The following is a 239248-nucleotide window of genomic DNA, read 5'->3' as shown; positions in this document are numbered from 1 at the left end:
TCAGGGTATGACTCTCAACAAGCACGGGAAGTTTGGCGCCGATATGATGTACATCTGCTGAGTTATGACTGTTCAAAGTTTTTTGCAAGACAAATTGTTGACGGTCATTTTCACGTTCCTGTTTGGACCCCTCCGCTTCAACGAAACCTCAATATTTTTCATCAGGCACCTGAAGACAGGTCTTAAGGCTCCCCTGATGCAGGTTTAAGGTCAACAGATTTTTTTCCCTTGGAGGAGGAACCTGTCTCGTAAAAAAAGGCATTTCCTGTTCTCCCTACGGGGCGCTAGGCCTAATGGGTAATATTTCAATGCACTCGTGTTAAGGGTGGGATACTGCGCATACATGCCAAATATGAAAAAGATTGAAGGTTGTGTCAAGGAACTATTAGTCATTTACTGAATTTGTCATTTTGCCGAAAAAATGGCCGACTTTGGCACCACGCCCAGGTCAGACCCGTGAATGAAAACGCACCATTTTAAAAACTTAAGATCTCATATGTCTCCTGAACAGTCTCACCAATTTTGAAGATGATCCAATTAACTCCCTTGGCGGAAAGGTCTCAAATGTGCACCCTGTAGATCGATAAAAATTATATATTTGATCCAAAATAACCGATTTCCTGTTGGGTTTGGAACATGGGTGTAAATGCTTTTTTGGAGCGGTTTTGGACAAGGTATAGACTCCCCAAATTTCGTCGCTCTACGCTGACAGACCCTAATGTTATAGGCCAATTTTAAAATTTCAAGGGGGCGCCACTGAGCCATTTTGTTAAATTTTTTTGCAACGTTGCAAAATTATGGAAATTTACAATTTTCCGCACGTATGTGCAAATTTTGGTGACTTTTCGTGCATGTTCAGGCCTCCAAATTGGCCGTTTTCATTTGCCCTGAAAAAAAAAAAAATCCTTTGCAAAACAATAGGACCTTCGCACGCTTAGTGCTCGGGCCCTAATTATTCCTGTATCAATACATCGTCATGTACACACTCAGATGAGTGAATGCTCCTCTCGGCAGAAATATTGCACGAGGAGAGAACAGAGGTAACTTTGACTTGAAAAGCAGAAATGAAGTGTGTTAACAGCACAGCTGAGAGCCGATCTACCATCTAACACATTTTTCACCTCAAGTCTGGTGATCCACAGCCACTAAAACATGCTGCGAAAACCAGCAATCAAAACAGACATTGTCATGAGAGAATAGAAGACGTTTACTGTATATATTGACGGGTGGGCAGGAAGGAATCCAGAGGAAAGACAGGAAACCATTTTTTGTTAACTCCATACTTCCTGTTCACTGCTTTTCTTTGGTCTCCAGGCAGAGTGACTTGATTTCCAAAAAATGAGTGTGCTGGTGAAAGTCTAGTTCAACGTTGAGGATTATGGAACGGAGATTTATACTCTAATTCTTTCAAATAAATTAGACGTTTGCTGTAAATAAGAGATGAAAATGTGAAGAGTAATCACAAGGTCCATAAATGGAAATAATGTGTTTCTTATTTGATAAAAATGTATCGATTGGAGTCCATGTAACTGGATTTTGATCAGTTCAACTATAAATGTTATTTTCATTTCCATGTTGGAGCAGCAGTTTTGAAATAATAATTGGCAGTGTTGCATGTGTTTGTGCTCGTTCAATCAGTTTTGTGTATGTGCGTAAACTGGGTTACTGGTTAAATTGGTAACCTAAAGCATAACTGCCCTGTGTTAAGCTCGTGCATGCCGCGCATGCTTGTACGAGCACAAACATAAAGCAACGAGTGTTAACCTAAAGCATAACTGCCCCGTGTTAAGCTCGTGCATGCCGCGCATGCTTGTACGAGCACAAACATAAAGCAACGAGTGTTTGGCCCATCAAATTAGCACCGGAAATGTAAAAACAGGGAATGTGTTTGTTTAATGTTAGTAGCAAGTCTTAAGTGGGTTAGGGAAGTGTTTTTGCCAAGTGGAGATTAAGCGGAGGCTCGGTGAAACAGCTTTGCTGCTGCTGGGACGTGTTTGGATGTGGACAGGTGCTTATTCCCCTAGAGTGGTCAAGCTGAACCCTCTCTATTGAAAGGAAGAAAAAGAGCTTTATGGGGCAGTCTCTGTTCAAATGTCAGGGCTCTGTGTACTCACCAGGACATTGCAGGAGCATGCATGGAGTAGAAAAGTATTTTAAATTAATACAAAAAAATCCGCATCGTACCCATAAGCGGATTTTAAGGGGTGGCCGGGAGGGGGGGGGCCTCCCTGGTGGCTGAAAAGTGTGATTGCATGTAATTGACTTTCCTATATATATATATATATATATATATATATATATATATATATATATATATATATATATATATATATATATATACAAGTTGTAAAGCAATAAAACTGCAACAAAAATGAATGAAATGAACAGAATTTTTATTATTATTATTATTTTTTATAATTATTTTTTCGAACAGATCATGTGACTAGCAACTTAGACGGTCATTTGCTTTGCATATAATTTTCAAAAAAAAAAAAAAAAAAAAAAGGAAGGGCAATTTTATTTTTCAAATGATTTTTTCCTTTGATTCAAAATATTTTTTTTGATTGAAGCAACTTTTTGGGGGGTATTAAATGATTTAGGCACAAATGTCCTACTCATAATTTGGCCCAAAATAGCTTCAATCAAAGAAAACTTTATCAACGAATAATTAAGTGTTCAAATGCAAATTTTTCAATCTCAAATATTTTTCTGCATTCCAAAACTTTTTCCATGATTGAAATTTTTTTTTTGATTGAAGTGATTTTTCTTTTTGAAAATATATATATTTTTAAAGCAACTTATTTTTTGATTGAATAATAAAGACAAATATGTCCTAGCCAAATTGGGGCCCAAACAAAAATCAACTTTACTTCAATCAAAAAAGTTGCTTCAATTAAAAAAAAAAAAAAAAAAAAAAAAAACTTTCACATGCATTTTTTTTTTTAGTTTTAAATTTATTTTTCATTCAAACATTTTGTTTTTGATTGAAGCGACTTTTTTTTTGTGTTAGAAATATATATTTTGATTGAAGCAACTTTTTTTGATTGAATAATAAAGACACAAATCTACCTCCATATGGCTCCGACCAGGAGATACAATTTTTGACTGGGGTAACTACATTGGCACGACACCGGCGGGCGTACCATATTCAATAGATGACGATCTTGGCGAAAAGTATTGCCTAAGCAGCCTGATTTAGAATTCCCCTCAAGAATGATGGGAAACAAAAAACGCTCATTGTCAGCTTATTATTATAAATATTCTTCTAAGTAAATTTTATTGCTGACACTACGTTTCGGGGTCATCAACGTGTTGTGCCCCCCCTGCCCCAAAAGTCAAACTCCACCTATGATTGTACCTTGAAGGAGTCTGGGACTTGGCCTAACTCAGTGTCAACCACACACGTAGTTACCACTGACATTTACGGTCAACTGTTTACTAAAAAGAAGTAGCAGAAGCATAGAAGTGCTCATGGTATCACTCATCCTTCCTTAGCATGATTTTATTACAGAGCATGCTCTGTTTTGTCATGTGATGAAGACTCAGGTTGGTGTGTTCCTACTGAAGGGAGAAACACATCAGCGATTGTTGGCACTTAATTGCTGGAATGGCTCTGATTTCACAGAAGAGCGCCGATGCTAAAATGCACAGTGCAGTGTTTCTATTGAAACACTTTAAAAATGTGATACTACTCCCAAAGTTTACAACAAGCATTAAAAAAAAAAAAAAAAAAATAACCAAAAAAAAAATAACAACAACCTATTTTCGATCTGCTATGCAGAACTTTTAGGGGGTTTCACAATATTCTCGTTTATATGAGTCCCATGTTATGCACACAGGAAATACACAGAGTGCTCGGTATCTGTTCCCAAGTGAAACTATCTAGCCAATCACATTGTTTATTCTGAGTAGTTTTATGACTGATGTGTGCAAGGTAGGCAAGTAGTCAGATTTTCAGTTATAGTTGGTTGATGGAGTGCTTAAAAACAACTATAGCAAAGATGAAAAGAGTAAAAAGCTGTTTAATTGTTCAAATTAGTTCAGATTACATACATATAAATACAGTGAGGCAAATAAGTATTTAGTCAACCACCAAGTGCAAGTTATCCTACTTGAAAAGATTAGAGAGGCCTGTAATTGTCAACATGGGTAAACCTCAACCATGAGAGACAGAATGTGGGAAAAAACAGAAAATAACATTGTTTCATTTTTAAAGAATTTATTTCCAAATTACAGTGGAAAATAAGTATTTGGTCACCCACAAACAAGCAAGATTTCTGGCTATCAAAGAGGTCTAACTTCTAACGAGGTCTAACGAGGCTCCACTCGTTACCTGTATTAATGGCACCTGTTTTAACTCACCTGTCCACAAACTCAGTCAGTCACACTCCAAACTCCACTATGGCCAAGACCAAAGATCTGTCGAAGGACACCAGAGACAAAATTGTACACCTGCACCAGGCTGGGAAGACTGAATCTGCAATAGGTAAAACGCTTGGTGTAAAGAAATCAACTAGGGGAGCAATTATTATAAAATGAAAGATATAAAAGACCACTGATAATCTCCCTCGAGCTGGGGCTCCATGCAAGATCTCACACCGTGGCGTCAAAATGATAATAAGAACGGTGAGCAAAAATCCCAGAACCACACGGAGGGACCTAGTGAATGACCTAGAGAGAGCTGGGACCATAGTAACAAAGGCTACCATCAGAAACACAATGCGCCGCAAGGAAGCTGCTGAAGCCAGTACACGTCCAGGCCCGTCTGCGGTTCGCTAGAGAGCATTTGGATTATCCAGAAGAGGACTGGGAGAATGCATCATGGTCAGATGAAACCAAAATAGAACTTTTTGGTATAAACACAGGTTCTCGCGTTTGGAGGAAAAAGAATACTGAATTGCATCCGAAGAACACCATACCTACTGTGAAGCATGGGGTTGGAAACATCATGCTTTGGGGCTGTTTTTCTGCAAAGGGACTAGGACGACTGATCTGTGTAAAGGAAAGAATGAATGGGGCCATGTATCGAGAGATTTTGAGTGAAAATCTCCTTCCATCAGCAAGGGCATTGAAGATGAGACGTGGCTGGGTCTTTCAGCATGACAATGATACCAAACACACAGCCAGGGCAACAAATGAGTGGCTTCGTAAGAAGCATTTCAAGGTCCTAGAGTGGACTAGCCAGTCTCCAGATCTCAACCCCATAGAAAATCTATGGAGGGAGTTGAAAGCCCGTGTTGCCCAACGGCAGCCCCAAAACATCACTGCTCTAGAGGAGATCTGCATGGAGGAATGGACCAAAATACCAGCAACAGTGTGTGAAAAGCTTGTGAAGAGTTACAGAAAACGTTTGGCCTCAGTTATTGCCAACAAAGGTTTTTTTTTTGCCACATTCTGTCTCTCATTGTTGAGGTTTACCCATGTTGACAATTACAGGCCTCATTAATATTTTCAAGTGGGAGAACTTGCACCATTAGTGGTTGACTAAATACTTATTTGCCCCACTGTATACACTATAAGTATGTTTGTATGCATCTGGTCAAGGTAGTGGACATGTAGTCCTGGAAAGGACATCCACCAATCTTTTTATTATTATTATTTCACAATTTTCAATTGATCAAATAGGATGCAGTTGAAAGGTATAAATTAGAATACAGTATAACATTCTATAGTGAAAATGTAAAGTGAAAAACTTCAAGTCCTGGAAGTTTTAGTATTTTCTAATTATGACCACTAGATGACAGTAGAGCATGTTTAATTGTTCATTCCCAACCACTCTCAAGCATGCTTGTTGAAGAGCATGAATGAGCGTTAACATTGAACTTTTAATTTAGTTTGTCAATGCATAATTTTCGATGACATTGTCTGTACAGAGATGATCTTGTGACGAATTCCCAGTGTGCTTTTCCCCACCCAAACCATTGCCAATGGCCTTGCCCAGATTGCATATCAAATCTCACTGCTTATGTTTATGAGGAATGAAGCTGTCTAAGCCAGGGGTCAGGAACCTTTTTGGCTGAGAGAGCCATGATGAACACCACTTATTTTTAAATGTAATTCCGTGGGAGCCATACAATATGTTAAAAAAAATAAAAAATACAAGTAATGTGTGGACTTTATGTAATTTCAACACTTTTACAGTACAAAAAGTCTCTGAATTCTTTTTAATAACATTGTTATGCTGTTGCTATTTAATGATGTGTATTTCTTACCATTAATGCGACTTCTGGTGCTGTATGGTTTTGCTGATGGCTTGTAGTCTGGTTGATACGTAGTGGGGTTAAGCTTCATGCAGGCGTTGAGAAACTTAGGATGCGTCTCTTTTCATGTTCACGAAACAAGTTTATCCATCGGTAGATTTTTTTTCTTTAACGAACTCAGTGAAGGACTTGAATAAATCCTCCCCTCTTGTTGTCCCTTTCAATCAAATCCTGGCAATCACGCGAAAGTGGGAGAACTAGCTTATGTCTGTTGACTCATCCAAAGTGAGAGAAAAAAACGGTGCCGCATTTATGTCCTCATGTCCTGCTGATAAGTACGGTACTCCTTGTCTTTTTTTCTTTTTGCCATCTTCTCAAAAGGGTTTCTAAAATTAGCTGACAAGTGACAACGCGGAAAATGAAACTGAAAACGGCGTAACTTTATTTCCCGATCTCACGCACATGCAAACATCGGCCGCTATTTTCAACAGCGAAATACGGCAACCCCACTTGAACAGTGTCTCTGCCTCATCTGCGTTGCCTATGCGATTGATAAGAGTTAAATAGATAGACGGAACGACATGTATGTTTGCCACTTTCCCACTAAAATTACTGCAAACTGGATTTCTAGTCGCCGGTGACAGTCGTCGTTTCGTGCATTGCGCTGTTACTAATCTCCACTATTTGGTAATGTGGTGCGCTCAACTCCGAACCGTTGTCGGGAGTCAACTGGCGATTTCCGTGGCTCGTTCGTCGTCACTCCTATGTCCGGTTCTTCCTTCGGGGAGGTGGCATAGTGTGTAAAAACCAGTGTTAGGCACGTTACTTTAAAAAAGTAATTAGTTATAGTTACTCACTACTTCTTTCAAAAAGTAACTGAGTTAGTAACTGAATTACTCTATAGTAAAAGTAACTAGTTACCAGGGAAAGTAATTATTTCCGTTACTTTAAAAAGAAGTTGTTATATGTCAAAGAATTTGAAATTTTGTGAGCAGTATTCGAGTCAGTTGAATAGAAAAGAAAAGACAGGTAGTTGTGTTAAAGAAATTTGTAATATTTATTGAACCTCACCGGCAAAAGATTTATCCTACACTTGAAGTGCAACAAAAATAAACAGTAAACAATATAATAAAATAACTATCAGCAGTAAACAATATAAAGTGAGTTTAATAAATTAAATCTAACTCTCACAACCTGAGACAACTGGTCAAGTAGACATAGACTACTGTACTTCAAGTATTTTGACTTGGAATAGTGTTTATATCTCCACCTCGTAAAGGACACATTTTCCTCCGAATTCTCTGCCATCATATCCCTCTGCATCTGTTTTGCATGTGTGTGTTTGCCGCACGCGCTGTTCCGGTTTGTGTGTGAAAACACCGGCTCTGATTGGCTTACTATGACACATGACTCTAACCCTCAGCCAATCACAATTACTTCCATCGCATCCATCCAGGTGGTGCATTCAGGTAGCCTTGTCCCCCTACTCCTCCCGTCACCCACAAAGCGTCTGCCGTCCTCAAGATGGAAGCAGCATTCTTGCTGGCTGACAGTGGGGGATGGGAACGAGGCTAGCATTCAGGTGTAGCAAAAACAGAAACGTTAGCAAGCTTTGGAAAGCTTTGTCTAATTGAATGAGCAGGGACAAACAGCCTGGAGTCATAAGAAGTACGTGCTGTAATATTTTGATGAAGAATTATCCGAGGCACCTTAAAGTGCACAATATTGTTTGACTCACATTATGCGGGAGTGAGTTAGAGACACGGCCTGCCGAGAGCCGTACGGTAACGGCGGAAAAAATAATTAGCTAGATTAACCCGTTACTGAAAAAATAACGCCGGCTGCCGGCCACGGGAGTGGGTTGGGGGGTCGGGTCTCCGATCTTGCATCGCCCCGTGGCAGTTCCTGGGCGTTCTCCTGCCTCCGCCTTCCCCTCTCTTCTCTGGCTGGGCATCCGCCCTGCGCTCCATCGCGGGTCGCTGGCTGGGTGCCGGTGTATCAGCAGGGTGTCGCCTGCACCGGCGGGGGACCCTGCCTTGCCTGGGGCTTGGTGGGCCGCTGGGGGTCCCGTGGCGTGCCGTGCCGGTTGGGGGGCTGTGGCTCGTGGCCCGGGTGGGCGGGCGGGGGTGGGTGTAGGCGTGGGGTTGGTGATGCGTCCCCTCCTGCCATCATTGAAGGCCGGTTGATGGGCACGCGGGTGGCCCGGGGGACCACCCTGGGTCCCGGGGGGGGGGACGGTGGCTCCTTTGCTGGGCGGCGGGAGGAGGGATGGGCTGCGCATGGCCCCCCCACCCCCCTGCCCGCCCTCCCTCCCCGGGCTGGCTGGGTGGGGGCCGTGGCCCTGGGTTGGCGCCCGCGCGGTTTCTCCGCCCGTCTGTGTGGCTGTCGCGCGCCCGGTGGGGCTTGCGTGCTGCTGGATGTGGTAGGGCATGCTCGGGTTGGGGGTTCCGGTGCCGGGATTGGCGATGCGGCGGCGTAGGGTTGGTCGCCAACGGGCTTACACTCATAAGAGATTCACACGATTACTGGGTTCTAGATCACAGAACTGATTTGTGTACACTCTACCCCTTTCAATCACTTAGCTTATAGTCTTATAGACACCCCCACCCCCATTCTCCTCTTTCACTGGCCAATTGGCCCCCACATGGTGTAAACCGGAAATACATCTCACTGACGATAGCACCAGCATATTAGTAACTAGTTTAGATGTTCAATGTATTTCTTGTTGTTTGTGTATGTGTTTCTTTTCTTTCTTCTCTTGTATTTCTTTTCTTCTGTCCCCCCATAATCCCTTCCTGTTCGCTGCTTTGTCATAATAAAAAGGTATTTTGAATGATCACAATGGGAGTATGTCAGACTCTCCATGTGAAACATTAAAACTGTTCAGAATCCGGGCACTTAGACTTCCATTCTCTGTGTCAAACAGCTGAACAGGACAGGTTTAAAAAAAAAAAAAAAAAAAAAGAAAAAATAACGCCGTTATGTAACAGCGTTATTCATAACGGCGTTATTCCCAACACTGGTAAAAACACAGTCGTGTCGGATGGTATTTTATCGGAGACTTTATCAACACAAACAAAAACCAGTGGGGGACACCCAGCCACGCAACACAGTGCTCCAGCGCAACTCTCTCTCTACACCTGTCTCTCTCTCCTCTTGTGCTTGCCCACTTCTTCTGCGCTAAATTGGCAATGCCTGTCATATTGAAACAGGACAGCGGCCCCTTGGGGATGCCGGTAACAGTGCAATAGAGTATAAAGAAACTTGTTTTTTTTTCTAATAATTAAAGTAGGGCTGTCAAATGATTAAAAATTTTAATCGAGTTAATCACAGCTTAAAAATTAATTCATCGTAATTAATCGCAATTCAAACCATCTATAAATTATGCCATATTTTTCTGTAAATTATTGTTGGAATGGAAAGATAAGACACAAGATGGATATATACATTCAACATACAGTACATAAGTACTGTATTTGTTGATTATAACAATAAATCAACAAGATGGCAATTAACATTAACATTCTGTTAAAGCGATCCATGGATAGAAAGACTTGTAGTTCTCAAAAGATAAATGTTAGTACAAGTTATAGAAATTTTATATTAAAACCCCTCTTAATGTTTTTGTTTGAATAAAATTTGTAAAATTTTCAATCAAAAAATGAACTAGTAGGTCGCCATTGTTGATGTCAATAATTGCACAATTCTCATGGTCATAAAATCAGTCGCACCCAAGCGCCAGCAGAGGGCGACAAAACTCCAAAAACCACAAGTAACAAGTGCACATGAACCTGTGCTGTCATTTTAATGTTTGAGCGGGTGCGTTAATTGCGTCAAGTATTTCAATGCGATTAATTAAAAAAATTAATTACCGCCAGATTAACGCATTAATTTTGACAGCCCTAAATTAAAGATCTGTCTGCGAGCCAGATGCAGCCGTCAAAAAAGCCAAATCTGGCTCGCGAGCCATAGGTTCCCGACCCCTGGTCCAAGCTGTTATATAATACCGGTGTATTCCATCTCACTTTAGCATTTGAGATTCATCTCTCTTTTGTTCTCCTCGCCATTATAATCCGTTTGTGAACATTTTGTCCCAACACGATGACAACCTTTAAGTGACCTTTCCACCAAAGTTTTTTTTGGGAAGAAAATGTCTAACATGATTAGCTTCTTTCAAAAGGGATTTGTGCACATGAGTCTCAGGGTATAGGTCACAAGGGACATGGATAGTAGAAGAGTGACACGATAGGTGGATCGTGTAACAAATGTCCTGTCTCTCCACGAGGCACGCTGATTCTCTTTTTCTTGTCTTTGTTGTTTACAATGACATGTCTAACTTGAGCAGTTAATTTTGTGGCCTACAGCTATGTGCACGATTCACAATACACCTACACATGAGACAAAAGTGAGCTTTGGTGTGCAAGGCAAATTACCAAAATATTCAAGTTCTGAAGTTTATAGCTTTAAGTAAATATGTGTCTGCACAGCATTTTACTTTAAACCACCATTCAAGTCTGGAAATCTCCACAGTTATTTTAGCTCCGAGTGAGACCCCCAACCACACACAAGCACACAAAGGTTAATGCAAAATTAAGCTAAAACACTTTAACTCTTCAAATGAGCAATTCCAAACAAGATCTGACTCCCTTCCATGCATTGAATCTGTGTTTGACTTGAATATTGTGCACCTAAGACGAATTGGTAAATGTGATTTTGTATCACTAAATGAATAGTAATGTAATCAATAAATGTAATTGTTGTTACAATACTGGAGACAAAGTGAATCTAAGGGGTCTTTGAGTATATATATATATATATATATATATATATATATATATATATATATATATATATATATATATATATATATATGGGTCTATAATTAGCTGAGTTTAGTGCATGTGAGACACACCTTCGAGGTTTTGGGTGTCTCAAGCATGTCTTAAGCTATAAAAACGATCTTCAATGACAGGGTTGGTGACAAGACAACAGCTAAGGTACAAAAGAGGTAAGTAAACATCGATTCTATCGCTTCTTAAAATACATCAGTATCAATTTTTTGTTATTTTTTTTACACAAATGTTCTTTTTAGTATCATTTTCATTTCTTCCTTTATTATTCTATACCACTATTTTCATTTGTTTAAAAAATGTTACTTGATAAATGAACAAAGATGCTGTTGTTCATAAAATTACTAGGTCATGTACATTTTAATTTACAAACTAAAATGCCACTTTGCATGGAACTGATGGCAACCACAATGATAAATGTACTACTTAATTAATAACCTGTGTTGAAAATTGAACAAATGTAATAATAATAATTATGATGAAAAATAATGAAATAGATATAAATTAAAAATACTAGTTGTCGACTTCCACCACTGTTCAACAAGAGGAAAAATGCAACTCTGTTTCAGGTTTTGAGTCTCCACTTATAAATTAAGTATCTCATTTTTTTTTTAATTGAACCACAAATTATGGCACGATTCTCAAGGAAGAACCTGATCGCCACAAGGGCAGCAACAGCAAAAAAAAAAAAAAAAAAAAAACAAGAAAGGAAAAAGTGCTTATTTTAGAGGCTGTTATCAATGAATGATCACGCAAATCACTGAATCACTTACTCTTTATGACATTATAAATACAGTACAGTACTGTAGTTACATAAATATTAATGGAATCAAACATGTATGTATTGTATTGATAATCCTTGATAATGCCAGTAACATCATTAACATTGCTGTGTCAATTTTGTTCCTTCTCGTTGCAATAGAGCGACTGAAACTTTGCATCCCAACAAGATGACTGTTATTTCTCTTTGTCTCCCTCTGCTGGCCGTACTCATGCAGCCCACTCTCTGCCTTTATAACTGCCCCACTCAGTATGAAAGGAGCCCAGGTATGTTTTCCATAAATACTGCTATTGCACCCCTGTTACAACTTCTCGTTAGCTGTCTCTGCATTTGCTACCTGACTTAGTCCACTGCTTAACAATCATGTTGCGATTATAGACTCTGTCATACAACAATACAGTATGAGAAAGTAAAATATAATAGTCAAACCTGTGACACATACTGCATATCTTTTGGGACAGTTAATAATAGGGGTGTGACAAAATATCGAAATGGTGATACATCGTGATGCTTTGTATCCTAAAAGGTTATAGATATGCTCCTGCAAGAATCGAGATATCATTTTAAAATGGTTTAGTGTCTAAAAAAAAAAGGAACCAACAAATTGCTACCAAAATCTATTATAATACCATAATAGTGTCTCAGTTAACTCTAAGGCTGCCTTGACAGTGCTCGACACCCAATCCATTTAGAAACCAGGGCATTCACAGTCATTCTGTCATATTTTCAGGGCATTTATAGGTCACTTGCTGTTCATTTTAGGGCATTTCCAGGTCATTTCCTGTTGAGTATGAGTCATTGCCTATTCATTTGGGTAATTTCCAGGTCACTTCCTGTTCTGTAACACAAAATGAACAGGAAGTGACCCATAAAATGCCCCAAAATCAACAGGAAGTAACTGAAAATCAACAGGTAAATGACCTTAAATGGCCCAAAATTACCTCATTGGCTGCCACTGACGGCCATAGACGTTCAATCCGTTTGAAGTGGGAGGGATGGCAGCTTGTTCATTCGCTGCCATCCCTCCCAGTTCAAATAGATTGGACATCTACTAGTGATAAACTCATTCCTATTCACAGCAGAAGCTTGTTTTTCTGTTTATTAGTTTTTTTTAGAATATCGTAGAATGATTTCCTGACCAATGTTTCGATAATCGTTGTATCGCCGTATCGTCAGATCATCGTCACCGTGAGCTTTGTATCGCGAACCGTATCGTATCATGATGGTACCAAGAGGTTCCCACTTCTAGTTAATAATCAATATTTGTTAATATGAGAAAACAGGAAATATTTAAATAAATAAACATTGAAATGTAATGAAAATGATTCGTTAATGTTAATGTATTTAGATGGATTTGCGCGTCCAATTTGGGTTGAACAGTTTTCCCACTGGTGGTATTGGTTTGTTTATGCGTGTGATTTTAATTGATATCTACTAATACTAACAATAATGATTATGCTTGTCTTGCTAATAAAGACAGCTCAGACCTGACAGTCAACTGCGGCACCACCCTCATCACACTGGAGATCAACCTGTGCACAGCTCAGTGGGCGGGGTTCAATTCATCTACTATGGCGCTAAATGGGAACCACAATATCACAGCGTGCCAGGGCTCGATTGACACCAGTGTGGACCCTCCCATCATACGCTACCAGCTTCCGGTCAACAGCAGCGACCAAAATCTCTGTCGACAGTCTTTGCAGGTCAGAACTTGCCAGATCTGGTGGAGGACAATTTTTTCTTAGCATTGAAACAGCATATTAGTAATTTTAAATGGTTAATTTGAATTCATGTTTATTAGAAAAACAAAATGTCAGTCACAACAGCACACATAAAATCATTTTTTCCCCCATCTAGTAGAAAAGCTTTTACCGTATTTTTCGGACTATACGTCGCACCTGAGTATAAGTCGCACCAGCCAAAAAATGCGCAATGAAAAGGAAAAAAACATATAAGTCGCACCTGAGTATAAATCGCATTTTTTGGGGGAAATTTATTTGATAGAATCCAGCACCAAGAACAGACATGCTGTCAGAGAAATTCAACTTTGAACTCCAAGACAAGTGTTACCTCGATAGCATGATTAGAGAAATGAATACGACCCCAACCTTGGATTGCTTTTCTTCGAAGACTTTATGAACAAGAGCTCTTGGGTACAAACCGATGTGACCCAGCCTGGAGCTGTGATCACCCAAAAAGCACGAAGAAGTACAATAGAGGCTGGACATTTATACTGTTGAAAGGGCGGTGCCGAAGCCCACCGTGAAACGAAACTTACTAGGAAACGAAACTCATCATCTCACAAACCTGGGTATTTTTCCATACAAAAATCATCTTTGAGCTGAGACCTTGAGCACTGGTCCCGGTTAGAATGAAGATAAGCTTAGTCTGATAAACCACAGTCGCTCATTGTATTCATTCAGGGCATATTGGAAAACAGGAACATAACAGTCCATATTTGGGCATATTGTGATACAGTCTATGGGAAGGCACACTCAAACAGGTTGATATAACAATGATGCTTTATGCTACAATGTTCTCATGCAAGCATAACAAAAGCATACAAAATATGATGTATAATGGTTGTGTTTTAAGCATGAATAAAATTCTCTCACATATGTCATCTTGAAAGACAATTTAAGATACAATAGAGAATAACAGGCTGAATAGGTGTAACGGTATGCTAACATTACATGACGCTAGAAGTTGGATCGGGCCCAAAAAATCCAGCCCGACCCGACCGGTCCGCGGGTATTAAAGCAAGTTGCGGCCTGAGCCCAATCAATTACCTTGATTTGCTTGCCCGAGCCCAAAAAACCCCAAAATTTTAATATCTTATTCGTAGGCACAAGCTCGAAAACCCCCCAAAATGTTATGTTTTATTTGTGAGGACTCAGAAGAAGGAGGAAATGCGGGGATGCGATGTGTAGTTGCGTTTTGTGTAATCACGTTTGTGACGATGCCGGTGCGTACAGTATATGCATAATGATCACAAATTAAAGCCTGTCTGTTGTAAAAAAAATTCCCAGTTAAACAAGACTGTAAGATGGATATTCAATAAACATTCATATCTTTTATATTTGCGTGTCTGTTCTAACAGGCGGATAGTGGATTTGACATTTATTTTAATCGCATCGAGTTGGCAGAAAGTTTTCTCAACGTTTAAATACGCTACATATTTTTATGATCATTATAAATGCATTTACACAACCAAATGTCACTGAAAAAGTTTGTTAAATATATTTCTCGTATGAGACCAAAGCGCCACATTTGTTTACATTCAACGAAGCCGACACAGGTTTCTGTATAGCATCTTCAACAATCAATTTGAATCTTTTCCACTCCTACTGCAGTTGTTTGCTTTTGAATTCCCCTGTCTTTAGTTTGTTTTTCACTCCTATAGCTGCTCCATATCGAAAAGGAAATACCAGGATGCTTGCGGAGGGCGCCAGGGCGCGGGAGGGGAAAATTGAAAAGAGCCACTGCGTTCACGTGCGCAGGCATTCACAGCGCCCTCTCTGTTTTATCCAAATTATTGATTTTATTTAACACCCATACATCGTTTTAATATATGAATATATATTTATTTTTAAAAAAGTTAGCGAGAGCGAAGTCGGCCCGACCCGACCGTAAATAATCCCACATAAATCGCTCCAGAGTTTAAGACACACCCTCTGCCAAACTATGAAAAAAACTGCGACTTAGAGTACGAAAAATACGGTAATTGTTCTGCCTGTCGACATACATTCCTTTTTTTAATACTGCTCAGGCTTCATTAGACTAATGTTTGTCGCTGCGTTATCATAATTCTAAACTGAATTAAATTTACAATCCATTTTCTCGATGGCTTTGCTTTGTGTGTATGCTTGTGCATCACCTGCATAAGATTGTGGATGAGACCCCGGACCCCACGGGACCCTTTAGCAACTTCCTTACCATCCAGTCGGTCATCATCACAGGCTTCATTGAAACTAACACAGCAAATCCAGAGTCCGGGCTGATCAGCTACTCCACGGACCTCTACTACCACTTCTCCTGTCGCTATCCCTTGGAATACCTAATCAACAACACACAGATAATGGCGTGAGTAACTGCTGACATTGGGCCTAATTTACTAACATGTAAAATTTTAACCTGTATGGGAAAGCTAATCTTCTAACGAGATGCATTTAGGATTGTGTCTACCAAATGGGCTGACTAGACCCAAATGGACTATTATGTGTGCTCTGGCAGGAGTTGATTTGCCTGGTACGGCCAGACAGTTCTTGTATTTTTGAAACACTGTGAGAATAGTCTGGGACTAAGCTCCTTAATGGCCTGTCGAGCCTGAACGAAATCATCCGTGCAATCAGATCCGTTTATTTGCGTGACGTGTTCTTAACGAGCAATGCCACTCTTATGCGTCGAAAGTTGTCTCCATAACAACACAGATGGCGAATGGAAGAGCCGAGAATACGTTGCAATCTGCGGTAAATTTAGTTTTAAATGACCACAAAAACATCGACACAAGTCCTTGACAACAGTGTGTCTCGCGCTAGCCATGTTGAGTACTCCGTTCTCTGCTTGCGGTAGAGTTTCTTGTCGCTTTACCAACGTCACGTCCACTCGTCGCTGATTGGTCCACTCCGATGTCTGTTTGCTGTGGCTTGCTCCGCCCTGGGAATTTGATCCGCGGGACGGTCGCCAGACTCTATCGCTGGAACAGCGGTGAGTCTGGAGATCCAGGCTAGGAGTTGATAGCAAACACTTTGAACTTGAAACCTCAATAGTAAAACCCAAATGCCTTTTAGCTACAGTTGTTGTCAAAAGTTTACATACACTTGTGAAGAACATAATGTCATGGCTCTCTTGAGTTTCCAGTTATTTCTACAACTCTGATTTTTCTCTGATAGAGTGATTGGAACAGATACTTCTTTGTCACAAAAAAACATTCATGAAGTTTGGTTCTTTTATGATTTTATTATGGGTGAACAGAAAAAAAAGTGATCAAATCTGCTGGGTCAAAAATATACATACAGCAGAGCTAATATTTGGTAACATGTCCCTTGGCCATTGTCACTTCAATTAGGCGCTTTTGGTAGCCATCCACAAGCTTCTGGCAAGCTTCTGGTTGAATCTTTGACCACTCCTCTTGACACAATTGGTGCAGTTCAGTTAAATTTGATGGCTTTCTGACATGGACTTGTTTCTTCAGCATTGTCCACAAGTTCTCAATGGGGTTTAAGTCAGGACTTTGGGAAGGCCATTCGAAAACCTTAGTTCTAGCCTGATTTAGCCATTCCATTACCACTTTTGATGTGTGTTTGGGGTCATTATCCTGTTGGAACACCCAACTGCGCCCAAGACCCAATCTTCGGGCTGATGACGTTAGGTTATCTTGAAGAATTTGAAGGTAATCCTCCTTTTTCATTATCCCATTTACTCTCTGTAAAGCACCAGTTCCATTGGCAGCAAAACAGCCCCACAGCATAATACTACCACCATCGTGCTTGACGGTAGGCATGGTGTACTTGGGGTTAAAGGCCTCACCTTTTTTTCCTCCAAACATACGGCTGGGCATTGTGGCCAAACAGCTCGATTTTTGTTTCATCTGACCACAGAACTCTCCTCCACAAGGTCTTATCTTTGTCCATGTGATCAGCAGCAAACTTCAGTCGAGCCTTAAGGTGCCGCTTTTGGAGCAAGGGCTTCCTTCTTGCACGGTAGCCTCTCAGTCCATGGAGATGCAAAACACCCTTAACTGTGGAAACTGACACCTGTGTTCCAGCAGCTTCTAATTCTTGGCAGATCTGCTTTTTGGTGATTCTCGGTTGAATCTTCACCCTCCTGACCAATTTTCTCTCAGCAGCAGGTGATAGCTTGCGTTTTCTTCCTGATCGTGGCAGTGACTAAACAGTGCCATGCACTTTATACTTACAAACAATTGTTTGCACTGTTGCTCTTGGGACCTGCAGCTGCTTTGAAATGGCTCCAAGTGACTTTCCTGACTTGTTCAAGTCAATGATTTGCTTTTTCAGATCCATGTATGTATATTTTTGACCCAGAAGATTTGATCACTTTTTCTGTTAACCAACAATAAAATCATAAAAGAACCAAACTTCATGAATGTTTTTTGTGACAAAGAAGTATCTGTTCCAATCACTCTATCGGAGAAAAATCAGAGTTGTAGAAATAACTGGAAATTCAAGAGAGCCATGACATTATGTTCTTCACAAGAGTATGTAAACTTTTGACCACAACTGTACTTTCCCGCCACTTATGCACCTGATGCCATAGCACACATAATATAGTAAAATGAGCGAACATTCGATTCAGCACCTGCGAGCTGGCACCTTACTGTAATTAATCAGACCCTTCAGATACAGTGGTACTTCTACTTAGGACATTATTTGGTTCCGGAAGTAGTCTCATATCCCGAACATTTCGTAAATAGAGAAGCGTTTTACATCTAAATGGCTTAATCTGTTCCAAGCACTAATGACACGCTCCATTAAATTTTATAACTGGGGTAAAAATTGGGCACATTTGAATAATTCCATACACCTAACCTTACTGTCAATACCTGTAATGAAGTAGATAATAGAACAAAATGCAAAGAAAAAAAGAAAAAACATATCTTACTTTTCAAGTGAGGCAAAGTCCTCTTTCAAGAGATCGATAGTGCCTATCGCCTATCTGACTCTTCGTGACACAAAAATGTGAGGAGACCTATGCTCTTATGTGCTATTATTGTAATGAACTGTCTGTCGGCTTAAAAAAAACTCTTTGTGCGACAAAAACGCAAGGAGCCTTGCGTTCATTTAGCTCAGACGTTGACCCGCAATATGAGCAATAACACCATCGCGCCTGTTCACGTCATCATACTAATACAACCAAATTTAAACATCATCTACAATAGGCCAATAGAAGAGCAGGAGAGCATGATCGGAAATATAATGACCAATAGGGTAGCAGGATCTCATGGCGCGACATTTAAAAGAAGAAAGCAGGAAGTACATACGTACCTTTTACAGTATGATGCAGTATTTTTGGCTCTCACAACCTGAAATTTCTCTCCTAACAAGAGGCAATATTTTCCTGTTTAAACGTGTCATAACCTGAAATAACGTTTGCAGATAAAGATGTCCCGATCGATCGGGTCCGATCACGTCATTTTCAAAATATCGGAATCGGCAAAAAAATATCGGACATGCCTTTTTTTAATATATATATATTTTTTAATTAAATCGTTTTCTAATCGTATTTAACGTTACAGACAAAATGTCTTACACTCATCCAGAGTCTTTAGTTTTGGCTTAAAGTAGGGCTATCAAATTTATCGCGTTAATGGCGGTAATTAATGTGTTTTAAATTAGTCACGTTAAAATATTTAACGCAATTAACGCATGGGCTGCACGACCCACTCACGCATTGTCACGTTCAATCTATAATGGCGCAATTTTACCTACATATAGAGCTAAAAGGCAGCGTAAAATGAGTAGAGTGAATTTTGGCAGTCTTTGGAGCCTTTTTTTAATTGGCTAAAGCCTTAAAATCCCTCTCTCAACAATTAGAAATATCGTGGGAAGCAATGTGGGGAAGAAAGGTAGTAGTTGATCTTTTTCGTAACGCCCTATGTTATTTCCCAACGCAGAGAAGATATATCAATTGGTGCACAGTCATGGTTGCACTTCCCATCATGCATTTGGGCAGAACAGTTAAATGGCTACACTATCATATACTGAAAGCTCAACAAATACACTAGATGGCAATATTTAGTCACAATATACAAAGTCACATTTATCCTTTAAGAATTACAAGCCTTTCTATCCGTGGATCCCTCTCACAGAAAGAATGTTAATAATGTAAATGCCATCTTGAGGACTTATTGTCATAATAAACAAATACAGTACTTATGTACTGTATGTTGAATGTATATATTCGTCCGAGTTTTATTCATTTTTTTCTTAATGCATTGCCAAAATGTATATGATCAGGAAAAATTATCGGGAATGACTGGAATTGAATCGAGAGCAAAAAAAAAAAAAAAAAAGCAATCGGATCGGGAAATATCGGGATCGGCAGATACTCAAACTAAAACGATCGGATCGGGAGCAAAAAAACATGATCGGAACAACCCTATTTGCAGAGACGTTCATAAGTAGAGGTATCACTGTATTTTGTTTGATGCTTCTCGAATCAATTTTGATCCTCTTTCATTTGTTTTATTTTCAGCTCCTCGGTGTCGGTGTCAACAAGCGATAACAACGGTAGCTTCGCTGACATGCTAATAATGAACGTTTTTAATGTAAGGAATCATCGCCATTACTAGAGACACTTCAAAGCCTGTGAATGTGTTCTACAATATATCACTAATGAAATTCATCTGAGTTTGGCCTATCCTTTCTTTGCATTCATTTGCAGGATTCCGACTATGGCAATTTGTTAGTCGTCCCTCCGTCAGGGATGCAGCTGCGATCGAGAGTCTATGTGGAAGTTAAGGCTGTGAACCTGACTGGAAAGTAGGACAAAATGCTCACAAAAAAATCTAAAAACAAATATTGAAAAAACAGCATAGTTGAACAATCTGGAGGCTTGGCCAACCAGCAACTCATTGCTCTACTGACCTATTCACTACAGCTTTTATGTGCTCCTGGATCAGTGCTTTGGAACCCCAACGGCTTACAATGTTTCCCAGACCGAGCAGCACAACTTCTTCACTGGGTATGAAGGACCAAAACTTTTGTGATTCGCAATTGACATGTTCTTATGTAAAGAAGTGTAACTGGTGAAGAGTCCACAAAATGAGAAACGAACAGGCACTGTATTATGATGTAGTCATTTTCAACTACTGGCAAAGAAACTTCAAGTTGTTTCGGTGAAGATTTTCAGGTGCGCCATGCTATTTCTAACTCACAACTCCAAATACTATTGTAGTAAATCATCGTTCTCCTTTTATGTAATGGAACTGCTCCCCAAAACAGAAGACAAAAAAAGATAGGGCTCATATATACCGTATTGGCCCGAATATAAGACGATGTTTTTTGCACTGAAATAAGATTGAAAAAGAGGAGGTCGTCTTATAACTGCGGCCTAAAAAAAAAAAAAAAAAAAAAAAAAACTGCGGCCTAGACATATACCCATTCACGACGCTGGATGGCGCCAGTCATCAATGAATCGAATGCTGAACGCGACTCGGGCGGCCAAAGCGAACCCCTGACACGAAGAAGAAAGTGGTAAGAAGGAAAAGAGAAGAAAATACCGGTAATAGAAGAGATAACCAAAAATGGAGAAACTTCGCGACACTTTGGAGAAAAGTGGGTCGAAGATTGGCCAGATTAACAGGTGTTCGGCCATTCCTTACTACGCGGCGAAACGTCCTACACAATGCTCAGGGCGCTTGCGTATGCATTCACACGCATGCGCACATCGGTTGGAAGCGGTGAGTACTCACTATTTTTGTTTTTATTTAGTTATTTAGAACCTTTTCACAGCCTCAAAGATACTTTTTGCATGTATTACCCTCTCATACTTTTAACCATTGTGTTTTTTTGTGTTAGCTTTGAAGCAGTTGACCACATTAGTCACGTAGCGTATTTAAACCGTCCTTATTTGATATAACTACATTTAAGTATTTTCTGCAGGCATTTCTTTAGTACGTTATTCCTGTATGCATCTAAACAAAACAAGTTTAGAGCGCACGGTAGTAATTTAGGTGTCAAATTCGACTAATGTAGGACGTTTCGCCGATGTAGCATATTTTGGCAGAACACCGGCAGCTGAGGAGACGTTACGTTATGACGCAAACTTCAAGTTGATGGTGATAAATGAGGCGGTGTCTTCAAACAACTGCAAAGCGGCTGTGAAATATGGTGTCACAGAGTGTAATGTACGGAGATGGAGAGCTCAAAAAGATCGCCTAAAAAATGCTCACAGTCAGAGAAAAGCTTTCCGTGGTCGTTTCTGTATAAAAATTAATTTGGTGTTCAAAAAGTCTTTTTTCAAACTTGAGTCTTGAAAAAGAGGGGGTCGTCTTATAATCGGGGTCGTCTTATATTCGGGCCAATACGGTATATCTATATATATCTATATATATATAATATATATATACAGTGCCTTGCAAAAGTATTCGGCCCCCTTGAATCTTGCAACCTTTCGCCACATTTCAGGCTTCAAACATAAAGATATGAAATTTAATTTTTTTGTCAAGAATCAACGACAAGTGGGACACAATCATGAAGTGGAACAACATTTATTGGATAATTTAAACTTTTTTAACAAATAAAAAAACTGAAAAGTGGGGCGTGCAATATTATTTGGCCCCTTTACTTTCAGTGCAGCAAACTCACTCCAGAAGTTGAGTGAGGATCTCTGAATGAGCCAATGTTGTCCTAAATGACCGATGATGATAAATAGAATCCACCTGTGTGTAATCAAGTCTCCGTATAAATGCACCTGCTCTGTGATAGTCTCAGGGTTCTGTTTAAAGTGCAGAGAGCATTATGAAAACCAAGGAACACACCAGGCAGGTCCGAGATACTGCTGTGGAGAAGTTTAAAGCCGGATTTGGATACAAAAAGATTTCCCAAGCTTTAAACATCTCAAGGAGCACTGTGCAAGCCATCATATTGAAATGGAAGGAGCATCAGACCACTGCAAATCTACCAAGACCCGGCCGTCCTTCCAAACTTTCCTCTCAAACAAGGAGAAAACTAATCAGAGATGCAGCCAAGAGGCCCATGATCACTCTGGATGAACTGCAGAGATCTACAGCTGAGGTGGGAGAGTCTGTCCATAGGACAACAATCAGTCGTACACTGCACAAATCTGGCCTTTATGGAAGAGTGGCAAGAAGAAAGCCATTTCTCAAAGATATCCATAAAAAGTCTCGTTTAAAGTTTGCCACAAGCCACCTGGGAGACACACCAAACATGTGGAAGAAGGTGCTCTGGTCAGATGAAACCAAAATTGAACTTTTTGGCCACAATGCAAAACGATATGTTTGGCGTAAAAGCAACACAGCTCATCACCCTGAACACACCATCCCCACTGTCAAACATGGTGGTGGCAGCATCATGGTTTGGGCCTGCTTTTCTTCAGCAGGGACAGGGAAGATGGTTAAAATTGACGGGAAGATGGATGCAGCCTAATACAGGAACATTCTGGAAGAAAACCTGTTGGTATCTGCACAAGACCTGAGACTGGGACGGAGATTTATCTTCCAACAGGACAATGATCCAAAACATAAAGCCAAATCTACAACGGAATGGTTCAAAAATAAACGTATCCAGGTGTTAGAAGTAGTTAGAAGTATTAACGCCATGGGGCCGAATAATATTGCACGCCCCACTTTTCAGTTTTTATTTGTTAAAAAAGTTTAAATTATCCAATAAATTTTGTTCCACTTCACGATTGTGTCCCACTTGTTGTTGATTCTTGACAAAAAATTAAAATTTTATATCTTTATGTTTGAAGCCTGAAATGTGGCGAAAGGTTGCAAGGTTCAAGGGGGCCGAATACTTTTGCAAGGCACTGTATATATATATATATATATATATATACATATATATATATACATATATATATATATATATATATATACAGTGGGGAGAACAAGTATTTGATACACTGCCAATGGGTTTTCCCATATATATATACAGTGGGGAGAACAAGTACTTCATCCATATATATATACAGTGGGGAGAACAAGTACTTCATACACAGTCAATGGGAAAACCCATTGGCAGTGTATCAAATACTTGTTCTCCCCACTGTACATATATATATTGTATATATATTGTGCTATAGTACTTTATAACAGCATTATTAACTAAGCATAACAATTAAATGCAATGTAAAGAACATTTTATGCATCATAAATAATTTATTGCTTATCTTTCTGGTTTGCATGATTTGAAAAGATGGGGAAGTCTTATTCAAAAAACATTTCAAAACTACTGTAAGAGACTCACTAGGCTACAAAAACATATTTTCATTGCAAAGAATGTATGCCTTTCACTGTTGTTGCATGTTTATTTGTCTACACATGTTGCTATACTGTTTTTAGGCCAAAATCCATTGAAGTGTTACAACAATGATGGTATTGGTAGCCTATATATAGAGTAAAATTAGCATTTAATTTAATTCAAGACAAACTAATATGGTGGTTTCAAGTAATGTTTGAAGGAATAATTATTTAGTATCTAATTTCAGCTTGTAAAATGTGTTGAGATGATTTCACTGCCATCACACAGCACTCATGTCTCAAAATTTTGTTCGAAATTTAAAGCAGTTAGCGTAATTTTCGGACTATAAGTGGCTACTTTTCCCCCCTCATTTTGAATCCAGTGCGGCTTTTTTGTTGATGTATTTGGGTTCATAGCTAGCACTTTAACACCGGTGTCATAAGACTATCATAAGACAGTCATAATTATGACATGACACTGTCATGGGCATGGATAAATGCTTATGACAGATGTCTTAAAGTCTCATTCAGCAGATTTTATTACTAACTCTATTTATGTTCAGCCTTGATCTTTCACAGTTATTCAAAAATGAGATAATTTCTATGTAACGGTCACTTCTGTGATCCTCTTTGTTCCTTAGGACATCCACCACACGGTGGCGCCTCTTTATGTTGTATGTTCACTTTCTTCTTCAGTTGCTACCTACTTTTTGGGGAGTCAAGTGTGATCATGTGTGCATGGTCCGTTGTGACGAGTGGTTGAGCTGGATTTATTTATTTTTGTCTATTAAAAGTGCATGAGTGGACGTCTGCTCCCTTTTTTACCTTTTATGCACTCATCCTGCCCTGTCGCGCATTACAAATGCCGGATGATACTAAATGACATCTGTCATAAGCATTCATTTATGCCCATGACAGTGTCATGTCATAATTATGACGGTCTTATGACAGCCTTATGACACTGCTGTCAAATCGGTTAATGTCTTTTGGTGTAAATATCCTGTAATACAGTGAGGACAGCTGTGGCTTATAGTCATTAGTCTGAAAATTACCGTAGTAATAAATTATGCGACTCAAATCTCAAGGCACCACTGTATACTGTATATATATACTAGTCCTTCTGAAAAAAAATAGCATATTGTGGTAAAGTTCATTAATTTCTGTAATGTACTGATAAGCATTAGACTTTCATATATTTTAGATTAATTACACACAACTGAAGTAGTTCAAGCATTTTATTGTTTTAATATTGATGATTTTGGCAAAAAAGTCAAGAAAAAACAAAAATCCCTGTCTCAAAAAATTAGCATATTTCATCCGACCAATACAAAAAAGTGTTTTTTAGTACAAACAAAGTCAACCTTCAATTAATTATATCAGCTATGCACTCAATACTTGGTCGGGAATCCTTTTGCAGAAATGACTGCGTCAATGCGGCGTGGCATGGAGGCAATCAGCCTGTGGCACTGCTGAGGTGTTATGGAAGCCCAGGATGCTTCGATAGCGGCCTTAAGCTCATCCACAGTGTTGGGTCTGGTTTCTCTCAACTTTCTTTTCACAATATCTGAGTTAATTTTTTTGTCAAGGTTTTGAGTTAATTCGTTGATTCAGATTAGGTTAGTAGCTTCTTTAGAGTACCTTTTCATGATATGCACATTTTTTGAGATAGGGATTTTTGTTTTTTTCTTGACTTTTTTGCCAAAATCATCAGTATTAAAACAATAAAAGGCTTGAACTACTTTAGTTGAGTGGAATGAATCTAAAATATATGAAAGTCCAATGTTTATCAGTACATTACAGAAAATAATGAACTTTATCACAATATGCTAATTTTTTTAGAAGGACTAATATATATACGTAAATCTACACTGCAAATACTGTATTTGCTCTCCACTAGGTGTTCAGTGGACAGCAGAGCAACAGTTGATACCAACGGAATTTACAAGTTTGCCCGCTTTGATTTTGAGACCTTCCGCTTCGTTCAACACAGAGAGCAAGCCAAGTCAAGCATTTATTTGCACTGCATTCTCAGACTCTGTGAGCCTACCAAATGTCAAGAACTTTTAAATGTGAGTAAAAAAAGCTTATGTTTAACTCTGTTGTTGAAATATCTTTATAAAGGCACAAATGTGGTGCTGATCTCTTTCACTGCCTGCCACATTTTGAATGACAGAATGTGTGTTATAAATATGTGCACAACAAACCTACGATAGTAAAGATTCTTTGTTGAGCAGCAGTCAAACTTTTGAAAGGCACAGTGAAGCAGCATCAGACCCTTCTCCCACCTCATATCATTGAAAAACAGTTGACGAGGTTACATGTCACTGACATTCTCGGCTTTGTCTTCTAACAAAGTCAGCTGATGTTGACGCCTACGTCCTACTGGGATCTGTATTTGTTGTACTTTGCTTTAGAAAAATAGTTTTTTTCACATTAAAAAAAATGCTTTTTTAAAACAGGATTGTATCGACCAAAATTTATGTTGACACCTTGGCTACTGTTAATCTTCAGGCTTGTAACAACAGAAAAAAAAGATCCTTGACTCCTTTTGGACAGGAAGGTAGCAACTCAGCCACTCTTTCAATCGGACCGCTCTACACCTCCAGAGAAGGTTTGACCCACATTTTTCTTGTGCACTTTACTTTATGTCCTGACCAAAATTGAGCACTTTTCCTCCATTTCTTTCCTTTTTTCTTGTCCACTAACAGATGGGCCTGCAGTAGAAACCTACAGTGAGTATACACTATATTGCTCCCACGCGAAGATTTGAATAAATAAATGCAGTCGATCTTGGATGTCGTCATGCTTTTTTGATTTACTGTCTACTATCAGGTGCAAATGTGGCGTCACAGAAGGATGACCTTAATGTGACGGGCCTGGTGGTCGGTGTGGTGTTTGGCTCAGCCGCTTCCGCTCTGCTGGTTCTTGGCGGCTGGTTTGTACTAAAGAAGTTTTACTATGCAGGCTATTTACCTCGCAGCTTTAACTGACATCAATCGTTTATTTTCTATTAATAACACAATCAACGGCGTAGGTTTGATCTCAACATCGGTAGGGACAATATAGCAGTATAACCTGCATGTACACTTTTTGCTGGGGACGGCACGTTAATAAGACCAAGGCTACATTTCATACGAATATGAACCTAATTAAATGACAGGCAAAATGATCAATGCAAAATAAATCTGTATTGACTTGTATTAACTTTAATGTGTATTTGTTCAGTGGGTACAAACGATTCAAATTCAAAACTACTAAAGAAATGTTTTGAAGTGCAAGTCCCTTTATTAAAAAACAAAAACAAAAAAAAAACAGACATGACACAGACGTGACAAAAGTGACATGAAAAAAATCTGTTAAATGAAATTACCCATCAGAATTTCATGGACACTTTGGTTCAGTTCTTGTGGTAGTCTAGTAGGCCTCAGATATTCGTCGGTCATTGGATATGTCAGATTTTTTCCCCAAATCACTTTTATATTACAATACATTAGATTGATTCTATGGGTGCTCCATTGTCCCCCAGAAGTGGACCCATTCTTGGATAGCTCCCCGCTTTTTTTTTTTTTTTTCCGTTTCTTTTTTTAATTAAAGGGACTTTTACTCTAAACACCGCGTTGCATTACCGTAATGCACATTATGCATGGTGGTGTTTCCCCCCAACCTCCACATCTTTTCACATTACTTATAGTGGCTGCTCCTGGCCGAAAAAAAATATTCCTCCTCTTCGAACGGTGCACAGGAGGCGGCATGTTTTCGACATAAATCTGTCAGGGCTGTGTGAGTGTGCGTGTGTGTCTGTGTGGCAGGGGTAAGGGGGGGTGTCAAGTCATCAGCCAATCAAACATGCATTTGAGGGGAAAAAATGGACCGGCACATTCAGCAAGTGAAAAGTGATCAATTTAGACAATCTAAATTACCTATACCGCTGAACTCATTACATTATGCAAATAAGGTTGCTTAAAAGTTGGTGGGGACAATTTGAGCAACCTGAAAAATGGGTAGTGTTATGTCCCTACCGTTCCTATGCAAACCTACGCCATTGAACACAATATGTACTCTAAACTGAAGGCTCTTGTAAAATGTATTTCTAAACTGAATTTTGAAAATGTATTAGACAGTGTGAAGCCTCATGCAAGTCTACTATTGTCATCTGTCAATATTGCAATTTTTTTTTTTTTTTTGGGGGGGGGGGGGGGTCATTTTTACCAAAAAAGATAATTTTGTTTTACAAAATGATAATAATTATTTTGTTTTTCACCAAAATAACTCTGCGATCAATAGTAATGTGTTTGTCTTGTGATATAATGAAGCAGCCGATGTGACTCGTTATCGTGTTTGGAAATTACGCCGATATTTTTTCAGTAACGGGGTAATCTAACGAATTATTTTTTCCGCCGTTACAACACCGTTACCGTTACTGACGGTCAAAAGCGGTGCGTTACTTACTTTGAATAAATTGAAAGAAACTACCAGCCGTAGCGAGTCTACTCTGCTTTGTTTATTTGTCATCCAAGACTTGGGGTGCGTTCAGGTTCATGGCAATGAAAATAGTAAACACATTAGCCTACCTTTGGAAGAACGATGGAGTTGCCGTTTGATACGGTCATAATGTGCAGGTCCTGCACCCATCCGCAGCAAAACTGTTCGTAGCCTTGTAGCGATTTGTAATTTCGGAATCGCTGGTGAGTTTAGTAACATACACCACACAATAAATACAGCAGAATGTCCATTTCGCGTAATCGTGGAAGCCCGTCGACATCTTTACTCCATTTGTCTTCGGCTTGCTCGTAAGGGTCAACATTGTTCACATCCTTAGGTTTGTTCACATGTCTGTTCTTCGCCTTAGTAACGAGTTTGTCTGTTTATCGAACTGGCAAGTTAAAGTTTAATGTCCCGCGAGCCAGACCTGCTTCCAATATGGCTGCGTTGTTGTCAAATCTCAAGTGATCCCCCATTCTGTGATGTAAACGCTCAAGCCTAATAGCGCACATACCTCAGAGCTGGTGTTTTCACACACAAACCGGAACAGCGCGTGCGGCAAACACACACACGCCAAACAGATGTGGAGGGATATGATGGCAGAGCATTCAGAGGAAAATTTGTCCTTTACGAGGTGGACATATAAACACGATTTCAAGTTGGTCGGAATTAAAGGAAAGAACGTGCATGTAAAGTGTAATTTATGTCCCGGGGCAAAGCTTTTGTCGACATCTGTGTTAAAGCAATTCAAATGTGTTTATTTTTGTTGCACTTCAAGTGTAGGATAAATCTGTTGCTGGTGAGGTGCAATAAATACTACAAGGTTCTATAACACAACTACCTGTCTGTTCTTCTCTATTCAACTGACTTGAATACTGCTCAGAAAATTTCAAATTCTTTGACATACAACAACTTAACGGAAATAGTTACTTTCCCTGGTAACTAGTTACTTTTACTATAGAGTAATTCAGTTACTAACTCAGTTACTATTTGGAAGAAGTAGTGAGTAACTATAATTACTTTTTTAAAGTAACGTGCCCAACACTGCTCATTGTGAAATGTTTTTCAATTTTATGTTAGTGATTTTGAGGATGCTCAATAGTTAAGAGTGTAAGTTGTACAGCAAATACCATGCCGGTCAAAAGAGCTTCAATTCACTGGCATTTGCATTAACTTCATTTCAATGCATTTGTGCTATTGATTAAGATGAAATGACAACTTTCAGCATTTTCACATGTATATTTACAGAAATATAGAAAATATTTACATGGTGACATTAAACATGAAGCTTGTGTAAAGATTGCCCAGGGTCTATTTTACATACTCAATCTTTTTACGTCATACAGCATGATGCAAAAGCTCCCAATGAATTGTACTTGAAATTGTACGCAGACAAAACAGCAAAACAACAACAAAATAATTCTAAGGCTTTCAGGCCAATGCCTCAAACCTTTTAAGATTCAACCCAAAATGTATCTTTTGGTGCTAGAACATTGATACATCATTATTTTTATGACTAGGAATAAAGAAAAATACCTTTAAAAAAATACATTTGTGAAATAGTACACTTTATCAGTCTTTCTTGTATGTATAAAAATACACTTAACATCTTCTGAGAAGACCTGCAATATAAAAGATAATTCAACAAATACTGTGTCAGAAAGATTCCAGGAGTAGTGTCACAAAAATATATTTCAACTCCTAACTCCAAATTAGAAACATTTTTTTTCCCTTCAATGTTGGCCAGATAATTCAATAGCACGTTTGCTGGCTGTACAAAGGGAATATGTTCTTTGTTAAGTGTCAGAAGGCTTGTGCTTGAAAATTGCCACGTGCCTGATCAGAATTAGGGGTGGAAACCTCACGATACGATACAATTTTCGATAAAAGGCTCACAATAACGATTATCTCACAATAAAGCGATATAGCAATTATCAATTAGCATGGGTCAGGAAATAATTCTACAATATTTCACTATACAAGTAATAAATAAACAACAAGCTATTTTCATCCTTCTGCTGTGATTTGAATTGAGTTTATCACTAGAAGACGTCCATTCGTTCAGTCGCTGCCATCCCTCCCACTTCAAACAAATTGGACGTCTATGGCAGTCAATTGCAATCAATGGGTTTAATTTGGGGGGATTTCAAGTCATTTTTTTGGTTGATTTTCAGTCACTTCCTGTTGATTTTGGGGCATCTATTGGCCACCTCCTGTTTATTTTGGGTTACAGAGCAAGTGACCCAGAAATCTCCCCAAATGAATAGGCAGTGACTCAAACTCAACAGGAAGTGACTTGTAAATGCCCTAAAACGAACAGAAAGTGACCTGTAAATGCCTTGAAAATCGGAAAGACTGGCTGTGAATACTCTGGTTTCGAATGAATGAACATTCAATCGCCCGTCCCTGTCTAAATGGATTGGGCGTCTATCGCCATCAATGGCAGACACTATTCTAGTGGAAAATTTTGGTAGCAACTTGTTGGTTCCTTTTCTTTCTTTTTTTTTTTTTTAAACATTGACACCTTTTAAAAATGATATATATCGATTCTTGGCAGGAGCATATTGATAACCTGTTGGGATGCAAAGAATCACGATTTATCACCATTTCGATTTTTTGTCACAATGCCCCAGACAACTGACAATTCCTGGCTGATTACCGTAAATTCCGGACTATTGAGCGCCCCTGATTACAAGCCTCACCAGTACATTTTTAAAGGAAAAACCATTTTGTACATACATAATAAGCCTCTCCTGTTTATAAGCCGCGTGTGCCCACATAGTAACATGAGATATTTATGAAGAAATACACAGAGCTTTCTGAGTTTTAATAACATACTTTAACGAAACGGGTTATAAATATAGCGCGTGACTTACGGGAGCGAGGTGCGGAAGAGCGAGAGACGTCCCTTCCTGTTGTTGTGGGCGTGTGTGCGCGTCGACTGCTGCATACAGCAGTCGTGTGTTGTTCCACGAGTTTCCAAAATAAAGAATTGCAACCTAACTAAGCGGGTGACTCTTTGTCAACGTTACAATATCTTAACTTTTCTTTCCCAAGAGCACCAGCAAAACGGCACTTAGCGGACTCCTCAAGCTCACTCCTGAGCGTGTGTCGTCCTCTTCTTCACGCAGCAGACCGTCTTTTCGAAACCCGTTGGTGATGGTAGATTTTTTTTACACTGCTCCACGCTGTCAGACTTGTGTAAAAGTTGCTTTTCGCGTGCTCCAGTTTTGGTAAACAATCTCTCATCCAAGCCTTCAATTCAACTCTGCACGTCATATCCATTTCTTCTAGCATTTTCCATGATGCGGGTCTGCTAATTTTACTAATGCACAAAGATGAGGGTCTGCTACTTTTATTCGTGCACAAAGCACAAAGTTAAAATACGGGTAAGAGTGCAAACTATTGTCTTCCTCGACACATATATTCGACGTGTTTTACGGTTACATTTTATGCTCGAGCGCTCCTGGTGGTCGTTAGAAAAATTGATAAATTGGCCACATCATTGCATACGCCGCAGAATTCAAAATGAGGGAAAAAAGTAGCGGCTTGTAGTCCGGAAATTACAGTATATCGATTCTTGGCAGGCGCATATTGATAACCTGTAGGGATGCAAAGTATCACCATTTCGATTTTTTGTCACAATGCCCCAGACAACTGACAATTCCTGGCTGCTGAGAAGGAATCGTGGCAGCAGTGCATAACATCAAAGCAAAAGTGTTACTTTAGAAGGGAAATGTTTAGGTTTCTACTTTGAATTGTTACGTTATCTGTAGTGATACCAGTCCCGGATTGTTTCTGTCACTCTGTATAGACTACTCACCAAATAGTGAGCCAGCAATGTGCTAAATGAACAACTGCAAGGTGACTGTGCCTCAGTTAGAGTTTCTACAGTGATGCGTGTTCACTGCACTGAATGCAAAATATCCTCGATGAGAGCAGACAGTTTGATGGAGAAGTCCTCCTGCAATGAGACGCCAGAGTGGGAAGGATTGGACTGAACTTCCAGCTCATCCTCCATTGCTGCAAATAGACTTTCTACCCTGGCCTCGAAGGCTTGGTTCTGTTGTGCTGAAATTTGGCAGAAGCGTTCCACTGAGGCCCCGAGAGGCAACGCAGTGTCCAACTGATTGGCGAGCTCTATTTTAAGAGTCTCCAAACTATTCTGTGCCTCCCCCTTCAGTGAAATCACTTCCTGTCCTAACCTGGAGCTAAATCCCTGCCAGATTCCTGTATTTGCTGCCTCTGTCTCACTCGTCTCCCTTAGGTGTTCCGTCACCTCTCTGGTTTTAGCAATGAAGTCAGACAAGATGTCAGTCAGGTGCGAGCCACTCTGCTCCAGTATTTGTGTCATCCAACTGTGGACAAGGGGATCTGGCTTGGCGTCGACCATGTCCGGACCGTGAAGGTACAACCTGAGCTGGTGGCAAAGACTCTTGGTATTGTTGTGGAGCTGCTGAGTGAGTGGGGCCAAGCGATCTCTCATGCTGGCCATCGCGGAAGAAAGTTGGGAAGGGGATGGAGCTAGCCTCTCTCTCAGTTCAGCCAGCTCATGACGCAAACGCTCTCGCAAGCGTTCCGACTCCATCAGGAGCTTACGCTGCATCTCTCCCGACAATGCGTTCTTGTAGAAGTCATCCTCATGATTGTAGAGGTCACCGTCATCTATGTGGGTCTTGTAGATCTTACTGTGGAAACAAAAGCACTCTGTTATAGTGGGATTTTAGTGATAGGCAATAGATATAACAAGAAACAGCAACATTTTTGTTGTACTGCTTGTCCACTTTTGCGCAAAATAGATCTAATTTTTATTGTTTAGAGCTGAAACGAATACTCGAGTAACTCGAGTTTAAAAACTGATCCGAGTAATTTTATTCACCTCGAGGAATCGTTTAATTTTTCCAGCTCTAAGCATCACGTTTTGCCCGGACTACTTTTAATGTGGGACGACGTGCTGACATCACGTGTGTAGAGGAAGAAGCAATTAAAAAATACCTTACTGCAGCCGACAGCCGTTACAAACTGCGCCGACGTTGCTAAAAACTACGCCCGCATGTTGCTACGGTGGTAGCAGCCTAGCAGGTAGCGTCTGATGCGTGTCATAGATAGCACATGTACGTAGAACTAGATGCAAATGACCGACTCGGCGGCGTTAAGGAAACAGCCGCCACTTCTGAGCGCTCATAAATAAGATCAACGTTACTGTCACTCGCTCACTAACGTTATCCCTGCGGAGGGCTAGGTTTCTATTCATTATGACCACTGTCGATGCGTGACTAACTCTTACATACAGGCTTTATTTAATCTGTAAAAAACAGCGCTGTAGAGTGATTAGGGTGTAAAATAAAAACAATAATGCTAACTGTCAATTTCAGCTCAGTAGTCATTGCTGGATAAAACACCAAGTAGCACTGGTGCCTAATGTGCTCCAATACAGCACAGCATTTATTTTGAACACTGCAAAAACTCAAAATCCTATCAGGACTTACAGTTTAGATTAACTTAAAACTTAACTAGAATATATAGCTTGACACAAGTGGAAATTCAATTGAAACACGTAGGAAAAACACAAACAAAGTCGTGTGTTATCAAGCATCATGACATTTTTAGGTAAGAAATATATACCGGTATATTTTTTATAAGATCTAAAAGTATTTGGAGTGAAAGCAGTGAACTAGTCTTTTTTTTAGTCACATTTGAGATGCAATTGTTGGCTGTTTTCAACAATGTACATTGAAAATAAAGACATTGATTGACAGAAAATGGTTCAATCTTACGTGTCTTGTTTTCTCATCTATATGTATAATTGCTCTTTACCAAAAAAAATGTTTTATCCGATTACTTGATTAATCGATAGAATTTTCAGTCGATTACTCGATTACTAAAATATTCGATAGCTGCAGCCCTAATATTGTTCTTAATTACATGAACTTACTCCGATTCCTTTGTGATTTTTGACTTTGGATGAGCCTGATTGGCCTTGTAATCAGTCCAAGTGGCTTCCCTGGTGTCACGATGAAGTGGGAGAGCTGCAAGAAGGAATACATTTAATGTTGCTTCTGTAAATAATTTGCAAATAGAATAGGGGACTTGCATATAATACAGCTTTGATACGAGAATCGTTTTTGGAAATTTACCTGAAATTTCCAAAATTGTAACGGCAAAAATGATGATGATCGCTTTTTCTGAAAGCATGGTTTCTTTTCTGTGGAGGAGAGAATACATTTATTCTCCGAGTGTACAGTAAACATTCTATTTATGTTCGTTTTACATTCTGTATTTTTGGAGAAAGAAAAAGAAACATTTTCTTTTACCTGTTCTTCAGAGATCTTTAGAACAACCTCACTGTTCGGCCAGCCTTATATAGGGTCTTGTTATCAGATCCTGTCTGTGTCAATAGTCAACACGTGGAAGGTCAGACGGGTAACAGAGCACAATATATACCCTGATGCGTTACTAACACTGATGAACTGCAGTAAAACTTTCATTTTAATTGACAGAACACAATTGGAGGTGATTAAGTCACACCAATTTCAGATAAAAGTACTGTAAATACTATGATAAGAATGAAGATAAATAAGTAGTCTCAGCAGGAGCAATTTAAATTCCTGATTGTGATGTTAAGCAAGCACAGAAGACTAAATCAATCAACAATGCCGATTACGTTAAATGACTTTTGCACAAATAAAATGCCAATACTCTATGTTCTATGCAAACCAAGCATCATGACATAAATATTTAGGCGAAAGGGTAGACTTAGGTAAGCTAGAACTCATCATCACAAGATCATAGTCCACAGTTTCGTTGATGAAGTATCTAGGTGAAAGCTGTCGTCCAAAGTCTGGTCAAGACAAAAACAAGAAATACGTACTGTACAGTACATATTTGTAACTGAAGCCATCACTTTGTGCATATCAGTTGGAAATGTGCCACACGTACTGAAATGTCTGGAAATACCTCATAACTTAATTATAGGCGCTTCTGCAATCAATGCAAGAAAATTCATTGAAATAGGGAGCAAAGGGTACAACAGCTTTGTTATTTAACATGCACACGCACACAAACCCCTACACACACACATTCACACACGCGCGCATGGACCCCAGTCACCGGCAACTATTTATTTGCAGGTCAAATCATTCCATGAAAAGGCTTTTTCAAATGAAAACAAAGAAGAGTTTACTTACAGATAAGAAAGCTAATGACGCAAATGTCATATATTGATGCGAGAGGCACAAACTTTGACCACCGCATCATTGTTAGTGAGCAAACATGGTGAAAGAATGAACGTGTTATTCATTTAATGTGAGCAGAATTCAGTGCACCATACTGATTTGTAATATTTTGGATTGTCTTATTGAGCTACAATATGTTACAGTTGCTTTCAGAATATCTTCGTCCTCGTGTGCTCACACAGCCTAAGACTGAGACTGAGAGTTGGTAACAATTAGGGCTGCAGCTATCGAATATTTTAGTAATCGAGTAATCGACTGAAAATTCTATCGATTAATCGAGTAATCGGATAAAACAAATATATTTTTAGGTGAAGAGCAATTATACATATACATGAGAAAACAAGACATTTCATCTAATCTTGAACCATTTTCAGTCAATCAATGTCTTTATTTTCGTTGTATATTGTTGAAAACAGCCAACAATTGCATCTCAGGTGTAACTAGAATAAAAAAAAAAAAGACTAATTCACTGCTTTCACTCAAAAAACTTTTAGATCTTATTAATATATATATATATATCTTACCTAAAAATGCCGTTACGCTTGATAACACACATCACTTAAAAGTTTTTTTCCCACGTGTTTCAATTGAATTTCTCATTGTGTCAAGCCATTTTTAAGTTCTAGTTAAGTTTTAAGTTAGTCTAAACTGTAAGTCCTGATAGGATTTTGAGTTTTTGCAGTGTTCAAAATAAATGTATGATACAGGCTGTATTGGAGCACATTAGGGACCAGTGCTACTTGGTGTTTTATCCAGCAATGATTACTGAGCTAAAATTGATAGTTAGCATGATTACGTTTTTATTTTACACCCTCATCACTCCACAATGCTATGTTATGTTAAAGCCTGTATGTAAGACACGTTAGCCACGCATCGACAGTGGTCATAATTAATTGAAACCTAGCCCTCCGCAGGGCTAACGTTCCGTGAGCTAGTAGCGACAGTAACGTTAATCTTATTTATTAGCGCTTAGCGCTCTTTATTAGCGCTCTTTATTAGCGCTTAGCGCTGTACTGCTTTAAGATGGCGGCTGTTTACAAACGCTGCCCAGACGCGGCCGAGTCTGTCAATGCGCATCTAGTTCAACATACATGTGATCTCAATGAGACGCGCCAGACGCTGCCTGTTACCAATGTAGCATTGTGCGGGCTAGTATTTAGCAACGTCGGCGTCGTTTGTGGCGGCTGTCGGCTGCGGTAAGTTTTTTTTTTTTTCCCTTCTTCCTCTCCGCACGTGACAGCGCGTTGTCCCGCATTAAAAGTAGTCCTAGCAAAACGTGATGCTTAGAGCTGTCAAAATAAATGATTACTCGAGGTGAATAAAATTACTCGGATCAGTTTTTAAACTCGAGTTACTCGAGTTGCTCGAGTACTCGTTTCAGCTCTAGTAACAATACAACACTGGGAAAACAAGGAAAACCAGAGAAAGAACAAGCAAGCAGAAACAGTCTATACAGGGTGAAAGATGTGCATGTATACTCTCTATAGCAGGGGTCGGGAACCTATGGCTCTTTTGTAGGCAGCATCTGGCTCGCAGACAAATCTTTAATTATTATTGAAAAAAAAAATAAAGTTTTGTTATGCTCCTTTGCGCATTGCACGAAACAGCGACGATCAGCGGCGACTAGAAAGCCCATTCGCAGTCATTTCAATGGGAAAGTTTCAAACATACTAGTCCTTCTAAAAAAATTAGCATATTGTGATAAAGTTCATTATTTTCTGTAATGTACTGATAAACATTAGACTTTCATATATTTTAATTCATGACACACAACTGAAGTAGTTCAAGCCTTTTATTGTTTAATATTGATGATTTTGGCAAAAAAGTCAAGAAAAAACAAAAATCCCTATCCCTATCCCCAAACAAGTGCACACACATCCTGTACTCTTCCACCGGTTCGTTCAGATTGCCGCCTGGCCACCAAAGGAAGCGCAACAGATCTGCGTCTTCATCTGGAACTCCCACCTGGTAGAACATGGATTCAATTTCTGCCATAATGGCGACAGGCTCCTGCCTGAACCTCAACAGCACTCCAATCGGGGTATTTGTAAGGTCCTTGTAGCAATCTGTCATTCAGCGACACCCCTTGGTAGGTTGTTGCGCAATCGAACACAACCCTCAACTTTTTCTTTTTCGGGTGGTACACCCCACGGTGTGGGATGAACCACAATCTTCCATCACTGCGACTCAGCTGTTCATCCGGAACTCGGATGGGGTAACCTTTCTCAAGGATGCTGTTCATGAAGGTGTTGTACTCCTGAAAGAAGTCTACATTTATATTGAACTTTCGCTTTAAGTTGTTGAGCTGTTGCTCGGCCCTACCACAATTGCATGGCATCTTCACAGAATCATCCTTCAGAGGTAGCTTGATGGAGTAATGGCCATTGGTAACGTTCTGATGTTGTTACAGTGTGCATAAACTGCTTGTCATGTTGTGATGGCTCTTGCTTGTGCTCACACCGGCGTTCTGGCAAATCAGCGTTGTAGTGCCTCTTCAACATGTCTTCTATGCTCGACATGGAGATGCGGTTGACGAAGAAACGTCTCTCAGCGTCGTCTGATTCTTTCTTGTGGCATCTGTCGACGGGCCCGTTGACTACCCACCCCAGGGCAGTCCTCACAGCATATGGTCCGTCATTTTGGCTATTGATGATCTCCCATGGCTCGATAGCCTTGTGGGCGTTGGCACCAATGAGAAGGCCGATCTCTGACTCCAGTTTTGGCAGGTGGATTCGGTTCAAGTAAGACCACTTCTCCACATCTTTCTTCTGTGGTATGTTTGCTCTCTTTGCAGGTATATCTGGGTGGGTATACACATTGGGCAGCTTGATGTAATCTTGTCCATTTAGGCCACACACCTCCAGTTCTGTCAATACATAGCTGCTCACTTTCTGTTCCTGTGACATGGTGTGAAGAATGTACTCTGTCTTTCTTCCTTGTATGTTCAACTTCTTCGCCAAGTCCTCAGTACAGAAAGTCGCGGTGCTTCCTTGATCCAGGAACGCATACGTCTTAAATATTCTTGAGCTCTTCTTGTGTCTCATTTGTACAGGTACGATAGGAAGAATACACGTTTTGTTCCCGGCCCCAGTTTGTTCATCTCTTCCACATCCTGCAGATACGAGAGCATTCGTTAGTTCTGGGGTTGGTGGGCTGCCATCTGCACTGTTGTTTTCAGGTGTGGGATGTTCCTTCACAACATGCAAGAGGGCAGGATGCTTAAAGGAACAATCCGGACAGGAGCTCTTTTTCTTAGTCTTTAAATAGGTGGCCTGCTGTAAGGCAGCTGAAACAAAGCCCTTGTGACTTCAAGAAGTCAATTCTCTCATTCAGAGGCTTTTCCTTAATGTTATAGCACACATTTAGTGCATGGTTCCTTTTGCAGAACAAACAGGAAGTCTGGAAAGCATTGGCTGACTTAGCTGCTGTCTTCTGTTGTTGGCCTGTGGACTTATTGTCAGCAGCAGTCACACTCACAGCAAAGCTGCTTCTCTTTAACTCACTTTTTCCTGAGTTGGACTTCTTTGTGTCTACCTGTCTGCCTGAGACGGCGTCCAGGATATCACCAAACAGTGGGTCATTCACAATTTTCGCTTGATGATAGACAAAGTCCACCAAGTCAGGAAATCTGGCTTGTCTGTCTGTTCTCTCTTGAACGTCATAGGCATGACTCCTCCATTTCTCTTTCAGTTTAAATGGAAGCTTGTACAAGATGCTCTTCATGTTGGTAGGATTGTTCATCTCGTCCATATAATCCACGTCGCTCCTTGTGTTACTACATTCAATCAGGAACAAGGCGAATTTTTTCAGTTCTTTCCTGTCATCTGGCTTTATCTGTGGCCAGTCCATCGCTTTCTTGATGTAAGCATTGGCTATTGTCAGTTCGTCACCATAATGACGGTGAAGTAATGCTCTGGCCTCGTTGTAGGCCCTGTCTGGTCTCATGTGCTCACAACTGCGAATGAGTTCAAGCGGTTCCCCACTAGTAAACTGTTCCAGGTAATACAAGCGATCTTGCTGGTTGTCTGTCTTGCTATTAATAGCATGTTCAAAACTTCTTAAGAAAGACCTGTATACCAGAGGATCTCCTGTAAACATTGGTATATCTCTGTGTGGCAGTTGAGTCAGACTTTATTGCTTGATGAGCATTCCAGTAATTTCGTTTTGACGTTGTAATACTCCATACAGGTCATCAGGAGGATTAGAATTCTGAGCATTGTCAGTCGCTTGCCTTGATGAAGGTTGTCCTCTTTGTGTAGAAACAACAGGAGCAGCTGGTTTGGGCTCGACATCATGCCATAGCTTTGGAGCTCCAACATGCCCATAAGCATGGCTGGTAAACTTTTCTTTCATTAACTTGGGTCCAGCTTTAGACCTTGTTACAGGACTTGGTATACCATCCAACGATTTCTGCATTTCTTCAAACTCTTCATAAAATTTTAATTTGGCGTTTGATGTGGCAAGCTCAGTTTCTATCTGTAATTGCTCCTTTTTTGCTCTCAATCGTGCTTCTTGTTCAAGCTCTTTTTTAATTTCAATAGCAGCTGCTTTTGCTAGCAGTGCTTCACGTTCAGCTTTGAGTCTCAAACGCACTGAGCTGGTGCTAGATCGCTGAGATGCACAACTCTTAATTGAGTTGGCATCAGACACCATCCTGTGGTCTAACGTCATCTTCCTCCTCTTGAGAATGAAGTTTCACATTAAAAATCCATTCATATATTTCATGCATACATGTGTTTATTTCTTCACATCTGTATTCAATTGTTTCCTGATCAAAGTTTTGTTCATCTTCACTCATAAACTCGCATAATTCTTCATTAACACGCTCATATTCACCAAAACATCTTTCAAACTTAGGCAAAGTGTGCTATTTTAAGTTTAAGTTTTCAGCTTTGTCTTCATTTTGTTGCAATGCTTCAATCTCCTTTCTTTGCTGCGTTAACTGTGCCAATTTTCCCCTTCCCTAATCTTTTAATCTCCTTATTTTCTCCTCTACAGCCCTTTCTGTGGGCCTTGGCGCCCTCTTGTGGTCAACAAGCGCATCTGCGTTCGTATCAGCCATCATGATTCATTCATAAATATTCACAGTTAACTGTGACAATTCCAATAAATTCAAAGTCACTCGTAAAAAGAGCACTAATTGTGTGAGATCGTTCAGCATAAACGTCAATGGCTTTATGGACTGGAAATCCTTTGCAGTTTAGCAGCGTAGCTAGCGAGCTAGTTAGCGTAGCGCGCTAACGTAATGTAAATCAAGGAGTGGTCTGACCTGATCCAGGAGATTCTTGTTGCCTTGTTTCAAACCTTGATGGTGGGTTTAGTTGATTATGCTTTCTTCCTGAGCTAGCAGCATCCTCTTGACTGTGTAGCTTGGCTCCTTCGTCCTTCAGCAACTCTGGAGATTTGACCGCTTAGTCTTTTGACTTGATGTGAGTGCAGGTGACTCACTAGCCTTGAACCTCTTAAGTTCTTATGCAGTATGCACGCGACACATTCCTCTCAAAGTCTTGAATCCAAGCTTTATGTTGATGCCTTTCTTTTAGTGAAGCTTAATATGATACAAAAACAAAAGATGAATTCAAAACTGAACATTAATGTGATGGTCAAAAGACTGTGACGCTTCCAGCTTGGTTCCCGGCTTCTGTTCTGTCTTTGGGCCGTTGCCGCCACCAGGTGTTGACAATTATTGCCAATCAATTGCCTGCAAACAGTTTGATGAAAACATGTCAACAAAGCACATGGATTAGTGGAACCATGTCCAATGGTCTGATGAGACGGGCAGGCTTTCTTGTGTACTGTCTTCAGAAGAGCGTATGGTCTGAGCACTAACAGGCTGACCACCCCCACCTCTTCAATCTCTGCAGCAATTCTGACAGCCCTCCTGTAACGAGTCACATGACATTTTGGAGGGAAAATGACAAGCAGTACTCAATTTGGAAATTTAGGGATGTACGTTTTTTTTTTCATATAGGGGTGTACTCACTTTTGTTGCCAGGAGTTTAGATATTAATGGCTATATTTTGAGTTATTTTTAGGGGAAAATAAATTAACTCTATTATTTAAGCTGCACACTGACTACGTTTCATTGTGTCAAAGTTTCATTTTGTCAGTGGTGTTCCATGAAAAGATATACTTAAATATCTGCAGAAATGTGAGGGGTCTACTCACTTACGTGATACATTGTATTCAAGTCCTTCACTCAGTTCGCAAAAGAAATAAAATCTACCAATGGATAAACTTTCTTCGGTGTGCATTGATGGTGCTCCGTGCCTGCTGGGCAAAAACAGAGAATTCATGGCACTTCTTCATGAATATGAAAAGAGACGCATCCTAAGTTTCTCAGCGCCTGCATGAAGCTTAACCTCACCAAGTATCAACCAGACTGCAAAGCCATCAGCAAAACCATGCAGCGCCAGAAGTCGCATTAATGGTAAGAAATACTCCTCATTGATTAGCAACAGCATAACAATGTTATTAAAAAGAATTCAGGGACTTATTGTACTTTAAAAGTGTTGAAATTACATAAAATGCACACATTACTTCTATTTCTAGTTTTAAACAAATTGCAGGGCTCTCACGGAATTACATTTAAAAGTATGTGGTGTTCATGCTTCTCAGCCAAAAAGATTCCCGACCCCTGCGCTGCAGGCTAATTTGTAACCTACAGGCAACATTAGGTCCATTATTAATTCGTCAGCCCTGATACAAAAAATTAAAAAATCGAGCTCTGAGGATCAATAGATACTGGCCTGTATTACATGGCTTTGAAGTTTTAAGATAATCGGTTCATGCATGACAAGGGAGTGGGACTTCAAAGTGTCCACAAGAGTAAGAATTAGAACAACAACAACAACAAAGTTGTGACTTGACACACCCCTTTATCCTATACAGTGGGGCAAATAAGTATTTAGTCAACCACCAATTGTGCAAGTTCTCCTACTTGAAAAGATTAGAGAGGCCTGTAATTGTCAACATGCGTAAACCTCAACCATGAGAGACAGAAAGTGGGGAAAAAACAGAAAATCATATTGTTTGATTTTTAAAGAATTTATTTCCAAATTAGAGTTGAAAATAAGTATTTGGTCACCTAGAAACAAGCAAGATTTCTGGCTGTCAAAGAGGTCTAAGTTCTTCTAACGAGGTCTAATGAGGCTCCATTCGTTACCTGTATTAATGGCACCTGTTTTAACTCATCGGTATAAAAGACACCTGTCCACAATCTCAGTCAGTCACACTCCAAACTCCACTATGGCCAAGAACAAAGAGCTGTCAAAGGACACCAGAGACAAAATTGTAGACCTGCACCAGGCTGGGAAGACTGAATCTGCAATAGGTAAAACGCTTGGTGTAAGGAAATCAGCTGTGGGAGCAATTATTAGAAAATGGCTGACATACAAGACCACTGATAATCTCCCTCGATCTGGGGCCCCATGCAAGATCTCACCCCGTGGCGTCAAAATGATAACAAGAATGGTGGGCAAAAATTCCAGAACCACACGGGGGGGGGGGGGGGGGGGGTACCTAGTGAATGACCTACAGAGAGCTGGGACCACAGTAACAAAGGCTACTATCAGTAACACAATGCGCCGCCAGGGACTCAAATCCTGCACTGCTACACGTGTCCCCCTGCTGAAGAAAGTACACGTCCAGGCCCGTCTGCGGTTCACTAGAGAGCATTTGAATGATCCAGAAGAGGACCGGGAGAATATGTTGTGGTGAGATGAAATCAAAATAGAACTTTTTGGTAGAAACACAGGTTCTCGTGTTTGGAGGAGAAAGAATACTGAATTGCATCCGAAGAATACCATACACACTGTGAAGCATAGGGGTGGAAAAATCATGCTTTGGGGCTGTTTTTCTGCAAAGGGACCAGGACGACTGATCTGTGTAAAGGAAAGAATGAATGGGGCCATGTATCAAGAGATTCTGAGTGAAAATCTCCTTCCATCATCAAGGGCATTGAAGATGAGACGTGGCTGGGTCATTCAGCATGACAATGATCCCAAACACACAGCCAGGGCAACAAAGGAGTGGCTTTGTAAGAAGCGTTTCAGGGTCCTGGAGGGACCTGGCCAGTCTCCAGATCTCAACCCCATAGAAAATCTGTGGAGGGAGTTGAAAGTCCATGTTGAAACGACAGCCCCAAAACATCACTGCTCGAGAGGAGATCTGCATGGAGGAATGGGCCAAAATGCCAGCAACAGTGTGTGAAAAGCTTGTGAAGAGTTACAGAAAACGTTTGGCCTCCGTTATTGCCAACAAAGAGTACATAACAAAGTAGTGAGGTGAACTTTTGGTATTGACCAAATACTTATTTTCCACCATGATTTGCAAATAAATTCTTTAAAAATCAAACGATGTGATTTTCTGTTTTTTTTTTTTCCACATTCGGTCTCTCATGGTTGAGGTTTACCCATGTTGACAATTATAGGCCTCTCTAATATTTTCAAGTGGGAGAACTTGCACAGTTAATGGTTGACTAAATACTTATTTGCCCCACTGTAAGAAAAGCAAACTATAACTCAGAGTTATGCCATTTGATTGACAGGCAACCACTCATCATATGCTCCGCAGCTCACACAAAGTTGGATGGCCCATTTTGGGAAAAGCTCCAGAAAAGTTGCTCTCAAGCAAAGCTGCCCATCAAATCATTAATCAGTTTCATGGTAGCACCAAGTAGAACAAATAGAGCAATGTGATACTTTCTATTCTGCTGCTGCACTGTCGCTGTCACCTTAGCTCTGAGGCATTATAAATCATTTAGCATGCTAACGAAAGTCAGGCAGACTAACCGCTGGCACACTTGTTCCCTTTTCTTCCTGTCAATGAACACTTTTGGGCAAGTGTGGAGCCACAACTAGCAGCTTGTTACTTTATTTGTAAGATATCTTGTTGCAACCATGCTGGGAGGATGTTGTTATAATCTCTTAAGGTGTCTTTGGTGGCTGTTTGTTCCGTTTATCCTGCATCCTCTTTATGGGAGCAATATAAGCCAATTTGTCCTAGAGAGGCCAACCTGTCAACCAGGTATGTTCCATTTTTTTTTAATCTAGTGAAAAGAGAATGTTTAATACCTAGAGCTGTCCATGATTATAGGGTGGCCGATAATGCCGGACAACTCCAGATATTACCATTCCAATATCATCGAATGGCCGATATAATCGGATAGCCATTGTATCGGCCGGTAAAAGCATGTAAAATAATATCGGCATCGATTTTGCGCCAATATATATGTTGGCTTAAAAGTTAATGTACAAGCCTGCAGCCTTTGTACTGTACATGAGCTGGTCACTTGCTTAGAATGCTTACAATGTCCTCTAGATGTCTCCAAATTAAGATGCTTGGAATTTGAGCCATAAGCACTGTGTAAGCCATATGTGATATGGCAGTGCCTCATTGACACTTTGCTCTTGCCAGGATTACAGTATCTCACAGAGAACATGATCCAACAAACTGATGTTTGAACTATTTTAAGGTGAATAACAGAATTGTCGATAAAAGCATTTTAAATAATATCGGAAAATATTGGTATATGTTTTGTGCCAGTATGAATGCAGAGTAATAATTAATCTAGAAGTTTGCAGGCTTTGTGCATTGGCTGATCACAGTTTAACACAGCAGTAGTGCTTAGAGTGCCCTCTAGATGTCTGTAAAATTAGATGCTTGGGATTTGTTAACTGGGGTAAAGACCCTCATGGTGCTCAAATAAAAATGAACAATGAAGACAAAATAATGAATTATAAACTCACCACATACAACTACTGCTTAACCAGAAAGAAATAATCACTAAGAAAAGTAACTAAACACATAATAAATGGTACAATATATACACTTTTTCTATAACTTCACTTGAAGTCATTCTCTTATGTTTTCACAGAATGTTTATTTGGAACATCTTGACGTTGTTACATTTAACACTGTGAAAGCATCCAGTGAAGCATCCCAATACAATTAGCCATAATATGTTAAGTCCACGACAGCATATATACCGTATTGGCCCAAATATAAGACGGCCCTGATTATAAGACGACCCCCTCTTATGGAAGACTCAAGTTTGAAAAAAGACTTTTTGAACACCAAATTAATTTTTCAGATTCAGAATATTTATTGACATTGTTACAAAAAGCACAACGGAACTTTGTTTGGAGCATCCATACAGCTCATGCAGATAAACATTGACACAGTTTTGGACATATGCACAACAAAGATTCAACAGCAGCATGAGGTCATGTCAGTGCTAAAGGGCAGAGCAAAAATATACCAGTTAAAAACAGTCATAAATCAGTGCAAAACCCAGATAAGTTAATCAAGTATAATCAAGTATAGCCTACTGCTATTTGAGGGAAAAAGCATGTTATTTGGCCTCATTCAAATCGTAATATCTGAACATTTAAATATATAAACTAAAGTGCAATCACATTCGTAAACGAATGGCTTCTGGTTTTTGAAATGTAAATAAACCAATCTATTGTGAAAAAACAACAAAATTGCAATAACTGCATTAACCATCAAAGTGAAGTCTAACTGTGACTGTAGTCTTGAAACAAATCTGAATTAGGAAAAACATTGCAATAAAATAACGCAAACTGGTTAAACTTGAGAGTAGCTGAGATATGTCATGACAGAACATCGCTTCAATGATATCTTGCACCATCTAGCGTCATGAATGAGGAGAGTAGCTGAGATCTGTCATGACAGAACATCGCCTCAATGATATCTGGCGCCATCTAGCGTCGTGAATGGGTATAATGTCTAGACCGCGAATATAAGACGACCCCCTCTTTTTCAGTCTTATTTCAATGCAAAAAACACTGTCTTATATTCGGGCCAATACGGTATATCGGTACTGGTTTGATATCGGCATCTGATTTTTGGAGTTGGACATCATCGAGATAGTTAGTTATCGGTTAAAAATTCAATATCAGAAAACTATAATAAAATAATAAATAATAAATAAACAATAAAATAATATCATTATCCAGAGTCCTGAAATACTTGTTATATTCTTTGCTTTTGTTTTTGTCAGGTTTTTACTGCGTGCAAGGTAATGACAGTCCAATCCCCTGTCCAAGGGGAACTTATGGGCCTGCTGCAGAGAGTATGTCCATGGAGAGCTGTCTAAAGTGTCCTCCTAACCATTACTGCCCCAGACCAGGTCTGACAGCAGCATTGCCATGTGGGCCTGTGGCTCAGCAGCCTCAATCTGGCCAGGATACTTGCATCTGCCCGGGTGAGGGACAAAACTTCCAGGTAAGAATGTTTCTTCAGTAATTTGATCCCGAACTCAGTATTGTTTCCTGAATCTTTTAGTGCTTCCAACTGTTTTAAAGCATTCATTTTTTACAGTGCACACACAGTGAGAAGCAGCAAAGATACTCGAACAATCAGAAGCATCATGTTGAAAGGCGAGTAGATTAGGTTTCCACACAGCGGCGTCTTGTTTCCCATCTGTGCTGGTGCAACACAATAAATATTCTGTGATGTACACAGGAAGGATTTTGTCTTTATTCTTAGTTGGGATTGAAAAATTATGAAAGGAAATAAAATACATTACTACTGTGTAAGGTTTTGAAGTTAACAGGGATTTTTAAAAAGGCACAATCAGCTTGCAATAGCATGGAAAGTATTGGGACGTTTCTGAATTCATGAATATGTTCCTTGTTTACTCACCATTGTACATGTAACCCAATTAAAGTCTGGCGCAGTTCAGGCTCTGGAAAAATTGTGTCCAGTCAACAGTTATCTGTTGTCATAACAATGCTTAAAGACCAAATGTGAAGTAATTTCATAACACGCCAAATAGGGTCACAATTAAAGTAATAAACATTGTCCAACAAATAAAGCATGAAAAAAATAATTTATATGTTGTATATTTGACAAAATAATTGCGTTTCCGGAGTTCGAGCCTGAAAGGGGACGAACCCGGAAGTGATACGTCACACCGAGAACAGCGATGGCAGCTCCATACATACGGCCGCCATACAAAGCCCTTCAAACAATGATTCAAACAGCGATATAAGCGATAGATCGAGCGCAAGGGAGGAGATCCAAGTTTTTGAAGAGTTGGAGGAAGAAGAGGAGGTTGGAATTTTATGTCGGACCTAACATGTATTAGCCAGACGCTAATCAGGATGCAAACAATATGCCTGGACTACCTGACATGGAATGGAGACAAGACCCATCGAGATTACAAGATTGGTAAGATATAGGCTGTTATTATTTTCATGATTTGAAGATGCAGGCATTTGCACATAATTTTATGTTTTTGTCTATCTGATGACATCGTTAAAAAAAAAAAAAAAATCAGACATCATGTTCATTTTGGCAGATCCGGCAGCTCTCTTAAAATAATAATATAAAAACGTTGGGGGGAAAAGAAGGAGATGAGTCGTTGAAGGCTTTCTCCACTTTATTTATTATCTCCACATTTGACCGCAAAGTTTTGCTTCTCGCTCATTCCCCCCCGCCTCCTACTACTCACAGCTCTCCAGTCCCAGCGTCACTTAAACGGATCGTGCATAGTGTCTTGTTATGAGCTTTTTGTTGACAAAGGTATCGAACACACGACGTGCTGACACCTTTGTTTCTTTATTAACACATGGAGCTAAGAGTACGAACACAGCTTGGGGCTCTGTGCCTCTCTATCATACTCCCGCGTCACGTGACCAAAACCAGAGTAACGTTGCGTGCACTTCAGGGTACCTCGAAAAATATTATATCAGAATATTACACGCAGTTACAACATTACAGTATAGAATAAAATAATAATGGTGCACTGAGAAGCTGGACCAACAAATCACACTCCTGACATTTAAAAAAAAACTTGAAATTTGCCGCATCTTGGGAGCAAGCAGCCAGGATCAAACGGTGTTTCAACATGTCAAAAAGAATGTTGCATTTACTGTCTTTTTCAAAAAGAAGGAAGATGGTTCAAAACGAGTCAGAAAAGCACATAGAAAAGAAAGAAAAAAAGGAGAGTCCCACAGCATTGCAAGTGGGCATTTGCGTTTTGTTTTCAGCACCATTTTCTGCATATTGTAATGTCCGTAACTTCCTGCGGGTCCGTGAAGGGGCCATCGGACAGCAGAGTGGTGACGTAGCGGGAAGTGAGGAGAAGAGTCTGGCGTGACAGCGAAGTTGGCGGTCGCATTTTGCAGCAGTCCGCTGTTATTTTTGTTATTTGTTATTTAACTGTTGCCACAATAAAGTGAAGGAAGCCGTCAGTGACTCCTCTCCTTTCTATTTCCCTATTCGGGCTATTACAATATGTTCCGGGACCTGTCCACATGCCGTCATCCCTTCGCTGTCATATTTACTTTGCGTTCCGGCACCTTATGATTTACAAATTAAGCACTGTTCCACAACAGTTGGCAGCTCTGCTTTGACAAAGTCATCAATCATCTATCCAAAAATCACACTTACTTTTTTGCAAATCCTTGATCATAAGCAGACCGGTTGAGGAAGCAGGCATCTTTGAAGTCCTTGTAGCAGAGAACAATACATCGCCACACACCGCCGTGGCATTTTACTGAGAAGCAATGCAACAATACTGTGTGTATGGCGGACTTCCCTCGCAGTTCTCGGTGTGACGTCAGTTCCGAAGATTTCCGAAGATTGTCGAAGAAAAGCATTTTCGTTTTCAAGGGCGTTGCTATGGGTTAAACAAAGAATCTGGAAGGGTTGCGTTAAAAAAAAGATAACGAAAATATGCTTATAATTATTTAGCCATTTATATTCAAACACATGGTTGGCCAACCTTACTTCACATTTGGCCTTTAACTTTTTACAATTCAATTCGCGGTTACATAACTGAAACCCATTGACTTTTTCAACAGAGGAGCGACGGGCAATGCCAATGTACCCTGGACTATCAACCGGCCAACAGTGAAGATGTGTGCATACACAAAGCGTACAGCATTTGCAGGAATGGAAAAACACGCACTCAGCATGGAGACTGTCTGTACCGACATGAGTGGTCACTTCATTGCAGGACACAGGTCATAAGATAAGACACCCGTACACAGATACTGTACATACATGATGCAAAAATGTGGAGCAAAGGTAAAATATTAGTTTCCCCCTTTGACAGAAAACACAAACTGCAAATGTTTGAAGGTTGTTCGCACTCTCAAAAAACATTTGCGTTCCATTCATTCAACTCTGTTGCGTGCAATGCGTCCGTAAAGTGTTTACAGCGGTCTGCTATTTCCAAATTGTGTCAAATTACAAATCTCTTCCAAAGAAGAGTGAACAAAACTGACCAAATATATTTTTTGGGATCATATTCAAATAAGACTTAAGGCTAAATGCTGCTAAAATTCCACCAACAAAGTAATGAGCAAAGTACAAAGTGCAATGTCTCCCAATTCTACTTTCACTGCTTGATTTGTGTCACTGTCAACGAACACAGTGCAAATAACCCTTCACACAGTTACCGAGTGACCTTCCACATAATTTTTTGAATACAAGTGGAGAGATAATGTGCATCTTTGCTATCCCTTTTACAGGTGTGTCCTTCTGCAGGTGAAAATGAGGGTTATGACAAAGAGCTTGGCCTCTGTGTGTGCACAGAGCCTCCTGGGAGGGCTGCGTGTGGGGGCCTATGTCGGAAAAAGCCTGCAACTGAACTGAAGCTCATGTGCGGGTCCAGTGGAGAACTGGAGATGACATTGAGTTCTGGGAATCAAGTGAGTGGGATTTTAATCGTGCCTGAGTAATGACTTAAAACTCCAGAAGTAGTGATACATATCATTCCAGCCCAGTCCTACACACAGCTTAATTAAATAGACTGCCTATATCCTAGGTTTACCTCTTATAGGCCCTAGAACAGGTGTAATTGACCCATGGCTCTGGAGCTGCATGCAACTTTTTGGACTCTTCGATGCCGCTACGTTCTTATTATATAAATAAATATTTGATTAAAATTAGGGCTGTCAAACGATTAAAATTTTTAATCGAGTTAATTACAGCTTAAGCTTAAAAATTAATTAATCGTAATTAAACGCAATTCAAACCATCTATAAAATATGCCATATTTTTCTGAAAATTATTGTTGGAATGCAAAGATAAGACACAAGACGGATACATACATTCAACATACGGTACATTGGTACTGTATTAGTTTATTATAACAATAAATTAACAAGATGGCATTAACATTATTAACATTCTTTTAAAGCGATCCTTGGATAGAAAGACTTGTAGTTCTTAAAAGATACGTGTTAGTACAAGTTATGGAAATTTTATATTAAAACCCCTCTTAATGTTTTCGTTTTATTAAAATTTGTAAAATTTTCAATAAAAAAATAAACTAATAGCTTGCCATTGTTGATGTCAATAATTACACCATGCTCACTCATGGTGCTGAAAGCCATAAAATCAGTTGGACCCAAGCGCCAGCAGAGGGGGCCAAACACCAAAAAACAAGTGACAAGCGGACATTACACTCTGCTGTCATTTTAATCTGTTTCAGCGGGGCATGTGTGTTAATTACGTCCAATATTTTAACGTGATTAATTTGAAAAATTAATTACCGCCCGTTAACGCGATAATTTTGACAGCCCTAATTAAAATTTATTCTGGCGCTTGTGAGATTTAATACTAAAGTTTTAACTTTTTATTAGGGGGCAGATAAAGTCAAGCTCACTGTTTTGGGTGTTTGTTAACAGAACATTCACGCAGGTCTTGAGTTCACCAACTATGTAAAGTCACATTTGCAACACTGAAGATGTATCCACATGTCTTTGTGCCATCCACAGGCACATACAGTGGTATGAAAAAGTATCTGAACCTTTTGGAATTTCCCACATTTCTGCATAAAATCACCATTAAATGTGATCTGATCTTTGTCAAAAATCACACAAATGAAAAAAACAGTGTCTGCTTTAACTAAAACCACCTAAACATTTCTAGGTTTTCATACTTTAATGAGGATAGTATGCAATGACAGAAGGGGGGAAAATAAGTAAGTGAACTATCACATTTAATATTTTGTGCCCCCCCTTTGGCGGCAATAACTTCAACCAGACACCACCTGTAGCTGCAAATCAACCTGGCACATCGATCAGGACTAATCTTGGCTCATTCTTCTCTACAAAACTGCTTTAGTTCAGTCCGATTCCTGGGATGTCTGGCATGAATTGCTGTCTTTAGGTCATGCCCAGCATCTCAATGGGGTTCATGTCTGAACTTTGACTTGGCCACTCCAGAAAGTATATTTTGTTTTTCTGAAAAAATATTCTGAAGTTGATTTACTTCTGTGTTTTGGATCAAGGTCTTGTTGCAGCATCCATCCTCTTTTTAGCTTCAACTGTCTGACAGATGGCCTCAGGCTTTCCTGCAAAGCTTTTGAATTCATTCTTCCATTAATGATTGCAAGTTGTCCAGGCCCTGAGGCAGCAAAACAGCCCCAAATCATGATGCTCCTTCCACCATGCTTCACGGTGGGGATGAGGTGTTGATGTTGGTGAGCTGTTCCATTTTTCCTCCACAAATGACGTTGTGTGTTACTCCTAAACAATTTAACTTTGGTTTCATCAGTCCACAAAATATTTTGCCAAAACATCTGTGGAGTGTTCAAGTGCCTTTTTGCGAACATTAATTCAGCAACAATGTTTTTTTTCTAGACAGCAGTGGCGTCCTCCGTGGAGTCCTCCCATGAACACCATTCTTGGCCATAGTTTTAGATCTACTTGATGTGTGCACAGAGATACTGGACTGTGTGAGTGATTTCTGTAAGTCTTTAGCAGACACTCTAGGTTTTTATTTTTATTTTCATTTTTTTTTACCTCTCTGAGTATTCTGCACTGAATTCTTGGCGTCATTTTGGTGGACGGCCACTCTTTGGGAGGGAAGCAACAGTGCCAAACTCTCTCAATTTGTAGACAACTTCTCTGACTGTTGATGGATGAAAATCCAGAATTTTAGAGACGATCCTTTCCTAGGTTTATACAAATCAATAATCCTTGATCTCAGGTCTTCAGACCGCTCTTTTGACTGAGCCATGATGCACATCAGACAATGCTTCTCATCAAGACATTTCTCACCATTTGTGTGTTTAATAGTGGGCAGGGCAACTTTAAACCACTCATCAGTGATTGGGCACACACCTAACTTAAAATGTTTGATAAAAATTTGGTTTCGATTGTTCTTTAAATCTCCTTAGGCAGAGGGCTAACTTACTTATTTCCCCCCCTTCTGTCATTGTTTGCATGTGATTCTCATTAGAGTATGAAAACCTATAAATGTTGGAGGGTTTTAGTGCAAGCAAACACTGTTTTTACATCTGTGTGATTTTGACAAAGGTCAGATCACATTTAGTGCTGATTTTATGCAGCAATGTGAGAAATTCCAAAAGGTTCAGATGCCTTTTCATACCACTGTAGACTTGTGGGTACACCTTAACATAGTTACTTCATGCAGGTCATAAATTCACTAAATATGTAAAGTCATGGTTACCACTCGGAAGGTGTACCAGGCTCATGGTTGGTGAATCCATGACTTGTGTGAGTGTTGTGTGTCAAAAGCAAGCACTTATTCTACTTAAATAAATGAAATAACGAAATAAACGAGCTTACGTCCGGCTCCCAGAGTTCTTTTCTATAGTTAGTGGGTGAAAATGGCTATTTGAGTATTAAAGGTTACGTAGCTGTACTTTAAATCGCAACAATGCACAATAAAATGTTTGAATTTACCACCACACTCAAGAGGTTTATGCTAAACTGCACCACCTGCTGGATCAGACAAGTCACTACCTCTTTGGGCATCAGTGCAAGCCTACTGCCAGTCAGAAAATTGAAAATACACTAGGCCTTCTCAAAAAATTAACATATTGTTATAAGGTTAATTATTTTCTGTAATGTACTGATAAACATTAGAATTTCATATATTTTGGATTCATTACACACAACTGAAGCAGTTCAAGCCTTTTATTGTTTTAATATTGATGATTTTGGCAACAAAGTCAAGAAAAACCAAAAATCCCTATCTAAAAAAAAATTAGCATATTTCATCCGACCAATACAAAAAAGTATTTTTTAATACAAAAAAAGTCAACCTTTAATTATATCAGCTACACACTCAAATACTTGGTCGGGAATCCTTTTGCAGAAATGATTGCTTCAATGCGGCGTGGCATGGGGGCAATCAGCCTGTGGCACTGCTGAGGTGTTACGGAGGCCCGGGATGCTTCTATAGCGGCCTTAAAGCTCATTCACAGTGTTGGGTCTGGTGTCTCTCAACTTCCTCTTCACAATATCCCACAATTTCTCTATGGGGTTCAGGTCAGGAGAATTGGCAGGCCATTTGAGCACAGTAATGCCATGGTCAGTAAACCATTTACCAGTGGTTTTGGCACTGTAAGCAGGTGCCAGGTCGTGCTGAAAAATGAAATCTTCATCTCCATAAAGCTTTTCAGCAGATGGAAGCATGAAGTGCTCCAAAATCTCCTGATAGCTAGCTGCATTGACCCTGCCCTTGATAAAACACAGTAGACCAACACCAGCAGCTGACATGGCACCCCAGACCATCACTGACTGTGGGTACTTGACACTGGACTTCAGGCATTTTGGCATTTCCTTCTCCCCAGTCTTCCTCCAAACTCTGGCATCTTGATTTCAGAATGATATGTAAAATTTGCTTTCATCTGATAAAAGTACTTTGGACCACTGAGCAACAGTCCACTGCTGCTTCTCTTTAGCTCAGGTCAGGTGCTTCTGCCGCTGTTTCTGGTCCAAAAGTGGCTTGACCTGGGGAATGTGGCACCTGTAGCCCATTTACAGCACACGCCTGTGCACAGTGTCTCTGGATGTTTCGACTCCAGACTAAGTCCACTGTTTCTGCAGGTCCGCCAAGGCCTGGAATCGGCCCTTCTCCACAATCTTTCTCAGGGTGCGGTCACCTCTTCTGGTTGTGCAGCGTTTCCTGCCACACTTTTTCCTTCCCACACACTTCCCACTGAGGTTTCTTGATACGGCACTCTGGGAACTGCCTATTCACTCAGAAATTTCTGTGTCTTAGCGTCTTGCTTGAGGGTGTCAATGATGGCCTTCTGCAGTCAGGTTGGCAGTCTTGCTTTTGAGTAATAAACCGGGCTGAGAGTTTTTAAAAGCCTCGGGAATCTTTCGCAGGGGTTTTGAGTTAATTCGTTGATTCAGATGATTAGGTTAGTAGCTTCTTTAAAATACCTTTTCATGATATGCTTTGAGTTAGGGATTTTTGGTTTTTCTTGACTTTTTTGCCAAAATCATCAATATTAAAACAATAAATGGCTTGAACTACTTCAGTTGTGTGTAATGAATCTAAAATATATGAAAGTCTAATGTTTATCAGTACATTACAAAAAATAATTAACCTTATCACAATATGCTATTTTTTTTAGAAGGACTAGTATATATATATTAATAAATGTGTAATTGAGTAATCGACTGAAAATTCTATCGATTAATCGAGTAATCGGATAAAACATTTTTTTAGGTAAAGAGCAATTATAAATATAGATGAAAAAACAAGACATTTCATCTAATATTGAACCATTTTCAGTCAATCAATGACTTTATTTTCGATGTACATTGTTGAAAACAGCCAACAATTGTGCCTCAAATGTGACTTGTCACTTGTGTCAAGCTATAAGTTCTATTTAAGTTTTAAGTTATTCTAAACTGTAAGTCATGATAGGATTTTGAGTTTTTGCAGTGTTCAAAATAAATGTTGCGCTGTATTGGAGCACATTAGGCACCAGTGCTACTTGGTGTTTTATCCAGCAATGACTACTGAGCTAAAATTGACAGTATTATTAAGTTTTTATTTTACACCCTAATCACTCTACAGCGCTGTTTTCACAGATTAAATAAAGCCTGTATGTAAGAGTTAGCCAAGCATCGACAGTAGTCATGATGACTAGAAACGTAGCCCTCCGCAGGGATAACGTTACGTTAGCGAGTGACAGTAACGTTAATCTTATTTATGAGCGCTGAGAAGTGTACTGCTTTAAGATGGCGGCTGTTTTTTTAACGCCGCCGAGTCGGTCATTTCGCATCTAGTTCTACGTACGTGTGATATCTATGACACGCATACAGACGCTACCTGCTACCACGTAGCAACATGCGAGCGTCATTTTTAGCAACGTCGGCGCAGTTTGTAACGGCTGTCGGCTACAGTAAGGTATTTTTTTATTACTTCTTCCTCTACACACGTAACGTCAGCATGTTGTCTCGTATAAAAAGTAGTCCGGGCAAAACGTGATGCTTAGAGCTGGCAAAATTAAACGATTCCTCGAGGTGAATAAAATTGCTCGGATCAGTTTTTAAACTCAAGTTACTCGAGTTGCTCGAGTATTCGTTTCAGCTCTACTCTAAATAACAGTTTATTGAAGACGTAAAATCACAGGTGTCAAACGCAAGGCCGGGGAGACGGATTCTGCCCGCGACGTCATTTTTGGTGGCCTGCAAATATACATAAAAAAAAATAAGATTTACATAAAACTTCTGTAGTCCTATATAAGATTAAGGACTACTGAAGTCAACTAATATTTACTGTTAGATTTCTTTTCTATTATATTTTGAATACTCTTTAAAAAAAAAAAAAAAAAAAATATATATATATATATATATATATATATATATATATATATATATATATATTTGGATTCTCAAAAATTACTATCCGGACAACTTTCAATCCAGTCCAACCATGTCTCCAAACGATATTCGTTTGTCAAAATACTTGGAAATACTTATTGATTCATTTAACAATCAATTAGTTGCTGATTAGTCGATTAATTGTGGCAGCTCAAATTGGCAGACATTATGGCCCTCCAACTTTGTATGTGGCCTGTGAAATAGATGAGTTTAGGACTCCAGCTCTAAATCCTAATTATCAATGGAAGTGTCAATGTTTGTTAGTCTATCTATGCCCTATACATTGGCAGGCGACCAGTCCAGGTCCTGACATCTTTTCCATGGTGAAGTGCTCCCTTAGAGTCGTTCCCTCTCAAAAACAAACAAACAAACAAACAAACAAACAAACAAACAAACAAACAAACAAACAAAAAAACAAAAAAACAAAAAAACAAAAAAACAAACAAACAAACAAACAAACAAACAAACAAACAAACAAACAAACAAACAAAAACACGGTGAATGGTTTGCGCTAGCTAGACAATGCACACAAAGCGTTTATGACAATGTTGTCTTTCCTGTATCAAGAGTCAATGCATAAGTTGATCTTCTCTAATGTCTTGTTAACCTTTGTATGCTATCAGGTATTGTTATGTGTGTATTATACACAGGTGTCGGGCATTTCTGGCACCATTTTGGAGATGCTTTTTAAGCAGTGGGACAATCACGGGAGCCTCCAGTGCCACAGTGATCTCACCCTCTCACGTCCCGTCTACATTGTTCAAACAAGTGGTCTGGCACCAAAACTACATAGTTTTATTCATTGCTACGTCTAATTCTCTCAAGTTTTCTTCCGTCTTTGTGCACTGTCAAAATGCAGAAGCAGGCTTTCTTGGCCTCCTTGATGGTGCCATCCCCGAGGAACTTCAACAGTTTTCGGAACTCACGCAGCTCTGGGATGCTCTGAGCCCCCATGGTTTGAACTAACTAAATATTTGCAATTGATACTATCACCGCAACAGTAAAGGTACTCTAGTCTAACAGTCAAAAATTGAGTTTAAAGACCCACGTACTCCTTGCATGTGTTGCTTAGTTAGTCAGAAGTTGTGTGCCAATTCAGGGTGTGCACCGTTTTGGGTCCTACTCTGTTAGTGGAGGATGTCACAACACATTCTTATAGCTCAAGGTAACAATTACTAAGCACTTACAGTCACCAAATTTTTGACAAATTTTTAGGGTTTTGGTTTAATACTTTTATTGCGCTGGACACTCAAATAAGTAAAAACCACCGTTGTTTTTTAGCAACCCTTTTAATTTTCGTCTTTGTCTTCGTCTTTTGGACGATAATACTTATTAGTCTTAGTCATACTTTAGTCTTTTTAAAATGTGTTTGTTTTTGTCTAGTTTTAGTCTACGTTTACTAAAAATATTATGGTCTGGAAAATTAAAAAAAAAAAAAAACAACAACCCTCATTAAATAAATAAAAAAAGCTTTCACGAGGACTCTCACCGTTAGCATTAACCTAATGTTAATGCGAATGCTATGCTAACGCTATGAGTTACATTTAGTGTGTGACAATCACTCAGCACAGACCTATGGCAGATAAAGCAACATAGTATGTTGTCTCTGGCCAAGATAAGGAAACAAATCTTACCGTTTATGCAAGCTGGAGCGACCGGGGGGGGGGGGGGGGGGGGCAGACACTGCTACGATGCAGGCTAACGACACATAAAATGTCACACATTGTGAACATGTGACGGAAACTATTGTGCACTTTCGTCTCGTTTCCGTCTCGTTAGACGAAAACTGGCATTTGCATCGTTACTTTGTGAGTTTTTTAACGTTCATTTATTAGTCATGTCGCCAGTAAATGCCACCATTTCTTTCAGCTGTATCATAGGCATGAAAAGCATTCTGTGATATGACTTTTAGCAGCGTGTGCAGAGTCAACTCCACTAAAATCAGCTCAAAACGCCCAATGAGGACCTATTTAGAGTTTTAATGGATTGGGACAGGCCTTCGTTCAGTCTTGTGACGTAATTGGCCTTTCAGTGTACACTCCGAATGTGCAGACAGTCTGTACATGTAACTCAACTCCTCTGGATAATTCAAGATTTTGAACCTACTCAGAACTGAACTAGGCTCCACTTTCATCAGTCAGTTATTACCTAATGTCGTAAACTACCTAATATATTACCAATTTACATCCATATAGTGTTTATGCACTTTACAATTCATATTCAGATTCTGTCATACTCTTTTTAGATGCTTCTGCCGTTCAGTGGGACACGCAGATAATGGAAAATATCAGCAGTGGTGGTGGAAGCATACATAGGAGTAAGAAAGGTGAATCAAAGGAAAGCGCCACCGGAATTCTCAACCCGACAACATGTCTCCACCTTGGAGATGTTATACTGTTCACTGTCAGCACCCGTCACTATCCTCAGTATGATATGTAAGTAACCAGGCTTGTGAAAAGTCTTTGCAAGATAAAGCTCAATTCATTATCATAATTTTTTGACAGTGACAACCTATACAACACGAATAGTGATTTTGACTGGGGTGCATTAAGAAAACTAAAAGAGGAGATGACTTTATCTTGGACACCTCCGAGCTTCTTTTCAATTGTCTTTGACCAGTCTGGAATCTATGTTTTTAAACTGAGCAGCCACCACCATAAATGCATTGTAAGTAAACCGTGCTTGCAGTGATTTATGTTTATTTGACTTTCTTTGTTGTCCCTCACCAGTATCTGCGAGTGATGCCTATGGGTGGACAGTGTTATGAGCGAGGTCCCTTCTTCTCTACTATTCCACGTCACATGACCAGAATGGGCATCAGGAGGAGGAGAAACCTTTTACTCCGCCCCGACTGGCTAGTGACGGGAGGACTTCTGTTTGGAGCTGTGCTCATCTTGTGTTTATGCGTAACACTTTTGGTTGGTACACACACACAAAAAAATGGAATTTTCAGCTTTGGGGTGAGATTCCAGGCCATGCCTAAATTAAAGGGACTTTACGGAGTTTGTCACATTTTTACTACAACTCCGGCCTAAAGCGTAACTGCAACTCGTGTATAGCACACAAGCTTGTACGAGCATGATTGGGTTCGCGTGATTCAGTAGTACAGTAGTCGTTCCCCAACCCAGGGGTTGTTGGTTTGATTCTCCACCCTGAAGAATTTCTCTCAATATCCTTACGCAAGATACTGCACCCTACATTGCTCTTGGTCACCAGCAGTGTTGTTAAAATTACTTTAAATTAATTAGGGTTACAAATTACCTCTCCCAAAAAGTAATTAAATTCACTTGCCTCATTGTAAGAGTAATTAGTTACTCAGCAAAGTAACAGATGTTACTTTTCATGTTCTACATATTATTAGACTATACATTCTATAAGATCTTTCACATCGAATATGTTTATATTAGGGCTGTCAAACGATTAAAATTTATAATCGAGTTAATTACAGCTTAAAAATTAATTCATCGTAATTAATTGCAATTCAAACCATCTATAAAATATGCCATATTTTTCTGTAAATTATTGTTGGAATGGGAAGATAAGACACAAGACGGATATATATTATACATTCAACATACGGTACATAAGAACTGTATTTATTTATTATAACAATAAATCAACAAGATGGCATTAACATTATTAACATTCTGTTAAAGCGATCCATCGATAGAAAGACTTGTAGTTCTTAAAAGATAAATGTTAGTACAAGTTATAGAAATGTTATATTAAAACCCATTTTATTAAAATTTGTAAAATTTTCAATCAAAAAATAAACTAGAAGCTCGCCATTGTTGATGTCAATAATTACACCATGTTCACTCATGGTGTAACACATAAAATCAGTTGGACCCAAACGCCAGCAGAGGGCGCCAAACACCAAAAAAAACCAAGTAACAAGCGACCATTATACTGTACTGTCATTTTAATCTGTTTAAGCGGGGCATGTGCATTAATTGCGTCAAATATTTTAACGTGATTAATTAAAAAATTAATTACCGCCCGTTAACGCGATAATTTTGACAGCCCTAGTTTATATCAACTGATCGAAGAATAAAAACACTATATACAGTACTTTAGAACATTTGGTGTTTATTTGGATCAAATATATTAGTCAGTTAAGAAAACACAAATGTAATCTTGTGATCATTAACCTGTGCAAATCTCTGAAACTATTTGTTGGGCCTAGTGCACAATAATCAGTACACTATGCTTAAATATTCCGTAAAGTCACAATATTAAATATTGAAAGTAATTCAAGTTTCAGAACGCTACCTTTGAAATTCCCAGGCCTGTCTTGCTGTGTTTGCAAGAGCGTGCAGTAAAGCAGGGCATAATCTGCCTACCTACCCAATCCTCATCGTAATAGCAACGGCGTCACCACCCCCTGTCCTTCTCACCACTCCTGCTCTGCTCTCTCCAGGCAGGCAGCTGATATGTGACAAAATCAGACAACTCGTGCTTCATTCAATCACATTGTAGTAACGAGCCCCTTCACATCCTCAGTAACGGTTACGGTTACTACAGAAAAAACTAACGCTGTTAGAAACGCCGTTATACTCTAACGCCGTTATTATCAACACTGATTAGCAGAAAAAACTAACGCTGTTAGAAACGCCGTTATACTCTAACGCCGTTATTAACAACACTGATTAGCAGCAGTTACTGAGGATGTGAAGGCGCACATTACTACAATTTGGGTGAATGACGCGGGAGACACAGAGAAATCAGAGTGGGAGGACGGAGGAAGGAAGGGGGTTGACACACCGTTGCAAACGCGATGTTAGGTGGCTCGGAGTGTTAGCATAACATTCGCGTTTTTGCTAGCATTAGCATTTAGCGTGGCGAGCGTCATCTTAAACTCTAGGGCAACCTTTTTTTTTTTTTTTTTTTTTAATATATTTTTTACATACAGTTCGTGGCGTTCAGGTGAGTACAATTAATTGAAAATAATGGACTATTTTCCTGTTGAGTATGCATTATCATCACCAAGTAAACATATTGATACGTTATTGAATGGATCATGTAATAACGTGAAGAACATGAAAAGTAACGTCAGTTACTTTGCCGGGTAACTAATTACTCTCACATTGAGGTAAATGAGTTACTAACTCAATTACTTTTTGGGAAAAGTAATTTGTAACTGTAACTAATTGCTTTTTTAACTTAAGATTAACAACACCATTAGGTAGATGGCCAACGTGGCCTTCTATTCCTATTGCAATGCAACCAAATGCCCAAACCAAATAACCTTCAATCAAAATAAACCATCTGAGTCTGATTTTAGTTTCATTCGGTTTCACAAAGGAGATACAGTGGGGCAAATAAGTATTTAGTCAACCACTAATTGTTCTGGAAGTTGTGCAAGTTCTCCCACTTGAAAATATTAGAGAGGCCTGTAATTGTCAACATGGGTAAACCTCAACCATGAGAGACCCCCCCAGAAAATCACATTGTTTGATTTTTATAGAATTTATTTGCAAATCATGGTGGAAAATAAGTACCGTGTTTCTCGGACTACAAGTCGCACCTGAGTATAAGTCGCACATGCCATAAACTGACAAACGAAGAGAAAAAAAAACATGTATAAGTCGCACCGGAGTATAAGTCGCATTTTTGGGGGAAATTTACTTGATAAAATCCAACACATAGAACAGATATGTCATCTTGAAAGGCAATTTAATATAAAAATACAATAGAGAACAACATGCTGAATAAATGTACAGTGTACAGTGCATGAACAACGAAATGCGAACTGTCCTCACCAGGACGCTACGGCTCGGTCCTGGCTATATAGCGAACTCCCAAAAGACAATGCTGGACGTCTGTATAATTTGCTGAATCAATTTGGTACTCGATAGCAAACAGGTTCGCATCAACGTAGACAAATGATAATTAGGTACTATTACAGCAATAACGTAACAGTTTAGCATGCGTTCGCTAGCATTAGCACATCGTTCAAACAAACACACAACTGGCTCTAAGTGTCCGATTGCGGGTGGAAAACACAACAAAAACAGAAAAGATGATACACGCAGGCGTTGCCTCTGTAGAGAGATTTTGAAAGCATAAACAATGAACGTAGGTTCGCAGCCGTCTTTCTCTCTCGCTAACTCGCCCGCTCACTCACTCACTCACTCACTCACTCACTCACTCACTCACTCACTCACTCACTCACTCACTCACTCACTCACTCACTCACTCACTCACTCACTCACTCACTCACTCACTCACTCACTCACTCACTCACTCACTCACTCACTCACTCACTCACTCACTCACAGCTACGTAGCTATCCGTCTTCTTTTGGCGTGTGAGCGCTCTTCTTCACGTAAATAAGTGCGAGTGCACCCCCAAACTAAATGCATCCATTTCAATATAAAAAAAGTCAAGAATACAATTGAACATACATTGCCAAAGGCAGAACGCGAACGTGGCCATAGCTATTAGGAGTTTTACATTGCCAAAGGCAGAATGCGAACGTGGCCATAGCTATTAAGAGTTATTCCGATAACTATAGCATAAGAACATGCTAACAAGTTTACAAAACCATCAGTGTCACTCCAAAACACCAAAATAACATGTGAAATTATATCGTTATGTGTTAATAATTTCACACATAAGTCGCTCCTGAGTATAAGTCGGACCCCCAGCCAAAATATGAAAAAAAACGCGACTTATAGACCCTACTCACCAACATCACAGAATGACGTGTCGCTGTATCCGGCCGCCATATTCTCCATCAGTGTTTATCCGTATTCTCAATGGTTTAAATTTGTCGTGCAATTTATAGTGCAATTCATGGAAGCCCCGGTGCTTTCAGATGCTGTAAACTCATTGGATGCGTTGCATAAAAGGTGTTATGTGGAAAAGCTTCAGTTTATCCATTCGCCAGATCCATATTTGATGCCTAAATCGATATTTTTCGACCCACTGTCTTCGCCCTCTCTGTCTGACATCTGCTACCCTGATATCTACAACTATCTTGTCCACACAAAATCAGCCTATTCTCACGAAAGTTTGAAAAACTTTAAGAGCAGCACTCTAAGCAACATTACCTCGTGTGACCCTTTACTTCCAATTTTCTAAAATGGCAACAATCAATAAAAAAAAAAGTTGACTGCGATGGCCGACGCTTCAAGGATAGGTGGATATTGGACTATTTCTTCAATAAAACACGCAACAACTGTGTCTGCCTCATTTGCAAAGAGACAGTCGCTGTTTTCAAAGAGTTCGATGTGATGTAATATTACCAAACAAGACACGCTGACATGTACGACAACATTACAGGGAAGATACGCAGCGAGAAATTATAGCAACTTGAGGCTAGTTTAATTTCACAGCAGCAGTATTTCGCAAGAGCTCGAGTGTCGAAAGAGAACGCCACAAAGACCAGATTGTTGAAATTATGAATTAAAAAATTATAAAGCAAATGTGACACACAGAAGGGCTTGCTAAAATTTGTTTAAATATATTGTTCTATGTAAATCAGCCAAGGTAGCCCCCCGCATTTTTACCTCACCAAATCTGGCCCCCTTTGCAAAAGGTTTGGACACACCTGTTTAACTTCTTTCATTTGGTACCAACTAAATATTATTCAAAAAATAATGATGGTGGAAGAAATAAGCATCTTGAATTTGAAACTGTATGTTGTCGGCGATTAGCCTCGCAATGATCTTAATTGTGGTTGTCAGCCCAAAACCCTCTAATTATATATTAAATGCAGTGACGTGCGGTGAGGTTCATGGTTGGTGAGGCACTGACTCCTTTAGTGTCAGATTTCCAAATATATAAACCAAAAAGGGTAGCTTATTCAATTGGCTACTGGTTATTTCATATCTCATCAGCATTCTTCACAAAACACGCACACACGGTACATATTGTCGATACGTAAAAGTAAGAAAATAACATGCATTTGCTCTACACCCTCAATGTGTTGGCCGTCGCCATTCTATAATTCATGCAACATAAATGAGAGTAAAGAGTGGCGTACCAAACCACAGAATTCAATTCTGACCTTTAGTGAAATATTCCGTTGTTTTTAAAACTTTTAATTCAGAAACTTTAATCAATTTATTACAGATTGCTAAACAAAAAGTGTGAAAAGAAAAACAAAGAATATTTTATTTAAGGCCAAAATTTAGTTTTTAAATATTCTATTGTATTTTTCTTGGTCTAAGCTCTTTTTTTTTTTTTTTTTTTTTTTTAATAAGATTGAAATGAAAACTGTTTGTGGTCTTGCACCTGTCCTTCACCACAAAAACCGGCGTTACTTTGGAAGGGCATAGGTTTGGTCTCAACATTCGTAGGGACGGTATAACAGCATAACCTGCATGTAGGTACACTTTTTGCTGGGGACGGGACATTAATTAGACCAAACAGATTGGATGAAGGGGGCAAAGGGCCACATTTCTCATGTATATGAACCTAATTAATTAATAGGCAAAATGATCAATGCAAAATAAATCCTTATCTACTGATAATAACTTTCATGTGCATTGGTTCAGATGATACACTGTTCGATTCAAACCTTTGTTTTCAAAAAATACTCAAGAAACATTTTGAAAACTTCCTGAATAAATGTCTGGTTTTTATTAGCAAACATAAACATAGTGAAAATAATTCACTTAATAATGGTAGGGTCAATTCTATCCTTACAACATATGGAACTATTGAAAGATCTAAATTCTCTATATAACTGAACATTATATCTTGCAAAAAAGGTAAGGTTGCTTAAAAGTTGGTGGGGACAATTTTAGCATGCTGAAAAGTTGGTAGTGCTATGTCCCTACCGTCCCTATGCAAACCGACGCCCTTTTAGTAAAAGTCCTCCTTATTTTCCTTTACTTTAAAAAAATCTCTCCGCCTCAATGGAGAGGATTGCTTCAATTAGATCGTTCTGTGTTCTATTTGACAAGCCAGAAAACACAGTGGATGTGTCCAAATGTCTAGCTAACCTTTCATCTTTCTCAGCAAAACCATGTAATCGTTCTACATATGTGCCACGTTTAGAAGAGCTACACGCTCATCGTTACCACGAAATGTTAACTCCTGTTTAGCTAGGATGCAGGTTGCATTAATGAGGTCTTTCAAACTCTATTCCTTACCTTAGCATTGAGGATGCTACCGTTGAGCTTCCGCTGTTCATCAAAGCCAAATCGATCCTTGAGCTTCCAAAAGTTTTTAAAGCAAACAGGCTTTGAATGTGAGTGGTCGAGTTCTCATGTTTGCTGAGGCTTCGTGGTAGTTTTTTAATGTCACAATATCTCGTGTTAGTCCAGACATTGGCACAAGTTGAGAAGAAAAGGAAGGGAAAGCAGCAAAGGCGATTTTTCGAAGGACAGCCACATAGCCAGTCTTGTCGGGTGTACCAGTCCGTTTGAAAAGCGCGAGTTATCCTCTGTCCCGTAGTTTGAAGCAAACCTTTTAGCTCCGGCGTTGTGTTAACCGCGTCCACTTTTAACGGAAAGTTCAGTTTCACATACACCCCCTTGCAGTGCGGCAGAGTACTATCTGCCGCAACCTTGTGTAACCGCGTCCACTTTTAACGGAAAGTCCAGTTTCACGTACGCCCCCTTGCAGTGCGGCAGAGTACTATCTGCCGCAACCTGAGCCTTTTCACTGCGGTTTTATTTCCCATCAGCAAAACTAAATATGTCGCTAACAAACATTAAACTTTAAGGGTTAAAGATATTAGCCAGACTGAGGAAAATCAGGTCAAATAAACGTATCTGAAAACATTATAATGGCGACATGCAGATGTACGGCAACCAGCACGCTCCAATTCCATGTATCAACCCAGTTTGTTAAGGATTGCGCAATCAGAGGTGAGGCTTTACTCGTTGCTGCCGCACCTCTCGTTTCATTTCTTTATTTGAACAGGAAATAGGCAAATTCAGCGATTTTGACTATAAAAAATGTTTGAAATGAGTCATACATAAAGAGCAATGGACAAATATTAATATAAATTTGATGCTATAATTATTTTTTTGTCATGATGACAGGTGAGGCTCTGCCTCACCTGCCTCCCCTGACCGCACGTCACTGATTAAATGCATCTTACCAGATATAAAATGACTACTACATAATCTGTAGTGATCGTTTGGTGCCCAGTTTTCTCGTCGAATTGCAGCAGTCCATCTCACTCTCCTCTCCGGGTCTCTCGGAATACGGTAGAACTTCAAGTCTCTCCGTCTATCTTCTCTGTTATTGCAACCAACCGCCACACACGCCTTCACCATTTTGATTATTAATGTTAACGGGCAGAAAAACACGCCATAATAGGAGGAATTTACGTAGCGGTAATGCTTAAACCCAATGAGCTGATGGACAATATGGCGCGGAGGCGTGGTTGTGACGTCATGTGAGTAGGGTCTATAGTCCCAATAATACGGTATTTGGTCAATACCAAAAGTTCATTTCAAGACTTTGTTATGTACCCTTTGTTGGCAATAACGGAGGCCAAACGTTTTCTGTAACTCTTCACAAGCTTTTCACACACTGTTGCTGGTATTTTGGCCCATTCCTCCATGCAGATCACCTCTAGAGCAGTGATGTTTTGGGGCTGTCGTTGGGCAATACGGACTTTCAACTCTCTATGGTGTTCTTCGGATGCAATTCAGTATTCTTTCTCCTCCAAACACGAGAACCTGTGTTTCTACCAAAAGGGTCTATTTTGGTTTTATCTGACAATAACACATTCTCCCAGTCCTCTTCTGGATCATCCAAATGCTCTCTAGCGAACCGCAGACGGGCCTGGATGTGTACTGGCTTCAGCAGGGGGACACGTCTGGCAGTGCAGGATTCAAGTCCCTGGCGGCTTTGTGTCACATTGTTACTGTGGTCCCAGCTCTCTGTAAGTCATTCACTAGGTCCCCCCGTGTGGTTCTGGGATTTTTGCTCATCGTTCTTGTTATCATTTTGACACCACGGAGTGAGATCTTGCATGGAGCCCCAGAACGAGGGAGATTATCAGTGGACTTGTACGTCTTCCATTTTTTAATAATTGCTCCCTCAGTTGATTTCTTTAAACCACGCGTTTTACCTATTGCAGATTCAGTCTTCCCACAACCTGGTGCAGGTCTACAATTTTGTCTCTGGTGTCCTTCTACAGCTCTTTGGTCTTGGCCATAGTGGAGTTTGGAGTGTAGACTGACTGAGGTTGTGGACAGGTGTCTTTTATATTGATAATGAGTTAAAACAGGTGCCATTAATAATACAGGTAACGAGTGGACCTTGTTAGACCTCGTTAGAGAAATTAGACCTCTCTGACAGCCAGAAATCTTGCTTGTTTGTAGGTGACCAAATACTTATTTTTCACTCTAATTTGGAAATAAATTCTTTAAAAATCAAACAATGTGATTTTCTTTTTTTTCTCCACATTCTGTCTCTCATGGTTGAGGTTTACCCATGTTGACAATTACAGGCCTCTCTAATCTTTTCAAGTAGGAGAACTTGCACAATTGGTGGTTGACTAAATACTTATTTGTCCCACTGTATATTCCTTTTGTCAGTCTGCTTAATAGTTATGGATATGCTTCAATCTGTCTGTGCATGTTCCGTCTTGATGTATTATGCAGTGATGTCGTGTATTATGTATGTATTTCATTTGAAACCGTGAACCCGGCTACTGAACCAGACCTGTAAAAATAGCCTCTTGATTATAATTCATTTAAGTTCATCCAGCAATTTCATCCAATCTCAAGACTGAACATCCCCAACATTGTGTGCAATATAGTGATCACACAATCTGAGTTTGGAAGTCCACGATTCTTGGTAACAGAGGCCACTCACGTTTCAGATCCTTTTCCACGAGTATGGGTGGCCAGAGAAGAAGCCAATCAGAGCACAGTATCACTTGGGTCAGATGGCCTACCACATGGAGGATTATGCATCGAAGGGTTCAAGGGTACTCTCACAAATGAAGATTCACAGGAAACAACAAGCCACAATTACGCTGAGTTCTATTCAACCTGGTACAATGACAGCACACGCACGCATGCACACAAACACACCGACGTACACACTTGAACATCCTGAAAGCCCCTCTGTTATGCAACCTGTGTAATGTGCGTCTGCAATATATACAAAGAATGTTCATGTTTTAACAGAGGACAGACATGTACTGACAGGTGTGGTAATTTCCCACATTTGCGGCTTCTAATGTAACACACAGCCACCTGAGGGTGTTGCTCTCACCCAACCAATTGCAGCTTAACAGGCTCTTGTCGTGCACCGATTGTCACGTGCATCATGATAAAGACAACAGGGGACTTTGAGGCATTACCTCACGAAACAAGATACTGAAATACAAGTCTTTAACATAAAGTCAGACATAATCCTTCCAAATACTGACTTACAGTGCTTTTTTTCTTTAAGGGTTTTTTTTAAACATGCAGTTCAAAACAGGAGCAGAAAAACTATGATTCAAAAATCAATTTAATAATTTCTTCAATTGAAAATGGAATAAAATAATAAGAACTTTTGAAAATGTTCAACCTTATGTTCCAACATTAATTATGGGCTTCCTAAACTATGGTTAACATTTATCGAGTATACTCATGAATTATAGTTTTCAATGAAGTTAAAAAAATTACAACTATCCCCACACATTTTTGATTAAAGACAAAAAAGCTGTACAGTGATCCCTCACTACTTCGCGCTTCAAACTTTGCGCCCCTAATCCATTGCTGATTTTTTTCCAATAATGATAATAAAAAAAGATGACTGACGGACGTTTAATGTTTAAAGTTTGGTTTTCTAGCAAGATCAAAGCGACGTATGCGTCAATCATCATTTAACTTGTTAAACAGTTGCTGCGGCAACTCATTGTGTGTAAGTGAGTTCCAATTTTATTATATGAGCATCTGGTAGGGGTGAGAGTGTTGGGGCTGATCAGGCTGACCGCTGCTTTCTTCACTCACTTTCTTCAATGAAGCATTTACTAAAGCCTGCTTTATTCTTGTTTAAAAATAATTAGGTGGGACAGTAACCTGTTTAAAACGAATTTATTACATTTAGTGCTTAAAAACCATTTATTAAAATTAGGGCTGTCAAATTTATCACGTTAACGGACAGTAATTAATTTTTTAAATTAACCGCGTTAAAATATTTCACGCAATTAACGCATGCATGGAATGACCCGTTCATGCGTTGCCTCAAACAGTTTCCAATGACGCCGTTTTAGCACAGTGAGAGCGAAAAGTCAGAGAATTGCGAGTGGACACAGGCATTCTTTGGACCACGCTTTTTATTGGCTTAAGCTTTGGCAAATCTGTCACAACAAATATAAGTATTGTGGTGAACAACGTAGGGAAGAATGAGGAGACGATCTTTTTCTTGACACGCTTAATTGAACACAACGCAGAACACATTGCATACCATTTGCAGCTACTACTGACAATTATGGTTTCCCAACTTCCCATCATGCATTTGGGTTTAGCAGCAGGCAATCTTTTTCTTAACACGCTTAATTAAACATAACGCAGAACATACTGTATACCATTTGCAGCCACCACTGACAGTCATGGTTGGCCAACTTCCCATCATGCATTTGGACAGAACAGTTAAGTCGCTACAGTATCATTTAGTGAAAGCACAACAAAAATAATATTCCTCTCTCTCAAAAAAAATGTTCACAAAAATAAAAAGCGCTCAATGTAAAGAGAACTGGCATTCCCAATCTATATAGCTATGCAAAATACACATAAAACTTACTCAGACTTTGCCTTGGCTAGATCTCTAATTTAAAACTCGCCATTGACACCATGTGGTGTATTTCAATCACTACCTTACGTTGTTAAAGACACTGTGGAAGAACGGCAGGGAGCCCATGTGACATCTGGCTCGGGGACGTCAACAATGGTAAGCTATCAGTTTATTTTCAAACTAACAGCTCATTGAGCTCATTAAAACATTAAGAGGGGTTTTAATATAAAATTACTATAACTTGTACACAAATTATCTTTTAAGAACTACAAGTCTTTCTATCCGTGGATCCCTTTAACAGAAAGAATGTTAATTATGTTAATGCCATCTTGTGGATTTACTGTTATAATAAAAAAATACAGTACTTATGTTCACTATGTTGAATGTTTAGGCAAAACATGTTGATGACCACAAGACGCAGTGTCAGCAATAAGATTAACTTTCACGATAAATGCTCGGTTTGTAGCTTTGCCCATGTTGGCAAATACAAGCATCCCAGCTGTGCGCGTGTGTGTGAGGGCCTGTGTTTTTCTGTCTTACCTAGTGGAGAAGAAGAATGTGGTACGCCCGGCGGTGGCTGTGTTGTACAATTAACATCTTTAGTGGGGCAAATTGAAACTCCGCTCACAATTTTGGCGGTGCGCTCTGGTGTTTCATGGTCCACATCTTAAATCCTTGGCTCTTGCTCAGTAGTTGTTGTCGCTAGGTTTGAAAAAATTACAAATATCCATCTTGCGTCTTCTGTTCTTAGGTGGCTTTGGATAAGCAAATGACCGTCTAAGGTGCTAGTCACTTGATCTGTTCGAAAAATAATTTTGACCCATTATAAATGTTTTTTTTTGTTCATTTCATTCATTTTTGTTGTTTGTTTTGTTGCTTTACAAATTTTATAGACAGCATTTTACCGGCAACGTCTTAATTTTAAATTCATATACTAATACAGGAAAGTCAATTACCTGCAATGACACTTAATCTCCGCGTATACTTGGATGTACTATTGATTTTCTCCTGTTTGATATTTCATGTCATGTAATTGCAGTTTCTAGTGTATGGTTGTCTTCTGTGTAGCTCACCTCTTTGTTTTTATCTCGGAGCAGAGCCGTTGGAGGAGTTCTGGGATTACGAACACCAGGTGGATTTAGAGGCCTTCAGCAGCAACACTTTCTACAACCTGCTGCTCAAACACAGTGTGTCGGTCACTGCACGGTTGGGCCAGCTCAGCAGCGAGGTGTGCAACGTTATAGATAGGTTTCAGCCTATTATTTACATGAGGATAGTTGTCCAGTGGGGTCTTGAGATATAAGCGCCTACAGTTTTTCAATGACTTGAGTGAGTTTTTTTATTCTATGACACGAGGAAATATGAGATAAAAATGCACTTTTTGTGCAGCGTTACCAAACATCATTTAGCCACCCTTTTAATTCACAGCATCAATTGGTGACGGTAATACACCAAGGCAAGGGCGTAGGATTGGTCTCAACATTGGTAGGGAGGATGCAGAGATGATGTAACTGCATAACCTGCATGTACACTTTTTGCTCGGGATGGGACATACCGTATTGGCCCGAATATAAGACGGTGTTTTTTGCATTGAAATAACACTGAAAAAGAGGGGGTCGTCTTATATTCGCGGTCTAGATTATACCCATTCACGACGCTTGATGGCGCCAGATATCATTGAAGTGATGTTCTGTCATGACAAATCTCAGCTACTCTTTTTAGTTTAACCAGTTTGCACTATTTTATTGCAATGTTTTTCCTTATTCAGATTTGTTTCAAGACTACAGTTACAGTTAGACTTCAGTTTGATGGTTAATGCAGTTATTGCAATTTTGTTGTTTTATCACAATAGATTGGTTTATTTACATTTCAAAAACCAGAAGCCATTCATTTACGAATGTGATTGCACTTTAGTTTACATTAGGGCTGTCAAAATTATCGCGTTAACGGGTGGTAATTAATTTTTAAAATTAATCACGTTAAAATATTTGACGCAATTAACGCACATGCCCCACTCAGACAGATTTAAATGGCAGTACAGTGAAATGCCCTCATGTTGTGTTTTATGGAGTTTTGCCACCCTCTGCTGGCACTTGGGTGCGACTGATTTGATAGGCTTCAGCACCCATGAGCATTGTGTAAGTAATTATTGACATCAACAATGGCGGGCTACTAGTTTATTTTGTTGATTGAAATTTTTACAAATTTTATTAAAACGAAAACATTAAGAGGGGTTTTAATATAAAATTTCTATAACTTGTACTAAAATTTATCTTTTGAAAACTACAAGTCTTTCTATCCATGGATGGCTTTAACAGAATGTAAATAATGTTAATGCCATCTTGTTGATTTATTGTTATAATAAACAAATACAGTCCCTATGTACCGTATGTTGAATGTATATATCCATCTTGTGTCTTATCTTTCCATTCCAACAATAATTTACAGAAAAATACGGCATATTTTATAGATGGTTTGAATTGCGATTAATTGCGATTAATTACGATTAATTAATTTTTAAGCTGTAATTAACTAAATTAAAAATTTTAATCGTTTGACAGCCCTAGCTTACATATTTAAATGTTCAGATTTTAAGATTTGAATGAGGCAAAAAACCATGCGTTTTCTCGTAAATATATTGTTATAATCATTTGTTTTGGTTGTACTGTAATTATTTTCCGGATAAAAATGAATTTGGTGATCAAAAAGTCTTTTTTCAAACTTGAGTCATGATAAAGAGGGGGTCGTCTTATAATCAGGGCCGTCTTATATTCGGGCCAATACGGTAAATAAGACCAAACAGATTGGGTGAAAGGGGGTCAGGGCTACATTTCTCACGAATATGAACCCAATTAATTGAGAGGCTAAATCAGCGGTGCTCATTACGTCGATTACGATCGACCAATCGATCGCAACGCTAGTGTGGGTAGTTCGTGGCATCCCAAGATTTTTTTTTAAATGTACATAGTTAATTAAGATTGTTGTGTATATGTTGTGTCGTGTGAGCAACGTATGAGTTTATGCTGCATCCCTCTCTCTCTAAGCAGAGTCTTACTCATGTTTTTCTGGTTTTATAGTATCCAGCAGAGTTCGCTACATTTCTCAGAGTTTAATTAACGTTAACAGTAGAAAACACAAACAGAACGGCTCTTCTGTCTAAGCAGCTTCCTACTCGAGTTTTGCAGGTTTGCAAGTTCACACAGTTTAATGTTATGCCAACTCTGATGCAGATCGGACTTTTAGTACCAAAAATAGTGGTGTGTTTCCCACCTCCACAACATTGGCGTCTTTTGAAATTACTTACAGTGGCCCAAAAAAACCTTCTAATTTCCCTCCTCTTCGAAGGGGGCGGAGGCAGCGGCATGTTGTCAACATAAGGGCTATACGAGTGTGAGTGTGCATGTGTTTCGGGGGAGGGTGAAGTCATCAGCCAATCAAACGTGTGTTTGAGGGGGAAAAATAGACTGGCACATTTAGCAAGTGAAAAGGGGTAAATGTAAGTTTAAACATAATGAAGATAATTCATTTAATAATGGTTGGGTCAATGCTTTTCTTGCAACATATGGGAATACAATCTAAATTACCTATATAACTGAACCCATTATATAATCCATATAAGTTTGCTTAAAAGTTGGTACACTTTGAGCATCCTGAAAAGTTGGTAGCGTTATGTCCCTACCGTCCCTATGAAAACTTACGCCCTTGCGCCAAAGTTTTTTTTTTTGCTCACCACCAATTTAGCCCACAGAAAAAGAAGGATGGTCACTACATTACATACAGTTGTGTTTTGCAGGGACATCACTTTTTGCTGTTTATGTAGTGAGCAAATGTTAATGTTGCGTATTATACATTACAATGCTGTTGAGGACAGGTTTTCTTAGCCCCCCCCCAAAAAACAACATACGCACAAAATGTATTTTGTTGTCTTTTTAGTAGGGTCTGAAACGGATTGAATGCGTTTCCAGTCATTTTAATGGGATAATATGATTTCAGAAACGTGTAAGGGAGGTGGAAATATTGTGACAAAACAATTACCGATAGTCTTATCTCAAAGCACCATTGTATCTCTGATAGCTTTGTGCAAAACCAACAATCTAATATGAAATTTGAGGGGAAAAAAATGTTTTTGAAAATTAAATCCAAAAATCTCAGGTTTTCATTGATTACCGAAATATGTTTTTTGGGACTATGAAGCGCACTAGACTATGAGCCGCACTGCCTAAATTTTACATCAAAATATATTCATATATAAGCTGCACTGGACTATACACAGACACACATCTCATGAGCATTATCTGACGACTTATCAGTAACTGTATCTTTTTTTGTCCTCTACTGCTACTTGTTATCATGATCACTGCATTCCCCCCCGTTAGTTGACACTAAATAAGGCTGTTTTTTTCCACTGTTGTGCTCTTGTTGATTGTACGACCAAGTAGCAGTTGCTGTTACAGCCCCCAGGACAGTTGTAAAAGGAGATCCTTGTGTCAGTAACTGTGCATATATCTAACTAGTGTTGTTTTGTTCAGTTTAAGCAGGGAAGGGAAAAGACATGCTATTTGATTGCACATTTTAAAACTTTGTTCTTGTTATAAGCAGTGTTGGGCACGTTACTTTAAAAAAAAGCAATTAGTTATAGTTACTCACTACTTCTTCCAAAAGGCAACTGAGTTAGTAACTGAATTACTCTATAGTACAAGTAACTAGTTACCAGGAAAAGTAACTATTTCCGTTACTTTAAAAAGAAGTTGTTGTATGTCAAAGAATTTGAAATTTTCTGAGCAGTATTCGAGTCTGTTGAATAGAGAAGAACAGACAGGTAGTTGTATTATAGAACCTTATAATATTTATTTATTGCAACAGATTTATCCTACACTTGAAGTGCAACAAAAATAATCAGATTTGAATTGCATACTACAATTGTCGACAAAAGCTTTGCCCCGGGACATAAATTACACTTTACATGCACATTCTCTCCTTTAATTTCGACCAACTTGAAATAGGACAAATTTTCCTCTGAATGCTCTGCCATCATATCACTCTGCATCTGTTTTGCGTGTGTGTGTGTTTGCCGCACGCGCTGTTCCGGTTTGTGTGTGAAAACACCGGCTCTGAAGTACGTGCGCTATTAGGCTCGACCATTTACGTCACAGAATGGGGGATTTGACAACAACGCAGCCATATTGGAAGCAGGTCTGGCTCGCGGGACATTAAACTTTAACTTGCCAGTTCGATAAAGAGACAAACTCGTTACTAAGGCGAAGAACAGATATGTGATCAAACTTAAGGATGTAAACAATGTTGACCCTTACGAGCAAGCCGAAGACAAATGGAGTAAAGATGTCGACGGGCTTTCACAATCACACGAAATGGGCATTCTGCTGTATTTATTGTTTGGTGTATGTTACCAAACTCATCAGCGATTCCGAAATTACAAATCGCTACAAAGCTACTAACAGTTATGCTGCGGATGGGTGCAGGACCTGCACATTATGACTGTATCAAGAGGCAACTCCATCGTTCTTGCAAAGGTAGGCTATGTGTGTTTACTATTTTCATTGCCATGAACCTGAACGCACCCAAAGTCTTGGATGACAAATAAACAGACCAGAGTAGGCTCGCTACGGCTGGTAGTTTCTTCAGTTTATTCAAAGTAAGTAACGCACCACTTTTGACCGTCAGTAACGGTAACGGCGTTGTAACGGCGAAAAAAATAATTAGTTAGATTACCCCGTTACTGATAAAAATAACGCCGTTATGTAATGGCGTTATTTATAACGGCCTTATGCCCAACACTGGTTATAAGATATTAGACCGCAGTGCATCATTTATGAATGTTTTTTTCATTTTTGAATATAGGTCAAAGAACTTTATCAGGGCGTTTGTGAAAAACTACGGCTGCTTCACTATTTCTCAGTGGATGAAGAGAGCACAGGGGATATTCATGACAAGCTGAGGCGAGAAGTGGAGAAGGAGGTGGTCCGCAGGAGGTCTTTGGCTGCAAACATAAGGACGCTGCTCCAGAGTCAGCTTCAGGTTTACCTCACATATACTACATACGGTCCAGTAAAGGCATGGCAAGGGAATGCAAACTTATTTGTATAGCACAGGGGTGGGCAAACCGGCCCTCAAGGGCCGTAGTGGGTCCTGGTCAGAGGTTAGTAGAGTAGCAAAAATTGTACTCAAGTAAGAGTAGCGTTACTTCAAAATAATACTACTCAACTAAAAGTAAAAGTAGTCATCCCAAAAAATGTACTCAAGTACAAGTATTTGAAAATAATGCTTAAATAATGAGTAACATTGCGAGTATCTGCTACCTACAATTTTTTTTTTCACAGCATAAATTTATCTATATGAACTGTTGTAACAAGGATACTGTACAATAACCCATTACATAATCACATTAAGCCAAAATACAAAAAAAAAAAAAAAAAAAAAAAATTATTCCGGCGAGAGAAAAAAATGACAGAAATGAAGTATTACTCGTCCAAAGAGCATGAGTGCCCTCTAGTGGTGAAAATAGCTTGTAGTTTGAATAGTTCCTTCATAGTTACTATTTCTGAAAATAAAAGGATCATTTCTCCAGTTTACTGTGGTCCATCGTTGCCAAACAAAGACTGGGAGAGAGGTTAAAATCTGCACTTTCAAGTCATGTTGAGGGCAGCGCTCTACGTCAAATACTTCATTTGCTACGGTGCTTTAAAGACGCTATGTGATTGAACAGGATGGCGTGATTGGTATAATGGACTCATAAGGTAGCGGAGTATTGTGTTTCCAAGAGCAGACTGCCACCGTTGAGTAGGTTTTATTCATTTTAAAGCAACGTAAACAGACAGTCTGAGCTGCTCCACCAGCTTTTATTTAGTTACTTCCGGTCTCCAGTCATGTGAATTTGCATATTAAGTAGAGATGTCCCTATCGATCGGGTCCGATCACGTCATTTTCAAAGTATCGGTATCGGCAAAAATATATCAGCCATGCTTTTTTAAAAATATATATATATATTTTTTTTTTAATTAAATCATTTTCTAGTTGTATTTAACGTTACAGACATAACATGCTAACGGTCATCCAGAGTCTTTGGGTAGGGTTATCAAAATATCCCGGTAACGGCGGCAATTAATTTATTAAAAAATGTAACGCAATTAATGTATGCGCTGCACGACCCTCTCACTCATTGTCGCGCTGAATCTGTAATGATGCCGTTTTACCTTTATAGAGAGATAAAAGGCAGCGCAAAATGAGTAGCGTGAATTGTGGCAGCCTTTGGAGCCTTCTTTTCATTGACTAAAGCCTTGCAATCCCTCTCCCTATGATTAGAAATATCATGGGAAGCAATGTGGGGAAGCAAGGTGGCAATTGATCTTTGTCTTAACACCTTAAGTTATTTCCCAACGCAGAGAAGATATATCAATTGCTAGCACGACGCACAGTCATGGTTCCATTTCCCATCATGCATTTGGGATGGTCACAGTATCATTTACTGAAAGCTCAACAAATACACTAGATGGCAATATTTAGTGACAATATACAAAGTCACAAGTCTTTCTATCCGTGGATCCCTCTCACAGAAAGAATGTTAATAATGTAAATGCCATCTTGAGGATTTAGGCTCATAAGAAACAAATACAGTACTTATGTACTGTATGTTGAATGTATATATTCGTCCGAGTTTTATTCATTTTTTTTTCTTAATGCATTGCCAAAATGTATATGATCGGGAAAAATTATCGGGAATTATTGGAATTGAATCTGGAGCAAAAAAAAAAAAAAAAGCAATCGGATCGGGAAATATCGGGATCGCCAGATACTCAAACTAAAACGATCGGGATCGGATCGGGAGCAAAAAACCATGATCGGAACAACCCTAATATTAAGCTAAATATTTAGTTCAGACCGTTTCCTGATTTAACATTTAGGATATAGGATATGAATTTAAGATTTAAATTAAATATTTAGTTCTGTATTTAAACAATCAGGTCCAAAACTTCTTATTTACAAATAAACATTTAAGTTGCTAAATAATGTTGTAAATGTGCAAAAAAAAAAAAAAAAAAAAAGTGACTCTAAAAATTTCACACGATTTTAAACACTTTGTAGCGCTCAATGTAAGAAAATGTCGTCATTTTCAGCATGTGCTGCTTTACAAATGGTGCCCTATACTGGTGCTGGTCTTTGTTCCAACTGATCTAGCACAGACAGTTTACCAATGAGGTTTCTGTTGATACAAGAAGCACCTGACTGCGATCAACTGATTGCGCGTGCAGGACACCAGATTGGTGAAAACGTTTCCTCTTGATGAGATGGAACAGAAACTTGCACCCACTGCGGCCCTTTGTGGAATAGTTTGCCAATCCCTAGTATAGCACAATTCAAAACAAATTAACCAAAGCACTTTACATCACATACAAATCCAACATAGGCGGAGTTTGACGTTTGGGGTAGAGGGGGCACAACGTGTTGATAACCCCAGAACGCATTGACAGCAATAAAATTAAATTACAGAAATATTTAAAATAATAAGTTGACAACGAGCGTTTTTTGTTTCCCATCATTCTAAATCAGGCTGCTTAGCCAATAGTTATCCATTGAATTTGGTACGCCCGCCGGTGTCATGCAAATGTAGTTACTCCAGTCAAAAGTTGTATCCCCTGGGCGCAGCCATATGGAGGTAGATTTGTGTTTTTAGTATTCAATCAAAAAACAGTTGCTTCAATAAAAAAAAAAAAAAAAAAAAAGTTGCTTCAATCGAAATATATATTTTCAACCAAAAAAAGTCGCTTCAATAAAAAAAAAAAAAAAAAAAAAAAAAAAAAGTGTTTGAATGCAAAAATAAATTTGAAACTATAAAAACTAAAATGAAAAAAAAAATGCATGGGAAAGCCTTTCTTCGATCAATTTTTATTTATTTGATTGAAGTCAAGTTTTTTTTTTGATTGAAGCAAGTTTTTGATTGAAGTAATGTTGATTTGTATTTGGGCCACATTTTGGCTTGGACATTTTTCTCTATTATTCAATCAAAAAAATAGGTTGCTTGAAAAAAAAAAAAAAAAAAAAAAAATATATATATATATATATATATATATATATATATATATATATATTTTTTTTTTTTTTAAAAAAGAAAAATCACTTCAATCAAAAAACGATAAATTTCAAGTTTTTGAATGAGAAAAAATATTTGAGATTGAAAAATTTGCATTTGAACACTTAAATTTTCATTGAGAAAGATTTCTTTGATTGAAGCAATCCTTTTTGTGTTTGGGCCATATTACGATTAGGACATTTGTGTCTAAATCATTCAATCCCCAAAAAGTTGCTTCAATCAAATAAAAAATATTTTACTTATTATTTTTATTATTATTTACTTATATTTTACTGTGTATATATACATACATATATATATATATATATATATACATATACATACATATATATATATACATACATATATATACATATATATACATATATACATATACATATATATACATATATATACATATATACATATACATATACTTATATATATATATATACATATATACATATATATACATATACATACATATATATATATATATACATACATATATATACATATACATACATATATATACATATATACATATATACATATATATACATATATACATATATACATATACACATATACACATATACATATACACATATACATATACACACATATATATATATATATATATATATATATATATATATATGTATATATGTATATATATACATTACATGCCAAGCAAATGACTGTCTAAGGTGCTCGAATTTTTTTTTTGACCCATTAAAAAAATGTTTTTTTGTTCATTTCATTCATATTTGTTCCAGTTTTATTGCTTTACATGCTGACTAAAGGAAAGTCAATTACATGCAATGACACTTTTCGGCCACCGGGGGGGGGGCTGGACCCCCTGGCAACCCTTTAAAATTCGCTTATGAAATCCAAGACCACCAATTAAATGATAACATAAAACTCACATAATCAATAAAGCGTGAATGTAGATCCAGATGGAATCCCCCCCCCCCCCCATCTTCAATGTGGTGTGTGTTGTATTTCTAGCTTTAGTTGGGCCACACCGTATGCAGCACTCAGTTTTTGCTCTCAATTTTATTCCCCACTGTTTTTATCATTCTTTTATGTGTCTGTCGAGCAGTTTTTACCTAAGGTTAAATCAGGATGATCAAATCGCTCAATTACTTGGCTCAGAACTTTTTATTTCCTGGTTTCCTTCTTCCTTGACAAGGTGAAGTTATTTGTTATAAAGTCATATGTTTCAAAACCGCTAAAACCTGCAGGACGTTGAATGAAAACCAACATTTAATTTCAGAAACGCAGTCAGCAAGCAATTTAGAAGGATTGCTGAAGAGACACAACTGGCTGTCATCCCTAGCACATACCATGTACTATTTAATCATACAAACAGTGATAATGAAGGGGAAAAAAGTGAAATGATTGAACATAAGTGGTCTTACATCACAAGAAGAGAGTCTTTTTCTTTTCATCTTGGCATGTTGTAGGTTCTGGGGCGAGAACAGCAGGCGCAGCAGAAGCTCCACAGTGTGTTCACAGCTCATGTGCGAGAATGCACCAGAATAATGAGCAGGGTTCACCAGACAACTTATGGACAGTGTCATCAAAAGTATTGCCAACAATAATGTTGACCTTTTTGCCTGGATTCCAGCTCCTAACATTTTTCTGTCCGTAGTTTGAGCCAGCGGTTGACGTCCCTGGTAGGTGAGATGGGAGGACTTGTATCAGCAGAATGCCAGCGTCAGGGAGCTTGGGGCCTTTTGGGTCAAGGCATCGGGGGCCAACTGCTCTGTCCAGGTTCATGCACTGTGATGAGCAAAAACAGCATCTTTGGTGAGAATTGCAAAGAAACACCACCATCTGTTGGTAAACACATACATTGCGAGCAAAACAAACCCGTGTCAGAACTGTATACCCATGAGATTAATTACTACCCTGCTTGTTGCAGTTGCACGTTCAAGGTTGTAGCATACCTGTGACCTACATTGATGCAATTTACATATATTTTCAAAACAGACAGATAATTGTTGATAATGGTCTCTCCAGGTTCTGATGGATCCCTTCGAGACTGTTCCCCAGCTCATTATGATGAAGTCACAGGTCTCATAATGCCAAATGCTAACAGCCACATGTTGCTAGGCAGTGGTCAGACTATGGCGGTTCCTTCCGATTTCTTCCTACATCCACAGACAGGCCGTGTACTTCCAATAGCTGGGAATGTTGCCTATGACCCTGAAAGCTCCACGTTGGTGTTCACGACCGACTTGTGTGCAGGTATTAGCATTGACTACAACGGAAAGAAAGTACACAAACATTCTGATGGAACACAGGACAAGTAAACATAACATAAATAGAAAAAAATAGCAATAACTGATTGGCTAGTTCACGTGTACCCTGCCTCCTGCACGAAGTTAGCTGAGATCAGACATCCCATGTTCCAAAAACTAATTTCAGAGAGATGTTTATCAACCCTAAAAAGAGAAATTTATTATGTAACATTGCTAAACCTTGCTGTGACATTCCACAAAACACTAGTTAGAAATGTTAATCACCAGTGGTGTGGAAAGTGGGGTGCTGAGGGTGCTGCAGCACCTCCTGGTGTTGGAAGAAAATGTGTTTTGGTAGATTTTTTCCATCCATCCATCTAACAGCAACTTTAGCAGGGAAGCTCAGACTCCTCCCTCTCCCCAGGCACTTGTATTTTGTTAAAAATAGATAAATAAAACACTGAAACAATAGCGCAAATAACTTTGGGGATTCAATATACCTTATTGGCCTGAATATAAGACGGCCCTGATTATAAGACGACCCCCTCTTTTTCAAGACTTGTTTGAAAACGACTTTTTGAACACCAATTTTTATACAGAAAATAATTACTGTCGATCCGAAACAAGTGATTATAACAATATATTTGAAAGAAAAAGCATGTTATTTTGCCTTATTCAAATCTTAATATCTGAACATTTAAATATGTAAATTAAAGTGCAATCACATTCGTAAATGAATGGCTTATGGTTTTTGAAATGTAAATAAACCAATCTATTGTGATAAAACAACAAAATTGCAATAACTGCATTAACCATAACAGTGAAGTCTAACTGTAACTGTAGTCTTGAAACAAACCTAAATAAGGGAAAAAAATTGCAATAAAATAATGCAAACTGGTTAAACTTGAGAGTAGCTGAGCTCTGTCATGACAGAACATCGCTTCAATTATATCTGGCGCCATCTAGCGTCTTGAATGGGTATAACGTCTAGACCGCGAATATAAGACGACCCCCTATTTTCAATCTTATTTCAATGCAAAAACACCGTCTTATATTTGGGCCAATACGGTATATGTTGAGAAAGTTTTTTTTGTGTGTAAATAACACCACATGACATCTTTCTTGCTACCGGGTCACATTGAATAAAGCGCTATTGGAATGGAAAAGTAAACGTTTGACAGAGGAAGCGTTAACATGACACAAAAAAGAATTAGCGATTTTTTTCCTATATAACGGCAGCGACATTTTCTAAAATTCAATTCGAGGTCGAAAATAAAATTGTTTTATTTAAATAGGTAAAACATGTATCCTGTCATTGTATTGCATTGTAGCCATATTATTTTTGGTTACTGCTGTTGAGCTTTTTGCTGTGCAGAGCTGTTGGATATTCGTGTGCAATTTATTTTGGTGTTGTGAAAATGGTGTGTTCAACCGAGGCTTATCTGCCCTTTTAGTTTTTAAATTGCGTGTCATTGCGCTGTCTAGTTGCAGGGATTTGCATTACAATACACGGGAGCTTTTATTTTCAATACAAAAACTGCAACACATACTGTGGGTCAAATACAACGCTGTCTTTGTAATAGCCTGGTAGTAGTACGTAAACTATCCAGCATGCGTGTGTATTGCCATTGTGCATGCCTTGTATGGAGAAAACGCGCACCATTACAAATTTGGACTGAAACGGCTGTTTTTGAATGGGTGAAAAAACTAAAAAAAGAAGAAAAGAAAAAAAGCTCCTCAGCACCCCCTACTGTGAGTGACTTCCAGTGCCCCTGCTAATCACTGTTCCAGTGTAGTGATCTCTCTTCTCCCCTCTATATCCCTTCAAGGAGACAACACAAAGTGGGAAAGTCCTCTTATTCCTTTCATTCCATACCCAACCTCCTGCCACTCAAACCAACCTCTGCCCAGCATGCGGCTCAGAGGACTCCGACCGGGTCAAAAACTGCAGCTGGGCGCTCCCATGGCAGACGCGGACACTGGGGTTCCGGTGCCTATTTTAGCTGTTACCATCCACCCGCAAACTGGGCTGGTGTACCCACTGGGAAAGACGCACATGTGCCTAATAACTCGTTTGCAGCAACCAATCCAGATTGGCCATCCAATGCTGGATTCGCGGACAGGAAACGTTGTCCTGACTGTTGGGATCAGTCTAGATCCAGTGACAGGTTAGTGAAACCATTTTTACGACATTACGGGCACCAGGAGTTGGTTGGTGTACATCGGAAAAAAAAAATAGGCAGCTTGCCAACATACAGTAATAACACTTGTGAAACTATTTTACCCAAGGGCGTAGGTTTGCATAAGGACGGTAGGGAAAAAACACTTCCAACTTTTCAGGATGCTCAAATTGTCCCCACAGACTTTTAAGCAATCTTATTTGCATTGTATTATGACTTCAGTTATACAGGTCATTTAGATTGTCTTCCATGTTGTATGGATAGAATTGACCCTACCATCATATACCTCCCAACACAAACGCACACACACAACTTCGACACAAATACATGCCGCCTCCTCAGCCTGCTTCATAGAGGAGGGATATTAGATGTCATTTTCGGCCACCACCACCAGCAGCAGCCACTGTAAGTAATGTAAAAAGACGTCGATATTGTGGACGATGCCGAACACGACACTAAAATTTTTGTACTGAAAGTTTGAGCTGCATCTGAGTTAGCTTAGCATTAAACTGTGTGAACTTGTTAACCTGCAGAACTCGAGTACACTGCAAAAACACACCTCCTTGAAACGGGTTGAATTCCTTTGCTTTCAGTGTAAATCTATTAGAAATAAGTGAAATTTTCTGCCAGAGCATCAAGTAAGTTTTACTTAGATTTCTTGAAATAAGAAAAATAGCTATCTGACAGTAAGATTGACAGATTTATTTATGGTCTAATTATAAATTTACTGTGTGTTTTCTACTGTTATCGTTAACTGAACTGTGAGATAGAGTGGGGCAAATAAGTATTTAGTCAACCACCAAGTGTGTAAGTTCTACTTGAAAAGATTAGAGAGGCCTGTAATTGTCAACATGGATAAACCTCAACCATGAGAGACAGAATGTGGGGAAAAAACAGAAAATCCCATTGTTTGATTTTTAAAGATTTCCAAATTAGAGTGGAAAATAAGTATTTGGTCACATACAAACAAGCAAAATTTGTGGCTGTTAAAGAGGTCTAACTTCTTCTAACGAGGTCTAACAAGGCTCCACTCATTACCTGTATTAATGGCACCTGTTTTAATTCATTATTGGTATAAAAGACACCTGTCCACAATCTCAGTCAGTCACACTCCAAACGCCGCTATGGCCAAGACCAAAGAGCTGTTGAAGGACACCAGAGACAAAATTGTAGACCTGCACCAGGCTGGGAAGACTGACTCTGCAATAGGTAAAACGCTTGGTGTAAAGAAATCAACTGTGGGAGCAATTATTAGAAAATGGAAGACATACAAGACCACTGATAATCTCCCTTGATCTGAGGCTCCATGCAAGATCTCACCCCGTGGCGTCAAAATGATAACAGGAACGGTGAGCAAAAATCCCAGAACCACACAGGGGGACCTAGTGAATGACCTACAGAGAGCTGGGACCACAGTAACAAAGGCTACTATCAGTAATACAGTGCGCCGCCAGGGACTAAAATCCTGTGCCCCCCTGCTGAAGCCAGTACACGTCCAGGCCCATCTGCGGTTCGGTAGAGAGCATTTGGATGATCCAGAAGAGGACTGGGAGAATGTGTTTTGGTCAAATGCAACCAAAATAGAACTTTTTGTTAGAAACACAGGTTCTTGTGTTTGGAGGAAAAAGAATACTGAATTGCATCCGAAGAACACCATACCCACTGTGAAGCATGGAGGTGGAAACATCATACTTTGGGGCTGTTTTTCTGCAAAGGGACCAGGACGACTGGTCTGTGTAAAGGAAAAAATGAATAGGGCCATGTATCGAGAGATTTTGAGTGAAAATCTCCTTCCATCAGCAAGGGCATTGAAGATGAGACCTGGCTGGGTCTTTCAGCATGACAATGATCCCAAACACACAGCCAGGGCAACAAAGGAGTGGCTTTGTAAGAAGCATTTCAAGGTCCTGGAGTAACCTAGCCAGTCTCCACATCTCAACCCCATAGAAAATCTGTGGAGGGAGTTGAAAGTCAGTGTTGCCCAACGACAGCCCCAAAACATCACTGCTCTAGAGGAGATCTGCATGGAGTAATGGGCCAAAATACCAGCAACAGTGTGTGAAAAGCTTGTGAAGAGTTACAGAAAACGTTTGGCCTCCGTTATTAACAGCAAAGGGTACATAACAAAGTATTGAGATGAACTTTTGGTATTGACCAAATACTTATTTTCCACCATGATTTGCAAATAAATTCTTTAATAATCAAACAATGTGATTATCTGGGGGGTTTTCCACATTCTGTCTCTCGTGGTTGAGGTTTACCCATGTTGATAATTAGAGGCCTCTGTAATATTTTCAAGTGGGAGAACTAGCACAATTAATGGTTGACTAAATACTTATTTGCTCCACTGTAAATTTCTTATCAAGCATCCAAAGTCATGTTAGCTATTATGCTAGCAAAGCTAGGCTAAGGGCATTCCCTTATGTTAGTGTCCACTCTGTTACGTCCAAATGGCACGCTATAAAAAACGACCCTACTGTCTTTTTGTGTATAGTAGAATATCTTGAAGTCCTGTTTTTTTCCCACTTTGGGTGGTGCAGCAACAGACTAATTGCATTTTATTTGATTTAACCCTGGAGAACCCACGGGGTCAAATTTCGCCCCTATAAATTCTGCTACTCAAATAACAAAGATTTTTTTTTTTTTTTTTACAAATTTTAACTTCTCAAGTCCAGAGTGCCACTTCTGACCCCTTCATGGGGCCATCTAGTGGATGAATATTGCACTTACATGAGCCAGAGTGGTGGTGACAAGATGGCTGGCAACATGCTGTTTTGTTGAGCTGGAAATCAATCCAAACAAAACCATCATCTCAGCAAACCATCAGATGGTAAAATTGTTTTTTTTTTGTTAATCTATTTCATATCATGTTGCAGAATGCCTAGGAGTATGTTTTATATATATATTTTGATAAATTAGCAACTCTCAGCTAGTCCAAAAAACAATGGGTCAAAAATGACACTTCGGGTGTATGGGGTAAAAAATGTCAGCCACATTGGTTCTGGTGACTTTGTCACAGAGAATGATGACAGTCTTGTATTTGGCTAAAGACTTGAAATTAGTTCATTTGTGTAATATATTTTACTAAGTTAAAAGGTACAGGGACTGATAAATACCTATATCTTTTTAGGGAGTATGGCCAGTTGCTCTTTAGGACAGGGAAGGCAACAGAGAAAGTACACTGTAAGACAAGTATTGGAACAACTTGAAGCTGATGATAGTGACTTTGGTGCAGAATCGGACAGCGATAGTGATTCTGATGAATCATTTCAACCGCATGAAAGTGAGGGTGGTGAATCTTCTGCCCAAGACAGTGACTCGCCCAATGACTCGTCCAGTGATGAAGATCTGCAAATTACAGAGACTGCAAGCCCACAGTTAGACCCTAATTGTGCCACAAAAACTTACAGGTGGCGAAAGAAAGTCTTTGAGTTACCTGACGTGAGTTTTCAAGGACAACAAGTTGAATCATACCAGGATGCCACAACAGACACACCGCTGGTTTACTTTCGCCGCTTTGTTTCCCTTGATATGTTGGAAAATGTTGTAGAACATACCAATCAGCACAGTGTTCAAAAACACGGGAAATGTGTAAACACTTCAGTAAAGGAGATAGAACAAGTTCTTGGAATGTACCTCAGGATGGGATTAGTTCAGATGTCTGGAGTACGTCAGTACTGGGAAAGTGAAGTCCGTTATGGGCCTGTGGCAGACATAATGAGTCGCAACCGATTCAACCAGCTACTCTCTGTCATCCACTTTGTAGACAATGAAATGGCCAACGAAGAAGTAAAACTGGATCGACTTTGGAAACTGAGGTCGTTTTTGGATTCTTTTCGGAGACAATGTCTGACAATTGCTCCTCGACAAAAACAATCCATTGATGAGATGATGGTGCCGTACAAAGGTAAATTTGGTGGCATAAGGCAATATTTCAAAGGAAAGCCACATCCCTGGGGATTCAAAGTGTGGGCACGCTGTTGTGTCACTGGCCTCCTGCACGACTTTGACATATATCAAGGAAAAGGCGGTGGCAATGGACAAAAAGGGCCAAAAAAGAGTCAGCTGGGAGTTGGTGGAGACATTGTAGTGAAGTTATGCGAATCGCTCGCAGAGAAAGTAAATTTCCTGATTTTTGCTGACAATTTCTTCACTTCCATGCCCCTTATTGAGAAATTATTAGCAAAGGGAATCTACTACACAGGAACTGTGAGGAAAAACCGTATGTCCAAGTGCAACCTGATACCTGACAAAGACCTGTCCAAGAAAGGCCGTGGCTCCTACGATTATCAACTGGAGTCCAACACCAACACAGTTTGTTTGAAATGGCAAGACACGAAAGCAGTCAGTTTGATGTCAACATATGCTGGACCAGAACCTTTGAGAAAAGCTAGGCGCTGGGACAAGTCCAAAAAAGAGTACACCTACATAGATCAACCGAACATCATCAAAGAGTACAACGCTTCCATGGGAGGTGTTGACATGCTGGATGCGCATCTTGCACGCTGTAAATTTCCCATCAGGACCCGTCGCTGGTATATGATAATTTTCTGGCACTTCATGTCTGTTGCGGTGATCAATGCATGGCTCCTTTACCAGCGTGATTGTGAGGCACAGGGAATCACTGGATCTAAAGTTCTCAAGCTTCGCAAGTTTCAGGGTTTGGTTGCTCAAGGTTTGGTTGAAGTTGGAACAGCAAGAAAGCGGGGTAGGCCATCAACTCCTAGCTCCTCCTCCCCCTCATCCCCGCCACCACCAAGATTTGTTCGAGTTTATCAGAGTGCAGATGTCCGTTTTGACCAAATTGGCCATTGGCCTGTCAAGGAGGAAAATCGCCGTCGTTGTGCTGTGTGCAAGGACCTCAAAACTGAAATGCACTGTGAAAAATGTGCAGTACCTCTCTGCATTAACAAAAAAAGAAATTGTTTCAAAGACTATCACAATGTCTAGTGTGAGTTCTGACAGATTTTTGGATAAGAAAGACCAATGGTGTTTTTTTTTATTTCCAGCAGTGATTTTGTCCATGTGTTCTTGTTTCCATTGGCCAAACCGTGTTTGTACATTCAAAATCCAGTTCTAAAATGCAACAAATAAAACAAAAAGGTTATATTGTTCAATGTAGCTGTGTAATTGATTGATTATTTTCTTAAATTCTAAATAGTTTACTGACAGTTTTTGGTATTCTGATTTTTTCGAAATGATACCCCTAAGTCCCAAAGGGTTAAATTTCGCCCTAATCCTAAATTAGGGAATAAAGGGTTAAAATTGAAAAAACATATATTTTGGTGTTCAGTGAACTTATAGCAGTCATTTAATGTATAATTCATAATTTTCCAAATAAGAAAAGGGTCCTTGGGTTCTCCAGGGTTAAAAATGTGGTCACATATAAAATTTAATTCGTATGTCGGGGCAGCAATGTAGTTATTTTGAGTTATGAGTTGAATCTTGAAATTAAACTGATGAACGTACAAATGTTGTTCATTAACATGTTTGTGTAGGGGTTGTAGTGCCAGTAGGGGGTGTCCTATTGGGTGAGCCCTTTATGGAGCCTTTGAGCGGGCGTATGGCAAGAGTGGGAGGTATGAGCGTCCGAGCCGGCCAGCTGGTGCCACATGCAGGGGGATACCAGACTCTTTTGGATAGCAAGGTGTCTTTCGTCCAATTTAGGAACCGCAAACATGACAAAAGACGCAAAAGTAGCACTTGAGACACAGTCAAAACTTTACCCTATAGGTTCTAACGGTCATGTTCAAAATTGTGGAGCTCCTGAGGCCCCTGAGTGAGGAGTGGGAGTCAGAAGCGACATTGCAGGGAAGTGACCGAGGGCGTCGCTGGCAAGATCAAATTAGCGAAGCGACCGAGGAGCTTCATCAGCACTGGAGAAGGAGTCAGAATTGCCAACTGCAGCTCCAGAACAGGCTGGAAGTCCTGATGGATACCATGGTCGGTCTTCATCTGGATGGAGGGTCCATGGGTAAGGAAGAATTTGATGTATCTTCAATGAGTTTACTACTACAGTGGTGCCTGGAGATCTCTAAAAGAGTTTAATGAAATACACGCCATTGATTAAAAGAATTTTTGCTTTGATTTGTGGGAAAATTTAGGATACGAGTGGTATACAGAGGAATTGAACTCAACCAATATCACATATGTAAAATATTTGAACGCAAATGGTTGACTTATAACACTATTTACAGGCATACTCTTTTAGAAAAATGACTAATACAACTAGCTAACTCAGTCAATTTTAAAATTATTTTATGTTTCGTTATATAATTGTTGAGCCAAGGCCTCCTTAATCTTAGCTTAATTTTAACCACATTTATGGTTACACTGACTTATTTTCTTTTGTATCAATGGCAACAGGTGAATACCAAGCTTATAATAGTTTGACTTTTTGTTGGTTCTGTTTTGCGTATTAGACTTTCAAACAAAATTTCAGTTGGCCCAATATACTAACTCATCCTGTCAGTGCTCTGTTATTACATGTACAGTTTATGGATGATTCTTGGTTCTTGGAACAACTACAATTCTTTTTACCCCAGGAGAGATGGCTCTTTCAGGCTCGGACACAACATTACCCGCCTTGCTCGGCATGGAGTTCCCTGACCCAATGGGATCTGGTCTCAGCGTGCCTGTGTTGGGTTGGCGGGCTGACCCTGTCTCAGGAAGAATATTAGGGCTCGCAGGGACCACGGAAGACCCAGACGGCAATGGTAAAATAAAAGTAAAAGTACTTCGTTACTGTACTTAAGTACATTTTTGTGTGTCTGTACTTTACTTGAGTACAAATATTAAGTGGTACTTTTCACTTTTACGTCACTATATTTTAGAGCAGGTACAGTATCTGTACTTTTTACTCCACTACTTTTCAAATTGTTGCTTGCGTTACACATGACCTTTGTTTGTTTTCTCTTTTTCGCATTGTGAATTGATAGTTTTGTTTTCATGCCTCCAGCGCAATCGATAAGCCTCGTGCAGCAATACCGTAACTGAGCACTAGAGGAAACAACACAAATACAAACAAGATTAGGCAGGTGAACAAGATATTGACCAATAAAAATCACCACACTCTTGTACAGTAGGTGGTGGTATGCTCCTGATAGTTGCTAGCAATCCACCATTAAGCTACGTTTTGGAGCTTTTGAGCTTGTTAAGCTTCTGTTTACAGTGCAGGCAATTTTATTGCTTGTTTTATCATTCTGCACAGCAGTCAATCATCTACAGTATCTCTATCTATCTATCTATCTATCTATCTATCTATCTATCTATCTATCTATCTATCTATCTATCTATCTATCTATCTATCTATCTATCTATCTATCTATCTATCTATCTATCTATCTATCTATCTATCTATCTATCTATCTATCTATCTATCTATCTATCTATCTATCTATCTATCTATCTATCTATCTATCTCTGCTTTAATTAAAACCACCCAAGCATTTATAGGTTTTCATATTTTAATGAGGATAGTATGCAAACAATGACAGAAGGAGGAAACATAAGTAAGTGAACCATCACATTTTAATATTTTGTGCCCCTCCCATTTGGCAGCAATAACTTCAACCAGACGCTTCCTGTAGCTGCAGATCAGTCTGGCACATCAATCAGGACTATTCTTGGCCCATTCTTCTCTACAAAACTGCTGTGGTTCAGTCATTTTCCAGGGATGTCTGGCATGAATCGCTGTCTGTAGGTCATACCACAGCATCTCAATGGGGTTCAAGACTGGACTTTGACTTTGCCGCTCCAGTATGTTTATTTTGTTTTTCTAAAACCATTTTGAAGTTGATTTCCTTGTGTGTTTTGGATCATGGTCTTGTTGCAGCATCCATCCTCTTTTTAGCTTCAACTGTCTGTCAGACGGCCTCAGGTTTTCTTGCAAAACATCCTGGTAAACTTTTCAATTCAATCTTTCATTAATTAATGATTGCAAGTTGTCCAGGCCCTGAGGAAGCAAAACAGCCCCAAATCATGATGCTCCCTCCACCATGCTTCACGGTGGGGATGAGGTGTTAATGCTGGTGAGCTGTTCCATTTTTCCTCTACACATGACGTTGTGTGTTACTCCCAAACAATTCAACTTTGGTCTCATCAGTCCACAAAATATTTTTGCCAAAACTTCTGTGGAGTGTCCAAGTGCCTTTTTGCGAACATAAACGAGCAACATTGTTTTTTTTTTTTTTTTAGACAGCAATGGCTTCCTCCGTGGAGTCCTCCCATAAACACATTTGTTTTGCATATTATTGATGTGTGCACAGTGATATTGGGCTGTGCCAGTGATTTCTGTAAGTCTTTAAGCAGACATTCTAGGGTTCTTTTTTTTTACCTCTCTGCATATTCAGTGCTGAACTCTTGGCAGCATCTTTGGTGGACAGCCACTCCTTGGGAGAGAAGCAACACTGCCAAATCCTCTTCTTTGTAGACAACGTCTCTGACTGTCGATTGATGTAGCCTTTCCCAGCTACAAATCAACAATCCTTCATTCCAGGTCTTCATACAGCTCTTTTGAGCACGCATGATGCACAACAGAAAATGCTTCTCATCAAGACAATTCTTACCAGGTGTGAGTTTAATAGTCGGCAGGGCAGCTTTAAACCTCCCATCAGTGATTGGGAATACACCTGACTTAAATTGTTTGGTAAAAATTGGGTTCCAATTGCTCTTTAAGTCTCCTTAGGCAGAGGATTCACTCACCTATTTTCCCCCTTCTGTCATTGTTTGCATGACATCCTCACATTGAAATATGAAAACTTATAAATGTTTGGGTTTTAGTTAAAGCAGACAGTTTTTACATCTGTGTGATTTTGACAAAGATCATCTCACATTTGATGGTGATTTTATGCAGAAATGTGAGAATTTCCAAAAGGTTCATATACTTTTTTATACTTTTTCAGCATATCTACAAACATATATTACATTTGTACACTGGGAGAAATACTTTCACTTGAATATTTTTTTTTTAGATACTTGAATAAGTACTTAAGTATTTTTTTTTCACCTGTATCTGTACTTTTACTCAAGTAAGAAGACAGTGAGTACTTCATCCACCACTGCAAATTGGTGTTGTAGTTGTCAGTTGTACTTCATAGCGTACCAGTAGTGTAGTCTAGTTTTGTAGTGGGTATACTGTTTATATCTCTAAATTACCTACACCTGTCACATTAATTACTATATCGACTTCTCCCGGAACGAACCATTAAAAAAAAAAAAAAAATTAATCAAAAAAATAAATAAATTCAATTCAATTTTATTTGTATAGCCTTGTATCACAACAAGGTTGTCTCAAAGGGATTTGTAGAAGCAATATGATACACAGTCAGAAACAGTAGATGAATTAAATAAAGTTCAAGTCCAAGTCCTAGGCATCCTTCATCCTTAGACCCTCCATGTCCGCAAGAAAAAACTCCAAAAAGCCTTTGGAAAAAATGAGAAACCTTGGGGAGTACCACAGTCAGGAGAGATCCACTCCCAGGACGGATAGACAAGATGCACCAGGACTGCTAATGGGAATTAGCGGACAGAGTTACAGTTTCTAGAGATGCAATAGAGTGAGGGAACAAGAGGAGGTCCATCTAGCCAGATGAGATGGGGGGGCGGGGGGGGGGGTGACTAATGATGAAGAGACTAGTCAACTAGATATTACAATTAGAAAAGAGAAATACCCTCAGCAGTATATCTTCTAGTGCAGCTTAGATTGAACTGTGAGTCTAGTCCGATTTCAACAAGCCTCACCATAAGCTTTGTCGAATAGAAACATTTTTAGTCTAATCTTAAATGTACAGACTGTGTTGGCTTCTTTAATACTAGCTGGAAGCTGATTCCATAAGACAAGAGCTTGGTAGCTAAAGGCTCTAGCTCCTACTGTACTTTTAGAAACCTTGGGAACTACCAGTAGACCTGCATTTTGAGAACTAAGGACCTTTTAGAGAACTTTTAGGACACGCTGCAAGTAGGGAGTTACAGTAATCCAATCTACATGTAACGAACGCGTGAATCAATTTTTCTGCATCGTTTTTAGACAAAATATTTCTAATTTTGGCTATGTTGCGCAGGTGAAAAAAGGCTGTTCTGCAGGTTTGTTTAATGTGACCTTTAAATGATAAGTCTGGGTCAAATAGAACTCCTAGGTTTTTAACTGTGGTGCTGGAGACTACACTTACATTGTCCAGAGTGATTATCTGGCCAGTTAAAGAGTCTCTCACACTTTTTGGGCCTATTATAAGGACTTCTGTCTTTTCAGGGTTAAGTAATGGTAAATGGTAAATGGTGTTATACTTTTATAGCGCTTTTCCACCTTTCAAGGCGCTCAAACTGCTTTACACTACATCCCCATCTACCTACTGGTGACGCAGAAGATAATTAGTGCTCATCCAGGTATTTATATCTCGGACGCAGGTGCTTAGTTTATCCACTAGCATCATCATCTGCTCAGGTGTAATTGATAAATACAGTTGTGTGTCGTCAGCGTAACAATGAAAAATACCACCATGGTCGTTAATTTCCAGCCTATCATTGAGTACCATAATAGTCACCGAATCAGAGCATTTTACAGCTTATTACAGAAATGAAACTAAACATTGAGGGCACAGTGTGTGTAGAAACACTTCTTTATTGTTATGACAAAGTTGATGATCTACACCTGGAAACCTGAGTGCTCACAGGTAGACAGCACTTTAAGGCACACAAATGCATACATAACATACCTAATTTTTCAGACTATAAGTCGCGTTTTTTTTTTTTTTTTTCATATTTTGGCTGGGGGTGCAACTTATACTCAGGAGCGACTTATGTGTGAAATTATTAACACATTATGATATCATTTGACATGTTATTTTGGTGTTTTGGAGTGACACTGATGGTTTGGTAAACTTGTTAGTGTTAGGTTTTGTGTTGGTTTTCTCCTAGTGTGACCTGTCCCTGTGATTGCCCATTGATTTCACCTGTTGTACCTCCTAGTGTATCCTCCAATCTGAACCGTCCTGTGCTTACCTGTTCCTTGTTGTGTCGTTACCCCTCGTCTCTGTGTGTATATAAGCTCCCAGTTTCTTTTCACTCCTTGTTGCGTCATTGTCTATGTCAATGTCGATGTCGAAGTCCTGTAGAAGCCTTCGTGTATTAGTCCTTCCGATAAAGTAAGTTTTGTTTGAACCTTGCCCTTTTGATCTCCAGTCCTTTTGGTTGTACTTTGTGCTTTTTGTTAGTTATAATTAAAACCTTTTTTGAGTTCTCTGCCACCTGCCTTGCATTATTGATTCCCTGCATTTGGGTCCACACAACCTGCCTGCCCACGCATTTCCTGACAGTTAGCATGTTCTTTATGCTATAGTTATCTGAATAACTCTTAATAGCTATGGCCATGTTCGTGTTCTGCCTTTGTCAATGTGTGTTCAATTGTATTATTGAATTTTTTTATATTGAAATGCATGCTTTTAGTTTGTGGCGCTTTCACGCCCACGTGGGGGCGCACTCGCACTTGTTTACGTGAAGAAGAGTGCTCACACGCCAGAAGACTGACAGCTACATAGCTGTGAGTGAGTAGGCGAGGTAGCGAGAGAGAAACACGGCTGCGAACCTACGTTCATTGTTTATGCTTTTAAAAAATCTCTACAGAGGCAACGCCTGTGTGTATCATCTTTTCTGTTGTTGTTGTGTGTTTTCCACCCGCGATCGGACACTTACAGCCTGTTGTGTGGTTGTTTGAACGATGTGCTAATGCTAGCAAACGCATGCTTACCATTTGTCATTGCTGTAAGAGCACCTAATTATCATTTATTTACGTTGATGCGAACCTGTTTGGTATCGAGGACCAAATTGATTCAACAAATTATACGGACGTCCAGCATCGTCATTTGGGAGTTTGCTGTATAGCCAGGACCGAGCCGTAGCGTCCTGGTGATGACAGTATATTCGCATTTGGTTGTTCATGCACTGTACACTGTACATTTATTCAGCATGTTGTTCTCTATTGTATTTGTATATTAAATTGCCTTTCAAGATGACATTTCTGTTCTATGTGTTGGATTTTATCATGTAAATTTCCCCCCAAAATACGACATATACTCCGGTGCGACTTGTATATGTTTTTTTTCTCTTCGTTGGGCATTTTTTGGCTTGTGTGACTTATACTCAGGTGCGACTTGTAGTCCGAAAAATACGGTAAAATAAATGCTGAGAATTCTCGCAAAATGGGGTATAACGCTGCGCTTTCAAATCACATCTCTCATTGGAGAATTTATCACCCTGAGGAAAAAAAACCCCACACCAACAAACAAAAAACAGAAATGATGATTTATACTGTATTTTACATTGGTTGCAGCTAGAACCTACTGTAAAAAGTCCCAAAACCTCTGAATGAAGCATTCATTCAGCAAATTTGCAGGTCTGGTGGCAATCCGTTATGGCTTACTGGCTGTTGACCCTGTAACTGCCATGTTGGCGCCAGTGGTCGGCGCCAGGCTGGATGTCCTCACCAACACAGTTGTACCTGTCACAGCCTCCTACTGGCTGGCCATGGCAGATCAAACAGACAGCATGCAGGTGGGGAAGGATCAGAAACAAAAGCATTCCACTTGAACTCAACAAAGCCTTTTGTCATTCTCATAATTGTCTTTGATGCCGATGCAAGGTGGAAGCCCTGGAGCGAGAGGTGTGTGGGCGGAACACTTACTGGCAGCAACAGAGGCAACGGGAAGAGGATATATTCTCTGACTTAGACACAAATTTATTCCGGTGTATCCTCATGGGGATGGAAGCTGACTGCTATCAGGAGGTGAGAGAGACACATAGTTCAATAGGGGGTTCAATTTATAAGCCACATTATTGCTACATATAAAGCTCCACAAAATATTGCCTCACGGGCCTCAATTGGCCCCGGGCCGCCATCTTGGGATCCCCTACTGTAGATTGATTGTGTATCGATTTGTTTCCACCGTGCTGCAGGTCCAGTGGTCTAGTAGGACACTGAGGGAAGCAGCTGCAGAGATGCATGATTTAGCTCAGGCTGAGGCCCAGAGGAGAGCTGGACAACATGCAATCTTGGCTCTGAGCCTTCCACTGCATGTTTTGAATATCCTGACCCTAAGTAATGACAGCCGTTAACAGTGATTATTTTGGAGGGGATGTGCTGTAGTTTTTTTTCTAGCCCAAAAAAGTACGGTTCCTCCCAAAACTCAAGTCAAAAAAATAAATGATGCCCCATTCATTTCCAATGGCACGTTCAACCAACACAGGGACCTTGGTCGTTCAATTCTCACCGTCACAGATTAACACCCAAAAGAAATTCTTCATTCAGTCCTACTGACTTTCAACTGAAACCCACAAAAACTCTCTACTGGTGGACCGATTGAAAGGGACCATACAAGAGTTTTAGACTTGTGACCGCACACGAGGTAGGCCTGGCCAGGAAGGAGCTTGAGACGCCAAGGTGTCCAACCAAACAGCTCTTTATTCAGAAAAAAACAGCGGGTTTCCCCCCAAAAAAGGGCGGAAATGTGGCACAAGTAGTAACAAAGCAAACAATCAACTAAAATGTCTCAAAAATGGCAACTTAGGTCTGTTCTCATCAAAATACTAAAATGTCTAAAAAGGGCAACTTAAGTCTGTTCTCATCAAAATTCCTTCTTCCAAGTCTTTCTGTTAATCTCCTTCCGCCTCTGCCTTCTCTTCATCTGGTCGTCTCTTATATTGTCCTCCAGGCCAGCTGCAATTAGGTGGCTTAAGCAGCCACACCTGGATGCGTTGTGCGGCATGCTGGATAGTGTAGTCTTTGGGCTGGTGGCCATTTTGACTGGATTCTTCAGCTCTGGAAAAAGAATGTAACGGCCCTCCACTACCTGCCCCCACATGATGTCACAGAGTTAATTCAAAATGCTTTTCTACTCCATGAATGCTCCACCAATGCCCTGATGAGTACACGGAACCCTTAAATTTTAACTGAGACAGCCCAAAAAACTGTTTTTCTTAGCTTCAATCAAGAGGGTTCGAGTCGACCAGGGAGAGCACACACTTATGCGCGTCCACACGTATTGTCAAAAACACTTTTCTAATACTCTTTTCTAATACGCGTAAGACTTGCTACTACCAGTTTGCAGTTTTAACGTTTCTGATGCTTGTCTGGTCTGGCCAAAGGCTCGTTGCTTTGTGTTTGTGCTCGCACAACTATGCGCGCCATGCGTAAGCTGAACACAGGCTGCAGGTGGCAATCGCGAGTAATGAAGTCACAAACTCTGTATACTCCCTTTAGTCATTAATTACCATAAAATCTCCTGGGAAATGAAGAGGAAGTGAATTGGAATAATCCCTAAATGATCAGGAAGTGACCCAAAATGAAATCAGAGTTCCTGAGGGTCCTTAAAATGCCTTAAAAAGTATTGAATTAAAATCAGTGTAACAAGGGTTTTAAATCATCTTAAATTTACTGTGAAATCACAGTATGCATTAAAATTTGCGAAGTTGGGAATGCACTATGAGCATGGTGATTGCTCTACAACTGCAAGGGCCCCAAAATGTCAAAAAATAAGTGATCAAATGTATACTATTGTGTGTACATGTCATTGACTAAATATTGTATACAACGCGCTCAACTTTTCTTCAGAATGAGCTTCTTTTCACTGGTTAGGATGCGGCTTGCTTTTCATTCATTTGTGCAGCTTCACAGTCACACAGAGAGTGCATTGTTCCACTTCAGTGAAACGAGACGAGTCACTAACTAAAGGCTGGGTTTATCCCGCCCATCGAATGCTGTGCATCTCTGCTGGTCTATGGACAGTGGGAGGGGCTCTGCTGGCTCAGATGCTGCGTTTCTCTGCATTATGATTGGATCATCTGTCAGGGCTGAATATCTTTTTGATTGACAGTGAAATGAGTGAATCAGTGATCTTGTCGTATTAATATCAACCGGAGCCAATTTTCACTCTTTTGTTTCGAGTTGAACCGTAGACTTTTATAATCATTCTAGCGATACTTGCATTGGTAAACACCACTTGCAAAAATTTAGCTTCTTTTTCTGGTGGTTTTTTTTTTTTTTTTTGTAGCTGCATGTGTTTGGAGACTTGACTTCTAGCACTCTAGATTCTTTCCTTACTAAGCAGTTTGTTGTGACCCTGCCTTTTGTTCCATGTTGATGCCTTTCTCCCTGTTTGCAGGCTGCATTGGTGCGAGAGGGACTGGTCTCCTCAGGGAAGACAAAACTGGCCACACAGTGCTCATTAGTAGAGCCTTGTTAAGTGCAGGTCAAACACACACCAATTGCAAGTTTATAGCACAAGCGCTTAGACGCATCACTCCTGAGAAGACCACGCTTCCCGAATACTCCTTTTATGCGCTTTTTCCCCCTTTAGGGTGAATTTTTGTTTATCACTTTACTTTTTTAATGAAAACTTAACCACCTCAGCAACTGGGCCATCGGCATTTCCTGATTGCCTTACAACATAGCGGGTGCCGCTGAGCCCCTCCACCGTCACAAAGCACTCACAGGCGGGCACACTTTGAGCTTGCAGTTATTTAAAGACCAGCATCCGCCACTGACTATGATCTACCCTACAATGCACTCTCATTTGCCATGTAATGGTGATTTGAAATAGAACAGGTCTGTGTGTTAGGTTTTTGTTAGTTCCCTCCTAGTGTGTTCCTGTGATTGCCCACTGGTTTCACCTGTTGTGCCTGCTCCTAGTGTATCAGCCAACTTGCATCCTTGTTTAGGAGTTGTTGGATTCCCCGGTCGTTTTGTTTGTACTTTGTTTTTTGTTGGCTTTAATTAAATACCTTTTGCACGTTCTATCTGCCTCGCTTCCCTTTTCCCGCGTTTGGGTCCATACCACCATCCTGCCCGCAAATCCTGACTCTGTGAAAGTTGGAGCCAGCTGTCCCAGATTGTGACACAATGTCCACAAAACCTGTTTCCCCGATACTCTGTGCTTTACAGTTAAATTGTGTTTTTTTAACCTCCAAGTTCGAGATGTAGTCCACACAGCCCCCTATAATTGTCGGGTTTAAATTTTGTAATTCGTCGAAATCCTCCATCCAGAAGTGCAGAACGTTAAAATTGAAATTTCTCGAAATTCTGTCTTATATAAACCGCCTCCTACTCACCCGAAAGAAAGATCATATGCTCGTACGATGTGCCTACGTTTGTCTTTGTCTGTAAAATTTTCAGAATTTTAGGGGTTACAGATCTTTTTGTGAGGTTGGCCGTGAAATTGACATATTTCTGGAATTAAAAAGCACTACATTTCACTTGTTGAAAGTTGCAAGAACCCTGCAATAGGAAGTGACTGGAAAATACTCCAAAATCAACAGGAAGTGATCCTAAATCCATTTGGATTTTATCAATGAAAGCATTCCCACTCAAATTCCACAAAATTGAATTATCTGGTTTAAATTAAAAACACCTTCACTGAGTTATTTTGGATCGATTTTCTTTTCTTTTTGCATAGTCGATGAAGAAGAATGGGATCAGCATTGCATTTGGCACACTGAGGTAGTGTCGAGCCTCGACATGATGGATGTGTGCATGGAGCAGTTGCGACAAGACCAGGAAAAATGGAGCACGCAAAAAGGAGAAGATTGGACAGCAAACGTCCATGTCATGGTCGCTCACTTATTGCGAATATTGTTGCAACTGAAACAATATTATTATGTCAAAAGTTCCTTCATGTTGTGTTTAATGTGTCACCTCAGGACAGAGAGCCCAGACTGGTAGAAATGTGGGAGAAATGTTCTTCCAGACTATCAAATTTGGATGTTGCGCTCATTAAGCTGCATTTTAGTCGACACCTTTCTGAGTTGCGAGGTGACATGGCTCAGGTAGGATGAGTGGTCAAGGTTTGATTTCTTTATTAACACTGTAGATTAGAAGAGACCTTTCGCATTTGTTGACGTAGGCAGTCTTGAGAGGGAACGTCTGGTACAAGGAATATGGCTTGATCCGGTTCTGTCAGCGCAGACCGACTGGGAATGTAGTGAGTTCGCTCCAACGTAAGATTTTATCTCTGCTGGAGAAAATTGACCGACGATTTGAGGGTCAGGAACAGCAAACTGCTCTCCCCTCTAACACCAGTCATCAGCACACTTTTCCGACGGACCTGCAGAGACATAAAGGTAATAATAAATTTCATTGTACACTTGTCAAGTATTGATAAAAAGCAACATAACTTATTGTATTGTGATTTTGTTTCCTGTTGGAATTTTGGCAGACCACTTAAATATTTTTATTAATGTATTCTTTTCTTTTTTTCTCTCATACCGAATGAACGGAACAATCAATGATAGTATCATACCGGCTCGAACATCCCAGGTTAACAAGGTTCGCGTCAGTTGTTTGGGGACCAGGACAATCTGATATACACTCACCGGCCACTTTATTAGGTACACCATGCTAGAAACGGATTGGACCCCCTTTTGCCTTCAAAACTGCCTCAATTCTTCGTGGCATAGATTCAACAAGGTGCTGGAAGCATTCCTCATAGAGTTTGGTCCATATTGACATGATGGCATCACACAGTTGGTGCAGATTTGTCGGCTGCACATCCATGATGCGAATCTCCCATTCCACCACGTCCCAAAGATGCTCTATTGGATTGAGATCTGGTGATTGTGGAGGCCATTTGAGTACAGTGAACTCATTGTCATGTTCAAGCAGAGGTTGCGCTAGACTTTTTCGTTGTCTGTCATTTTGACTGACAGGGTCATAAAAATCCGGTCATAATCTATTTTTACCCGTCACTTAAATTTTTAAAATGATGATAATGACATTGTGGTGACCCTTTGTTTGGCATAATTCACCTTCCGTACTTGTGTGTCCATTTGGCCGAGCGCGTTAGCGGCTACGACACAGTCACGTGACAGAGACACTTAAGAGCCGCGCGCGTTCCGGCTTGAATAGAGTTCACAGAGAGCAGCAGAGCTACAGCGGCTGGACACAGCAATTCGAGCTAACAAGACTCTTAACATTGCATACCGCTTCAACATATTCAATAGTATTTAGTTTTCATTCATTTTAAATTAATATTCTGTCCGAACAAGCTTAACAGAGAAATCACACCGTGCCATCACACATCAAGCAGATGAATATGTAACTTTTTCTCCGCAGTGACAAAAACAGCTGACTGTGGCCCCAGTAGGTAAGGCTACATATGGAACAATGAAATTAACAGTTCACCTGCTGTGGTCTGAACGGAGTCTTACACCTTCCTCCTGGTGCGCATGGACTTGAATCTGGACCTGTTTTTTCACCTGTTTTATCAACACCGTCGTCGCTTTGGGGCTTTTTGAAGAAACTTCGGACACTCAGTTGCCTTGACATTTTTCAGAGTAAGGCCAACGACGTCATGCATCAAGAGAGACAATAGCTAATTAATATGCTCACTCGCCACCCTGTGGTCTGGGGTGTGAATTGCAACCTGTCAAAATGACAGGTGGACTTCAGTTTTTTCCGTCACCGTTTTTAAAAATCAGTCAACAACGGAAAATATTCGGTTAACGCGACCCCTGTGTTCAAGAAACCAGTCTGAGATGATTCCAGCTTCATGACATGGCGTATTATCCTGCTGAAAGTAGCCATCAGAAGTTGGGTACATTGTCGTCATAAAGGGATGGACATGGTCAATAACAATGCTCAGGTGGGCTGTGGCGTTCCAACGATGCTCAATTGGTACCAAGGGGCCCAAAGAGTGCCAAGAAAATATTACCCACACCATTACACCACCACCACCAGCCTGAACCGTTGATACAAGGCAGGATGGATCCATGCTTTCATGTTGTTGATGCCAAATTCTGACCCTACCATCCGAATGTCGCAGCAGAAATCGAGACTCATCAGACCAGGCAACGTTTTTCCAATCTTCTATTGTCCAATTTCGATGAGCTTGTGCAAATTGTAGCCTCAGTTTCCTGTTCTTAGCTGAAAGGAGTGGCACCCGGCGTGGTCTTCTGCTGCTGTAGCCCATTTGCCTCAAAGTTCGACGTACTGTGCGTTCAGAGATGGTCTTCTGCCTACCTTGGTTGTAACGGGTGGTTATTTGAGTCACTGTTGCCTTTCTATCAGCTCGAACCAGTCTGGCCATTCTCCTCTGACCTCTGGCATCAACAAGGCATTACCGCCCACATAACTGCCGCTCACTGGATATTTTTTCTTTTTCGGACCATTCTCTGTAAACACTGGAGATATTTGTGCGTGAAAATCCCAGTAGATCAGCAGTTTCTGAAATACTCAGACCGGCCCTTCTGGCACCAACAACCATGCCACGTTCAAAGTCACTCAAATCACCTTTCTTCCCCATACTGATGCTCAGTTTGAACTGCAGGAGATTGTCTTATTTATTTATTTATTTTCCCTTCAGGCATGACAAATCCAAACAAACATAAACATCTTAAACCATGTCTACATGCCTAAATGCACTTAGTTGCCGCCATGTGATTGGCTGATTAGAAATTAAGTGTTAACGAGCAGGTGGACAGTTGTATCTAATAAAGTGCCCAGTGAGTGTATATATATATATATATATATATATATATATATATATATATATATATGTATATATATATATATATATACATATATACACATACAGTATATATGTTGTATTGTGAATTCTCACAATCATAAAATTACGACTTTCCCCCGTCAAATATAAGTAAATTAATATACTGTAGGTAGCGTGTTGCTACCCCCCGCCCCCCAAAAAAAGTCCGGTTTCATGTTTTTACATGATAGTTATTGTGATAATTATCATGTAAAAACGTGATATCTGTTATGTGAAAACGTGATAATTATCATGAAAAATGTGATAACTATTATGTGTAAAGTGATAACTCTTATGTGTAAACGTGATAATTATGTAAATCAAGTAAAAACGTGATAATTATGTAAAAACCAAATACTATCATGTAAAAACCTGATAACTCTTATGTAAAAATGTGATAATGATCATGTAAAAACTTGATAACTATTATGTGAAAACGTGATAATTATCATGTAAAAACGTGATAATTATCATGTGAAAACCTGATAAGTAAAAATGTGATAATTATGTAAAAACTGGATACTTTCGTGTAAAACCGTGATGAGTATTATGTAAAAAGTTGATAACTATTATATGAAAACGTAATAATTATTATGCAAAAACATGATAATTATCATGTTCAAATGTGATACTGAACTTTCTTTTGGGTAGGGTGGTTGCAATAAACTTTTGTACATAACCACATTATACCCACAAAAAATGAATTTGTCATAAAATCGGGGCACTTTTTTTCTTTATTTGTTAACTTTTTGTTAACTTTTTCCCTGTGATTTTTCATTGCAATATCAAGCAATTTTCTTGGGATTTTCAAGATTTCACCAGATTGAAATCTCGACTCTCCCTTCCTCACGATTTTATAACTTTACTCTCACAAAATGCTAAAGTTAACTGCTGTTAAAGGCGATTTCTTATATCTTTCCTTTCCATTTCATCATACAATTTGACCCCCCACTAAATTTTTCATTGTTGTTATTACAACACACTTTTGTTATGTGTCTTAATGTCATATCATTTTTCCAGCTTCAGCAGTTGTCCTTATTTTAACAGGAATATGTTAAAGCTCATAATATTACCACTTTTTCTACATCGCCCACCTAATACAACCACGGAATTCATATTTTACTAGTTTACTATTTCCAATGATTTGCACATTATTGTCGTAAAATCGAGACCTAGTTCCTTGTTGTTTCAACTTTTAGTAAATTCCAATTCAATTCTTGTCACCACCGCCAGAGTCCTTAAACCAGAGGCGGACCAAATGTGAACAAGGCCCGTGTAAAATGAGCATAAATGGGGCCTCCACAAGTCGACCGTCCAACAGGGGGTGGGGGGTGCTAGTGGATACTTATTCCACACTTTACAGCCCCTTCAAAATGATAGTTCGGTGTGTGTGTGTGTGTGCGTTTGTGTGGGCTGCAAGTGGAATTTTTTTTGCAGGCCCCTCCAGACAACTGGCAAAGCGGCTGGTGGAGATATGTATTTCAACACTTAATATTACAGCTCTTCGTCTTACTTTCCTGTTTGACCCTCCCCTCTCCCCTTATAGGCCCAGGCCCGGTCGCACCTCCAGCACCCCACTAAGTTCCGCCCCAGCCTTAAACTTTAAATTGAAGTGCTAAATGTTTCAGCTAAAGTACAACAAACGCACTCTTTTGCATCTATTCTTTTACTCACTTGCATATGGAGGTAGATTTGTGTCTTTATTATTCAATCAAAAAAAAAAAAGTTGCTTCAATCAAATAAAAAGTTGCTTCAATCAAAATATATATTTTCAATCGAAGAAAAAGTCACTTCAATCAAAAAAAAATGTGTTTGAATGCAAAAATAAATTTGAAACTCAAAAAAATATATTTGAAAACTATTTTTCTTTGAGTGAAACCTTTTTTTTTAAATTTAAATCAAGTTTTTTTTTTTTTAATTGAAACAACATTTTTGATTGAAGTCATGTAATTTTGCGTTTGGACCACATTTTGGCTAGGACATTTGTGTCTTTATTATTCAATCAAAAAATAAGTTGCTTGAAACAAACCAAAAAAAAATATTTTCAAAAGAAAAATCACTTCAATCAAAAATTTTAAAAAATTCAATCGTAGAAAAAAAAGTTTGAATGTGAAAAAATATTTGATACTCAGAAATTCGCATTTGAACACTTTATTTTTCATTCAAACTGTTTTCTTTGATTGAAGCAATCCTTTTTGTGTTTGAGCCGTATTAGGTGAAGGACATTTGTGTCTAAATCATTCAATCGCGATAAAAGTTGCTTTAATAAAAAAAAAAAAAAAAAAAAAAAAATACTTATAATCAATGAAAACAATAATTTGCAAAAAAATTTTTTGTTGAAAATATATATTTTTAATTTAATATATATATATTTATTGAAGTGTCACTTTTTTTGAAAAGCAAAATGTTTACATTTTTTTTTTTTTTTTTTTTTTAAAGTGGAAAAAGTTTTGAACGCACTTTTTTTCGATTGAGTCATTTAGACATAAAGATTCAACTTCAACGCTAGTTCCGGTGTGTTTGAGTGGCAGGTGACTACGCCAATGGCATAAAAGTAGGAGGCAAGAATAATGGCCACCAGGGCTCCATCCAGCCATCGGAGTCTGCTGGAGTCCAAGCCGAATATAGGGTACCGGTACGGGGGTGTGACATCGGCATCTCACCTGAGTATATAAATATATATTTTGATTGAAGCAACTTTTATTTGATTGAAACAACTTTTTTTTTTTTTTGATTGAATAATAAAGACACAAATCTACCTCCATACTTACACTGCTCGGATGGTCGCACTCTTTGTAGCGCACTCTTTTGCATCTTTTTAAAAAAAATTTTTTTTTTTTTATTCACTTACACTGCTCGGACAGTTGCACCCTTTGTTTTACTGCGCACTAAGCTCGCCCATGGTTTTCATGGTGATTCTGAATGCCACATACAGTATGGAATCCTGTTCATTAATGTCACTGTTGCCAAGTGACGCTGGCTGAAACACTGGCTGTTTGAAAAAGCAGGGGTGGTGGACTGAATGCCATTCTATAAAGAGAATAGACTGTCCCAGCTTTCCCCAGACATTTTAAATAGCTTCTGACTTTGGCCAGCACTTTGCTTAGAATTCCACCATACTCACGCCAGGAAAATGCTCACTAAATAGTGTAAAGGACATTCATTGTATACTTATTTCTTTACAGTGTGCGCTCCCTCAAATCACATTGCGGTCCCGACAATTCCAGGTATCATCTTATGTACAAAACCAGATATGCATTGAGTCGAATGGTGGATTAGTATGGTATTAAAACACGAGTGCCTTTTTCCCAGAGGAAGAGTGGACAAAGCTGCTGGAAATCTCTCCTCTATTCCAGATCCTGAAAGGAGTGGAGGTCAAACTAAAAGGTGGGAGGATAATCATTGGTGCATGACACACAGTTCATAAAAAGTGCACTATTCATATAGAGTGAGGAAAATAAGTACTTGCACACCCTGCAATTCTCACACTAAGAAATGATGGGTGGGTTTGAAATTTTCATTGCAGGTGCTTGTCCACATTAACAAAAAAAAAAAAAAATCCAGAAATCACAGTGTATGATATTTAAACAATGTATTTGTATTATACTGAAGCAAAAAAAAGTATTTGAACACCTGAGAAAATCAAAGAGGTCAAACGTTTCCTGTAACTTTTAACCAGGTTTGCACGGATTGCAGCAGGGATTTTGCACCACTGCTACAGACAGATCTCTAGATCAATCAAGTTTCTGGGCTGTCACTGAGACACATGGGGCTTGAGCTTCCTCCAAAGATTTTCTATTGGGTTTAGGTCTGGAGACTGGCTCGGCCCCTCCAGAACCTTGATATGCTTTTTACGAAGCCACTCCTCGGTTGTTCTGGCTGTCTGCTTCGGGCCATTGTCATGTTGGAGGATCCAGTCACGACCCATTTTCAATGCTCGAACTGAGGGAAGGAGGTTATTCCCCAAAATCTCACAATACATAGCCCCAGTCATCCTCTCCTTAAAACACTGCAGTCGTCTAGTCCCACTTGGAGAAAAACAGCTCCAAAGCATGATGCTACCACCTCCATGCTTCACAGTAGGGATGGTGTTCTTGGGATGGTACTCATCATTCCTTTTTCCTCCAAATAGAATGAGTGGAATTACGACCTAAAGCTTAAAGCTTCCATTTTGATGGCATATGACCACATGCCTTTCTCCTGTTGGAATTCACCCCCCCCCCCCCCCCCCCCGTCCAAGACGCATGCGGGAGCGACGACAGCCGGACGAAGTGGTGCTCCGCTGCTTACCGCTTCCGTGCGCCCCCCGGGAGGGCGGATATTCCGCTCCTTCTCTTCTTATTTTTACCCTTTGTACTGACTCCATGTTTCAAAAGTTTGAAGAAGACTCACCGAAAACAGGTTGACAATTTATTCGTCGACAATGATCAAAAACAAGGCAAAAACAGACGACGGAGGAACAAGTCTGGATCCAAAACAAGGCTACATAGAAAATGTTTCTGAGCAGCAAATCTGTGTTATTTCAGTGTCCAGTGTTTTTTAAGTCCTTGGTGGAGTAGGCCGGGCCGAAGATGTGGCTGAGTGTTGTTTCGGGACCATCCCTCTGTGGCCGGTTTTAGGCGGTTAGGTTGTCCGTGGATGGGACGTGGTTGCCACAGCGACCGACGCTGGTCTTGACATCACAAGCGCCCGCTATCAACTTTGTTATCTGGGCTGGCGCTATTTGTTTTAGGACAAAGTGCAAAGTGTCCTTGTTCGCTGTCGGGAGAACTGATTGCCAGAGTTGGTGCGTCAATATCGCTCGTGACGCACACGTTTGGCTTCTGTGATAAGATGGTGTTGGAATCTATTCTGTTTCTTTAAACTATGGTGTGCTATTTATTTTACATTAGGTGTGTTAGAGTAGTGCAGTCCTACAGTAAATATGAGAAATGATACTATTTCCTGATTAATTATATTACGTGTGTTCGAGTAATGCAAACAGTTAGATGGTGCCTACGAGAAATGGTACGCTTTTCCTTTTCCCCCTCATGAGTGCCGATAAGGTGATTCACTTTACTGTGTTCAAGGGCACGGAGTGAAGTCTGCCTAAACTATAGTTAGATGAACGTGTTAGACTAATGAAAATAATTATATGGTGTGTGTGAGAACGGTACCTATTCCCTTCACTCCCAAGACTCCTCTGGATCATTCAAATGGGCATTGGCAAACTGAAAATGGGCGTGGACATGTGCTGGTTAAAGCAGGGGAACCTTCATTGCCATGCATGATTTTTAAACCATGACGTCTTAGCGTATTACCAACAGTAACCTTGGAAATGGTGGTCCCAGCTCCTTTCAGGTCATTGAACGGCTCCTCCCGTGTAGTTCTTGTCTCATTCCTTGCCATTCCTAGGTTCATTGAGACCCTACTAGGGTCGATCTTGCATGGAAGGAGATTGACAGTTGTGTTTAGCTCCTTCCTTCTTTTCTAATTAGTGATGCACGATAATGTATTTTTCAGCCGATACCGATAACCGATAATTTTCTCCTCGTTCCAACCGATAACCGATAATGTCAAGCCGATAATTTTATTAAAAGATTTATGTAAAATTTTAAAGTATACACAAGAGAAAATATTACTGTCCAAAAATAATATTGCTCTTTTTTTTCCAACATCAAATGTGAACAAGTAGTAAATTCCAACATCTAAATAAAGACAGATTGTCTGACATTGGGTAATGGTAAACTTTTGGCAAAAATTACTTACAGAGTAAATACATAAGTTGCACAAAAGTGGCTTTAAAAGTAAGCCATTCCTAAAGTATATTATTACTACACAGCAAAAACACAACTCCTTAAAACTAGTTAAATTCCCTTGTTTTCAGTGTAACTCTATTGGAAATAAGTTAAATTAACTGCCAGTACTTCAAGTATATTTCACTCAGATTTCTTGATCTGAGAAAAATGGCCAGCTGAAAATAAGCTTAACAGCCTTATTTTAAGCAATACATTATTATACATAATCCAAAAAAAAAAAAAAAAAAACTTGTCAGAAATGTTCTTTATTGAAGAATATGTATGGTTCAAAACATTATTTGAAAGCAATTTTTTCTTGATTTAGGTGAAAAATGACCTTTTTTTTTTTTTTTTTTAAAGATGTTTGGGCTTAATAAGAACAAATGGCAATATTTAGTTCAAGTAAGTGGAATTATCTGGCGCATTCATCTGTTAACTAGTCTTCAACACTCAAACAAGATGGGGAAAATTATTTGACTAGATTTAAGAAGAATGATCTGATTAAGACGTCATAAATTTAAAGCGTACTGAATGCATTACTGACTGGATGACTTCTTTGTGTGATTTGGTGCATGTTACAATTATCAACTAACCACTGTGCCGTCATGATAAACATGCTTTGTTGACATCACTTGTGTAAATGTCCATGATAAAACTGATGTGATCGGCATGTCTTTCACGAAGAATCGTGGTCGTATAAACTGCATTATTTTTTCATCCAGGGGTTTGGCTATCGGGTCATTTCGGGAATTTCCTCCCGCCTGTGCCCTTCAGTCCGCCCGGCTGCCAAATTAGCACCCGCGCCAGGCCTCTGTCTTGAACTGGAGTGGCGGCGGCAGCTAAGTTTGTACCGGATGTCCGCCCGCCCCGGCCGGCTCGCTGCGGCGCATTCGGTGCATGGCTCTGCTCTCATGCTCTGGCCGCCTAGGGCGAGGTGGCGGCGGCCTGCCGGACCGGCGGGCTCCGTCGGAAGACAGCTACTTGTCGACTATCGGTCTCATGAGGCGTTTAGCCATAGATGGGAGTTTACCACCCGCTTTGGGCTGCATTCCCAAACAAACCGACTCCGGGAGGACCGCAGCGTCTCACAAGCCCCGTAGCTTCCTTTATAGTTTGTGTTTACAATAGCTTTAGCATTCGCGCTAGCAGCAGCCTCGTATTCGTTCCAAAAATCATTTTGATGCAGTTTTAAATGGCTGCTGGGTTAGTGCTAGTGGTGTTCAATGAGGACGCTTTCTTTACGCCTCGTGGAACTGTTTTGTAGATGGCGAGAGCGTCGTTTATTTCATTTCACACACGAGAAAAGCAACGCACGCTAGTGAGAGCGCCTCAACACTGATGTGTAACCACCTCCTCTATGACGCCGTACTCCTAAACCCCTCCTCCCACAGGGGCTTCAGAGAGGGGAGGGGTTGAGCAGGCGGCAGTGGAGAATTGGAGAAAACTGCTTGGTTGCGCACATTTGGAGGCTAAATCAAGTATATAATTATCGGATTGCATTATCGGTTGATTTTGTTTTTATCTGTATTATCTGTGTGACATCATAATTGCCATTATCGGTCGATAATTATCGGTAACCGATATTATCGTGTATCTTTATTTCTAATAATTGCTCCAACTGTGGATCTTATATCACCAAGCTGCTTTGCAATTGCCCCGTAACCCTGTCAAGCCTCTTAGATGTCTACAATTGTCTCTGGTGTCTTTGGACAGCTCTTTTGTCTTGACTATGTTCGGAATTGGAGTCTTCCAATTTGTATTGTATTTGATTTTATGGGGTGGACTGCTGTTTATATGCAGTTAACTGCCTCAAACAGGTCAAAATGTCAGACTCAAAAAGTCCACCTACACTCCACTTATTCGTTGAACTTTTAAAGGCTAGCTAATGGACAGGTGTTCAGATACTTATTTGCAGCAGTATAATACAAATAAATTGTCAAAAAAAAATCATGTACTGTGATTTCTGGAATTATTTTTCCTTTGTATTGTCTCTCACAGTGGACAAGCACCTACCATAAACCCTTCCTCACTGTATATTTGTCATGTTTTACACTATTCAGTTTACTCAAATGCAGTAGAATGTTTTGATGAGTTTTTTATTAACTCTTTCACTATCAAAACAATATTGTTTATGATGTTCAACTGCTCCTAACTAAAAAATGATGAAATAGTACAAACAAACTTTTTTTATTGATGAAAATGGGAAAATAAACTTTCTTTTTGTCAGCTGAATGATTGAAAGATTTGTTTTATTGTCATTACAACAAGTGTAATGAGATGCGTTCCATGTTCATTACATACTACATTTGGGAAATACAGGCCGAAGCATAAGTAAAATGTCACCAGGATGTGGGTAGACACAGAAGCCTGATAGCGTGTGCCACATTCGTACGTCATCTCGGTAGTGGTGTGGGTGGGTTGATGAGACACAAAAGTGTGAACTGTTGGGCATGAAAGTTTATCAGTCCAGTGTGAGTGTATAAAAGTTTATCAGTCCAATGTAGCGGAGAGGTTTTGCTTTTATTTTATGTGGTCCACGTTATGGCGATGCTTTAAATCTCCTTGTACTCTGTACAATGACAATAAAGGCTTTCTATTCTATATTGCAATGCCCCCTGATTTAAACAGATTTGTTAAGAGTTTAAGTGGTCTTCCATGTCTTTCTCAGACAAAAGTGGCATCAAATTTGTAGATGTCCTGGAATGTCAGTGGGAATGTGAGGGAGAGTTGATTCCGTTGAACCCGTCTGGCCTCAGCCACAGAGAATTTCTGGTGTACCAGCATGGACTTTTTCTCATCCACACCTTACATGCTCTGCGACTGGTTTGGACCATTTTACTCATTATCATTGCAACTGTTTCACAATACACTGTGCATGTATTCACATATAAGGTATGCAGACATTTCAGTAACCAACATGTACCTTCTTCTACAGACTCCAGCTGTTTCTCTCCAAATAGCTGCAAGCCTTCCACATAACAATTACCACAATAATGCCTTCAAAAATTCCTTTTTTTATCAGGTAAAGTTTGTAATAATTTAATTAAAATAATAATTTATATTAAATTTACATTAAAAATACAGTGTATCACAAAAGTGAGTACACCCCTCGTATTCCTGCAGATATTTCAGTATATCTTTTCATGGGACAACACTGACAAAATGACACTTTGACACAATGAAAAGTAGTCTGTGTGCAGCTTATATAATAGAGTTAATTCATTTTCCCCTCAAAGTAACTCAAAATATAGCCATTAATATCCAAACCCCTGGCAACAAAAGTGAGTATACCCCTTAGAAACTACGTACATTCCAAAATGTCCAAATTGAGTACTGCTTGTCATTTTCCCTCCAAGGAAGCCTCTTCTGAAGACGTTACACAAGAAAGCCCGCAAACAGTTTGCTGAAAACATTTCAACAAAGCATATGGATTACTGGAAGCATGTCCTATTGTCTGATGAGACGGGCGGGCTTCCTCCTGGGGTGTCAGCCATGCACATCAACTTGATGTGTGAGGCGTATGGTCTGAGCTTTAACAGGCTGACTCTTCAATCTCTGCAACAATGCTGACAGTACTCCTGTAACAAGTCACATGCCATTTTGGAGGGAAAATGACAAGCAGTACACAATTTGGACATTTAGGGATGTACGTAGTTTCTAAGGGATGTACTCACTTTTGTTGCCAGGGGTTTAGATATTAATGGCTGTATTTTGAGTTATTTTAAGGGGTAAATAAACTAACTCTTTCATATAAGCTGCACACAGACTACTTTTCATCGTGTTAAAGTGTCATTTTGTCAGTGTTGTCCCATGAAAAGATACACTTAAATATCTGCAGAAATGCGAGGGGTGTACTCACTTTTGTGATACACTGTACATGTTGATGGTGAATGCTGTATATTTTTGCAACTCCATTTTGATGGAAGTATAAGTGTAAAAAATGAGCTGTAAAAGCCGGTCTCATCTCTGAATGACACTCAAAAATAGGAATTCAGACAGTATGAATGCAGCTCTAATAAAGATTGTAGTCTAGTAAGAAACACTGCAACGTGTTGCAAAGCTCTTGAGTTAGAACCACAAAGCAAACCACGTATTTCCGGTGGTTGAATGATCGTTCACTGACTCCTTTTTTCCCCCCGATAAACTTTTTTTTTTTCCGATAAAACCCAACAGTGTTGGGTTTTGTCTAGTTACCCGCCCCTGCTGACCTTCAAACACAGAAGGCTTGTTATGTAGAGTTCATCCCCTTCTAAATTTGCAGCAGGGAGCATTGAGACTAATTGAGCCATCTAGTCAGGAAACAGGGTGGAATTCTAGGGGCAGAACTATGACGCCTGTTACTGTCACTTTTGCTCTTTCTTATGCAATACAACAACAGAGCATGGAAAGCCAGTCATTTGAAAGTGTCTGTTCAGTTATATTTACTCATTCACTGCCAGCCCGTGTATATGTATAGTATTAGAAGTATGGGTTGTGGTAGTTAATAAAAGATGTAAAAAATATTTTTTTATTGAAAACACCCATTAATGACAATAGGACTCCGAATCCATTTTGACAGTGAGGGGCCGAGTCAAAATGGATAGACATCTATCGCCATCCATGACAGCCAAAGGCTTAAAATATTGCTGTCAATTTCTCTTTAAAAAATTGAAGACAAAACAGCCTATCACACAATGATTTTTTTTTAATGGCCTTCTCTCCTTAGAAAGTGTATTCCCCACCCCATGAAATAAAAAACTAGATTTTTAAAATAGATTTATTGAGTTTCGCGGTTAATGGGAACCTGAACACCCCGCGAGAAGAGAAAACTCGCGAAATAGGATTTGCATCCCCACCCCTAAAGAAAAAAATTAAATTAAAAAGATCAAAGTAAACATAATATATTTACATGTCTTTATTAGGGGTGTCAAACGATTAAAATTTTTAATCGAGTTAATTACAGCTTAAAAATTAATTAATCATAATTAATCGCAATTAATTGCAATTCAAACCATCTATAAAATATGCCATATTTTTCTGTAAATTATTGTTGGAACAACATGGCATTAACATTATTAACATTCAGTTAAAGCGATCCATGGATAGAAAGACTTGTAGTTCTTAAAAGATAAATGTTAGTACAAGTTATAGAGCTTAGGGCACAGTAAAACAAAGGGTGCGACTGTCCGAGCAGTGTAAGTGAATATAAAAATATAGATGCAAAAGAGTGCGTTACAAAGAGTGCGACTGTCCTAGCATTTTAAGTGAATAAAAGAATAGATGAAAAAGAGAAACAGTTAGCAGTTCAATTTAAAGTATGGATGTCAAACGATTAAAATTCTTAATCGAGTTAATTACAGCTTAAAAATTAATTAATCGTAATTAATCGCAATTCAAACCATCTATATAATATGCCATATTTTTCTCTAAATTATTGTTGGAATGGAAAGATAAGACACAAGACGGATATATACATTCAACATACAGTACATAAGTACTGTATTTGTTTATTATAACAATAAATCAAAAAGATGGCATTACCATTATTAACATTCTGTTAAAGCGAAGACTTGTAGTTCTTAAAAGATGAACGTTAGTGCAAGTTATAGAAATTCTATTTTAAAACCCCTCTTAATGTTTTCGTTTTAATAAAATTTGTAAAATTTTCAATCAAAAAATAAACTAGTAGCCCGCCATTGTTGATGCCAATAATTACTTACACAATGCTCATGGGTGCTGAAGCCTATAAAATCAGTCGCACCCAAGCGCCAGCAGAGGGCGACAAAACTCCGAAAAACACAACAAGTACACATTTCACTGTGCTGTCATTTAAATCTGAGCGGGGTGCGTTAATTGCGTAAAATATTTTAACGTGATTAATTTTAAAAAATTATTACCGCCCGTTAATGCGATAATTTTGACAGCCCTAGTATTTATATATTGTATACTTCACATATACTGAAAAGTAGGTATTTCAATCTATTTACAGTACTTACTGTCCCTATACAGTCATTCTGTGATGCTGGGGTAAACTTTGGGCACACTTCCTGGTTGTCGTGGCGGTCCACCCACGAGGATGTAGCGGGCATATGATGCTTCATTTGCGGGTTTAAAAAAAACAAAATTAAATTAAAATTCCCTAAGAGATGTTGGAGATTTGTAGCTGGGTACTCTCAAAGCTGGTAAAAATGGAGAAAAGTACTGCTTAGTGTCCGCTTGGAGGTCGTGAAGGTGTTTGCTGCTACTTCATTTGCGTTTAAAAGTTCTCTTGGGGCCTTTGTGATGTATTCGTGGAGCTTGGATGTTTCATCTTGGATAGCGGTCCTCACTAGTGATGCTCACTAAAAAATAAAATAAAATAAACCCCTAAACTCTAACTGGAGGTGAGAGCATAATTAAAGACACCATGTTTTTAACGAGATATTATCGCGTACTTACCTTGTTTCGACCCCAAAACTCCGTGTAGCATGTATCAATGTGTGTCAAGACACAGCTGTGAATGGCCACAGGCAGATTTTGGGGGGATTTCATGGGTGAAACATGGTAATATAACAAGGGTCGCGATGCAGAAATCGCAGATATCAAGGAGTGGTTGAGATTTTCTTTTTCATATATTTACCCTTTCAAACGTTTTTTCCCTCCAATTTTTCTTTGTTTGGATCAATTATTTATTATCAAAAATATTAGGGAAAATGCGACAATAACAAAAAAAAAACAAAAAAAAATTACAATTAAGCGATAGTTATGAGGTAACCTATTTACACATACTATTTTTTTCATTGTGACGTAATTTGTTTAAAAGTTTAAAATATGTGAGTAAATACATTTTTTGAAGTTTTTTTTTTTTTTTAAACTAGATATTAGACATCAATTAATGATTCTCAGCTAAAAATGATAGACATTTCAAATAATATAATTACTGAGCTTTTTATGGCTGGGTTGAAACAAAAGCGGTTGCGCGGTGTCTGTAAACGGGGGTCTCTAGGGTAAAACGGACAATTTAAAAATAGTTTGGGGGCTTAATGCCCCATGAAACTGCTATGGCAGCATATAGACATATGTTTCCATCAAACACAACAGTTCTTTTGCCTTATAATACAGCAGTTTATTTTAAAGAGGGGTGCAAGAGCAGAAACTTCTTTTTCAGCCTTGTCTGTGTTTTCCGCCATATTATGTGTATATAGTTTATATGTATATCATTTTTTAACGTGTGTGATTACGTAGCAAGTGAAAAAAAATCTAAATTATAGTGTGCAATAAAAGGTTAACACATACTGTGACAATGCAACCAATTATTTATATAATGACAGACATCTATTGTATATTGTCTCATGGGGCCTGGGTCAATTTTGATCATATGAATATAGGTAAGAAGGTGGAACTGAAACAGAAGCCCAAGTCACAGCAAGAGAAGTAACATGTATTTACTGAGTGTAATCTAACCATAGAATGGAGTTATCTTGTATGTTATTATTATCACGTCTATTGAGACAATTTTTAAAATCCAAACAAAGTTGATTTTAAACATGGTGTCAAAAACATTTAAAAAAAAAAAAAAGATATATATACATAGACTCTCATAAATAATGCACTGATACGTAAAACAACAACAACAAAATTGTATACAATGAACAATTTTTATGATTTCAGAATGAGTGTGGTTTAGATATTATTTTGTAAATGCATTTATAACATCCAGCAATAAAAACCTAGTTATCTAAAAATGCTACCAAAATATGTTCAAATAGAAAGAGCATTACGATCTGCATTTTTAAAATCAATAAAACCTTAGCATAACCGGTAACACTGAACACACCAAATTAGTTGTCCCATTTAAGTATTACCTTAAAAAGAAATGAAAATGGCACGATGATGGCCTCTTTATAGTATTCATGTCATGTGTCTGTGTTGATAGGAAGCTGATGAGACACTTTTTGTCCGGCGCCAGAGGCTCCAGTCTGTTGGAGGCTTTTCCCTATTGCTCCTGCACTGTTTATCTCATGTTGCAACCAAGGAAATGAGCAACGATTCCTCCCCAGCATTTGAGAGACATTTCTGTAAGGTACAGACAAATAAGTATGTTGCAGATACAGTGTATCACAAAAGTGAGTACACCCCTCGCATTTCTGCAGATATTTAAGTATATCTTTTCATGGGACAACACTGACAAAATGACACTTTGACACAATGAAAAGTAGTCTGTGCGTGGCTTATATAATAGAGTTGATTTATTTTACCGTCAAAATAACTCAAAATATAGCCATTAATATCTAAACCCCTGGTCATTTTTTACACTTATACTTCCATCAAAATGGAGTTGCAAAAATTTACAGCATTCACCATCACCATATACAGTGTATCATAAAAGTAACGAGTCACATGACATTTTGTAGGGAAAATGACAAGCAGTACTCAATTTAGACATTTAGGGATGTACGTAGTTTCTATGGGGTGTACTCACTTTTGTTGCCAGGGGTTTAGATATTAATGGCTATGTTTTTCGTTATTTTGAGGGGAAAATAAATTACCGTATTGGCCCGAATATAAGACTGAAAAAGTGGGGGTCGTCTTTAGAGGTGTGCGAAATTTCCGATTCTTAGATTATTCGCGATTCGGCCGTGGAAGATTCGAGAACAATTCACAAACATCCAAATTCCGATTATTGAAATATGTCAAGTAAAGCGGAAGTAAATCACACTCAGCGCGCCGCGTGGTCTTCAGGACGCAATGAGGAACGGAGCGAGAGTAGCTAAACATCATGCTTGTCATTACCCGGCCCCTCGGGTAATGCCAATGCTCAACTCATGGCTCTAGCTCAACTCATGCCGCAAGATAAAAAAAACAACAACAGACCTGACTGCTGCCGAAAGTTGCTACACAGTACGTCCACAATATATAATGTTAAGGTAGAGATCATATTTATATAGGACTAGATGTACAATAGACATGGTGGCGATAGCAGCACATGTAGAAAAAGCTAGATGTGGGCGTTAATAAAACGGTCACCATCTTAAAGCAGTAGACTTCCCTGCAAGGCTGTTGTAGCGAACCTTCCAAGCGAACCTAATTAACTTTTTATCTAAAATACTCCTAAATCGGTAAAATATTGACTTGAATCTATCTTTAAAATAGTTTTAAAACTTTCACATGTCGAAAGTAGACAAAAGGGAAATTATGGAATAACAGGAGCAATTTTAACAACTTTAACAGTTGATTGACAACATTAAATGAATTGAATGTAGTTTAAAGCTGCTGATACAGAATGGGGATTTGAGTATATTATTTATTGTTTTTAACTGTTAACTTGATACTGAAATAGTCGTTTATTTAAGTTTAAGTTTAGTTACAGTTTTTGTAACTAATGTACAAAACATTAGCAGCTAATGAGGGGGGGGTGTCATCAATAATCGATTTATAATCGAATCGTAGCCTCTGAATCGTAATCGAATCGTTAGATGCCCAAAGATTCCCAGCTCTAGTCGTCTCATATTCGCGGTCTAGACATTATACCCATTCACAACGCTAGATGGCGTCAGATATCATTGAAACGATGTTCTGTCATGACAGATCTCAGCTACTCTGAAGTTTAACCAGTTTGCATTATTTTATTGCAATGTTTTTCCTTATTAAGATTTGTTTCAAGACTACAGTTACAGTTAGACTTCACTTTGATGGTTAATGCAGTTATTGCAATTTTGTTGTTTTATCACAATAGATTGGTTTATTTACATTTCAAAACCCAAAAGCCATTCATTTACGAATGTGATTGCACTTCAGTTTACACATTTAAATGTTCAGATATTAAGATTTGAATGAGGCAAAATAACATGCTTTTTCTCTCAAATATATTGTTATAATCATTTGTTTCAGATGTACTGTAATTATTTTCTGTATAAAAATTAATTTGGTGTTCAAAAAGTCTTTTTTCAAACTTGAGTCTTGAAAAAGAGGGGGTCGTCATATAATCAGGGCCGTCTTATATCCGGGCCAATACGGTAACTATTATATAAGCTGCACACAGACTACTTTCGATTGTGCCAAAGTGTCATTTTGTCAGTGTTGTCCAATGAAAGAATATACTTAAATATCTGCAGAAATGCGAGGGGTGTACTCAGTTTTGTGATACACTGTAAGTCAAATTTAAAAATATATATTTTTAAAAATGATAATGTATGCTCATTTTTGTGTGTTGGGATTAGTGAGGACCTTCATTGGACCTCCAAGAGCTCAGTTGTTTTCTTTTTTTTTTTTTTGTCATGTTGGGGACGCCGTTGTTTTTTTAGAGTGAAATTTCAGCATTAACTGTAATATCTTCATTCTAATTTTGATGGAAGATGTTTTCAATGTAATAATGCCCACATTTAGTAATGACGATTAAAAGAGGGGTGATACAAGGTCCAGGTTAGTTTGTTACCGTGACCGAAGTAAGTGAGGGATACTTTTCTCACTGTATAATAAGCACACTGGCAAATAAATATATAATTTGGTAATGCATTGACAGGATCCACAAAGTTGATTCAATTGCTCCATCCATTTTAATTTCATTTACCGACTAAATATATACACACACGTAAAGAAAGACTAAGTCTTTGCCCTGGTCAATGGATCCACATGCTAAATAAAGTAGTATCTGTATTCTGCCAAAATGTTCTACATCGGCGAAACGTTCTACAAGAGGCGAATTTGACACCCAAAGTACTACCGGGCGCTTTCAAAAATGCCTTAAGAAAAGACTTAAATGTAGTTATATCAAATAAAGACAGTGTAAATACGCTACATGACTAATGTGGTCAACAGATCAACATTCTGCTTCAAAGCTGCAACAAGAAAACACAATGGTTAAAAGTACAGTGGTATGAAAAAGTATCTTAACCTTTTGGAATTTCTCACATTTCTGCATAAAATCACCATCAAATGTGATCTGATCTTTGTCAAAATCACACAGATGAAAAAACAGTGTCCGCTTTAACTAAAACTACCCAAGCATTTATAGATTTTCATATTTTAATGGGGATAGTATGCAAACCATGACAGAAGGGGGAAAAGGAAAAATAAGTAAGTGAACCATCACATTTATTATTTTGTGACACCCCCCCCTTTGGCAGCAATAACTTCAACCAGACACTTCTTGTAACTGCAGACCAGTCTGGCACATCGATCAGGATTAATCTTGGCTCATTTTTCCCAACAAAACTGCTGTAGTTCAGTCAGATTCCTGTGATGTCTGGCATGAATCATTGTCTTGAGGTCATGCCACGGCATCTCAATGGGGTTCAAGTCCGGACTTTGACCTGACCACTCCGGAACGTGTATTTTGTTCTTCTGAAACCATTCTTAAGTTGATTTACTTCTGTGTTTTGGATCATTGTCTTGTTGCAGCAACCATCCTCTTGTTAGATTCAACTGTCTGACAGACGGACTCAGGTTTTCCTGCAAAACATCCTGATAAGCTTTTGAAATCTTTCTTCCATTAATGATTGCAAGTTGTCCAGGCCTTGAAGCAGCAAAACAACCCTGAATTATGATGCTCCTTCCACCATGCTTCACGGTGGGGATGAGGTGTTGATGTTGGTACACCACGTGATGTTGTGTGTAACTCCCAAACAATTCAACTTTGGTTTCATCAGTCCACAAAATATTTTGCCAAAACTTCTGTGGAGTATCCAAGTGCCTTTTTGCGAACATTAAACGAGCAACAATGTTTTTCTTAGACAGCGATGGCTTCCTCTGTGAAGTCAACCCATGAACGCTATTCTTGGCCATAGTTTTACATCTAGATGATGTTTGCACAGAGATATTGGACTGTGGCAGTGATTTCTGTAAGTCTTTAGCAGACACTCTAAGTTTCTTTTTTACATGTCTGAGTATTCTGCGCTGAACTCGTGGCATCATCTTTGGTGGACGGCCACTCCTTGGGAGAGAAGCAACAGTGCCAAACTCTCTCCATTTGTAGACAACTTCTCTGACTGTCAAATGATGAACATCCACAATTTTAGAGATGGTTTTGTATCCTTTCCTAGCTTTATACAAAGCAACAACCCTTGATCGCAGGTCTTCAGACAGCTTTTTTAACTGAGCCACGAAGCACATCAGACAATGCTTCTCATCAAGACAATTCTTACCAGGTGTGTGTTTAATAGTGGGCAGGGCAGCTTTAAACCACTCCTCAGTGATTTGGCACACACCTGACTTAAAATGTTTGGTAAAAATTGGTTTTAATTGCTCTTTAAGTCTCCTTAGGCAGAGGCTTCACATGAAAACCTGTAAATGTTTGGGTGGTTTTAATTAGAGCAGACACGTCCTCCTAGTGCACGTCCTCAATCACACAAATCATAAATCTACGGTTTTACGGCCCCACTACAACTGCAAGACTTCATAGTCTTGCTTGCAAGGCTATGAATGTCCAATATGTTGGAGTACTGTGATTTCAACGTCATTCTCTCAATTTATGTTTTCAACATATTTGAAATAATTTATGAAACCAAGTTCATTCCTTCCCGGTGCCTGGAGTAGTCACATTCCACACCCATGGCAATACCGCATGATGTTTGGAGTACAGTGGTACATCTACACACGAAGTTAATTCATTCCAGGACCTTGTTTGTAAGTCGAAATACTCGTATGTCGAGCAGGATTTTCCCATAAGAATACATTATAATTCCATTAATTCGTTCCAAAGCCCGAAAACCTACACTAAATTCTTAATAGATACTGCAGGTACAATTACAAATAGCAATTACACGTACAAAAACAAATAAATTATGAATAAAAATGGTAATAATAATATCATAAATAATAATAATTCCTGTAATAATGTAACGAATCGGGTTCTAATGTGGCGGACGTGTTTTGCGTGCTGTACCTGAACGCACCGCGTGGCTGACTTGACAGAGAAAGATGTGCAAGAGATTTTACTGCTCTTTTAATGTTTTGTTGTTGCCGTCAACTGTGGCGGACAGTAGGCGTGTTGTTAGACAAATTCTGGAATAAATGATTAAAAACCTGACGAAGCTGGCGATTTCTTTTGCGATGTTACCCCAATAATATTTGTCACCTTAACTTATAAAGACTGGTGAATGGAGGTCGGCGGAGGACTGTGTAGATCGTACATTCTACTGGTGTATTGTCGAGCCAGCTCACAGATGTGCACACCACGCTCATATTTTTCTATCATTTACATCTTCATTTCAGGTTGCCTTGCGCGGCCAGACTGTTCTCCCTGTGTTTTTAGAACACTGAGAGTATAGTCTGGGACCCAGCCCATTAACGGCCTCTCGAGCAAGTACAAAATCAATCGACAAATCAGATTCGTTTATTTGCGTGACGTGTTCTTAACGAGCAATGTCACTCTTCCGCGTCGGAAGTCGTCTCCACAACAACACAGATGGTGAACGGGAGAGCCAAGAATATGTTCCAATCCACGGTAAAATCAGTTTTAAATTACCAAAAACACATCGACACAAGTCAGTGACAACAGTCTGTCTCGCGCTAGCCATGTTGAATAAACTCCGCTCTCCTCGTATGTTTACTTCCGCGCGCAAGTCCCTCGTCCCGCCCGTCGCTGATTGGTCCACTCCGCTGTCTGTTTGCTGTGGCTTGCTCCGCCCTGGAAATTTTATCCGCCTAATGGTGGCCAGACTCAATAGCTGGAACAGCGGTGAGTCTGGAGTACCGGGCTACATTTCAGGGGTAAGCGTCACCACCTGCACTATCCTTCTTGGAACCTGTGTTGATTTCTCTCACAAGAAAATCTGCCATTCGTCCGTCTTACGGCAAAACAAAGGAACTGCAGCGCTGTCATAAATAGTCATATTTCGAATATGTCGTCGGATGTAGAAACAAATAGCGAGTCAAATTTTACGTCGGATGTTGAAAAGATTGCATGTCGAAGCAATCGTACATCGAGGTTAGGCATGTGGCGGTATGATTTTCTGACGGTATGATAACCTTAAGACAAAATATCACCGTTTCACGGAGTCACGGTAGCACAGTTCTAAAATATGTTACTTTTAGATTATACTGTATAAAAAAACAAAACCAAAAAAAAACAAACAAAAAAAACTTTTTTTCATTGACAGGATCAAAACTTTAGCAAATTGGAACATAAACATAATGTTAAGTTAAAATAATAATTACAAAAATATATATTATTAAACAATTAAAAAAAAAATAATAATAAAGTTAAAATAAATGCAGTCCTTTACATAAGCCTATACACCCAGCCACAATTCAACATTATTACCATCAGAACAAAAATAATTGAATTATTATCCATAAAAAGCACGTGTTTATGACTCTCATGTATCATGTTTACATTATACACACTCCTTCTCAACACAGACAATTGCCAGAGAGAAAAAAACACTGCTAGACACACTAGACACGCTGGCGTTAACTCTCGTAGCTGGTGGAAAACTTTCATGACAATGATTACTAGGAGTGGGAACCTCTTCGTACTTCACGATACGATACGATACAAAGCTCTCGATAACGATGATCCTGACGATATGGCGAATCAACGATTATCGATACATTGGTCAGGAAATCATTCTAGGATATTCTACAAACAACTAATAAACAGAAAAACAAGCTTCTGCTGTGAATGGGAATGAGTTTATCACTTGTAGATGTCCAATCCGTTTGAACTGGGAGGGGTGGCAGCGAATGAACCCCTGAATCCCTCCCACTTCAAACGGATTGAACGTCTACGGCCGTCAGTGGTAGCCAATGCTAGGCAATGAGGTAATTTTGGGCCATTTAAGGTCATTTACCTGTTGATCTTTAGTTACTTCCTGTTGATTTTGGGGTATTTTATGGGTCACTTCCTGTTTATTTTAAGTTACAGAACAGGAAATGACCTGCGAATCACCCAAATGAATAGGCAGTGACTCAAACTCAACAGAAAATGACCTGTAAATACCCTAAAATGAACAGCAAGTGACCTGTAAATGCCCTGAAATCGGAATGACTCTGAATGCGCTGGTTTTGAATGAACGAACGATCCAAGTCTAACTGGATTGGGCGTCAAGCACCGTCAATGCAGCCTTAGAGTTAATTGAGACACTATTACCGTATTTTTCGGACTATAAGTTGCAGTTTTTTTCATAGTTTGGCTGGGGGTGCGACTTATACTCAGGAGCGATTTATGTGTGAAATTATTAACATATTATTATATCATTTAACATATTATTTTGGTGTTTTGAAGTGACATTGATGTTTTGGTAAACTTGTTAGCATGTTCTTTATGCTATAGTTATCTGAATAACTCTTATTAGCTATGTTACGCTAACATACCGGCCACGTTCGCGTTCTGACTTCGGCAGTGTGTGTTCAATTGTATTATTGACTTTTTATATTGAAATGCATGCTTTTAGTTTGTGGCGCTTTCACGTCTAAGTGGGGGCGCATTCGCACTTGTTTACGCAAAAAAGAGCGCTCAGACGCCAGAAGAAGACTGACAGCTACGCAGCTCTGAGCGAGTGGGCGAGTTAGCGAACCTACGTTCATTGTTTATGCTTGTAAAATATCACTACAGAGGCAACGCCTATGTGTATGATCTTTTCTGTTTTTGTTGTGTGTTTTCTACCCGCGATTGGACACTTAGAGCCAGTTGTGTGGTTGTTTGAACGATGTGCTAATGCTAGCGAATGCTAACCGTTTTTGTCATTGCTATAATAGCAGCTAATTATTATTTATTTACGTTGATGCGAACCTGTTTGGTATCAAGGACGAAATTGATTTGTACTATTTCTATTTTTAGTTTCACTCCTCAAATGATGATGTCATAACAACGGCCAAAATAAAGTCAGCAAATTATACGGACGTCCAGCATCGTCATTTGGGAGTTTAGCTCGCTGTATAGCCAGGACCGAGCCATAGCGTCCTGGTGAGGACAGTACATTCGCATTTCGTTGTTCATGCATCATGTAACATTATCATACTGTACACTTATTCAGCATGTTGTTATCTATTGTATTTTTTATTTTAAATTGCCTTTCATGATGACATATCTGTTCTATGTGTTGGATTTTATCAAGTAAATTTCCCCCCAAAATGCGACTTATACTCCAGTGCGACTTATATATGTTTTTTTCCTCTTTGTTGGGCATTTTATGGCTGGTGCGACTTATACTCAGGTGCGACTTATAGTCCGAAAAATACGGTATGGTGGAAAATTTTGGTAGCAACTTGTTGGTTCCTTTTTATTATTTTTTTGGGAGTATTGACACCTTTTTAAAACGATATCTTGATTCTTGGCAGGAGCATATCGATAACCTTTTGGGATACAAAGTATCACGATATACAGTATCACCATTTCGATATTTTGTCACACCCTTAGTGATTACTAACTTTTAATTTTATATAAATGCAAAATCATACTGGACGTATTTCCTCCTCGGCAGCCACCCTCCGCAAACATGTTTTACATGTCGGTTGGCCCCCTTCCTCTTAACCGTGGCCGTCTGTAACCTTTCTGTAGCCAAAGTATTCCCATATCAGCGATTTTGTTTTCTTCGATGGGGGAAAAAGTTCAGGAGTTTCACCTACTCCAGCCATTGTCTAGCACAGCGGACTCACTGACACTGAGCATTAACCGGGAGGGAGGGTTGAGCTTTGCAGCTGCAAGCAAGAGATTTCTTCATTAATTTTTGGGACATAAAAAAATAGTTAATACCGTAGGGTCGGTATGACGGAAAACTTTTGCGATTTTGAAAACTTGACGTTTTCTAGTTACCATTGTATTTTGACCGTAAGAACAGTTTTAAATTGTGGAAAAAGGGCATTGTACAGTGTTAGCTTAATTCAATAATGCTGATCCCATGGAAGTGTCAGGAATTTTGCATTTCGCACATAGAAGTAGCTTTAGTGTAACTGTTGTTGTGTGCTACCATAGGTAATGCAGGAATCTCTTGGGGAGCTATTTCGGACCAGACTGGGCTTTGAGTCCTCAGCACAAGAAGATTATACAATCAGCTGTGGGGACCCCTCTTGTCATCTACCGGAGCCAAGTGTGGTACAACATGTGAGTACAGAAATATAGCAAGCCAGCGCAGCCTCTTGTTCACCCCCATGCGTCAACATGTCTGAGTAAAAAAATAAAAACACTGTCTGCATTGTGTGAGCCAAGTCAGAAGTAACACACATTTCTTTGGGGAATAGGACATCAAGGATCATGGGAGGGAGCATAGAGAAACTTCTCTTGAAACCCAGCTTGATGGAGTTTTAAGAAAAAGAACTTCAGCAACGAAAGGAGGTCATACCCACCCTTTATAGGAAGAGGAACTGTGTTGTATAACTTCATTACAACCACAAGATTTTATGAACAGTATGTTTAGACATTAAACCTTTAGAGGCATTCTTTAGGCTGCAATCCTAAAAATGTAAATCACGAATCTGCACAATGACTTATAGCAAATTGATTTGGCGCTTTTTGTTGTTGTTTGTTTTTCTTAAAGGTACTCAAAAAAAATAACAAAAACAAAAATTAATCAAAGAAAAAACTGTTTTGCAAGTTCATAACTGGTATTTATAAGATTTTTTTGTTTGTAAAACAATATCTGTTGATAATTGAAATAAACATTGATGTGAACTAATACAAAATATGGAAGCCCTTATATTTATAACCCAGTGCATTTTTAAATTGTGATCTTGTGACATCATGATTTTATGCCGGATGTTTTATTGTTCTATTAAATCATTCACAAAAGTATAAAACTGCAATTTTTCTGCTCAGTAAAAAGGGTTATCTTTCAGTAGTGTTTTTCCCCTGCATCAATTGCAAATGCTTTCATTTTTTCTACCATGTTAATTCCATTTCATACTTTTTCCTATCCATATAAGAACACACTGACACAAATGATTTTTTAAAAGCACTTTTTAAGTGTTTCAGAGACAAAAGTCCATAGTAACAAAAGATAATACCACATAATGCCTTCCTTTACTAATATTGTTGGCCTTCAATGACTTTGACAGCAATAAAAATGGAGATACAAATCAATCCACACACCAGCGCCAGGATATTGAGGATCTTGGCTGTCTTTGATGCATCGGCAGCAGCCACCGAGTTCCCAGTGGCGTTAGCATTTTGTACCTTAAATGGAACAAGAGTTTCAAATCAGGGAATTCTCTCATCACATGGACCAAAACCTAAAAACACCTTAAACACTTCAGATTGAGGCTTACCTTGGAGGAGAAGACAATAGCTGCAATTCCAAGCGGCAGGCAGCAGCATAAAGTGTTTAAGATGGACCACGCCAAATAGGAGGGTGCCGCGGTGTGGGTCTGACCTCTCTCCATGTGGGCTTGTATTCAAAGCTCAAGTGACTGTGGGAGTGAAGCCGTCACCTCTTATAAAGAGAGGGTGGAGTCCCCTAAGCCAGTGGTCCCCAACTTTTTTTGCATGACGGACTGGAGTAATGTGGGCCTTTTTTTCATAGACCGACAATGTAATAAACAGAAAAACAAGCTTCTGCTGTGAATTGGAATGAGTTTATCACTTGTAGACGTCCAATCCATTTGAACTTCAAATGGATTGAACGTCTATGGCCGGACTGGCAGCCAATGCCAGGCAGTGAGGTAATTTTCGGCCATTTAAGGTCATTTACCTGTTTATTTTCATTTACTTCCTGTTGATTTTGGGGTATTTTATGGGCATCTTCCTGTTTATTTTAAGTTACAGAACAGGAAATGACCTGGCAATCATCCAAATGAATTGGCAGTGACTCAAACTCAACAGCAAGTGACCTGTAAATGCCCTGAAAATCGGAATGACTGTGAATGCGCTGGTTTTGAATGAACGAACGTTCCCTGTCTAAATGGATTGGGCGTCAAGCACCGTCAGTGCATTAGAGTTAACTGAGAGACTATAGACCCCACTCACCAACGTCACACAATGACGTGTCGCTGTATTGTGCCGCCATATTTTCCGTCATTGTGTATCCGTATTCTCAATGGTCTCAATTTATCGTGCAATTTATAGTGCAATTCATGGAAGCCCCAGTCCTTTCAGACGCTGTAAACTCATTGGATGTGTTGCATAAAAGGCGTTATGTGGAAAAGCTTCGGTCGATCCATTCACCAGATCCATATTTGATGCCTAAATCAATATTTTTCGACCCGCTATCTTCGCCGTCTCTACAACTATCCTATCCACAGAAACTCAGCCCATTCTCACGAAACTGAAAAAGTTTAAGAGCAGCACTCTAAGCAACATTACCCCGTGTGACCCTTTACTTCCAATTTTCTAAAATGGCGACAATCAAAAAAAAAAAAAAGTTGACTGGGATGGCCGACGCTTCAAGGATAGGTGGATATTAGACTATTTCTTCAATAAAATACGCAACAACTGTGTCTGCCTCATTTGCAAAGAGACAGTCGCTGTTTTCAAAGAGTTCGATGTGACGCGATATTGCCAAACAAGACACAGTGACATGTACGACAACATTACAGGGAAGATACGCAGCGAGAAATGAAAGCAACTTGAAGCTAGTTTAATTTCACAGCAGTATTTCGCAAGAGCGCGAGTGTCGAAAGAGAACGCCACAAAGGCGAGATTGTTGAAATTGTGAATTAAAAAAAATAAAATAAAATAAAGCAAATGTGACAAACAGAAGGGCTTGCTAAAATTTGTTTAAGTATATTGTTCTACGTAACACCCCTGTTTAACTGATGATCCGTAGACGAGGCCAGCTTCTTTCACTTGTTACCAGCTAAATATTATTCAAAAAATAATGATGGTGGAAGAAAAAAGCATCTTGAGTTTGAAACTGTATGTTGCCGGCGATTAGCTTCGTAATGATCTTAATTGTGGTTGTCAGCCCAAAACCCTCTAAATATACATTAAATGCATCTTACCAGATATAAAATGACTACTACATAATCTGTGGTGATCGTTTGGTGCCCAGTTTTCTTGTCAAATTGCAGCAGTCCATCTCGCTCTCCTCTCCGGGTCTCTCGGAAAACGGTAGAACTTTAAGTCTCTCCGTCTATCTTCTCTGTTACTGCAACCAACCGCCACACATGCCTTCACCATTTTGATTATTAATGTTAACGAGCAGAAAAACCCGCTATAATTGGAGGAATTTACGGAGCGGTAATGCGTGAACATGACGAGCTGACGGACAATATGGCGCGGAGGCGTGGTTGTGACGTCATGTGAGTGGGGTCTATTACTAAGCTTGAGAACGATAAACCGATTCGATCGGATATCCGGTTTTACAGGTGCGAGATTCAGATGTATCGATAGTAAAGTTACCATTCGACAGTAATTAGCCATTAAATATTTAATGAACCGATAGTAGTGAAAGAATTCGGCTATCGCGAGCACAAGAATCGGCTTCTAATGCCTAGCTCAATGCATTGCTTAATATTTTGCTTCACATGCTGCGCTTGTGTCATTCACCACACAGCGCACTTGGATCGAGACCGCACGCATGATATAATATGGACAAGCACTACTCACAGTCGTGGTTGCCTCAACTTCCCATGCATTTCGGCAGAACGGCTACTAGTCGCCGTCATTACCCGGTCATCACGGGCGTGTCATAACAACGCGAGAGCTAACGAAACCACTGTAACGCACGCGCCGTAGCATTTTCTTCACAGCCCAAAACGAAACTAGTAGTGGTAACGAAGCAACATGCTAAAACAATGGACAGTGTGATTACCGATGGCAGCGACGTGCAGCGATTAATTTTCAACGCACCCCGGAAAACAAAAGTCGGACTTTGAAGTGATGAAGGCAGCCAGATCTGTTCGCATGGGACAGAGCTTGTGTGAAGTGTGGAGCGGTACAGATATCGTGAGTTTTTAACCCTGAAAAATAATCCACTACAATGGTGGAAAGGGCGGCATATTGTTTCCATGAAACGCAGTCTACTTAAATATGAACATGTGGATTAGTTGATCTTCCTCAAGAAAAATCTGCCCTTCAAAAAATATATGGACAGTGATGAATAAAAAATGAGGAAGCACAGGCATAAGTGAATGACTTTGCTGTGTATTAGGTTAAAGTAATGATTATTGACCTGTCTAAAATGCTATGTTTTTATTCCCCCAATTATACCAGTCGTAAAGCACAATGTATTATTTATTTATGATAACACTAGCAAGTTTAATTGTTTTTTTTTTCTTGAGCTGCTGCATATAATTAATATTTTTTTTTGTAAGATGTTTACGTTGAAAGTTTGCACTTAAATTACTTACCTCTTGTGTCAAAAACACCAGGAAATACAGTAATTGAATTACTGCACTTTCTTGTTGTCTGTCACTGGAGTTTTATTTCATTATCAATCCCATCCAACAAAATGACGGTCACATAATAAGCCTTATTATTATTTTTTTTTATTGTGATAAAAAATTAAAACACAACATTGGTAGGAAATTTGTTTAATTTTGCTATATTAGAAATGTGGTCTTTTTGTATGTTTAAAATAATGTACAAACACACACAACAAATATTTACTAGCGTATCGTTTTAACTATCGAACCGTATCGTTCTTACACTGTATCAAATCGTATTGAATCGCTCGGCCTTAAAAATTTATCGTTTTTTTATCGAATTGTAACCTGTGTATCTAGATACATATTGAATCGGCTTCATGCCAGAGATTCCCAACCCTAACTATTACCCTATTTTTCGGACTATAAGTTGCAGTTTTTGTCATAGTTTGGCTGGGGGTGCGACTTATACTCAGGAGCGATTTATTTGTGAAATTATTAACACATTATTATATCATTTCACATGTTATTTTGGTGTTTTGAAGTGACACTGATGGTTTGGTAAACTTGTTAGCATGTTCTTTATGCTATAGTTATTTGAATAACTCTTAATAGCTATGTTACGTTAACATACCGGCCACGTTCGTGTTCTGACTTTGGCAATGTGTGTTCAATTGTATTATTGACTTTTCATATTGAAATGCATGCTTTTAGTTTGTGGCGCTTTCATGCCCAAAAAAGCGCGAAAAAGAGCGCTCAGACGCCAGAAGAAGACTGACAGCTACGGAGCTCTGAGCGAGTGGGCGAGTTAGCGAACTTACGTTCATTGTTTATGCTTGTAAAATATCTCTACAGAGGCAACGCCTGTGTGTATCATCTTTTCTGTTTTTGTTGTGTGTTTTTCCACCCCCGATCGGACACTTAGAGCCAGTTGTGTGGTTTTTTGAACGATGTGCTAATGCTAGCAAATGCATGCTAACCGTTTTTGTCATTGCTATAATAGCAGCTAATTATTATTTATTTACGATGCGAACCTGTTTGGTATCGAGGACGAAATTGATTTGTACTATTTCTATTTTTAGTTTCACTCATCAAATGATGATGTCATAACGACGGCCAAAATAAAGTCAGCAAATTATACGGACGTCCAGCATCGTCATTTGGGAGTTTAGCTCGCTGTATAGCCAGGACCAAGCCATAGCGTCCTGGTGAGGACAGTACATTCGCATTTCGTTGTTCATGCATCATGTAACATTATCATACTATACACTTATTCAGCATGTTGTTATCTATTGTATTTTTATTTTAAATTGCCTTTCATGATGACATATCTGTTCTATGTGTTGGATTTTATCAAGTAAATTTCTCCCCAAAATGCGACTTATACTCCAGTGCGACTTATATATGATTTTTTTCCCTCTTCGTTGGGCATTTTATGGCTGGTGCGACTTATACTCAGGTGCGACTTATAGTCCGAAAAATACGGTATGGTGGAAATTTTGGTAGCAACTTGTTGGTTCATTTTTATTTTATTATCTCTAGACATTCACACTGTTTCAAAATGATATCTCGATTCTTGGCAGGAGCATATCGATAACCTTTTGGGATAAAAAGTATCACGATATATCACCATTTCGATATTTTGTCACAGCCCTACTCACTATACACTGAATCAACCTTTTTTAACAGCGGCCTCTCCTAAAACTTGTCGGCAAATATCTGTGGTCACAAGCTTAATGAGTTCTTCTCCAATCAAGAAAGGTTTCTTAGCCTTAGCAATACGGTTCGCAATGAGGTATGATGCTGATACGACCCGCAGGTTAGTACCGCCCCTGAGAGAGGGGACTGGATGGGGCTTTTCAGTTCACGCTTGATTTATTAAAAAACATAAGAGGTAAAAATAAGCTAAAAAGTGAGTTGTTTCTGGACCGGACTTCGTGGGGCATGGGTTTCCCAGAAGGACGGCACTGCTCTTGGCACGGCACACAACAGTGAGCACCTTGGGGTTGAGCCCACTAAACGACCGTATACGGTCAGCCAGAAACTTGACTCTAAAATCTCTATTAAAGAGACCATATAATATAAAGCAGTAAAAGATTTCACCGGGGTGTCCGATCACCTGTCCGAGTTGGACCACTGGGAGCCTTTCGCTAACTCTCACAGGTGTGGAGGACTGCGTGTGTTTATTCCTTCTGGCAGCGCAGCATCCATTCTGACTCGTACTCGGCTTCCTAGTCCCACTCGAAGCGCTATCAAATCGTTCTGTGCTGCATACATGCAGAAGACCGCCGTCCTCACCTGCCTCCCCATATACTCTGGCAGTGCCGAATTTATTGGTGCTCAGTGTTCCTTCCCACCAATTTGCCCCGCTGCTGCCTGCTGATCAAGCAAGATTGGGAACACCTTGTGAGAAAAGTCCACACACGCTCGCTTCCACTGCCTGCCACGCCCACTCGCTCCCAGCTGTTCGTTACAATGCTCCCAGTAAATTCGCTTTTGTTCCCTCATTTGCTAGTTTTCAGCCACATATTATGCAGAATGGGCTTGGTTGTAGGCTCCTCTTCTGGCTCATCAGGTGGCCTTTTCCCCGTAAAAAAGCTGTCCAAAGACGCCGCTGCCCACAGCACACATCCAACAGCAGCTAAAGTTACTGTTTACGTTTACTGACGCTGGGCTGCTATAGGTGTGCAAACACCCTAGTCATTGCGGCCAACCACTAGATGCTGACCTATACAAATCTTTACTTGGATTAGTATATAGAGTAGACAGGGATATTGATGTGTCAAAAACCACAGGCCAGATTGCAGTCGTTAATAAATTCTTTTTTTCTCTGTGGCCTGGTAGCAAATGCGACACGGACCTGTACCGGTCCACAGCCTGGTGGTTGAGGACCACTGCCTTAAGCAACTCTTTCAGTAGTAACACATCTGTTGGATGCCAGCACATCCTTTTAAGCTGTTTCATTCATTAATTAATCCATCTTCTGAACCGCTTATCCTCACAAGGGTCGCAGGGGTGCTGGAGGCTATCCCAGCTAAAAACTGGCAGGAGGCAGGGTACACCCTGAAGTGGTTGTCTGCCAGTCGCAGGGCACATACAGTAGAGACAAAAGACATTCACGTACACATTCACACCTACGGACAATTTGGAGTGTTCAATCAGTGTACCATGCATGTTTTTGGAATGTGGGAGGAAACCGAAGTACCTGAAGAACATGTAAACTCCACACAGGCAGGCCTGAACCGCAGGGGTGAAAGTGGTTAGAATTTCTAGCTGGAAGTCCCCGACGTGAAGGTCACCACGGAGCCAGAATTTTTTTTTTTGGTTTTTTTTTTGGGGGGGGGGGGGGGGGGGTCAAAACTACTGAAATGCAAAGAAAACTCTTTTGGTCAGTTATTTTTATAACACATGAACAAACAGATTTTCATTCTAAATTGTACTTTTTCAATGATTTGCAAAATACAAAAACAGCTATAACCCCAACCTCCATCTCCTAATTTTTCAATTCCCCTCATTTCCTCACATACTAAATGCCAAATCTCAATTTTACCTACTTAAGAACAAAGGATGTATATTAAAATTGAAGATGATGTAAACATTTACTTTTTGTTGTGTTTTTTAATGATGAAGAATACATTCAGATAAATAAGTACAAATGACTTATATTATGCAGAGTGAAATGGAATATATTCTGAAGATCGCGCAAACATTGACTTTTTTAATTCATAAGGAAATGAATAAGAAGCCCAACATAAATAAACAAATATAAATCCAAAGTTCATATTGACAGCTAAGATGTTCTGAACCTGCCCATCAGAGCAAATGAAACATAAATATGATAAATAAGCCTCCTTAACTCCTTGCTTGCTCTTAAAAATTTGATCCGTTTTCTGTTACATTGCCATTTTTTTTTTTTTGCTGTTTCAGAAAACATACACATTTGAACCAATCAGAGCTAACCATCTCTCGTGATCACATGTCAGTATGTCAGCCAATTGAACGGATAAATAAGTCCAGGCGTTTTGCTTTACTGGGTGCATTCGCACATTGACGTGACTCGTCATCATCAGACTCAGATAACTGCAGCAGCTGGGGAAAGCTCCATGCCGTCCGTGGAATAAAATAAATAATATGTGAAAACGAATTACGCTACACAAGCCCTTTTTTATGCTTGTTGTTAACACTTGTGTATGTAAATCTGATGTTTGTAGATTGTTTTCTTCTTGGAGATGAAATGCATGTGTGGCAGCTTTGTATTTTTTTTTTTTTTTGACATAGCATTTTGACAGTTGCCGTCATATTTTCGGAATCAAAGCACTGTATACCGGAACAGCGTTACGGGGCTCAATCTTATACCGGAACTGTGTTCCGGCCCTGAATCTTATACCGGAACTGCGTTCCTGACCGTTCCCGCCCACTTTCCCCCCTGCTTTTATGTGCTTTGGATTAAAAATAAAGATTCGAATTGATTGAAATATACTGACTTTTAAATCCAATGTAAATGACTTTATGGCAGCATAGTACATTAAGTTGATATTAGATTAAATATGAATAACAATAGATATTATTTTAAGTGTGGTGGGCTAATGTTCAACCCTCAAAATTGAGGGTTCAAATTTTAGTTCAGTCAATCCAGTGTGAAGTTTGCTTGGGTTTTCTCTGGCTTCCTCCAAAAATCCCAAAACATGCATGGGGGGTAGGGGTTGTATTTTAAAATCACCCCACAAAATTACAGAATGAATTGAATACGTTTTTGCGAAAAGGAATAAATCCTAATTTGTATTGGAGTAGGGAAGGCGGGGGGCGTCTTTGGAGATAACCGTTGAGAAATCACTCAGAGCCTCGGGTAGTTTGATTGTGGAAAGGCAGATAAAGAGCAAGTGTAGCATTTAATCAATGACTGTTGTAAACCTGTGATGTCCACGGTAGTTGCAGTTACCACAGAAAATGGGAGTCATTTGTGAAATATGTTGGATGAATGGACTTTTTTTGTGTCAAGCAAACTTCTTTCACACACAATATCAGCCAAACTATATGAAGTTGCATAGTGTTCTTGTATTTCTTCAGTATCTCAACCTCTCAAGATGTATCAGTCTTGCTATTTAGAGTCTTTAAAAGCCTGTCACTATGGAATGTGAAAGGAACACAAGCGCTATGATCTTGAGTACGTTTTTGTGTATCTGAACTTTACTTGAGTACGAATATGAAGTAGCACTTTTTACTTCATTGCATTTCACAGCAGGTATCTGTACTTTATACTCCACGACTTTTCAAATTGTAACCTGCATTGCATGTGACTTTTTTTTGCTCGTTTTGAATTGATAGTTTCGTCTTCATGCCTCCGGTGCAATCGATAAGCCCCGTGCAACAATACTGTAACTGAGCACTAGAGGCAGCAACATGAGTACAAGCAAGACTAAGCAGGTGAACAAAATATTGACTAATAAAAATCACCACACTCTTGTAAAGTAGGTGGCGGTAAGCTCCTGGTAGTTGCTTGCAATCCACCATCAAGCTTTGTTTTGGAGTTTTTGAGCTTGTTTAGCTTCTTTTTACAGTGCAGTCAAATTTTTTTTTTTTCCATTTTGCAGTTTTAAATAAAACTGAGCAGTCAATTAATTTTCTGGTTCTTTCTTTGAATATTGACTCAGATCTCTATGTATGTATGTACTGTATGATTATACAGTATATATATATATATATATATATATATATATATATATATATATATATATATATATATATATATATATATATATATATACATTAGGGGTGTCAAACGATTAAAAATTTTAATCGCGTTAATTACAGCTTAAAAATTAATTAATCCTAATTAATCGCAATTAATCGCAATTCAAACCATCTATAAAATATGCCATATTTTTCTGTAAATTATTGTTGGAATGGAAAGATAAGACACAAGATGGATATATACATTCAACATACGGTACATAAGGACTGTATTTTTTTAATTATAACAATAAATCAACAAGATGGCATTAACATTATTAACATTCTGTTAAAGCGATCCATGGATAGAAAGACGTGTAGTTCTTAAAAGAAAAATGTTAGTACAAGTTATATACATTTTATATTAAAACCCCTCTTAATGTTTTCGTTTTAATAAAATTTGTAAAATTTTCCATCAAAAAATAAACTAGTAGCCCGCTATTATTGATGTCAATAATTACTTACACAATGCTCATGGGTGCTGAAGCCTACAAAATCAGTCGCACTCAAGCGCCAGCAGAGGGCAGCAAAACTCCATAAAACACAACAAGTGAGCGTTTCACTGTACTGTCATTTAAATCTCTCTGAGCGGGGCATCTGCGTTAATTGCATCAAATATTTTAACGTGATTAATTAAAAAAAATAATTAACGTCCGCTAACGCGATAATTTTGACAGCCCTAATATATATATATATATATACATACAGTATACATACAGTATATATACAGTATATATGTATATATGTATGGCGGAAAACACTCAGGTGACTTGAAGTTCCGCTCTGAGACCCCAAATTTAGCCAACTTTCAAAATTTTGGAAAGCTTAAAATCTCAATTTTCTGGGGGAGGAAATATTTTGAACAGGAGGGCATTTAAAAAAAAAACAAAAAAAAATTAAAGCAAAACCCTATCTGGAGGTGAGAGCACGTGAAAGCAGAATTACAGTCGCCATAATTTTAATGAGATATTATCACGTACTTACATTGTTTCGATCCAAAAACTCCATGTAGCTTGTATCACTGAATGTCAAGACACAGCTGTGAATGGCCACAGCCGGATTTTTGGGGATTTTATGGGTGAAACATGGTAATATAACAAGGGTCGCAATGCAGAAATCGCAGACATCAAGTAGTGGTCGAGATTTTCTTTTTCATATATTTAGCTTTTTAAACGTTTTTTTTTTCCCATTTTTTTTTCTTTGTTTGGATCGATTATTTATCATCTAACATAACGGAAAAAATGTGACAAAAAAAAAAAAAAATACAATTAAGCGATAGTTATGAGGTAAATATCCGTGACATTTTTACAGACACCATTTTTTTCATTGTGACGTAATTTGTTTAAAAGTTTAAAATATGCGAGTGAATAATTTTTTAAAGTTTTTTTTTTTTTTTTTAAACGAAATATTAGACATCAATTAATGATTCTAGGCTAAAAATAACAGACATTTTGAATAATGAATATAATTAATTACCTTCATTTTATGGCTGGGTTGAAACAAAAGCGGTTGTACGATGTCTGTAAACTGGGGTTTTCAGGGTAAAACAAATTAAAAATAGTTTGGGGGCTTCATGCACCATGAATCTGCTATGGCAGCATATAGGCATATTGTTCTATCAAACACAACAGTTGTTTTGGCTTAAAATACAGCAGTTTCTTTTAAAGAGGAGTGCAAGAGCAGAAACTGCTTTTTCAGTCTTGTCTGTGTTTTTCGCCATATATATTATATATATGTATATATACAAATATTACATTTTTGCATTGGGAGAAAATACAAATACTTTTTACTTGTAAAGAAAATTTTAAAGCAAGTACCTTTGGACTTGAGTAAATCCTTCCTTAGATACTTGTATTTTTACTTAAGTAATTATTTGCACGTGTATCTGTACTTTTACTGAAGTAAAATAATATTGTGTTCTTCATCCACCACTGGGTATGATAAATGTTGCAAATCATGACAAAAAGTCGTAGAAAAAGCTACTGTTGAGGACACGAAATTGCACCCCCCCAACAGGATGCGTTAATCCTCATTTGCTATTGCAAATGAGGACAAAGATTAGTATGACCATGTACCTTTTTTTATAGGGAGTCAGGACACAAATCAATCATTACAATAAAACCAGAGGTTAGGGCCCACATTTACTGGTTTTCATGGGATCAGCAGTTTTATGTCTGCTGTCATTGTGTTTATTATCACTTAGTAACTAAATTCGATTGCCACACTACACTCCTTCCCATTCTGTTACTCTCTTTCAGAGGTTCATGGAAACTCTCATTATTATCCCACGAACACAATAAATGTTGTTTGGCATGTATTGTTGTTGTTAGATTTTTTATTTTTATTTTTAAATGGGACAGTAAAAACATATTGCATTTAAAAGGTCAGAAAATGGGGGGGGGGGGGGGGGGGGCACACTGTTAAGGATCAATGACTCTAATAAGCCATTAATGTTAGTTATGAACACTTTTTAAAAATATATATTTAATTTTTGATAATTCGGCCAAAACCAATAAAGTTCCCGTAAAATGAAAGCCATCATCAATTAAGTATTTGACTGGGATTAAAAAAAAAGACTGTTGACAACCCTGCCAAATTTAAATTAACGGAGATATTGATAAGTGTACTAGTATATAATATAAAGACTTGAGGCCTGCCGTCAGGTCCCTGAAAAATATTAAAAACAAACACTGGATGGCAGTGTTGTCCAAAGTTAATAACTTTGAAACCTTTTTAAGGCTTTTTAAATTGACCAAGTTTTAGAAGGGCTTGTGTTGATTTTGATGATATTTTAGCTCAGGCTTTGACGAGGCCACCTAACAATGAGGGCATTTGACAGCCATTATGGTGTTTGGGTACATTTCTGCTCAAGAAAAAAAAAAGTCCCTAACCTAATTATTTAGAAGCTAACACTACGTGTGTTGTGTAAATTAATTATTTTAAATGTAAATAAGAGTTTTTTCAACAATTCAAATTAATGGGGAACTATATTTTCTCCTCCCGTTTACGGATTTACGTTCGGTAGTAGAATTTACAATGGCCTCGAAGGCATCTCGTCGTCGTGGTAACCCACAGTGTTGACATCCACACAACACTCACAATTCGCCGTTAGCGTCACATTTAGAGATTTAATATAATGCAAGGGGACATTTTAGCACTCCATTTAAACATAGTTGACACTTTTTAGTAATAAAAAAGTTAATCAACTGTCTATTCAGTCTGTAAACATGGACTCAATTGAGGACTTGGACGTTTTCCTTAAAAATATCGACGATATAAGTAAGTGTTTCCCATGCTATATCATTATATCAATAGGATATTGGGAAGTTTATACTTTATTTTTCAGGCAACCTTGTGAAAGACCTTAGCTCATCGGATGTTGAAGTCCAGCAGAAAGCTCTCCGAAAGGCAGATTGCAAAATTGCTGCCTTGCATGGAACCTGCAAGACAAAAGTCAACAAGACCACCATCAACACAAACCCAACACCCAATGCTCCAGCGGTAAAGATTTTGCCAATGTTTAAAAACATTTTCCATTATAAAGTCTACTGATTGCCGATACTATCTTTACAATTCCTCTTGATATTTTTCAGAATGCACAGACAGAAAGTGCAGGTACGGCCCATAGAAAAACGCGGGATGTCCTTTGAATAGCAAGATATTCCTCTTATTGTCGACTGTTTGTGCCATTGGGAGCCCTTAACCAGAGACATAAATGCCAATAGAAGTGTTTTTCTTTTCATTGCTAGAGAATTTCTTGAGATTTATGGAGCAAGATGCAGAAGACAGAAGGAAGAGGAGGTTGGCTCAAGAGCAAAAGGCCACTGGTGTGTTGTTCGGTCTGCTGTTAAGAGATGGAAACGTGGCTGTGGAGCCAATTTTGTTTTCTGTTTTATGCTTAATGTCCTCACAGTGTTTAAGGACAGAGGGAATCAAGCCTATGCTCAAGGAGATTATGAGACTGCTGTGAAGTATTACAGTGATGGATTGGCTGAACTACGCGACATGCAGCAGTTGTATACCAACAGAGCTCAAGTAAATACAGTACTTGCAAAAAACCTTTAAAAAAGTAAAAATATTTTAGTTATTTTTGTTGTTGATTAACATCTTAGATCAGTGCTTCTCAGTTATTTTCTGTTCCGCACCAGGAAGATGTAAATGTTTTGCGCCACCCCCCAACTCTCTGCCGCCACTGCAAATAGTACCATTCGTCTATAAAATTATTATAAGTACACCCATAAGCGGATTTTAAGGGGGGGGCAGGCCCAGGCCCCCCCGGTGGCCGAAAAGTGTCATTGCATGTAATTGACTTTTTTATATATACATATATATATATATATATATATATATATAAGTTGTAAAGCAATAAAACTGCAACAAAAGTGAATGAAATGAACAAAAAAATTTTTTTATAGTGGGTCGAAATTATTTTTCGAGCACCTTAGACCGTCATTTGCTTTGCATATAATTATATATATACTGTATATCTATATTAGAGAAAAAAATGTTTTTAAAATTGATTTTTTTCTTTGGAAATATTTTTTTGATTGAAGCAACTTTTTGGGGGATTGAATGATTTACACACAAATATCCTAATCATATGGCCCAAACACAAAAAGGATTGCTTCATTCATAGAACACTTTTTCAATGAAAAATTAAGTGTTCAAATGCAAAATTTTCAATCTCAAATATTTTTTTCACATTCAACAACTTTTTTCTATGATTGAATTTTTTCTTTTTTTGATTGAAGTGATTTTTCTTTTTGAAAAATCTATATATTTTTTGAAGCAACTTATTTTTTGACTTAATAATAAAGAGAAAAATGTCCTAGCCAAAATGTGGCCCAAACACAAATCAACATTACTTCAATCAAAAAGTTGAAAAAAAAAAAAGCTTTCACATGCATTTGAGTTTTTTGAGTTTCAAATTTATTTTTGCATTCAAACACATTTTTTTTTTTTTTGATTGAAGTAACTTTTTTTTGATTGAATAACAAAGACACAAATCTATCTCTATGTGGCTCCGCCCAGAAGATAAGATTTTTGACTGGCGTAACTGTGGGGGTGGTGTGGCTCAATGGTAGAGTAGTTGTCCCCCAACCCAGAGGTTGTGGGTTCAATTTTCCGCCCTGATGAATTCACCTCAGTATCCTTGAGCAAGATACTGAACCCCACATTACTCCTGGTGCTGCGTCACCAGTAGGTGTATGGCGATGTAGTGTGAAGCGCTTTGAGAGCCTTGAAAGGTGGAAAAGCGCTATACAAGTACAACACCATTTACCATTGGCACGACACCGGCGGGTGTACAAAATTCAATGGATGACAATCTTGGCGAAAAGTATTGCCTAAGCAGCCTGATTTAGAATTCCCCTCAAGAATGATGGGAAACAAAAACTCATTGCGAACTTATTATTTTAAATATTCTTGTAAGTTAATTTTATTGTTGACACGGTGTTTTGGGGTCATCAACATATTGTGCCCCCACAGCCCCTAAAGTCAAACTCCGCCTATGAGTACACCTCTGCCTAACATTGTGTCCTTTTTTTCTATTAAATAAAAAACAGTAACATCGACAAAAGTATAACTTTATTAAATTTGTTTTGTTCGTACCATGAGACTTAAAGCGCATCAATTTGCCTGAATTTTAAAAAAAATGTCACGTCCAAACTGTAAAAATACACTCCAAGTGCATTTTTTGACCATTTGATACTGAAAAGTAAAATTTAATAAAAATCAATCAACAATAATGAATTAGAATATATTAGCAACATTAACTCATGAGAACAATATGCCAAACAATATGACCAAAAAACAAAAATGAATGAATGAATAAATTAATTTATTGTCATTGTCATCATCATCATAATCATTGACAGTTTCAGAGTGTGGAATTTGCCCGAAAGAAAGACGATGACAGACAAAGGAAAGACGGGAAAAAGCAAATGCTTATCGATACCCGTCCCCCAACAGCCCGGGATGCACAGTCAAGCATGTTTGTGTTACAGTCCAGTTATTATCAGTTTGTTTGTTTGTTTTTTTTTCCACATATCATTCAAAAGTCATTGATTGCCATGGAATTTCACATATTGTCAATTTGAGTGGGTTCATTGTATCAGTTGATGTCCAGTTTAGCTTATTTCTATATTTCTTAAACTTCTCCTCGCAGGCCCTGTCCTTGGGAGATAAAATACGCATTCAGCGCTGTTTTCTTTTTGCAAGCGTTGATAAGCGTCTTGGTCATCCAAGGTTTGTTTTGCATTCTTTGTCTCGAGGGTTTGCATTGTAAACATCATTCCAGTCTTGAGTTTAGAGATCTTTTTTCATGTTTTCAATGTTTTGATCAGTTCTGATTCTTTTATACACTGTCTTTGTCGGATTTACGCAGTGGTTGCGTGGAGTGTAGTTTGTGAAGATAGGCAGATGGTCGGTGATATCACAGCAATGTTGTATCCTTGCAAATTAAAGTCAGTTCCTTTGTTTTCATTAAACCAGGTTTCTGAGATGGCAATAACACCAAACTTGTTATTGAAGCTCTGTAGAGTATCTGCTGATCCCGACACCTCCCGATCCGATTGCCCCTTTTTTTGCTCCCGGTTCAATTCCAGCTTTCAGGAGCTCAGAATGTGCGTCTGTACACTTCGAGCGGTTAGACAGCAATGCGAATAAAACAAAAACGACAGTGTCATGACAGTAACAGAGGGACAGTTTTTATTTTTGCTCCAGGCAGTATCAGCTCATTTGTTATTTTGTGGGGTTATTTTGCACTGAGCATGTTAAACAGTGCTTGATGGTTTACTGATGTAATACTGACAAAGCAGGACGATTGTTGGCAATATTCGGCACGTTTTCGATGAAAAACAATCACGCGGCTTATCAATGAGATTGGGGCCTAATGTCTTTATGTGACGTCTTAATTGATTATGTTTTGACAAAAGAGGATTTTGGTCCTGATCCATATGTCACACTGAACCTTACCAGACTGCAGAGATCAGTGTGTGCTCAGTAGAGTACTAGTACATCTGCCTCTGGAGACAGGACGCTTCCACTCTTTCCCAAAGGAGTATTAGATATGTTGTCTGTTGGTTAAATGGTATTGGAGATAAAATGATAAAATGATGATGACCATGATTTTAGAGGGCAGTTACAACTTTTTGGGTGTTAGTTTATAATTGATTAATGTGGGGCCTGTCTTCAACAAGTCAAATAATTGGTAGCTTTTGTATTGTCATGTAGAATAGTGCAAGCATACGAAGTGACTAGTTTTATTCAAAATAGTCATGTTTATATTTTAATGCCTTAATGATTGCATTTCAACAGGCTTACATAAAACTAGAGAGGTACGAGGAGGCCATCAGTGACTGCAAATGGGCTCTGAAGGTAAAGCACTAATGATATTATTCTCTCGTTTGCAGCCTCATTTGACACCACCGTCATCTTGTGATTAATGGAATGACAGGATTGGCAAAATAAAAAATAAATGAATGAATATATAAATACACGAATAAACAAATATTAAAAGAAATAAACGGATGAATGAATACATAAATAGATGAAAATATAAACAAATATTTTGTCAAACTTTTCCGTTTTTTCATTGAAAATCCCAAATGGAAAAAAATGACAACTTTTGTCATTGACTTTTAATTCCATTCATTGAGAAATACAAAAGAAAAACAATGGCGATTTTAGTCACTGACCTTTCCTTGTGGTCAGTGAAAAAAGAAACAGAAAAAATAATGGCAACTTTTTTCTTTGCCTTTGACTTTTCAATTTAGCTTGTTATTGTCATTGGGAGGGGCTTTCCAAACAGGAATAGTTGTCGATAGCTGATGACTCCTAGTTTACCTGAAGGAAAGTGACGTCTAATCCTTTCCTGTTTGGAAAACCTCTCCCAACGCCAATTTGATTGACAGATCATTCCTTTCTGTGAAAGCAAAGGCAATAGCAAAAGATAGGTGGAACCCCTCAACTCACAGACACAAACATTTGCATAAGGGCCCCCGGTCGTGATTTGTTCTAACACAGATGTCAGCCCCCCTTGGTGTTCACATCAGGGGCGTAGCTTGAAAGTGATCTGGAAGTACGGCTGCACCCGGGCCTCTAGGGGGCCCGTGTGGGCGATGGGAGGGGCTAGAAAGCATGCCTGATGATTTGATGGGCTTCAGTAAGTGGTCGTAGATGCCGCATTTAGCATTAAAATTTCCGCTAGCATAACCACTGCCTCACCCCCTCACCAATACAATTAAGACGTGGCATGTACACTAATGCGGCAAGAACCCGTACACAGTGTTGGTAGCCGGTCTAGATCTCTGCACACACACATCCCTTTGTGCTCATCTGATTTTCACAATAATGTTTTTTGTTTGTGTACAAAACCTCATGTCACTGCATCAATTTGCAAAATATTATTTGTACTCTTATTAATACTATACATTTCCTTTTGTATCAGTGTAATGAGAACTGCATAAAGGCTTACCTTCACATGGGAAAGGCATACCATGGACTGAAGGAGTACAGTGAGGTGAGTATAAGTGGCATTCATTATATCTATTCATGCTGTTTATTATTTAACTCATTACTTTTGTGCAGCTGCCACATGCTTGGCATCTCATCCAATTATGATAGACATGCGTCTTCACCATGACACTTCCATGCCAGTGTCACGATAACAAGTTAATGGGATTTCAAGGCTCAGCATGCTGACAAATCAGCTGCCTAACTCACAGTCCATCCACATGAAAGTAGATTTTCCATCAGCCTTCATGTGAAACCTTAGAACTTTGTAGTCATCACTTAAGGCAGAAGCGCTGATTTCTGTGACATATTTATGAAGAGACTAACTGTCGAGATGTTTAAACGGCTTGGAAGTGGAAGCATTTTTTTAATATTAGATGTGTGAAGGGAAACCCTAGAAAAGGAATACTTCATAAAAAGTACTTGGAGCAACTCATTTATCATCGTAAAAACATGTTATTAACTTTTGACTTCTCGCTTTCTGGGCAAAGCCTTTCATGGTAAACCTTGACTTTCTGGTACAAAATAAAATGGTAATTGAATGAAAGCAGTAGACACACACTGAAAATAATGATTTTCATGGCTGCATTAAACAAATGCTTTTATTTTTCAGTCCAGAACGTGCTTCGAAAAGATAACAGAACTTGATCCACATATGGAGAAAATGGTCAGAGGTAGAGTATGTTTTTCATCATGTTTGTCCGTAGTTAGAGCTCTGCAACAAAGAGCCAAAAAAAATACTGTATTAGAATACTTTTGATATTTTAAAACATTTTTCTTATCGTGCAAATGACATGAATTCATGAATATTTGTTTTTCAACCTGTTTTTAAAATGGGACGATTGACCATGATCTTAAAACTGTGTGCTCACTTTGATCACATATCCAGTTTTCTTATACAGTGGGGCAAATAAGTATTTAGTCAACCACTAATTGTGCAAGTTCTCCCACTTGAAAATATTAGAGAGGCCTGTAATTGTCAACATGGGTAAACCTCAACCATGAGAAACAGAATGTGGGAAAAAAAACCCAGAAAATCATAATGTTTGATTTTTAAAGAATTTATTTGCAAATCATGGTGGAAAATAAGTATTTGCTCAATAACAAAAGTTCATCTCAATACTTTGTTATGTACCCTTTGTTGGCAATAACGAAGGCCAAACGTTTTCTGTAACTTTTCAAGTTTTTCACACACTGTTGCTGGTATTTTTGCCCATTCCTCCATGCAGCTCTCCTCTAGAGCAGTGATGTTTTGGGGCTGTCATTGGGCAACACGGACTTTCAACTCCCTCCACAGATTTTCTATGGGGTTAAGAATGACGTGTCGCTGTATCCGGCCGCCATATTGTCCGTCTCTGTTTAGCCCTATTCTCAATGGTTTCAATTAGTCGTTCAGTTTATAGAGCAATTCATGGAAGCCCCAGTGCTTTCAGACGCGGTAAACTCATTGGATGCGTTGCATAAAAGGCGTTATGTGGAAAAGCTTCAGTCTATCCATTCGCCAGATCCATATTTGATGCCTAAATCGATATTTTTCGACCCGCTGTCTTCGCCCTCTCTGCCTGACATCTGCTACCCTGATATCTACAACTATCTTCTCCACAGAAACTTGGCCTATTCTCACGAAACTTTGAAAAACATTAAGAGCAGCACTCTAAGCAACATTACCCTGTGTGATTTCTAAAATGGCGACAATCAAAAAAAAAAAAAAAAGGTTGACTGCGATGGCCGACGCTTCAAGGATAGGTGGATATTGGACTATTTCTTCAATAAAACACGCAACAACTGTGTCTGCCTCATTTGCAAAGAGACAGTCGCTGTTTTCAAAGAGTTCGATGTGACGCGATAATAAGACACGCTGACATGTACAAAATGAGGGGCGGCTAGCTTGACTTCGTTTTAACGAGTGGAGGGTGGCTTGACCGCAGTTTCGCAAGAGCCCGAGTGTCGAAAGACAACGCCACAAAGACGAGACTGTTGAAATTATGAATTTAAAAAAATAATAAAGCAAATGTGACACACAGAAGGGCTTGCTAACATTTGTTTAAATATATTGTTCTATGTAAATCAGCCAAGGTAGTCCCCCGCATTTTTACCACATCAAATCTGGCCCCCTTTGCAAAAGGTTTGGACACACCTGTTTAACTGATGATCCGTAGACGAGGCCAGCTTCTTTCACTTGGTACCAGCTAAATATTATTCAAAATGTAATGATGGTGGAAGAAATAAGCATCTTGAATTTGAAACTGTATGTCGTCGGTGATGAGCCTCGCAATGATCTTAATTGTGGTTGTCAGCCCAAAACCCTCTAAATATATATTAAATGCATCTTACCAGATATAAAATGACTACTACATAATCCGTGGTAATCGTTTGGAGCCCAGTTTTCTCGTCGAATTGCAGCAGTCCATCTCGCTCTCCTCTCCGAGTCTCTCGGAATACGGTAAAACTTCAAGTCTCTCCTCTTCTCTGTTACTGCAACCAACCACCACACACGCCTTCGCCATTATGATTATTAATGTTAACGAACAGAAAAACACGCCATAATAGGAGTAATTTACGTAGCGGTAATGCATATACACGACAAGTAGACGGACAACATGGCGCGGAGGCGTGGTTGTGACGTCGTGTGAGTAGGGTCTATAGTCCTAAAGCGGATATAATTGCCATAAAATCAACAAAAGAAGGCATGTTTGTTTAGCTATTCATTTTCAACGTCAAAGAGAACAAATCCCTTTCAACACTTTAGGTTGGTCAATTATAAACAATAAGAATAAACAGACCCACATGTGGACAAACCAACAGTATTGGTATTTGAGGTAATACTAAATTGAACAAATTTGGACAACTAAAAAACAATAGCACAGGGTCAATCACAAGCCTTAAAATAGCCAACCAATTTGTTATTTCATCAGCCCGCTTCAGTTGGGAGTGTGAAACATCTCCCAAGAATGTTCTTATGCAATTGATTTAATGCCCAGATAATTCTAATAAACAACAATCTATCTGTAAAGACTCATTAAAAAATATGTATTCTTCAAAATAAAGTGTAATGTGTTTCTGTAACACAGAATACCTGACCAAGATTGACCTGGATGAGAAAAAGGAGCATCAAGAACTCAACGCAAGACAAGATTTTGACAGGGGAGTGGAGAAGGCCAAACTAATCCCTCAACTTCTGGAGAAACTGTCAGAGCCAGGACAGATGCTTCTCTACTACTGCGGATTATTAGAGATTCTCTCCCAAATTGTGACCGACTGTGAGTATTCGTTTGAAAAATTCTTACTTTGAACAAGTAGCTCAATCCTCTGAATCAATTTTTTTAATAAGTTGCTCCAGTGATTCACTGATTTCGTGAGGCTTAAGAAGTTACAAAAGAAAATGAATCAAGGAGGCGATGTATAAGTGGTTGTACTGAAAATCCTTAAAAGTCACCTGAAGCCAGGCAATAAATGGGACTTTTTTCTTTTTTTTTTTCTTTTATAACAATAATAGTTTCAAGAGACTTAGAAATACATTACCAGTATGGTAAAATCAAATATTCAGTGGGGCAAATAAGTATTTAGTCAACCACTAATTCTGCAAGTTCTCCCACTTGAAAATGTTAGAGAGGCCTGTAATTGTCAACATGGGTAAACCTCAACCATGAGAGACAGAATGTGGAAAAAAAAAACTGAAAATCACATTGTTTGATTTTTAAAGAATTTATTTGCAAATCATGGTGGAAAATAAGTATTTGGTCAATACCAAAAGTTCATCTCAATACTTTGTTATGTACCCTCTGTTGGCAATAACTGAGGCCAAACGTTTTCTGTAACTCTTCACAAGCCTAACAATGGGGGGTCTTACCTTAAAAGGATAGGGAGCCAAGCTGGGCGACACCCAATAAATTTGTTTGGCTATGTGTATGCATGTAGGTGTAATTAATACATGTGTGTCAGCACATTCCACCAAAGGAAGGCTGTCTTTGTCCTTCTGTTCTTGTCTCAAGCAAGCAAAACTTCAAGGCTTCTTCAAGGTAAAGCATCTCTTCATTGCGAGCAGCAATTGATTCAAGCAAATATATAATAGGTATTTTAATAATTATTTCCTCAGATTGATTAACCTCCATTTTGTGCTATGATTGAATGAGAGAATCTATTTCCAGAATAAAACAACAGCACTGCGGTATCATCTCATGGATTTCAAAGCTAAAATTATTCATTCTAATGGGCAGTTTACATGGCGACTCTGCGACACGAAGACGCAATGACTGTGTTGCGGAGTGGCCTCGCATGCATCTGGTGTCGGCGAAGACGAAAAATTCTGAATCCTGCCTCCAAAGTGGAAGAATCCGGTCCTCGGCATGCATATCAAAGGCTCCCGCGGCGCGAGACCGTGCCGATAACGTCAGCACTCGTTCACGTCACATTGGGCGTGCACAGCGGTGCTACTAAACATTAAAAACAGCAAATATGGCGGAATTTCGGCATTAATTTACTGTTTTAATAATATTTATAAATTAATTATGTTGAATGTTTCCATTTTTGTCCCTTTTTGAACAAAAGAAAAATGCCATTGCTTCGAGTGGGCGGGCATATTTTTTTCCGGGCTGAGGGAGCTTGGTGGGGTCAAAGTGCATCATTCTCTGTCGCCCTGTAAATCTGCAGTGCCCCCTAGGGCCTGGCATGAATACTACAACGTTTTAAAGCGGTTTGCGACATTGTTCGAATGGAGACGCAAATGCAAATTTGAAATTTTTCGTATTCTCGGAGAGTCACCACGTAAACGGCCCCTAAATTTCTTAGTCATTGGTGCAGACAAACCCAAGTTATGCGACAATAGACAGGGAAAGCCATCTTACCAGCAATTTAATGAAACATCCGGGCTAGCAGGTGTCTACAGAGTCACTTCAATGGTAGCCCTGGCTCTCAACCCTGTCACTCTTCGAGTGCATGTTAGGGGATTGAATGCTGATATATGTCAGGCATGAGGTCCTTGAGATGGACAACAGTGGATCCTGGAGCATTATTGCTTCCCCTCCTATGTAATTCAGGGCAACAGGTACTTGTCAGCAAAGCGTAATATATTAGCATGTCAAACTGCAGATCCGGGGGCCATACTTAGCCTTGTACAGTGGGGAGAACAAGTATTTGATACACTACCAATGGGAAAACCCATTGGCAGTGTATTAAATACTTGTTCTCCCCACTGTATATGTGTGTGTGCGATCCTGTGTGATCAACAGCCCTAAATTGGCATGAGTAGGGAGTTTGAGATGTAATTCATGTTTATGCTGTTTCAAATCTCATTTTTTGCACATTGTAACTTAGATTCTGGCGTTCACCACCAACAAAAGAAACAATAACAGTACATGATTAGAAACCACACCACCTTACCGAGTACACCATGTTTGTACAAAAACTACAAGTTAAAGACTTTATAATGTGTATTCAGAGATTTGTTTCTAAATACATTGTACATGTTTGAAGATGGTTGCACATAAAGTTGCATTTGTCTCAGTCAGTTTTTGGCATTTTTTAAAAGTGGATTTTTGGTGATTTGGGGAAAATTGGTTGGTTGTATTCCTCTAATCTTGGAGAAGCGGTGAAAACATTCTTGGGTGGTAAATCCTATTTTAAACTCAAAACTGCAATTTCTGGAGAAATTACTATGGGGCTTTTCTGTAAATAAATCAATGAAAAAAAAGCATCATTACTTTAAAGAAATTAATTCATTTTGGATAAAAAGTGAGTATATTTTGTAAAGGTTGTCCAGGTTAGTTAAAGAAATAAAAACATATCATAATAATTGTGGCTTTTTAGTTGTGACATTTTCTTTTGTACACTTCCAACATGATAAGGCCCGATTAACAAATTTTATACAGCTTGACACCTAACCCTAAAAAAGATTTTATTCATTGTAATTGAAACTTTAAAACATACCATTTAAGAAACAATGATGGAATTTTATTAAAAAAAAAAAAAGTCATTCTTTAAATGGCGTCCTCATTGCATGAATGCATTCTTGAAATCTGCCATTGAGATTCCTCATCTGAGCTCGGATACTGTGATTTTTATCCTGAACTCACCATGGATACTCAAATGGCACATTGTTTACTTGATCAAGGTCACTGTCTCACGGTGTTGCCACTTGCTCATGTCTGCCAATATGCAAAAATTCCCATTATTTCCAACAGTGGTCAACAGCAGATGTCAAAATTTCATTCATGCAGAGGATGCCATTTTAAGGACGTTATTTTTAAATGAAAATTCCATAATTGTTTCAGCATGTTTTAAGGTTTCAATTAATGAAACCTGTGAAGAGAATATTTTTCTTCCAACACTCTTGTTTTTCTCACACTTAGACAAGATGGGGCGGACTCAAATGCAGAATTCAGTCTTTTATTAACACAAGTGTTCAGAGGCAGGAACAAACTGAGGGTGCTCCTGAAAGAGGAAATAACAGGCTGTGAAACAAAATGATACAAATGGGAAACGAGAGCCAGGCAACATGCATTGGAGTAGATTACTACAACAAAGGACTAGGAAGGAGGCACTAAATAACAAGAAACTGAGTCAGAGCACAATAAAGAAATTTACAACGTGGAATATCTGTAGCCATGGACACTGGCTGTCATGGCAACGAAGGGCAAAAACACTTTGGCACGAGACTACGGAGTGACAAACAATTTAAGAACATGAGGAATGGGGCACAGGTGGGAACAATAGGTAATCACAATCAGAGACAGGTGAGGCAGCAGGAAGGGTGAGTGGTGGAAACAGGAGGGTGAGGCTTCAAAATTAAACAGGAAGAAACCACAATATACCTAGTTAGGACAACCCTCACCCAGGCGTGACAGGTTTTATTGGATTGTTAAAAAGTTCACCTTTTTGGGTCACCCTGTATAAGTTTGTGTAAATATGGTAATTACAAAAAATATGCATATGTATATGATGCTAATCCAAGCCATATTTTTTTATATTTTCAAAGCCTCATTTTGTATAAACATTAGGGGTGTAACAAAATATCGAAATGGTGATATATCTTGATTAGTGTTGTTCCGAACATGTTTTTTGCTCCCGATCCGATCCCGATCGTTTTAGTTTGAGTATCTGCCAATCCCGATATTTCCCGATCCGATTGCTTTTTTTTGCTCCCGATTCAATTCCAATCATTCCTGATAATTTTTCCCAATCATATACATTTTGGCAATGCATTAAGAAAAAAATGAATAAAACTCGGACGAATATATACATTCAACATACAGTACATAAGTACTGTATTTGTTTATTATGACAATAAATCCTCATGATGGCATTTACATTGTTAACATTCTTTCTGTGAGAGGGATCCACGGATAGAAAGACTTGTAATTCTTAAAGGATAAATGTGACTTTGTATATTGTGACTAAATATTGCCATCTAGTGTATTTGTTGAGCTTTCAGTAAATGATACTGTAGCCATTTAACTTCTGCCCAAATGCATGATGGGAAGTGCAACCATGACTGTGCGTCGTGGTACCAATTGATATATCTTTGCGTTGGGAAATAACAGAGTGTTAAGAAAAAGATCAACTACTACCTTTCTTCCCCACATTGCTTCCCACGATTATTCTAATCGTTGGGAGAGGGATTGTAAGGCTTTAGCCATTTAAAAAAAAGGCTCCAAAGGATGCCAAAATTCACTCTATTCATTTTACGCTGCCTTTTAGCTCTATATACTGTATAGGTAAAACGGCGTCATTATAGATTAAAAGCGACAATGCGTGAGTGGGTCGTGCAGCGCATTCGTTAATTGCGTTAAATATTGTAACGTGATAAATGTAAAAAAAATATTAATTCTCGCCGTTAATGCGATAAATTTGATAACTCTACCTTAAGCTTAAACTAAAGACTCTGAAAGAGTGTAACACATTATGTCTGTAACGTTAAATACAATTAGAAAACGATTTAATTAAAGAAAAAAAAAATAATAATAAAAAAAAGGCATGTCCAATATTTTTTTGCCGATTCCGATACTTTGAAAATGACGTGATCGGACCCGATCGATCGGGACATCTCTAATCGTGATACTTTGTATCCCAAAAGGTTATCGATATGCTCCTGTCAAGAATCGAGATATCGTTTTAAAAAGGTGTCAGTGTCTAAAATAAAAAATAAAAAATGAACCATCAATTTGCTACCAAAATTTTCCACCATAATAGTGTCTCAGTTAACTCTAAGGCTGCCATTGACAGTGCTCGACGCCCAATCCATTTAGACTGGGAACGTTCGTTCATTCAAAACCAGAGCATTTACAGTCATTCGGTCCGATTTTCGGGGCATTTACAGGTCTCTTGCTCTTCATTTTAGGGCATTTATAGGTTATTTCCTGTTGAGTTTGAGTCACTGCCTATTCATTTGGGTGATTCCCGGGTCACTTCCTGTTCTGTAACTCAAAATAAACAGGAAGTGACCCATAAAATACCCCCAAATCAACAGGAAGTAACTGAAAATTAACAGGTAAATGACCTTAAATGGCCCAAAATTACCTCTTTGTCGCATTGGCTGCCACTGATGGCCATAGACGTTCAATTCGTTTGAAGTGGGAGGGATGGCAGCGAATGAACGAATGTTCATTCGCTGCCACCCTCCCAGTTCAAATGGATTGGACGTCTATTAGTGATAAACTCATTCCAATTCACAGCAGAAACTTGTTTTTCTGTTTATTAGTTGTTTCTAGAAAATCCTAGAATGATTTACTGACCAATGTATCGATGATCCTTGTATCGCCATATCATCGTTATCATGAGCTTTGTATTGTAAATCGTATCGTATCGCGAGGTTCCCACTCCTAATAAACATACTTACATAATTTTGTCATGAAAGATGGCAATTATCATGCTGAATGTCTTGATTTACCTTTACAGAAAAAGTTTTTCTTTGTACTTTAATTTTTATGATAGATGTTTCCTTTTTGAGTTTTTTTATGCTGAGCAACACAATTTAAGTGATTTGGTGTTTGATTTGTATTGGAAGTATATTTTACTACTCTCCTAACAGGAGAGTTCCCACAGACTTTAAAAACTGCAGTAATTAAACCAGTCTAAAAAAAAACCTCATCTAGATGCCTCAAGCATTAGTAATTATAGGCCAATATCAAATTTGACATTCCTGGGCAAAATTATTGAGGCGTTTTTATGATGCAAAACAATCTTTTTAACTCATTTCAGTCTAGATTTTGGCCACAACACAGCACAGAGACCGTGGTTATCAATGTCCTAAATGATATTCGTCGGAACCATCTGTTCTGCTACTATTGGATCTCAGTGCCGTATTCGACACAGTTGATCACAACATACTACTCGGCAGATTGGAACAGTGGGCAGGGCTCTCTGACACTGTTCTTCAGTGGTTCACATCTTATTTACATGATAGGGATTTCTTTGTGTCAATCGGAAACCATCAGTCAGAACGAACCAAATTCACGTGTGGAGTCCCTCAAGGGTCCATTCTTGGACCACTCTTATTTAACATCTATATGCTTCTCGTAGCTCAGATCATGAACCAGTATGACATTTCCTATCACACCTATGCAGATGACACACAACTCTACATTTCTGCATCCCCACATGATTTTAGTCCATTAGTCTCCCTGAGTGAAGGCATTCATCACATCAATGAATGGATGTGGCAGAATTTTCTCCAGCTAAATGTGGAGAAGACTGAAGTGATCATTTTTGGGCCAAAAAAGTAAAGTTCAAAGATAAGCACGTACCTTAGCACAATGTCACTTACAGCTACAAATCAAGTCAGAAATCTTGGCGTAATAATTGACTGAGACCTAAAATTTGATAGCCATCTAAAGTCTGTCACTAAATCTGCTTATTACCACCTAAAAAATATAGCCAGAATTAAGGTGCTTCTGACTCAACAAGACATGTAAAACTTATGCATGCATTCATCTTCAATAGATTGGACTATTGCAACAGTATATTTACAGGTCTTGATAAAAAAAAAAAAATCAGTCAGGAAGCTGCAGCTAGTACAGAATGCTGCTGCCAGAGTCCATACAAAAGGAAATTGGACTACATTACACCAGTTATGAAATCGTTACACTGGCTTCCAGTGAGTCAAAGGATAGACTATAAAATGCTACTGCTCCTCTACAAAACACTTGATGGCCTTGGACCAAAACACATGCTTAAATTTGTTGGATCCCTATGAAACATCTAGACCCCAAAGGTCGTCTGGAACCGGTCTCCTATATGTTCCAAGAACAAGAACCAAGCAGGGTGAGGCAGCCTTTAGTTATTATGCTCCTCACCTCTGGAACAAATTACCTGAAGGTGTGCTAAAACTTTTAGCTCCTTTAAATCAGATCTAAAAACGCTTTTGTTTATCACAGCATATCCATAACTGTCTACGTATTTCAAACTTCAAGCTATTTGCTTTTCTTCCTTTTCTGCTTTATTTCCATTTCTGATTTAAATTTGTGATAAAATGTAATTTTCATGTACAGTATAATTATATTTCCTGTTTCGATTGAATCCAAAGAATGTTAAAACAAAGGCAATGTGATTTTTATGACCTGTAAAGCACTTTGAATTGCCATGTGTTGAATTGTGCTATACAAATAAATTTGCCTTGCCTTCCCTTACAATGAATGGTTAGATTCATTTATGCTTGAAAGCATTTCATTTTAATTTGTTCTATACCAAACACGATTTTCCACTTCAGCCCGTGACCTATAGTTGAGTTTTGTTCAGCTCAATTCTAAATCTAATTTGATATTGTTTTGACCCAACAATTGACTTTGAAAGTCAGTACCACTTAAACAGCATACCAACTCTTTTAGAGGTGTTGCAGTTTGCATATAATTCATCATCTTTACTGACTTCTAGTCTGTCTAAATGGTAATTTTGACATATTTTACAACCCTACAGCAATATAAATACCACACAAACAAGAATTAAAGAACTTGAGTAATATCATCTTCTAATCATTTGGAAAACATCAGTAATTTATTTTCGTCTGTTTTCCTTTGCCCCGGCTATCATTTCTCAACCACTGTTTTTTTTCCTCATTTTGACAACTGCTGAGTGCCATTATGTAGAAAAGGGTAAGCCTTACATAACATGCCGTTGAAAGTATCTCAGCTGGGTTGACACTATGCCATTAAATAATAATGGCTCACTCATCGGTTGGATTTTCTGAGTAATGCAGCTCATTGTTAGAGCGGAATCACGCCATAGCTCTTCTTCTTGCTCATTTTCTTTACTGATAAAAAGGCTAAAAGTAAATAAAAACGAGTACTGCCATGTCATCAGACTGTCAAACTAACATATATGTACTGTAATGAAATATGTTATTCTGTCATCTCATGTCCTTTACTGTTTTCACCCTAACAGGCAGCGGCCAGACACTTTTCAGATTGCACGATGGCTTCAAGATCATCGACAGCAATGACACAATGAGGAGGTAAGGAGACCGGAGGGAGAGTTGTCAGCTCTCAGTTGAGCTTCGATAGATGAAGCAAAGCGATAGACACCTTAGCAGACGATAATGGCCAAGTGTAGTGAGATCTTTCCCTGACTCGACTCCGCGACTGCTTTTGGGTAAAAAGAACAAGAATAAAATCTGGAGACTAAAATACAAAGTATATATACATATTTACTAGGGGTGTAACCGTACACACAAGTCACGGATCGGTACATACATCAGTGTGGGGGTCACGGTTTGGTACAACAGGAAATTCAAAACAGCTTTTTTTTTTTAATCTATCACAGCATTTAAAAGTTAAAGTTTGTTCTTCTAGGTAAAACTAAAAAGCAGTTCATATTAAAGTGAAAAAATAAATAGAAAAAAACCATCAAACTTGTTAATTTGTGTTTTTATTGTTCTAACGTTCATTAATGTAGTATCTAGTATAGTATAGTATAGTATAGTATAGTATAGTATAGTATAGTACATGGAACTGGTCAGTTGGCCATTGAGTGTGCTGGCCAAGATCTTCTCTACAATGCAGTCAGAACCTGGACACTCGCCTGCCCGGAAAACACCTTAAAGTCCGGATATGTGGAGGATAGCTGGGGAAGATGGCGGCCGAGTGTTTGTCCACACTCGAAGTGGAACGACATCGAGGACGTTTTATTTTTGTTGCGCTGCTGGCTGCTATTCTTCTGCAGGGCCTTGGAGCACACTTGATTCGTTGGAACATCATCAAAGTGTTGGACAGCCAAAAGCGATCGGTGGAATTGGCAACGACTGCGGTCATTGCTATCGCTGGAGTGAATGTCAGCCTCAACAAGGCCTGTAATGATATATTACAGGTGAAGAATGACCTGGCGGCATCCAACACTGCCACAACCGTAATGGCGATGCAACTTACTTCGAAGCTGCGCAACCTTGAGATGAATGTTCGTCGGGAGGCAGCAAGGAATGAAAACTGCGATGAGGATCAAGTCGACGAAAGGCGGGTGGCGGACACGGCCTGCTATCACTCGTCAGCTTTCCCTATCTTCTGGATCAAATCAACTGAATAAACTAACCACTGAATTATGAACTAATCTATTGGATCTAATCAACATAACGACCACATTGCCACGATCGACAATGGACTATTGGGAAAATGAACAATCAAGGGGGGATGGTTAAATACAAAAATACACACGGTCCCAGGCTTCAACAGGCTTTGGTCAGATGATACCAAGATTGAGCTTTAAGTGGGTCTGGCGTGCCACAAAAGATGCGCATGCTGAAAAGCACCTCATATCCACTGTGAAGTATGGGGGTGGGTCAGTGATGCTGTGGGGCTGTTTTGCTTCCAAAGGCCCTGGGAACCTTGTTAGGGTGCATGGCATCATGAATGCTTTGAAATACCAGGACACTTTAAATCAAAATCTGTTGCCCTCTGCCCGAAAGCTGAAGATGGGTCGTCACTGGGTCTTTCAGCAAGACAATGACCCTAAACATATGGCCAAATCTACACAGAAATGGTTCACCAGACACAGAATTAAGCTCCTCCCATGGCCATCTCAGTCCCCAGACCTTGTTTTGTTGGCATAAGGGAGTTGTACAAAGTATTAACACCAGGGGTGCTAATAATTGTGACACACATAATTTGATGTCAAATAATTTTTTCTTTATGCAGGATTTTTTCCCCACTGAATGAATGCACTTGTATTGAAGGTTGGACTTTTCTCTTTTTTTCCATTAAGGTCCCATATTATTTGAATTAAAAAAATATATTAGAAGCTAAAAAACACATCTTAACCAGGGGTGCCAATAAGTATGGAGGGCACTGTATGTTTATTGTTCAAAATTTCTGTCATTTTTAGTTTACAATCATTAACTGATGTCTAATATTTTGTTTAGAAATAAAAAAACGACTTTAAAAAATTATTCACTCGCATATTTTAAACTTTTAAACAAATGACATCACAATGAAAAAAATGGTGTCTGTAAAAAAGTCACGGATATCTACATCATAACTATGGCCTAATTGTATTTTTATGTTACTGTCGCATTTTCTCCGATATGTTAGATGACAAATAATCGATCCAAACAAAGAAACATTGAAAAAAAAGTTTAAAAGGTTAAATATATGGAAAAGAAAATCTCAACCACTCCTTGATGTCTGCGATTTCTGTATCGCGAACCTTGGTTATATTACCATGTTTCACCCATAAACCCCCCCCCCCCCCCAAATCTGGCTGTGGCCATTCACATCTGTGTCTTGACACTCAGTGATACATGTTACATGGAGTTTTTGGATCGAAACAAGGTAAGTAATCGATAATATCTCGTTAAAGTCATGGCGTCTGTAATTCTGCTCTCGCGTGCTCTCACCTCCAGACAGGGTTTTGCTGTTTAGAAAGCATAAAAAAAAAAAAAATAAATAAAAAAAAAAAGCCCTCCTGTTCAAAAATTTTCTTCCCCCTGAAAATTGAGATTTTAAGCTTTCCAATGATGTATCACTTATCGGACAATTTTGAAAGTTGGCCAAATTGGGGGTCCCAGAGCGGAACTTCAAGTCACCTGAGTGTTTTCCGCCATATGCATGTGCATTTGCTCTACTTTAGTACTATACTTTGTCACACGACTAGTTCCTGTCTCCACCCAATGTTGCTGTTCGGTGACCGGGAGGTCACTTTCCTTGGCTAGCTCTTGGGCAAAAGTTGACTTCTTCGCCTGATTATTGATTTATTTTTTCCCCACCTATCTCTTGTGTGTCACTTCTGGACATCTGCAATACAGTCCCTGACAAAAGTCTTGTCGCATAAGGACATAGTGACTTAAAATGGCATATCTGCAGAGTGTGCGGCAACATCCAACAGCTTGAAGTATCAAGAAATTCCTACCAGCCTTGAAACATCATGTGAAGAGTGTCAAGCCTGAGTTATGCTCCCGCGTTGCGGTGACGGCGCAGCGACTACGGCGTCATTCGACATTCGATGGTTCTCCGGCCAGGTGACGCGTTGCTCTGTAATTCACCGCCAAGCCATTAGAGGGGTGTGGCGTTATGTTTGTACGGTTTTGGGGCATGCTTGTTAACTTCCTCTTGTCTAGTTTAACGGAGAAAAAATAAACAATGCAAGATGGAACGCTTGAAAGTGGATCTTCAGCTCATCAACCTTGAATAAATGTTGATCATACATAATGTTGAGGCGCAGGCGACGCAGAAGACTGTTTCGAGGGGGTCTGTCCAACTTTTGATGCTGCATAGAGTTTAGCCTTGGGTGAAAACCAACTAGCTGTGGTGGCTACCTTCAAACTGGCGTCGAGCACTGTGTCCAGCGTTTTGTCCGATGTCTGCCAAGCCCTCCAGCCCGATTTGTTTGCCGTGTTCTACAACCAGCCAGTTGGAAGCCATATCAGATTTCTGGCATCTATGGAACTTCCCAAACTGCGTTGGAAGCCTTGATGTTAACGTTATCATAAAAGCATCGAGGCACTCTGCATCAGTGATGATGTATCGTGTGTGAACTGTCTTTTGTTGAAAATGAAACATCAAAACAACTCTTCTGACACCAAACCTGTGCATTATTCTTCATATACTTGAAGTGTGACACGTAAATAAGTCACAGACTCACAGCAAACAAATGTACACAATAAATGATGAAGTGCACCAGCCAAAAATACGACGTAAAGTGATAAAAAGCTGGCAGTTTTTGGCCGACTGGGTCACTGCTTCGTGTGGCCACTCGATTCCGAACACACACACGTCTCGCTGGTCCTTCCATTTTTTTTATTCAATTGCTGACCTTTTCATTTGGAAGTCTGAATGATGTCTTGATGAGACTTGCTCTTCGATGATACTCCCGTTGGGTTGGTTCATTTTTGCGTGTACAATGCCTGTGATTTCGAGCTAGGGTTTGAAAATTCAATAGGACGGCGTCAGGCTACGGTGCTGGGTCGTAAATCTGGTCTTCCTTGACGGCGCAGGTCTGACGCGGAAGCATAACTCCGCCTTTAGCGTCAAAAGTGGGATTTATTTTTTTTGTGTGTAAATAATAATTTTGTAACAAGGTATTCATAGAGGGAATTTTTTTTTGTGTGTGTAAAAAATAATTTTGTAACGAGGTATTCATAGCGAAACCTCCTGAATGAAATACGCCGCTTTGCATGCACATATTTCATTTGTTTGTGTGAATTAGGCAGCTTGGTGTCATTGAAAAACGATTGTATTCTATTTCCCTGCAATGTGTCTATGCAATGCAAATGCCCAGGAGCTTCCCACCAACACACCCACCCCCACTGACGGCCAAAACAGAGCAAAATAACACATTTGTGCCACTATAATACTCACATGGACTTTTTAGGAGATCTGTGAAACGAAGTGTATCAAAATTTCTACTTTTTTAATTATAATGACACTCAATTTAGGTTAACCCTTTAAGGTCTGGGCCTATTTTGTCTGATTTTGCATGCCTTTGAAGTTGCCTTTATATTTCAAAGAAAGAATTGTTTACGATGGCCTGGTTTGGTCCCTTTTTTTGTGACACCTTGAACTTCATGTCCAAACTGTTGTTTCCGTCACTGACCAATTATAAATCATCATTTTGGGCCCAAAAAGACCAAAAATTCCACAATCGTTTTTTCAAAATTTTTAATTTTGATGTCCAATTGACAACCAAACATGCGTAACGAACCGTTTTGAAACTTTGTAATATTTATTCAACATGTTAGGATGAACATTCAATCAAAAAAAATTAGAATAAATAGTCTTATATTTGACAATTCAACATAAACAACAGGTATAGCATAGGCGTTTTTTGCCTTTATACATGCTCTAGTCAAAACAGGTTATATACAGCAGACCGAACAGTGAAAAAATATATACCATCTAACACAAAAAGTGTTTAGAGGCCATCTCTTTATGAGTTTAGGTATTGCGGCCCATCACCTGATGAAAACTATGTACACACAATCAAGCTTCTTGAACACACATTTATATACACAAATTGAGAAGACTGATTGTGGGAAAAAATGTATATATATATAACATTGGGGGGAAAAAAAGTATTTTCAAAAATATTTACAATAAACAAGTTAAATTTTTTTCAGGCATGCCACTCCGAAAAGCAGTTTCGTCCTGGAATTCAAAACAGGGCGACATCACACAGCCCACACTTCCATGGGGTGTTGGTCCTCTTTCCACCCTTCCATTTTCATTTCACTTTACTTTCATTGTCACTATAAATGTACATGAAAAAAAGTCAGTATTTATGAAAATAATAAAGTATAAAATGAAAATATATACAGCAATAAATAATATTGGAAATCTATATGTATGACAATAGAAAGAATACCATAGCTGAATATGTGCTATATCCCTAATCTTCATATAGAAAGAAGATCACCACAATTATAAATTCCTGCCTTGGATACACACAGTTCACGTACGACTTTGATCTGATATGCACAGTTTATTATTATATACACAAACACACACTTATATTGCATCAAAATTAACTTTGTCTTGCAATATCAAAAGAAACTTTCAAAAGAAACTTTTTCCAGCCTAAAAAAAAAAAGTGAGTTTGCTTACCTCTGCTCGTCGATGGCGTCACCCACGTGTTCAAATACGTCACTATCTTCACTCGAGGACTCTTCCGAAGAAGACGATGATGACGAATTTGGACCATCCTCTTCCTCAAGTTGAGCAAATAGCACAATTGCTTGCGCTAAATTTAGTTTTCCGTTCATTCTCAAAGTCACACAAAGTCTCTGCTCGATCCAAACGGCCGTCGGCTCGCCACCTCGCTGCTTCAGAACACTCCTCCCTCTCGTTCGGTGGAACCTCGCATGGCAGTTATATTTATTTAAAAAACGCATTTAGTGCGTCCACTGTGACTTCGAAAGGGTTCGTTTGATTTGTGTTTTTTTCATGGCGCTTCCGTTTTGAAAAAGGACAAGAAATGATGGAAATATAGACACAAACAAATGATCCATGCAGCGTTTTAATGTTTTTTTGAGAGGACAATAAAACTATAAAACTTAAATGACAATATCTCACGTTTTAATTGGTCGATTGACTTCAAATAATAACGAGAGTAAACCGCAACTTCCGCACTTTAAAACGAGACCAACCAACGGCATGTGGGTGACGTATTTAAAACGTGAGGGCGCTTCAAAGACGACGTGCGCTGAGGACGCTCCGGCGCGTCCTTCGACTCTCAAGGGTTAAGCAAAAAGGATTTATTTAACTGCACGGCAGTGCTTAAGGATACAAATTAGTCTATTTTCAAGTTAATCAAGATATGAACTGTCGTTTGGATGACGAGCCGTGTAAAAGCCCCGTGTGATGTGCTCTGACGAATCTACATTTTTTGTCCTCGTGGCCAATGAGATAAGGACCATCCGAATTGTTATCAGGGCAAAGTTCAAAAGTCAGCATCTGTGATGTTATGCTGCTGTTGTATACTAAAGGCTTGATCTGAGATTCAAATTTAGAACCTTAGGGGCAGTTTACATGGCGACTCTGCGACACAAAGACGCAATGACTGAGTTGCGGACTCGCCTCGCGTGCATATGGTGTCGGCGAAGACGAAAAATTCTGAATCTTACCTCCAAAATTGGAAGAATCCGATTGTGGGGGGTTGAGGGGGGCTTCCTCGGCATGCATATCAAAGGCTCCTGCGGCGCGAGACCGCGTCGTTAACGTCAGCACTCGTACAGGTCACATTGGTCGTGCGCAGCGGCGCTACTAAACATTAAAAACAGCAAATATGGCAGAATGTCAGCTTTAATTTACTGTTTTAATAATATTTTTAAATTAAATATGTTGAACGTTTCAATTTTTGTGCCTTTTTGAGCAAAAGAAAAATGACATTGCTTCGAGTGGGCGGGCATATTTTTTTCCGGGCTGAGGGAGCTTGGTGGGGTCAAAGTGCATCGTTCTCTGTCACCCAGTAAATCTGCACTGCCCCCTAGGGCCTGGCGTGAATACTACATCGTTTTCATGTGGAATCGCGACATTGTTCAAATGGAGACGCAAATGCAAATTTGACGTTTTTCGTATTCTCGGAGAGTCACCATGTAAACGGCCCCTTAGAACAAGATTCACTAACAATCTGGAACCATGTGACTCTGCACTTCGATCCATTATGCCATCTACTTTGTTTGCTGATTAAATATGCCTTCTCAAATCTTCAGCTCTAATCATTATTACGAAAATAATCATGAAAAACTAAACAGTTTGCTTAAAACTTTTTTTTAAAATTGGCAGCCAAAAAATATATGCCTGCTCCAAATAACAAATTAAAAATTCTTCTTTTAAACGGACCGGCAAGACCTTCCTCATGTGCATCCCAGTGGAAAGAATCTTGTTTAATAAATTAAAAGTAAAAATGAATTTCATTTTTCTTTTTCAAGTATCCACTCACGGTCAAAGGCATTGAGGTACTTTCTCATCTTACTGAGGGGTAAAGTGTCTCAAAACTATCAGAAAAATAACGGAGAAAAATATCAAAAGAAGTCCAGGAAGTTACATTTGATCAATGGTGGTACTATTTTAGCCAATCAAATGCGAGTATCATATATGCAGTCAAAGAAATCCCCCACTTGCAGTCTTTAATGATATCATGTCCTTGATACTTGATGTTGTCTGTCCCTTTAATCAGTTTGAACAAAATGGACTTACTGTATTTATATGTGTTTTTTTCCACCGCAGTTGCCTGTTGCAGGAAGCAAATGATCCCTGCAGCCAGGACTTGTGTGTCCTTATTCTCACCATTTGGATGATAATGTGCAGGGAAAATGGTAAGTAGATATTGGAACCATTTTTAGTCAAGCCACAAACCCCGATTATAATCAACTGGGTATGGCTAATGTGATTAACTGACATCATTCATGTGTTTAAAGCAGTGCTTCTTTATTATTTTACTGTATGAAGCCCCGCCCCCCCGAGGAAGATGTAAACATTCCGCGCCCCCACCAACTCTCTAACGCCACTGTAAATACTATCATTTGACTGTAAAATTATTACGATTATAAGTACACCTTTGCATAACGTTGTGTCCTTTTTAAAACAAAGTAACATAGATAAACTTACAATAAAGTATAAATTTATTAACATTGTTTTGTTTGTAACAGAAAAGATGTAGAGCACATCAATTTGCCTGAATTAAAAAAAAAAAAAAGTCACATCCAAACTGTAAAAATACACCCAAGGTACATTTTTTTGATCATTTGATACTGAAAAATAAAATCAATAAATAATAAGTAAATGATAAATTCAAATTGATTAGCAACATAAACTCATGAGGACAATATACCAAACAATTTGACCCCCCCCCTCAAAAAAATTCAATTCATTCATTCATTCATTTTCCATGCCGCTTATTCCTCACAATTCAATTTTATTTGTATAGCCCTGGATCACAACAATGTCGTCTCAAAGGGCTTCAAAACAAAAATTAATAGCACAAAAATGACAGTGTCATTGGACAGAGGGACACTTTTTATTTTTTACACAAGCAATATCAGTTCCTTTGCTATGGTGTGAGGTTATTTTACACTGAGCAACTTGGTATGTTTCCGAATATGATGATAACAGTGCTCGCTGGTTTACTGATGGAACACTGAAAAGTGGGATGATTGTTGGCAATATTGGGCACATTATCGCTTAAAAAAAAACAAAAAAACAAGCGGCTTAGCAATGTGATTGCCGTCTGATGTCTTTAAGTGACGTCTTAATTGATTTGGTCTCTTGCTGTGCGCTTCAAACATTTTTAGACACGGTTAACAGACTTGTCTTTCCTTGCCAAAAGCTACATACGCTTTGTCATACTTCCTCATCTTAGCTCTTCATATGTCCAGTGCTCTTCGCTGTGTGCTCTTGTTCGATTCAAAAATACTGCGCACACTTCTGAAAATGAGAGTGCCACTGCAACCCAGTGAGTGGGTATGAAATTACACTTTATTCTAGTACGGCAAAAAAGTATGTTTTTCGAGGTCATACGCGACACCCTCAGCATCGCTCTGCACCCGTCTGAGGGGGGTGCGCCCCGCTATTTGACACGTACTGGTTTAAAGTTATAACCGCCAGCTGTGTTCAGATTGCAGGCATATCTTCTTCAAATCTGATTGTCAGGGCTGACTGTTCACACTATTTTTAGCAACTGTCCAAATCAGACCTAGGCCTGTTTAGACTGGGCCACATTATTAACACGACAGGTTGCTGTAGCAACGGAGGCATCAAGCAGCATAGAGTGACGTCACGGAGGGTTAAAACCCATCTGGGCTGTCCGGACTGAAAAGCATCTTGTCCATATCTGATATGAAACTACCTTCCGTCCTCAATCAGTCTCGCAAAAATCAGATTTCTCTGCTTTGGGACTGTTTAGACTGCAAAAGAGTCATCCAGTTTCAATCTGTATGGGCTAAAAATCAGATTTTGGCTGCCTACTACGTAAGGTAGTGATTGAAATACACCACAAGGTGTCAATGGCGAGTTTTAAATTAATTAGAGAGTGCGTTTTGCCCCTCGACTGACGCCGTAGTTTCCGGGTTCATTTTACCTTACGTTCATTTGAGTGTGGAGTTCACAACATACGAGACCTCTGATAGTTTGTATATTGTGATTAAATATTGCCATCAAGTGTATTTGTTGAGCTAAACGAAATGTTTGAATAGAGTTTGACCAAAGTCTGATTAAGTTTATGTGTATTTTGCATAGCTATTTTGACTGGGAATGCCAGTTCTCTTTGCATTGAGCACTTTTCTTTTTGTGAACATTATTATTTTTTTTTTTTAGAGATGGCAATATTATTTTTGTTGTGCTTTCACTAAATGATACTGTAGCGACTAAACTGCCCAAATGCATGATGGGAAGTTGGGCAACCATGACTGTCAGTGGTGGCTGCAAATGTTATGTTCTGCGTTGTATTCGATGAAGAGTGTCAAGAAAAAGATCATCTCCTGTCACTCTCGCGTCGCTCGCCACATTAGCTATGTTTGTGGTGAAAGAGTTGCCAAAGCTTATGCCAATCAACGGTGCGGTCCAATGAACACCTGTGTCTACTCTCAATTCTTTGCCTTTTAGGTCTCAATGCGCAAAAACACGGCGTCATTTAATCTGTTCGAGGCAGTGCATGAGCGGATCATTCCGCGCATGCGTTAATTGCATCAAATATTGTAATGTGATTAATTTAAAAAAATTAATCACCACCCGTTAACGCGATAAATTCGACAACACTAGTTTATGTAGTTAAAGAGTGACACTGTGGCAGCGTGTTCATGTGACGTCACCGCCCTGCGACGCCAACAACAATGGCGACCTACTGGTTAAAATAATTGTACACATTTTATTGAAACGAAAACATTAAGAGGGGTTTTAATATCAAATTAGTATAACTCGTACTAACATTTATCTTTTAAGAACTACATGTCTTTCTATCCGTGGATCCCTTTAAAAACTTAAACTTAAAAAACAAAATTAAACAACTTGCGTTAAGTATGGAACCACTGCATTGGCGGCCAAAAATAACAGGGATGCCCTGATTTTGAGGGTTCTGGTGTATCGATTTAACAAATTTTGACACCAACAACCCAGCACAAGTAGTATGCCCGGCAACACTGGGCCATACTGCTCGTCTCATCATAAAAGGTCCTTGCAGACGAACCAGCATAATATTAATGGCCATTTTAACTTCCACTGTGCGTGTCAGTTCTTTTGTTCAAACATTCCATTTATTTCTCAAAATCTCTTTTTGTGGTTTTCAGATGAAAACCAGAAAACGCTGTTGACATTTCCAGTTTCCAAAGAGTCCATTGTTCCCTTGGTTACATCCGAACATGATGCCGTGCAGAAGGAGTGCCTGGAATTGTTGTGTTTGTATTCGCTTACATCACATGGCAGATGTCTTCTCATTAACAACTTGGATGTTTGCATGTATGATGTATATTTTTTCATAGCACGCATCTTCTCATAAGTGTTCAATTTACAGTTATGGCTCTCTTATAGCCTTGTTTTGGGATGTAATGTTAATGTTGGGTATAGTAGCCTCTGGGAAATCTCTGGGTACCTTACGATACATTCCGATTTACGATACAAGACTCACGGAGACAGTTATCTCACAATATGCTGATACAACAATTATCGATACATGGGTCAAAAAATCATTCAACAATATTTTATTATACAAGCAAGAAAACAAGTTCTTTTCATCCTTCCGTGAATGGAGTTTATTACTAGTAGATGTCCAAACACGTGGCATCTTTAAAGCACCGTAACAAATGAAGTATTTGGCATAGAGCACTGCGCTCAACATGAATCGAAAGCGCTGATTTAAAACTCTCTCCCGGTTTTTATTCGGAACCGTATGACCACGAAAAACCAGAGATATGATTCTTTGAATTTCATAATAGTAACTATGATAGAATTGCAGTATTCACTATTTAAACTAGGAACTGTTTTCTCCACTAGAGGGCAGGGCACTCATGCTCTTTGGGTGAATAATGCTACATTTTTTTGGTTTTTTTTTCCTCTCTTACCAGAATTTATATATATATATATATATATATATATATATATATATATATATATATATATATATATATATATATATATATATATATATATATTTCTTTGGCTTAATGTGTTTATATAATGGGTTATTGTACAGTTTTATTATAACAACAGTTCATATAGCTACATTCGTGCTGAGAGAAAAAGAAATACCATTGTTTAAAAAGAACATAAAAATAAGCAGTTACTCAAAATGTTACTCATTACTTGAATAGTCTTTTCACTGGATACCTTTTTACTCGTACTTGAGTACATTTTTTGGATGACTACTTTTACATAAGTAATATTATTTTGAAGTAACGCTACTCTTACTTTAGTAAAATTTTTGGCTACTCTACCCACCTCTGCTAATTAGTGTGGTATCAGGGATGACATAATACAGTCCTCACTTTATTTCTTTGCTTAGCATTTTGCGTCTCAGCATTTCTGTGCAGTTGCAGAGAGAATACAATTTCAAGTTAATAAGGTGTCATTTGCCGAAACACTTAATCATTTCTTCCTTTTGTATCCCTTTTCCTATCTGTCTGTACTTAATCCGACTCTAAAGGTTAATGAAGAACCTCATGGCGTGCATCTCGAAGCCAAAGAAGCAACGGGAGATCAGAGCTCTCCTCATTTTGCAGAAGTTGGCGGAAGAAAAAAAGTACATACATGCACTACAAACACAATTCTCCTCACATAATAGCAAATGATTCTTATTTTCTGAAGGAGGAAATAATTCAGAGTCCAACCCATGTGCCAGCCTATTATACCACCATGCATCATATCTAGATTAAAAGCACTCTAAAATCTGGCTCCATCAAGGAAAGGTTCGCGCAGAAATGGAAAAGGTAGCATCTATAATAAATAAACGCGCTGCCCAAGTGTTCGTCTATTCAAGGTAAAAGGCTGTTTTCAAGCTGTTCCCCTTTCCAAAGCCTCATGAAAACAAGACATGAAAGGACAACTGGGGCTCTTGAACACAGCAGGAAATAAGTCGACAGGGTAGGCGCTGAAACGAGGTGATCAATTTCCGCTGTCTCTTCCTCAGAGAGTTATGTGGCTCCGAGTTCAGCGGTGTCAAAATCATGCATTTTGTTTGTAGGTGCACACTTACCAGCTACTGCATTAAAAGTGCAAAAACACTTTTGAAATTATGATTTCATTTAAACCGGCACAAACTGTATGTCATGCAAAAGCTGCCATCTATACTATTCCATTTTTTTTTCTTCAGTGACATTTCTTCGGCGTGCTACCTAGCCAAAACTGTTCTAGCCATCAACACAGTTCTTACACCAAAACGAGAGAAATTCTCACGTGACTCAGGCTCTTTCATTTGACACCCCAGAAATGACCGTGAGCCCAAAAATTCAAATTGCTCCTTCTCTGACGGTCAAGCTCCAAATCACATCATTTGCACATAAAACAATCAGGATATTGAAGCACACCAGGCTGTTATTACGGTTCTGCAAAAATTTGCCAAAAGAAATTCCTATTTCCAGTGGACAAAATGTTCCTATTTATTTCCACTGGGCCTATTTGCCATGCCATCGACTGGAAGTCGCATGTGATCAACAGGAAGTGACCCATTCAACCGGTATACGCCCTGAAATTCCTGAAATCAACAGGAAGTGATCTGATATCAACAGGAAACGACCCCAAAATGCTCCTAAATCAACAGTAAGTGACCCTGAAATGCCCCAAAATCAAATGGAAGTGGCCCGATAAGCTGTAGGAAGTAACCCCATAATGCCTCAAAATCATATATATATATATATATATATATATATATATATCTCCTCGTAAATTTACTTCCGCGCGCAAGTCCCTCGTCCTGCCCTCGTCGCTTTGCTAACGGCACGTCTGCCCGTCGCTGATTGGTGCACTCCGCTGTCTGTTTGCCTCTTGTTAAGCTTGTTCGGACAGAATATTAATTAAAAATGAATGAAAACTAAATACTATTGAATATGTCATTATTATCATTTTAAAAATGTAAGTGACGGGTAAAAATAGATTATGACCGGATTTTTATGACACTGTCAGTCAAAATGACCGACAACGAAAAAGTCTAGCGCAACCTCTGATATATATATATATATATATATATATATATATATATGTATATATGTATATAGTAAATATATATATATTGTAAATATACCAACCATCACAGAAAAAGCTACCATTGCTATCTCTCCAGAAATTACACTTTTGCAGTGTAAAAACCTTTTTAAGCACCGAAAGAAAAATATTATTACCGTACCCCTGTACGATGTAATTTTAATCACGACAAATTTAATCTTTAGGGAAGGTTTGCTGATTCTAACTTTGCATGTAATGCAAAAGCTACCATCTTTAATCTCCTTTAATTTTTTTCCCCATTGGTGTTTTGAGGCTCCCAAAACCTTTTGACCGATCAACACAATTCATACACCACAACAACTGGAATTCTCACGTGACACTGGCTCTCTTTCGTTTTGACACCCCAAAAATGACCATTTGCCCCAAAACTCGTGTTTTTTTTTTTTTTTTAATGATACATTTCCATATACAACAGTTTCTGTTCAAATCATATATTTTACACATAAAAAGAAATCATTAACACAACATTTTCCCCCCCAAAACGCACACGAACACAACTTCCATCCCATTCATTTCCAAAGGCCCTATTCACCATTCATGTCAATGACACAAAAACTTTCATTCACTCCTATTGATTTCCAACCCAAGTTACTATCAGCAGGAAGTTACCCCATTTCAAAAGGAAGTGACCGAAAAATGAACTTTAGAGCAATAGGAAGTGATCTGATATGAACAAAAAGTGATGCTGAAATTCCCCCAAATCAACAGGAAGTGATGCAATCAAGAGGAAGTGACCTGGAATGCCTCAAAATGCCATCTTAATTTGTCTAGAAATTGCTCTTTTTAGTTTTTAAATTTCTTGTGTTTATTTTTATTGAAATTTTAGGTGCAGTATTTTTTAATTGAATCGTTACCTCAGTCCTGTTGTGTTTTTTCCCCTGCTTTGAGCAATTGTTATTGTTTAAAATCTGCATTAAAAAAACAACATTATCCTGGGCCACTACTTGTGGGTTTTAGTGCCACGGAGAGCTCCATTTAATTATTTTATTTTATTTTATTTTTTTAAGGCTTTTTAACTCTGGTCTATGCAAGGTGTTCCTAAAGTGTGATTGCTTAGCAAGGTTTACCCTGCCTTGCACTGCTGGCTAAAGGTATTGGCACCCCTGCAATTCTGTCAGATAATGCTCAATTTCTCCCAGAAAATGATTGCAATCACAAATGTTTTGGTAGTAATATCTTCATTTATGTTGCTTGCAATGAAAAAACCCAAAAGAGAATGGAAAAAATATTAAATCAGTATCATTTTACACAAAACTCCAAAAATGGGCCGGACAAAAGTAATGGCACCCTTTAGAAATCATATTATGCTTCTCTAATTTGTGTAATTAACAGCACCTGTTACTTAACGGGTGCACATAACAGGTGTTGACAATAACTAAATCACACTTGCAGCCAGTTAAGATGGATTAAAGTTGACTCAACCTCTGTGATGTGTCGTTGTGTGTACCACATTGAGCATGGAGAAAAGAAATAAGACCAAAGAACTGTCTGAGGACTTGAGAAGCAAAATTGTGAGGAAGCATGGGCAATCTCAAGGCTTCAAGTCCATCTCCAAAGACCTGAATGTTCCTTTGTCTACCGTGCGCAGTGTCATCAATAATTGTAAAGCCCATGGCAATGTGGTAGAAGACAACAAATTTTGCAGAATAATGTAGGGCCCAGTGTGAGACAGCTGGGTCTCCCTCAGAGGTCAAGGGTCTTCCAGCAGGAAAATGACCCAAAACACACTTCAAAAAGCACTAGAAAATGGTTTGAGAGAAAGCCCTGGGGACTTCTAAAGTGGCCAGCAATGAGTCCAGACCTGAACCGCATAGAACACCTGTGGAGTGAACTGACAATGGCAATTTGGAGAAGGCACCCTTCAAATCTCAGAGACCTGGAGCAGTTGGCCAAAGAAGAATGGTCTAAAATTCCAGCAGAGCATTGTAAGAAACTCATTGATGGATACCGGAAGTGGTTGTTCGCAGTTATTTTGTCTCAAGGTTGTGCTACCAAGTATTAGGCTGAGGCTGCCAATACTTTTGTACGGCCTATTTTTGGAGTTTTGTGTAAAATAATAATGATTTACCTTTTTTTTTTTTCTTTTTTTTTGTGTGTTTTGTCATTGCAAGCAAAATAAATGAAGATATTGCTACCAAAGCATTTGTAATTGCAATCATTTTCTGGGAGAAATTGAGCATTATCTGACAGAATTGCAGGGGTGCCAATACTTTTGGCCAGCAGTGTATGCTCAAATCCAGCTGGGTGAGCTTAGCTGCTTATCTGAAAGCATAAGCGCTGTAGAAAAAGATTTGAAATTGGATCACAAATTCTTCAACTATGCAGTGTAGATGCCACGTCTAATCATCCGGGGCAATCATTATGAACCGTGCTGGAGATATGTTTCCTAATTGGTTTGACATTTCTTGTAAATTGGGGAGTATAAGATGACCATTTAATGCAGCCATGTGTCGTTTTGAAAGGTTACATTGCTCATTGTAACATGAACATCTATATGGTACGCATGAGGCCATGTACATGTTGAACCCAATCAGTCATTGTTGATTCTTACCCATAACACAGTCCATAGCAATATATATAACAGTCTGTGTTATCATGTTTTGCAGATTCTGCCGCCTGCTAAGGAATAAGATTGCAGACTCTGTCGCTGAGCCATTCACAGCAATAATGGTGAGATGTCAAAATGTATTTTTTTTTTGTCTGTCTTTATATCATGTTCTCTCATTGCTTCACTTTCCAGACTAATATCAGCAAGGACATTCAGAATGTCATACCTCCACTTTTATCAGTTGTTGGCAGTCTAATCGGTGATGACGTCATCCGTCACACTCTTGTTCACCATGCAGAATGCTGGAAGGCCTTCCTGCTTGCCATTGTGAGCAATATCACATATCTGTACTGTTGAATAGAAACTCCGACAGAGTCAATATTGTTTGAGTTTAACAAGCATTATTAATACTTGCAGAGAAGTATAGCATTTTTTTCCCTGGTTAGATAATTGTGGGATTAACCGATACTGCCAATGAAAAATTGTGATGTACCTAAATCAGCAAGTGCATAAGAAAGACACATTAAGGTAAAATGCTCCAAAATTACGTACAATACTGTAATAGTATTTGGGTTACTACAGAATTGAAATACATTTTACACCCCACCCTTCATATTTTAAATAATCCACATACAAAACACTAACGCATGCAATTTCTTCGAACATATATATGTATACTGTGTATATATATATATATATATATATATATATATATATATATATATATATATATATATATATATATATATATATATATATATATATATATATATATATATATATATATATATATGTATAGTTGTGGTCAAAAGTTTACATACACTTGTGAAGAACAATGTCATGGCTCTCTTGAGTTTCCAGTTATTTCTACAACTCTGATTTTTCTCTGATAGAGTGATTGGAACAGATACTTCTTTGTCACAAAAAACATTCATGAAGTTTGGTTCTTTTATGACTTTATTATGGGTGAACAGAAAAAAAGTGATCAAATTAGCTTGGTCAAAAATATACATACAGCAGCGCTAATATTTGGTAACATGTCCCTTGGCCATTTTCACTTCAATTAGGCGCTTTTGGTAGCCATCCACAAGCTTCTGGCAAGCTTCTGGTTGAATCTTTGACCACTCCTCTTGACAGAATTGTTGCAGTTCAGTTAAATTTGATGGCTTTCTGACATGGACTTGTTTCTTCAGCATTGTCCACAAGTTCTCAATGGGGTTTAAGTCAGGACTTTGGGAAGGCCATTCGAAAACCTTAATTCTAGCCTGATTTAGCCATTCCATTACCATTTTTGATGTGTGTTTGGGGTCATTGTCCTGTTGGAACACCCAACTGCGTCCAAGACCCAATCTTCGGGCTGATGACGTTAGGTTATCTTGAATAATTTGAAGGTAATCCTCCTTCTTCATTATCCCATTTACTCTCTGTAAAGCACCAGTTCCACTTGAAGCAAAACAGCCCCACAGCATAATACTACCACCACCGTGCTTGACGGTAGGCATGGTGTACTTGGGGTTAAAGGCCTCACCTTTTCTCCTCCAAACATATTGCTGGGCATTGTGGCCAAACAGCTCGATTTTTGTTTCGTCTGACCACATAACTTTCCTCCAGAAGGTCTTATCTTTGTCCATGTGATCAGCAGCAAACTTTAGTCCAGCCTTAAGGTGCCGCTTTTGGAGCAAGGGCTTCCTTCTTGCACGGCAGCCTCTCAGTCCATGGAGATGCAAAACACACTTGACTGTGGACACTGACACCTGTGTTCCAGCAGCTTCTAGTTCTTGGCAGATTTGCTTTTTGGTGGTTCTCGGTTGAATATTCACCCTCCTGACCAATTTTCTCTCAGCAGCAGGTGATAGTTTGCGTTTTCTTCCTGATCGTGGCAGTGACAAAACAGTGCCATGCACTTTATACTTACAAACAATTGTTTGCACTGTTGCTCTTGGGACCTGCAGCTGCTTTAAAATGGCTCCAAGTGACTTTCCTGACTTGTTCAAGTCAATGATTTGCTTTTTCAGATCCATGTATGTATATTTTTGACCCAGCAGATTTGATCACTTTTTCTGTTAACCCATAATAAAGTCATAAAAGAACCAAACTTCATGAATGTTTTTTGTGACAAAGAAGAATCTATTCCAATCACTCTATCGGAGAAAAATCAGAGTTGTAGAAATAACTGGAAACTCAAGAGAGCCATGACATTATGTTCTTCACAAGTGTATGTAAACTTTTGACCACAACTGTATATATATATATATATATATATATATATATATATATATTTTTTTTTAACCTGTACTGTTCAGCTGTTTGACACGATGAATGGAAGTCTAAGTGCCTGGTTGGTCTGAACAGTTTTAATGTTTCACAATGAGAGTATGGCATACTGCCATTGTGATCATTCAACATACCTCGTTTATTATGACAAAGCAGCAAACAGGAATTGGTTATGGGGGAACAGAAGAAAAGAAACACAAGAGAAGAAAGGAAAGAAACACAAACAAACAACAACAAGAAATACACTGAACGTCTACACTAACTACTAATGTGTTGGTGCTATCGTCAGCTAGATGTATTTCCGGTTGACACCATGTGGGGGGGCTGTTGACCAAGGAAAGACAGGGACGGGGGTCGGGGAGTCTATAAGCGAAGTGGTTGAAAGGAGTAGAGTGTACACAAATCAGCTCTGTGATCTGTAACCCAGTAATCGTGTGAATCCCTTGTGAGTGTAAGCCCATTGGTGACCGACCCTACGCCGCCCCGCCACCACTCCCGGCTCCGGGACCACCCACCCGAGCGTGCCCTATCACATCCTGCCGCACGCGAGCCCCATCAAGCGCGCGACAGGCACGCAGAAGAGCTGGGACACCACGCGAGCGCCAACCCAGGGCCACGGCTCCCACTCAGCCAGCCCGGGGTTCAGCGCAGCCAATCCCTCCTCCCGCAGCCCAGCAAAGGAGCCATTGCCCCTCCCCCCCCCAAGTCCAGGGTGGTCCCCCGGGCCACTCTCGCACCCATCAACCGGCCTTCAGAGATGGCAAGAGGGGACGCACCACTAACCCCCGTTTTCAGCTGCAAAAGGATGTATACAACTTCCCTGGACACCCCGCATACATCAATTTACAGTATGTATACATTTTAACTATTTTTATGGCATTCCTTCGCAGGTGAGAGAGAATCCTTATTCTATGTTCATCATTCTTGCGACTATTTCCCACTGTTGTTCATATTTGTCCATTTTATTTGGCTGTTTGGCAGATATTTTCTCTAATGTTATATGTTCAATGATTAGATTTAGCCATTGGTTTATGCTAATGTTTTGTTTCTTTTTCCAATTCAACAATATTGTTTTTTGGTTATCGTTAAACTTGCTAGCAGTGGACGGCTTGATGGTTTGAGATATTCACTGTATTCAGATCGCCAAGCAGACAAGAGTTGGAGACTACAGAATTGAAGTACATTTTACACCCCACCCTTCACATTTTAAATAATCCACATACAAAATACTAGCGCATGCAATTTCTTATAACATACATCTAAAAAAAAAGAAAAAAAAAAAAAGCTTAAAAAACTAATAAAAGAATGATTACAAATATTTTTTTAAATTAATAAATCTGGGTAATCCCTTCAAATGCCAATTTGTTCAATTGAATCTCAAAAAACCAAAACGAAATCTAAATTTCATTTTTCGGCTATTTTTTATTTCAGTCCCATAATGAGGCCGGGTGGACGGTCGGGTGTGGGAGGCGGTGGCGTGTCTCCTCATCCCTTCGTTGAAGGCTAGTTAATTGGTGCATGGATGGTTCAGGGCACCATCCTGGGTGCTGGGGGGATGGCTGCTGGAGGAGGGATGGGCTCCGCTGGCTCAACCCCCGGATTGGCTGGGGGATGGCCGTGGCCCTGGGGCGGCCTCTGCCGAGCATTTCCACTTGCCTGCAGGACTATCACACGTCTGATGGGATTCACACATGACTGGGTGCAATTAGACATATTCAAGTAGAGAGAATGTCGATTAGCGATCAGGCAGCATTGAATAGGATGTCAACATATCCACACATACAAGTGATTCAAATATTACTTGTTTCTACACCTCACATTGCTGATTTGTGTACGCTCCACCCCGCCTAATCACTCCTCTTTTTCCTCGGCCCCCCACATGGTGTCCACAGGAAATACAATTAGCAAACGATAGCACCGCTATATTCATAGGTTGTGTAGGTGTTTACAGTAATGCATTTCTTGCTAATTGTTCTTCTCTTCTCTGTCTCTCCTCTTCTATTTTCCCTTACCCCCATAACCCCTTCCTGCTAGCTACTTTCTCCTAATTAACGAAACTAAGGCTGTCAAAATTATCGCGTTAACGGACGGTAATTAATTTTTTAAAATTAATCACGTTAAAATATTTAACGCAATTAACGCACATGCCCCGCTCAAACAGATTAAAGTGCAATGCCAACTTGTTACTTGTGTTTTATGGAGTTTTGTCGCCCTCTGCTGGCGCTTGGGTGCGACTGATTTTATGGGCTTAAGCACCCATGATCATTGTGTAATTATTGACATCAACAATGGCGGCTACTAGTTTTTGATTGAAAATTATACAAATTTTATTAAAACGAAAACATTAAGAGGGGTTTTAATATAAAATTTCTATAACTTTTACGAACATTTATCTTTTAAGAGCTACAAGTCTTTCTATCCATGGATCGCTTTAACAGAATGTTAATAATGTTAATGCCATCTTGTTGATTTATTGTTATAATAGACAAATACAGTACTTATGTGCCGTATGTTGAATGTATATATCCATCTTGTGTCTTATCTTTCCATTCCAACAATAATTTAAAGAAAAATATGGCATAAATATGGCAATTAATTTTTAAGCTGTAATTAACTCAGTTAAAAATTTTAATCGTTAGACAGCCCTAAACGAAACACAATGAATAATCACAGCTGGAGTATATCATACTCGCATGTGATACATTAAAACTGTTCAGACCATAAGGACAATCAGATTCCCATTTTCCGTATCAAAGCAATTGAACAAGATAGGTCAAGAAAAAAAATATTGCGGTTGAAGAAAAATGCATTAACTCCCATGATACGCTAAATGCAATACTATCACAGCTTTCTAAAATAATAGGTAGGCTACAACAAATGTATATCCTTGCTTTTATTGTTATTTATTTATATCCTTGCTTCTATTTCTGATATTTTGTTAGCTGTATGACTGTTGAAATTCCTTGTAGAAGCAATGCATTGCATGCAGTGATAAGGACATACTTTACCCTCTCCTTGGCCTGCTCATAAACCTCTCAACTCTCACCTCACCTGTCATAAAGGTAAGGTCATCCTCAAAGGTCATCTTTGAGAGCCTCATATATGTGGAAATATAAAACTGGGTATATTCCTGGATTGTGATGTGCGATGTCTTGTATGTAAGAGGTGAGATGTTTGTTTGTAGGAAAACGCCATTAATCTGTGTGGTTGCTGCCTGGACCTGCTGAGGGACGATGACGTCAGTGTCGTAACTGTGAGTGATCTTTTTATAGCTCTTTAATACACACAAAATGCATAAGAAGGGCTTATATTTCTTCACAATTTCACTTTGTGGAGTCATATATAAGTTTCCTGAAAAGTTTCATTTTCCAAAGAAAAACTACATGACATTTGTGGGTCATTTTCCTGGCTTGTAAGCCCCTGGCAACAAAGCCCTAATGTAGAAACTGTATTTCTCAACGTTCATGGAGCGCTGTATATATGTCACTGTATTTGATTAAAAACTCCAGCTCCAGGTGCTGTTGTCTGTGCTAATGGCTATTTCAGCACTTCCACTCTGCTAAAACAGGGGCCTCGGTGTCCTACACTTCCACCCATCTGTCTCGTCACTCACTTCTACTGCACACCGGCTGCCTGGCAGGCTTATTTTTTCCCTTTGCTGCCTCATGTCAACCTCCTATTTTTTTACATAGTCCCCACTTGCACAAACATCCCTCTGTGCCTTTTTAATGCATTCACTAAAATCCCCAAAGCATGAATACCAAGTATTGTCCCCTTAGAAGCAATTACCAATGCCTTTTTTTTTTAACATGGCTTTGCAAGTATTGTATGATACAGAGTCAATTTACAGTCGGATGTTATGTGACACACCTCTTAACCCTTTAGGCAAGTGAGTTTTGTTGTTGTTGTTGAGGTAATAAAAAGCAAACAAACAAACAAACAAAAAAAACTCATGAAGACCTGGCGTACATTTACATGGACATTACATTTTGGGTCATGTAGGTCATACTTATATATTTATATTAGGGCTGTCAAACGATAAACATTTTTAATCGAGTTAATTACAGCTTAAAAATTAATTAATCGTAATTAATCGCAATTAATCACAATTCAAACCATCTATAAAATATGCCATATGTTTCTGCAAATTATTGTTGGAATGGAAAGATAAGACACAAGATGGATATATATATTCAACATGCAGTACATAAGGACTGTATTTGTTTATTATAACAATAAATCAACAAGATGACATTAACATTATTAACATTCTGTTAAAGCGATCCATGGATAGAAAGACGTGTAGTTCTTAAAAGATAAATGTTAGTACAAGTTATAGAAATTTTATATTAAAACCCCTCTTAATGTTTTCGTTTTAATAAAATTTGGAAAAATTTTCAATCAAAAAATAAACTAGTTATTAATAAACCATTGTTGATGTCAATAATTACTTACACAATGCTCATGGGTGCTGAATCCTATAAAATCAGTCGCACCCAAGCGCCAGCAGAGAGCAGCAAAACTCCACAAAACACAATTAACAAGTGGGGATTTCACTGTACTGTCATTTAAATCTGTCTGAGCGGGTCATGTGCGTTAATTGCGTCAAATATTTTAACGTGATTAATTAAAAAAATTAATAACCACCCGGTAACGCGATAATTTTTACAGCCCTAATTTATATACAAAATGTTAATATTGTATACTTCTGTAAGTCAAATGTTGATATGTTTTATTTCAAAGCACTTTTCACGACACTCAAGGACACTTTAAAGCAACACTACGTATCTCTTCAGCCTTTATATATATATGTTTCATAAAATATATGATAATATCTCGACTGACAACTCCTTGAATGACATATTTTACAGTGGTATGAAAAAATATCTGAACCTTTTTAAATTTCACTCATTTCTTCATAAAATCACTATCAAATGTGATTTGATCTTTGTCAAAATCAAACAAATGAAAAAACTGTCTGCTTTAACTAAAACCACCCACACTTCTATAGGTTTTCATATTTTAATGAGGATAGCATGCAAACAATGACAGAAGGGGGAAAAATAAGTCAGTGAACCATAACATTTAATAATGTGCCCCCCACGCCACTCCTTTGGCAGCAATAACTTAAACCAGACGCTTCCTGTAGCTGCAAATCAATCAGGCAAAACGATCAGGACTAATCTTGGCCCATTCTTCTCTACAAAACTGCTGTAGTTCAGTTAGATTCCTGCGATGTCTGGCATGAATTGCTGTCCTTAGGTCATGCCACAGCATCTCAATGGGGTTCAAGTCTGGACTTTAACTTGGCCACTCCAGAACGTGTATTTTGTTCTTCTGAAACCATTCTGAAGATGATTTACTTCTGTGTTTTGGATCATTGTCTTGTTACACCATTCATCCAATTTTTAGCTTCAATTGTCTGACAGACGGGTCCGGTTTTCCTGTAAAATTTTTGAATTCATTCTTCCATTAATGATTGCAAGTTGTCCAGGCCCTGGGGTAGCAAAACAGCCCCAAATCATGATGCTCCCTCCACAATGCTTCACGGTGGGGATGAGGTGTTGTTGTTGGTGAGTTGTTCCATTTTTCCTCCATACATGATGTTGTGTGTTACTCCCAAACAATTCAACTTTGGTTTCATTAGTCCACAAAATATTTTGCCAAAATTTCTGTGGAGAGTCCAAGTGTTTTTTTGTGAACATTAAACGAGGAACAATGTTTTATTTTAGACAGCAGTGCTTTCCTCCGCGGAGTTCTCCAATGAATACCATTCTTGACGATAGTTATACATATAGTTGATGTGTGCACAGAGATATCGGACTGTGCGGGTGATTTCTGTAAGTTTTTAGCAGACACTCTAGGGTTCTTTTCTACCTCTTTGAGTATTCTGCGCTGAACTCTTGGTGTCATCTTTGGTGGACGGCCACTTTTTGGGAGAGAAGCAACAGTGCCAAACTCTCTCCATTTGTAGACACCTTCTCTGACTGTCGGCTGATGAACATCCAGACTTTTCGAGATAATTTTGTATCCTTTCCTAGCTTTATACAAATCAATCCTTGATCGCAGGTCTTCAGACAGCTCTTTTGACCGAGCCATGATGTATATCAGACAATGCTTCTCCTCATGACAGTTCTTACTAGGTGTGTGTTTTATAGTGGGCAGGGCAGCTTTAAACCACTCATTAGTGATTGGGCACACACCTGACTTAAATTGTTTGGTAAAAATGGTTTCAATTGCTGTTTAGGTCTTCTTAGCCAGAGGATTCACTCACATATTTTTCCCCCTTCTGTCTTTGTTTGCATGCTATCCTCATTAAAATATGAAAACCTATAAATGTTTGGGTGGTTTTAGTTAGGCAGACACAGTTTTTACATCTGTGTGATATTGAAAAAGATCAGACCACATTTGATGGGGATTTTATGCAGAAATGTGAGAAATTCCAAAAGGTTCAGATACTCTTTCAAACCACTGTATATCTTGAGGGGGTCTCTATCACTTTCACTGGCAAAATTAACTTTAAGGAAGGGTGGCAGGAACCCTGCCACACAAAAACAAAACTACAAATGTGTTGACTGCTTTACAGCATACGTCTCTTCCCCCTCTCCCCATTCATTCTAAAGATGGAAGTCGATTCGATCGCTTTCACGCGAATTCTGCAGAGATGGCAGAGCAACAAAAGAGAAAAAGTTTTGTCTGAGGAGGAAAAAAGGGAGCTTACCAGGATATGCATAATAAATACTGGCCCAGCTTTCACTCGCTTTCATTCGTCCTTCTCCTGTCGAAGTCTGTCTGATTCTCGTAACATGTTGCCTGCCATTGATATACGTCCAGTTCATTTAAACAGGGAGGACTGACTATGAATGTTTATCGTTCAGTACCACTGACTGTGCTAGAACTCCCATCCATTTTGTCTGGGAGGGTTAGCATTGATCATTCGCTGCCAGCCTTTCCTGATCAAAATTTATGGGGCATCCAGCACCATCAGTGGCAGCCAATAAGCTAAATGAATGCCCAAAAAGGGTTAAACTGATCGATTCGTCCATTAAGTGTGATTATTTATTATTTATTTTTATGTTTCTATTAGGGCTGTCAAACGATTAAAATTTTTAATCGAGTTAATTACAGCTTAAAAATTAATTAATCGTATTTTATCGCAATTAATCGCAATTCAAACCATCACTAAAATATGCCATATTTTTCTGTAAATTATTGTTGGAATGGAAAAATAAGACACACGACGGATATATACATACAACATACTGTACATAAGTACTGTATTTGTTTATTGTAACAATAAATCCACAAATGGCATTAACATTCTTTCTGTTAAAGTGATCCAAGGATAGAAAGACTTGTAGTTCTTAAACGATAAATGTTATAGTTACAAGTTATAGTAATTTTATATTAAAACCCCTCTTCCTGTTTTCGTTTTAATAAAATTTGTAAAATTTTCAATCAAAAGTAGAGTTAATATAATAATAAGAGGGAAAAAAATAAAAATAATAAAAATAGAGTGACCAAAGTCTAAGTTTTACATGTATTTTGCATAGCTATTTTGATATGGTATGCCAGTTCATTTTTCATTGTTGTTTAACTGTGTGTCAGAATAGGGCCTCATTACTATAGACTGAAGTGCTTTTCTTTTTGTGAACATTATTCTTTTGGGGAGAGATAGGAATATTATTTTTGTTGTGATTTCACTAAACGATACTTACAGTGGGGAGAACAAGTATCTGATACATTGCCAGTGGCAGTGTATCAAATACTTGTTCTCCCCACTGTATGTTTGTTGTGAAGGAGTTGCCAATAAACCGTGCGGTCCAAAGAATGCCTGTGTCCACTCGCCTCTACTGTATAACATATATTTGTACATATCTTACCCAAAATATAACAACAGACACATAATTGCCACTAAAAGAAAGAAAACTTACCGAAATATGTGTGGAGTACAAATAGCAATTTGCATTGCATTGTGAATACGTCTCACAACTACTAATTCTCCCACGTTTAGAAGAAATAACATGAGTATGGAACGGCGCTGCCCCCAAGCGGCCGATGGCATTCTCTTCACTCTTAATGTCCATAAACGGCCTCATTGTAATCTGTTTGAAGCAATATGCGATATGGTCATTCACCCAAGCGCCAGCAGACGGCGGCAAAACTCCATAACAACAAGTGAGCGTTTCAGTGTACTATCATTTAAATCTGTCTGAGCGGGACATCTGCGTTAATTGCGTCAAATATTTTAACGTGATTAATTAAAAAAATTAATTAACGCCCGTTAACGCGATAATTTTGACAGCCCTAGTTTCTATGCTTCCAACCTTAACGAAGTCTCACAAATTTATTGAATGTTTCCAGTAAATTTTCTTTGATTCGTGTCACTTTGGTCATTTTAATACGAAAGGTTGATTACACACACAAGAGATTTGAGTTACGAGCGTGGCCAAGGGCTGAAATAGACTCCTTGGACAACAAGTTAGAAGTTACCATTAACTCGGACTGCCATTGATGATTACAGACGTCCAATCCATTTTGCCTTAACTACTACATACCACATACTCTGTTATTAACCTGGCAGTAAATGAGTCAAACATAGCGTGATTATTTTCCACATAAAACATAAATGTTTTTTGTTGTTGTAATGAGTATGTTTGGTTAGTTTACAACTTGTAGAACATTTGGAAAATGCTAGGTAAGAAAAAAAAAAAAAAAGTGATCCGTAAACTACAATACTAAAGCAATCTTGCAATGCTGACGCAATGGTTGGTCTCTAATCTATAAATTGTCTGCCAAATCAGACAAGTCCCTGGGCCTTTCTTAAGTACTTGATTTTCTCTTTTCATTGTTTTGGCCTTTATCGTTTTATGGCCACTGCGACCCTAAACTCTGCCAATCTGTGCAATGCCTTTTTGGGTCTTGATTGCTTCAAATTCAGTCACTAATTCTTATTGATTCTATTCTCAGGCTTACAGCTGGTATCTTTTCTCCATTCGCAACCTATTTCTGTACGAGTCAATTCTCCCGTAATAGGTCATTTTCTTAGAAGAATTTCCCTGGTAGTTTTTTTTCCCATTCAGTCATTTTTCGATACACTCCATAGTCTGAAATTCTACCACCTTTTGCTTTTCATTCCTTCTACCTATTGTCTGAATAGCTATTGTTCGGATAATACAAACACACTTCTTTACCCTCCAGAGAGCAATGGGTGTGTTGAGCAACGTCCTCCCTCAGTCCTCTGAGGCTGTTAATCATGTTGTTCAGCGAGATGTGGTGAAGACGGTGCAGCAGCTGCTGAAGGTACCCAACTGTACAAGAAACCTGGATCTTTTTTTTTTTTTTGTAAAAGACAAGGTTTACTCATGCCTTAAATGGAACGCAGTGTATTTAAAAGGTTCATTCTCCTCTCCAAAGTTTGTTCAGCTCACAACTAATAGTCCGTTTCAGGGCCAAATTGCCAGCATAATAGAACATTTAAGTGTAAAAGCACTTTTGAAATTTTTAGAGCCATTATACTAGTGACAAAATAACTACTCTCAACTGTGATTCATTCACTACCATTGACAGTGATAATAATAATAGTAATACATTTTATTTGAAGGTGCCTTTCTGGCACTTAAGGTCGCTGTACAATCATTTAAAAAATTTAAACATATTTAAAGTGAGAAAATTAAAGTATAGAACGTTTGAGGCAATTTTAAATACTAAAAGAGATATAAGGACAGTTAAAAAGACCAGCGCTTAGTGATTATTGTGGATAGGCTAGTCTGAACAAGTGAGTTTTGAGTTTTGATTGAAAAAGGGGGCGGGAATCTGTGTTCCTGAGGTCGGGTGGCGCTCGGCTCCCCACGGTGCTGAGGCGAGTGGGGGGTGGCAGACAGTTGTATGGAGTAGAAGGATCTAAGGGCACAGGAGGGAGTAGTAACATAAATGAGGTCGGACAGGTATAGAGGGGCGAGTTTATGGATGGCCTTGAATGTTTCGAGAAGAATTTTGAACTGTATTTGAAAGGGGACCGGGAGCCAGTGAAGCTGTTGGAGGACTGGAGTGATGTGGTGGATGGAGAGGGTACGGGTTATGATGCGGGCAGTTAAATTCTGGACCAGTTGGAGGTTATGGAGAGTTTTAGGCCGAAGAGTAGAGAGTTGCAGTAGTCCAGGCGGGAAGTGACAAGGCTGCGGACCAGAATTGCAGCAGAATGTGGGGTGAAGGAAGGGAGGCGGCGATTAATGGTGCGTAGATGAAAGTGGGCAATCCGGGTAATGTTATTGATGTGCGATTGAAACGAAAGTGTGTTGTTGAGGGTTACTCCTAGGCTCTTGACTTGGGGGGAGGGTGAAACAGTGGAGTTGTCAATGGTAAGGGATAGGTTATGGTTTTTTGAGATGGTGAATTTAGAGCCAACGAGGAGCACCTCGGTTTTATTGCTATTAAATTGTGGGTAAACCAGATTTTTTTTTCTGTGACACAGTCAGTCAGGGATGAGGGCGGGAGAGAGGAGGAGGGTTCAAAAGTGAGGTAGAGTTGGGTGTCGTCGGCATAGCAGTGAAAGTGGATGTTGAATTTACGAAAAATATTGCCAAAGGGAAGTAGGTACTGTATATGATGAAGAGTAGGAGCCAGAGGACAGAGCCCTGAGGCACACCGGAGGTAACAGGGAAGGGTGTAGATTTCAATGACTTTAGTTGGATATATTGGCTGCACTTAGAAAGGTAGGATGAGAACCAGTTCAATGTGGTGCATCTCGTCCATTTGAACTTGGATGGCTGGCATGGAGTGATCATGTTTCTCTGCCATTAACAGCACTATATGTAATATACTGCCCCCAGGTGGTCAAGGCATGCACAACAGGATGGGTGGCCCAATGCCCATTAAACTGAAGCAAAGAATGTGGCAATAAATGTTTGATTACTGAATTACTACTACATACAAAAATAAAAACTAGATTTTTTTTGGGGAGTCTTACTTGGATTAATTGTTTTTTTTTCCCATCACAATGGGGAAGCTAACTTAAGACGAAACTGTTTTAAATTACAAACATGATAATGTTATATCATCATATATCAAGTCGCAATTGTTGCTTTTTGACTAGGCTGTAACATTTTATTATGGATTGCCTTCCTCCTACCAATACCTTTGACCACTATTTTCTGTTTCAGTTCTTGAGTCTACTGGGATACTTTTATCGAGTTCAAAAACATGGTTTCTGTATTTGTCAAATAACTTTTTTTCTTTTCTGACCGGCTGCCAGCAAGCAGACTTGGCTGGCACTAAGTATGCCATCAAGATTCTGACCTTGTGCACAGCTGCCAGCCAGATTGCTCGGGAGGAGCTGGTGAAGTCTGACAAAAGTAAGACAGGATGGATGAAATCCCTTTACTTTTTGATCCTATTTTAAGCTTCGCCGAATTTGCAGGACACACACGTGAAGCCTGCTGATGTATATCTTCACATATTGCAACTATCACATCCTTTCCAATTCATTTTGTTTGATTGCTACAGAACTGTCTGTTCTCCGTCGTTTGCTTGGCTTCAGCTGTGATGAGATGGTGTCAGGAAATGCTGCCCTGTGTCTGGCCCATTGCCTTGAGTTGAAGGGTATTGCCAGCAACCTGCTGGGCACTGATATCGTGATTCTGCTTCTTCGCCATGCTGCTGGCGACGCGAAAAAAACAGCTGTGCAGCAAAATTCAGCTATTGCTCTGGGGAAGCTGTGTCAATCTGAGCCCAGGTACCTCTTAACCTCACTCAATGAAACATATTTTGGTGATTTTCTCATGATTCAGGTTTGAAGCAGCATAGATGAGATGACTATGAAATTTGGTTCTGCCAATACCAACTGTATATCATGAATTGCCATAACTCTGGCATTAACTAAAAGCAGTTTGACAAGATGTGGTAACAATAAAAAGCTAGCAGCCTTTTACCTTCACACGTATCAACACTCAAGACCCCCAAAAAGTTGACTTTTCACAGTTGTGAGCTTGTGTGGTGGCGTGCAGAGGCAAGTATTGGACTTACAATCACTAGTGTGCTACTACAGGCTGAAGGCATGCCGTCTTCTGGCTAACTCCGAACCTATGAGCAAATATAAGTCCGCAATTAATCAGCCCTGAAAAAAACAATAATCAAAAATTGGGCTCTGAGGACCGATATGTACACATACCAAGAATATATCCACCAAATTTCATTGTGATCCGCCCACATAGTATAGAGCAGGGGTCGCCAAACTACGGCCCCTCCACATTTGGTCCGACTGTATATATATATATATTTTTTTTTCTTCTCAATAGTGTTATTCATCTCCTGGCTTTTTTTCTGTGAAGACCCCAGAGAGGGTTATTTGTTTATTATCTATTTAAGTATCTATTTAATTAATAGTATTATTATATTATATTATATTATTTTTATTTCATATTATATTATTTTTATTTTATTCACTTTTGTTCCGTGAAGAATCCAGAAAGGGTTATTTGATTGTGGTTTTCTGAAAAACAATACATTTTTACATTTAGGCACTCTTGCAATCGTCACATCTTTTCTGTTACAAACTGACCCCGGCCCCTCGTCAGAGAAGGGAAAAGTTATGTGGCCCTCACAGGTTTGTTTGGGGACCCCTGGTATAGAGGAATGTATTAAAAAATAAAAATCATAGTGTACGTATTACAACAACATCATGAGCAGTGACTTAACCTTCAGCCTGCAAAAAAGGGAAGGGAAGGAGAAGAGGGTCGAGGTCATATTGCCCCCCCCCCCCCCCCCGCACTCCAAGTGATGTCATACTAAGGAAATGCTAAATTATGAAATCACCAAAACAAAGTTCAAAGCAACAAAGAAATGATGACGTAACTAGAGAAGTGTGACTATGACTAGGAAAAAAAAATACACGATATACGATTACACGAAATTAAACACGATGGTTCAACTGACACAATTACGATTTTTGGCCACACGGGTCCCATTTTAGATATGCATCATGGCAGTGTTAGCAAAGGCTTAGGCTCTAACAAAAAATGCATGGGCCCGATCACAGGTTGATAAAAAAAAATCAGAGGATATTTCAATATGTGTAAATGTGTACATGCCATAAACATAGACTTCACAATGATATTGACGGTACATGGGGCGCGCTGCCGATTAATAGGGGGCATATCTCCGTCAAAGCTGACCGAGTGGAAACACAGACATAAGAGCTTTTTAAGTTGAAAATCTTGTGAATAAATCCTTAAATCCCTGAGTTCTTTTTAGATATGGACGTAAAACAGTCTCGAGTCTTGTAATGCCTGACCCCAGAAATAATAGACAGAAAATTCAGATTTTTGGAATCTAAAATCTTTATTTGGCTCTTTAACAACAAAAAAAAAGAAGAAAAAAAAGAAAAAATATTTATAAATATGTTTTCACATTTTTATCATATATGATACCATAAGCACTACGTGTCATTCTGGCATTCAAATGATATAACAATAACCCCATCTTTTTTAGTTTTGCAAACTGCTATCTTTAACAGTAACTCTTTTGTTTTTTATGAAACATATTAAGTATTACAGAAATTAACGGTATTCAACAAGAACCTTGGGCTATGGTAAATTGCTACCTTATTTTTCTTTTTATTGTGAACAATACTAACCATGAATGAAAACAGCGGTTCAGGCAAAAACATCAGCCTATATGTTTTCAAATTGCTACCTTCACTTTTATATGCCATGTGGTAAGCATGAAAAGAGTTCCTGTCCTTGTTCAGGCAGAGATGGACATTGCACTTTCCACAGCGCATATGGGAAAAGTGTCCTGTGCAGTGCCTGCACCTTTGGCACTTTTCCCAGGATGGAAAGTGGTCCACCATATCTCTTCTGATGTCTGGAGGCACTGTGGTAGATCGACACCTTTTCTTTGGTTGTTCGTGTGATGGTGAGGAATGTGGCTGAGAGGAAACTGTTGGAGGGGAGAGTGGTCTGCCAACCATGACTTTCGGTTTTCCTGCGCTTACCAGGGAAGGGCCAACTGAGGCCTGAAACCTTCTCAAGGGTATAATGTTTTTCTCTAGGTCCAGTGCCTTCATTTCTCGTCAATACAGCGACCAAGAATTGATAAGTGCAACTGTGACACTATGCCACCAAATATACAAGTACCATCTTCTGGTTTTGAAGCTGTATTTGTACAGGGTGGACAAGATATCCGGAAGATCCACACCACCCATGAATCTGTTGTATGCTTACACAATGGATGGTCTGGGAACCATGAGATTTTTTAGGTTTTTGTCTTCCGATCCTAGCGTCTCACATGGTCGAAGGGTGTGATGCCAACAAAATAGGGCACCAGGTTGACAGACTTGTTGTCACACCACCGTATAACTATAGCATTGTTTTGGTTGACTTTATAATCCATGGACCCTCTTCCCAGTTTCTTCAGGTCTTTTCATCCTTTATGCTGCAGTCAGGTACCCTGTTCATTCTGATGGTGCCAAGGAAGTACAGTGGGGCAAATAAGTATTTAGTCAACCACTAATTGTGCAAGTTCTCCCACTTGAAAATATTAGACAGGCCTGTAATTGTCAACATGGGTAAACCTCAACCGTCAGAGAGAGAATATGGAAAAAAAACAAACAAACAAACAGAAAATTGTATGATTATTAAAGAATTTATTTGCAAATCATGGTGGAAAATAAGTATTTGGTCAATACCAAAAGTTCATCTCAATACTTTGTTATGTACCCTTTGTTGGCAATAACGAAGGGTCCAAATGTTTTCTGTAACTCTTCACAAGCTTTTCACACACTGTTGCTGGTATTTTGGCCCATTCCTCCGTGCAGATCTCCTCTAGAGCAGTGATGTTTTGGGGCTGTCGCTGGGCAACACAGACTTTCAACTCCCTCCACAGATTTTCTATGGGGTTGAGGTCTGGAGACTGGCTAGGCCACTCCAGGACCTTGAAATGCTTCTTACGAAGCCACTCCTTTGTTGCCCTGACTCTGTGTTTGGAATCAATGTCATGCTGAAAGACCCAGCCACGTCTCATCTTCAATGTTCTTGTGGATGGAAGGAGATTTTCACTCAAAATCTCTCAATACATGGCCCCATTCATTCTTTCCTTTACACAGATCAGTCGTCCTGGTCCCTTTGCAGAAAAAAAGCCCCAAAGCATGATGTTTCCAGCCCCATGCTTCACAGTGGGTATGGTCTTCTACAGATGCAATTCAGTATTCTTTCTCCTCCAAACACGAGAACCTGTGTTTCTACCAAAAAGTTGTATTTTGGTTTCATCTGACCATAACACATTCTCCCAGTCCTCTTCTGGATCATCCAAATGCTCTCTAGTGAACCGCAGCCGGGCCTGGACGTGTACTTTCTTCAGCAGAGGGACACGTCTGGCAGTGCAGGATTTGAATCCCTGGTGGCATATTGTGTTACTGATAGTAGCCTTTGTTACTGTGGTCCCAGCTCTCTGTAGGTCATTCACTAGGTCCCCCTGTGTGGTTCTGGGATTTTTGCTCAACGTTCTTGTTATCATTTTGACGCCACGGGGTGAGATCTTGCATGGAGCCCCAGATCGAGGGAGATTATCAGTGGTCTTGTATGTCTTCCATTTTCTAATAATTGCTCCCACATTTCTTTACACCAAGCGTTTTACCTATTGCAGATTCAGTCTTCCCACCCTGGTGCAGGTCTACAATTTTGTCTCTGATGTCCTTCGACAGCTCTTTGGTCTTGGCCATAGTGGAGTTTGGAGTGTGACTGACTGAGATTGTGAACAAGTGTCTTTTATACCGATAATTAGTTAAAACAGGTGCCATTAATACAGGTAACGAGTGGAGCCTCGTTAGACCTCGTTAGAGCTTGTTAGAAGACGTTAGACCTCTTTGACAGCCAGAAATCTTGCCTGTTTGTAGGTGACTGAATACTTATTTTCCACTCTAATTTGGAAATAAATTCTTTAAAAATCAAACAATGTGATTTTTTGTTTTTTTTCTCCACATTCTGTCTCTCATGGTTGAGGTTTACCCATGTTGACAATTACAGTCCTCTCTAATATTTTCAAGTCAGAGAACTTGCACAATTGGTGGTTGACTAAATACTTATTTGCCCCACCGCATATCCCTTTCTGCAGCAGGTGCTCCAACAGTGGAAGCGATATAAAATAGTTATCTGCAAACACTTTGTGATTCTTCCCTGCAGGAAAGGTTGACGTTAATTTGAGAATATCTCCACTCACACCAACATCAGATCTTTCCCTGTCTGGATCAGCTGCCCCTTGACAAACATCAAAGTCATACAAGAAACCACTTTGTCCTGCACGTCCCCACATTTTGAAACCCAATTTATGAGGTTTTGCTGGCATGTACACTTTTTAAATGAGATTTTCCTTTGAATTGAACCATGATTTCATCTACTGCATGATGTTCTTAAGGAGGCACACAAAGACATTGTTCTCGCAGCTTTTCGAGCCATGGCGTCATTTTCCATAATGTATCCTTCTTTGCATCTTCAGACACACAGAGGTTATCTTGAAAATGCAGCATTGCCAGCAATTTCTCAAATCGATCTCACGACATCACATCAGCAACTTTGGGGTACTTGGTTTCCATTTCTCAATAGGCTCTGACATTGGGCATCTGTAACAAACCCATGAACATGTACATGCCAAGAACCTGTTCAATTTCTTGGGTATTTGTGTTTACTGACTGTCCTCCTTTCTGTACACTGGACAAGTTTGTTTGCTCTGCAACCAGCTGTATCATTTCATTGGTAACAAACTGTTTGAAATAAATGTAAAGTGTAAACTCCGCCCTTTCTTCAATGGCATCATCAGCACTTTCAAAAAATTGAACATCTGGCGGGTAAAAATCTCCACCGGTACTCCTTCCTTTTCACTTTTTTCTCTGCAGACTTCTTTTTTGTTTTGGCTTGTGTCCATGTTGGACCCCCTTCTTCTGTGCTCATCTGATCACCACTTTTGTCAAACTGGGCAGCTGTACGTGTCTTTCTCCTCCTCTCTTTACTTCTCACTTTGCTTCTTCCTTGACTTTTTGTTGCCTGTGATGTTGTTGGACCCTATTCTTCCTCTTCAAGCATCCGGTCAGACCTTTCATTTTCATTATTGCTACTATTGGAGCTTTCTTTATCACTTGGGGTCCAATCTTATCTAAAACTTCATCATCTGCAGACATTAACTCCTCTATGTCACTGGAATTGCCATCGAGGAGGCGGAGGACATCTTCAGCACTGTAGCACCATTTAGCCATCTAAATTACAGAAATGTAGGTTTATTGTTTTTGGAATACAATTATTTGGTTTAAACAACACATTTTAATCAGTATCTGGTGGAATTGATAGATTAAAACAGTACAACAAAGAGCTTTTTGGGTTGAAAATTCTTGTGAATAAATGCTTAAATCCCTGAAATCTTTATAGATATGGACGTAAAATAGTCTCGATTCTTGGTTAAGAGCATAAAACCGGGCAGTTATTTTACGTAAACATTGCGAAGTGTAAAGCTAGTGCTTTAGCGGCTAATTTCTCCCAATGATTTATTCACAACATTTCAAAATGCATGCATGATACCAAAAATAAAATAATTACCTTTAATCCTCGAACAAATCACTCCTGAGACAATCCTTCCTGTTTGTATGTGGTACAGATTTTGTACTTTTTCAACCTAAATCCGGCGTTAGATAGCAGCGTGTTTGAGAATAACTCCTCTTGATGTGGGCAGGCCCCCTACTTGAAGGCGTGGTGCAGTGTATAACGGGGGTGACCCGTCAATATAATTATGAAGTCTATGCCACAAATTAATAACTCAGATACAGTATTGTTTTTGGCAGCCGTTTTTATTTTTGTATTAGTCTTTTGGATGAAAATACTAATTAGTCTTAGTCATATTTTAGTCATTTCATAATGTTTTCATCTTCTTCCAGTTTTAGTCGACAAAATTTCAATACAACTTTCTTCTAGTTTTAGTTGACAATTACTCAAAATGTTTTTTTGCCTGTGAAATTCAAGTTATAGTAAAAAAAAAAAAGCTTGAGACATCCTAAACTCCGTTAGGAAAGTGAGGGAGAGACGCAGTACATCTCACATGAGTGACGCGACACAAACATCGCATCGATCCAAGCTGACCTACTCTACGCACAATGTGAAAATGTCACGCATTGTGAACATCTGACAGAAACGATGTCGCATTTTCGTCTCGTAGTCGTCTCGAATACTGGCATTCGTCTCTTTATGTTCTAGTTTCTCAAGCCACGTTTTTACCTCGTTATCGTCAAAATTGTTCGTCGACAAAATATTTTCGTTTTTTTCATTGTTGAAGGAACAAACAGATCAGCTCAGATAAAGCCCATCATCATAAGATGAGATAGCTCAATTACAGTAGCCGGTTATATTAACAATGTTTCATTGAATCTCATCAGAATTCTTTCTTCATATCTCTGCTGCTGCCTTTCTTGTATGCCCTCCTTGTTCCTGTGGGGTATTTCAAGCCACAGTGGTTCCTCTCACCTTCAAAAGCATGTATGTTAGCTTCATTGAAAGATCTCTTGCTGTACAGTCTCAGTGCACTAGCATCAAATATTGATCCTGCTGCAATCTGATGAAATTCACCATGTACTGCCAACAATGAAAAAAATATATTTACTTGTGTCAAAGAGATGTGCCTTTCTTGATTTTGAGGCATGCTGTAGATGTTGAGTTTTAACATCTAAAATGTCAATTATCACACATTATCCTGTTATTATTGGTAACATTAGCAGGGACAATCTAAAAAGATATCCCAAAATCACAGTGTATGATGTCTTTAACAATTTATTTGTAGGGGCTGCAAATAAGTAGTTGAACACTGGTTTTTGATTACAAATACAGAGGGCAAAAGTTTCCTCTAACTTTTCACCGGGCTTGCACAGACTGCAGCAGGGATTTTGCAACACTGCTCCACACAGATCATCTCTACATCAATCAGGTTTCTGGGCTGTTATTGGGGAACACCGAGTTCGAGCTTCTTCCAAAGATTTTCTATTGGGTTTAGGTCTGGAGACTGGTGAAGCCACTCCTTGGTAATTCTGGCTGTCTGCTTCAGGCCATTGTCATGTTGGAAGACCCATTTTCAATGCTCGAACTGAGGGAAAGAGGTTATTCCCTAAAATATCTCAATACATGGCCCTGGTCATCCTCTCCTTAATACAGTGCAGTCGTCCAGTCCCATGTGCAGAAAAACACACCCAAAGCATGATGCTACCACCCTCATGCTTCACAGTAGGGATGGTGTTCTTGGGATGGTACTCATCATCCTTTTTCCTCCAAACACTATGAATTTAATCTCATATGACTTCATGGCTTTCTTCCATAGTTCCTCTGGATCATCCAAATGGTCATTGGCAAACTTAAAATGGGTCAGGACATGTGCTGGTTTAAGCAGGGGAACTGTCCTTTCCATGCATGATTTTCAACCATGACAAATTACTGTATTACCTAGAGTAACCTTGCAAATGGTGGTCCAAGCTTTTTTCTGATAATTGACCAGCTCCTCTTTTTGGCTGCTTCCTCACCATTCTTAGGATCACTGAGACCCTTCGAGGTAGATCTTGCATGGAGCCCCGTTCCGAGGGAGATTGACAGTCATGTTTAGCTTAATCCGTTTCGTATAATTGCTCCAATGGTGGATCTTATATCAACAAGCTGCTTGGCAATTGCTCCGTAACCTTTTCCGGCCTTGTAGAGGTCTACAATTTTGTCTCCGGTGTCTTTGGACAGCCCTTTGGTCTTGACCATGTTAGTAATTGGAGTCCTCCGGATTGTATGGGGTGGACAGGTGTTTATATGCAGCTAACGGCCTCAAACAGGTCAAAAAGTCGGACTCAAAAAGTCTACCTCCACTCCACTTATTCGTTGGACTTTTTAAAGGTGACTAACAGATCTTTGAGGCTCACAATTCTTGCTAATAGACAGGTGGTCAAATACTTATTTGGAGCAGTATAATACAAATAAATTTTTAAAAAAACATACACTGTGATTTCTGGATTTTTTTTCTTTAGATTGTCTCTTAGAGTGGATAGGCACCTACCGTGCAAAATTTCAAATCCGCCCATCATTTCTAAGTGGGAGAACATGCTAAATCGCAGGGTGTTCAAATACTTATTTTCCTCATTGTAAGTCTGTGCTGGTCTGTCACTCTGAGTACAGGAGAAAGAACAAAGTGTTGGAGAATAAAGACGTTCTTAAATCTATTTATAAAACGTACCGGTAGCTGTTTTTGTTTTAGAATTTTCAATCCACGGTGGAACCTGTCAATTAGTGTCCTCATCTCGAGTTATTTTCCTTGCTCATTAAACGTGATGTTGCATTAAATCAAAGTCAAGCATAAGCAGGAAGTGATCACCCTGCAGCAACACCTTCACTTTTTCTTTCTTTTAACTTTCTTTTTATCTGAAGACCAAAAAATAAGTTGACCTGACCTTTATATATAAAAGCTCGTACCTTGTCAACATTCAAATTGTATTTTTCAGGCACGTGAGCAGACTCCGAGAGCTACATGGCTTTGAGATCCTGCACTCCTGTATGAAGCTCATCAACTAATGGAGTGACAATAATCATTTTATTTTGTTTTTAATGACTTCTAACTGATCTTGACTGACCTTGTTTTCAAGCCCATTCGGAATGTAGAATCATTAGCCCCAAGATGCAGCGAAGGTGGCGGCAGTTCAGTCAGCTTTGCTATATTAACGTGATTAATACATTCCAAATTCATACTGGCTGTGATGTTATTAATTATACTGCATATGATACATGAATCCTGCAAATCGTTTGTCCTAAATACTTCAGTAGCATGACTATATGAATGAGTGATAATAGCCAAGCTGCAGAACACACAGTAGGAAGACTAGGTCCTTTTTCCTTATTCAACCTCAGTTATTAGTTTCAAGAGGCTAAAAATGTATACCATATATACTCGCGTGTAGGTCACTTTGGTATATAGGTCGCACAACTAGTTTATAGATAAAAAGTAGGTATTATAGGTTGTCCCTCGTATACGGTTAGGCTTACCACCAGGGGTGAACGTGGCTAGAATTTCTTGCCGGAACTCCCCGACGTGAAGGTCGCCACGGAGCCAGAAATTTTGTTTATTTATTTATTTATTTTTTATGGTTCAAGCCTCCTAAAACTACTGAAATGCAAAGAAAACTGTTTTGGCACAGTTATTTCTATAATACATACAAAAACTGATTTTCATTCAAAATTGTATTTTTTCAATGACTTGCAAAATAAAAGTTAACACAACAGCAATAACCCCAACCTCCATCTCCTAATTTGTATTGTCCGTCATTTCCTCACATGCCAAATGCCAAATCTCAATTTTAACTACTTAATAACATAGGATGTATATTGAAATTGAAGTTAATGCAAACATTTACTTTTGCTTTTTTTTTTTTTTTTTTTTAAATAATAATAAATATATAAGTAACATACATTCAGAAACATAAGTACAAATGCCTCATATTATGCAGAATGAAATTGAATATATTTTGAAGATCGCGGAAACATTGACTTTTTTTAAATCATAAGGAAATGAATAAGTAGCCTAACATAAATAAATATAAGTCCAAAGTGCACATTGACAGCTAAGATGTTCTGAATCTCCCCATCAGAGCAAATAAAACTAAATATGATAAATAAGCCTCCTCAACTCTTTCCTTGCTCTTAAAGATTTGATCCATTTTCTGTTGCATTGCCCTTTTTTGTCGCGTCAATTCAACAAACTTTCATTTTTTTGCTGTTCCAGAAAACATGCACATTTGAACCAATCAGAGCTAACCATCTCTGCTGATCACATGTCAGTATGTCAGCCAATTGAACGGATAAATGAGTCCAGGTGTTTTGCTTTGCTGCGTGCATTCGCACATTGCATGACTCATCATCATCAGACTCATATAACTGCAGCAGCAGGGGAAACATCCATGCCGTCCGTGGAATAAAATAATATCGGTGGAAACGGATTACGCTACACAAGCACTTTATTATGCTTGATGTTAACACTTGTGTATGTAAATCTGATGTGGGTAGATTGTTTTCTTCTTAGAGATAAAATGCATGTGCGGCAGCTTAGCATTTTTTTTTTAGATAGAGTTTTGACAGTTGCTGTCATATTTTTGGAATCAAAGCACTGTGTCTGAATCTTATACCGGAACTGTGTTCCGACCCTGAATCTTATACTGGAACTGCGTTCCTGACCGTTCTGGCCCACTTTCACCCCTGCTTACCACCCATCCCTTGAAATAAGGGATCGTTCCGAATTGGGAATTAAAATTTGCGTTCCATATTAAACTGATACGGAATATATTAGATACATTTCTATGCATTTTAGGAGTTTGGGGATGTCCCTTTTTTTATTTCGCCTGGACGGCTTTGGGCGTGAGGGGAGCGTCCCTTATTTCTATTTCTGAAAAGTGCCAAATAGGGTGCACAACAATATTGGAGATTTTGGGGCAAATCTTGGGACCAATTTCCAATACCAATATGACTGAAACAAAACTTGCAACATTTGATTATTTATTGACTGTATTTTTATGTGTTAACAACTTATACATAGATTCTATGTATGTAGTCTATGAACTACACAAGCCAAACAATACCAATATGCTAAATATATTAAATTTCTAGTATTTTTTTCCTTAACTTTCTTAACTGTGTTACAGTAACTCTTCCTCATCATGGATGGAAGCCCTAAAATTCCTCTTCATCATCACTATCACTTTCATTTTTCATATCTCCTTTCTTCATGCTCCTAGATCACTCTTTTTGAGGTCACTTGGCGAAATTGTTTGATATGAAAGCCAGGACTGCTGCACGACGTACACAGCTGTAGCTTCTGTCATGATGTTGGTATGAATTTCTCCCATGTCTAAGTTTTGTTCGTAAGTACTGTTTGTCTAAAATACAGTGCATATTTTATTTTTGTACAACACTGTAATTTTTTATATTAGACATTTGCAGGATATTTTGAGTGTAACTTGTCTATAATTGGCATACGTAGCTAACGCTAAGTTGTACGCTTTTTCAGTTTTACGATGATCGAAATTAGGCAATGGTCACAGCGAGGACAGCACATCAGGCGTAGCCTATAGTTCGCACCGCATTTCGGTAAAAAAAAAAAAAAAGTGAACTAAACGAGCGTACATATGGAACCATTTTTTTCAGACTGTAACTCACACCTGACTATAATATTCACATTGTCCTAAAAATAAAAAACGAGACATCAAAGAACACATAGGTCAATTTTTTTTAAATATCAGAAGCAAAGAACAAAAATTATACATTATGGTTCACTGCAAAAACACACCTCCTTAAAAGTAGTTAAATTCCCTTGTTTTCAGTGTAAATCGATGGCGGTGGTAGTGATGGCGGTGGTGATAGTGATGACGATATTGGGAAGTGGCTGTATTCTCATTGAATTTTTAAGGAATGAATTGGGGGTGGGACCCAAAAAAGCTCGGTTTCTTCCCACTCCTTTTCGAGCTACGATAAGGTTGTTATTATTTTTTGGTGTAATTAACATTACTGTTACTATTGTTATTTGTTTTCCCCCGCTCTTGTTGTTTTTGTTATTACTGCTCAAAATCAATCAATCAATCAATCAATCAATCAATCAATCAATCAATCAATCAATCAATCAATCAACTAGAAACAAGTGAAATGATCTGCCAGTGCTTCAAGTAAATTTTACTCTCTTAGATTTCTTGAAATAAGAAAAATAGCTAAACAGACCCTATTTTTTTATAGCAATAAATTAGTATAATCTTTAAAAAATATGTAGAAATGATATAATAATAATAATAATAATATCTAAATTGCTGGAGACAATCATACTGAACAGAATTGCTACATTTATTTCCACAGGTGACAATCAGTTTGGGTTCAAAAGAAAACATGAAACCGATATGTGCGTATTTGCGTTGAAGGAATTATTACTGAAGTATCAAGGCCTGAACTCAACAATGTTTTTATGCTTTATTGATTCATCAAAAGCTTTTGATCGGATCAATCATAGCAAACTTTTTCTTATGTTGACACAAAGGGGGGTGCCCAAATATATCATCCGTATTCTAGCCTTTTGGTATGCAAATCAACTTGTTCACATTAAATGGGGTAGCACGGTTTCTTCTTCCTTCAGAGTTAGTAATGGTGTGAGACAGGGAGGAATACTCTCACCATATCTGTTCAATGTATACATGGACGAATTGTCCAAGCATCTCAATAGATGTAATACTGGCTGTGTTGTAGGAAGCACTATCATTAACAATCTTATGTACGCGGATGATGTGGTGGTGATCTCTCCATGCAGTGCTGGCTTACAGGAGTTACTCTCATTATGTTCTCAGTTTCGTGACCAATTTGACATCAAATACAATGCACAGAAAAGTAACATTATGATTTTAAGATCTAAAGAAGATAGGGGGGCTGTATTCCCTCGCTTCTTTCTGGGCAAAAAAGCTCTAAATGACTGCAATGAGGCTAAATATCTCGGACATATCATAACTGATGATTTGTCAGACGACAGGGACATTCACCGTCAATGCAGTAAACTTTATGCACAGGCAAACATGCTTAAGAGAAAATTTTTTTATGTGTTCCATCCACGTGAAAATATCACTGTTCAGGGCATATTGCACACCATTTTACACTGCTCACCTGTGGACCAGGTACTTAGCGAAGTCCATACAGAGGCTAAATGTAGGTTATAATGATGCCTTGAGGCTGTTATTGTAGGTGCCTAGATGGTACAGCGCCAGCCAATTATTTGTCAGTTCTGGGTTACCCACCTTTAAAGCTCTACTAAGAAATCTGATGTATAAGTTCATGTGTTGGTTAAATGAGTCCGAAAATAGTATTTTAATGAAAATAACGGATCCTAAAAATAGTTATAGATGTAGGTCAAGCATGTGGCGCCACTGGAGTAAAAGCCTGTTTGTTGTGCACAGATAGTTTGTGCTTTTTCATGTTTTTGCTTTTTCAGTTTCTGTTTCTGTGTTTTCTTATGTCATTTTTCTGTTGATTTGTGTGATATGGACACCCCATGTGACTCCTGAATAAAGATCATATATATTATTCAAAACATTATTTGAATGCAGTTTTTCTTGATTTAGGTGAAAAATGACCAACTTTTGGATATATGGTCTTAATAAGAACAAAGAGTAATATTAAAAGTAAGTGGAATAATCTGACGCAAGTTTTTAACACTCAAAACAAATTGAGAAAATTATTTGAGTAGATTTAAAAAAAAGTCTGATTAAGATGTGATAACCCTAATTTGCAGTGTGATATGGAGAACAACAGGGTATGTTGCCGGTTATCTGAATAACTGTTAAAATTTTATGTTAACTATAACTTAAAAGACTCAATATAATTTGTTAATTAAACAATTGCTCTCTCTACAAATCACAACCAAATCTGTTAAAGCCTTCATCTTCAGTATACAGTAGTTTCTAAACAACTCCGCCAACTCTGGAAGTAGAGTGCATGCAAAAAGCTATCTCGCCGCTGTCACTGGAGAGAGAAAAAAAAAAGATGCAGGCCCAGCAAACTATGGGGAAACAAGTGTGATTTATAGTCTGAAAAATATATTTGGGGAAAGAAATGCGCAAATATTAAATTCTGAGGATGTTCAATCTTTTCACATTCATGTCCCATCTATTTCATAAATGATTCCTATGCTACTTTTTGTGTCCGTGTTGAACTGTAATAGATAGTGTGAAGAATTGAAAACTGTTCTTGTAATTAAAAATAGTGAACTAATCATCAACACATTAATAAACTTTTTACATCGTGCCAGATGAAGGATGAACTATTTAAATATTGAACAAATCAACTTGGGAAAGGTCAGAGCTAAAACTAAAAGATTATTCCACACACATTGTGGGTTGAACCAATTGAACAGTCTAGGGATAGACAATATCTCCCTCCAATAACACTGAACAGAAGATGAATATGTTGCATGTGAGATAGAGTAGTTAGATGGCTATTTGAACAATAAAATAAATTTGTGAAAATTAACAGTGAGAAACCTTTATCATGTTTATATGCCGATGTTTATTTATTTGAAATGTATTTTTTCAAGTACGGTAACAGTCTAATCTGGGCCTGTGTGAGAATTTGAGGTGCACTCTGGTTTGCAAATCATCAATCATAAATCAATCAAAATCTTTCGTCGGTGTGAATATTAGTTTTATTGGTGGGTTTTCTATTCGTGCCCAACTGGGATGGGCTCCAGGGCACTAACGACGGTCATGAGAATAAGCAATATGGAGAATGGCTGGGTGGATAATATTTAAATTTTATTCTAAACATTCTACTTATTAATTTTAATATGTTTATATACTAATATACAGTACATGAGCTTAGGTTTCTAAAATATGCATGTTATATATGTATACAGTATGTATATACACATGGTGCATACTTTAAAAAAATGTGATGAGTCACATTTTTCTAGACCAGACATGTCCAAAGTCCGGCCCGGGGGCCAAATGAGGCCCGCGGTCAAATTTCATCCGGCCCCCAGCCTCTGTCATAAAATTAATAACTTTTGGCCCGCACACAGACTTAATAAATTGGTCAGCAGTACTGATACCAGCATATGATTTAGCTTACACACTAAATGCTGCTCTTCATTTACCCGCTAAAAGACAGCAGCACTCTAAACAACATTACTAAAATGGCGACAATCAACAAAAAAATTTTACTGCGATGGCAGACGCTTCAAGGATAGGCGGAAATTGGACTATTTCTTCACTAAAATATGCAACAACTGTGTTTGCCTCATTTGCAGTCGTTGTTTTTAAAGAGTTCTATGTGAGGCGATATTACCAAACAAGACACGCTGACATGTATGACAAACGCAGCGAGAAATTGAAGCAACTTGAAGCTAGTTTAATTTCAGAGCAGCAGTATTTTGCTAGAGCCCGAGAGTCAAAAGAGAACTCCACAAAGTCTAGTTGCGAGATTGTTAAAATTATTACCGGTAATTAAAAAAATAATAAAGCAAATGTGACACACAGAATGGCTTGCTAAAATTTGCTTAAGTATATTGTTCTACGTAAAGGACGTCAGCCAAGGTCGGCCCCCCCACATTTTTACCACACCGAATCTGGCCCCCTTTGCAAAAAGTTTGGACATCCCTGGTCTAGACCGTCTATTTTCAGGTGATTTCTTTGTACTTTTTTTTTCTTTTCTCCACAAAGGCATCCTGGTGCAAATGAAAGAACACTTTGTTCTACTTCTCATTTGTGCAGCATTGTGAATCTCTGGAGAGCTCATTGATCCTGTTGCGACCATGCTGTTCCCATAATTAAAAAAAATAAGTTTCTCTTGAGGATTTCAAGATACATCAGTGTGTCTGGGGGACTTTTTAACCATTAAATTTGTGGGGAAGAACAGCTTGCCGTGTCAAGTTTTGCCTGTAATTAAACAAGCATGAGTTGCAAACAACAAGTCTGCAATGGCCTCTACTGGCAAACTCCTAACCTACAGCAAGCAGCCCCCTACTCACTAATGATTCCGCAATTAATTAATCTGCCCTGATACAATTTAAAAAAATCTCCGAGGATCAATAGATACTGTCCCGTGCTACATCGATATCAAGTTTCAAGACAATCGGTACGCGGATGACAGAGGATTTTAAAGTTAGTGTCCACAAGAACAACAACAATCTAGGTGGCGACTTGACAGGCATTTAGCCTGTAAAAATACATATTATACAGTATGTGCTATCAGCCGAGTACATGTCTCCTACAGTGGGGAGAACAAGTATTTGATACGCTGCCAACAGCCCTTTTAATTGACCTCTCGCCCTTGATAACAAAATAATAGGGTAACCCTTCACCATGGCAGAATAACTTATTGCCCAGAAACCCATAAAATACTTGATTTCTAGAAGGTTATATTTGGGAAAACAATACAGGTAGTCCCCGGGTTACGACGTACCCGACTTACATGATTTAGAAGAGTGTCTCGTCCACTGGCTTGGCTGCCCATAACCCCCAGGTAAGCCCGCTATTATCCTGCTAGCTTACTGAGCAGCGTTCGTTTTCACTGTTGGACCTATGCCACTAAAAGCTGCCATTTTCATTGTTAAATTGCCCAAGATTTGGACCATATTTCTCTCTGTATTATTGTGCAGCCATTGATGTATGGTTTTGTAAGCAAATATGTCTATTGAATTACTTTATAGCATTATTGTACGCTCTTTGTTACTATAGTATTTTATTTTCTAATTATGTGTTCATAGTTTGAAGATGACAAATTAATAAATATCAGTTGGAGGAAGAACGATGGTGTGATTGGTGTTACCGGAGAGAAATAATATTGAACTTATTTTTCAATTAGTTTTATTAACATGACATATAATACAGGTTTTTTTCTAGTTATTTTGAGATTAAGGGGCATTTAGGGGTTCTTAAAGGGTTAATTCTGATTTACGCGGAACATTGGGTTACGGTGCCACATAGGAACGGAACTCGTTAGTAACCCGGGGACTACCTGTAGGACAATTGGGAGTGGAATTAAGCTATTGAGCACAAAGATAAGGCAAATCTGAACAGAAAAAAACCTCACCTGCATGCGATCTGTGACTTCAAGGATTCCCATAATTGTGGAAATTGCAGTCATAGCCAATGAAGCACTGTCCAGGACCCAGAGCGGTTCACAGCCCCAACTTACCGGCCAAAGGGGATTGGGCAAAAAGGCACACGACCCTCTACCCCCATGCCCACACCCACCACCACCTGCATCCCCTGCTGCTGCCCAAGCCCCTATGAACTGTGGAGGAACACCACGACCAGGTGTAGGAGCGGACCATGCCCCGGAACAGCGCAGGGCAGCTTGCTGACAACCGCCACGGTCCAACCAGGACACCTGGACAGAGAAAACAAAGACAAAGAACAACAACTGGCTCAAATTTCTAAAAGAAACTTATTTTTTGCTCACTACCAACACAGACATACAGTGTATCACAAAAGTGTGTCCACCCCTCGCATTTCTGCAGATATTTTTAAGTATATCTTTTCATGGGACAACACTGAAAAAATGACAATTTGACACAATGAAAAGTAGTCTGTGTGCAGCTTATATAACAGAATTCATTTATTTTCCCCTCAAAATAACTCAACAAAATAACTCAAAATATAGCCATAAATATCTAAACCCCTGGCAACAAAAGTGAGTACACCCCTATGAAAAAACGTACATCCCTAAAAGTCCAAAGTGCTGTTGAGTAGTGCTTATCATTTTCCCTCCAAAATGTCATGTGACTTGTTACAGGAGTGCTGTCAGCATTGCTCCAGAGATTGAAGAGGTGGGGGTTCAGCCTGTTAGTGCTCAGACTATACGCCGCACTCTACATCAAATTGGTGTGCATGGCTGTCACCCCAGGAGGAAGCCTCTTCTGAAGACGGCACACAAGACAGCCCGCCCGTCTCATCAGACCATAGGACATGGTTTTAGTAATCCATGTGCTTTGTTGACATGTCATCATTAGTAAACTGTTTGCGGCTTTCTTGTGTACTGTCTTCAGAAGAGGCTTCCTCCTGGGGTGACAGTCATGCACACCATTTTGATGTAGAGTGCGGGGTATGGTCTAAGCACTAACAGGCTGACCCCCCACCTCTTCAATCTCTGCAGCAATGCTGACAGCACTCCTGTAACGAGTCACATAACATTTTGGAGGAAAAATGACAAGCAGTACTCAATTTGGACATTTAGGGATGTATGTTTTTTCATAGGGGTGTACTCACTTTTGTTGCCAGGGGTTTAGATATTAATGGCTATATTTTGAGTTATGTTGAGGGGAAAATAAATGAACTCTATTATATAAGCTGCACACAGACTACTTTTCATTGTGTCAAAGTGTCATTTTGTCAGTGTTGTCCCATGAAAAGATATACTTAAATATCTACAGAAATGCGAGGGGTGTACTCACTTATGTGATACACTGTATGTACCACTTTCAGAGTTCAGACTGTACAATAAGTCCCCTTTCTGTTACGGATGTTATCATTATAATTTATACGCTGTGGTCTTGTGATATCACAGCTGTGACCTGCTAACCTTTGAGAATCTTTTTTCCTATGTATTTTAATCAAACTTCAGTTTCAGGACTTTTTGTACGTGTACATTTGTAAAGAAAAGAAAAAATTGCAATGTCATCTGGGTTGGAAAAAAATATGTACAGTATAATCCTTGCCGCCCTGGAGGCAGACCCGTCTCGTTAAACCCAGTGTATTCTTGTGGGATCAAATCTCATTATGATATGGTGATTGAAGAAAAATGAATGACATGTTTTGTTTGTTTGTGGGTTTCATCTGTCACCACAGCTAGAAAAGCATTCCCAAGGATACCACGTGGAAAAAATGAAAGACTCAACTGTAACAAAACATCTCTGAAAAAGACAATAACTGCAGAAAATGAACACTGACGTGCACACAAACTTCGACTGCAAATGACAGATTGACAACATCCGTAAGCCATTTTGTCACATTTGCTGCAAAACATGTTTGGTACCACTTATCCTCACGAAGGTCCCGGGAGTGCTGGAGCTGGTTGCCAGCCAGTTGCAGACCACAAGGAGAGAAACAACTATTCACGCACCCAGAGGCGTAGCAAGGGTCCGCGGGGGTCCCAGGCAACAAGCAACATGAGGCCCTTCGAGCGTGTGCAAGTAAGGGGGACAGTTGGACTTGGAGCAGTAGCATATTTAATAAAAGTATAATAACGCCTCGGTCTCATAGAGCGCTTTTTAGGACACTCAAAGTGCCCAGCTTCTACTACAGTAGGACATAAAACTACAGTAACATAGTACTTCCTCTCCTCCTCTTCTGCTTTTTTTTTCTTTCTTTTGTCGCCTCCAGAAGGATAACTTCTCTTCATTTTGGATATACGCCAATTAAAAAAAAGCCAAATCGCCTCTCACTCTAGCCCATTTCACATACTCCAAAACACCGGGAATATCGTGGGACTTAACCGTGCAGCAGTTGTGTGTGAAAACAATTTCCCGTTTCAATTGACACGGCGTTTATGCGGACATTTCACGGGTCGCATCCCAGTATCATGTCCGGGACTTTCCCGGGAAGCGGTGTGTGTGAAAGCAGGCGTTAAATTCCCAGGTTGGCTGATGGCTGATGACAAATATTATGGCGGGCCGATGTCACTTCCTCCCTCTTCGCAGTAAGACAAAAAGCGGTAAACAAACATCGCAATTATACAAACATGGCAAGCTGGAAACAGCTAAATTAAACTGAAAACATGACGAAAGGAAAATGTCAATTATTACGTCCGGGCCGGGCCAGGGTTCTCTCTCGCTAACTTTTAAAAATAAATATATATATTTATATATGTATACTAAATCGATGTAAAATTTCTCGGGCCTGCAAATCAAGTTACTTGATCGGGCTCCGGCCGGGTCGGATCGGGCTGTATTTTTTAGGCCCGATTTTACCTAAATACAGTCTTGATGTGCTTAAATTGGCTGCAGTTATGACGTCGGGAATGCTCCTGAAAAAAAACACGATTTGGCCAACACTATGTTTAACTAACTTTTCCAGCGTTATTTCATTGTGTAAATGCATTTATAATGATCATAAAAATATGTAGACTATTTAAACATTAAGAAAATTTGCATTTTTTTCTGCCAACTGAGAATTTGTTACAAAAGACGTTTACGACATCGGGAACGCTCCCTCCGGGAAAAAAAAACACGATTTGACCAACACTATGTTTAACAAACTTTTCCAGCATTATTTCATTGTGTAAATGCATTTATAATGAGCATAAAAATCTGTAGACTATTTAAACATTAAGAAAATTTGCATTTTTTTTCTGCCAACTGAGAATTCGTTACAAAATAGGGTTATGACATCAGAACGCTCCCTCTAGAACATAACGCAAATTGACCAACATTGTGACAGCCCCGACCAAAAGGTTATGAAATCACGCCAGCAGCCCTCCCGCACAGAGAGCACAAGTGGGCAACACAGGTCAAGTCTGTGAAAGCTCCAACCCGCTTCATTCTCGGGACATCTTTTTGTGCGAGAAAGCAATGACAAGGGTAAATCCCGCGTCACCTTACACGGGAATTTCCCTGGATATATGAGTGAAAAGGGCTTCTGAGTCAAGTGGAGGGGATGTAAAGCAAACTCAGACACAAGGCTTTCACTGGCAGCAACAAGTGCGACAGTGCAGTAAAGCTGCGTGTGCTAAATCTGTTGGCCCTCTGGGGGCCCCTGCTGGCTGTGGGCCCTAGGCAATTGCCTGGTTTGCCTAATGGGACGTGATGCCTCTGCACGCACCCACTCATCCAATCAGCCTACAGGGCTTGGTTTTTTTTTTTAACCTGTCCTGTTCAGCTACTTAGACATGGAGAATAGGCATCCGTGTGTCCTTATGGTCTGAACTGTTTTAATGAATCACATGGGAGTTTGATATACTTCCGTTGTGGTTGTTCATTATCGCTTGTTTAATAGGAGAAAGCAGCAAGCAGGAAAGGGTTATTGGCGGGGCAGAAAGGAAGGATGCAGACAGAAGAGGAGAAGAACAAACAACAACCAGAAAAACAGTTACACGCCTATGCTACGTATAAAATAGTGATGCTATCGTTCGCTAACTATGTTTTACCCGTGGACACCATGTGGGGGGCCTGATAACCGATAAGAAAGAGGAGGGATTGAACTTTTGATCTGCCACAGTGCTACTGCTAAGCAAATAAGCTAATTGGTGCTGGGAAGCGTGCTGAATGTTTGAGTTTGTGTCATATTGACATATTGAAATAGTTCTATCTGGATGTCTATCTGTACCTTTTATTCAAAAGCCATTCTCTGACTACAGCAGTTTCTACTACTACTACTACTACTAACATCTTCATCGATAGGTTTGTTTGTACACTAATCCATCCGTCTATATTAGTGCTGACAGAAGGCGGTGGTCGGTAATGCTGACAAAAACAATCATTAAACAATGATGAAAATGGGCTTTTAACCAGTGAAACAAAGAGTACCAGTTAGGTTGCATGTGATACATCTTCTACTATGACAGAGTAGAGGCTTTAAAGCAAGGAAACATTTTGACCGAGTTTAGTTTGATCTCGCTGATGGATGAGAAGAGGTCAATTCCTTTTGCGTTTTAAACAATCCCCAACCTCATTACAGGGTTCTTGTGACTGGTGCCTTCAAGAACGAGAAGATATATTGTAGGGGAAGAGATAAGTTACCGCGGAGGATACATTAATTTTTCTTTGTTCAGTCCATTGCTCCAGGAAGACACAATAGCCACTTTAAAACAAAGAAAAAGGGATGTTGTGTCAAGGATAGAAAAGTGAATTAGGCACTGGAGCCAAGGCATTATCGGACAAAAAGGATCAATGCTGGCTTTGGTCTCCTTAAAATCTAACTCTCAGAAGTTTGTTAAAACTTTTGGGTAACAGTCCATCAAGCAATCCAGGAACAATCCCAAAAATTAGCATATCCAGTGTTGCCAGATGGGGCGGCCAGTTAGGCTATTTTCAAACACACAGAGCAGGAGAGGAATGTATTGGTTATGTTGATAAAATTTGGGCCACTTTTGACCATAGGCGGAGATTTGGAGATTTTCCCAGTAAAGTGATTGCATGTAATTGACTTTCTTATAAATACATTTAAAGGGGAATTTCAGAATTTTTGACATAAGGCAAATCTTCAAATAACGGGGGTTTAATTAGTCGGTGGAGTTGATTTCAACAAATTCTGTTAGTTTTTTGTTAGTTTCAGGGCTCTGGAGTGGCTAAGATAGCGCGAGTCAGTAGTGCCTGCTTAGCATACCAATAGAAAAACAACATGCACACACGAGAATTACCGATGATCCACGTAAACAATACTGTTGGCTATGTTTTGGTGGTTACGGTGCTTAACGGCAAAAAAACAATGATTCTACTACAGTGTATACGCTACTGTTGACCAGGCCCGGATCTAGGTTTACCCACCAGAGTGGGCACTAAGAAATCTTGAGAGGGCACCCCAATGCAGGGTTTTTTTTACCCTCTGCATTTCTCTGGGCTTGAGACCGGGGCAAGCAGGACACTGGGTTGTGTCCCGTTAAGGCTGCATTAATTTGGGGGGGGGTTATTTTTATTTTTTTTAAATTAATTAATTCTCGCAGTTGGCGTGATGTCACGATGACGTCATCTCGCATAGCAACGTGTCGCCTTTTTGAGATGGGGGCACGCACAGGTAGACATCCGTAGACAAACGTCTGAAATTCATATATTTCAGCTGAGTTTTGCGTCTTTTTTTTTCTTCATAAAAACGTTTTAAACATGACTAATTATTATCACGAGTCACTGCCAACAGACGCGAGGAGGTGATACAACTTAAAATTAGCGTGTATTGGCCAGCAAATCTGCCCATACAAACTTGCAGCTGATAGCTGGATAAACAATCCAAAGGAACTGCCTGCAGTAGAGTCCGGAAACATCACAACTACCTCATAAAGTCACCCAGTAAGTTGACCTTTATCAATTATGTGCAATATGTACTGTGTGGAACTGAGAAAACTGGTAGTATATACGGAGTGATTATTTCTGCCGTAACCGGTAATTCGCCTCCAAGCGTTATTTAGCCGTGAAGACGTCACGGCAAAATAACCAATTCCCACCATATACAAATTGACCGATTAGAGCAGTTCACGGCAAAAGAAAAATAACGCTTTGCATGTTGTCGGTTACGGTAATAATAACCACTGCCTAGTCTATTGAATCCTAGCAGCTAATTGGAGAAGAAAAAAATTGATTAAAATTTACTCACCACTAATAAAATGTTGGTTGCAAACGTAAATGTGCCTGGATTTAGGTTCCCACTGGCGAGAATGGTCCACGGAACCGTCTTCTTTGACTGTTCCTCGATTGATTGCTTTCAGCCATTTGCTTGTCCTTTTCTTCACACGAGGAAGAATGAAGAACTTCAAATGCAGCTCCGAACTCTTCCTTGTGTTACAACCCGCAACACGGCAACTTTTAGTCATTCGGACGGAAAAAAAGACCGCAAATAAGACAAAACTTCAACGCATTTGTACTACAAAGCACGACAGAGCAACTGCTTGTGACTCGTCTTTTGCCTCCATTTCAATATGGAGACGCTTTGTTGTGGCTGGTGACGTCATTAATGCCATGATGTCCGACAGCGAGAATGTGTCGGGAGGAGAGAGAGGAAGCGCACGGATAACAAACGAGGTTGGAAAAACAGCTTGTTTTGTTCAGCGTGGTTGCGGCCAACAGTAACCGTTAATCCTGAAATAACAAAAGTAGGTGAGACCAACTCGCCGTGCATTCTCTATATCCAGTGCGACGATAGAATAGATATTTCCGACATTTTGATTTGGTGGGCACGAGTTAATTCTGGGTGAGCCGTGCCCACCCTGGTTCCCTCATACATCCGGCCCCGCCGTTGACCTTTTTTGAGGGGGTTACTATTAGGGTTCGGCATCATTTCAAATTGAACGATTCCGGTTCTGATTCCATATTTCGATTCCAGTTCCGAACGATTCTCGATTACAATTCTTTTAAGACGCACTGTAAAAAAATGTATTGTTTAAAAATGTATTCGTTTATATTAATGTCTTAACTTCTTGATGATTTATTAAAAATTATATGAATTTAAAACTAATCATCATTATGTTATTATTTACTATTAATACAATTGATATGAAATTTATGAATTATATGAACTTCTCACAGGGCTATTATTAACTTGTATATAAATATCAGTCTTTGAACTTGAATGTGATGAAGTTTCTTTCCACAGGAGTGCACTTTCACATAGATGTTTTTCAAAGGCTCACGGAGAAAACATTTACACATATTCTTTTGCCATACATTTACCTTAGCTGGGAGCTGCGACGAAGCATTAGTATAAATTCTTCTATTGATTATAATTTGAAAATCTTTTGATATTGTTGATTTTAACGGCGGCGTCTACTGCTTTAAGATGGCGGCTGTATACTAATGCCAGCGAGTCTGTCATTTTGCATCTAGTTCTATATACAGTGGGGCAAATAAGTATTTAGTCAACCACTAATTGTGCAAGTTCTCCCACTTGAAAATATGAGAGAGGCCTGTAATAGTCAACATGGGTAAACCTCAACCATGAGAGACAGAATGTGGAAAAAAAAAAAAACTGAAAATCACATTGTTTGATTTTTAAAGAATTTATTTGCAAATCATGGTGAACTAGAAACTGCAATTCGGGAGAAATTACACCTTGGTCTTTCCTCTGTGGAGATACAGATCTTAGCCCCACTCAGGTCTATCAATAGAATGGACAATAATGCCAGTAAATGGCATTAAACAAAATAAGCGCCATTAGAAATAATTGGGAGAATTGGACGTCCATGTCCGTCAATGGCAGCACCCTCCATAAGCGTCAATTCAATCGGGGACATTTGGGGTACACGACCTATTGATATCTGTTCATTTCCTGTTGATTTGGGGACATTGTTTTTTTTTGCCATTGAAAATGAATGGGAAAAAATTTGGACGTCCATGGACGTCAATGGTATCAACTTACATAGGCGTCAATGGAATCCAAGTACATTGGCATCAATAAAATGAAAAAACATAATTAAATGCCATTAGAAATGAATGGGAAATTTGGACGTCCATGGACGTCAATGGCATCACCCTCCATAAGCGTCAATGGAATTGGGGAAGTTTGGGGGACACGTCCTATTGATATCTAGTCATTATCTGTTGATTTGGAGAAAAAAAAAAATGATCATTGAAAATGAATGGGAAAAAATTTGGACGTCCATGGACGTCAATGGTATCAACTTACATAGGCGTAAATGGAATCCAAGTACATCGGCATCAATAAAATGAAAAAACATGCTGAAATGCCATTGGAAATCAATGGGAATTTTGGACGTCCATGGACGTCAATGGCATCATCCTCCATACGCGTCAATGGAATTGGGGAAGTTTGGGGGACACGTCCTATTGATATCTAGTCATTTTCTGTTGATTTTGGGGGGGGGGGGAAATTCCCATTGAAAATGAATGGGAAAAAATTTGGATGTCAATGGTATCAACTTACATAGGCGTCAATGGAATCCAAGTACATTGGCATCAATAGAATGAAAAAACATAATTAAATGCCATTAGAAATGAATGGGAAATTTGGACGTCCATGGCCGTCAATGGCGGCGCCCCCCATAAGCTTCAATGGAATTGGGGAACTTTGGGGGACACGTCCTATTGATATCTGGTTATATTTTGTTGATTTGGGAAAAAAAAAAAATTCCCATTGAAAATGAATGGGAAAAAATTTGGACGTCCATGGACATCAATGGTATCAACTTACATAGGCGTCAATGGAATCCAAGTACATTGGCATCAATAGAATGAAAAAACATGAGGAAATGCCATTAGAAATGAAATGGAAATTTGGACGTACATGGCCGTCAATGGCGGCACCCTCCATAAGCGTCAATGGAATTGGGGAAGTTTGGGGGACACGTCCTATTGATATCTAGTAATTTTTTGTTGATTTTGGGAAGAAAAAAAAAATTCCCATTAAAAATGAATGGGAAAAATTTTGGACGTCCATGGACGTCAATGGTATCAACTTACATAAGCGTCAATGCAGTTGGGGACATCTGGGGTAAAGGTCCAATTGATATCTGGTGATTTCATACTGATTTGGGGAAATTTAGTTTTTTCGCCATTGAAAATGAATGGGAAAAATTTTGGACGTCCATGGAAGTCAATGGCGGCACCCTTCATAAGCGTCAATGGAGTCGGCGACGTTCGGGGGAGACGTCCTATTGATTTCTGGTCATTTTTTGTTGATTTGGGGAGAAGAAAAAAAATTCCCATTGAAAATGAATGGGAAAAAATTTGGACGTCCATGGACGTCAATGGTAGCACCCCCTATAAGCGTCAATGGAGTCGGCGACGTTTGGGGGACACGTCCTATTGATATCTGGTCATTTTCTGTTGATTTGGGGAAATTTTGTTTTTTCCCCATTGAAAATGAATGGGAAAAATTTTGGACGTCCATGGCCGTCAATGGCATCGACATCCATATAGTCAATTGAATCTAAGTACATTGGCATCAATAGATTCGACATGCATGGCCGTCAATGGCATCAATGCAATGTAAATTCCATTGGAAATCCCATTGGAAGTGAATGGGAAATTGTCCCATTAGAAATGAATGGGATAGTAAATTTTTCGAAGCGGTTTGAAAAATTCCCATCATCGCGCGAAAATTCCGGTCGTGCCGATACTTGAATGGTGCCAACCGGTGCTACGGTTTGGGCTGTGCGTTGGCTCAAAAAAACGCGGAGAATAAGATGAATAAATAATAATAAGTACAATAAAGTTGTAGAATAACATAACCTTGTTCTTTCCTTTGGAAAGACCAAGGTAATAATAAGTATTTGGTCAACACCAAAAGTTCATCTCAATACTTTGTTATGTACCCTTTGTTGGCAATAACGGAGGCCAAACGTTTTCTGTAACTCGTCACAAGCTTTTCACACACTGTTGCTGGTATTTTGGCCCATTCCTACATGCAGATCTCCTCTAGAGCAGTGATATTTTGGGGCTGTCGTTGGGCAACACGGACTTTCAACTCCTTCCACAGATTTTTTTAATGGGGTTGAGATCTGGAGACTGGCTAGGCCACTCCAGGATCTTGAAATGGTTCTTACGAAGCCACTCCTTTGTTATTCTGGCTGTGTGTTTGGGATCATTATCATGCTGAAAGACCCAGCCACGTCTCATCTTCAATGCCCTTGCTGATAGAAGGAGATTTTCCCTCAAAATCTCTGGATACATGGCCCCATACATTCTTTCCTTACACCGATCAGTCGTCCTGGCCCCTTTGCAGAAAAACAGCCCCAAAGCATGATGTTTCCACCCCCATGCTTCACAGTGGGTATGGTGTTCTTCGGATGCAATTCAGTATTCTTTCTCCTCCAAACACGAGAACCTGTGTTTCTACCAAAAAGTTCTATTTTGGTTTCATCTGACCATAACACATTCTCCCAGTCCTCTTCTGGATCATCCAAATGCTCTCTAGCAAACCGCAGACGGGCCTGGACGTGTACTGGCTTGAGCAGGGGACACGTCCAGGCAGTGCAGGATTTGAGTCCCTGGCGTCGCATTGTGTTACTGATAGTAGCCTTTGTTAGGAGATTTTCACTCAAAATCTCTCGATACATGGCCCCATCCATCCATCCATCCATCCATCCATCCATCCATCCATCCATCCATCCATCCATCCATCCATCCATCCATCCATCCATCCATCCATCCATCCATCCAATGCTTAATCCGGGGTTAGATCGCGGGAACAGCAGAAGACAGACGTAATTTATTGTTTTACTTAGCCGGAGGTGTTTATTTATATTGGTCGTGCAGCCACCTTTGCATGATATACTGTAGTTGTGTTGCAAATGTTGCACTTAGCTGACTGGCTCAACTATACAAAAAAAGAACTTTTGATCACCTCCGCACAGTGTCCATGGTTGTAATCAAGTTGCAATGCACAAACACGCGCTTCTTGTGGCTTCTTCTTCGCGGTTTTCGGCAGCAATTTTTTACTGCTCGGCGGTCAGGGCGTCGAAACGTGGAATCAGAATTTTAAAATTCAAACAGTTCCGGGAGCATCGGAGTGTTACAACCGCGTCCCATTGATGTTCGATGCCCAACCCTAGTTATTATACAGAAATATGCATACCTGTAAAAGTGAAACATCTTATCTTCAATGCCAAGTTTTACAGTGTGATTCGGCTGGAGACTTTCGTTCTGATCTGGCAACCCTGAGCACGTCGCGCCTTCATAAAAGCTTGAAGCCAGCCATTTCTCCACATCAAGTGTGACTAAATCACCTTTTTGTGTTCAATGCCATTTCATAATCTCTCACTGCCTCCCCGTGGCAATTAAATTCAAGTGACGAAAGCTTGAAAGTAGACAAAGTGCAATTCCATTCATAGTCACATCACATAGGGACACCTTCCAGGCCATCCTTGATGAAGATAAAGTGTCACATCCTACACCAAGCGTGTTTGTTTAAATCTGATGTCAAGGACCCTCTGACTTTAAGCATGATTCAAGTGGTCTTATTTAATTCCAAAGAAGCCTCTGAAAAACAGATAGTGTGACTCATCATGCAGGTCTTTACAGTCCAAGGGCAGACTGACCCTGAGGTTTTGTCAGTCAGTGACTTCAGACAAGTGACATTCATTTGCAGTCAACCTTCTAATGTGCTAAGTGCCCCTGTTAATGACAATAAACAGCGATCAGTACAGTCTCTAATGGTGTCAATGAGCCCTGAAGCAAAAAACAATTCCCTTTCAGCAACAAGTCAAAATGTCCAAATTTCATGCTGCTTGAAGGTGACAATTTACCTGCTACCAGTAAACAGACATTAAACTCCCCTTAATTTTAAGGGCAAGCTGTCTCTGAATATGTAAAGGTTGACTGGCCATGCTGGGTCAGTGTTAGTCATAACTGATGAGACAAATCAAAGAACATTCAAACTAAAACCAAAATTAGCCATATGGAGCTTCGGAACATTTCCCGATGACCAACAGTTTAAAGTGGTGTTAACTGGCGAAGCTGCACTTGGAAATTAGGCTTACGTCACGATTCACACACTCATCTTGGTAACGTTTTGTTAACTGCAAGCAGACCCACAAATGAAGCTAGCGCAGGATTCTCAACTTTGAACACATTGTAGCGCAATGTACGCATTCCAGCCCATTCTCACACCCTATTCCAGCCTTTATATTTCTCACGCCCCCCCCAAAATATAACTTGATCATTGTAATCATGTAAATATGAAACTGACTTGCCTGATCTTAAAACCGTTCAATTTACATTTGCTCCGCAGCCATTGTCAGTTCTTAGTCAGCTTGGATAGCAAACAACGGCAAATTCAGTGGCCTACACTGTCTTTTGTTTTTAAATCTTTAATTTTGTTTTGGTATTGCTGAAAATAAAAATGAATCCGGCCTTGAATAATAAATACATGCGGCATAAACACTAATTGTGTGATCTATGAATTTGTGAGAAAAATATATTGTAAACAGTATATATTAGTGCTGTCAAATTTTTAAACATTTTAATCGCAGTTAACCACATTTTGGCAGAGTTAACTTTTTTTTTGTAAAAAATAAAAAAATCCTTGATTTCTGTCCCATTATTTCATCAAATTTTAAAACTGATGCAATCAAGCGATTAAAGGATCAGTCGCATGCCGTCCATAGTCAACTTATGATTATTTGCATTTTGTTTTTATTGTTTTCGTTTTTTTAAATACAAAAATTATTATTAAAATCTTTCCAGTTTTATATTCTTTTTTATTAGCACAGGAGTTGACCGATGTGCTTACCTTACATTATTCAAGTTTAAGCCTCATTAGAAATAAGAGTTGGCCAACATTACATTTGTAAATATGAATAAAACATCAATTTCCCCCCACTAACTTCAAATTACGCATGCCCGCTCACAGTTCTGTGATCAAAGGTTCAAAGCACAAGTCCTGTGCGGAGTTTCCATTTTATTTTTTTGTACAATCAACATATAATATTTGTATTCAGTTTTATATATCTTTATTGTACATATTTTACATTCCTATATACATGTATACCTTCATGAAATATAACATTTGTTGTCATTTGTTTAATGTTATTTATGTAACAAAATGTTGAAATATACATAATTGCTTTCTTCGTCCCACTCCCTTTCAAGCATTTTTTTTTTGTTGTTTGTTGAAAGCAGAACTGTATTTGTAAAAATGAATGAACTCCTTGAAATGAAAAAAAAAAACAAAAACAAAACAAATCTCCAAAAAGTTGAAAAACGAGATACAATAAATAAACTCAACAAAAGGCATGTCTTCCAAAGCATATACCGTATTGACCCAAATATAAGACGGTGTTTTTTGCATTGAAATAAGACTGAAAAAGTGGTGGTCGTCTTATATTCGCGGTCTAGACGTTATACCCATTCAAGACGCTAGATAGCGCCAGATATCATTGAAGCGATGTTCTGTCATGATAGATCTCAGCTACTGTCAAGTTTAACCAGTTTGCATTATTTTATTGCAATGTTTTTCCTTATTCAGGTTTGTTTCAAGGCTACAGTTACAGTTGGACTTCACTTTGTTGGTTAATGCAGCTATTGCAATTTTGTTTTTTTTATCACAATAGATTATTTACATTTCAAAAACCAGAAGCCATTCATTCACGAATGTGATTGCACTTTAGTTTACATATTTAAATGTTCAAGATTTGAATAAGGCAAAATAACATGCTTTTTCTCTCAAATATTTTGTTATAATCATTTGTTTCAGATGTACTGTAATTATTTTCTGTATAAAAATTTGGTGTTCAAAAAGTCTTTTTTCAAACTTGAGTCTTGAAAAAGAGGGGGTCGTCTTATAATCAGGGCCGTCTTATACTCGGGCCAATACGATATGTACTGTACATCTGTGCATTTGAGGGATTTGAGCCAGTCAATCCACTTAAGAAAGCCACATTTTGGTTTAAAACATAAAAGTTACATGTTGCCTGAGAATGTGGTTTTAACCCCAAACCTCTGTGTCCTCATGCCCGGAAATAGTGAGCTTCGGGCAGCCATGCGAGTAGCGTGAACCACCTGGAGCCTCTGTTGTGGTAGTTCCCATAGTGCTAAAAAATGTTCTTTAACTCCACACGGTTTATCTAAGCATTACAGCTCAATAAATGAGAATAAATGTCATAATCTGCCTCAGAGTGCCACGTTTTGGGCTAAACAGCCAAAGTGACGTTGTGCCTGATAAGGGGAATCCACTTCGATCCTCTGTGTGCTTTTGCCAGCATATAGTGCCTCTCGGGCTGCCCGAGAGCTGCGCAGGGCGCCAGGAGGTTCATTAATGTGTTTTCATTCAAACATGCTCGAAAACGACCTTCGCGGGTTTACACTCTTCACGCCGCCTCAGCATGCCCCATATTGGTCATTAAAATTCCAAAATTGAGCTTCATCTGAGACTCAGTATGTCAATCTGACGGCCAATGAGGCGCATGCATTGGCTATAATTAATCGTATGTTAAAGTAATCCTCGATCTTTCAGACAAGTAATAATTAAAAGATAAATGTTAGTATGAGTTATAATAATTTGATATTAAAACCCCTCTTAATGTTTTCGTTTTAACAACGTTCTCAAAATTATTTCAAGTGATAGGTCGCCATTCTTGCTATGTCGCAGTGCGTGACATCACTTGGCCCGTTGCCGGACTTTCAGCGTGTCACTCTTAGCTACCCCAACATGTCGTCAGTTCTGCCCTTCCAATTTGAACCAGATCGGAAAAGTGAAGAGCAGGACAGCACTGTCAGTCGCTCTCAAGACGAGCAGCAAAGGCTAAATGAGAGCAGGAAATACAGTACCTGATCAGACGAGTTGTGAAAAACTGATGATGTACTTGCGGCAAGTGCGTCTCAATGACAATGGAGCTAGAGAGTGTATGCTGTTGAGAACACTGGTTTATGTTCCTCAAGGTGAGCTATTGCGTTTTCAAACTCATCCCAGTATAATTATGTAGATTTTTAGCATCCAGAGCTGTCGTGTGCTAACTGTCCTCATTAAATTCGTCACCTGATGGGAACAAATCCTGGAATCGAGTGTAATCCATGTCTTGTACATTGTAACGCGCGGTAGGTAGGATACATGAATAAAAGTACCAAAAGGGGGAGAAGCTTCCATTTATGCACATTTATTAAAAAAAAAAAAAAAAATTCCACCTTGACCACTTGTCACTCGGGAGCTCAGCGGTACACACACACGCGTTCCCAGACGAACTCCAACATAAAAGTAATGTGCATGTCAGAGTGACTGTCGTCACTGTAGCATGCCATAGTGCTTTAATTATTTGGTATGATTTGGGGGAAACTACTACGAAGAATAGTCAACAAAAAAGATAACAATAGTAATCCAAATCCGCGGTTTTTCACTCACTCGAAGATGATAACGTTGCAGCCGTGATCAGGCCGTCGAATCCACAAAATAGACGGATCCGAAAAGCCGCTGTGGGACCGTCGAATGGAGAAAATAAATAGACAGATTCGAAACCAATATTGGAGCCGCGATGGGACTGTCGGATCCAGAAAATAGACGGATCCCTTACTTGACTAAGGATCCAGGAAAAATGTTGCCAGTTGTAACGCGTGATAGGTAGGAGACGTGCATACAGGGACCAAAAAGGGGAGAAGCTTCCACTTATGCACATTTATTCACAAAAAAATAATTCCACCTTGACCACTCACGTCACTCCCCCTTGTTTCAATTTGACTGAAAATTGCATCCAAAAGCAGCACATCACGGCATTTTAGTTCGCGAGTTCAGGTAGCAATACGCAATTGTTGTATAGACCCTACCCACCGACGTCACAAAGTCACGTGCTCGCTGTATTGTTCCGCCCCCTTGTCCGTCATTTTGTGTCTGTATTAGCAATTGTCTCAATTGATCGAGCAATTTATAATGCATTTCATGGAAGACCCGGTGCTTTCGGATGCCGTAAACTCACTGGATGCGTTGCATAAAAGGCGTTATTTGGAAAAGCTTCAGTTTATCCATTCGCCAGATCCATATTTGATGCCTAAATCGATGTTTTTCGACCCGCTGTCTGCGCCGTCTTTGCCTGACATCTGCTAGCTACCCTGATATTTACAACTATTTTGTCCACACAAAATCAGCCTATTCTCACGAAAGTTTGAAAAACTTTAAGAGCTTGGAGGCTTATAAAAACTTCGTTGCTGGTTGGGTGAAACAGGTCCTCGTCCACGAAAATTCGGCAGGAATCTATCTTGTGCTTGGAAAGGTGAGTTACGAAATTTTCAATTCAAAATCTTTTGTTCTTGCGAACATCCACTGTCAAGTCTAATGTATTTCATGTCGTTTGTCAATGGAGTTAGGGCTTTTAATGTTTATATGGTTTAGCGATAGCACTCTCACTACATAAGCACAATGTCACTTACAGCTACAAATCAAGTCAGAAACCTTGGCGTAATTATTGACTCAGACCTAAAATTTGATAGCCATCTAAAGTCCGTCACTAAATCCGCTTATTACCACCTAAAAAATATAACCAGAATTAAGGGGCTTCTGACTCAACAAGACATGGAAAAACTTATGCATGCATTCGTTTTCAGCAGATTGGACTACTGCAACGGTATATTTACAGGTCTTGATAAAAAATCAGTCAGGAAGCTGCAGCTAGTACAGAATGCTGCAGCCAGAGTCCTCACAAATACAAGGAAGCTGGACCACATTACACCGGTTTTGAAATCGCTACACTGGCTTCCAGTGAGTCAAAGGATAGACTATAAAATACTACTGCTCGTCTACAAAACACTTAATGGCCTTGGACCAAAATACATGCTTGACTTGTTAGATTCCTATGAGACATCTAGACCCCTAAGGTCGTCTGGAACGGGTCTTCTGCATGTTCCAAGAACAAGAACCAAGCAGGGTGAGGCAGCATTTAGTTATTATGCTCCTCACCTCTGGAACAAGTTACCCGAAGGTCTGAAGTATGCTCAAACCGTTAGCTCATTTAAATCAGGGCTAAAAACGCTTTTGTTTAGCACTGCATATCCATAACTGTCTATATATTTCAATCTACCTGCCTTCTATTCCTCTTGTGCTTATCTCCATTGCTGATTTCAATGATTATTATTAGTAGTAGTTTTTGCTTTATTTCTGTTTTTTGTTTTATTTTTATTTATTTATTTTTATTCTGTGATTAAATGCGATCTTTTGTCTTGGTTTTTACGTTGTGTTGATTTAAATGTGATTTTTATGGTTTTCATGTGATGTAAAGCACTTTGAATTGCCTTGTGTTGAATTGTGCTATATAAATAAATTTGCCTTGCCTTGCCTTGCCTTACATACATACGTGTATGTTGTCGGCGATTAGCCTAGCAATGATCTTAATTGTGGTTGTCAGCCCAAAACCCTCTAAATATATATTAAATGCATCTTACCAGATATAAAATGACTACTACATAATCTGTGGTAATCGTTTGGAGCCCAGTTTTCTCGTCGAATTGCAGCAGCCCATCTCGCTCTCTTCTCTCCGGGTCTCTCGGAATCCGGTAGAACTTCAAGTCTCTCCGTCTATCTTCTCTGTTATTGCAACCGACCGCCACACACGGCTTCACCATTTTGATTATTAATGTTAACGAGCAGAAAAACACGCCGTAAACAGGAGGAATGTACGTAGCCGTAACAGGTAAACACGATGTGTTGACGGACAATTGGGCGGCACCAGTCAGGAGGGCGGAGTTGTGACGTCACGTGGGTAGGGTCTATACCAGCGGTCTCAAACCGACTCCACAAAGGGCCGCAGTGGGTCCTGGTTTTTGTTCCAACAGATCCAGCACAAACAGTTCAACCAATGAGGTTTCTACTAACATAAGCAGCACCTGATTGCAATCAACTGATTACACTTGTAAGAAACCAGATTGGTGAAAAGGTATTTGTCTCGTTTGGTTGGAATGAAATCCAGTACCCCCTGCGGCCCTTTGAGGACCGGTTTGAGACCACTGGTCTATACGCTACGAAAGATCCCCTTTACGTCATCACTGCGAGCCCGCAAAACATGGCGCCAACTATCGGTCAAAATGTGTTCTAAATATTATAAAATATTGCCATTGATTTAACATTTTATGTGTTTCTAACAATATATTTTAGTACAAGACAACAATTGTGGTTTATTAGAGCCTACATGTATTTAAGGTATAGGATCACTTTAAAAGAATTGACAGCGTTAAAGCCGCAATCAACGCGTTGACTGACAGCACACCCATGTGCACATACTATATAACCCCCCGCACACACACACACACACACACACACGTGGCCTGGATAGTTCAAAGACTGCCGGCCTGAATGGTTGCTAGTCTTGTTGCAGAACTCCAGACCAGTGTTGTTAATCTTACTTTAAAAAAGTAATTAATTACAGTTACAAATTACTTCTCCCAAAAAGTAAATGCGTTAGTAACTCAGTTACCTGAATGTAAGAGTAATTAGTTACTTGGCAAAGTAACTGGTGATAATTTTCATGTTTTTTTTTTTCAAGAAAAATAAAAAAACAGGTTACACAATGTGAAGTTTAAAGGGTTTTTGGGACAATTGGCCCTAGCGCAATTCTTTACCCTACACTTAACTAGGCATAGGGGTATTGCAGCTATTGTGATAATTAGATCGTAACCTTTGCTATGTGTGGAGGTCATTTAATGTTGTGAATCAACCGTTAAAGTTGTTAAAATTGCTCCAGTTATTGCATTAGTTCCCTTTTGTCTACTTTCGACATATGTAAGTTGTACAACTGTTTCATCATTTAAAGATAGATTTAAGTTTTGCCGATTTAGGAGCATTTTAGATAAAAAAGTGACATAGGTTCGCTAGGAAAGTTCTCTACAACAGAGCCTTCCTGAGAAGTCTACTGCTTTAAGATGGCGGTTGTTTACTATTGCATCTAGTACTTTACACACGTTGCTAATGCCGCCGTGACTGCCATTTGCATCTGATTCTGTATATATGTGATATCTAGCATCATGTGGGCGTAGTTTGTAGGCTATCAGCTACAGTCAGGTTTTATTGGAACCACCTAGCATAGTAGCATCGCGTTTGCAACGGCATCACACTCCCTTGCCTCCTCCTCACTCCTGCTCTGCTCTCTCGTCTCCGTGAGCCTGTCATTCTCAGACTTTTCTCGCGTCAGTCAACCAACATGGTAACGCACGCCTTTCCCGCTTCAGTAACGGTAACAGCGTTCCCAAGATGAGAAAAGTAATTAATCAGATTACTCACGACTGAAGAAAATAACGCTGTTAGTAACGCCGTTATATTCTATCGACGTTATTAACAACACTGCTCCAGACTCACCGCTGTTCCAGCTATAGAGTCTGGTGACTGTTCAGCGGATCAAATTCCCAGGGCGGAGCAATCCACAGCAAACAAACAGCGGAGTGGACCAATCAGCGACGGGCGGACGTGACGTTGGTAAAGCGACAAGAAACTCTAGCGCGAGGACGTAAACATTCCAGGAAAGTGGAGAATGGAGAAGTTTATTCAACAGCTAGCACGAGACACACTGTTGGTTATAGAGACTCAATGTGTTTTAGGTCATTTAAGCCTTTAGTAGCCAGACATAGAAAAACATAAAAGAGAAAAATTTCAACCGCTTATATGGTGTTGTAGGAGGCCTTTGAAGATGAAAATAAAGTGTTTGCAAAATGTTTTTGAAAAGTTTTATGAGAACGTTGTAATCTTACAACGCTGGCTAAATGGGGTAGCAGGATTTCCTGATTCTAACTTTAGCTGTACTCATTGTCAAATCAGAAAGATACAAATGTTTATATCTCAGTAAAAAGAAAAAATACACTATGGGTTAATTTGCAGTGGTTGATTGCTTGTTACATAGCCCCAGAACAGTACATAATATGAATAATAATTTCAACAGTAGTCATATTTTTACAAATAGCATATTTATTTAGAAACATCAGCAACAGGTGCAAGCCGTGTGTCTGTCTCCCAGTACATTCGCACTCCAGCCATTTGTACCAGGTCCATCTTCAGATACATTCCCATCATTCGTTCTATTTCTTCTTTGTTGGTATTTATGGATCTTCCATGTGTTTGAAGGCTTTACTCATTTGTGTTTATTGTGAGTGACTCAATCATGTCTTCAGACACAAATTGTCGGAAGCATTCCAATGGTGTTTTGAGGGAATGAACATCTTTTGTGAGAGGTGGACCAGAAATATCCAAATCAGGGCTGATGAAAACTTTTTTCTGCCAGCGATATCTGTCACGGGGCATGGCATGTTTGGCTGGTTGGGGCTCAATGTCCTCATTCGCATGGTACCCGTGAATTTAGTTTTCCATTATTAAAGGTATTAAAAGTGTTAAATTAGCTGTTGTAAGTCTGGAATTTTTTCACTGTGGTCTTAATTTTCAAGAACATCTCAGTGCAACCTAAATTATATCCGTGACGAAGTTTTTAAATCCATAACAAAGATGACGCATAGAATTTTTACGATGCACTGCACTACAAATCAAAATGCAACTCGTACGTGCCAAACCCCCATAACCGGCAAAACGGAAAATCCATCCACCTCTGCATCGGGAATGCGTACGTTTGTCGGTGGAACACTGGAACGAAAACCCTGCAGGCGGAAGTACTGTGGATTCTGAACACCAAAACAGACCACCATTCATATACAGTGGTACCTCTACATACGATCGCTTCGACACACGAACTTTTCGACATCCGACGTAAAATTTGACTCGCCATTTGTTTCTACATCCGACGACATGCTCGAAATACGACGACAATGGCAGCACCGCAGACGAATGCACGGCGGATTTTCTTGTGTGACAAATCAACACAGGTTTCAGAAAAGGTTGGTACAGGTGGTGAAACAAGGAAAAAGTTGATGCTTACCTTCGAAATGAAGATGCAAATGACAGAAAAATATGAGCGTGGGGTGGGCATCCGTGAAATGGCTCAACAATACATCTCCACGGTCCTCCTCCGACCATCGTTCGCCAGTCTTTATAAATTAAGCTGACAATTCTTATTGTCTCCAAAGAAATCGCCAGCTTCGCCACGTTTTCATCATTTCTTTTACAACTTATTCAACACAAAACGCCTGCTGTCTGCCTCAAATGATGGTGTTCTCAAGAGAACATTCAAAGTGAAAGTGAAACTCAAGCTCACCGGTCTGTTTCTGGCACGTGAGCCCCGCGGTGCGTTCAGGTACACAAAAAAACGTCCGCCTTATTAGAACCCAATTCGTTACACTATTACAGGAATTATTATTATTCTTTTTATTACATTATTCCAATTTTGATTTATAATTTATTTGTTTTGCTACGTGTAATTGCCATTTGTAATAGCACCAGCAGTATTTTTTAAGGATTTAGTGCAGGTTTTTGGGCTGTGGAACGAATTAATGGAATTATAATGTATTCCTATGGGAAAATCCTGCTCGACATACGACCATTTCGACTTACAAACAAGGTCCTGGAACGGATTAACTTCGTATGTAGAGGTACCACTGTACTTCAAATGAGTCCATTGGTGATGTGTTTTGGATATTACATCATTTTTGGTCGGCATCGGCTGTCACAATGTTGGTCATATTGCGTTTAGTTCCAGAGGGAGCGTTCCCAATGTCGTAACTGTTTTGTAATGAATTTTCAGTTGGCAGGAAAAAAAAAACGCATATTTTTTAAATTTTTAAATAGTCTACATATTTTTATGATCATGCATTTACACAATGAAATAACGCTGGAAAAGTTTGTTAAACATAATGTTGGTCAAATAGTGTTTTTTTTCTGGAGGGAGCATTCCCGACTTCGTAACTGCAGCCAATTTAAGCTCATCAAGACTTTAAAGAGCATATGACACGAGAAAAAAAGTCTTAAATGGCATTATTATGTGAATTAGAATCATATTTTGAGACGATTCGACTATATACAACAATTTAGCAAAGCACAGATGACGAGAAATTAGTTTTTTAATCTGCCGGTTAGCCACGCCTACCATTATAGGGCTTTAGCGTCCCCAACAGGTGGATGACGTCAGCGGTAGACTGGGCTCATCGGTTTTACAATTCAGCCCATTGAGGGGGAAATTATTCAGAACGAGGAATACGCGACGAAGAGAACCGCAAAATGTCATTGTTTCAGTCTCTCTACTCCAATATTTTTACAGGATATTCTTTTTATCCAAGTATTTTTCCCCAATAGCTATATAAATGGCTTGAGAAGGACCAGTCAGCCCGTCGAGGGGGAACTATTCACAACGAGGAAAACGCGACGAAGAGAGCGGCAAAATGTCATTGTTTCTGTCTCTTTACTTCAGTATTTTTACAGGATATTCTTTTTATCCAAGTATTTTCCCCAATAGCTATATAAATGGCTTGAGAAGGACCAGTCAGTCCGTCGAGGGGGAACTATTCACAACGAGGAAAACGCGACGAAGAGACCGGCAAAATGTCATTGTTTCTGTCTCTTTACTTCAATATTTTTACAGGATATTCTTTTTATCCAAGTATTTTCCCCAATTGCTAAATAAATGGCATGGTCATGACAAATAACAGTCTTGTGCTGAATGGAATATGAAATAATAAAAATGCATTTATTCAGAACGACATGGCAAAATCACTCCATAATGGTCAAAACTGTCGACTTCACCTTTACTGTCGCGCCTCCCGAACGATATTTTATGACACCTAAATCAGACATATGTCATTTCCCTTCCCCGGCTTCGGAGAATGTAAACAAACCAGAAGGCGTGACAGCTAGCCGACATGCTAACCCGAACCGAGTGATATTTCAAAGTCTTCGAAGCGGAAAATCACACATAGCTATCCTGGATTATTTGACATGACGACCCGGTTGTCGATTGTCTCCGTGGATCGGCAAACCGCCCGGCGGAGAGCAATTTACAGTTCGTTCCCCGGAGGAGGGTGGCTGGAGTTGTTGTGCAGCTAACGTGCTGCTGCTAATGAGCATTAGGAGAGTTTTTTACATGCCTATCAATGATCAAACGTAAGTAGTCCTTCATTTAAAGGAAGTTTGTAGTGTTTACTTTGTAATCGCTGTATTCGTATTTGACATAATACAAAACAAGATGTTAAACTCACTTCCTCCTTAGTCCAATGGTCCCACAGTAAATATCCACGGTGAATGGGAACCTTTTGAAACTCCAAAAAGGCGCATACGCCTCTCCCTCATACAGAATGATTTTTCTGCAGCCGTTTGGCTGGCGTGATGCGAAAAATAAACGTATTAATCCGCAAAATCAACTGAATCCTTCGTCCTCATACACAACAGTACACTGTAGCGTGAAGGGGACGTCTTCTACCGTACACGTCACAGCGCCCTCCTCCTCAATGCAAGACCGAAGCCGGAAGTCACTCATTTTCATGGCGCGGGATTCAAAAAACTAAATAAAAATAGCGATCGCTTCCACACACATCCAAGCGGCCCATATCATTCAGGGGCATAAAATACCGCTTGTATTATGAAATAAACATGCTTTTTCGTGTCACAGGCACTTTAAGATAGAAGTACAATCGGGCCTAAAAAATCCAGCCCGACCCGAACTGGTCCGCGGGTTTTAAAGCCCGACCCGCGTTTTGTGTGATAACATTTGTGACAATGTCTGCATAAAAGCCTGTCTTTCATAACGAATTCTCAGTTGGCAGAAAAACCCCCCGCACATTTTCTTAATGTTTAAATAGACTACATATTTTTATGATCATTATAAATATAGTTACACAACGAAATAACGCTGGAAAAGTTTGTTAAATATAAATAAAAGATGCGGTTTTGTGGACTCGCAGAGGGGAAGATTAAAAAGGGCGTATAGGCACGCTCTGGCTCTGCAATGACCATACAGTGCCTTCTTTTATTTTTAATCCAAATTATTTATTTTATATCAAGTATTCCTTAGTTTATCATTCATACATCGTTAATATATAGTTATTTCAAAAAGTTAGCGAGAAAGAACCCTGGCCCGGCCCGACGTAATAATTGACATTTTAATTTTGGTCATGTTTTCAGTTTAATTTAGCTGGTCCAGCTTGCTATGTTTATAATTGCGATGTTTGTTTACCGCTTTTCCTCTTACTGCGAAGAGGGAGGAAGTTACATCGGCCGCCGCTATGATATTTAAGTCATCAGCCATCTGCTGTGACCCGGGAATTAAACACCTGCTTTCACGCACATTGCTTCCCATGTTAGTCGACACGGAAAATTGTTTTCACACACAACTGCTGCACGGTTAAGTCCCGCCATACTCCCGTTGTTTTGGAGTATGTGATAGGGGCTCAAGTTACATCCAGATACTTTAGGTTTCAGTTTATGGGTCATGCGAAGGCAGTGGACCTGCTTAAACATTTCGGTTTGCCTTTCGAATGAATGTGAATTTCGCCGTTTTAACTCAAGAGTTAGCCATGTTCACTGGGGTCTTGGCAGGTGCATTAGCGGCTAGCCTGTTACAGAAGATGGCTGGTCTGAGTCCTGTCCTCCTCCTCTTTTCGTCCATAATTATTGTGTGCGTGTATGTGTTTAAAAAATTCTGACAGACTTTATAATGTTACTTTAAATGTGTTTTAATTGTATCTTCAATATATTCTTTTGTCAAACACACTTAGTAATTGAGGTTAAATTTGATGTTCAGTGCTTTATTTAATATGATTCAATATGATCTAAATAATGGGTGCGAGAAAAGTATTAATTTTCAGTTGAAATGACATTAAAAAAGGTCTTAAAAGTCTTAAATTTAGATTTATCAATCCTGACCCTGTCATTGGCTGGGCAGTCAGTGGGTGGATGGTTTTCTTTGTCCACTTCTTCGTGGGTTTCGTCATCTGACTCTTCATGAGCTTCATCAAAGTCTATGTCCACGTCACTCTCTTCATTTTGGACAGCATCGATGACCTCCTGCACAGTGTAGAAGGTCTTTCTCCTTGCTGAAGACTTTCTGAAATGACAAAAACTAAATGGAAATAACATTGGTACATGGGTGGGGGGCAAAGTAACCTATTTACACATCTCACTAGTCAAACAATACTGTCTGGCCAACCTATTGTGCTCTGATTATCAGGCGAGAATGTTCAAGAATGTGAAACCATCATCCCAAAAGGAAGGCATGTTGCATTTCTACAAAGATGATAATGTCTGCAATGGGAATGCATTTCCGAACGTTGTCACCTTTTCTTGGAGCAATGCAACAGACACCCTTCAGCATTCCCTCAGATCTAACTGCTTAGGCGATGAATTGAGCCAACATAATAGCCACATATATACAATCAGAATGAGAAACTGAACTATTGTAGGTGATTACAATTAGAAGCAGTAGAACGAGGTATGCTATTGCAATATATTTCGGTAAGACAGATTCTTGTACAAAAGGTTCCAAATAGCACTGGTTTGGAAATTAAAAATAAATATAAAGCCTATATAATACAGTACAGTATATCTGGAAAGTGTAAAAGTTGTGTGTAATTTTAAAATATATTGTGAAAAATAGAAGGTCCCTGTCAAAATGTCTATTTAGGCTACACTTAGCCAGGTAACTTGTAAAAACCTACACCATGGCCATTTTGACTACCCAAGGGCCAGAGCTGTAAAATTACAACATATATACAAGATGCTCTAATTTACATCCGATGAACGTATTTCACAATAATTGCAATGATTACAGGCATTACACAGTACTTACTTAAATCTGAGAAACCCAGTCCAAGAAACCAAAGTGTTGTTGCACAGCCAAAGTTCTGCAGATTCTGAAAGTCCTGGAACTGGTGGCAGGGCTTATATACACATTTCCTATCCACACCTATTGTGAGACTGAACAGTAGGACCCAATGACTATACTAATGTAAAAAAACAAAAACAAAAAAAAAACATTTCAACCCTTCTTTATAAAAAATAAAAATGTTGTAATTCTACAATGCTGGCCTCTACAGGGTTAAAACTGAATTTAGTGCAGATAGGAACCAATTCTCGGCTCTCCCGTTCGCCATCTGTGTTGTTGTGGAGACGACTTCTGACGCGCAAGAGTGAAGAGTTGCTCATTAAGAACTCGTCACGCAAATAAACAAATCTGATTGCACGGACGATTTTGTTCGGGCTCGAGAGGCCAATAAGGAGTTGGGTCCCAGACGCTATAGCTGAAACAACGGTGAGTCTGGAGTTCCAGGCTAAACTAAAGGGACCTCTGCACAGAAGTGCTCCTGAACACTAAGGAAGCAGATAATTAACCGAAGGGAGAAAAAAGATTATTTAGGTCAAATTTTGACTCTGAATATACAAAGCGTGAATAGCCATTCTTGGTCCTTGTTAGGCATAACTTGTGAAAAAAATCTAACTCAAAGAGAAAGCAGGCCAACTAAAGTGAGTTAAAAGTAAGATAAATGAGTAAGTTAGCAGATGTAGGAAACAGAAATTTAACAAATAGATCAACTATATTAGCCCTTTAAAATCGTGGGACGCGCCAGCACACCCTGCCCGCTTTTCATCTTTGAAGCCTTGTGGGGTTGTAATTATGTCACCCATGTGCTGCTGGTTGGGTTCGTTTAAAAGTGCGAAAGTTGAGGTTAACTCTCGTGTTTACTTGAAGTCAATCGACCAAGTAAAACAGGAGATATTATTTCCGTCGTTTCTTGTTCTTTTTTTAAAACGGAAAGCATCACGAAAAACTACGTATCCCAGGAGCCATTGTGAGGTCACAAAGGAACGACCTAATGCGAAAAAGTTTAACATATTGCCGAGGGAAGCATCACCTAACGAGAGGGAGGCGAGGTAGCGAGCGACAGCCGGTTGGATTGAGTGAGCGACTTTGTGAAACGTGCGGAATGAATCAAAAACTAAATTTAGTGCAAGCAAATTTATTATTTCTTCAACTCGAAGAAACGGATGGGCCAGATGTATGGTCGTTTCCTTCTGATGAGTCGGCAAATGAGAAAAGTGACAGCAATGCGCAAAGGGTGGAAGGAGAACCGACGCAGGAGTGTGTTACCGTCACTTTTGTAAAGGAAGATATGGTGCCAGTAAGTTGACAAGATATTATTGTGCTATATTTTGTAAGTCAAAAATATAACCTTGAAATTTTAACGCAAATGGACTAGGAGCTAAATAAAGTCTGACTATATAGAAGCACTCTAATGTGATTTTTTTTTGTACTCTTTAAAGTTCCGCTGTGTAATAAATACCATTTTTATTATTTTTTTTAAATTGACCTTTGTGAGATGCTAACTGAGAAACAACCTAATCCATCTGTGATATTGATGCGTCACCCATTTTCGCACATTCTTTTAAAAAGTGACCTTTATATTCACAGATTAATTTGTAGATGATAACTATAAAATGATAATTACAATATGTCTAGAATTTAGCAATGGACTCTAACGATAATTTGCAGTTATTATAGAGTAGACTTCTAACTAAGGCTGCATGCACAAGATTATGCTTTGTCCCCTGAAGTGTAATAAACCCACGATGTGGACATACAGTGGGGCAAATAAGTATTTAGTCAACCACTAATTGTGCAAGTTCTCCCACTTGAAAATATCAGAGAGGCCTGTAATTGTCAACATGGGTAAACCTCAACCATGAGAGACAGAATGTGGGGAAAAAAAAAAAAACCAGAAAATCACATTGTCTGATTTTTAAACAATTTATTTTCCAATCATTGTGGAAAATAAGTATTTGGTCAATACCAAAAGTTCAACTCAATACTTTGTTATGAACCCTTTGTTGGCATTAACGGAGGCCAAACATTTTCTGTAACTCTTCACAAGCTTTTCACACATTGTTGCTGGTATTTTGGCCCATTCCTCCATGCAGATCTCCTCTAGAGCAGTGATGTTTTGGGGCTGTCATTAGGCAACACCGACTTTCAACTCCCTCCACAGATTTTCTATGGGGTTGCGATCTGGAGACTGGCTAGGCCACTCCAGGACCTTGAAATGCTTCTTATTAAGCCACTCCTTTGTTGCCCTGGCTGTGTGTTTGGGATCATTGTCATGCTGAAAGACCCAGCCACGTCTCATCTTCAATGCCCTTGCTGATGGAAGGAGATTTTCACTCAAAATCTCTCGATACATAGCCCCATTCATTCTTTCCTTTTCACAGATCAGTCATCCTGGTCCCTTTGCAGAAAAACAGCCCCAAAGCATGATGTTTCCACCCCGATGCTTCACAGTGGGCATGGTGTTCTTCGGATGCAATTCAGTATTCTTTCTCCTCCAAAGACGAGAACCTGTGTTTCTACCAAAAAGTTGTATTTTGATTACATCTGACCATAACGCATTCTCCCAGTCCTCTTCTGGATCATCCAAATGCTCGCTTGCGAACCGCAGACGGGCCTGGATGTGTACTTTCTTCAGCAATGGCGCATTGTGTTACTGATAGAAGCCTTTGTTATTGTGGTCCCAGCTCTCTGTAGGTCATTCACTAGGTCTCCTCGTGTGGTTCTGGGATTTTTGCTCACTGTTCTTGTTATCATTTTGATGCCACGGTGTGAGATCTTGCATGAAGCCCCAGATCGAGGGAGATTATCATTGGTCTTGTATGTCTTCCTTTTTCGAATAATTGCTCCCACAGTTGATTTCTTTACACCAAGCGTTTTACCTATTGCAGATTCAGTCTTCCCAGCCTGGTGTAGGTCTACAATTTTGTCTGTGGTGTCCCTCGACAGCTCTTTGGTCTTGGCCATAGTGGAGTTTGGAGTGTGACTGACTGAGATTTTGGACAGGTGTCTTTTATACGGATAATGAGTTAAAACAGGTGCCATTAATACAGGTAACGAGTGGAGCCTCGTTGGACCTCATTAGAAGAAGTTAGACCTCGTTGACAGCCAGAAATCTTGCTTGTTTGTAGGTGACCAAATACTTATTTTCCACTCTAATTTGGAAATAAATTCTTTAAAAATCAAACATTGTGATTTTCTGTTTTTTTTTTTTTTTTTTTTTTTTGCCACATTCTGTTTCTCATGGTTTGAGGTTTACCCATGTTGACAATTACAGGTCTTTTTAATCTTTTCAAGTAGGAGAACTTGCACAATTGGTGGTTAACTAAATACTTATTTGCCCCACTGTGTTAGGTTTCAGTCCGCTGACCCACAAGGATTATTCTTTTTAAGCATTTGGTACGATTCTGCTTTAAGGTGAAAATTGTCAAATTATAGTCTACGTTCCACTGCCTGAGGCATCTGCAGACAACAAAAACAGTAAAGCAAAAATAAATATACATTTACCCACACGCCCTCAGTAAGTCAAGCACTTCTTGGAACAGTGACTGATTAACTATAGGCAGCTCAACTACAGGAATCATTAATTAAAACAGTTGTCAGACGACTGCCGAGGCGTTATCACCACTAACACAACAATTGAAGAAAGTCCAATTGATCATACTGCCTAAGAGAAATTGTTTGAAAAAAGGAGACGGAATGGAAAAAGACTATTTTAATGCAGCACAACCTGAAAATTGATGAATCAATTTAAAAGATTAAGCCTTCCGGGGTACCAACCTTGACACTGTGCTATAACCAACCATGAGTAACTCCCTTTCGTGAGTAAAGGCGAGATGCAGGGTATGCCCTGGACTGAAGTACCATTGGAATAATAATAATAATAATAATAATGATAATAAAAAAGCAGAGAAAAATAATACATTGCTAGAAACAGATCAGACCTATAAAAATATATCTAGCAGCCATAGGCGGAGTTTGACTTTTGGGGCTTTGTGGGCGCAGTATGTTGATGACCTCAAAACGCAATGTCAGCAATAAAATTAATTTACAAGGATATTTAAAATAAGTTCACAATGAGGGTTTTTGTTTCCCATCATTCTTGAGGGAAATTCTAAATCAGGCTGCTTAGGCAATACTTTTTGCCAAGATTGTCGTCCACTGAATTTGTTACACCCGCCGGTGTCGCGCCAATGGTAAAGTATGGTGTTATATTTGTATAGCGCTTTTTCCACCTTTCCAGGCTCAAAGCGCTTCACACTACACCGCCATCCACCGACTGGTGACGCAGTACCAGGAGCAATGTGTGGTTCAGTATCTTGCTCAAGGGTACTTAGGCGAGTTCATCAGGGCGGAGAATTAAACCCACAATCTCTTGGTTGGGAGAAAACTACTCAACCACTGAGCCCCACCACCCCCACACCACACCCAAAATGTAGTTACCCCAGTCAAAAATTGTATCCCCTAGGCGGAGCCATATGGAGGTAGATTTGTGTCTGTATTATTCAATTAAAAAAAAAAGTTGCTTAGATAAAAAAAAAAAAAAAAGTATTTGGATACAAAAATAAATTTGAAACTCCAAAAACTAAAAAAAAGAAAAAAAAAAGTGCATTTGAAAGCTATTTTTCTTTGAATATTTTGTTGTTGTTGTTTTTTTTTTTATTGAAGTAATGTTGGTTTGTGTTTGGGCCACATTTTGGCTAGAATATTTTTCTCTTTATTATTCAATCAAAAAATAAGTTGCTTCAGAAAAAAAAAATAGATTTTCAAAAAGAAAAATCACTTCAATCAAAAAAAAAAAAAAAAAAAAAAAAAAATCAATCATAGAAAAAAGTTGTTGAATGCGGAAAAATATTGATATTGAGATTGAAAAATTTGCATTTGAACACTTAATTTTTAATTGAAAAAGTTTTCCTTTGAATAAAGCAAACCTTTTTGTGTTTGGGCCATATTATGATTAGGACAAAAAAAAAAAAAAAAAAAAAAAAAAAAGAAATCAAAGAAAATAAATCAATTAAAAAAATATTTTTTCTCTAATATATATATGTGTGTGTGTATATATATGTGTATATATGTGTGTGTGTATATATATATATGTGTATATATGTGTGTGTGTGTGTATATATGTATGTATATGTGTGTGTGTGTGTGTGTATATATATGTGTGTGTGTATATATATATCTGTATATATGTATATATATCTGTATATATGTATATATCTATACAATATATATTAAACTATATGCAAAGCAAATGACTAAGGTGCTCTAAAAATAATTTCGACCCATTACAAAAATATGTTTTTTTGTTCATTTCATTCATTTTTATTGCAGTTTTATTGCTTTACATGCAATGCTAATTTTAGGCCACCAGCCCCCCCCCCCCCCCTTAAAATCCGTTTATGCTAGCAGCATAAATTGAAAGAGTGGATCTCACTTTATCCAACAACTGATAATGACACGAATGCTGTGTGAGCTCATGTAGCAAGAAAACATTTTCATGTACGAGATGGAAACATCAATTTTTCTTTAAGCACTTGTCAATGTTCAGCTGAAGCCTATCCTAGTTGACCTTGGGCGAGTTTGGATCCAGTAAATATGTTACCGACTATGATGCACACAAAAAAACATCTGATTTCAATTACAATCCACCCTATAATACAGTTTTTAAGACATGCCATTGGCTTGGAACCAACGGCTACAGAGTTCGTTTTCCATATGTCACGACACAGACAAGATCATGAATTATTGGAGAACACAACAGAAAAGACACTCAAGAGACCATTGACGCTCAGCAGACAGAAAGCTATTTTAGCAGAGGTCAATTTTATTTGAACCGAAAGAACAACAACTGCACTCACAATTGAAAAGTCTACTGTGTACCTACTGTTGACTGTTGAAAAAAAAAAGAAAATGAAAACCCAAACAAAAACACAATCACTATATATCGAAGCGTAGCCAAAGCTGAGATATTAGTGACAAGAAATGCCGTTGGTTCAGCTTGTATTGTGGATAAAGAAGAGATAGCAGTTCATGAGTATGGGCGCAAGCAGGAGGACGCTAGACAGTAAAACAGGAGAAGGACTACATCATCTTAATCTGCCTGTCGAATTTTATCTACTATGGCATCCATAATAGCTTTTAGAGCAGCAAATACTCACACAGGAATATTAAAGACCATAACTCTGGTAATGAAAAAATAAATTTTAACTAACCCTAACCCTGACCCCAAAACAAACCTAACACTAACCTTGATGCGGAATGGGGGAAAAGTTGGACAGCCGAAATTCAGCCTTCAGGAGCAGAAGTTTAAAACAAAAGTAAACTTTTACTGCAGGCCTACATTCAACGACAGGCACCTTGAAAGTCAACATTACACATGACTTTACCAAATTTGTCCTCTTCTTTTAATTGCATTTTACTTCAAATCCCTGAGTGGTGATTGGGGCTTATGCCAACATCAAACCATATATCTTTATGATGAATAGGATTGCCAACTGAAAAACCAGGTTCTGTTTTATTTCTCTTTAAAATTGATTACGAGTGGACAGTTTCAGTTGTTATGTTTCTCTCTTGTCTAACACAATAATCAGATGTTCTGAATCGTCATTGTAACATACTTTGTTATGTTGGTAGCAGTGTATGCGGGGGTTGCGTGCTCCGAATATGACTAAGGAAATAAATGACTATTCACAAGACAACATTGTGCCCTATTTTTCTAGACTGGGAATGTGTGTGCCTGCATTAAATGTGCTTTTATGAGCTAGCATAGAATATGCTAAAATCATCCCAGACCATGCTGTGGATGTTTTTGGACTTTTTGAGATTGGTGTGTGCCAAGGCAGTGAAGGTGCATCCTTGTAGACAAGAACGCCTGATACAAGTGACAATATCGTAGAAAAAGACAGCCCTTTTAGCTTTGCCCTTTTCATCTGCTTTAACATGGAGAATGGTAAATATTAGTGTCTTTCTCACTTGGACACTGTCGCCAATTTTACTGCTTAAAGTGCCTATGATAGCAAAAAGCATGTTTATTTCATATTTCACGTGGTATTTTATGCTCCTGAATGAAATGGACTGCTTGGATGTGTATGGAAGCGATCGATTATGTATTCAATTTTTTGAATCCCGCGCCATGAAAATAAGTGACTTCGTGGAATGAGGAGGAATACGAATGTGATGTCACCTGGGTCAGCATCTCAATATACAGCATTGCTTTATAGCATGCAGATGGACTGCGTATTGAGCTGATTTTGCGGATTAATTTGTTTATTTTTTGCAACACGCCAGTTAAATAAAATACAGTGCCTTGCAAAAGTATTCGGCCCCCTTGAACCTTGCAACCTTTTGCCACATTTCAGGCTTCAAACATAGAGATATAAAATTTTAATTTTTTGTCAAGAGTCAACAAGAAGTGGGACACAATCGTAAGTGGAACAAAATTTATTGGATAATTTAAACTTTTTTAACAAATAAAAAACTGAAAAGTGGGGCGTGCAATATTATTCGGCCCCCTTGCGTTAATACTTTGTAGCGCCACCTTTTGCTCCAATTACAGCTGCAAGTTGCTTGGGGTATGTTTCTATCAGTTTTGCACATCGAGAGACTGACATTCTTGCCCATTCTTCCTTGCAAAACAGCTCGAGCTCAGTGAGGTTGGATGGAGAGTGTTTGTGAACAGCAGTCTTCAGCTCTTTCCACAGATTCTCGATTGGATTCAGGTCTGGACTTTGACTTGGCCATTCTAACACCTGGATACATTTATTTTTGAACCATTCCATTGTAGATTTGGCTTTATGTTTTGGATCATTGTCCTGTTGGAAGATAAATCTCCGTCCCAGTCTCAGGTCTTGTGCAGATACCAACAGGTTTTCTTCCAGAATGTTCCTGTATTTGGCTGCATCCATCTTCCTGTCAATTTTAACCATCTTCCCTGTCCCTGCTGAAGAAAAGCAGGCCCAAACCATGATGCTGCCACCACCATGTTTGACAGTGGGGATGGTGTGTTCAGGGTGATGAGCTGTGTTGCTTTTACGCCAAACATATCGTTTTGCATTGTGGCCAAAAAGTTCAATTTTGGTTTCATCTGACCAGAGCACCTTCTTCCACATGTTTGGTGTGTCTCCCAGGTGGCTTGTGGCAAACTTTAAACAAGACTTTTTATGGATATCTTTGAGAAATGGCTTTCTTCTTGCCACTCTTCCATAAAGGCCAGATTTGTGCAGTGTACGACTGATTGTTGTCCTATGGACAGACTCTCCCACCTCAGCTGTAGATCTCTGCAGTTCATCCAGAGTGATCATGGGCCTCTTGGCTGCATCTCTGATCAGTTTTCTCCTTGTTTGAGAAGAAAGTTTGGAAGGACGGCCGGGTCTTGGTAGATTTGCAGTGGTCTGATGCTCCTTCCTTTTCAATATGATGGCTTGCACAGTGCTCCTTGAGATTAAAGCTTGGGAAATCTTTTTGTATCCAAATCCGGCTTTAAACTTCTCCACAACAGTATCTCGGACCTGCCTGGTGTGTTCCTTGGTTTTCATAATGCTCTCTGCACTTTAAACAGAACCCTGAGACTATCACAGAGCAGGTGCATTTATACGGAGACTTGATTACACACAGGTGGATTCTATTTATCATCATCGGTCATTTAGGACAACATTGGATCATTCAGAGATCCTCACTGAACTTCTGGAGTGAGTTTGCTGCACTGAAAGTAAAGGGGTCGAATAATATTGCACACCCCACTTTTCAGTTTTTTATTTGTTAAAAAAGTTTAAATTATCCAATAAATGTTGTTCCACTTCACGATTGTGTCCCACTTGTTGTTGATTCTTGACAAAAAAATTAAATTTCATATCTTTGTGTTTGAAGCCTGAAATGTGGCGAAAGGTTGCAAGATTCAAGGGGGCCGAATACTTTTGCAAGGCACTCTATGCTGCAGGTTTTTGTTGCGACACCAGGGAGAGGCATGTGAGCCTTTATGGGTTTCAGGAAGTCCGACAACTGTGGGACCATTGGACTTAAGAGGAAGTGAGTAAACTACGTGTTTTGTGTTATGTCAAATACTGGGATCATAGCACACATTATAATAAGGAGGTGAGTTGCATTTTGTGGCTGACAATGCTCCTTGTAGACCAAGAAGGCCACTCGGCCGATGACTGGCGGCTTGTCGCACTCCCACCCTCCTCGGTCCTCTTTGCGTGTCCGCCGAGAATTCACTTTCATCGGCTTATGCTCGTGCAGCCCCCTGCTCTCGTCTGCGGTTCTCCATATCGTCCAGACTTTCAGCCCCCTCTGTTGTGCCCAATAATAGACCGCTATCCGTGAGTTGGGCTCTGGCAGCTACGCGCTCCTCCGACATCGGCCGGTTTGTTTGGCGGTCATTTTTCAGCTTCTTCCCTGGCAACGACCACTCCTGCCCGAAACAGGGGAACGACGAGCTGTAACTTGCACGCCGCTGGAGGGTTGCCGATCGGTGAAGACAATGGACAACCCCGCCGCCGTGTGACATGATCCGGTGTAATTTTGTGTGATTTTTCGTTTTCGAAAGGCGAAATAGATTGGAGCAGCCGCTCCTCGGTCATTCTCCAGCTGCTTCCCCGGCAACGAGCACTCCTTCCCGAAACAGAGGAACGACGAGCTGTAACTTGTACGCCGCTGGGGGGTTGCCGATCGTGAAGACAATCGACAACCCCGCCCCTGTGTGAGATGATTTATTTATTTATTTATTTAATAGGGACAGTGCACATTGATGACCATCTAAAAAGAGCCAGATTGTAGCAAGAATATGCTAATTTACATCTGGAGTCCCTAAACAGGTGACACAAAGATACAAAAAGAAAAGAAATAACAAAAGATTACAATAAAACAACACAATGCAATACGTTACTAAGAACTTAAAAGTCAGTGATTGCAAGACTGATTTGCTTTCAACCACTGCTTGAGCTGAGTTTTGAAATTTCGTATTGTGGAACATTGCCTGATGGCGAGTGGTAAACTGTTCCAGATTTTACTGGCCTTTACAGAGAGAGAATTGTGACCGAAGGCTGTTTTTCTGATTGGAACCTCACAGTCCCCTCTGATCCGGGGTGCTTTTGTGTGATTTCTCATTTTGGAAAGGCGAGAATAAGACTTGAAAACGCCACTCGGTTCGGGTTAGCATGTCGGCCAGCTGTCACGCCTCCTGATTTGTTTTCGCTCTCTGAAGACGGGGCAGGAAAATGACAAAAGCCGGGCTAACGCCGGTGGCATAAGATATCGTTCTGGAGGTGCAAGAAGTCAACAGTTTTGACCATTATGCAGTAATTTTGCCCTGCCGTACTGAATAAATGCATTTTAAATATTTAGCACAAGACTGTTATTTGTCATGTCATACCATTTATTTAGCAATTAAAGAAAATACTTAATAAAAAGAATATCCTGTAAAAATATTGGAGTAGAGAGATTGAAACAATGACATTTTGCTGCTCCCTTCTTCGCATTTTCCTTGTTCTGAATCTTCCCCCTCAATGGGCTGAATTCTAAATCAGATAAAGTCATGACCCTGCTGACGTCATCCCCCAGCTGGGGACGCTAGAGCGCTATAACGACAGGCGGGGCAAAATGGCAGACTAATTTCTCGTCATCTACGCTTTGCCAAATTTTTGTATATAGTCGAATCCTCTCAAAATACGATTCTAATTCATATAATAATGCTATTTGAGATTTTTTTTAATGTCGTTGCACGCACTATAAATCTGACAGACCAAAATACTGTTATCTGCCGTGTAGTTCTACTCATACATCCTGATGCTAACGGTTCCACAGACAACCTTCCACTGAGAAAGCCAGTTTGTCCCTTCGTGAGGTACAGTACTGGTGGCGCAAAGAAATGTTAAATGTTTTAAAGGGA

General features: G+C 39.0%; 5 protein-coding genes across 8 annotated transcripts; 3 read left to right on the top strand and 2 right to left on the bottom strand.

Annotated features, from left to right (window-relative positions):
* The first annotated feature begins 11165 nt into the window (after nt 1–11165).
* On the top strand, nt 11166–26765 carry LOC130917727 (zona pellucida-like domain-containing protein 1). The gene is made up of 11 exons (XM_057839388.1): nt 11166–11197; nt 11973–12097; nt 13308–13534; nt 15718–15914; nt 20046–20118; nt 20235–20332; nt 20451–20534; nt 25673–25844; nt 26287–26386; nt 26484–26507; nt 26608–26765. Exons 1-11 carry the CDS (start codon nt 11166–11168, stop codon nt 26763–26765), a joined length of 1290 nt encoding a protein of 429 aa, XP_057695371.1.
* A 2711-nt stretch (nt 26766–29476) lies between these two features.
* Nucleotides 29477–34808, bottom strand: zgc:162608 (uncharacterized protein LOC100037332 homolog). The gene is made up of 4 exons (XM_057839585.1): nt 34572–34808; nt 34395–34462; nt 34193–34286; nt 29477–32945 (listed from the first exon to the last, which is right to left on the bottom strand). Exons 2-4 carry the CDS (start codon nt 34450–34452, stop codon nt 32162–32164), a joined length of 936 nt encoding a protein of 311 aa, XP_057695568.1. The 5' UTR covers nt 34453–34462; nt 34572–34808; the 3' UTR covers nt 29477–32161.
* Nucleotides 34809–44269: 9461 nt separating this feature from the next.
* On the top strand, nt 44270–126182 carry si:dkey-103g5.4 (uncharacterized). Of its 3 annotated transcripts, XM_057839581.1 has the most exons (32): nt 44270–44519; nt 46519–46742; nt 49328–49489; nt 50000–50179; nt 56779–56899; nt 56988–57083; nt 58374–58563; nt 58633–58795; nt 58858–59046; nt 67926–68100; nt 70930–71060; nt 75692–75868; nt 80387–80508; nt 80575–80732; nt 80946–81173; nt 82996–83334; nt 88845–88993; nt 89080–89320; nt 89892–90062; nt 95735–95892; nt 95981–96124; nt 96295–96436; nt 99789–99943; nt 100033–100158; nt 100236–100452; nt 106061–106102; nt 106188–106262; nt 111321–111475; nt 111588–111674; nt 116547–116693; nt 125526–125654; nt 125792–126182. In XM_057839581.1, the coding sequence occupies exons 1-32, from the start codon at nt 44393–44395 to the stop codon at nt 125903–125905; spliced, it is 5034 nt and encodes a 1677-aa protein (XP_057695564.1). In that variant the 5' UTR covers nt 44270–44392; the 3' UTR covers nt 125906–126182. The 3 variants fall into 3 exon arrangements, with proteins under 3 accessions (XP_057695564.1, XP_057695565.1, XP_057695566.1); XM_057839582.1 differs by lacking the exon at nt 116547–116693; XM_057839583.1 differs by lacking the exons at nt 44270–44519; nt 46519–46742 and having other exon boundaries at nt 49455–49489; nt 50064–50179.
* A 329-nt stretch (nt 126183–126511) lies between these two features.
* Nucleotides 126512–126947, bottom strand: LOC130917130 (transmembrane protein 91-like). The gene is made up of 2 exons (XM_057838219.1): nt 126815–126947; nt 126512–126722 (listed from the first exon to the last, which is right to left on the bottom strand). The coding sequence occupies exons 1-2, from the start codon at nt 126926–126928 to the stop codon at nt 126573–126575; spliced, it is 264 nt and encodes an 87-aa protein (XP_057694202.1). The 5' UTR covers nt 126929–126947; the 3' UTR covers nt 126512–126572.
* Nucleotides 126948–138551: 11604 nt separating this feature from the next.
* On the top strand, nt 138552–199143 carry ttc12 (tetratricopeptide repeat domain 12). Of its 2 annotated transcripts, XM_057839789.1 has the most exons (21): nt 138552–138859; nt 138927–139081; nt 139174–139195; nt 139330–139407; nt 139494–139615; nt 142898–142957; nt 144030–144101; nt 144708–144768; nt 147166–147354; nt 155468–155537; nt 163234–163322; nt 166287–166455; nt 167639–167734; nt 171819–171882; nt 171953–172087; nt 177004–177096; nt 177219–177287; nt 183236–183337; nt 185289–185388; nt 185540–185768; nt 194535–199143. In XM_057839789.1, exons 1-21 carry the CDS (start codon nt 138808–138810, stop codon nt 194602–194604), a joined length of 2097 nt encoding a protein of 698 aa, XP_057695772.1. In that variant the 5' UTR covers nt 138552–138807; the 3' UTR covers nt 194605–199143. The 2 variants fall into 2 exon arrangements, with proteins under 2 accessions (XP_057695772.1, XP_057695773.1); XM_057839790.1 differs by lacking the exon at nt 171953–172087 and having other exon boundaries at nt 138553–138859.
* Nucleotides 199144–239248: the final 40105 nt, after the last annotated feature.

This window comes from Corythoichthys intestinalis, chromosome 6 (genome assembly GCF_030265065.1).
Source record: "Corythoichthys intestinalis isolate RoL2023-P3 chromosome 6, ASM3026506v1, whole genome shotgun sequence".
Classification (NCBI taxonomy): Eukaryota; Metazoa; Chordata; class Actinopteri; order Syngnathiformes; family Syngnathidae; genus Corythoichthys; species Corythoichthys intestinalis.
Note: the sequence above shows the minus strand (reverse complement) of the source record. Positions and strands in the feature narration are given on the sequence as shown.

Coding starts and splice junctions, on each gene's coding strand:
- LOC130917727 (XM_057839388.1), top strand. CDS start 11,166: ATGACAGGGTTGGTGACAAGACAACAGCTAAG. Junction 20,119..20,234: donor TAATAATGAACGTTTTTAAT/GTAAGGAATCAT, acceptor ATTCATTTGCAG/GATTCCGACTATGGCAATTT. Junction 26,387..26,483: donor GCTCTACACCTCCAGAGAAG/GTTTGACCCACA, acceptor GTCCACTAACAG/ATGGGCCTGCAGTAGAAACC.
- zgc:162608 (XM_057839585.1), bottom strand. CDS start 34,452: ATGCTTTCAGAAAAAGCGATCATCATCATTTTTGCCGTTACAATTTTG. Junction 34,287..34,394: donor TACAATTTTGGAAATTTCAG/GTAAATTTCCAA, acceptor TCCTTCTTGCAG/CTCTCCCACTTCATCGTGAC. Junction 32,946..34,192: donor AAAATCACAAAGGAATCGGA/GTAAGTTCATGT, acceptor TTGTTTCCACAG/TAAGATCTACAAGACCCACA.
- si:dkey-103g5.4 (XM_057839581.1), top strand. CDS start 44,393: ATGCTGGGAGGATGTTGTTATAATCTCTTAAGGTGTCTTTGGTGGCTG. Junction 88,994..89,079: donor AGACTCTTTTGGATAGCAAG/GTGTCTTTCGTC, acceptor TTTACCCTATAG/GTTCTAACGGTCATGTTCAA. Junction 96,125..96,294: donor AAGCTGACTGCTATCAGGAG/GTGAGAGAGACA, acceptor ACCGTGCTGCAG/GTCCAGTGGTCTAGTAGGAC.
- LOC130917130 (XM_057838219.1), bottom strand. CDS start 126,928: ATGGAGAGAGGTCAGACCCACACCGCGGCACCCTCCTATTTGGCGTGG. Junction 126,723..126,814: donor CTATTGTCTTCTCCTCCAAG/GTAAGCCTCAAT, acceptor GTTCCATTTAAG/GTACAAAATGCTAACGCCAC.
- ttc12 (XM_057839789.1), top strand. CDS start 138,808: ATGGACTCAATTGAGGACTTGGACGTTTTCCTTAAAAATATCGACGAT. Junction 138,860..138,926: donor TAAAAATATCGACGATATAA/GTAAGTGTTTCC, acceptor TTTATTTTTCAG/GCAACCTTGTGAAAGACCTT. Junction 177,097..177,218: donor TCACCTCACCTGTCATAAAG/GTAAGGTCATCC, acceptor GTTTGTTTGTAG/GAAAACGCCATTAATCTGTG.